The 276,080-nt window shown below is 38.1% G+C and overlaps 8 protein-coding genes and 1 long non-coding RNA gene across 17 annotated transcripts in view; 5 read left to right on the plus strand and 4 right to left on the minus strand.

Moving 5' to 3' along the window:
• The window catches only part of LOC146000558 (pickpocket protein 28-like), a 107,821-nt gene extending 86,654 nt beyond the window's left edge, over window positions 1-21,167 (minus strand). The window contains exons 1-4 of the mRNA XM_083138306.1: window positions 21,153-21,167; window positions 20,058-20,165; window positions 17,184-17,344; window positions 12,668-12,862 (exon numbers count right to left, since the gene is read on the minus strand). Coding sequence (XP_082994432.1) covers window positions 12,668-12,862; window positions 17,184-17,344; window positions 20,058-20,165; window positions 21,153-21,167 — 479 coding nt within the window. The remainder of the gene's footprint in view (window positions 1-12,667; window positions 12,863-17,183; window positions 17,345-20,057; window positions 20,166-21,152) is intronic.
• An 18,038-nt stretch (window positions 21,168-39,205) lies between these two features.
• LOC146000034 (histone chaperone asf1-like) lies at window positions 39,206-53,874 on the plus strand. 2 transcript variants are annotated; one of them, XM_083137348.1, is made up of 5 exons: window positions 39,206-39,378; window positions 42,817-42,935; window positions 45,444-45,559; window positions 49,793-49,969; window positions 52,778-53,874. In XM_083137348.1, the coding sequence occupies exons 2-5, from the start codon at window positions 42,827-42,829 to the stop codon at window positions 53,018-53,020; spliced, it is 645 nt and encodes a 214-aa protein (XP_082993474.1). In that variant the 5' UTR covers window positions 39,206-39,378; window positions 42,817-42,826; the 3' UTR covers window positions 53,021-53,874. The 2 variants fall into 2 exon arrangements, with proteins under 2 accessions (XP_082993474.1, XP_082993473.1); XM_083137347.1 differs by having other exon boundaries at window positions 39,208-39,426.
• Window positions 53,875-72,886: 19,012 nt separating this feature from the next.
• LOC146000407 (uncharacterized) lies at window positions 72,887-103,823 on the minus strand. The gene is made up of 3 exons (XM_083138004.1): window positions 103,672-103,823; window positions 85,980-86,054; window positions 72,887-82,259 (listed from the first exon to the last, which is right to left on the minus strand). The coding sequence occupies exons 1-3, from the start codon at window positions 103,732-103,734 to the stop codon at window positions 80,853-80,855; spliced, it is 1,545 nt and encodes a 514-aa protein (XP_082994130.1). The 5' UTR covers window positions 103,735-103,823; the 3' UTR covers window positions 72,887-80,852.
• Window positions 103,366-121,203, plus strand: LOC146000408 (uncharacterized). Of its 4 annotated transcripts, none has more exons than XR_014443501.1 (5): window positions 103,366-103,401; window positions 108,878-109,153; window positions 113,701-113,826; window positions 113,981-114,256; window positions 120,917-121,203. It is a non-coding gene; the product is annotated as an uncharacterized LOC146000408 (long non-coding RNA). The 4 variants fall into 4 exon arrangements; XR_014443500.1 differs by having other exon boundaries at window positions 103,371-103,512; XR_014443499.1 differs by lacking the exon at window positions 103,366-103,401 and adding an exon at window positions 103,649-103,901.
• A 20,778-nt stretch (window positions 121,204-141,981) lies between these two features.
• On the plus strand, window positions 141,982-158,579 carry LOC146000409 (serine protease inhibitor-like). Of its 3 annotated transcripts, none has more exons than XM_083138008.1 (2): window positions 141,982-142,159; window positions 155,761-158,579. In XM_083138008.1, exon 2 carries the CDS (start codon window positions 155,762-155,764, stop codon window positions 157,616-157,618), a length of 1,857 nt encoding a protein of 618 aa, XP_082994134.1. In that variant the 5' UTR covers window positions 141,982-142,159; window position 155,761; the 3' UTR covers window positions 157,619-158,579. The 3 variants fall into 3 exon arrangements, with proteins under 3 accessions (XP_082994134.1, XP_082994132.1, XP_082994131.1); XM_083138006.1 differs by lacking the exon at window positions 141,982-142,159 and adding an exon at window positions 148,624-148,823; XM_083138005.1 differs by lacking the exon at window positions 141,982-142,159 and adding an exon at window positions 148,833-148,955.
• A 14,072-nt stretch (window positions 158,580-172,651) lies between these two features.
• Window positions 172,652-173,965, minus strand: LOC146000559 (alpha-1A adrenergic receptor-like). The gene has a single exon (XM_083138307.1). The coding sequence runs from the start codon at window positions 173,963-173,965 to the stop codon at window positions 172,652-172,654; it is 1,314 nt and encodes a 437-aa protein (XP_082994433.1).
• Window positions 173,966-174,024: 59 nt separating this feature from the next.
• Window positions 174,025-192,336, minus strand: LOC146000560 (uncharacterized). The gene is made up of 3 exons (XM_083138308.1): window positions 190,833-192,336; window positions 179,401-179,496; window positions 174,025-174,059 (listed from the first exon to the last, which is right to left on the minus strand). Exons 1-3 carry the CDS (start codon window positions 192,334-192,336, stop codon window positions 174,025-174,027), a joined length of 1,635 nt encoding a protein of 544 aa, XP_082994434.1.
• Window positions 192,337-195,974: 3,638 nt separating this feature from the next.
• LOC146000410 (DDB1- and CUL4-associated factor 17-like) lies at window positions 195,975-199,520 on the plus strand. The gene has a single exon (XM_083138009.1). The coding sequence runs from the start codon at window positions 196,275-196,277 to the stop codon at window positions 197,898-197,900; it is 1,626 nt and encodes a 541-aa protein (XP_082994135.1). The 5' UTR covers window positions 195,975-196,274; the 3' UTR covers window positions 197,901-199,520.
• A 9,161-nt stretch (window positions 199,521-208,681) lies between these two features.
• On the plus strand, window positions 208,682-261,628 carry LOC146000411 (protein cereblon-like). 3 transcript variants are annotated; one of them, XM_083138012.1, is made up of 8 exons: window positions 208,682-208,774; window positions 219,294-219,412; window positions 220,972-221,174; window positions 223,321-223,482; window positions 230,300-230,750; window positions 234,712-234,908; window positions 244,332-244,506; window positions 254,523-261,628. In XM_083138012.1, the coding sequence occupies exons 1-7, from the start codon at window positions 208,738-208,740 to the stop codon at window positions 244,498-244,500; spliced, it is 1,338 nt and encodes a 445-aa protein (XP_082994138.1). In that variant the 5' UTR covers window positions 208,682-208,737; the 3' UTR covers window positions 244,501-244,506; window positions 254,523-261,628. The 3 variants fall into 3 exon arrangements, with proteins under 3 accessions (XP_082994138.1, XP_082994136.1, XP_082994137.1); XM_083138010.1 differs by having other exon boundaries at window positions 208,734-208,879; XM_083138011.1 differs by having other exon boundaries at window positions 208,734-208,879; window positions 223,324-223,482.
• Window positions 261,629-276,080: the final 14,452 nt, after the last annotated feature.

Here is a 276,080-nt window from a genome sequence, read left to right on the forward strand (position 1 = left end):
GTACAAAACACACTGGGTCAGCTTCACAGCAACCTCGTTAGCATCGATACTAAATTCGCTAAACTGCATTCTCTGCAAGCCATCGAAATCAACAGCGTTCCCAATCAACAGAGAATCTCCACCTTCGTCGAAGGTAACAAACTGTACATGCTACATCCTTATCATCCGTACTACAAGTTTCTCCTCGATGGCACGATTCAGATAAACGAATTTTCGTACTGGTCTCACGGCAGAAAAGCTAGCGTTCCCACCATGACTTTGATATCGAATCGTGGTGTCCAGAAAGCAGGAAACATTCCTCTGGCGCGTTGGAACGAAACGCGCAACATATATGAAATACACGAAGACGAAGATCTTACTGTTTTCGACGTGAGTGCCGGCGATAAGCTGATCATTCAAAACACGAGCGAAGTGCCACCCTCTTTGAATCCCATCACGCTTGTGCTTCTTTTGAAACGTAATCTCTAAAAATAATAAAAAATGTCTAGGCAAGCCATCGTCCAAGAATTGCATAAACCTGCACGCCGCAACTACGAACGTTTGGCTGTGGTAACCAAGGGAATCGACGACCTCTGGGAAAGCGACCTCGTCGAAATGAGTAGCGGCAAGTTAAAAAACGTGCATAAATTGAACAAGGGCAACAAGTACCTCCTCACCGTCATAGACACATTTTCGAAATTCGCATGGGCTCTACCTTTGAAGGCGAAAACAGGAACGTGCGTCACGGAAGCATTCAAGACAATTTTTCGCGAAAGCGGCGGCAGACGACCTCGGTTTCTGCACACGGACAAAGGGAAGGAATTTTACAATGCCGTATTCCAAAAGTTTATTCGGAAACACAACGTTCATCATTACTCGACCTTCAGTGACGTCAAGGCCAGCATTGTGGAAAGATTCAATCGCACTCTGAAATCGCGCATGTGGTCACGCTTCACGCTTCAGGGAAGCTACAAGTGGGTCACTATTCTCCCGGAACTTGTTAACGACTATAATCACACACGGCACGCAACGATAGGCATGAAGCCAGCTGACGTTACCAGGTCTGACGAGCAACGTTTAATTTCTAGCGTTTACTGTCCAAAGTACATGCCCACGACAAAAAAAGCTAAATACAAAATTGGAGAACAGGTGAGGGTTAGTAAATTGAAGCGAACGTTTGACAGGGGTTTCACACGAAACTGGAGCACTGAACTTTTTACCGTGGTTCGAGTTCTACCCGGGAACCGTCACACGTATATAATAAAAGACAGTGGCGGTGAAATTTTATTGGGGCGCTTCTACGAGGAGGAACTCTCTAAAACTAAATACCCCGACACGTACCTTATCGAAAAAGTTTTGCGCAAGAGAGGCAACAAACTTTTGGTGAAATGGCTGGGACTTCCGGAAACAAGTTGGATCGATTCAAACGAAGTGATTCTATGAGTACGTGGAACGTGGTAAAGCGTCTACCTGATTCGGAAAGTGGAAGGAAGAAAAAAACGGTGAATTGCTCCCCGACAGCATCCGCTGTCTGATCGTAGGACCTTCGGGGTGTGGAAAAACGACACTGCTCGTGGACAATTTTCTCCTCGCACCAAATTGGTTAGATTGGAAGAACAGGCACCTGTACGTGTTCTCGAAAAGTTTAGAGCAATCCAAATACCAGCAACTGATGAAACTGTACGATGGTCTGGACATTGCAACGTTCGCCTCGGAAATAAAACCACTCGACGATTGTCGTGAAAATTCAGTTGTTGTGTTCGACGATGCCATCCTGGAAAATCAAAATGAAATTCGCAACTTTTTCACGCAAGGTCGTCACAAAGGAATGGATTGCTTCTACCTAGCTCAAACGTTTTCCAAAATTCCAAAACAGTTAGTACGCGACAACGCTAATTTCATATGTTTGTTTCGTCAAGATCACACCAACCTCAAGCATGCGTACGATGACTACGTAGGCGGAGACATGAACTACAATCAATTTTCGGAAGGCTGCTGCTCTACTTGCTGGAACGGTGACGATTTCGGATTCGCTACGATCGACATGACGAGGAAACCCAACGACGGAAAATACAGAAACAAAATCAACGACTTTCTAAACGTTGCAACGTTGTGAGAAACGACATATATAAATAACGTCATGACGAAACGAAAAATCGAAGACGAAAATCTTAAGCTTCGCGATTACCTCGCAAAACGCTTCAAAGGTTGGAAATCCGAAAATCGCGGATTCTACGAAGAGAAGAAACGTCAGGATCAACCTGTGATCGATGCCATCAGCGGTCTAGGTAAAGAAATTAAAAGTGTCACGGAACAAAATAAAAATTTGATTAACGAACTCGTACCGCTCGCAGCTAAAAGTTACGCTGTACCCACGCCTATTTCAAGCATTCCTTCGACGCCGTTCGAACTGAAGGATGCACCGGCACGACGTCGAGCTATTGGTAGCACGTCCTCGTCTTCGGATAAAATTGAGTTGGGGCCTTTGGCACGAGACTACCTGAGTACGGGGAAATTCGACAAGGATGAAGTGTTCGGATTGTATCCCAGCATGGAAACCAGCGAAGGCGGCGGTGTGGTGTGGAAGATTGGGAAATCGAAGGTGACCTTCGAAGGCAACGACATTAAAGTCAATTTAGGCGACAAGGATAGTTGGAACAGGTATCCGGGTACGGTGGGACTGTGGGAACTCGTTGCCAAAAAGCAGCCGAAAGATTACACCGACGAAGATTACCAGAGTTACAAGGAAATTCTAATCATGACGGATGCCTTGTACCAAAACAACGACGCCTCGCAGAATAGGGTGAAATCGAGCAGCGGCGAGAAGTACAGGAATCTCATCAAACCGATTTGGAACCAGGTCAAAACAGGCAGCGGGGTCAAACGCTACAACACGTTACCCAAAGAATTCGTTTGGGTGGACGACGTGAGGAAACTCGTGGACCGATTGTTGGTGATAGCCGGCGAAGAGAATGCAGGCAACCGTAATTTCTACAACGAGAAGGTTGGCATCGTGGACATGATCAGCACGAAACTTTCCAACTTCATCGTGAACGACGACAAGGGCATAGGTTACCTCATCAAAATCATCAACACGCTGCCTCCGAAATTCTGGAACGTGGCCGAAGGAAAGGGACTCGTAAACGACATCATCAACAAGTTACCTTTCGAGATGCATCTACCCGGCTACCAGTACTGCGGACCGGGTACCAAACTCGAGAAAAGATTGGAGAGAGGAGACAAGGGTGTGAATCCATTGGACGCGGCATGCAAAGATCACGACATCGCCTACAACACCACGCAGACGGATCTGGATGCACGTCACGAAGCAGACAGAAAGTTAGAGCACGCAGCTTTCGAAAGGTTCGTGAGCAGAGACGCATCGTTGGGTGAACGGGTCGCCGCACTGGGTACCACCATCGCCATGAACACAAAACAAAAATTGGGGTGGGGTATATAAATAACATCTAGTAAAAAAAAAACAACATGGCTTGCATAACTGATTTGCCCCACGAACTACTATCTAAAATATTCAAAAAGATAGTTAACAGAGATGTTAATAAACTTGTAATCATGGCAAGAACGACACCGGAATTTCGCATCCCTTGTGAAATGGTTCTCAAGGACCATCTTCGGGAGATCAGCGGCCTGAGGTGTGATGATCTCAACATTCTGCTTTCGGCTGCAGGGGAAAAATTAAACGAAAGGTCGGAGGAACTGCACGAGGCGATGCAGGGAAGAAGACGGTATACTGATGATTGGTACAAGTCTATGCAGGAGAAAGAAGATATCATTACGCACATCATCGCGTTTTCCGAAGCACGGACTTTCTTCCTCTGTTAAAAAATAATAATATATATATATGCATCAAAAAAACTTGATATATAAATAACGCACATCGTGAAAAATATAATCTTCGGTATATATAAATAACACACATGGCGAAAAAAAACAATTAAATTTCTCTAACACGCACACTGAAAATTTCTCTTCTTCGATATGACAACTGAAAAAATAAGTGAGCTCCAAGCATTAAAACAAATGCTAAATTTGTCAGTCGAGTATGTAAAAATTCGGGAATTGGAAGTCGACAAATCTTACACGATAACTTCCGGTTCAATCGTTTCTACCCAGTATGGTCCCAAGGTACGCCTCTTGCTCAACGCACAATACAGTTTATTTTTACCAGATCGATACGCTAACATGTTATCGGACGAGAAGCTATCTATTTTAATCGAGAACAAAACAAAAATCGTGTACAAGGGGACAAAGGAACTTCTTGGCAAGAAAACAAAGCACGTAATAGAATTTGTGTAGCGACTGCGAGGCCTTGAAAATATATAAATAACATACCGTAAAAAACTACACAAGAAAAAATCTCAGAATATATATAAATAACATACTGCGAAAATAACGCATAGAGCATCAACATGAAGCCCAAGGGTGTCGTGTACCAGATACCATACTCCAATCTTAAAAATCTAGGTGCCCTCGATGGGTTACTCACCAAGAAACAACGCGAGAAGAAACGTTCTTGCTTGTCGAAAGGACATGGAATGAAATTGCTGCTCAGCACACCTCAATTGAAAAGATTGCAGCGTTCGCGGAAACAGCAAAAGATCGGAGGTTTCATATTCAGCATCCCGGCCATCCTAGCAGCATTGGGGGCCGTTGGAAGTTTGGCTGGCGGAAGTGCCGCCATCGCGAAAACCGTCATCGACTCGAAGAAGAACAAAGCCGAGTTGGAAGAACAGAAACGTCACAACCTGGCCATGGAGAAGAAGGGGAAGGGCGTGATGAAGAAGTTTAAAAAAAAGAAACAGAAGCACTCACCAACCGAGACATTGAATCTCTGATCGAACCGTTACGAATCAAATACTTCAGAGGAGTTTTCATGTCCGACTCGTTACCTTCAAGCGTTAAAAGAAGAGAATGCGGAGTAGTCAACTTGGACGGTCAAGAAAATCCAGGCACGCATTGGATATGTTACCACAAAAACGACAATGATAAAGCATTCGTTTTCGATTCTTTCGGAGGTGTTCCACCTACAAATTTAGTTCATTATCTGAAAACAAACAAAACCTCTATATACTACAACGACGAACGCATTCAAGATTTCGGAGACGTGAACTGCGGTCATCTCTGCCTCTCCGTGCTCGCGTTTCTCTCTAAAATAAATAACCCTACGATCGAGGATTTCCAGAAAGCATTGTGGAACCTCAAACAGCATCACTAGGATGGGCGTGTTCCATCTCACGAGTGAATCTTCAATCTTGAAACTCACGCTGCACGACGACATTGTCTATCCTAAATCCGTGGCTCTGCGTGCATTCTACAGCATGTACCTCATACCTAATGTTACGCAGCACAACAACAAAATTAGCGTCGGAAGCGAACACATCGTCGTCACGCCAGGACAATACAATCTTTCCACTTTGCAAGCTCAATTACCCAAAGGCACGTACCTTTCTCAAAATTCGGTCACGCACAGAGTGGAAATCCTATCCGCGACGGAGACCGTGGACCTGGGCACCATAGGAGAACTTTTAGGTTTCGAGAACAACACAAAACTCGAAGCTGGCATCAAGCACGTGGCAACAAACATTCCTAAATTTTTGGCCATAGAGACTCTGAACGTACACTGCAACGTGGCGGAAGGCATGATCACGAAATCCTCGGACGGATTACTGGGAAGTCACAAGCAGACGGGAATCATCGCCACTTTCAAACCAAGTTCCGAGTTCATGGAACCGATCATCTACACGCCCTCTTCGCCGATCTATTTTCCAGTATGTCGCAACCGCATAGACGACATAGAGTTGGTGGTGACGAACGAGAAAGGAGACGTGATGGATTTCGCAGGTGCAACAACTACTGCCATCGTGGAGATCAACGTATAATAAATAACCATACATATAAAATGGAGCAAATCGAAAGTTACGAATTGCAATCTTTCCCTCCCAACCGTCGCACGTTTGCCAATCTCAACGAGGCAAACAGGGAGGTCGAATACGACGTTGACGTAGGCGACGGGTTCGTTCATCCTCACAGAGCAGACCTCTACCTTCAATTCGACGTGGTGAAGAAAGAAAGCGGAGACACGTTTCCCGCAGCAGCAAACTTGATACTCGTAGACAACTTCGTGCCTCACCTGTTCTCGCAGGTGGAGGTGAGGAAACACAACACCGTCATTGACAGAATAGATTATCCAGGCATCACGTCGACGGCAGTGGGAACGTTGAAATTATCCAAAACGGACGCAGCATACTATCAGGCGGGAGGATTCGAAGCCGGGACCAAAATATCGACAACAAGTCACACGGTGCTCTTTCCCATGCGTCTGCTGCCTGGTTTCTTCTCCGATTACAAGGAGATCATGTGGAAGGGAGGACTGAGAGTCACGTTTCGAAGAGCGGCCAACGATAACAACGCAATAATGCGATACACCAACTTGAATGCCGACGGCACACCAATAGCCAACACTTTACCCGAAGCAGCCAAGTGCATCATCCGGAGCATGGAATTGAGAATGCCGGTGGTGGAATACGAGACAAACTATGCCCTCAAGTACAAAGCGGAGATCTTGAAAAGTCCGCAGGTACCGATTCACTTTCACGGTTACCAGTGCGTGCAGAAGATGGCGACGGGAAGTCACATGGAATTCGACGTGACGACGCAGTTCAACAACATACAGTTCGACATGCCAGATTTCGTCGTAGTGCTTTTTCAGACCGGGAGGGACAAGAATCAGGAAAAAGATTCCAGCAAATTCGACGACTGCAAGATCAAGAACGTTTATCTGAAGAACGGACGCAACGAAGTGTTCCCGCGCGAGAATTACAACCTCGACATGACCAAAAACGATTATCTCAAACTTTACGAAGCGTTTTCGGCTTACAAACGCGTGACCGAGGGAAGTGTGGACATGTACTACACGCCCAGCGAGTTCAAAACACGGAGACCCATGACCGTCATCAACACATCTAAGAGAAAGAAGGTTGTGGTCAACGATCGAACCAACATCAAGGTCGTCTGCGAGTTCCACGATGCCTTGCCCGAGGATACCCTATGCAGTGTCATCCTGATTGCAGAGAAGTCCTTCGCCTACGACGTGAAGAATGAGAGGGTCACAGAGCAGTTTTAACAAGTTTTTATCATCTATTTTCTTGCACAATAAGAAATTTTTAGTGCTAGCACAATCAGTTACAATAGCACAATACGAATTTCACTAGTTCAGATCAGTTACAAATGTCAATTTCATTAGTTATAAGTTACAATATCTTTTTTGCACTATAGCACGAGAGACAATCAGAAAATTTGCACAAAAAAATTTGTTGTTGTTTTTACACGTGAAAATTAACAATAAAATTTCTTTTTTATCGTTTCAGATGCTGTCGAAACATCAAAAACACATATACACATACACACACTAGAAAAAAAAGCATGCAACTTTATTTGTAACACGCACATATTCTCCATCTTCATCAAGAAAATATTATAATAAACATAATTATTTTTATCTATATCTCACAATAAAACTCTATATCCAAAAATATCACAACATCAAATAACACTAGAGTCGTTAGTACACGTTGCATGCATTACGGAGGTCCTCTGTAGGGCTTCATGGAAGTTTGGGGGAAAAAAAAAAACACGTGAAACTCTACAGAGGTGCGGTTATCTAGAGCCGTAGCCGTTAGAACCTTTTTGGGTTGGGCACCACGCACCCTGGCGGGTTAGGGGCCAGGTATTCTAAAAAACAGCAATTATTATTTTGTTTGTTTGTTTGTTTGCGTCACAATACATACGCGCGCGCGCGTGTGTGTGTGTGTGTGTGTGTGTGTGTGTGTGTGTGTGTGTGTGTGTGTGTGTGTGTGTGTGTGTGTGTGTGTGTGTGTGTGTGTGTGTGTGTGTATGGTACATCGTTCCCTCCCCGAGAGAAGAGGTTTACGAAGGTCACGATATATATAAACATTTGGGTCCCGGACTTGGAAAATTACGATAAGATGCACTCATCTTTCAAAAGATTAGAAAATGAGAGAATAAGAGGATGAGAAGATGGGAGGAGAGGTTTACGAAGATCACGATATATATAAACATTTGGCCCCGTTGATTCCAGCACTCCAACTTCATCTCTAATGTTGACGACAATATTCTAAAGGTAGAGAGAATGAGAGATTGAGAGATTGAGAGATTGAGAGAATAAGAGGATAAGAGAAGAGGTTTACGTAGGTCACAATATATAAACATTTGGTCCCAAACTTGGAAAATTACGATAAAGTGCACTCATCTTTCAAAAAATAAGAGAATGAGAGAATGAGAGAATGAGAGGAGAGGTTTACGTAGGTCACGATATATAAACATTTGGTCCCAGACTTGGAAAATTACGATAAGGTGCACTCATCTTTCAAAAAATAAGAAAATAAGAGAATAAAAAAATGAGAGAATAAAAAAAAATGAGAGGATGAGAGGAGAATAAAAAGAGAATGAGAGAACAATGAGAAAGATGAGAAAGATGAGAAGGATGAGAGAATGAGAGCTCATCTTTCACTCATCACTGCCTTTTTGCGCCCGTGAAACATCGTCAGCGCACTAAATGAGGCGCGGAACGGGGAGAGAAAGTGAGTTTTTCAACTTTTTGTAGTCGTTTGGTCAAGAAATCAAAGTTGTGGTCAGAAGTACATATTTACTCTACTGTGTGGCAAATAAATTACATTCTCATTGATTTATAGTCCAACAATATTTGAAGGGAGATTTATAATTTCACGACATTCTTCATTCTCGTGTGAGTATGAAACCTTGAATAAAATTAATTGTACCGATCTGCTACACAGATATTTCCAAATGACTGCTGACATTATCGCAGACAATACATCATGCTTTTTGTTATTTTGTTTCGTGTATTGTTATCTCTGGGCTGGCAGTGTGACGTTTTGTGTTTCTAATGGCAGGACCAAAGCAATGACAAAGCAGGAAATGTATATAATGTACTGTACAGTGGGATCTATGAGTATTACCGTGCAGCATATTGTCCATCATCATGTTCGTGCACTTTCTTTAACCTAAAAAGAGCTTCAAGAATTAAAAGAAAACTCAAAACAAACTGTTGACAACTTCTGCACCAGCATACATAAAAATTCATCGCTTAAGAACACGTAGGATGTAAGAGAAAAATTAATGAAAATAGTCATGGACAATTTGCACGGTAATATTCACGGATCGCATTGTACTAACTGGCCACAATTAAAGTTGCCCTACAGAGCCCTATGGAACCCGTTCGAACAATTTTGCTCAAACTGGGTGTAGAGACGAGAATGTAGGTTCTGTCCGAAAGGTACAAAATACAGACTTGAAGTATGGTCTTGACGGAAGTGACGTCACGTAGTACAGTTCGAAAGCGCCAAGAACCGAAGCACGCAATTGCACAGCTCGCAGTACAGATGGTTGCTGAGTAGGTCACTTGATTTTTGCACTTGTTGTTCATTTGTTTAAAATCACGGAGGTAGAAAGCCAGCAACACAGGTTAAATATACGTCATGGGTCAGCAAGTTGTTGGTTAAAGTTGTTCCAATGTGTGAAAATGTATGTGTACGAACATTTGAAAATGCCAAGATAGAAGAGATTTGCAACTGAAATTCAGCGCTGCCAGCAGACGGCGGCGGTATCGTGAAGCCAAATATCTTTGCAGTATCTTCTTGGAGAAGGGTTGTCCAGCACCACTACATTAATAACATGAACCTTGGCCATTTATATTCTTTCTATTAAAATAATAAATTATCGACAGGGAGCGGTTCAATGTACAGTTAGATTATTGAAAATTTCTACGTAGTACAGTTACATTGTTTAGTAAAATGAACATTTCAATATTACGCATTTAAATATAAATAACGTTCAGGAAAGTATTTTTCCGGGATTGTCCCGGAAAATCCGGAACGTATAGCAGGGCTAAGTATGATCAGGCTATCAAAATCCAATCTATCAACCAGGCCATCCAACATTTTAGCATACTGTTCCATTGAATGAGGGATAGTCATTTCCTATTTTTGGAATAAGTTGTTGGAATTTTGCAATGTGTTGACTGTGTTCAGAGAAACGTGAGCTCAATTCTACTACAAAATGGTTAAAAAATGGACGATAATGGTTTAGTTTGTAATATTCTTTTGTGCTCCCAGCTGGTGCATTGTTCCTCCTATTTGACGGCTGGGTGTTCTAGGGCTCTTAATTTCTTCAGCATAGTCTGTTTGCTTTCTGTGCTTTGGAATAAGTTCTCAGAACTCTCTCTTAGGTTTTTTTTTAAAAAAATATATGTACGATAGGTCACACTAAAAGTTTTTAGACACGCGCAAGTAAAACACTGGAGACCAAAAGTATGAATGCTATAATTTTTCAAAGTATTCTCCATGACAGTTGATACACTTGTTCATCCGCTCAAACCAAGTGTGAAAGCACTGGGACCACACATCTGCAGGCACCTCTTGAATGCACTGAACGAAGGCGGTGACTGCCTCCTCGGGAGTAGGAAATGAAGAACCTCGTAATGTATCCTTGATTTTAGGGAACAGGAAGAAATCACAAGGGGCGAGGTCGGGACTGTAAGGAGGATGAGTCATTTCTTCGATGTTGGAGGCTTTGAAGAATTCAATTGTTCGTACTGCTGTATGGCTGCGCGCATTGTCTTGATGCACAATAATGCGACTTCGTGGGCGTTTTTCACGAACTTTCCGTACGATCTCCGGTAAACAAACCGTAGTGTACCATTCAGCATTAACGGTCCGACGTCCCTGTAGCGGCACTGTTGCAATATGGCCCGTCCGACTGAAGAAAGTGGCAACCATTTGTTTGCCAACACTTCGTCCCTTCCTGACTTTTGTTGGTGGGTCTTCATCCGGGAAGATCCACTGCGTCGACTGTCGTTTGCTCTCGGGTTCATAACAGTACACCCAAGTTTCGTCACCTGTTACGATGTCATAGCCTACACAGCATTTGATTGTCCTTGGTTAAATTTGTCCAGCATTTTCATGTACCATGTGACCCGTGCCTGCTTTTGCTCCTGAGTAAGATGGTGTTGGATCCATCTGGCACAGAGCTTCCTGACACCAAGGCGGTCATGCAGGATCGTTTGAACCTGACTCATAGCAATACCCAGTGTTGCACTAATAACTGCATATGTCAACCGGTTATCCTCCTCTATCATACGACGCACTCTGTCGACGTTTTCTTGGGAAGTTGCTGTCACAGGACGACCATCACGTAATTCATCAGTGAGTTTCTGACGTCCAAGTCGAAATTCTAAAAACCAGTTAAACACAGTCGCACGGCATGGGCCTTCCTCCTGAAATGCATTTCGGAGCCTTTCATAACATTGCTGCTGCGTTAAACCTGCTCGAAAATCGTAAAAAATCATTGCTCTGAAGTGCTCCCGTGTTAAATCTATTTTACTGTACAGACACGACAATAATTGACTAATTTCTGGCACACAACAATTAACAACTATAAATTCTGCAGCATTATCACACTTCACAGACTACTAACTTCAACATATCCTAGAGACAATGTATTGCTGCAATCAGTGTTGCCGCATCTAAAAACTTTTAGTGTCACCCACGTATTATGTAGATTGATTGATTGATTTAGGACATGTTGGACATGTGTAATCTACATTTACAAATATGCAGAAGCAATACGAAAGACCGAATTAGACAGAACTGGTTCCCAGTAGGAATGCCCTAGTTGGCGCTAAACTTACTACCTGATTGGATATAATGGCTGCCAGGCTGACTGCTTGACTGGTTTTCACAACTAGGCAGTGTTCTAATTGCAACTGGCTTTATCTGCAACATTCTGTGGAACACCCAATCAGAGCGAAAATCTAGTGCCGTGGAGATAATCTGTGAGTTTGGCGAGAGAAAGTCTTTTTTTTTTGTCTGTTGTTTCCGAGCGTTGGTTGTTTTTGTTCGCTCCTCAATGAAAGAAAATGTAACAGAGATGATATGCACTCCCGTGTTCATTAATGGAATTAATCAAAAGTTATGTACACGACAAATACGATTAGCCGATATTGGAAATCCTTACCTTACAAATGTATCAAATGTTTGATGTATTGTATTTAGTTGAACAAAATATTTTTTCTATGAGTGAATCCTTTGAATCTCATTCATGAATATGCATACTCGAGTTCATTAAAAAGCTTGTTCAGTACCCATTGATTACCACATTTTCTATCCAGCCAATTTCTAATCCATGTTTTTCTATTAATTATTTTAATTTTCAATAACAGCAGTAGCTCCTACAACGTTCTTCAAATCGCTCATCCATCTTTTTATCTTCTCTGCTCTGAGCAATGTCGTATGGGAACAAATGTATACTGACAAGTACGGTAACAAGTATGTGAGGCGAAAACTAGCAGCTGTTCCAGTACCACACAACTAGTCCAAGTCCAACTGGAAAATCCATAAGGAGATCTAGCTTTGATTGATTCATTTGCTTTATTTTACTTCGCTTTTGTGCCACTTTTGGCTAATTTTCGAAGATGGGAATGGTGATGATATGTTGAAATTGATGAATGGACACTCACTAACATCCATGCCCAAGCCGGGATTCGAACCCGGGACCCCTGGCGTCGTAGCGCTGGAATTCTAGCCTCGTGTGATTCAGGCATAACAGAAGAAAATACATGAAATTAACTTACCCGTTCATGTAGGTAACATGGCTCCACGATTCTTCTGTCTGGCACATGGAGACGGAAGGAAAGGTTGTGTTCCAGCTCATGTAGTCGGGATCCACGGTGAAGGTGATAGCGTTGTTCTCGTAGTTGTAATAGGTACCGAGAAACATCATGTATGTGCCGTACAGGCTGTAGCTCAGGCAGCCGACCCAAAACAACCTGCAGTAACGATGAAAAAAATTAGAAACATCTCTTAACCCTAACTTGCCAGAAAGGGGGTGAGGGTGGTGTGACAGTCAGATTTACCGTCGTCATTATTATCATTATTATTCAGATCCATAGCGGTGAAAAAATGTGCTTAATCAAGGTGTTGAGTGCCTTTATTTGTATCTATATATATTTGATGTACCAAGCCAACGGGAGGAAGGAGAAATTCGCGTGTATGACGGGCGAGCGCCAGGAAGGTCACGTTTTGCGTCTAAAGCTCAGGAAATTCGACCGTAACGACAACAATTTAAATATCTCGGTTTCCAGCGGTCAGATTTATGTGAAACTCTTACCAGCGCAGCAACATGTGTGCCAGGACGGATGTGTGGAGTTTCATCGCGATCAAGCACGAATTACGGATGCCAGATCGAATTGGTTGTAATCGATCAGTTTATGGGCACTGATTGCAGTTGAGCTCTGGGCGCCAGCGAGACGGAAGCTTAATCCGTAGGAACCAAACTTCGAGCACGACCCTGTCCAGCCTAGGAAACAATGGAGCGAAGTGGAATGACCTCTCCGGAAGCGTCCCTTCAACGACCGCCGAGCGTCCTTTTTCGAAATCCGGATAAAACGAAGGACATGCTTTTTCGACACACAGTTTTTCTTGTAGCGAGAGCGCCTCCGTGCCACCTCTCCGTATACCGTGGACTTTGTTGTGTTTCGCGAACACCAGTGTGTGATAGGCAGTAAGTCTATACGAGTGCGCTTACCCCAACCGCTGGAGGAAGTTGAAGCGAGACTGTGCTTCCGTGATAATCTTACGCCGTTTATAGTTCTTGTGAAACGAGGAACATCGAAAATTATGGCGGGCTAACGGAATTGAGAAGAGAAGGGGGGTTTCCCTCGATTCGCCCGATGCCAGCCGAGACGCCGACCATTGCCTACAACATGCCAAGAAACCCGATCTACGCCGCCAGATGCCTACCAGCCGCCACACAGAGAGAGAGATGTAGAACACCGCCCTGTTGATGTCCCGACGCTTGAGATCGTCCGACGGTGATGGAGAAGACGCCGACGAGCCAAGAACGACCGCTCACCGCCCAGATGCGACGTCCGAACCGCGCCAGACCGCGGAGATGTTCACCGATCCCGAGAGGAAGAGACGCCGAGCCCATTGACGTTCCCGAACGACGCCGACGACCCATCGTCACTGATCCGCCGAGGAACCTGATGCATGAACGCTCTTCGCATTTTCGTCGTCGCGACCGAGGAAGAATAGGAAAACCTTTCGTGTGCTTACTAAGTGATTTCAATCGCCCATGAAGACGCCAGGATGCACCTTGGAACCTGAGAGGTGGTAATGTATTCATCTGTGTGAATGTCAACACGTACCGGCTCGATTGATATTTAGAGAAGGCCCTAGAAATTCGTCAACATTTTGAAAACGCCCACACAACTCAAGCTTCATACCGAACTCCCGTTCCGCTTATCATTTGTAATTTACTTGCCTCAGGTCAATTTTACTTATTTCTTGTGATTTATTTTTAATGATCTTAAATTCGCTGTTGTTTGTGCTCCTTTGTATTTGTTTAAAGTGCGTACTAATAGAGTAAAGCGCCGCCCGCTTAATTGTTTAATCTATTTGAGGTTTGCTCATTTTTTATGTGTCAGCGCTGTGTCGCTGCTAGCTACGTCAGGTCGCGTATGTGATTATTTGTTAAAGTATTTGCCTGGTAATATAAATTGCTCGTCGCGGCGAAGTGTTGAAGTCCCGCCTGCTAGAGAGTATATGTTTGCGTCACTCAACGGAGGTTATTGTTATGTTTAGGGCCACGTGAGGTCAAGTAAAAGGAAAACGTCCGCCCACGTGAGCGTAATTGCTGTTGAGACGCTTTTGTTTATGCTGGACAAATAAGCTATTGTCACCGCACCGACCTAATTGTTTTTTAAAGGTGAACTTAAGTAAGGGCTGGCTAGTAAGTTGAAGTAGCACTGGAGCAAAAGTCACAAATGACCTGATTAGACAATAGTCAAGGTAAAATTAAATGCGAATGCAATAATCAGGGCTTGTCGTCATAAAACCTGTACATTTCATGTATCATTTTGTGTTGATGACCCCGTAATGATTGAATGTGTGAGTGAAAGTGTGAGCGAGAGAGGGGGAGATGTAGTAAATTGATTTTTGTTGGTTATGAATAGAATATACTTTTTATTTTTCATGTTAATTTTGGGCTATATCATTTCGTACACGTGTCGCTACCCGTGATTTTCAGGTATGCAGCTAGCCGCTTCCCGGCTACAGGTAAATAGGTGGTAATTTGAAAGTATATGTTTTTGTTTTCTGTTTGATATGGCTAATCGCTATGCACTGTTGGTCACCGGTCCCTATACACGAACTCAACCTGGACCGTAACGCTATTTCACTTGTCCGAGGGAGATTTTGCCGCCTCTATCTAGGTAGTGGTAGCATTTGTTTTCCCGGGCAAGGGAGGGCGTTTCAGTGGGCTGTCAGGCCCGCCATCTCTGCAGGGTGAGTCAAACGTCAGGTTACATAACTGCCCCTCCTCATTAAGGGTTAAAGTCCGTGAATGGTTGAATGTCCAGTTTCCTGGTGCATGGATCGGTCGCCGTGGTCCCGTTGAGTGGCCACCGCGGTCTCCAAACCTGACACCAATGGATTTTTCCTTTGGGATAATTTAAAGACGCTCGTCTGCTCAGTTAATATCAATAACATCCAGCGTCTGAAGGAACGCATTGTTCAATGTGCAGATATGATTATGCTGGACGTTCTGCAAAAGGTTCTGAAGAACTGGAAACGTCGCACAAGTGCATCGATGTTCAAGGTGCACACATTGAAGATATATATTGTAAATCCCTACATAGCCTGACTTTTGACCCACCCTGTATTTTCTCGATTTTTGAATTGTGAATTGTTCTATTAAGAAAAATTAAAATAAATTATATTGTTCCTAGGGTGTTTACAATATTTCTGTATTAGTATTGTTCATAAGAACATAAATCTAATGTAAGTAGGAGGTAAAATGCACTATGTGGGCCTATCAGGAGCTATTTTTGAATGCGTGTCATTCGAGACACTAATGCCAGTGACAGTGTACAATTGGCTGGTTATGATGGCATTTTTTGTAATTATTATAATTAATAAAACAACCTCACCTCTGTAAACAAAAGGCATTAAACAAAAATTATTATGATTTTTGTGAGTTTTTAGAGAATGGTAACATATGTGTGTGACACTCATGCAATAATTGGTTATTATTTGTTATTAATAATTGTATTTTTTGTAATTATTATAATTAATTAATGACTGCACATATAATCCACAAAGGAAGCACTGATTCAATAACAAAATAGTTTCTTGAATTTTAGTAATAAGAAAAGTGTGGGTGTGCTCCCTTCCCCCTTAAGGTAAGTAAGTTTCTCGTACGGCACGAAGCTAGGGTTAAGCATCATCAACATTATTCATAATTGTATACAGGGTGTCGCCGTAAAACATCGACAATTTTTCACAGCGTGTAGAGATGATCAAGGCTGAACTTAAAGGATTAACCTCTCTTCCACCCTGTATATACAACATTGATACACAAGAGTATATTGTTATTTACAAGAGAATTAAAAGGTATACCGTACCGATATTTGCAATCATTACTTCACATTCCACATTTTAATGATTGCTTTAGTTTGATTTACTTCGCCTTTCTGCCAATTTTAGCTAAAGCCTGTACGGCAAAAGAACGAACTTGAAATTTCTATTTTTTGACTTTTCCATCGAATGCCAGGCAGGCTTGGTTACATGAACCACTGAATTAATCGGCTTTGTCCAGTTGTCGTGGTCGGAAATTCTCGTCGTATTCTGCGTTGCCAAATGTTTCGTTTCGAGTGATGGCACCCCCAACAAGGCTAAGCACGGCGAAGCCTAATGGTTGTCTAATGGTAGCAAGGGAATGAATGGGACTCCGATTCCCTGCTTCTTCCTGAAATGCGAGCGAAGGGTGCATAGCTTTTCCACCCTTGAAACTCCCACAACTGGAGGCGAAAAGTCTGTGTTTCCTGACGTTTATTCTTCGTTCGGGCTTTAATAGCGAAGATGAGGATGAGTGATGATATGATGGAACTGATGAAAGAACACTCAAAGAGAACACCCATGTCCAGGCTGGGATACGAACCCTGGTCCCCTGTGTTAACCACTCCGCCACAAAGGCCGGCTATTGAAAGTTGAAAACCGCATTCTTTCTCTGTATACAAGACCGTCTAGCACTGGTCAAATTTGACGATAAAAACAGTAGAAGTCTAAAAGAGTACCAATTCGACATACCTTTCAAAAATGTTCCTTCCTGGCTGGGTGAGATATTTGAAACCATGAATGGTACTCGAGTCCAGATACTCGCGAATCAGCTTCAATAGCATTCTGTGCGCGCACTGGTCCCGAGGGCTTGTGTATCTTGCCTCTTTGGCAGCCACTAGCAAGTGTGACCTCTAAAGTAGGGGTAGGTGTTGGTTGAATAAACAATCAGCAGGTGAGGCAGTGCGTGACTTCGGTAGAAAACGCAATTATATGTGTCAGCAAGCGACATCAATGATGGATTCATATTTTATTCAATATCAAGTGCCATATCATTGATTGTGCTTCAGGTAGAACGTTTCTCATTCGTTATTTTGATATTTCGTGTTTTCCTTCCAAGTAAACACGTCATATGTGCGTGTGTGTGTGTGTGTGTGTGTGAGTGTGTACCTGTATACAGGGATAGGAAAAAACTAAACCTAATTCAGACGCCAGCCCTTTATCTTCAGGAGCAGTGGCGGCAATTGGGTTCCAAAACCGGGGGGGCAAGGTGCCAAAGTTGGGGGGCGGGGCAAAGACAGTATATTTCACTTTTTAGATAAGATTTAGCATAGTGCGGGCGCAAAAGTGGCGAAAAGTGGGGGCAACTGCCCCCCCCTAATCGGCGCCAGTGCTCAGGAGCCATTTTTCCCTCAAATACCAGCTAAGAAAGCCATGAATCCAATTAAGATAAAGCTACACATTTTGAAATATGATCTCAAAACATTTAATTTATTGATTAATACAAGATTGCATTAAAAGTAATTATTTTGCGCCTGAGGCCTTCCTAAAGAAGGTTCAACTATGTAATACACTCCAATACATGGCAGATCTATCATATCGTCGCAGATTTCAAAATTCGGCTAGTAACGTTTATAATATGTTTACTATTCTGATTTAATTATAAACCTGACACAGGAAACACACAAACATTAAAAAAACATACTGTATTCGTTAGCCTACTTTAAAGACAAGGTAATGAAAATTTCAATAAGCGGACTCAAAATATATGAAAATATATATTTTATAGCACTGAATTTGAAAATTCAGGCGCCAGGTGAAAATTTTCAGGTTCTATGGAGCCCTGTATTTTTCTACCTCTGTATATAACCCGTAGCGCAACAGCCATTGAGGGCAAGGGCCTCACCCTCACCTGCCGAAGTGCTTGTTGTTGTAGGTTTCCATGACCGGGTTACGCTACTCATTCGTAGCTCCCCAATTTCCTCACGACGGTAGGCGGCTGGCTACCGGTCCCATACACAGGTCTAAGTCTCAAGAGAAAAGTTATTACGGTTCCCCAAGGAGACTCAACCTTAAGGCAGAGTTGTGAAAGGACCAGGAATTTTAAATAAATTCAATTCCGGTCCAGGAGAGAAAATCAGCAAGCGTAAACTGGTTCTGGACCGTAAAGAACTTTTTTGTCTGTAACGTATTTCAATTCGGTTCAGAAACCTTTTTTCCTAACCAATTTAAATTCGGTCCAGGAACCTTTTTTCCGAATCAGTTTAAATAGGGTCCAAGTTCCGCACTGAAGTTAAACAATACGCAACTTGGATCGAATACGGACCTGAGGATAAACATTATCTACTTGTGAGCATGAAAGACTAATCCAGGTGCTGTCTGTCTCGAGAATCTAAGGTACAAGGTAGAAATGGGCAAAACGCAAACGCTGCAGTCACGTTGCCCCTCTCCATGTAGCCCCATTCTCTCGCGTCCTTCACTTCGCTGTAGCAGCAGTGGCTGTCCCTGTTGCGTTGCGATATCTGCTGGGAACACAGCAGCCTCACGTTACCTCATCAACGGTTCCTATTGGCTGCGTTTCCTGAATCGGATGCCAGAGCAACACGCGCCGGGTTTGTTTGAACTCAATGTGACGCCACACTAATATGGTCCATTGCGTTATTTATAGTAACTTCTCGACAAGGAAGTTTTTGAACCTGGCCCACGAGAGAACAACAGCGTTTTGATTTATTCCCTGCGCTACGTTTTGTACAACCGCAGTGTGACATTCCAATGTAAAACGTACTCGCGGACATTTTTAGAAGGCAACTTTGGATCGGTCTCTCCTGGTCCAGGAATTGTAAATAAATTCAATCCCAGACTGGGAGAGAAAATCAGCAAACGTAAATGAGTTGTAGTCAGTGTATAACCTTTTCAAATTTAAAGCATTTCAATTCGGTCCAGGAACCTTTCTTCCGGATCAATTTAAATACGGTCCAGGAACCTTTTTCAGGAACAATTAAAATAAGGTCCAGGAACCTATTTTCAATGTAACAATACTCAACTTGGACCGGATTTAAATTGTGCGAGGAAAAAGGTTCCGTTCCTGCAACGGAGCCCAATAGAACCCGCTAGAATTTATGGGTTCATGGACCTTAACAACCCTGCCTTAAGGACCTCGTGCACTGAGACCTAATTTAAGCTAGAAGTCTGCAGGTTATCTTGATAGTTATGGCCCACTGAGACGCCGGAAGCGAAACTGTTCCGTTCTGTGTCGCGCTTCCGGCGTCTCGGTGTGCATCAAGCTTTAGACCGCATGGCTACGGCGCGGGACACCCCTGTATGGGCGCAATTCACCGGATGTTTACATTTCTGTGCTTCCTTGAAGCTGGCGGGGACTGCACTTCCGGTTTTGAAAATGATAACATTGAATTCAAAGGTGTAATGGCAGTTTCTTCGGAAAAGGCGACAGTATTTGTGTGGCTTTTGGTTTCAACATGAGATAGGGAACAAACAATTGTTCTATGCATCGTTTTCAGACAGACCCGATACGAAAAAATCAGTGGTGCAGTGGTAAAATAAATAGTAGAGTCAGATTATTTTCGGAACAGCTCTGGCTGACTGCGCGAGTCTAGCTAGTGAGCCTACCGACAGCGAGGAGCGTGAGGAAGAGGGTCCGCGATTGGTGCCGGGTTGGAATGACTCCAGTAGCTCGTTTGTCGATTGGCTCTTCGGAAGTTGTGACTCGCTCCCAAGCTGCAAATGCACAACAGTCAGGGATGTTATGGAAATAATCTTACTCTACCAGGGCGGTCCCTTCCTTTCGGTGTTCTCTCATAATAGACATCTTCGTGTCACTAACGCGCCTGTTTCGAGACATATTCACTGCACAGTATTTCATAAATTGAATAAATATTATCGTAACATTCCAATTTCTCCCATAATGCAGCCAATGCCGAATTCCAATTTGGTTTATAAAAATACAAGAACATTTTTATATGCAACTTGCATATTAATAATTAAAAAACTACGAAATAGAGGATAAATCATAGGTTAAAGTAATAATTGTAACAGCGAAAAATAAGAACAATATATTTAAAGCTTTATATATAAACCTCATATTTTCTTATTTAATAGACGTGTTAAATTCGTCTAATAGGAGAGAAAAATTATTGTCTTCGGAATTTAACTTCAATGTTAACCTCTTCTTCATTTCAGATGATATGTGTTTAATTATTTCGGTACTACTATAACGAGAATGAAGGGTTAAACCCACATCAAGACAGTTTTTCCTTTGCAAATTGATTAGATCCTTATGGTCACTGAATGGTCTAACCTTCTTAGCTAAATAGTATGAAGTATTGAAGATTTTTTCTGTCGCATCAATCAAATGCTCCTTTTGTTTTAAAGTAGCATTTTCAAATTTATGTTTTTTTAGATGCAGCAAGAATTTGTGTTACCTTCTGATGTGCTACACATAACTAGCTGGTGGGCCGAAATTTTTGTTCTTAAAGATTTCAACTGTTGTTCCTTATTTGTGCCATTAAATGAAACTTGTCACTTAACCCATTCCTTACTTAATGATGATCCCTGACTTTTATCAGGTCCTAAGTAATCTATGGAGCAACAATCATCACTTCCTACATACCCATTTCTTGCTATCAACTATGTATGTTTTTGCTTACGCTCCAACCATTGTTGCTCAGACCATGTAGAGGGGAAAATCAGAACACGAAACATTACCTGTATTGGCTTCATGTTGGAATGTCGCTGTTGTTGTTGCCGTTTCTGAGGTGGTTGTTGCCGGTGTTACGTGTGATACACTCGGTGAAGGATTAACACTATGTACAGCCAGTACTGCAGAATCACTACCATTGTCACTCACAGTACTATTTTCTGTTTTTTTTTTTTTTTTAACTTTTTGGAAATAATTTGTAACCTTGTTCTCACACCTTCTTTTCATTTCGAATAGAAAATCAGAGCGCGACCGATATGACGTTTCAATCACCTCGAAACTCACAATGCAAATGCTAAAAACAAAAGAACATACGCTAGTGATAGTCAGCCACAAATTCTCCCTTTTATGCTTCACCATCTTATCGCAACTAAAATCCATTGTTGCGAGCGAAAATGTCACTGGCCGCGTCGGTCTTAACTTCCATTGTCGACACAATGCAGCCAGCTGATTGATTCTCTCGCCTAAATAACGGTTGCTTTACTGGCTATTCATAACAGAGTAGATGTATTTTATTATATCAGTTAATGTGTTTTCGATATAGGCCTACATATATGTATTTTAAGGAAGTCTTTTAAAAGAAAAAATAGTTATAACAATAAAGAACCAGGGCGGTCCCAGAGGTTAAAAAAAGTACCGGGGTGGCGCCCTGGCACCACTGCACCCCTGGGGAGTAGGCTCTGAAGTCGGCTCTTCATCAAATCAAATGAAAATACTTTACGTGTTTCGAAAATTATAATTGTCTAACGCACATGTGTTGACTAAATGTAAAAGTTGAAACTATTTATAATTATATTATAACGCATTTGCCTTTTGGTTGTTTGTAAGAGTTCTCTCCATGGGCGTCGGTATGTCAGTCGACCTCTCCCCCGGTGCCGGATCTACAAGTTGCAAAAAGCCAGGGTTGGCATGTTTAAAACACGTTTAAAACACACGGCTTTGTTTTTTTTACAAATGTTTTAAACGTTTAAAACAATCTGTTTTAAACATGTTTTTTTTACAAGTGTTTAAAACACATTTTGGTGGTAGATATTTTATAGTCTGTGATAATTTTTTTGTTTGGCAACCCTGTTTTTCATTGAATCTGTGTCAATTAATCCGTTCTTTACAGGTCTCACTTATCGCACAACACTTGAGCAACCTTATGTTCTGACGTCACAGGAGAAAGCTTTATAATTTTACGCTAAATGCCTATGTTGTTAGGTTAGGCAGGCTAGCAATGTATGCACAAGGTAGCAAGATTGTTGTGCGACAAGAAAGACCCGTGCTTTACTGTAGAAATCGAAACCTCTCAGTTCCTTGTTTCGTATCGTCCTGTAAGTTTGAGACTGGTGGAAGCTTGAAATGGAAACTAATATCTAAATACACAATGCGTGATTTTGATCGTGACGTGATTTTTTTTCTTTTGCGATACGATTCATTGGTTTGTATAACTGAATGAAGCGCAGATGCTTACTTTTGGAAACATAATTTTGTACTTTGAAAAAAATCATCTGGAGAATCTATTATGACACTGCAGGTTGTTTTCTGCTATATAAACTGTTCAGGCAGCAGGAAATATTTCACCGTGATTTTTTCAGGACGAGGATAGGAATTCTATAATATTTAGTTTCTTGAAATTTAGATGAATATAAATCCTAACCTACTTCAGTAGTGGCGGAAAAAGGGGGGCTATTACCCACAACTTTTGTCCCTGCAGTCACGGCCGCCGACTTGTCAAAATTATTGGGGGGGCTCTGATCACTGAAATAAATTATTGAATGACTCACTCTCTCCCTTTTTTAAGTTTTGGCCACAGTGTTCGGAATCTCATAAAAGTCCGATCCGGACTTCGGGAAATGATTTCCCGAATTTTCGGGATCCCGTGCAGTCGGGAAATACCGAATGCTCATTTGAAAATGTCGTTATTTCTCGACGTTTTCTGCATTGTCAATTTCTGGAACTTACCGTAAATTGTTAGTTTTTAATCCAGAAATCACTTAAAATGAAAATAACGTGTATAATTCGAGATTTTCAGAGCTTCGGGAAATTTTGAACATTTCCCGACTCAGTAGGGAAATTGAAAATTTTTCCCGTCCCGCACACCCCTAATAAAAGCCCATGAATTCCTCAAAAATGTCATTTTTTTATTCACAGTTCGAATGAAGAATATTAATTGTCCACGGTTGGATATGTCACAAGTTTCGTCAACCATAATAGCAAAATATTCCCGACTTTTATTATCTGCTACCACGGAGCGCAAAACAGATCTCCCTAATATATCAACGATCTCGTTCTGAATGTCATGCGAGAGCCATTTGTAGCCCGAATGTCCCATCCAGTACCCTAGTTCATGCACATCGTCTTTTGAAACTCATGTTTAGTAAAAATTTTAACAATACTCATAATTACATACTTAGTATATACTAGTAATAAATCATGCGTTTTGCTGTCTCTGGTCATAGCCTCCCCAAAGTTGATGGTTTAGCGGTTTTAGTCCACCAAAGTTGATGGTGTAGAAAATTTTAAATGTGTATTAAAAGTTAAGTTCATGTGGCACAGTTCAGAGTAAACTTTACAAGAGAAGCAAAATAATACATTAGATCTTCTTAAGCAAAATTATTTGGGTGGCTCTGCCCCCACATTGTTAATATTGGGGGGCTCGACCCCCCCTTAAGCCCCATGGAGTCGGCGCCTATACCTGCAGTAGAGGTGTGCGAGATCCCGAAAAGTCGGGACCGGGATCGGGAAAGAAAATTTCCGTCCCGATCCTGACTTTCCGACGTTTTGGGATCCCAAGCAGTCTGGAAATTCCGAATGGTCATTTTAAAACGTCGTCAATTCTAGACATTCTCTGCATTGTGGTTTTGCACCAGAAGTGCAAAAACAAGCACTTAAGATGGAAATTACATGTAGAATTCGAGATTTCAAGAGCTTTGGGAAATTTCGAACACATCCCGTCCCGAAAATTTTCCGACTTTTTCGGGAAATTGAGAATTTTCCCCGTCCCGACCCAAAAAATTCTGTACCCCACACCCCTACCCTGCAGTATGGTAAACCTTATCTCCAAAGGTAAATAAACTGTCCTTGTCGCCATTGTACTCATAAAAATGAGTATTTTTTCTCTTTAACGACTTTAACTATAATTTACTGGGAAAAGGTTGAATTTGTTTTGTTTAAAACATGTTTAAAACATGTTTTTTTAACTCATGTTTAAAACTATGTTTAAAACAAAAAAAACATGTTTTAAACAAAAAAACAGTTTGTTTTGTTCTTTTTAAAAAAACACAAATTTTGCCAACCCTGTGCAAAACGCCGCAGTGCGGGGGGCCCCGGAGACAAGTGAGCCCATAGGGGGGCCCTGTAGCCGTTGACATAGTAGAGAGTTCGTATGTGCGTATGTAAAAAATAACCTTAGTTACTCAGGGGTACAGAAACGAATACAATATAGCTATACAGGTAAAGATAAAGTTAAAGTTCCCTGTGCATATTGCACAGTGCCATGAAGGTACATTTAGGGTATGTGGGGGTACGACCCCTCATATTTTCGATGTCGGCCATCTTGGAGGTGATGTGTTCAGATCAGCACCACAATGCGGTCGCCTTAACCCCCCACACGAGGACCCTTTGATTTGAGGCTGGGTGAGGCCTAGAGTCGCTTTATGCGGGGACAAAGCAGGAAAAATTCCCACCTCAGATCATCCACCCCGGGTTTCTCGCGCGGCAGTCAGACTAGAATCAAATCAGTTTGGAATTTCACGAGAAATGCAGTGGTGAAGGTTTCTTCAACCTATCTTAATCGGGAAAAAGTTATGACTGCATGATTGTAACAAATGTATCATTATCAGGTGTGAGAAAACAGTGCATATATATATATATATATATATATATATATCACATCACCCCTTCCCATTTAAAAGTTTTTAGTTGAATACAATATGGCGGCCACCAATATAGCGGACACCAATGTGGTTCCCCCTGAGCCTAACTTGTTTCTATCATGACTAGGGCCCGGATTTATAAGCACAATCGAACAGTAAAATAAGCAAGTTAATAAGCACAAAAAATGAAAAACTAAGCACCGAAATAAGCATAAACAAATACAGGAAAATCTGAAAAAAAACAAAAACATTTGTTTATTAAATCTCTTATCTTATTCAATGCTGTTACAGTATGTAAGGAAGGTCATCCTGAGATTTTCTTGTGTGAAGCTCCTGCGTCTGTCAGTGAAGAATGATTTGTACACTGAAAATGTTATTTCCACGTAGCATGACATCACAGGCGCATGTGAAAAACACCACATTTCTTCTTCGGTGAAATCCTCTCCAATGTCTGTTTCTTCACCAGAAATATTTTTATAAATTTGACACTGTTTTGTAAACGGGATTTTTCAGTAATACCTGACTGAACTTGTCGGACACAATTTTTAGAGACACCGTGAGTTTCTGAAGACAACGTTACTGAAATTTCATCAATGACAGAAAGCGAATGTTGCAATGGATTATTTCGAGCTTTCAATTGTGTTATAGTATCAGGTAATTTGGAAAAATTATTATGGATGTACTGTATCTTATCTTGGATACAGTTTCTCCCGTGCGGCTATTTAGAAGCATTGATCTCGTCGTCCCGATGCCATCGTGTGATTGTAATAGGATTGAAAAATATTTCAGATTTGGGTAAAATATGCTATTTTAAACCAAAATCATAAAATAAGCAAGCATAACCGTTTCCTGCAGAAATAAGCATTTATAAGCACTTTCAACCTTAGTTAAATAGCTCATCAAGGTATGTAATACGAAGTATAACCTTTCTCCTTACCATTAGAAGTCTGGAAAAGAATATGCATTTCGCTTACAAATCCGGGCTCTAATCATGACCAATTGTACCCAGCCTAACTCCTTTACTTTTTGTAGGGGGTGTTAAGGGACTTTTGAATCACCCTCTAGGCCATTATATGTGACTTTGTCAACGTGAGATCAAGAAATATGTGTGTGTGTGTGTGTGTGTATTTGTGAGGGCCTCCCCGATGGCGCAGTGGTAGCGTCGTCACCTTGTAATGAAGAGGTCCCGAGTTCGATACCCGGTGGAGGCTCATAGTGGTTCGGATCCCACTTTAAACTGTAGGTCCAGTCTCGATTAGCCTTTCTATGCATAAAGTGGACTTAAAACAAAACCTCAATATATATATATATATATATATATATATATATATATATATATATGTGTGTGTGTGTGTGTGTGTGTGTGTGTGGGTGTGTGTATAAAGGTAGGTAGGTAATATTTTGCGGGAGGGCCCAAGATTTGTAGATCCGGCACTGCTCTCCCGCCCTGGAAATTGGCATCCTTCATTTCAAGTTCCAAAAATAGCTGAAAGTTCGTTATTTTTATTGTTAACAACAGAAATGAAGTTTACTTGGTTAGTATTCGAACAGAGTAATCAATGTAAAATATGCATTAGATCGAAAAAATGGGTGAAAAATACAGGAACCAGTTGTATTTTCATATTGTACCATTTAATACAAAGAATAAGTGGTTTCACAGTTTCATAATTCAAGTTATAATTTTAGATGAGTATTTTTTGTAACTTCTAAAGTCCTTTCTTGAACGACACTTGCAAAAGTTAATAACAAAATACAATAACTGTGCATTTCAGTATAGTAACTATGAAATGTAAAAGTATTAATGGAAAATATTTGTGCTGGATATTCACTCGGCTTGTGTACCGAGCATGATAATAATAAACAACAACAATAATAAAATTCGAATAAAATTTATTTAGTTAGGTATATATTATTAGTGTATAACAATAATTTTAACCATTGTAATTATTATTATTTATTTTACTGTTGTAATCGAAGTATTTCAATGTTTATAATTAATGTAAGTTTCATTTCAACCTCGAGAAGTCTTTTCAAAAACGAAACTGTTGGTCGAAGATCAACATTGCCTTGGAAAATATTAGTATTGTCCCTTATATCTGCATCCAAAGGAAATTGCCAATCTTTTCTAGGTACCTTTATTCTCTATATCACTCAAAATTTTCAAGTGATCCATTTTGTTTCCGATCTTTTATAAGAAAATAAGCTGTGTGAAGATGTGTATTCCACTTGTTTACATTGGAAAATTCGCCAAACCGGAAGTTCTTTCCCCGCCATCAATAATCGATTTATCTGATCGATCATTTTTTGTTTACTCAGGAATAACCCCCTACTGTTGCATTGTGGGATCGAGCAGCCATGATTGAGGCCGGTTCTGGTAAACATACGGAATTCAAGCGGATGGGCGGGAGTTTTCAACCTTGTTTACGATGATACTGTGCAGTTTTCGGTTCTTTAACAGAAACTCACGTTTATCCTGGAATTTTCCGAGAAAGAACAGAAGGTGCGCTTCACGGGACTCGATAATTGTTGATCAGAAGATACCGCGTCATCTGGTTGGCGAAAGTAAATCGTGTCAACATTAATGAACGAACATTTCTTCTCAGGTAAGTTTTTATGCCACCTTTGTCTGTGACTTTTAGTACAAATAGATCTAACTGGTGTCTTTAGTCATACTTGCAATAGTGTTTTCTTGTTTTGCTTTGGTAGAAAGGTGCTGAGCTGATACTTCCGATAAGTTTGACGATAAAAATGATTATTTTCAAATTTTAATTCAACTTGATAACTGCACGTTTGTACTTGATTATTTATTATATTTCGTTCGTTAACACAAACTGTTATTAAGTGTTATTCTCCATGAGAAAAGGTGCCGGTAGTAGGCTTTGCGTACTGTCAGAAGAAAGAGAAAACACTGGTATCCGAAATTAATTGATTGGTTTGGTTTATTCACAAAGAACACCCATGCTGAGGCTGGTATTCGAACCCGCGGCCCGGCATCATAGCGCGCTGTGTTAGCCACTCTGCCACGGAGACCGGTATATCCTATTCTAATGAGGCCATAGCTATACATATTATTTTGTATCTTCTGATCCCATTGCAGTCCCAGTTTGATTTTTTCGTATGTTTCAGAGTATAGCATAATGCGGCAAATATATATTTTTTTACGATTCTTGCCGATCACATGTTTTGAGATTTTCAAGATATAAGATCAAGGTCACGTGCCAAAATTTTCATTTTATCCAAAGGTAGGCTTGTCACATATCATTGGAAAGCTTGTTCGATTCCTTGCATAAAAAACATTATTTAAATTTCCTAGTCCAAATAGGAGCAGAGTTACAGAACATTCAATATAGCTAAACAACTCGGAAAGGGCATTTTCTGCGAATTTGACCTTGAATAATTTTACAATTAAAGACAAACGAAACTCAAAATTTTCACAGTTACTAAGTTCCATGCATCAACTCCTCAAATTCCATAAAAATTGGAAACGGTCAGGTTCTGGGTTGTGTTGATTTCGCATAGAATGGAATGACTGCTATACATACAGTTTGTCTTTCGATTTTTAGGAGGCTGTAAGGAATCACCAAGATGACTCAACCAACAACTTCCCCCAAAAAAGAGATTGCGGGTTTCACCACATTTACAAAATGAAACAGAGAAATCTATTTGGACGATTTTTAAAGATGTGACATATTACAATACCTGTATCGGCTGTTATAACTTGATTTATTATATAAATATGTACGCAATGGCTGTCATGTGTGTAAACATGGTTTATATAGTCTTTCAAGACCTAATAGAACTCGCAAGCATTCTAAAGCAACAAATGAAATTTTCCCTGTGGTTAAAAATCAGTCATTCCCACTCGACAAAATATTTCCTGACATCTAGCGGATAATTGTGAAACTACTATAATGTTCAGTACTATGACTTGAAATCTGTCACAAATTATTGGCTAATTCCTTTCGTCCAATAAATAAAGAACTGTCTATCTATGGGAAATGCCCTATCGTCCGAAGTAATAGTATCTATAGACAGTGGCATAGCAAGGGGTGGGCGAAGTGGGCGACCGCCCGGGGCCTCCTCATGAAGGGGCCTTGTGTTGCAAGGGGTTGATACGATAAATGTAATAAATAAATAGAAGTGAGAAAAATAGATGGGAAAAGGCTAATTTTTGCGGGCAATAGAATTAAAACATTCTGTTTTTATCTGACTTTAAATTCTAGTTTAACGTTATAATTTGAATGAATAAGTCAAATCAGAGGCGTAACATATAGGTGGGCGGGGCCGTAAGCCTAAGGGTGCGCGAAAAAAGTAAAAAATATTGTCGTATTTCTCATGTGAAACATTTACGCAAAAAAATTATGTGCGTCCTTCAATATTTTCTTCTTATACTATGGTTTGTAACATATACATCATATGAATTTTTAAATAAGGAGACAAAGAAAAACTCATTGAAAATAATGCAGGTTACATTTAAAGATTCGTAGTTTGCATTTCTGATGTTTTCAAATAATAATAATAATAGCATATTTAAGGATAGTTCAGTTATGTCTTAGTGCCTGAAGAACATCTTTGAAAACGTATTATTATTGTTACTTTCGTTAAGGAAAATTCCAGCAGTGTGCTACAAGAATATACCTCTGCCAAGTGTAAATTTTCTGTGGCATATTATTAAATAGCATTTTCATCAGTCATTTATTATTACTATTAATATTTGAATATGATAATTTGCTGACGTCCTTGAAGATTTTCTATCGATTCAAATTTAAAGAATAGATGGGGGCTTCACATTCTAATCTCGCCCAGGGCCTCACGATATGTTGCTACGCCACTGTCTATAGACGTGCTATAAAATTTATCCTTTGTTAAAAGTTATCTGAATTTTGAAGCTGCAAATTACACCATTTTACGCTGTTCAGAGATTTGCACAGATAATAAATGAAGAAAGTATTTTTGATCATAATTTTTTACTAAATATGATATCCCATATTTTAAATTTCAGTTTCAAATCTACTCTTAAATATATGTGGAGGGGGAACAGGCGATATTTATGATCCAACGTTCTCTAGCCTAGAATATACACCCCTGAGTATGTATTATGTATGTATTCAGTGCTTCTTTTCATGGCGGTACTCTATACTAGCACCATTTTATAGGTGAGAATACAAATTAATAACGTTTTATTTTAACGAGAGAAATGTGTGTGATTGCCACTGTATGCCATGAATGCACGATCATTTATGAACATACTACAATATTTTGAGTCAGTGATGAATTCATGGTATGGTCTGGGGTGAATGTATGTATATTGTATATACCCATCAATTCAATGAAACTAAAACAATGAGAAAAATTGAGGTTTTTCTTTCCCGACTGAACTTTCAACAAGGCTTTTGTCCCCTCTAATCAGAGGGTCTGCGCACGCCTATGTAGTATCACTAGATTATTTGCTTATATTAGGCTATAGCTATGCTATTAAATCTTCCCTCTAAATCTATACACAGACGCAAAAGTTAATGTTCGAAATGTTAGCAACCTCGTGGCAAGCTCTCATTTCATAAGTGATATCTCGTGCATTTTGTCATTTATATTCTTTCTATTAAAATCGTAAATGATTTATGTTGTTTTACACCTTGGAAAATTGTATAATTTTAGGCGTTGAGTACATGCCTAGTGAGAGAAGAAGATATCAACCTTGCATTACTACATTTATCAGTCCCAAACTACGCACAAATATTCCATAAGAATTGAAAGAACGTCATCACACCCTCTCTCTTTAATATTTTTTTTACTAGTAGAAGAGAAATATTTCAGCAAGCTCTTCAGTTCCTTCACTGTGTAACATGTGAGGAGTTTGAAATACGTATCTCCACTTGTTCTAACCAAATTGTTTTCAAGCCGTGCAAAATTATGTTAGGCACCTCAAAAGGTGGTCTGGTAGCGTTGTCGCCTTATAATCAAGGGGTCCCGGTTCGATACCCGGTGGAGACACATAGTGGTTCGGATCCCACTTTAAACTGTAGGTCCAGTCCCGATTAGCCTTACTGTGCATAAAGCAGACTTAAAACAACAAATCAACAATCAAAAGGTGGACTGTTCAGTACTGTGAACATGTCAGTAATCTAATAGATATTTGCCGGACCGTGTGTCCGAGTGGTATCGACCTCTATGGTGGAGTGGTTAGCGCAGCGCGCTACGACGCCTGGGGTTCCGGGTTCGAGTCCCGGGTAAGGCATGGGTATTTGTGTTTGTCCAAATGATAAAAACTGAAAATTGAGATAAACCGAGAAGTGAAAAACTGAGAATAAAGTGAAACACGGGGAATACTACCGCTTAGGGTTAAAAAAAAGAAATTGTTAGCACATCGTGCTGCGACGCCAAGGGTCCCGGGTTCGAATCCCGCACAGGCTTGGTTATTTGTGAATGTCCATTCATCAATTTCATCATTTCATCACTCATCCCCATCTTTGCAAATTAGCCAAGATGCACCAAATACGAAGTAAAATAAACTAAGGCCGTGTCCTAAAGGTGCAAGACCGTACTTGAAGCGAGCATCCTCCGGGTATGGTCTTGGAGTGCGGTCTTGAAGTCGTGGACAGGAAGTGAAAGTCTTTCGAATTGCACTTCGACTGCAGCGCCAAATGCTATCAGTAGATAAAACAGAGCAGTCGTTGTTTTCCCTAAGTTTTAAACACTTGTTTTCACCATATAAATCACGTTGCATTTTTAAATGTCCGTACACACACATTTCACACATTAGAAGCACTTTAACCAACAACTTGCTGACCCGTAACGTATATATAACCTGTGTTGCTGGCTTTCTATCTCCGCGATTTTAAGCAAACGAACAACGAGTGTGGAAATCACGTGACCTAGTCTGCTTCCATCTGCACTGCGAGGTATGCACTTGCGTACTCCTGTTCTTGGCGCTTTCGAACTGTGACGTCACTTCCGCCAAAAGCATGCTTCAAGTACGTACTTCGTACCTTTCGGACACAGACTAAATCAATCAATCAATCAATCTACATAATAGATATTTTTAAAAAAAAAACCTAAGAGAGAGTTCTGAGAACTTTAATGAAATGTATTCCAAAGCAGAGAAAGCAAAGAGACTATGATGAAGAAATTAAGAGCCCTAGAACACCCAGCCGTCAAATATAAGGAACAATGCACCAGCTGAGAGCACAAAAGAATATTACAAACTGAACCATTATCGTCCATTTTTTAATCATTTTGTAGTAGAATTGAGCTCACGCTCTGAACGCAGTTAACACATTGCAAAATTCCGACAACTTATTCCAAAAATATGAAATGACCATCCCTCATTCATTGGAACAGTATGCTAAAATGTTGGATGGCCTGGTTGATAGGTTGGATTTTGATAGCCTGATCATGCTTAGTCCTGCTATACGTTCCGGATTTTCCGGGACAGTCCCGGAATGATGTCATTTGTCCTGGTGTCCCGAATAGTTTCTTCGGGATGCACAAATGTCCTGGAATCGGGTGGGAAAGAAGAAATATACTTTCCAGAACGTTTTTTATATTTATATGCGTAATATTGAAATGTTCATCTTACTAAACAATCTAACTGTACTACGTAGAAATTTTCAATAATCTAACTGTACATTGAACCGCTCCCCGTCGATAATTTATCATTTTAATGGAAAGAATATAAATGGCCAAGGTTCATGTTATTAATGTAGTGGTGCTGGACAACCCTTCTCCAAGAAGATGCTGCAAAGATATTTGACTTCACGATACCGCCGCCGTCTGCTAGCAGCGCTGAATTTCAGTTGCAAATCTCTTCCATCTTGGCATTTTCAAATGTTCGTACACATACATTTCCACACATTGGAACAACTTTAACCAACAACTTGCTGGCCCATAACGTATATTTAACCTGTGTTGCTGGCTTTCTACCTCCGTGATTTTAAACAAATGAACAACAAGTGCAAAAATCAAGTGATCTAGTCAGCAACCATCTGTACTGCGAGCTGTGCACTTGAGTGTTTCTGTTCTTGGCGCTTTCGAACTGTACGAGGTGACGTCACTTCCGTCAAGACCATACTTCAAGTCTGTATTTTGTACCTTTCGGACAGAACCTACATTCTCGTCTCTATACCAAGTTTAAGCAAAATTGTTCGAACGGGTTCCAGAGGGCTCTGTAGGGCAACTTTAATTGTGGCCAGTTAGTACAATGCGATCCGTGAATATTACCGTGCAAATTGTCCATGACTATTTTCATTAATTTTTCTGTTACATCCTACGTGTTCTTAAGCGATGAATTTTTATGTATGCTGGTGCAGAAGTTGTCAACAGTTTGTTTTGAGTTTTCTTTTAATTCTTGAAGCTTTTTTTAGCATTGAATTGATCATAGCTACTGTAACGAGCTTCAACAATGAACAATAACTGTTGTACGTTAAACATTGTTGTGCTGTTTTGTGTTAGGTCACGTTCACTTATAAAATAATCTAAAATGTATAATAAGTTTCGAACTTAGAAAGTAAATATTGAAACTGAACGTGAAGTTAGTAAATCTCTTAACTTCGCTAATTTTTTACTTTTTTTTTAATATAGCCATTTTGGCATTGTTGTTCTTTACCTGTATCAGTTCATTTTGAATTTCAGATTGTGGATAATTATTGTGAATATCATTTCATTCTGTATGTCTGAAATGTTCTTGTGGTAATTGGTCATATTTCGTAAGAAATTTCAACAAATACGTCAAGTTAACTTAATTTTTTGTTGTTTCTGCTGTGTATAATGTTTCTACATGTTCTCGAACCGCTAAATTATAAGAAGTCAAAAATTGTGTCTATGCTTATCAATCTTTGTAACAGAACGTTTCATTGTTTTGGTTTGGCTTCCTGAATATTCTAAAATCACACTGTTTCCACCCGGTTTATTTAAAATACTATATAATTGACGTAATCATTCAAATTGTAATGTTTCATTAGAATTTATAACCGGTTAGAAACATAATGTTGTAGTTTTATCGCCCACAAAAATGAGCCCTTTCCATCTATTTTCCTCACCTCTGTTGTTATCATAATTCCTCCCATTGTCACGGCGACAACGGTAACAACTGAAGGTCAGATATGAGGAGTAAAGAAAAAAATGAACGAAGAAATAAAAACGCATTCTCTGCCGTGGTCTCAGGTCCGATTCCCTTTTGAGGCACCTTGTAGACTTGTTCTAATCCAAATTTAAACTGTAGGTCCAGTTCCGATTAGCCTAGCATGAGCATACAGTGGACTGTTAAACGTGGTGATAAAAGTACTAAAGGAATGAGCCTTGAATATTATTAGGCATGATAGTATACCCATTAGCATTGCATTTGTGCGGGGTCCTTCAAGCTGAGACGCAGCGAAACACGGAAATATCCGGCAACAGAACTTCTATCGTCTGCTTCTGTTCAAAAATCAAATGGTGTAACGTCCACTACAGGGAAACGCGACGAACCGAAGCACGTAATTTCCGGCTAGAAGTGTGCAGATTATCTTGAATGTGGCAGCAGGAACTGATTTGTCGGAAGGGAATTTGAAAGGGACTTCCGCCTCACATTATCCCCTTGACGCCACCTTGATAAGTTGACAAAAAAATAATCTTAATGATTCCAGAATAGCTTATAAATATAAATATCAGACTTGTATCTGTATGTTTTCAGTTTTAAAAGCTGCGGATGGTAGGTTGGAAATCCTACTACCTGTTGTGTAACTTAGCAGTTGACAGACACATTTACAATTTGATTTTTTTCTTTACCAAATTATTATTGCAAATTCAAGGTTGCTGGCAATGCTTAAATGAGACATCAACCAGATCATGTGAGAATTAATTTTTATCCTCCAACATATATAGACATTCTCGAAAAATTTAAATTTTTAACTCAAATATCGTAAAGATTCTTTCTCGCATCTGCAATTTAAAATTAACTCAAAAGATGGCAGCACAGAACAATAAATTGTTTAACACATGTTTTCCTTTAAAGAGCTTATTTTACAAAAGCAAATCTAAAGTATCTTGATTTGCGTAAATATAGCTTGTAAAACACATTAAATACTTGCCTCATGCTCTACTGATGTGAGCCTAATGTGCGATATTCTCTTATTTCTCTTAGTAAGTTTAGTAAGAAATGTCTTGGTATGGAAGGCAAAGGAAAGGCACGTACCGCTTCCGCTTGCTCCTAATAGCAGATTAGAATCTCAAATAACAAGGAAGGTACATCCTGAAAATAGACAACTGCAACCCAGCCCTCATCATGCTATCAACGCAAATCACCCTCTTACTACTTTAATTACCACAGATGATATAACAAACGCAGTCCGAAACAAAAGAAACACTGCCCCAGGGTTTGATTCCATAACATATGTTTTGATAAAGAAAGCTCCACTAGCAATGTTGTCATTTCTCGCCTTGATATACAACTTAATCCTTCGCACTGGATATTACCCTATCGAATGGAAAGTGTCGAAGGTACTCATGTTTCCGAAGCCTGATAAAGATCGTACAGACCCAAAATGCTATAGACCAATACAACTAACATCAACACTCAGCAAAATCCTTGAAAAAATTTTAGTCCGCCGATTACACTCTCACTTATTGTCAAATAATTTTCTCCCGATACACCAAGCCGGATTTAGGCCACACTTTAGCGTCTTGGATAACCTACTAAGACTCTCAAATCGAATCTACAACCAGTACAATACATCTAAACCCTCTTGTTTAATACTATTCGATCTTGAAAAGGCATTCGATAAAGTGTGGCACACCGGCCTCATATATAAACTGCATAAGTTTCGCCTTCCTCTCTGTTACATTCGTTTAATTTTCAACTTTCTTACCAACCGAATGGCATATGTAACAATAAATAACAATATGTCTCACCCTATCTTCTTGAACGCCGGAGTACCGCAAGGATCGGTTTTATCTCCACTGCTCTACTTACTTTATGTCGCAGATATGCCAACATTCTCTCAGGTGTCAACATACCAATACGCTGATGATACAGCTCTACTGGCTTGTGGTTCTACAATTCAAGCAATAAATCGCATTATGCAACCAGCTATTAATGTATTTCAACGATGGTGCGACACTTGGAGACTCACCATCAATAGCGCAAAAACTCAAGCCATAATATTTCTTCCTACAGGATGTCGCTCACGGATACAAAGAAACCCAAGTCTGTTAGATCTTAAGATCCGTGGCACACGCATAATACCAACCAACAGCGTCAAATACCTTGGTGTCATATTTGACACAAAACTAACATGGACACCACACCTGCAGAACATCCAAAAGAAAGCCAAAAACAGACTACAGCTGCTGAAGAGACTTGTCGGCACGAATTGGGGACTTCGAGCAAACATCCTCCTAAATACCTATCTGGCCTTTCTTCGACCCGTACTTACGTATGGACACACAGCATGGCTCTCAGCAGAGGACTCGTTCTATGAACGACTACAAATCATAGAGAGACATGCATGTCGACTGGCATACAGAATCAAACTACCAAGTCCAACTCGACTCTTATATACACGAATAAGTTTTCCACATATAACACTTCACCTAGAGGCATTGCGAAAAGAATATATAAATAACAGGATGAACAAAGAACACCCACCGTTGGTTCACACAATCCGTGAAGATGCAATACACGACTGCTACCCGTACAGATTGTATACTCCATTACAACATCTTTTAACTCTGTATACTCTGACCATCGGGCCCAGACATCCTGATTATGAACTATACACCATTCATCATCCACCACAATTACGACCACATTTATACCCTTCATATTGCAATTAATAATCAAACTACAAGAAAGGGTATTTATTTACTAACATAAGAATGAAAGTAGGGTGTTATATAATATAGCCATGAAAATCCAAGGTCATTTCAAGACCAGGTTAGTGTTCATCTCATAATCCCAAAAATAGAAAAAGTGCACTTAGACTATCTAGTATTATTATTATATATTTAAAAGTATCAGCACGTACCGAAGAGAGGGACATAACCCTCTAAACGGATGAACGGAAGAAAAAAAAAAAAAAAAAAAAAAAAAAGGCACGTAGCACATCCATCAGGGGGAAACTGACTCCTGTGATTAACGCCAACTGGCACACGGTCGAGGGACCTGTTCTGCAGGCTTCCCCCCCTAAATTCTAACAAAATATAAAGTGCAACAGAAGTGGCTTTACAGCTTACTTAGGGTAAGCGTTAGTAGCGGTTCGTGACAGTTGCAGCCAAGGATGCAGGATTTCTGGGATCACAATGTTACACTAGACGTCAGTAAGCCAGACAACCCAAGGAGAAATAAATAAACACGTTGACATTGCATTAAGATTTGGCACACACAGGAGATTAGTAACATTGCTACTTATTAACTCCAACACTTTGTCAGTTTTCCCGACAGGGTGGCCCAAAAAAGTAACCGAATTATTGGCTACGTAATACTTACGGTTACCTTTTTTCAGCGGTACAGTAAACATTTTATTCCAAGGAAAGTGGTGTGTTATATTTAAATAATTATACTACTCTTTTCCTTTCAAAGTTTTTATTTGACTACGATATTTAGTAATTTCTTAATTCTTGCGCTCACTAGCCAACAACTTTTAACTTTCTTTGTGTGCAAGAGAAGTCAAGCTGATGGTTATTCATAAATAATTCTAACCCGAAGGAATAAAGAAATCAGGTCCAAAAATGAGTGTCGCGTCACAATTGTTTTCGATTTTAATTATAATTTACTGGGAAAAGGTTGACTTTCTTTTGTTTAAAACATGTTTTTTAAACTAGTGTTTAAAACTATGTTTAAAACAAAAAAAAACATGTTTTAAACAAAAATACAGTTTGTTTTGTTCTTTTTTTTTTTTTAAAAAAAAAGCACAAATTTTGCCAACCCTGGTGGAGCTGATACCTGGACGTGATGGTGAAGTACGTCTCGTAAGGCCGAGGACTGCAACGGGAAATATGATGAGACCACTACAGCGTGTTTTTCCCTTGGAAATTCAGGCAAGTGAGTTGCCCGAAGTGCCCAAAATGAAGAACACTGAGGAAAAAACAGTACCTGAAAAGGAAAGTGCTCCGAGAGTCACCAGCACTCGACTGGGAAGAAGAGTGAAGCCTCCGCAGAAGCTGAGTTTGTTAGTACAAAACTCATGTTATGAACACTATTGATTGTGTAGAGTCACTAATTGTCTTTGCGTGACTCTAGGTGGGAGAATGTTAGAAATAGAAAAGCAGTAATCTGTGTATTTGCTTGACATGAGTATTCTGTGTATGTTGTTGATGTGAATATTCTATATTTTTTTGCGGGATACTTATTCTGTGTCCAGCAAGATTGATTGATATGTTGTTTTAAGTCCACTTTATGCACAGTAAGGGTAATCGGGACTGGACCTACAGTTTAAAGTGGGATCCGAACCGCTTGTACCTCCACCGGGACCCCTTGATTACAAGGCGACGACGCTACCACTGCGCCATCGGGGAGGCCTGTGTCCAGCAAGAGAAATGTAATATACTGGATGATTGTGTGTGAGATTAAACCATAATTTACTTATATTGGTGTTTCGTTTTTTTTAACAATAGGACTGTAGTTTGTGAGGGAAGTGTGCTGGGAGCCGAAAGTTCGGGGGGGGGGGGGCGCCGTGATGGCTGACCGCACCATCCGAGAGAACGTCTTTAGTCCGCCACTGTGACTAGGACAGAATTTTACTTCCCATCGTTCGCTCTCTTCATTTCTACACAACTGCACACAGCCAACTAAACGAAGGAGCAAGGAATTATCTTATATATAATCCTTGGCTAAAGTTTCAAACTGCACTTAGGACTTATGCGACACTTGGTTTCGACACAGATTAATAAAAACTCTCTGGTTTGGGACACATTCTAAGGTAGCACGAAGCATGCGACAGTGCAGTGCATACATACGTCGAGTCATTTTACGCGTGCGACGTGACAGTCAAATTTTACGTGCGACAGTTGCATGCTGCATGTTGCCTCAGTATGTTACCACTCTAATTAACATCACACGAAAAGTGTATTTCACATAACATTTGCTGCTGTCGCACTGCAAGAATTTCAACTTGCCCTGTGAGTATTGTCACATGCTTATGTTGTTTTGTTCGAAAGCCCCAGTCGTATGCTTCAAGCAGTATGTCGCCTGTTGCCTAAATGTTTGCTAATGTGGTGTAACAACTTTCTTATTCGCTGAACATGAAGATAACGAATTCAAGAACTGACGACCAGAAGAAGAAGTTAAATCTGTCCATGTAACAAACCTGTTGGTTGGTCTTTTCTGTTTTGCATGACGCTGGATACGGTGCGGCAGCCAATCCAGTTCCTGATTTGTAAGTGCCTTAGACCAGACCGGGAGGTAAGTGTGTTCTCCCGCCATTTGTTGAAGAGAGGGAATTTTAATAAGGTAAGAATGTTTATGTAGTTTTTGTGACATTATCACGAATTACATATGATATTTCTTGTTGTACATGCCAAGTAAATAGAATTATATAGAATTTGAAACTTATTAGACAGTGTTCCAAACATTTAGTGTAAAGTAGAAGTAATGTGTGTTCTCTGTCGGTTCTACAGCTGACATCACCGTGATTACTAGTAATATAATTTTACTATCCGTATACTTTTTACGATTTTTTTTCAGTGGAGATATTTTACAACTTGATTACGGTGTTTTATTGGTGTCCATCGATGTAAGGAACGTTGCAGTTCCTAATTTAATCAGTTTTACCCTTGGAGCGACTAAATCGAAAAACAAGTACACTGCCGTAATTGTTATTTGAGAAATCTCGTTGCAGTTGCATACGAAAGTTTGCAAAATATTTTCAGTTTTCCGTGTACTATTGCAATATTCAAATTTAATCACGTGTCAAGTTTCTAATGCTTGAAACCACGTATGGACTATCATTTTTTGCAGTATTCAAAATGCATAATCTTTCTATCTCCTTCGTTTCTCATTTCACCTAATTGTGAACTAATTTAGCCCAAGTTCAGACTGTGTAATTCCGACCTCATGATTGTATTTCTTTTTATGTAATAGGATACAGACTGGGTATAGTGATGGTAACTACTCTGAGGGTAGAATAGTGAAATATGGTATACCACAAGGTTCTGTATTGGGACCTCTTTTATTTAATATATATATTAATGACTTACCAGTCAATATAGATAATGACCAAAGTGATGGATATTTATTTGCTGATGACTTTGTACTTAAAGTGAATTCACAGAATAAAAAATATAACAAAGCTAGATACTAGATATTCGAACAAATATTCTTAAAAAAAACTGGTGTGCAGCCAATAACTTAGCTCTGAATCTAAAGAAAACTAGTGAAATAAATGTTACTTATAATAATAGTAAGGCAGCAATAGAAGGCACGAAGCAATTGAAATTCTTAGGCCTATATTTTGATGCACATTCTAACATGGAATGATCATATTAATGATACAGCTAAGGAAATATCAAAAGGTATATATATATGTTACATAGACTAAGTGAATGTGTAGATAGTGATGTACTACTGAAAGTATACTATGCTCGGATACATAGCATTTTGAATTATGGTGTAAAGTATGGGGTAATAACACTCAAATAAATAAAATATTTAAACTTAAAAAAAAACAAAAAACAGTGAGAATAATATGTAAGAAGTCCCCTAAATCATACTGTCGGCCTTTATTTGTTAAGTTGGGAGTACTCAGTCTACCTTCACTGTATATTTATAGAATTTTATGGTACCAGTTTCATAGATCGGAGACACATTAAAATCTGATATTTTGTGTTTCGCGTGGTTCGTACTTACCAATTGTGTATTGCGGAACATAGTTCAAGGTGCCATTATGCTTTTTACACGAAAACAATTTTTCTACTAAAATAATGCATTTTTCTAAGTGCTGCCGAACGCACGTAACTGTGCGATATCTCTTACTTTGCGAATGATATCGCTTCTTTTGTTTTCGAATATCAGAGTTTCCAACTTTCTTCAACGAAAAATACCTATTATAGTGTTAGTCACATGTGCAAATTGTACATTATGCACGGGTAGCTGACTGATAGCCCCACGAACCATTCCCATAAGGTTAGGTGGTGATGTTAGGCAAGCATAGTTAAAAAAATTGGGTTAGAAGCACTGACAGGGGGTTACGTCATCCAACGTATGGAGCATCCGGTTCACGTAGGAAAGCAATGGCAGTTGTGCGTCGGTGAGATATTTCTATTGAAAAATACATGATTTCCCGGTCAAATAGATTCCACGATGAAAGTAAATACCTCGACTATACTGCGTTTGTTACAACCTGTCCCGGTTCCCACGCTAGGCGATCGCTGGCTTCTCTCCGTGCTGGGGAAAGTCAAAGCCAGGCAGCCAATTAAAATACGCAACGTCAAAACAGCGCCTACGTAAGCACCTCTCTTCTGGCTTCCATTCGCTCCTCGCTGCCCAGCAGACGATTTTTTCCTAGTTTCTCATTGGCACCGAAACTGTCGAGCGATCCTTAGCGTGGGAAACGGGACAGGTTCTACCAAACGTGGTATAACGTTGGAAACCTTAGAGAAACTCACTTCCGTAAGTAGTTTCTTCTGTAAAAATGAAGAAATGTGTGTCCAATGTATGAAACTGTTACCTATTTTATATTTAGTACATAATAATTTACAATAGTTTTCGACAAATGGTATAAATCACCAATACAATACAAGAAATCGAGACAATCTAAGTATAAGAAGATACGAACATAGTAAATCCCAAAAAAAAGACACATATATCCCGATAAAAATTTACAGTCATCAACCACAAAACTTAAAATCTCTACAAATGTCACAAGTTATGTTCCTGTTGCTTCCAGAAACCGTTTCAACCAATTTGATGTGGCCGATGACGTTCCACGTGTAGAATCTTCTGAGGTTTGCTTCCTCTTCTGCCCCCTGCCCTGAGTCCTTGATATTTCTTCGCAAACCTCTGCTTCTTGTATATTTTCACAGAACGTTTGGAGTAACTCAGTGTCATCAGGAACATATTCTGGGTCGTTGTTGCTATCGTAATCACTGATATCAGTCCGCAGCTTCCAAAATATATTCTTCATTCTCATCCAGAAGCTCTTCTTCACAACTTACCAAAAGTTCGCAAATGTAATCAGTTGTTAGACGTTTTTCAGACATTTTCACTACGGGAAATACAAATACATGCACATCAAAATTACGTGCAAGATTTTTCTTCTGTTACTATCGCTATGTATTATTGACGTACAGAGTCCCACATAATGCACAAACTAAAGACGTTCACTGCTTCCGCCGTCCTTACCACAGTGCTGCCACATGCCTGACAGAATGCCCGAGGAATACCATAGGCAGAGGGGTAGGTGGGTGCGATTTGGGAGGGAATTGAGCACGAAGCATATGTAATTTTACGTACGGTAGTGTTCTAGGGTTAATTGACTCACCATGGCTTAAACAAAAAATCACATTTGTAACTTCTGTGCCTTTTCCTGAACTTGCTACAATTATTAGTGTTTTTTATTTTCTCATTTTGCATTGCTTTTGTGCCTCTTTAAGTTAATTGCAAGGATTTGGATGAATATAAAACTTAATGAAGGGTGATTTGCAAAGAATTGCCAAGGTCAGGACCCAAGATTACAACCTTTGGTGACAAGATCGTAAGTCAACTTTCAGTTGATCACTGTCTTGGCAGTGAATAACATATTTTTCTAATTTTAAAATATGAAATGGTGTGGATAATTTTATGAAACAGTGTGAGCCCTTGGCTGAACCTCGCCCGCTGAATAAAGAAAATTTATTATTACAGATACACCAAAATGGCCAAGGTTCATGTTATTAATGTAGTGGTGCTGGACAACCCTTCTCCATTCCTCAACCCATTTCAGATGGAAGTAACCTTCGAGTGTATTGAGGACCTCAAGGAAGGTAAGCTTGTCTTTGTTTGCATTTACATCAGGTTGCTTCTTTTTTTTTAAAAAAAAAAAAAATCCAAGGTTTTTCATTGCAGCTTCTTTAGAATGCTGGATTCAGATTTCTTCGTTAGGCTTGTGCCAATTTTACATGTGAATTTTGTACGTGTAAATGCATGTGCCATAGGAGGATCTTTCTGCCAGCTGCATAGGTATTCACATACATTTTGTTTAATTAAAGTGTTTGATAATATTCCCGTACCAAGATCTTCAAGGCAGTAGGTTAGGCAGGCTCAGATAAGTTACTTTAATACTTTACCACTTTGTCTCTTCCGGTAAAGTCGTAATTCCCTGTATTTAGATGGGCATGAATCCGGGTGGGCCCAGCCCAGTTTTCCCCACGTGGGTTTTTTCAGAAAAACCCAATCAAAATGTGGGTTTTTCAGAAAATGTAAATTATTGCTTTAAATAATTGTAAGGTTCTAGAATTGTCAGCATTTTGAGAAAGGTTTTAAAATAAGAGCTTAACCAAGTTTATAATACTCAAAAAAATTAATGTGGAACAAGTTACAGTGGGTTTTTCAGGATATTTTTTCTCAAATCATGCTAGAGATGGACTTTTAACAAATAATAAGAACTTGCATCCAAGAAACAAAAAAATCAAAAGGTCTGAAATATTTAGATAAAACATTTAACAAACAAAGCTTATAATTTTTAAATGTAGTAGCACTTCCGTATGTGCGCAAGCCACCTAGTTTCACCTGTGACGATCAACTTTTACAATAATTTTTTACATGAATAAGACATTACAAAGAAGAATTGAATACATGTCTTTGAAATGTTGTGAAAGTAGAATAAAGTTAATTGTGGTATAATTAAACCAAACACTTTCCAAATTATTCATTTAATTTCTCAAAATTTAGTATGTGTGCAAATGTTCTGTTCTGTTTCCAATGCCTTCCACTGAGGCAGTGACCTCTCCCTCCGGTTCAGTGCATTGATTGAACGTAATGGGTTGCTTGCTCATGTAGGATAAATGTTATTTGTGGTTAGGAGCTCTATGACCAAGAAGTTGAGCACACTCATAATCTACCACAATTTCTTTTTATCTTAAATATAGAGGGTGTGGGATACTTACTTGAGTAAATACAATGCATACGTGTACTTTCATATTTCATATTTTGGCCATTTTTGACATTTTCCAACCTTTTTAGAGACTACAATTATGAGCTTGTGCATAAATCTTTCAGGAGCATTGTGACATTACTTGCACTTGTAAATTCACAATAAAATTATCGAAACATAATGCACGATTTAGGAGGAGCATGGGTGCGGTGGATGGGCAAAGAAAGACAAGTCATCTATTTAGTGACCATGATAACATGTTTCTGCAGGTAGAAAACTTGACAGACTGTAATGGTATTGCATGTGAGTGAAATTGAACAGTGTGTTTCAAGATGGTGAATGAAAAACTAATTTTCCTCATGTTGCATGCATGTTGCTCTCTTTTCCCCCAAAACTGTCTACAATGAATATTCAGGTATAAGGAACTTAACTCAGTCATTGTAGATAATACATTGGTCCGCAATTTTGCAGTAAAACTTTTAAAATTATATTTCATAGTTTAGGAGAGGAGTGATGGTAAAATCGCAAACATACATTTTGCCATAAATGTAAACCTTTTGCGTTGCAATTTTTATTTACAAGATAACAAAGGATTGGTGTCATATTGTATTTGAGAAAAATTTGTCACCATGTTTAAAGTTGGTGGATGACAGACTGATTTAACATGCCTTGCGAGAGATTTAAGTTATGCAAATATTTGAGGTTAGATTTTCATAGATTAAGAAAACCAAGTCTCAGCTACGTTAGGAGATTACTTGAGCTTGAAGTTTTTAATATAAAAAAAAAAACTAATATAGTGTGGGGTTTCGGGAGTGTCACCAATTTTGAGACCACTATATTAGCAATTTTAGAGTTTTTAAGCTGAAATTCACGTCTCAAATAGATGTACACAGGGAATATATTTTATTTTGCATTTGCATTTGTTGAAAGTATTTCAAGATGGTGGATGAAGAATTGATTTTTCATATTGTGAGGTAGCTCCAAATTCTGATGCCACTTTCAAATATCTACCTAAACTACATTTTTGGACATTAAGAAAAGATAGTATCATCTTTATATTACAAAATTTTCCCCTTTCATTATTTTCCACTGAGGAGAAGAGATCAAAAGATGTTGATCTGATTCCAAGTGGAGCCCAAAGTAGACATGTTACAAAATCCTAACACCTCATTTTTTCAGTTTCCTTTCTCGGTTCTCTCGTGAATACCAATGTGGACTAGATAATGATTGCAAAATATGTTGTATAGACAATATATCAACCAACACTAGTGTAAAGTCTAAAATATAAAGGTTTAGTTCTTCAGGTTTGAAAATGTTCTGTTTTGTTTAAATCTACTGATTGGGAGTTTCATGCTTTTTGAGTGGTTGCATGATGACTGTTATTTTTACTTTCCTTCAGATTTGGAGTGGAAGATGATTTATGTTGGGTCTGCTGAGAGTGAGGACTTCGATCAGGCGTTGGATACAATCTATGTAGGCCCAGTCCCAGAAGGAAAGCATATGTTTGTGTTCCAGGTAATCTTTTGAGATTCTATTGTATGTGTGTCAATTTTTTTTTCTAGGTTTAGGATGATTTACGATAAAAAATAAACCATTACGCTTTATTATAGAGAAAGATGCCTACATGTACAGTTACTGACACTTCTGGGTTGTAATGATTTAATTAAAAGTCAATGGTGTGTTACAACCCAAAAGTGTCAGTGACTACAAGGTGATTTTTCTCAAGTTTCTCCTAACTTTACCTCTAGACTGTAAAGGAAATTGAAAAAGGCAAGATTCATGTGCAAATGTAACCACAGTACTATTTACATGAATTCAAGGCAGTGTGGTTGGTTGGTTGATTTGGTGGTTTAAGTCCACACGAAAACACGAAGTGTGAAGGAACACATTGTAATGTTCATTTCTCATGTTTCTGAAAGGTATTAGGTGCATTTTCCTGCCCTGTTTTGTCGCGAAATGGACTCTTAAACATGAAATTTAGAGTTTATGTACAGACTTAACACTTTTTGAAGTCTGAATTATCCTGTGAGTTATGCAATTCACGGAAAATTGATTAATTCTGCTGTGAATATTTCAGAAGTAAAAATGGATCCCTTTATACAGGAATACACTTAATATTCTGGTAACGACATAAACGTGCTATTAGAAGGGATATGTTTATTATGTGTAGTGAGTGCAGGTTTTAAATCAAATTTAGCATTATATTCACAATTCTAAAACCAATATGTCATTTTATATACCACTATCACAGTGAAATTTTATTAATTATTACCACTTTTGAACCCGAAAACACTTGTTTTTGTACCGAAATTTTGCTTTTTTATTTCCCAAAAATATATGCATCTAATAATAATTAGTATATAAAATACGAGTTTTATTGATGTCTTTGAAATACGTATTATGAGATGGAGCCACCATGATTTCGAGCCTGGTAGGTAAACAAACATGACCTAATATTGGAGCAGGAAAGATTTAAATGCAATGGTTCATTAGTTACTCAAGCTTGTCATTTAATTCTGGAAATGGATATGTGCTTATTCTGCTTACCAACAAATATCAAAACTGGATGTGAAAGGACTCTAGCATTGTTGTCAAGAAAGTGCCATACATCACGACCACATTGACAAAACAAACAAAAATTAGCTAATGTGCAGTAAAACTTTTATCTTGAGTAACTAAAATGTTCACATATTTGTTTGAGTGCATGCTAAATATGTTAATGCATGTCATATTTTTTATACTGAAGAGGTAATAAACTCTTTATTTCATAAGGTCTGGTATGTCTGGCTTCATCTTGAACATTACATGCTTTAGGTATTATTTTGCATAAATTTAAACTTTTTCCCTGCCGAACTCCACGGCGGAGTGGTGAGCATAGTGTGCTATCATGCCAGGGGTCCTGAATTCGAGTCAGCCTGGGCATGGATGTTATTTGTGTTTTATCGTTAGAGCTCTGATTTGTGTGTAATTACATATTGTACTCCTTTCTAGATACATACCTTGAACATGAAAATGTCAATGAATTACATAACTGACTTAATTTTGCATAAGTCTTATATTAATATTTTTACATGTTTGCCAGGATATTACATATTTGCTAATTTACTTTACATAAAGCAGCGTATTTCAGAAATGTTTTCATATTGTGATCTTCTTTCCTATATTTTAGATCTCTCAAACATGAGGAAGGAAATTTGTATTTCATGTGATATCATATTTTCTAATCAATGAGATTAAAAGACAAAAAACGAAAAAATACTGGAACTGTTATTTATCGGAAGATGCTGGAGTTTCTCTCCCCTCCCCTTTCTGGTTACATATTACCTAGTGCACGTGCGTGTATAATGCACACTCTGGTTTTGGATGGGTAAAAGTGACAAAAAATTATCTCTTACATAATAATGCGCAGCACAATCCAGTTTCAAGAAATGGCTTTCTTAGTTTTAGGTTGTAAATCTGTTGCTATGCTGATCAAGAGCGAATGACGTCATACCTATTCGATTGCTCATTCCTTCTTTTTCAAAATATATATTTTCTCTTAACGTTACTAATGTAACATTTATACGAGGCACATTCAGGACCTTCCAAATAGCAGTTAGCAGCACAAGATTTCTTCCATTAAGGAATTTACACACTCCATGTATGTCATATTATTTGGCCAGTAATACATTTTAATTTTTATTATCGTTTTCCTTATGTTTTCTTTCATCCAAAGTACAATAAAAATCAGAAAGTTTCTTAATTTTTTGATGAACTTATTTCAACCGCATTTCACATTAGTGCCGTTATCTTGTATGGAATACTGTTTCCATATTCAGGATTCAAGGTTTACAACGATATATAACACGATAGGGTTCCGTAAACATGAAAAATCAATGCAAATGTCCCAAAATCATGTAATGACCCTGCATGGTTTCATGTTGGCTGTCTGAATTATTCTGTGCATAATACGCACCACAGTTTTTGGGGGCAAAAATTTGGGAAAAAAATGCACCTAGAAACTTGCCATCGGTGGACAAGAAAGCTACTTACACAATATGTTCAATTTTACAAGAAGTACAAAAGTAGCTATGTATTTTTATTCAATTGTTCTTTCTGTGGAAGTTTTTTTCTTAATTTGTTTCGAAGGTTACGTAGAGCAATATATACATATTTTATCAATTATTGCTACATATTTATGTACATATTTTGTACTTTGATACTACATAAAAGTCCAGGGTGTATTTATCCTATCACTTATCCTCAAGTGATTAGTCAAAAAGCATAAAAGCAACTTGAAATAACCAAATCAATCAATGAAACTTTTATCGGCAAATTTGTAAAAGTTTTTTCCTGTGGTTCACACCATTCCATGAAGGCACATATAAAGTGGAGTGGATTAGTAACATGACATTTTCAAGGACATAGCAACATGTCATCATTAACTGATAGCACTGTTAGAGGACAGATTACTCGCTTGAATCCCAATTAAAGCTGAATTTTAAATTGTGAGTTTTGAATCAGACAGACACTTGAAAAAAAGTGGGAATATAATCAAAATGTCCATCAGCTATTCATTGATTTCAAAAAAGCATATGATTCGGTCAAAAGAGATAAATTATATAATATATTAGTAGAGTTTGGAATACCTAAGAAGCTTGTTAGTATGATAAAAGTATGCACCAGTGAAACAGAAAGTAAAATTCGTGTGGGTATTAATATGTCTGACAAATTTACAATTCATGATGGGTTAAAACAAGGAGATGCATTATCTCCATTGCTCTTTAATTTTGCCTTAGAATATGCTGTTAGGAAGGTAAAAGAAACTAAAGAAGGACTAAAATTAAATGGTGTGACTCAGTTGTTAGCATATGCAGATGATGTAGACTTACTGGGGGATGATGTGAATACAATTAAGAATAATGCTAAAATATTTTTCAAAACTGCTAAAGAGATAGGTTTGGAAGTTAACAAAGAGAAAACTAAATATGTGCTTACAGGCCGAAACCAAGTGTTAGGTAATAATCAAAATCTAATTATTGATAACAACTCGTTTGAAACAGTTTCCAAATTCAAATACTTAGGAGTAATATTAACAAATGAAAATTATATTAAAGAGGAAATAAAAAGTAGGGTTAATTCAGGAAATGCATGTTACTTCTCTCTTCATAAACTTTTGTCTTCTCGTTTAATATCTAAGAAACTAAGAGTTAAAATATACAAAACAGTAATTTTGCCTGTAGTATTATATGGGTGTGAAACTTGGTCCCTTACATTGAAAGAGGAACATAAATTGAGAGTATTTGAAAATAAGATCCTTAGGAAAATCTTTGGACCTAAAAGGGATGAGGAGACAGGTGAGTGGAGAAGGTTACATAATTTAGAACTACATAATTTGTATTCATGTCCAGATATTATTAGAATAATTAAATCAAGAAGACTTAGGTGGGCAGGCCATGTGGCACGAATGGGAGAGGAAAGAGGAGTTTACAGGATTCTTGTTGGGAAACCTGATGGTAAGAGACCTGTAGGAAGGCCAAGACGAAGATGGAGGGACAACGTTGAGATGGACCTAAAGGAAATCGGTAGGGATGGGAAAGAGTATATAGATCTTGCTCAAGATAGGGACAGACGGAAGGCTTGTGTTGCTGCAGCCATGAACCTTCGGGTTTAAGAAGGCTAGAGAGTTAGTTAGTTAGAGTTTTGAATTGCTTTTTACCACTATTGAGATTTCATATATTTTTTACTTGAGTATCAATTTTCTTGCAGGCTAATCCACCAGATGTGTCCAAGATTCCAATTGCTGATGCTTTGGGGGTGACAGTGATCCTTCTTACCTGCAGTTACCGAGGGCAGGAATTTGTCAGAGTTGGATATTTCATTAATAATGAGTACAATGATCCAGAGCTCAGAGAGAATCCACCAGTGCAGGTTGAGTTCGAGAAGGTAATTGGATTTCAGTTCTATTACATACTCGTAATAAGATTGCATGGGTCTAAGCTCCAATTGCATAATTTTAATATTTTCTTTGCCTGTGCATGAATTTTAAAGAAATCAATTTTTCTCATTCCAAGTTTCCCAACAATCAGTCTGAGGAAGTTTGCATAACTCTCAGGATAATGCAGACACTGAAAAATGGGGGTAAGGGCCCCTTTGGGAAATATACTAAATTTGGCAACCCATTATGAAAACAGTCTTGTACTGTAATGCATTTTCTTCTTGTGTCAAATTTTGTGTTTGAACTTATTTTGTATTTTATCACATACTTTCATGTATGAAAATTCACTTCCTACTTCTTGAAATAGCCTGCGGTATTCTCAAATTTTGTTTCAAAACTTACCGTATTTCACTGCTTAATTGTTGCAGATTTTATGCCAATTTTTTCTGCAAAAAGAAGTAAGGTGCGACCATTATGTGAAGCTTTAGAAAAAAATGTGCCAGACTTACTAGTATTTAAAAATTAATTATTACTGAACTGTCATTGGTGCAAGATTAGTATGCACGGATTACTTGTAAGTATATGTTAAATTTGAACACACAGTAGAGCATCGATTATCAGAAACAATTCGGGACTGGGGGTGTTCGGATAACCGATTACGAAAAAAGTTGTACCAGTGTCATAGCAATATAACAGTTGGGCTGAAAAGTTCGTAGGCTAACATAGTAAAAAATATTTTTTTGACAAAATTCGATTTTATTATTCAATATAGTTGCCTTCGAGGGCGATACAACGATTATAGTGGTCATACAATTTTTCGATGCCATTTTTATAGTACGATTTCTCTTTAGCCTCAAAATAGGCCTCAGTTTCGGCGATTACCTCTTCATCAGTGCTAAATTTCTTTCCAGCGAGCATTCTTTTAAGGTCTGCAAACAGGAAAAAGTCACTGGAGGCCAGATATGGAGAATATGGTGGATGGGGAAGCAATTCGTAGTCTAATTCATATAATTTTGTCATCGTTTTCATTGATTTGTGACACGGTGCATTGTCGATTGTGAGCACGCGCGGCACCCATTTTGCACACAGCTTTCGCATGTTCAAATATTCATGCACAATATGTCCAACACGTTCCTTTGATATTTTTAAAGTCTCAGCTATCTCGATCAACTTCACTTTACGATCATTTAAAATTATTTTGTGGACTTTTTTTATGTTTTCGTCGGTAACAGCCTCTTTGGGGCGTCCACTGCGTGCATCGTCTTCGATGCTCATTTCGCCTCGTTTAAATTTAGCAAACCACTTCTCAACGGTTGATTTTCCTGGTGCAGAGTCCGAATAATGTTTATCAAGCCAAGCCTTGGCTTCAACAGTATTTTTTTTCGCCAAAAAGCAATGCTTTATTAACACACGAAATTCTTTTTTTATCCATTTTTTCACAATAACAAAAGCTGCTTCACTCACAATGCTATATCTCACGAACTAATTATCCGGCAGCTGTGAAATTTATACACGTATCTTTTGAAGGTTAATACTAAGTAAAAATCACATGGATTTAATTCTAGTAACGCCATCTATGAGTCAGCCTACGAACTTTTCAGCCCAACTGTTAAAAAAAAGAAACAGTGATATTAAACACAAAACTGTATATATTTTGTATCACAAGTCTTACAAATACATACCTTGCATAAAGTAGTAGAGTAAAGTAAGCCTACAGTTTAGGAAAAGAAGTCCAAAATTGCCTTTTGCTTCAGAGCTGAGACTTTTTTTTTGCCGCTTAATCTCGCACACGTTTTAAAGACAGCAATTGGGACAGCATCACATTCTTCTTGTTGTTCTAACCACTTCATAGCCATCTCAAGGCAGTGAAAAGCTTCACTGGATGGTCCTTTTTCAGCACGGTTGTAGTCTCTATACCACGTTTGTTACAACCTGTCCCTGTTCCCGCTCTAGCTGATCGCTGGCTTTTCTCCGTGCTGGGGAAAGTCAAAGCCAGGCAGCCAATTAAAATACGCAACGTTGCAACAGCTTCTACGTAAGCGCCTCTTTTCTGGCTTCCATTCGCTCCTCGCTGCCCAGCAGGCGATTTTTTCCTCGTTTCTCATTGGCACCGAAACTGTCGAGCGATCGCTAGCGCGGGAAACGGGACAGGTTCTAACAAATGCGGTATAGGCTCTTCCTCTTTAGTCGCCATTGCGAACGGTATAACAACTACAACACGATCACAAGCGAAGGCTCAGACGTCACTGACGACTCGAGGTTGGTCATGTGGGCCGGTTGGCAGGGAGAGGGAGAGTGCTGTAGCGCCACAGCACTAGTGGCCGCTAGCGGAACTACATTTGAATTTGCCGACTGGAACGCTTTCGGTTAAGATGTTTCTGTTGGTTGGTATTCGGATAATCGATGGTCTACTGTAGTTAGCAAACTTTTTTTTTTTATCTAGTACAGGAAAAAAAAATAACATATTAGCCTAATTGTTATTGATTTGTTGATTATGGTCGAAATATTACACTTGAAAGTTTTGTACAGTGTTGCGAAGTATGGATTTACACAATTTAAACTTATACCATCTGAAGATTCCACACCGCTTCCATTGGTTTCGTTATGACACTGGTGCTACGACTACATGATGAAAGGTTGTAAACCAACTTTTGGGCTGAATAAATAGGGTGCGACTATTAGGTGGTGATATTCACATTCCTAGTGACAATTATAATATTTTAATGATTGTGACATCCCAGATATGTGGTTGTGGCTTTCTTTACATCTGGAAAGCAACAAGGATTTATACTTGATCATTTTTTTTTGCGTACCAGGTGACAAGGAACATCCTAGCCACCAACCCCAGAGTGACTAGGTTCAAAATCGACTGGGACGACACCCAGAAGGGAGAAGGCATGGAGGGGGAGGAAGAAGCTGGCGAAAGCAGCGGTACAGTGTTTGGCAACACCCCGGTGGTGGTCGATGGGAACAGCATGCAGGAGAACCCGATGAGGATCCCCGTTGTAGCTTTCAACGAGAACAGCCTGAGCAGCCAAAGTGCAATGGAAGTCATGTGATCTTCTTTCGTTGACAGGACGGATCTCAATCTGTGTGAGTGTATATACTTATCTTTACGCATTGTGAATGTGCCTTAGGAGTAGCCTCCAAAATTTATATTGCGAATTTTATAATGGAATCCAGTTCTGCTCCACACGAAATTTTTTTTTTGTTGTTGGTCTTCTGTGAAGGCTTTTATTGTATCTATACATCTTATATATTGTAACTTCATTTGTAAATAATGGTGTAGTATGTTTTTCTTAATCTTCTGTTTGGAAATATTATTAATTTAAGTGTTCCTCTTTTGTAACAAAAAAAAATGCTCCAAAAATTGAAAATTTTTATGAGTTGCAATTACTCTCTTAGTCTTCAGCAAACATGTTTTACAAATTACGGGCATTCATTACTGTACCTGTTAATACATTATCTGCACCGTAACAGATACACCATTTGTTTCTCTTCTAATGTGTAGCATATGTCTAGGGGACAGTTTAGTGTAGTGTAGTTACCAAATTGAAGAGACTTGCCAAAAAGTAAGTGTTGCCAGATTCCTGTAGATACAACCAATAGAAGCCTCTGAAAATGTGCCAGTGAATCTGATTTTGTTTTTATATCTATGTATTTTAATTTCATCTTTGCCATCTTAAAGTTGTCTGAATAATTTATAATAACTTATATTGTGTTTTACGCATTTCAGTTGAGTTTGGGGATTACAAACAAAATTGTGAATGTGTGCAGTATATTTTAATTGGTCTAAAGTAAAATTGTTTTGAATGATATAGCTGTAGTTTCAATTTAGTACAATATGTGTCCATTGGCATAAAGAAAATACTGGTATTTTTGTACTTTTGCATAGTAAAAAAGTTATATTACACAGCTGTTTTCTTAATATCATTGTCTTGTAACCCTGCATTTTTCATAATTCTTGCACATTTTTTTAATCTTTTCAAGAGAAGAAAATTACATAGAAATGTTATATTTACAGGTGTGTGTGTAAGCTGCATACCATTGAGTTTATACAATCTTGCATGTAGATGTGGGTTAGGTGGGCCTGTGGTTTGAAACCAATTTTGAAATTACTATAACTTGCTAAGAATGGATCAATGACATTTTTGCATACACAGATAGTGTTGATACAAAATTTATGGTATTCTATTGATGCAAATGTTTCAAATTTTCCTTACTGTCACCTGATGACTGCAGTTGGTTTTATCTGAGAAAGAGATGGTGCACATTGAGACATTCACCAAGGCATGTGCATTATATATTTATGTTCATAAAAAAATAACAAAATAGAATTTTGCATTAAATTACAGGCCGTTCATAGATCCAGTGGAACATGGAATTTACCTTTTTCAGAGAAGTGAGCTGGAAAAATCTTAAAATTCAGAAAAAAACATAATACATGAGTTTACGAACAAAAGGTTCATGTGGCACAGAGCCAAGCAAAGTGGGATATCTGTGTGGCTTGGCAGCTGGGATTTTATACAGTAAATTATGGACCTGGTTTTAAATTTTCCCACATTTAATCTTTATGGTCACACACTTCACTCCTGCTGCTGAACACCATGATCTTAGGGGTCTCTGTTTGAATCCCAGGCTGGGTATGTGTGTTTTTTGCGAGTCTCTCTTCAGCATGTCACTTATCCTCATTTTTGTGATTAGCCAAAAGTGGCAGAAAAGCGAAGGAATGAGCCAAATCAATCTCTCTTCACTCCTGTCCTTGTGCACCCAATCAAACATGGCTGTTTCGTTAGGAGCATCATTTCCACACACACACTGCCCGTAATCTGTTCACAAGCTGATTATATTGAATTCGCTTTCCACACAAACCAGGTTGTTCCTCATTGTTCACAGTACATCTCAACACTACTACATGGTGCTAACTCATGGGAAAACTATCCACTTCCACTTGGTTACTAATTACATGAACCATAGCCACTTCCCATAACTCAAAACATGCTTCATTCACATGGTCTCATTCTTTTCCAACCAAGCTAAATATTTCTGCTTTCACTGTTGAGAGTACATTGTCGAAGCTAATCTCTTGTTTAGCGAGTTTTCCTTCGTCAATTTCATCTAACTACCATTTTGAAATAATTTACACAAAGTCTGGAGACATGTTCCTCTAAACGATTGCCAAAATTGTGAATCGTTCATATACCAACTTTTTTCACATATACAGAAATTGACAAAATTTTGAAGTTGTCAGACTTACGTTTTTGTTTTACCTGCATTGGTTCTTTATTTCTATTATATCATAAATATATAAAATAAATAAGAATTGTTGCAGTAAATCTGGTCAAATTTTCAGAATATGCCACTGCCTTTCCTGCTGTAAACCTCCTCCAGATGGAAACTTGAAATATTTTCATCCTTCCTCTCAAGAAGCATAGTTTGAAGTAAATTGAAATTTTACACTATTACAGGGTGCAGCAACTGAACCAAACTGTTTTTCATTACAAATAAAAACACTCCTTCATGCAACAAAGTCAATGTGATACATGTTGTACTACATTTCAAAGAGCATTTTAGAAAAATAACTAGTGGCAGTTTCTTGACAAGGACTGTTCATTTTTAAATTACTCCTCAAAACAGACCCAAACTTGGATGTTCTCAGGGGTGCGAACTTTACATTTTCATTACTGATGCCATCTCCTTCAAGTTCCTTACCCACAGTAAAATGGTATTCCAACTGGAAACATGCAAAAATTACGATGAATGTTTAAGTGCCGAGGGAAGGCACACTGTGTTGCCACCACACATTCATTATGAAAAATCTCTCAACCACAAAAGCACAGTTGTGCTGACATGCTCGTGCTTTCAGATAATGAACTGCTGAATGTTGTTGCTTCGTGCAACTTCCGTTCAGTGTTGATTTAAAAACTGCCAGATTCAGTTGCCACACCTCACAGGTCTGTATAGTCAAACCAATCTACATGCATTTCTATGAAGGGTGTGAAAGTCCTTGCCATTCAGCTCATACCAGAAGAAATCATACATCAACCCTATAGAACAAATAGTCCTCATATTTACAAAGCCCACACTTTTAAAATCAAATCGTTTTTTTAATAGTTCTTATAATCTACAATACTTGTATTGCATTGAAATTCAAGTATGCCACACCTCCATATGTATACCGGGTGGGGCACTTAAAGTTACCATCGGAAATATTTTGTGGACAATAAGTATTGAAAAACTGCTTTCGCAGATATATAGGTATGAGAGGGGCTCATGAAATTAGTGGACACAATACGTTCAACTACGGAAGGAAATATGGTTTTCAACACAAACTTAGTTTTTTTAAAAATGGAAACCCCATTTTATTTTTAGTTTATTTGAAAGTACGGAAAAATTGATTAAGAATGCAGTTTGTTACATTGTAATAAGTAGTTCTAAAGTAATTTGTAACTTGAAGTTTAGCGTGAATGCACATCCCCCACTATGCCTGTTGGCGGAGCCAAGCGTAAATACAGTCGTGCATACAGCCTGCATGCTTGTGCTGCATTTTTCCTACACTTGCCATAGATAAGTATCATCTCTGCCTTTTCAGAGTTTGAAAATGCTATTTTCTCAGCAATAGTTCTGACGTAAATACACTATCATACACGTCTGGTTAATCAGTGTACTTTGTTACGTTCTTGCTTTATTTGATAAATCAATTTGAAAGAAAGAAAAAATGGATAAGGTGCAAAGTTTAATAGTTGAAAACTTAAGAGATTTGTTATGACTAGGGCTCGGAAGTTGAGGAAAAATCCTTTTTTTTTTTTTCCTAGTGTCCGAAGACTAGCCCCAACATAATATATGTTTATTTTGAGTAATTGTAGGCCAGAAAAAAGGTGGGTTTTATTTGTCCTTTTTAGCCTTTTTTTAGGTCTTGAACGGCTTTTTATTGCAACTTCACCTTCTTCTGTAACCCTAGTGTGGTTAGGCCAAATATGATTTTTCAAATTATGTTAATCTAAAAAATATATAAAGTCTGAAAGAAGATGCATTTCATTCATATAGTTTTTTCGCACTGTGTTCCATACCACCAGAATTTTGTCTTTTCTTTATTCATTAAATATGTAATTAAAACTGAAGTTATTAATTAATTTGGATTACATTTATACGTCCTTTCTTCAGTTTTTAGGTCCTTTTTTTGATATTTTTAGGTATTTTTTATAGGTCTTTTCTGGCAATTTATAGGTCTTCAACTTCCGAGCCCTTGTGATGACCAAACGAGAAAAGTTGATTGTTCCGATGTACTAAAAATTATGACGTAAAGGAATGAGCGTCAATTAAAAATTAGAAAGATGTTAATGTACTAACATTTATGTATATAACTGATGGCGGAATATACGTTTTAATTAACAAATATCTGAAAGATGTATCAGAATCTTTTAGATAATTTGCCAAAGCTTACTCGTGTATAAACTACACATTTTATTGTAACCTGCAGTTGTTGGAATGGAACAACTTTCCTAAGCACAATGCATAGTTTTCAGAAGAGTAACATGTTTGTTACGATACCCGAATGGCATCAAAAGGGGGATATGTATGTTACGATATACAAATCAACTTGTGAGTATGTTTGTTTCAAGCGTCAACTACACGTTACAATTTCTTGAACTACTTGACGTATTACAATGTAACAAATGCCATTCTTAATAAATTTTTCCGTACTTTCAAATGAGCTGAAAATAAAATGAGGGTTTCCATTTTTAAAAACCATATTTCCTTACGTAGTTGAACATATTGTGTCCACTAATTTCATGAGCCCTTCTCATACCTATACATCTGCCAAAGTGTTTTTGAATATTTATTGTTCACGAAATATTTTCGGTGCCCCACCCGGTACAAATGAAAACAGAAAATGGAAATGAAATATCAAGATTTGCTCCAGAGAAATAAGAAATTAATAGTGGTGAGACTGTCCTATTCTCAAACTGTCATGTTCAAAGTTAATATTATTTATGTTATTGATGTTGTTTTTAACTTATGCATGTTTATTTTATATATATTGTTATAATCATCTTATCACGCTGTATAAAATACAAGAAATGAAATTGATGTAACCATAGCAACGAGAAATAATAAGTACTAAAAATGGTGATGGAAGTTGTGAGATTTTCTGCGCCTGTATTGTATTTATTTTAAATATAACGGTTATCGTTGATTACGCAATTTTATTTGCATTGATAATTGTTCTGCAAGTTTAAGCGCAGCGACGGTTATCAAGAGTGGCGACCCAGAAGCCAGGATTGTTCAAAAAGTGTGCAATCTTCTGATAGTGGTAAGAATGTCTGTTGTAATGGAACAGAATTTTTGTCATATGCTGAATTAAGACTTATGTCACAATCTTCAGTGTGTATAACGTAACTTCTTAAGTGAATCGTCATATGTGTGAAGATCACAATGGCTGATAAGTTAAAACAAAGTAAATCTAAATCGTCGCGTAAAGAAACAAACATTCAGGCTAATACAATGACTACTTACTTTGATGCTGGTAATCCCGTAGTCGCTTCCAGTAATGTGAATACTACAGAACATGATGTTTGTTCTACAAAACCTGATAAATTATCTTGTTGTAATGATCCTGACAATGATTTGAGATATGTTCAGTGTACACAGTGGCCGCGGTGGCTCAGTCGGTAACGCGTCTGACTACCATGCTCAAGGTCCCGGGTTCGATCCCCGGCCGGTTCAAATCCGGGAACTTTTCTAAGCGGCCCCGGTGCCTACCCAGCGTCGAATAACATGGGTACCTGGGGGAAACCCTGGGGGGTAAAGGCGGTCAGGGGCGTGATGCTGATCACATCACCCCACTCACGACCGGATCAAGAAAGTGTGGGGCGTTACCCCCACACCCCCTATACGCCTTCATGGCGTAGTGCTATGCACAGGGGAACACTTTACCTTTTTTTACACAGTGCTCGTCATGGCATCACATATCTTGTCTCAAACTTAGTCACTCACTGGACAATTTATTAGACTACACTAGAAAATTATTATTGTAAAGGTTGCAAACCAGATTATGATCCTTTTAGTTTGCCAGCTTATCTAGAAACTCTTAACCTGAATTTTGGTGATTTGTTAATTACTGTTAAGAGTATTCAATTGCTAATGGTCGCTTCCAATGAAGACCTCAAGACGAAACTAGAACAGTCTATGAAATCGCAGTTAGAACAGTCTAATGCTGAAATGAAATCGCAGTTAGAACAGTCTAATGCTGAAATGAAATCTCAGTTAGAAAATTCTATGAAATCACAGTTAGAACAGTCTAATGCTTAAATGAAATTACAGTTAGAACAGTCTAATGCTGAAATGAAATTACAGTTAGAACAGTCTAATGAAGAACTAAAAACCCAAATGGATATTGCTAACCAAGATATGAAATTACAGTTACAGCAATCTAATCAAGAATTTGCAGAGTTTAATGAGAATATTAAGTCTCAGTTTGAACAATTGGAATTGGAATTGGATATTTATAGTAACCTAACTTCAAAATTTGAATTGGTTCATCAAGAAATTAATACTGTTAATCAAAGATTAGACAACTTGACTTCCGATGTTAAAACACAACTTGATTCAATAGCTTCTGAATGTGTCAAGAAAAATGAACATTTGGGAAGTATTTTAAATAGCAATATTTCTCAAATCCGAACAGAACAAGACGTTCAAGGACAACAAATTTTAATAAATAAAGATTTGATTAGTGAATACGATAAATCTATTACAGTATGTTCATCCAAAATAACTGATATTAATAATAGATTATCATCGTTGGAAGTTGCTGGTAAGGAAAATGTACATTTTGGAACGTATCTTATTGATTGTAATAACAGGTTTCAACATATAGAATCTCGTATTGATGTTTTGCAAACTAATTATGCAAATTTTCAACGCAACACAAAGGGAAATTTGAAACCTCCCCTTGCACAAAATAGTTCTCAAACTAAGACATCACGTGAAAGGGTTAGAAATGCAGTTGACTCGGGGGTGACTAATTCATCTACTTATTCATCTGATGAATCTTTAACAACCCATGTGAAAACAACGTTCAATGAACCGCATGTTCGAAATCGTGTTCGCTGGAAGCGAAACAAAAGATTTATTCCAACCTGCAATGAGGAACATTATCGAAATAATATGTCACCTAATAGTGTACAGTTTAAGGATACAAGTAATTATGCGATTAACAATATGCAGACAACTTCTAGATTGAATTCTACCGTTACAAATATTGATAAACGTTCCAATGTTCAACAATGTTGTTCTGCTGATGGTGAAAATAGTTACATAAATCAAATGTTTACATACTCGCAAGAACCTAACCTCCCTGCCGTTCATCATAGTAATGTCCCTGGTGAAACGTGTGGGTTTCGTCATATTTCTTCCTTGCAGAATGAAGCTTGCAGACCATGGTTTCAGGGTGAAAGGCGTAATGCAAATTTAATGACTGGCAGAAGTTGTCCAAATGCTGAAATTGGTGTTAATGAGTCAAATACAAATAACAATTACTGTGATAATCCACAAAGTCAGTTTGATCGTTGTATTTCTCCAACGTCTTTACCTGTAATTACTGTTGGGGATAGAGGAAACAGATATGTAAAGATAAATGAACTGTCTCATTTACCCAAATTTTCTGGAAAAATAGAAGACCAATCGGCTCGAGAATATCTAGAACATCTTAATTCTATGCTTGATCTTATGGGCATTCCAATTAACAAAAGGCTACAGAGTATTCAACAGTGTTTCACCAACAGAGCTGCGTACTGGTATAGAACTCACAAACGTATGTTTTCTTCATATGATCATTTTCAAAGGGAATTCATGAAACAATTTGCAAGTCCGGAAATACTACAGTCTCAGTTATCAGTATTAAGGAACAGGAAGTATGATCCTACAGTACATGGTGATTTAGAAAGCTTTGCGTTGAAAACATATTCAAATTATTGCAATTTAGTTGAGAATCCAAACGAATTGGATGTTATTCAATTAGTTATTAGCCAGTTACCAAATAATATAGCTAATAACATAACTTGTCATGAGATACGTTCTATGGACCAGTTAACAACTATGTTAAGGAAATTAGATGTTGTCCGAACTAGTAGAAGAGGACTTATTTTCCTACCGGAAGAAACCGATAATAGTAGTAAGGTTAAACCCAACAAGAATCCTGACAGTATGAAATCAAAATTTAGTGTCAAGCAAATTAATGTTAAACACACCAAAAACACTTGCTCATCTTCTACTCAGACTTCGTCGATGGATGGTCAAGTACCTTTTACTAATGAATTTGGCAATGCTAATTCAAGATATGGACAGTTTAGAGGTAGCAATGGTAGTTTTAGAGGACATAGAAATAATCGTGGCTATTCAGGATTTACATATAATAACAGAAATAATTTCAGATTCCAAAGAAATAATGCATACTCTGGTATTTCCGGTGACATTACAAATAGGAATTATGCTCAGGATGCTATAACTTCTCAGTTACCTAACAGTAGTCAGAATGGAAGGATTTTCTACAATAGGCAAGCGCAGTATACAAGTGAGCCTGCTCTCGCCCCTACTTACAGTCAACCTGTTAATGTGACTTCATTACAACCACAAGATGCATATACAACTTCTGGAATATCAAATTCTCCTTCTGGAAATGTATCAAGGACCTTTACACGACAATCTGGTATTGGAACATCTTACCAATCAACAACAAATTTAAATTAAAGGAGCGGATGGAAGTGCCTCGTTCACTCTGCTTTCTTTCAGAGAGGCCAAATTTGAACAAACGAAATTCATTTGAAACACAGGAAATTATAAATGTACATGATGATAAAGACTTAATATCGGAACCACTACAAGTTAATTTTTTATTGGAATGGTTTGAAGAAGAACCTGAATGGACTGTTAGTGATTATGATATTCCGGTTCCATTAACTGAAGTTCCAGTTATTCATGGAATTATTTGTCAAATACCTGTAGTTTGTATTATAGATTCTGGAAGTCAGGCAAATGTTCTAAATTTTGACGTTTGGTGTAAACTATAGTCTTTGATTGGCAACATTAAACAGGATAACGTGGAAGATGTAAAACTCACCGGTTTCGCTGGATCCAAGAAGTGTAAAGTTGTTGGCAGTAAAATTATTAATCTACAGATAAAGAACGAATACTTTTCTATGGAATTTTTTGTTCTTAAAGAGTTGAATGCCGATGCCATTTTAGGAGTTCCATTTTTGAGGAAATATAAAGCTGTAATTGATTTTAAAGAAGGGAATGTAAGTTTGCTAAATGATAAAGGAAAGGAAATTTCCTCTGTTTTAACTCGGCAATGTTCTTCTACAGAAGATTTGAAGTATTGTACAAAGTCTAACTTTTGTTCCGAATATACATTAAATGATAATGAAAGTTATTCATGTAGATTGTTACGTGATGCGTCAACTTTGAATGATGATGTAGAATATATGCCAGCTAAGAAGTCCATTTATGAGTCTGTTTTTAGAAATGATAATTTAGACAATTTGCAGAAAGCTGATTTATTCAAACTTCTGTCGTATTATCACGTACAATTTTCAGATAAACCTAGAAAAGCAATTGTTGAACCTTACAAGATTCAATTAGATACTGTAACACCTATTACAAGCACACCTTATCCCATACCAATATCAAGGTACCTTTAGAAGAAGAGCTTTCCAAATGGGAGAAATGGGGAATTATTTACCAAGATTCTTCACCATATCTTAACCCTCTACATATAGTGCCAAAGCAAGGAGGTCTTTGGAGACCTGTGATCGATTTTAGGAAACTTAACATGTTATCTCTCCACAAGTGAGAGTAGAAGCAATCAACGAACTGTTACAGAGGTTCCTAGGATGTGTTTATTTTTCTTCAATTGATTTATCATGTGGTTATTTTCAAATACCATTGACTGAAGATTCATATCCTTACACAGCTTTTTCTTATAGAGGCAGACAATATCTTTTCCGCTATCTTCCGTTTGGGATTCGTTCAGCAGTCTCAGTGTTCCAGGACAGGATGAATAAAATATTCTCCACCGATTGCAGAAATTTTGTTGTTTATTTGGATGATATTCTAATTTTCAGCAAAGATTGGTCTCAACATATGCAACATTTAGAACTAGTTTTACAAAAGATAAAGGGTGTCAATATGTCTATTAAATTTTCCAAATGTAAGTTTGCTTACAAAGAAATCTGCTTCCTTGGACACATAGTGTCCGGTGATAAAATTATGGTTGATCCTGCAAAGAATTCAGCAATTATTAATTTTCCAATTCCAACAAACAAATGCTCCTTGAGAAGGTTCTTAGGATTAGCTAATTGGAGGCGAAAGTTTATTGAAGGATTTGCTGAAATGGCACAGCCTTTGTATGATCTGTTGAAAAATGAATCAAAATGGCAATGGAATGATGATCATGCTTCAGTTTTTGAAAACCTCCGCAAGTCACTGATATCTCCAAAGGCTTTGTATCAACCTGATTTCACGAAGCCTTTCAATGTCAACACGGACGGTTCGAAGAAAGGAATAGGAGCTGTTCTATGGCAAGACTCAACTGAAAATTCTGAAGAAGGACCACGTATAATTCAATACGTTAGCAGATCTCTTAAAGGCAATGAGTTATCATACAATACTCACGAGATTGAATGCTTAGCGATATTATTTGCTTTCGAAAAATTCTACATTTACATAGCTGGAACTAAGGTGAAATTGTTTACCGATCACCAATCTTTATCTTGGCTAGAATCTACTAAAACTTTGAATCCACGATTAAATCGTTGGAGTTTGAAATTACAAATGTTTGATTATAATGTATATCACGTGCCGGGAAAATCTAATGAAGCTGCAGATGCTTTAAGCAGATATCCTGATTTAAGTACAGGTTTTCCAACTCTATCGGAACTATATGTAAATAACATAAGTCTTGATTTTCTTGACGAAGATAGTGTAACATTTTGGCAAGAAAGTCAAAATTCGGATTCTTATTGCAGTGCCATTGTACAAAAGTTACAAAATGGGAATTTGTCGAAGAATATAAAAAGGCAATATTCGATTCAAGATAATATATTATTCCTGAAACATTTGAAAGAAGACAAGTGGAAACTTGTAGTACCTATTATTGTTGTACCCAAAATTCTTCATAAATTACATGACTTACAAGGTCATTTTGGATACTATAAACTATTTAATAAGTGCAGAAGTTTATATTATTGGCCTAAAATGAAAGTTAGTATCAAGCAGTATTTGAACGACTGTCTAACATGCGCAAAAACTAAACAAGCTCACACAAAAATTAGTAAGGATGAATTGCATGTATATTCTACTACTCCACATGATATGTTATCAATAGATCTTGTTGGACCGTTACCCAAATCACAAGGATATAGTTACATATTAACAATAGTTGACACGATGTCCAAATTTTTAATGGCTTATCCGTTAAGGAAGGCAACGTCACGTGAAATAATTAACAAATTCAAGCTCCAGTATTTTTACCACTATCCAGCATGTAAGGTAATATTATCAGATAACGGTTCCCAATTTAAATCACAAGAGTGGAAGTTATATATGAATGACTGTAACATAAAACATATCACCACGTCAGTTTATTCGCCTTTCGCAAATCCTGTGGAAAGGTACAACAAAGAGTTAATACAATTGTTGCGATTATATACTTCGCAAAATCTTTAGGACTGGGTAAAATATTTGAATCATGTAACAGGACTTCTTAATAATTCCGTTTCGGAAATAACAAGTTTCACACCTAGTGAACTTTTTCTTCATCACGAATTAAAGGATTCAATTATCAGTCAAATTAACTGGCCAGATGATTTAAAGTTTGTGCCCTGGAAACATAAGTATTTTATCGCCAAAGGACGTATTAAGGAAAGATATAAGCCCAAAACTATTGAGTGTGATGCTAATAAATTAAAGATAGTCCCAGGTGATATTGTTTTAGTGAAAAATCATGAACATAGTAGTGCAATTAACAAGAAAATTCATAAGTTTATGGAATTATGGCTTGGACCCTATATAGTTGATGCTGTGAAAAACAATTATACAATTTTGATGTCTATGGACGGAAAGAAGATAACAACAAAGCAGAACTTGTCAAATATCAAGAAATTTAATTGTTCTGATGAGAAAAAAGAAGAATTGCTTAAACTAATGTAATTGTCATGAAGTGATGCATAAGTAGCTGTAAATTCAAACACTAAGATGACATTTTCAGAACTTTAGTAAAAAGAGTATTGTAAATTTGTGAATTGGTTCATTATGTCAAGTGAACTCTTTAATTATCCTGACGAGTGTATATTAAAAGCAGGACTCAAATCTTATATATTATATATAAAAAAATGTTATGTTCATTTTTTTTTTTTCAGGAGAAGGGGAGAGATTGAGACTGTCCTATTCTCAAACTGTCATGTTCAAAGTTAATATTATTTATGTTATTGATGTTGTTTTTAACTTATGCATGTTAATTTTATATATATTGTTATAATCATCTTATCACGCTGTATATAATACAAGAAATGAAATTGATGTAACCATAGCAACGAGAAATAATAAGTACTAAAAATGCTGATGGAAGTTGTGAGATTTTCTGCGCCTGTATTGTATTTATTTTAAATATAACGGTTATCGTTAATTACGCAATTTTATTTGCATTGATAATTGTTCTGCAAGTTTAAGTGCAGCGACGGTTATCAGTGGTGACCAGCCAGCATATGAGGCTTACAGGAATTTATAGGTTAATGTACTCTCAATTACAAACCACTTAAATCATGGATTTTGCAAAGTGTGGTTTCAGTATGTGGATCCCCTTCCGATTTTTTCAGATACATAAAGGGGCTTTCCATATTGATCTACACTTTCGATATAACCACAATTCACAGTCTGCCATTTGGCCCGTCATAATAGTCGCTGATAGGTAGCACATAGGTCTGTTGCCAAGTGTCAGCACAGGACAGAGGGGTGTAATACCTACGAACCACAGCGCATTTCACCAACAGCTATCAGTACATGCACAGACAGCATGGAGTGTGATCAACAGGGACAGTGCTGGATGACGTGGTTTCTGTGGAAGCAGGATTTATCAACAGCAGAGATTCACAGGCGATTGGTAACAGTGTGTGGAGAGCATGCATCGTCTGTACAACTGTGCAGATGGCTGGAAACTGCACAACAATGAGGGAACCAATTCCGAAAGGTAATTGACAATGAGGCTGACAGTCACCATCTCGCGAGTGGAGAAGCTTATTCAGGAGAACATGTGATAACATTCTCGGAAATGGAGGCAACCACGGCACTTGCCATGCTCGTATTCTCAAGAAGTGAGGAAGTGCTCCATTTTCATAAGAGTAAAGTCCTCCATTGTAGAATTTCCAAGCTATCAATGTCTCAAACACCAACTGTTAAATGATCCAGCACATATACATATACACGTGTATTGTGTGTTTAAGCTAAGGTGACAGGGGCATCCGGAAGGGGAGGGGGGATGTCCCCCGCCCTGGAAAATGAGTCAACCAAAAAATATGTATTCCACACACACAAAAATACGAGGGTCACTATTAATATTTTGAGTCTTGGCAACAATGATTGAAGTTAGGTGCGATTTGACGTTTGCACGGAATCGTCTGGCATTATTGACCATAACGTACTTCAAATGTTTTGTCAGTAGCTTTATTTTTGTTGTTTATGTTGCTTTGGAGATTGCACGACAAAAATAAAATGGAATTAACTCGTGAACATTTTCGTGCGATGATTTTGTACGATTTTCGACATAGATTATCAAGACAAGAGTGCATCGATCAACTTCTTTCCACATTTGGCGATCAAGCCACTGTGAAACGCTGGTATAACGAATTTAATCGTGGCCGCCATTCGCTCACCGACGAGATTCGCGAAGGTCGTCCAAAATCAGTTGTTGTTCAAGAAAACATTGATGCTGTGCAAAACCTAATACTGCAAGATCGTCATGTGACATACTGTGAGATTGAGGCAACCATAGGCATTAGTTCCACCAGCATATATAAAATATTACATGATCATTTAGCTGTGAGAAAGGTATGTTCTCGTTGGATCCCACACAATTTGACAAAAACTCAAAAAGACGCTTGCGTCAATTGGTGCAAACAAATGCTCAATAAATACAATCGTGGTGCTTCAAAAGACGTATATAAGATTGTAACAGGTGACGAATCATGGATATATGCATATGAGCCGGAACGTAAACAGCAGTCGACTGTATGGGTGTTTCAAGATAAACCCAATCCAACAAAAGTTGTTCGCGCTCGAAGCACATCGAAACAAATGGTTGCCTGTTTTTTTGGGAAAACTGGTCATGTGGCAACTGTACCTTTAGAGGAACGTAGAACGGTCAACTCTGAATGGTACACAACAATTTGTTTGCCAGAGGTCTTCGGTCAAATACGGAAAACAAACAAACTCCGTCGGATCACTCTTCATCAAGACAATGCCAGCTGTCACATATTTCGTCTAACAACCGACTTTATGAACAGTCAAAAAATCGAATTGATGGGTCATCCGCCGTACAGTCCTGATTTGGCACCCAATGTTCCCGAATGTCAAGAATAAATTGCGTGGACAACGATTTTCGACGGCGGAAGACGCCGTTGATGCGTTCAAAAACCATATTATGGAGGTGTCTCAAGAAGATTGGAAAAACTGCTTTGACAAATGGTTCAAACGAATGCAAAAGTGTATTGACCATAAAGGAGAATACTTCGAAAAACAATAAAGCGGTTTTCAATGCCAAATTCCTGTTTTTTCATTGTTAGGCTCAAAATATAAATAGTGACCCTCGTATGTGTTAATTATTGCATGAACACCATAAATTCAAATTTAAGCAATGTTTTTTAGGGAACAACCCTATGTTTGGGCAAAATTTGCCTTTGTTTGCTCCCCCCCCCCCCCCCGGAAAAAATCCTGTGGACGTCCATGTAAGGTGACCAGATGTCCTGTATTATCCAGGACAGTTCCTTTTGTCTGTCCCAATTTATTGTTAACATAAAGCAGGATGCCAAGATGTCCCTTTTTGTGACAATGACTTATCGACATATAGTTACTGCCCAAGTAACAAGATAAGCTCTCTCAGTACATACTTTGAAAGCCACGTTGATTAATAAGGTGAACTTTAATCACACATGTAAACTTGAACAAAATGTACTGAAGAACAGCCATTTATAGGCAACTTATCAATGAATGAATTCTAATTCTAAAGGACTTGGAGTGCAGTGCATATCACCAGGTTATGCAAGTTATTTACACACTATTTTTTTTTTATTCAGGGTGGCCATAACCAAAGTATTCAAGGTGAACTTTCAAGTTTTCAAGGCTTCAAGCAGAGGTTTTCTCAATTTCAACCTTACGCAGTACCACCTCTCGCCACCCACACACGGGCATATTAACAACAAAAAGGGTCTGTGTGATTTCAATGTATCCAAAAATTCTAATTCAATTATACGAGGGCAAATCAAAAAGTCTTTGCGCCTAATTTTTTTCTAGCTTGTTATAAGTGTTATACAAAAGCGATGCAGTAGGCTTTTCTTGGAACGGCCCTATTGTAACTTCCGATTTCTTCCATGGCATGGTGCTGTTATCAGTTGTCAAAGATGGCCGGAGTGCTCAGGAAGTCCACGCCATATGAGCTGCGAAGTGTTATTCGTTTTGTGCAAAGGATAAACAGCCACAGATATCCATAGGATGGAGCCAGTGTTTATCAGTGCGAAGTGTGCAGTGGTGGTGCAAGGAGTTTGAAAATGTGGAGGACAATGAGCGATCGGGCCGACCTCGTTCCTCGTTGACACCGGACAACATTACCCGTGTTGATGAAATGGTGAAAGCTGATCGATGTGTTCATCTGAAGGACATTGACACTGATCTTGGCATTTCCCATGGTAGTGTTTACGACGTTGTTCACGATTTGGTGGGATACCGTGTCTGTGGGTTCCTAAGCTTCTTGATGATGAACGTTGTTTAAGAAACTAATAACACTTCGCTGCTCATATGGCGTGGACTTCCTGAGCACTCCGGCCATCTTTGACAACTGATAACAGCGCCGTGCCATGGAAGAAATCAGAAGTTACAATAGGACCATTCCAAGAAAAGCCTACTGCATCGCTCGTATATCTTGCTTTTGTAATAACACTTATAACAAGCTAGAAAAAAATTTTGGGCAAATTGAAAAGTCTTTGCACCTATTTTTTTTTCTAGCTTGTTATATATATATATATATATATAAAGGTGTGAAAAAAAAACCTGGAGAATGAATTTTCTCCACATCGCCATTGAGAAGAGTTAAAAATTTTGTTGTGTTCTCTTTGTGATTAGATTTTTTTTTTAAGAAAAAATGTACCCACTACTCATTTTAGTGCCTACCTGATGGCAGTGTTTAAGTAACGTTGCATCATAATCAAGGGGTTACAGTTAGATACCCAGTGCAGGTACAAATTGGTTTGGATCCCACTTTTAACTGTAGGTCCAGTTCAGATTAGATAGCCTCTGTGCAGTGTTCCATACATTACGAGGGCCACTATTTATATTTTGAGCCTTGGCAACACTGATTGAAGTTAGGTGCGATTTGACGTTTGCACGGAATCGTCTGGAATTATTGACCATAATGTACTTAAAATGTTTTGTCAATAGCTTGATTTGTGTTGTTTATGTTGCCTTGGAGATTGCACGACAACAATAAAATGGAATTAACTCGTGAATTCGTGCGATGATTTTTTACGATTTTCAACGTGGATTATCAAGACAAGAGTGCATCAATCAACTTTCTTCCACATTTGGCGATGAAGCCCCATCCTTTGCCACTGTGAAACGCTGGTATAACGAATTTAATCGTGGCCGCCATTCGCTCACAGACGAGATTCGCGAAGGTCGTCCAAAATCAGTTGTTGTTCAAGAAAACATTGATGCTGTGCGAAACCTAATACTGCAAGATCGTCATGTGACATACTGTGAGATTGAGGCAACCATAGGCATTAGTTCCACCAGCATATATAAAATATTACATGATCATTTAGCTGTGAGAAAGATATGTTCTCGTTGGATCCCACACAATTTGACAAAAACTCAAAAAGACGCTCGCGTCAATTGGTGCAAACAAATGCTCAATAAATACAATCGTGGTGCTTCAAAAGACGTATATAAGATTGTAACAGGTGACTAATCATGGATATATGCATATGAGCCGGAACGTAAACAACAGTCGACTGTATGGGTGTTTCAAGATGAACCCAATCCAACAAAAGTTGTTCCCGCTCGAAGCACATCGAAACAAATGGTCGCCTGTTTTTTCGGGAAAACTGGTCATGTGGCAACTGTGCCCTTAGAGGAACGTAGAACGGTCAACTCTGAATGGTACACAACAATTTGTTTGCCAGAGGACTTCGGTCAAATACGGAAAACAAACGCCGTCGGATCATTCTTCAAGACAATGCCAGCTGTCACACATCTCGTCTAACAACCGACTTTATGAACAGTCAAAAAATCGAATTGATGGGTCATCCACCGTACAGTCCTGATTTGGCACCCAATGACTTCTTGTTCCCGAATGTCAAGAATAAATTGCGTGGACAACGATTTTCGTCGGCGGAAGACGCCGTTGATGCGTTCAAAAACTATATTATGGAGGTGTCTCAAGAATATTGGAAAAACTGCTTTGACAAATGGTTCGAACGAATGCAAAAGTGTATTAACCATAAAGGAGAATACTTCGAAAAACCATAAAGCAGTTTTCAATGCCAAATTCCTGTTTTTTTTTATTGTTAGGCTCAAAATATAAATAGTGACCCTCGTATAAGCCATTTGTACGAGGCATATTTGTAAAGTAAGTACCGTTTGCAAATATTGCTGCTGTAGCGCTGCAGTCGCGACCATGCAAGTTCTCGCTGGCATCCTTCATCCCTTAGTAAGCCACAGGCAGTCGTGGGAGCAGGTCATGCTTTCTCTTCGTAAGTTTCTGAAGGTTTGAAATGTTCAAGAAAATCAATTGGCCCGCCGACTGTGAAGTCCGGTCTGTGATTAGTTTTCTCAATGCAAGAAACGTGAAACCGGTCGACATCCACAGTCAACTGTGAGAGGTCTTTATTTTTGATGTTTAAAGAAGGTCGTGAGACAGTTCACGATGAGCCAAGGAGCAGTCTGCCATCTGTTGTGACGGAGGATTTTGTGCGTGCGGTTGATGCGCAAATTCGTGTAAACTGACGCTTCACAATATCGTCGCTTTCCATGGAATTTCCACAAATTTCAAGAAAACAGTCCTCTACGAAATTCTGACAGATCTCCTGGAATATCGAAAATTGTGGTCAGCGTTTTGACGAGGATGATTACGTCGAAACAGAAGTGTATGGATGGCTTACATCACAGGCGGGAACATTCTATGACGATTGGATACAAAAACTAGTGCCACGCTATGACAAATACTTGAAAAAATGGTGGAAACTACGCATGGATGTCCGCAGGATTTTTTCCAGGGGGGGGGCAAACAAGGTAAATTTTCCCCAATAATAGTGTTGTTCCCTCAAAAAACATTGCTTACATTTGAATTTATCATATTCATACAATAATTAAGACATATAATTGTGGCTGAAATGAAATTATATGTGACAAAAATATATTTTTTGGTTGTTTCATTTTCCGGGGGGAGGGCACGGCCCCCCCCCCCCTTCCGGATGCCCATGAAACTACGTAGAAAAGTAGTTTAAGGTCTGTAGAATGCAATGCAATGCAAATAGAAGGTACAAAACTATTTTACTTTATTTGTTCCACTTTCGGTACTTACTTTCCGAATACGCCTGGTATTATTGTATGTGAACTCTTGCCTCTCCAGTTCACTATGAATAAATTTTTAAAAAAATAGATTCTCTCGAGATATCAACCAGGTCAGTTTCAGGTTCAGAGAGCTAAAATCAATCCATCTTCAGAGATTCGATCAGAGATCCTGAATGCATATTGGGAATCCAGAACTAACTTGGCTGATATCCTGAGACAATCTCTAGGAGAATTTAAAAAAAAATAGTTTTGGAAGACTGACCTTGCACTACGAAGTCAGTAGTTCCAGATAAGGTATGAATGTATCCCATGTCATGTGTTAATCATTAAAGCTCATCATTACTATTAACCCAAGAGGTAGAAGAGAAACGTAAAGAACCAAAAGAGGGGGAAGAGCATTTGTAAGGGAAGCTGTCAATGAAATCAGGTGCAATTTTTTATATTTTTTATTGCATTTTTTGCAACCTTCCATCAGCTGCAGTTCCATACAAAAGGGCGATGGTGTAATCCAACATCCAATAAAATTACCTATCATATTGTATATTCAACTGAATAATTCTCACTGTATTCAACATTTACCACAGCTGTAATACAAAAAAAAAAGGTTTCCAGTCTATGCAAACGACATAGTTTTCTCTTAAGCAACCATGTTGCGTTTGTTACCTGTGACCAACATTCGTCACTTACACACACTTGCATTCACACACTTAATACAGTCAAGAATAAAAACCTGTATAACATTTTTTCTCAAATCAATACAAACGTAACTAACTTTCTTGCCTTACTGAGCTTAGTACAACATCTTTACTCTTCAAAAGTGGTTAAATTGGCACAAAAAAAACTATCTTGCACCAATATTTATACAGAAAAAATTAATAAAAAATGAAGATAAAAATACAAACTGCGATGGGAGATAGATGCAAGGCATGATTTCATGCTTACAAATAACTAAAAGTTGCAACAAAGCAGCGATACTGTATGAAAAAAAAATATATTATGCTTTAACCCATCTTGGCATTCCAATACAGGACATTTGAAAGTAATCACATTTGTACTTAGCAACAAAAATTAACAAAAGGACTTTCACAAGTACAATAAAATTATTTACTTCCCTGATACAAAGTAGAAAATTGTACTAGAGAAGCACTTCTATACATTATGGTACCCGCACATTAACATTGTCTGCATATCTATATCAAAACAGGCAAATTTCTTGTACAGTCATGGACACTTCTGGGTTGTAAGCCACCTTGACTTTCAGTAGGAGCATTACAACCCGGAAGTGCCCATGACTTTACACATCAAAACAGGCGAATGTCTTGTACACAAGGGTTATATAAAAATTCTTCAACAATTGTCAAGTATAATTCGCTAAATTATGCTGGTTTTAATATGAGAGGTTTGTTCAAAAATATCAAGATCATACCTAGCTGTGGATCAATCATCATCTAGCAAGATTTGTGATATCAAATTGTACTGTGCATATCAACCCACTGAAGAATGTATTATTTTGTGAACCAGTTCACAAGGATCGCCTTGCTTGTGGCCCATATGTCAACATAAATGCTCCAGAACCTGACGAGACTATATCCCGAGATATTTTAACAATTCCCATGAAAGAAGGCAATTGTGAAAATTTGTCTAGAAAGAAACTTGAAACCTTACGATACGAGACAAACATGTCACTGCCTGCCTGCTCTTACACAATTACACCATGACACAAAATGCTTTCAGTAGTGTTTACAATCCAGTGAATATGCTGCCCCATTTGCTGAAACCCACAAATGGCATTCCTGTATCAGCATTTTCCCAGCATCAACTGCTCTCTTAAGACAATAGAATCTGATAAGACATACAAGAGCAGTTAAAGGTGACAGTGGTGATTGTACACAAGAATAAACATTGATGTTACTTCGACAGGAGATAATTTCTTATGCCTTTTGATGCAAGCATAAATTTATTCTACAGGCTACAATTTTGATATTTCATGGATTTGAACTTGACTGATCATTGTTGTTGCTCAAAGACTACAAACATGTGACACTTGGAAAGAAGTCCAAGCTTTGGTAACAACCATTTTCATATTCCTTGCACCATTTTATTGATTGTCATTTCTCATCAATAACAAATCATTAAATAATACACATGTGTACATATAAATAAAGGAAAGAGCTGGAAGAGGTAGTAAATACTACAGCACCAAATGTTATCTTTATGCCAGTACCAAAGAAGAAACTATATTGGTTGTGTTGAGAAATAAAATAGAGCTGTCAACCATGAAAATGCAAGCACTTTTGCAATGTATAGTATCCCAGAATGCAAATTACAGTGGAACCTCGATTTACGTTTTTCAAGAGACCAGGCTGAAGAAACTTAAAATACGGGAAAATATAAAATCTTCCTATGTTGGGACCATCACGATTGAATGTATTACGTGGAAAAATGTAAAATCGGGGTTTCACTGTATAGCTTCCCAAAGAAGTTGCCTAAGGTGAGGTAATGTTAAGTCGTCATTGGTTATTTGAGAAAAAATTCTGGAACAAGCACTAATTATGACAAGCATGTCATTAAAATTATCATACTTAACGTAACTGGCTTGAAAAAGGTTAGAACCAGTCACAGCACTGTGGAACCTGGAGTAATTTCTATGACAACACTTTTTCAGAAGCAGTTCCGCTTCAGATGTACAAATCAATGTGGTAAATGAACCTTCAGTTTCCTAAAGTGTGACCCAAGAACCAAGCTGATTCTCATGTCGCATTACAAAGTCCTGATGGCTCAAGATACTGTCATTTACTTGACTGACACACAAGTACTCTATTTTCTATTTACTTTCTTTGCATTGGACCTCACAAGACTAACAAATCATAGCCAAAAGTTTAGAAAAACTTTCTACAGACTTTCTCATTTGTGACACACCCTTTCATCAAATGAAAAGAAATCTAAATTCCACTTGTTCTTAGTTTAGATTCTTCATCAGATAAGTGAGAGTGCATATTTTGTTCATTTCAATCCAAAGCACAAAACATCAACTGGAACAATCATGAATAAAAGCATTTAACTCAATTGAAACAGTTGCATCATCAATTTCCATTCACAGTTTATATGATGAATTACCTGTATCTTATCACAAAATTAAATTAAATGGGAAAATGTAAGTGTTGCATATTCTGTGGTTATTACCACATTTACACAGTGCTTCTACCCAAAGATCTCTTGCAACTGGAAGCTGGATAAAGGTTAGACCTGGTTTCCAATTGATATGGGGGGATAAAACCATTCTAGAATTCTATCAATAGAGCATGTGACAAGTATAATGCAGCACATGTAATTTCAAAATTTAAAAGTCTAATACATTCTCTTAAATCCTCAGATGTCGTGAGTCTCGTCCTTCACAGAAGGATGTTGATTGATCATCACTTTACCACCACCACCACCAGGAGATAACACGCAATTATTGTGTGCTTATGTAACAGGTGAATTCTAAAATCTGCGTACACATTTGCTTTTATCATACAGGTTTAGACAAACTGCAACACACCTCAGTTTAAATAAAGAGATTTATTGCAGGACGCCAGCCAAATTTAAGATATTTATCCAGCAGCAATTCTGACATGCACTTTGATGTAACCTTGATGTGACATTAATGCCAAGAAGTTCTTTGTAGTTCAATATTTTGCAAAACTGGATACATACGATAAAATGGAAGTCTCTTCCATAGTCTGATCTGTCAGTAGTGAAAAGAATGTATTGGTATGACTATATTGTCAACACTAAAACATAACTTACAAATGAAATAAATTCATATCTTATGTTATCAGTCATATGCAGCCTCACACTACATTTTTGTACATAATATGCTTATTTTGTTATACATCATGTTTCAGTCCTAACATTCAGAATGTCACTTGATACATCCAGGAAACAAACTTTTTTTTTAAAAAAATGAAAAGTTGCTAAGTTTTCTATTTCAGTGCATCATGCTCTGCAATTAAAAAGGTATTATTAGCAGAAGCTTTGAATATGCTTTCAAAAAATAACCCCTGTTTTGAACTAGTTGTGACAATTGCCATCATTTTTAAACTTCAGAGCACATTATATTTCAAGAGCCACTTCTCTAATCTTCACATGAACTTTTTTTCTTCATATTTTGTAGTGGTTGGGATTCAAACTTAAGACACTTGAATTACTGGCCAAGTGGAAATACACTCACTCCACTAACAGCCTTGAAACTTGAATCAAGAATCCAAATGTGTGTCTGGTTCAAATCTCCATCATCAGGTCATATTACACACACACACACAAGGTATATGCAGAAACTAAATAGTACTACACAAGTCTGACAATTAAATAATGAGACTGATTGTACTGTAAGGAAAAGAGAAATACCATCAACAATACATTGCATGCCATTGAAATGTCCAGCCTTTGTCTACAATCGGGCAACATTACATCGCTGTACGCTAAGCTTAATGGGAACTATCAAGACATCTTGTGTCGGTAATAGGAGACTTGTCACGTTAGCGGCATGGAGCAGAGAGCGAACATTACATTAGTTTTAAACTCGGCAAAAGTGTGACAGAGACTGTGGAATTGATGCATCAAGTGTGTGGGGATAATTGTTTATCTCATGCACATATATTCAGGTGGTATGAGCGATTTAAAAGTGGTGTGGAAACAATAGAATATGAAGAAAGGCCTGGGTGTCCAGTATCAGTGTCCTTCATCTGCAAAAGTCAAAAGTGAAGACAACGTTGGTGTGCTTTTATGACATTAAGGGAATTATTAATCAAGAATTTGTCCTTGAGGGACAACCCATCACTTGAAATTTTTGAGTGTTTTGGAATGCCTATGGAAGAGGATTTGCAACGTGTGGCCCAAGTACTCAATACCAGGCAGTTGGTTCCTGCTTCAGGATAATGCACCAGTTCACCAAGCAGTATTGTACAATAATTTTTGGTCCAAAAACAAGTGTGTGTGTGCTAAATCACCCACCATATTCACCAGATTTGTCCCCTTGTGATTATTTTCTTTTTCTAATACTAAAGTTACCGTTAAAAGGGAGACTCTTTGACGATGTCGAAGACATCCAAAGGACTGACCTCGACTCTCTGGGACATACCACAAAAAGATAGTCATACCAGTCATTGCTCTATTGTGCCACTCGTCGTATCGATTCAGAAAGAATGTACTTTGAATAAAACACATGTACTATTCAATTGTCAGACTCTGTATGTCATCTGCAAAATAAATTTTCCATTTTTTTTATCAGAACCACCATTTCTTAGACCACAGTTTTCATATTTGAGCAGCTCAGCAATAAAACTGACAAGGGTATGGAATCCAATAAAAAATGTAAGTGGAAGTTTATCCATTTTGTTGTAACTTAATGGTTACTTAGATGTTCTCATATGGTTCTGCCATTTACATGATCTTAGTTCACTATTATGCAGCAACTAGACCCAAAGCTACCTCAATTTCCCCAGTCTCCGCTTATTGAATATGGCATTTATCATAATAGGATACACATATTTGTAATTCTTCTTTGTAGAACAAGATTGCCTGAAAACAACCACATCGGCAATCTACATTTAGAATGACTAACAGTGTTCTGAAACCAGTTTACAGGCTGGCTAGTTTATGACCATTAAAAATCAAATGCAATTCCAGTTTTTCAAGGTGAATTTTCTAAAGTTGAAACTACTTTGTACTAACATTTTACACCAAACATTTACAAATAGTTATTTATGCAGCTTTACTAGCCTTGAGAATCATTTATGAACCTTCTCCCTCTTCAGACATCGAAAACTAATCATTAACAATCTCTTGGATGTCTAAAAAGACCTCTTCCTTGACCTGCCCAGACCCACAAAACCTCATCAGAGTCATGCTGATTGCCAGTTTTAAAGTTTGAAAACTCTAAACTTCAATGACTACACTCGAGACATCCAAGTAACGTACTCAATAAGGGGAGAGTAAACACTAAGACATTTTTGTCGTCTAAAAGTGGCCTCCTTCAGGCTACCTCTCAAAGTAACAAACTTCAATGAAACTAGACGGTGTCAATCATACGCATACACAAGTGCAGTTTGAATTAAATGTGGTATTTTTTTCATGTTTGAGGAAAACTGGTGCACAATTCCCAGAATTGAAGGAACTCCCAGTTGCTAGACACCCAGATTCGTCAGATATGTGTTGAGTGTAGACTGTGGCCATCTATCTCGTCAATATTAGTTTGGTGCATTTGGTTGAAGATGTTTCCGAGGTAAACTGCACTCCCTATGGCCTAAACTTGGCACAAAGTGATATTCACTTGTTCCTTGATGGCCAACATTGATGGCATGAATACAGTAGTGCAGAAATGGTCCTCACAGGCTGCCTTGTTCTCAGAAGAGTTAATACAAAAAGAGATATCCTACTGTGATAAATGCCTCAACAAATGAAAACTAGAAAAATAAAAAGAATGGTGATTATGAAAAAAAAAACATTCTTCTAAATTTCCCAGAGGAAAAAAGAATTATAAAAAGTGCTCTCTTGAAATGTAGTGTGTTACTGTATAGTAAATGACAATAGAAAAGCCTAACTAATAACAATTTTTTGAACAAATAGATAACTATGAACCATTGCATGTCTGGGACTAGATTAATGTACTTTCACTTTCTATGTGAAGATATATGTACATTCCAATAAAGCATGTTTGATTTAAAATGCGGAAGAAATCCTGTAAATCATATCACTAATTTACATTAAATCTGCATTTAAGGCATACTTTTTAGAGGCTTGTGTACATGACAGCAGTTGCAATTTCAGCACTTTAATCCATTGGATTATAATGAACTTTCACGAAAAATCATTAGAACAGAGAGGGATCAGCATATTTGCAGAAATATTCAATGATTCATTCAGTGCTCAGGAGTTTTAATGAAAAATACAGCTAGTTATGAATTTACGTAACTGCTCTTTGGTCAACCTATCCCGTTCTACCCATTTGTACACACACTGGTGTTAAGAAATTGCATTTGCTGTAATGATGACTTCTCGATTATGACACATTCTTTAGAGGTGCGAGAGATACTTATGGAACAATCGTTTCAAGAACAATTACTTCTGTTATGAATTTTTAACTGGAAGTGACGAGTTTTCCCCTATTGATTCTTTCTTGTGTAAAGTATGTAATGGTTAAATTGGAAAATTTGAATGAAAATTTTTACATGCAAACTTGAAAATCACTACACTCCACGCACAATCACTGGAGGAAATTACAGTTGTTCCTATGAAATGTTTCTTTAATACAAAAACCAAAAACAAAATTTACATTTTCTTACTAATTAAATTTTGATTTCTGCAAAAGCAGGCAGCATACTGCTACAACAAGGATAGTTTGAAATTAATATATAAATGCTCAGTTCGTCTTCTGTTCCTGTGGACAACACATTGTACACTAAGCATAATCACACTACATTTACCCTTGTACTAGTGACAACACTGTTAACATCATTCAACAACGTCAGCTTTGCAGAGGCACTTGCAGAATTAAGCAAATTCACTTCATTACAGTTCAAGCATAAAAGACAATTAAATAATATTAACAATGTTGTCAGTATTCTCCCAGCTTGCAAGTATTTTGTCTCTTGGAAGATACCGAGTTTGCACTTTACAATTTCAAATTTGTGCAGATTTCATATGCCTCTTGATGCCCATACAAGTAAACACCACTAATGTGAACACAGTTAACCAACCTGAGGTGTTCTCTACTGAGTACACAACCTGCGTAACCTGTCTTCATGGTGTCATTTAAAAGCAATTTTCACTAAAATTGATATAACATGGCACCATACACATAGTTATTCCTACACACCTTTCACTAAGTACCATTCACATACTTTTTTTAAAACAAACAAGAACTCTATATCAACTGAGAGTACAATATATTTTAATATTCTTAATTCCATAAAATCGGCAAAATAACTTCAACTTACAGCCCAAAATTCAACCACTTGTTTCCTCTTTCATTTGTAAAATATCTTGGAGAGTCAGTTATAATTTCTCTGTACATATGGTCAAGAATGGTTGTTAAGTGACACCGTTTTATGCTTGGGTAAGAACATTAGTTTCAGAAAATGGCAGCAACATTAATGTTTTCTGACTGTAACAGCATAACTTCCTTATTACTCATGCTTGCATAAAAGTAAGGCATCAATAAGTATCCAATACCTGTTATACGTTGAGAATATTTTTTTCTGCTACTAGTTACGGGTATGTATATATTTTCTCTGGAATATATTACATTGTCTCAGTCATTGTGTTCTAGCTGGTACAATACCCCCTCACCTACTAGTATATGCAAATCTGTTCTTATGTCCACATAACATTAGAAATAAATTGCATATTCATTGCAAAAATGACATTTGAAAACACACACACATCAATATACCTTCTCAAGATGGGTTAAGCTGTTTACTAGTGGAATCAAGAATTTATTGTATCTAGTATGCATTGCTTACTTTGCAATGAAATCATGCCCTGTTTCAAGATGCAAATGACCACAGATAATCTTTGATCTGCAAAAGAAAAGCTTCAACAATAGCATGTTAATATAACACATTTTAATGAAGAAATAAAAAAAAAACTACTTTGCAGACTTAACAAGCAAGTAACAATTTTATGTCTCTTCAGTTGTTGTTTTCAACTTCGGCTCTTTCATACATTACAATAGAAAATTATCACAACCCTCGAAACACCCAATCAGCCAATGCTGATCATTTGAGAAACCTTTCAGTTTCTTGGAAAACTGATAAAGGAAGGGAAAAATACTGAGAATTCTTTGTGGGAAAGAATTTATCTGACTGCACTTCTCAAACAAAATTCAATTTCTTTTTATTTTCTTTGTAAAAAAATGGATCGTATCATCATTTTAAATATGAAAAGTGGAGCTCTCGTGTCAGTTTTTCGGGAACTTGCTTTGGAAGTCATGCACAGTGTTATGAAATAATTCGCTCACATCAACAACATTCACACGAACACGCATGCAACCAAGCACAACGCAACAAACTTTCAGTCGATAACAACGTAAGGCAGTATATGAAGCAAGTCACCTTCGTACGACTCAACCGTCAACATTTCATGCCACTCACGGAAACTGCCTTGATAGTCTGTGTTCCCATTAATGTTTTCCAAATGCTCTGTTTGAAGCCTGTCCACCAACTCGTCACTCGCTTCGCACGGAACCTGCGGAGATTCTACGCTCTCGGAATCCCAGAGTATCTCGTCGGGATTCACGGGAGGCAACTGGGCCAGTATCTCCTCGACAGTCTCGTCCGTCATGTCCCTCTCCTGCTTGTATTTCTTCCCGTGCCTGATGGCACAGCTAGGCGTCGGAGATTCCACGTGCGCAATCTGCTGCTCAGGGAGAGACTTCAGGAATGTCGTCATGAGGGCATCCTTGTTCCGAAGCACTTCGGATGCATCACTTTTCTCAACTAAATTCCAAGTCCTCAGACTAGTTTCATCAATACCGGATGAATCACGTAGTTCCTGTACCTGCTGACCAACTAAGCTCTCCGTATTTGGTATAGGAGCAGGAGGCACACCCCGTTTTGTTAAAGCATTCACCAACTCCTGCGTTGTTTTCACTTTGTGTCCTCTCACCTTCTCCTCAAACTTTTTCTTCAGAATGTCATGATCTGTTTGTTTCAGTTTCGAGTTAGTCTTCCCTCTGTTACTAGTAGCACCAGGCACTTTGGAAAATGATTCACCACACAACTCACTACTAACACTATCTTTACTGCACTCGTCCAACAATATCTCAGGATCCAGTCCGTTTGGCAACGAAGAATTCTTTTTAATTTTATTTACAGGCACACTAACATCGGGCTCGTCTTTCCGAAGCCTCTTGTTTGCTGCACAGGTCTTCGGCACGTTCGGAGCACACCCCATGTGTTGCTGAAATCTCTGGTTAGGGCTTACGGTTGGAGTAAGGCGTGTCTCTACTGCTTCCAGCGTCGCAGGGCTAGTAGGGCGTCCACCTGTTCCGATGGATTTCGGAGTAAGAGGTTTGGAACTGGCGGGACTCGCGGGCTTGAAATGATGGGATCTCTGAAGCCCAGGGCTGATCTTCGACCTGGAAGCGAGCACGGATGGCGTTCCAGGTCTCGACGGAAGACCGGGACTCGTGCTGGCACTGGAAGGAAGGGACACAGCAGGTGATACAACACTACACCTACTACTGTAACGGCTGTTCGCTAATCCGGGGCTCACCATGGCCCCCGGCCCAGGGCCTGGGCCGCTAGTTCCGGACCCAGCTCCTATGCTGCCTCCGTTCATGGCATTCCCGCAGTGGTCCTTTGCAGATGGAAGAATCATGTCACGCCATCTCCGAACCAGATCCTTGGCCCGTTTCGCCAAAACTTCATTGTTAGTTTTTCGGCGCAGTTCGTTAATGTATTTTCCAAGTCTTGTGGCCTGAAAAGTTGAATAACATTCAATCTGTGCTATAACATCATAAAATGCACACAAATAATACAAAGAAACATCATAATCTTTCTACAGACAATACAAAATCCCTTCTTGAGTTGTGGCAATTATTAACATCTTTCAGAGGACCAACATGAAATAGCATAAAATATGGGAAAATGTATAACGCAGGGAAACTTCATGGAATTTTGCTCTATTCTGACAATGAAGATGGAAATGCATGGAAAATATAGCATGGTAACATTTTCAAGCTTCAGTGTTTCAAACATTAAGTTTTATACGATTCAGACAAGTTTTTGAGAATTATTAATAATAAATCTCTAGAGGTTGCATAAAACTCATTCACATTTCCCCTTCCAGTAACATACAATTTTTAAAACTTGCTTCTTACTATTTCTACTCAGAGCACCAACAATGAATGTGTGCTATCTTTAATGTTTACCAAAATCCACTTCATAGACTGAAGGCCTAGTTCATTGCTTTATAATATTGGAACTTAAAATGGCGACGCAAACATTTAACATTACGGATTATAAGTTCGTAAAGAAAACTTATTAAATTCTTTCTCAAATTTATAATAATTCTTCATAACTTGGAAAAAGCAATTTTTTTGCCTATCAATTTTGGTGACAACTATTCACAGAAAGGTGCTGAAAATAGACTAACGGATAAAGTCTCCCTCCCCCCACAAGTTAAAAGGAATCAATATATATATATATTTGTGCGAGAAGTGAATTATAACAACTTTAGTGAGATGAATTTAAAACCTGTTATTTTTCAATAATAATAATAATAATAATAATAATAATAAAAACTAATATTTTGTATGACAATGCTGCAAGTTATCTCCAGACTTACATCCCTGCAATAGACTTCAGCATATACCTTTTAACTATTTAATTCAGAAGTATCCTACATTATCTTCACACTGTATACAACTCCATATGAACAATGCTGGTGACTACACTGAAGGACAGTAGCTATATATTTGAAATGAGTATGAACTTTGTATCTGTAATAATTATAATTGCCACTGTTAATATTCTATCCCTCAGAGTGAGAAAATATCAGTGAATGTCTGTTAATTAACCCATTTCCATGGACGTCCGGAAAGGGGGGGGGGGGGAATAAAGGTCCACCTAAAAAGTATATATTTCACACACATAACTTCATTTCAGTCCACTATTATAGGAAAAAATATGCCTCCTTTGCCCCCTGGAAAAAAATTACCTTGCTTGCCCCTCCCTGCAAAAAAAAATCCTGTGGACGTCCATGGCCATCTCCCATGTATTTCATAAAAAAAAACAAAAAAAAAAAAACAAACAACAGGGTGGTCACTAAGACCATGATCAAATTCAAGTATAATTCCGTTTTCAAGGCGAACTTTACAAAAATTGAAGGGTACAAACAAGTGTAATCAGCTTTAAGATTTCTTATCCTGAAATACTTTTCAGTCTGTCAAATACAGGGTGTCCGAATTGAAATGCCCTAATACTTATACTTTGAAATACGTATATTAAACATAATATACAGGCAAGAATAGTGTGGTAGGTGGTATATGGTAGCTTAGCTGTGAAAATTTTAAATAGGTAATGAATAGTAACGATTTGTTTATTTTGTATCGTTCCAGCGGGTGAAAAGTGAAAATAACAACCAATGCTGAAAAAGTGCAAACTGTGTGGTGGTACGCAGAATTGGGATCCATTATTGCAAGAAATCCGTTCGTACACAAAATTTGGGAGGGCAATCTCACGTGATGCTGTACGAACGGATTTCTTGTGACCATGCAAATGCATCTGCAATGCGCTGAACGTTTCCCTCTGATGTTCGTGATCGGCCACCACAATGTCTCTTAGCGACAGATCCTGTTTCTAGAAATGCTCCTTTCCACGCCAGAGTGGTTAGCACATCGTGTTACGGCGCTAGGGGTCCTGGGTTCGAATCCCGGCCTGGGCGTGGATCTTTGTGAGTGTCCATTCATCAATTTCATCATGTCATCACTTGTCTCCATCTTCGCAAATTAGCCAAAAGTGGCACAAAAAGCGAAGTAAAATAAAGCAAATAAAAATAAAAATAAATAAAAATCATAGCATCGGGAGGGTCTCTGTGATACTCTTCACAAAACAGTCGTTGAACTGCAATAATGGCATACAAGCACACAGTTTGAGCTTCTTCAGCATTGGTTGTCATTTTCATTTTCCACGCCCTGGAATGATACAAAATAAACACATAAAAATAAACGAATCCTTACTATCCATTACCTATTTCAAATTTCCACAGTTAAGCTATCATATACCACATACCACAGTGTTCTTGCCTGTATATTATGTTTAATATAAGTATTTGAAATTAGGGAATTTCAATTATTCTGTAAAGGACACTAATAAATTGAGAGAATTCTGTTCTTTTCTATGCAGCTTTCTTTTCCTTCCTCGAGAAAAATAAAGCTGAACTGTGAAAAACTTGCCTCAGGGCATTATTAAGCATGTATAAATTAAATGGAATTTGGATTTTTAAAAAGTTGCAATTTTTCACGTCTAGAGAAAAATTCAAGCAGAATTCCCAGAGGCAATAATTCACGTATAATTCCCGGAATTCAAGGAATTTCCAGCGAGTATCCACCCTGAATAATAAAGTAACTCAAAACTGAAAGTAAACCCAAATCCATTATCATTAACTTAAGTTTATGGATGCAATTAATAGATCAACCCTCCATTGGCCGCACCTTGAAAAGTAACAAGATCAGATGCACTTGATCTACAAGATACTAGTATGGTTTTACTAACATATTCATGATTACTTTATAATTTTTACCTTATTTTATTTTAGTACTACATATGATATTTATTGTCATCTTACAAAAATATTATTTATACATGTTATTCTGCCTTTCATCGCCATCACCTCACATTCCAGTTCAGTCTCCGAATTACCTTCTCTTATTATCACAATCACCGACAGACCCTTATCACTGATGATATTAACATTACATTTACTATCACTGCTGCAGAGCATGCAACTAATGAATTCAGCAACTTCCTAGATCTGAACTAAATTCTACACGTTACATTTAACCCAAATAAGATCAGTCCCTCTGTATCTCGCAGATACAAACAACCTTCTAATCCCCGACACGAAGGGGGTACAATGAGAATACTGTGCTCGTCTGTATTCAAAGAGGGAAGCAAGTACTGATAAGCTTAGAAATGTTTCCGAGAAAATAAACATTCTTGTCGCATGTATCTCGACAGATACAGCATGACCAATGGGGATATTAAAAATATTCACATATAGGTGTAAATGTGCCCATATTTTTTTCTGCATCTAGGGGCGTCGATAATGGCATAGTGGTAATGCTGTCTCCTTGTAATCAAGGGGGTCCAGTGGAGGCTCATTGCACAATAGTTTGGATCGCACTTTAAACTAGAGGTCCCATCGATTAGTTATCTGTGCACAAAGTGGACTTAAAACAATAATTCAATTCCTTCTAGTTTTTATAAGTTTCTAATTATTTCAGTGGTCACATACGAGAACATTCAACAAAAAAAAGTACACATATCTTGCAGGCTTATGAATCAATTTCAGTATTCGCTAAATTCGATGCACTTTTGTTCCATTGTTAACAACCACCATTAATGTATATTGATGTAAATACCTGGTTTAATGTAACAGTGAACATGAGTGAAATAAACTAAGAAAACTTTCTACCTCCAACTCCTCCTTGGTGATCCGAGTTTTCTCAAGTATAGAAATGATTTCGATGACCGCTGACATGTCCACAACCTGCAAAAGAAGAAAATAACATCAACAAAAAGAACATCATTGCAAATGTTACTTTCCTTTTTAGTTTGAAAACTGATATTGCCAATGTGAATGAAGGGCTAATTAGGGAATACCTACTGTGTGTCATTACTTAGCACTCAAATAACTTACTTCATGCAGTGAACCTTTTATGTAAGAATAAACAATAGAAATGAAAAGAATTATGAAACTTGAAATGCCAAAGTATGGAGGCTTATTCATTATATTCTATATAAACAACATATGGGATATTTTCACACACGTCTCGTCAGTTCACATCATGAGTACAATTACAGTCACGATGAAACTGCCATTGTTATGGAATCACCCTAAAATTCATCATTTATATTCCTTTTTTGGTAGATATGCAAGATTATGGTACATCAAGAGACAATAAATGATGCAAGGTTATTTTTCAGCATAGAGCATAAGATGTATTAATGTTTTTAATACCGTAACAATGGCAATATTCTCCTGACAGTAGAATGACTAACATGTGCAAAGTTTCAAACAATAGCATCCTATCTAGAAGATTTTTCTTCTCCTTTGACTCAAAAGGAGTAAATTTAAAGTAAACATCACTTGAAAAGATAATTCAAAAAAAAAAAAATCACAACAAAATATTTGCAATTCTTAATTTTAATATTTTCAAAATTTGTTAATTCACAAAGATTTTTCTTGACCATTGATGAGAATTGACAGTGATGATGGTTTTAAAAAAACAGATACAACAAGCTTCAAAACAAGACCAATATTGTATTTGAGGGACTACTCAATGCTAAGAAAAAGTTGTTTCACAAAATTTATAGAAGATTTTGACAAATTTTAAAAATCTTAAATTAAGAATTGTATTTGAAACCTTTCTGCCTGCACTATACTAAAATTTAATCACGATCAGACAATCCTTTTTTTTTTTCATTTATACAATTTCAAAGAGAGCAATCATTTTCAAAACCAAGGAAGGGGCCTTCTTTTTTTTGGTTCTCACGACGATACGAAATAGAAGGCATACTCGGAAAAAATGGTTAGCATAGATTAACGCAGAATTGAATAAGCTAAATTTTGATGCAACTCATTTTTATGTAGGTCCACTGCTTAATTCTTAATTGGAGTCCAAATTCTAGTATCCATAATTTTTCATCTGACAGCAGATATTCTCAATAGTTTGCTATGCAAGCCTCTTATGCTGTTGTGAATATCTAGACAACAGTGAAAGGAAACCACATGAAGATTCACCTGAATGGTCTAGGAAGAATTGTAACCAGATGAAATTTTAAAACTTTGGATATCATATGGTTTTTGTTTGTTTTATATAAGGAGGAAATGTCGAAAATGGCTTTGCTGGCATCTCCCACTGAGAGGCCACAGTTGTAAATCAATAATATCTGAATCTTTACTAACAGAACTACATAATTCATCAAAATCTCAGTTCTCCACATAAATGTTAATATGGAATATAATGTGCCAAGGCATGCCAATCACTGCGTGACTACACGAGTGTGATTTCTGAGATACCAGTACATTAGAATTCATGTTCTAAAAAAAGGAAGCTAATTGTATTAAGATACTTCGCCACGTCTGAGAGTCTGGTATATTTGAACCATTTTTTGGTAGTATTTAGCATGTATTTACTTTTTCAAAAGTAAAGGGTGTGGCATAGAAATGGGCTCTCTCTTAAATGCAACACAACTAATACTAAGTTTTATTTTTAAACAAAATTAAACATTGCCATTTGCAAAATATATGGTCATGTTCATATTTTGAAAATTTTGTCCTACAGGTGACTACCATTTCGTTGTTGACACTTGAACAATCTCCAACGGAAATCGTCCATGATGATACATTCCAACATCTGAACCCTCCAACATCTGAAACCTGTCTCTTGCTGCTTCAATGCACTTCCTATAGCTTCAAAGTTCTTCACTAACATCCTGATTTCATTGGCCGAAGGAATAAGATCATGTCTCCTGAGATTAAATAACGTCGATATTCTAGTTTAGCTCCGGTCCAGTGATCCATGTCTGTAAATGGCGTTCATTGCTGATGCAAATGACAATAAGTGTTCTCAACACCATTAAAACCCATTTCTATGTCACACCCTATATATTGCATTTGCTTCTTCCATGTCTTGCTAGAGGTTCTGTCATTGGCCAGATACACCGGGATGTGATTACCCAACAATATACCAGTGTCTGTAATGGGACCGACTATTCTCTTTATGGATGATAATGCATGTTCTCATAGAATGGACCTTGTTAATGCCTCCCTAAAATAGTCCTGATCTCAACCCAATAGAACATACATGGGATATGCTCGGGTGACTCATCGCAGAACAGAATCCATCTCCTCATTTCATTCCAGAGGCACATACAGCATTGCTATTCCTCAGGAACAGTTTGATACTCTGCAGTATGCCACATTGTTGTACGGCATCCATCGATTCCTTTGAGGGAACATCCTATTGCACATCTGAAGACTTATATCTGGCCAATTACAGAAACCCTAGCAAAACATGGAGAGGTGTACGAGCCCTCACCATAATGCCAGCAAAAACAAGGATCATAGTACTTCCAAAATGATCACGTTCAATAACTTTCTTCTGGTTATATCAACTTTTACCACCAAGTCATGAATCACTCTACAATGAGAACATGGATTTATCCAAGAACAAGACACAGCACCACTGATTGTCAGCCCATACACTATATTCCCTACATCATGTGGGCATACAATGCAGTCATTGAGCGACAGTTTGCAGGGATGTATGTACTCAGATCACTGCTTGAGTTCCTTGCTGTACTATGTGGTCGTCTTCTGGCAATACCAGGTAGCACTCCTGTGCAGCTATTGCATGCCATGGATGACCTGCACTGTATTGTTGGTTTACATTTTTAGTCTCTTCAAACCTCCGCCAAAGCCTTGCAATAACATTTGTGGAACGTTCCTGTTCATTGTGATAGATCCAGTTCAAATTGGCCAATTATCTGACCTTACCGAACACCACCTGGATAGGTGCAATGCACCACACTCCACTTGTCTACACAATGTTCATGGACCCAATGCACAAAACATGTGCAGAGGTGAGGCATCCAGTTATCGGGAAATGCAACAATGACAAACAAAAATAAATAAAAATATTGCATTTTAAATATTTTATAGAAGTAAAAAATAAGTCTGAATATTTGCATGTTAGTGTGAAATAAGCCGAACGACGGTATGAAATAGCTAGAAATACGCAAAATATTCGCTAAGCTTAGTGCACCGAAATGAGAGCTCAGTACTACTCCCTGTGCCGAACCCTTCCACTAAGTTTCCTTGTGTGCAATGGTGTTACAGGGACCAGCTGTGCAGAATTACATTCGGTAGGGTTCAGCTGTTTTCTAAGAAAACACCCTAAGACAAGAAAGAAAAGAGACTTTTCCCCTCCGTTGAAATTCTGGGCATATAAGAGGCCTTTTTTCTTTTCAACCCCTATGTTGAACCCACTTCAATGTTTCTCTGATGTCATCAAAATTAAACTTCCTATAAATTCTCCAGCATTGTAAAGCATGCAATGCTCTTGTTTTTAAGAGGAAAAGTACATATTGATATATGAAATCTGCTTTTCATCATCAAAGCCAACATAGAAACTTGACTTAACATGATATCGAGTAAGCCTCATGTGAAAGTCTCAATGGCCTTGTTTCTCTTTCTCGCAACAATTTGCACTTACCTTCATAGGAGGTAATTGAGGTGTCTGCATTTCAGTTTCAAACACAGAGAGAAAGAAAAATGCTTCTTTTTCGTATTTCTCCATTTCAGTAGTGCGGTCTCCAAAGTATTTTCTTCCAAGTTTATCATTGTTAGTGTTATTAGGAGTATTATTAACGTTATTAACACTATAGAAACTGACAATTCACAAAAGCAATATCAACAAGAAAATAAAAGACACTAACATGCTGTATTGTAGCTTATATTTACTTTGTAATTCGTACATGCCAATTTGTTATAATTACAGGAAGAATACAAATTAATTGATTTCATAATTCTCATTGTATGGGATAGCATAATTTCTTTTGCAGTTGTAAGATCTGTGATACTGCAGTGAGCTTTTTACATTGAATAGGCAACGACTTTTGTGTTTACCGCAGAGAAATATTGTGCCCACCCACCTTTCTTGGTTGAATGATCGACCCTGGCATTTGCAAATCTTGTGATGACTATGTAAAAATGTTACACCTCGCCACTGACGAGTGTTGCCCAGATAGGTTTGCTTTCACACTACTAGAACCACCATGCCTTCCCCGGAGGTGTTAAGAGCAGCAAAGCACTATGCCTGCAACATTGATTCACTTTTAGGCACAACAGATGCCAGTCGTTAGAGCTTTCCCCCCCAATTCATGCGAATGAATTTTCTTTCCCACATATCCCTTTGCATGTTTTACAGCAAGGTCCTCTTTCTTCACTGTTGCATAGAAAATTGAGGACCACCTCTTCCTTTAATTGTGTGTAAAACTTCTTAAAGCCAGAAAACCATTACTTGTAGTGAGACTGACAAGAACCATCACAACTTCTGCATCTTACTTATTAAAAATTTTAATTTATTGTTACCTTGATCTTGCAACACACATTAACATTCTGAATATTAATATCCACTATACATTCTGCAAGGTCACTGTTCAATTTGTGTAACAATTTTTGCAAGTTGTATAGTAGAATGCCTTTACAATATGGGAAATGATTGTGGAACTAATTTTGAAGTTCAGAGAAACTCATTTTAAACACGCAGAAAGTTTTAAGGTGAGAGTAATGTTGTGAAAAGTAAGTTGTGTAATTGCTACATTTTATCGTCTGCACTCCTGCTAGAAAGTGGAAAATTTTGCATGGTTTATGAAGATTACGTTGTCTATGAATACTTCCTGTTGTTTTTAGCTTGTGGAGAGGTGCCATTGTGGTTTCTGTGAACAAAAACAAATTTCAAATTACCTAACACAATGAAATCTATCAATTAAAAAAAATTGCAACTATTTCCACTTTCATTTTGAGTATGCATACAACTAACTACTTTCTAAGGCAAAAAAATATTTGTGCCATTTGACAGATTTCATCCTACAACCACATAGTGGAAAATTCATAGATGTAATGATTTTACGTTAATTTTGTATTTATGGTTTTATTTTAGATATGATTGGCTAGGTTTTGTTAGGAGTGTGAAGATTTAATGATATCAAATTTACGTTGTTAGATTACAATTTTAGGGTTTGGCAAATTTAGCATTTGCAAGTCTCCCCCAATGTGCGTACTAGTGTGATGCAGAGAGGGCTTTTGGCTCTAGCGCCTAATAGTTCGCATGGACGACGCTAGATAGCATACAGAGTTGACAGCTTCTTCACTCAAAGCTAATAAGACTTGAACACACATAATGATCGGGAAATAAGTTCGAAATCCTGTACTACACGTACACTAACTCACTTGCTCTCTAGCATTCTTAAACCCAAAGGTTGACTGCAGCAACAAGTCAAACAATTATTGTTACAATGAAATTAGATTCTACACACGTGTGTGGACTCGAACGAGTATAAGTGAGCGAAAGTGGTTCCATGCAGTACTCTAGTGCATACACTCAGTATTTACAAATAAAAAAAATCTAACCACCTGTAGGAAAGTGGAAAATTTGCATTATGAAGATATGTTTAATATGAGCATCTTCCACTGTATTGACCTCATGGAGATTTATTATAGCAAAGTAATAGATGATTTTATGTTTCAACATTTATCAGGTAGTTGCTGATAATAATTTTACGTTTTTGTTAGTATAGGAATGTTAGGCTTGATGTTAGAATTTCGATATGATTTTTGGGTTTGTGTGTGTCCATACAACAATACGTGTAAAAATTCTGTGAAAGTGCTTCAGGACAAATTGGGCTAATCCTTTTCACCCACACAACTCCATTGTAAAAAATGCACATTTCTTGTTAGTCACTTATGTGTGATTGGTTTTATTCGATAATGTGCGTTAGATTTAATGGTGGTAATATATTTATGTTGTTAACTTAGACCCGAAAGTGAATTATTTCTAGCTTGTAGAAATGTGTTATTGTGAAGCAAAGCACGTCTGTTACTTTAGTATGTTACCTTACTGTGAAGCAGAACAGCCTGAAGGCTCCACGCAACTGAATATAGCACCCAGTACGACATTTCAGAACAGCAGCTATAATTTTATGTGGTTAAGTTAGGATTTTTAGGTTTGAAACTGATAGTTATTTTCAACGTGTTCTTTTGCTATTTGAGTGTTCATACTAACAGTTTTCACTAAAGAAAAGGTGAAAGTACTCTGAAATGGCAGGTTTTTACTTACGCGGGCCATATCTTGGAATCAAATATCTCCATTATTTGTGTTTTCTGCATGTTGGAACCAATATTATGTTACGTAAAACACTGAAATCTGTAGATTAAAAAAAAATTAAACATAATATTTGAAGGAGTACAGTGGGTAACCAGCCCCGCATTAGGTTTGAAGCTAATAGTAATTGTTGACAAACACTGATCACACGTAATGGATAATCATTTGTGGTTTCCACAACTTGAAATAGAATTTATATAAAAAAACTCAAATTTGTTGATTAAATAAAAAAAAGTTGAAATTCCTGACGGTGTACGGTAATTTGCCTGCCGAAAGTGCTTGTGTTACTTATATGGGCCATGCTTTGTGGCCAAATACCATGCCCAAAAATGAATTTATTTGTTACACAAAGCATCAAAATCTATCAACTAAAGAAAATTTGTCTTCATTCTCAAGGCGGTGCAGTTGGTCAAACACCGGTGCAATTGACTGGGCAATCAGCTTACAGAAGTATGACATGTATAACTCTGGTCACAATATGCAGTAAAATTCAACATGGGCAATTACATATCCAGGGTGGCTACAGGCAAGAAGAAATGAAATTCCCTGATGAATTCATAATTTCTGATGTGTGCGACACTCACTTTTATATAGATTAATTTGTATTCTCAATAAATTAATCAAAAATTCAAAACTTTTGTACTTACGTGTAGTGAGTATCTATTATTTCATACGATGTTTCGGGAACTGTTCCCTTCTTCAGGTTCTTTTTCTCTCCTACCAGAAATATGTCATAGCCACATCAAATCATCTCAAACGTCAGGAAAGAAGGAAAAGGTACAATTTAGGTGAGGGTGGAATTTTGGAAAACATTTCTACAACATTCACTATCCCTATATTCCCTCGTTTGTTTAAAACAATCACTGTAAAAACTTCTCTTGTAAAACCCTATATACACGGTGGCTCAATAAGTCAATTAACACCCCCAGTACAAGGCCACTGGGGTATGGAACATGAAAATGGCGATGACCAATCGTTGCCTGGCCAAGGGGGAACCACATTGACGTCACCTGCATGGTCGGCAGCCATCTTCGTCCGCCATCTTGAATTCAACTTCAGAATTTTAAATGGGAAGAGGGTGATATATCAAATCAGGCTAGAATTTTACGAGAAATGCAATGGTGAAAGTTTTTTCGACGTATCTTTAACCAGTAAAAAGTTATGACTGAATTATTATACCAATTTGCTCCTTTTCGAGGTGTTAGAAAAATGCCTTAAAATTTGTTTAGCGCAACGGTAATGCATCGAGATCAAAGTGATGTCTAGGGAGAGAAGTTCGCATGCCATTGCACAAGATTTTAATCGGATACATCCACGAAGAGCTGCGCATTATGAATGGTTGTCACGAGCAATTACAGTGTGACGCTTCCATTAAATGAAAAGTCCTTCACAGTGACAAGGCTAATGTTTATGTTTATAAGGAAGTTCATAAACAGAATATTCGATGCTTTTTATCTGATAGCCCATTTTCAACAGATCAAAGCTAAATGGTTAGTGCTCGTAAGTATGGTCTGTCGTACTGTGTGGAACACGACTGGTTAGTCAATTTTTCATCAACTGAACCTTAATTGCTTAGGGCTACAGTTTCTGTCCAAAGTTATTTTATCAGATGACAAGGGTCGCATATTCTGTTTATGAACTTCCTTATGGACATAAACATTAGCCTTCTCACTGTGAAGGACTTTTAATTCAATGGAAGCGTCACACTGTAAATTGTTCGCGACAATCATTCTAAATGCGCAGCTCTTCGTGGATGTATCCGATTAAATCTTGTGCAATGGCATGCGAACTTCTCTCCCTAGACATCACTTTGATCTCGATGCATTACCGATGCGCTAAACAAATTTTAAGGCATTTTTCTAACACCTCGAAAAGGAGCAAATTGGTACAAGAATTCAGTCATAACTTTTTACTGGTTAATACCTCCTAAAAAACCTTCACCATTACATTTCTCGTGAAATTCTAGCCTGATTTGATATATCATATCACCCCTTCCCATTTAAAATTCTGAAGTTGAATTCAAGATGGTGGACATTAAGATGGCTGTGACCACGCGGGTGGCGTCAATGTGGTTCCCCCCGGCCAGGCAACGATTGGTCATCGCCATTTTCACGTTCCATGCCGCAGTGGCCTTGTACTGGGAGTGTTAAGTGACTTATTGAGCCACCCTGTACAATTAAAATGTTAAAAAGACACCCACCTGTTACACTTCCCAGCGCAGACTGTTGGTTTCTTCCTCGCTGTATGCAGGAGGTTGTGTGCGTGCCCTTTCTCTCCTCACTAACCTCCCCCTCCAGTTTCTCCTCCCGCTTACCTCATGTCAAATTCGAAGTCACGTTCTATTTGGGCCTCGCGGATTACGCCTGTGGTGACTTGGAAACCTATTTTTTTATAATCTCGTTTCTCCCATTTCTTGAACATCCCTATCCATATTTCATCTACATTTCAGTCTTCTCTGTTTAGTTTCCTTTGCCTTCACAAATAACCTCTTTCTCGCATATCTTACGTGCTCTGTTTAAATTCCTCCTCATTTCAGTCCCTCTGTAACCATTCTTTTTACCCACCCTCATTATCCGTTCTATCTTTTTTTAACTCTCCTTTATGGTTGCATAGCCTTAATGCTCGTACAAAGAAATTTAGATACACGTTATTCTTAGTCCTTTTTGCATGTTGATGTACATTTCCCCTGACAAAGTTTTGTGATAAAATCCCTATCCTTATTCTCTTCCCTGTTTTGCCGATTTTTGGACATAAATTTTCCCATTACAGCAAAAATAATTATACCATGTACAAAGGTTGAACCACCTTACGTATTCCCATGCTATCAGCAAATTAATTCCCTTCCCCATCAACCACCTTTGCAGGCAGTCGGCAGCTTTTTCTCTGGGAAATTACAAGCACAGATAGGATAATGAGTTTTGACGTTTGTTAATCTGTAACCCAGTGTTCCAGCATCCCAGACATAATCCGTGAGGCCAAAATAGAATGAGACTTCGAACTTGACATGACATAAGCGGGAGGTAAGTGAGGAGAGAAACGGCACGCACACAACCTCCTGCATACAGCGAGGAAGAAACCAACAGTCAGCACTGGGAAGTGTAACAGGTTGGTGTATTTTAACATTTTAATTGTATATAGGTTTTTACAAGATAAGTTTTTAGTGATGGTTTTAAACAAACGAGGGAATATGGGGATAGTGGGTTGTAGAAATGTTTTCCCTAAATTGTACAGTTTCCTTCTTTCCTGACGTTTGATGATGATTTGACGTGGCTATGACATATTTCAGGTAGGATAGAAACAAAACCTGAAAAAGGGAACAGTTCATCCCGAAACGTTGTATGAAATAATAGATACTCACTACACATAAGTACAAAAGTTTTGTATTCTTGATTAATTTATTGAGAATACGAATTAAACTAATCCACATATTTGTAAATGGAAAATAAACTCTTACAGCTCGGGTATGGGCTGTATTAAGTATATTAGCTTAGAAGAGATTGACTTAATTTCTCTATGATTTATATTCACTCTGAAAAATAGTGTATTTGAAAAATTATTACAATTCACAAGCTAGGGAGGGATTTTTACAGGACTTTTCTCATTTGCAAGCAGGCTTAAATAAAACATTTGATTATCTTTAAAGTTATGACTAAATGAGATTACAGTAAATTATTTGCCTTTAATGAAGAAATATTGTAATTTCTCATTCTTCTAAAACTTTCTCATTATTAAATGTTGGTATTTCACCTACTGCTTGCAAGAACCATGACTGCAAACTTATTTTCGAAGCATTAACGCTTGTATCCTAAGTCTCCTTTCTATAGCTATATTCACAGCTTGTTTGATGTGAACATGGCAACACATGGCATCCGCTTGGCATCTAAAACCCCAAGATATCTTAAACCTGCTTCTCGGGATTAAACGTTCTGAAAGTGAAGCAATTGAATTGTACAACACAAAGTGTCATACCTTACATTACCAATGTGACTTCTCTTTCAGTACGAACATTCACAGTATATCCAAGTACTGTGAAACTGACAACACACTGTTGCTATATTGCCGGCAAAAAGTGTGTGTGGGGGGGGGGTGTATATATAACATTAAAAACTTAACACAAGCAATTTATAGTAGGGGAATATACAGCATTGCACAGGTATCTGATTTTGCTAGACAGGATAACATAGACGCATATGTCCATAAGTTTAAATATGAGGCACGTCCAGAAAGTAAGCTCTTCGAACTTTTAACGTTGTGCTAGTGGTTGAGCACGACGTGCACATGCAGACAGGAAGAGGTGGTATGTGTCTGTAATGTGGTGGTTGTATTGTTGTGAAGGGAGTCGATTTAAGAATAGTGTTATACCAGGGTCAAGCTACCTCCTGGTTGTATTCACATTCCAGAACGGTTATTTTGACAAATTTTAGTTTCCCTACTGGCCCCTGCAGGGAGGAGGGATTCTAAGGTTGCTCAAAAAAGGGGGGACGGTAGGCCTAATTGGCTGTTTGATTGCAAGTTTCTTCATAGGTAAGCATGGCAAGAGCGGGTCACTGCCATAAATACGGGTCCTGCAGTTTTTTGTGCCACTTTTGGCTAATTAGCGAAGATGGGGATGAGTAATGAAATTGATGAATGGACACTCGCAAACATCCAAGCCCAGGCAGGGATTCGAACCCGGGACCCCTGGTGTTGTAGCGCAATGTGTTCCCCATTCCACCACGGGAACCGGCAGGAATTACCTTGACTCAAATCTATGACATATACCGACTGTTCTGTAATCAGGTTCTTGAATGCTCAAAAGTGGATTCCGGCAGAGATCCACCGGAACTTGTGAGAAATGTATGGACTGGATGCAATAAGTGATAGTATGGTCAGATGATGGTGCAGACAATTCATGGAAGGCAGATCCATCATGAACGACCCCACACACCTGACCGCAAGTGTGCTTTTCTGCATCACTTTAAGTGGGAGCCCCAAACTCGCATGACACGACTTACATCTCTTCCTTCAGCTGAATCTGTTTCTGGCAGGTCCTACGTTTTCACAGTAACGCTGCTGTACAGACGGTTCCACTTTTTGGAGGCAGACACATGACATGGGCATACAAAATTTAGTGCCACACTACAACAAATACCTGAAGAACAGTGGTGAATTTGTCGAAAAGTAAGTTATGGGTCACTGTAATTAATACAATAAAATGTCAATTATGTGTTTTAATTTGTCTCATTAATTGGAATGTACTTTATGGAGTGTCCTCCTATGAAGCTTCAGCCTGATAAATTCAATAACAGTAGACGAAGTGAAAATTCAGCAGAGGTGGCGGAGGAACATTGAATACGGACGAAAATGATATGTTTTTATGTTTGAGAGCCTGAAAGTTTGTTGGACGAAATATCTTACATCAGACAAAAAATTGGATGTATAAGAGTGCCATGCAAGCGTTTTTATGCTGTAGTGACATTTTTTCGCAATTCGACATAAGCAGATTTAAGTATCTTGGAGCTTTCCTGGCGACGAATGATGAAATGATTCTCTCCGGCTATCGACCAGGTGAGTTGTGGAAAAGATTCCAAGCTTTTGAGAGCTAAAGTCACTCTCATATTCAGGAACTTCCACCCTGAAGATGAGAGTGACATTAGCTGTTGAAAGCTTGGAATCTTTTCCACAACTCACCTGGTCAATAGCCTGAGAGAATCTTTTCATTAGTCAGATGCATCAATGGAGCCTAAATATTCGGTGGATCAAATGTTCCACGGCAAACGGCAAAAATTTCAGGTTGGATAAAAGCCCTCATTCATTTCAATGTTTCTTCATAAAGTCCACACAATGCCGTACTGCTGGACATCTGTCGGACAGTGCCAGAGTGGGCGCACCATTCTGGTCGACAGGTCCAACCCCTTATAGCTTATATAAAATATGTCAATACATTTTACATGCGACATTTAGAGGTTCATCAAATGTGTGTGCCACACTGTAAATTTCTGCTCCCCCACCTCCTCACCTTCCATCACTTGTTTCTGGCACCGTGGTTGTGTCCAATGCATAACAGAGACCTAACAGTTTATGCCAAAGGCTGGAAACATGATTTTCCGTTTAAGTGCAGTGCTATTTACAACTTCTTCAAAATCTGGCAGGCTAATTGCATCACATCGCATCTACAGTTCAACAAAGAAACATTTGGCAATCAAGACAAAATTCCCCGACTTTTTTTGACCTCTCCAATTCCCTGGCTTTTCCACGTGTTCCAGGTCTGTCGCCACCCTGTGGAATTTGATAGGTAACTGTTCTGAATGTTTAATGATTTTTTCAAAGTTTCATTGGAGAAAGACTTAGTTCTGGAGAATTGTAGAAATGACTGTTACAGTAAACTTTAACATCGGTAAAAGTAATTACCACTGTTTGGAGTTCCGAAAAGTGCAATTTATCAGTGATTGAAAGATGTAAAAAGGCCTTATGTAAGCATACACACTTCCGATCGACAAGGAATTTTCCATTCATAGAAGAAAGAAAAAGTATCAGAATAGTGGGAATGATTATGAGAGTAAATTTGAAGCTTTCTGAAAATAAGCAGCACTGCTCGCAGTTCCAAAAAAGCCTATTTATCTAAAAGGTTCTTTATCCAAATATCTATGCTAACCATCTACAAGGCATTCCACTCACTACTGCTAACTAGATTCGAAGGGGTGTAGTTCTTGAGACCAGCAACAACATGATGAGATGTTGAAAGCATTTAGGGAAGTTATTGTAATGCTAAGAGCCCTAAACCTGGCCTGCCTAACCTTATAGTCACGTTTGGTGATGTAAATCAGGTAGATGAAAAATATTGGCTGGCTCTCAAATTAAAATTTACAATTTTATTTTTGTATGAAGATAAAATATTTATGGCAACATGCAAAATAATTTCAAAGTGCATGGTATGAATAACTTCATTTACAAAACTTAGAGGCAAGAGATATATCACAGGTCAACTTGTATCTATGAAGAAATAATGGTCACATGGATTTTCTATAAGTCACAATAAGGCAGTTGAATAAATGAATTTAGCTATTTTGAGTGTTTAACCCTAGACCACTACAGTGTTCCAATATTACAGTGTAACTAGCGCTCCGTGGAATCTAATTTTAAAACAAACTCTACATCATGAAAACAAAATGACTATTTTTTGTGAACATTATTTTGTTTATTTTTCTTTATATTGGAGTTTAATTCTTAATTTTAAAATGTATAAACATGGTTTTATTAAACATAGAATATTTTAAGAGAAGGTCTTGATTAACAAGCCCATTCCTACGTTAAGAATGAAGGCGAAAAGTTCAACCAATGAAAAGCAAACAACAATAATATTCATAACGCTGTAAATAAGGAACGAATGTGATTTTAAAGTCTTACAAGAAAATAGTGCATGCTTCTAAACTGTTGTTTTCAAAATCTAACTATCCAAATTGAATTTACAAATGTCAAAATTATGTGCAAGATTTTTCTCGTTTTACTAGAGATACATAAAATTGACGTGCAGTGCACAACATAACAAACCAAATAAAGACGACCAGCGCTTGCACCCTCCTTACCACAGTACTGCCTTATGTCCAACAGACAACATGAGGCACTGCTACGTGGAGGGGTGTGTAGGTGTGAGGGATTTGAGTGCAAAGCATATGTACATTTTTTACCTATGGTAGTGTTCTAGGGTTAAACTTGAAATAAGAGGAACTCTAACCAGATTTTTAATTTTTTATGATTCTTTGGTTTTCAGACCATGGCAAAACTTCTTTAGTTCAACCTACGAATATCAGAAGTAGCTATAGGTTTGCTGCTTTTATGTTAAAAAATACTTGTAACTTCCGAGAACCACGCATTACAACAAATCCCATAATGTTTTCAAGATTTAGTATGACAGATGCATACAGATATGTTGCCAGATGTACATAATGCAAGAACTGAAGAAAATATAGGTGGAGTGGTCCACTTACCCAACCTCATATCTTATTAGCTATGTAACTTTTCTGCTCAAGTTAGTTTAAAGGGAAATTTAACAGACATAGATTAAACACCTGACTGAACAATCCAAATACACTATGGAAGCAGTATAAGATAAAATACGGTATGAATGAAGAATATAGAGAATGTCTCTAATTACGTTAATATTTGGTATACTAACTAAATTTGGCCTTCTAATCACAAATCTGTTGTTAAAATGCCGCAGACGCGTGTAAAAATTCACGGGTAGCCCTACGACCTATGAACGGGTAGCCCCACAAACCATTGACAGATAGTCCCACGAACCATTTCCGGCAAGTTTGGTTAGGCAAGCATAGTTAAAATTTTGTTCGTAAAACAACGTGAAAAAGCCTTTTTTTTTTAAAAAAAAAAATCAACTTACATCAGCTTTTTTCACGATTTCCAGACAGATTAGAAGGACAAATTTAGTTAGGGTACTAATTAGATATAGCGGAAACACATTTAACTTGTTTCTTTTGAAATAAAATTAATTTCTACTTAGCTCATATGCATAGAGGAACATTTTTCAAGTAGGGATTACTTTTTTTCAATGAAAAAAGTGTTATTTTTAACATTATAAGTATTTATTGGTCGTTGCTAATTGGCGGTGAAATTTTGACCCATGTTGTCTAAAGTCAGCTGATATGCTGTGTCCTCAGTTGATATGCAGTGTTTCCAAACTTATGAACCGATAAATGCCGCACAAACTATTCACAAAAGGTTTTTAAGCAAAAATTGATCCACAAAACATTCACGGAAGGTTAGGTTAGGCAAACATACAAAATTGAATTGAAAAAAAAAAACGCTCATACGTATCTTGTAAAACTACCACGTGGTTGCTACACTGACAGGGGGGTTACGTAATCGAACGCACGGAACATTTGATTCACGTAGTAGACGGTAATCGTGGCACGAGCTATCGTGCAACGGAGATACATGAATCTCGAAAAATACCTTATTTACATGCCGAATAACTTGCACAATTCGGAAAAACACTTTTCCCAGCTTCAGAAAGTCCACAAGAACTAAATTCCGTAAGCACTTTCTCGTCTTTTCTCCTGTAAATTTCAAGAAATCTGTTTCCGCTATATCTAATCGATACCTTAGTTAGTATACCAAATATTAACGAAATTAGAGACATTCTCTATATTCTATATTCGCTCCTAAAATACCTATATCCAAGTTTTGCATATACATATGTAATGATGGAACGACTTGAGACGATTGGACCCCTCTCAGATTTTCTTCATATTTGGCATACTCACTAATTGAAGCCTCCTAATCAGGAATCTGAAGTTAAAATTTTGTCGAAAACTTACAGAAATTGCAAAATAAGCTAAAATAAGGCGTTCGTTTTCGGAATGGAAACAGTCGATTTTCGCAAAATGTCACCGTCTTGTTTCACAACAAATATATATTCCTGATACTACCACGACACCAAATTTTAACTGTTTGCCTACCCTAACCGAAACTAACCTAACCACGTGCCAATGGTTCGTGGGACTAGCGTCAATGGTTTGCAATCATTTGCAATTTCTAGATCCTGATACAACCACGACAAATTTTAACTATGTTTGTCTAACCTAACCGAAACTAATCTACCCAAGTGCCAATGGTTCGTGAGGCTAGCATCAATGGTTTGCAATTTCTGGAAGTTTCCGACAAATTTTAACTTCAGATTCGTGATTAGGAGGCCTCAACTAGTGACTATGTCAAATATGAAGAAAATCTGAGAGGAGTCCGGTCATTTCAAGTCATACCGTAATTATTATTATGTCGAACTTTAATATGGAAGCAGCTCATACTTCCATGGGAATTTTGGGGAAATACGAATTATGTTTGTAAGCTTGATACATGATTAAGTTAAATCTCAAGGGCCTTTTTGCAAATATCTTGATTGAGTAGCAACTACATCAGGAGCAGAGCCACAACAGAAAAAGTAATATCCATAGAAACTTTACATGTGAAAACTGTCCAAAGTTTTAAAGAATTTAAGTTCCGAAAGCCGATGAGTATACAAGAGAGCAAAATGTAATATTTAAGACACATCCTAAGAAATAAATGTTGCATAAGTAATAGCCTGTGTACCAGATGCATTAGCTTATGCAATTTGAAAACTATCCATACTGAGACTGAGAAACAACGTTGTCCCCATTCAACATTATAGCGTATGAAGACTTCAGGTTAACACATCCTACCCTACGATATATATATATATATATTTTTGAAAGTTTGTAATGTACGAGGCAATCATTCCAACTACATGTCGTACACCACGAAGGAAGGTCTGCACACGCGAACGTTAAGAATGTTCGGCTCTGCTGCAAAGTTAAAGGAAAATGTTAGCTCAATCTATTCCGAAAGTTTTAATTTCAATAATAATGATTAATTTACTACAGAGCTTATATAGTGTAATGTAATCGTATTAGACATTAATTTTGCCCATGCTATTCTTAGCAATTTCCTCCGTATGTTTACAACAAATGCTACATTTCTTCTTATAGAAAAAGCGAAAACATTTCGAATCAATTTCTCTTCCAAGACATACATTTGTGTACGATTAGGGCTATTCTAATTATTATTAAAAACTATGTAACTTTCGTACACAAGAGACATTACTTCTGTGCAAAAACAACCTTGCAACACACATACGCATGACCGTGTTTCACATACGGGATAATATTTGGAAATTATTTTATTATAAAATCGGGTAAGGATCTCAATTTACTTCAGGCACGAGAAAACAATATTTCTAACAAGGTGGAAACTTATTAACAACATAAAACATTGCAGAGCAACAGAAAAAGATATTCTAAACTCTACATAACACTGTCATATTTTTGTGTTGCAGGGCCCGTACTTCCGCCGGAATCCATTAAAGGCCGAACTGCGCATGCTCCGTGCCGCGTAAGTGAGGTGGACTTGGGATTAGACAACGATTTCTCGAGCTCCGTAAGTCGAAAATTCAACTACAATTTTAGTTGTTCCTTTCATTATTCAATCTATTCTGTGTCGATCACTGGGTTCTCTGGCCATTGTTGGTATCGCCAAGATGCAGCTTTGGTAAGTTACGGGTATACTTTACGTTTTATCAAGTTAAAAACTTAACCCTAAAGTAGAGTTGGACACGCCACTTTCACAGTGCATTCAACGGCTTGTTATAGACAGTCGTACTTATGTATAATTTTGCTGATGAATCGTAAACATTATTGAAATCCTTACATTGTATTCCTTGTCCAGTGCCTTAAGTAACTTTTCCTTGATTTCCAATGGAGAGTGCTGCATGAGGCCGTACTGGGTCTCGGAATGTCCTGCTCCGCAACCAACGTACAGCCACCAGCACTTATGGCGGACATGTACTATTGAGGAATTGTGGGAGGATAATATAAGTTTGCGACCGGTTCCGAAGTCAGCCGAATCTGACGTCACAGCTGCCGAGCAGAAACGAACTCGTAAGAATATTACAAAATTAATTTTTAGATGATATAACTTAACTTTATGCTGTTGAAACCTCACTAAATAGAAATAACTGGCCATATTTATTAAATATGTAAGATGCGATTATGTATATTTGGTGTCATACATGCATATGAGGTGAAGCTAACCCTTGTGTTATACTGGGACGGTGTATTCCAAATTTCAGAGCCATTTGAAGTTATCGGTTTTAAGCAAAATAAGAAAAAAAAAACACTCAGAAATTTGTAAGTAGGTTATGTATAGGCAAAAGGAAATGTAAATATACATACGTTTGTCGTCCGTGGTATATCTAACCTAAGCAGAATGCCATCCGTTATCCGTGCAAATGACTTCTCTACGGACATGGCTCCCAGTACATCCTTTTGCAAAACCACCTCGAATAGGCGAGAGGCATGATTTAGTGCGCTTCTACATTTTGACACATGTGCATACGAATGTATTAAGATGACTTTGGATAGCACTTGTAGGTGAAATATATATTGTAAGAGGTTGTTTTTTTCCTGAAAATTTCAACTTTTTACAATGGAACTTTTCTCGCCAAAGTAAGTACACAGTGAATATACAACTTACAGGAGTTTAAAATGCTTTCATTTTGTACGTTACTTTTTAATACTGTACAGTAATGTTTGTAATAGTGTACCCATAAGTGGTCAACATAAATACTAGCTTACTTATCCTCTATTTGAGACTACAAATGATCTTGGACTTTGGATGTTCACAAGAGCTACTTAGGGTGTTTACATTTTAAGTAGTGTTTCATCGCTCGCTGTATCTTCCGTTTGAAACACATTATTGCCATCACTTTCCAATTATCTGTTATGAAAAGTTTGTTTACTTTGGTTGGATGCAATTAAATTTTTTAGTGATTATTTTCATTCTCATTTCTTGTGTGTTTGATGGAAGAATGAAATTGTACTGATGCTATAGTGGAACCACAGGGAAAGGGACTTGCACAGAACCGGTGTCCGGTAAAAATGGCAAACCGAAAAAATGGCAGTTGTGCTCTCTCAGCATGCAGAATGATCGCTTTCACTGCTGCATTTTCTTGCTGGATGCACCTGATTAGCTTGCACAATATAGCCTACAGTCTTTACTCTGTAGGATGATTGAATTTGAATTGCATTACTCCATATAAACCATATACATTGGTATTTGGAGGGTTCAGTACAGTTCAGAAAAAAAATATAGTTACAAAATTTCTATAATTTACAATCTAGATGTTCACTAACGCTATAATATTCCTTATTAACTAGTAGTTTCCTTTAAATTTGTTTTTGAAAGTTGTCATACTTCCTGCTTTAATATCATTTGGTAGGTTATTGAATATTTTAATTGCAATATGTTCGGGTTCTTCTTGAAGTAATGTTAACTTGGTGAAGTATGGCTATAGAAGCTGATTATTTCGGGTAATATATGTATGTTCTATTGAACTTCGTAGCGCAATATTTTTTCTCGCATATAATGACATTTCATATATGTACAACAGGGGCGCTGACTTGTGAAAATTATTGGGGGGGGGGGCTCTGATCACTGAAATAAATTAATGAATGACTCACTCTCTCCCTTTTTTTAAGTTTTGGCCTCAGTGTTCGGAATCTCATAAAAGCTCATGAATTCCTCAAAAATATCAAAATTTTTATTCACAGTTCGAATGCAGAATATTAATTGTCCACGGATGGATATGTCACAAGTTTCGTCAACCATAATAGCAAAATATTCCCGACTTTTAATATCTGCTACTACGGAGCGCAAAACAGATCTCCCTAATATGTCAATGATCTCGTTCTGAATGTTCTCTTATACCGCCCAAAATTAGGACACTTGGCTATCTTCACAGCATCATAATCGGGTGAATGATTATGGTCATAGGAACACACAGGATTTTGTTTCAATAATTTTGTTTTTAGAATTCCTCGACACTTGAAATTGTTCCTCCACCTTATAACATTCTTCAGATCAGACTGTTGTAGAAAGAAGAACTTATCTCCAGCTTTCCCAGATTTAACAATTTTCATTTTAAAAAAGTAAACAAGTTCGTCCCTCTTAGTGCGAGGGGGCTAGATAAGAGCAGACTTGAAGTCCTACTAGTAACAAACATGTGTGACTGGTCAGCAGGTGTGCGCAAAGCGTAAACTTGTTTTCAGTCAAGATGAAAACCCATTCTATGCTTCACCCCCTCTTTAAGTTTCATCAATCACACATGCTTCAAATTATTTACAAAGGTTACCTTTTATTAGCATCTGATTCTATAGCTGCAGTAACTCCTGCCAAAAGAAATGAAGAAATAAACTGCATTATTTTTGGAAACATCAAATAAAATGTATCCATTCAAAGACAAATTAATGTTAAAAGACACCAAAATTATGTTGAATTTTAATTTCAAACTGTGAAATGCAAGATACATAATTTTTCAATTTTCATGTAAAATCGTAATAGGTATATTGTATTTGCCATTTTTACCATCCCATTTTTTCCTTTTGCTATTTTTTCCGCTTGCCATTTTTTCCTTTGAGCCTTCAGCGCAGCCAGAGTCAGTGTTGCTAGGCCTATTCATTTCTCGGGAGATTTCCTTAATAAACTGTTGCTATGGAACCACCAAAGAGCCTGCTAAGAAACTCGTTTCCTGCTCATCTTACGTCTGCATACAGGAGAGAAGTAGAGGTAAATTGGAGCACGTGGAACTCCACTCAGTCATGAAAAGTGCTGTTTGAACTGTGACATTATGCCAAATGCTACACAATTATGCTAGGATATAATAATAATAATAATAACCATTTTATTACTATTATTACAATACTATTTTTAGATGGTTGTATTTTATCCCATCCCACAGTCTATTTCAATTTTGGTTATTTTACATTGCTTTTGTGCCTCTACGACTAATGTAAGTACTACGACAAGGATGAATGAGGAACTGATTTATTTATTTATTAAACACTACAGGCAAATGCCCAGTTACAGTGCTTTGAGGTTATAAGTTCTGAGTTACATGTTGACAAAACAAAAGTAATTAAGAATTGGAAAGAGTAAAACAATAACATTGAGAAAAGAAACTATAAAAAGGAACAGACAGAATAATCGTTACATAACAACAATATATATAGTACAAGGGTGGTATATCATAAAGTATACAACATACTTTGTTACAATGCTTTTATACAGGGTTCACGTAATATGTTTGCTTTTAGGTCTAAACAGATGAATGTCAGGGGTATTATTAGAGACTGTATTGTACAACTCGCACATCATCCTCATGGGATCTGTTTCGGCCATCCTGGTCCTTCCGCATAAAATTTGGAAGAGGTCATTTCTGGATCTTAATTTTGAGTATGGAACATAAAAGTTTATTTATACAAGAAGGGTGGAGGAGTCTGTTTTTCCATTGACAAGTTTGGAAAGGAAGGTTAACTGGTGCATCTGTCTTCTGGCATATGAGATGGCACAAACACAATGACACGTCCATGCCTTACTAGGTAGCTACAACCTCTGACTTCGTACCATCGGATATTATATATATAAATATATTCATTGTTAATAACAAGAAATTTGCTGAGAATGAAGCGGAATTGTTCAATTACAAAATAGATAATGCACCCCCTTCCCCGCAGTTGCTTGGAACTTTCATTGGCTTCAAATACGTAATTTTCTATACAATTATATAGTGGCATGGACGTCCGGAAGGGGGTGCAATGGTGCCCCCCCCTGCCCCCTTACTAGTTAATGAATGTTCACCTAGAAGTATATATTATTTGACCTGTAAGTTGATTCCAGTGACAGTAATTTACATAAATTATTATGTTTACATAAATTATTATGATGGGGATGCAGGAACGTGATAATTTCAAACTCGAGTGGTGTTTTTTGAGGTGACGACACTGTTACACCTCCCTGAAAAAATACCTTGCTTGCCCCTCCATGGAAAAAAACTGCGGATGTCCAAGATTAGGAGGCAATTGCCCCCCCCCCCCCTCCAGTGTGCATGCCCATGCCTCCCCCTGAGAACATCATTCATCCACTACTATTAGATCATCAGGTTTTTTTATTTTTTTTTAGCAGATCTGGTTTCCTAAGGAACAAACTGTCGATTTTTGCAAGTCTGACCTGCCAACACTGCCCCGATAAATGTAGGGAAGATGCGCGAACGATTTTGACTGAAGGTTCTTTTCCTTATGGTCGGTCTATAGTTCAGGCACTAGCAAACTATTTGACGCCCGAGCAAAATCCTCTCCCTTCAGCACTATACTGCATTTGGTACATCGTGTCACGTTTCCTGTGCCTGCCGATTGGTAGCAGAAACAACATGACGTTGCTGCTGTAGACAAAAGCGCATAAGATACGTGGGAATGCACAAGTTCAACATCACACTAATCCGCACCATGCTTACAAAACAAGCTTCTTGCAGATTCAAACAAAACACGTGGGAGTTACTACAATGTGGCAACATGATCTGTTTAAGTGCCTCTCTTCTGGCTTCCATTTGCTCCCCTCTGCCCTGGAGGCGACTTTTTCCTCATTTCTCATTGGCACAGAAACTGTCTAGTGCGCTAGCATGGGAAACGTGATAGGTTGTAACAAACGCAGTATAATCTACAGTCATTTTTTTAGACACTGAAACATTACTTGATTTGTCTCATTATTGTCAAATGAAATCATTTTATTATACACCTTGGGGGCATCCATTTCGTAGTTATCCAACTTGAGGTGATGGCTTATCTTATGAGATCAACTGGGTATACTTTTTTGTGTGTAAAAAAGGAAGTAACTACTGCCATTAGCTCTTGCACAATTTTTTTTTAAGGGTTGGGAAAATTGCCCCTCTACCCTACTCCACAACCTGCCCGTGGTTATTACATGTGTAATTTGCAAAGCTTTAACCTTATGTAATCTTTGGGTTGTAATTCAGTGTCAAAGCTGAATGTCTGATTTCATGATGTTATATTTTCTTTTGCAGGCTACCTTTCACTTCATGGCTACACTTAGGTGCATTACCATACATGCTAGGCATGGATAATATGCTGTTCAATATACATGTTAAACAGAGGCAATGGAACGGAAGAACTATGTGTTAGTGAAGAGAATGTCATATCTACAAGTTTCAGCAAGATGTTAATAAAATATCTTCTCCAATGCCTGATGTGTCTGCAGAAAATCAGCATGAATACTTGACACATTTAGAGATCTGAACCTAAGGAGTTGATGAATCGAACAAGTAATGGATAAAGTGGAGGTAACTTTCAACACATTTCAATCTTCCATCCTTAATGACAATTTCAATTAGCTGTTACAAAATCAGCATGTCTAAGAATTCATTACAATAGCTGCTAATGACATCTAATATTTGATGCTGTGCAATGTAATTTTTCAAATGATTCAGTGATATACAGTATTTCTTCGAATCCCAGATGCTATCGAATATAAGGCATGCCTTAATTATTGCGTCACCTTTTGAGGAAAAAGTAATTACATTTAAGGTGCACACATACTGGTACTTTCTTTGAACAATACCACAGTAAATAACTGCTGTCGTTGACCTCTCCATCGACAAACAGACACTTCACTAACAGTAAATCGTAGACTAGCTTCAGTTTCCAAACTCCTCAACTTAATGGGGCTGTTGATTACATTGATTTTTTTTAATTGATGTAATATAAAATTGCATTCAGCACATGGAAGACACAAATACCGAAAACTGTTTGTATGCACACTAAAATAGTGTAAGAACATGTCTGAAATTTCTGTCAGCTCGAAACCAAACACTCGTAACCTAACAATGTAAAATTGTAGCGGATGTTGTGGAATGTGTTGGGCGCTATAGTCACTTGTGCGAACACTTCGGTCTGTTCTGCTTCACGCAAATGTAACAGATGTACAGGGTGTATACCTGTTACACCTTTAGTGACACAAAGAATGTCCAGCCACGTGCGCTGCATCACGTCGTAAGGGATGGTATCAATGGCTGCAATAATTCGGCCACACAAAGCATTCACGTTTGGCACCTGCATCCTTAACATCCCCCAGAGGAAGAAGATGAAGAATGTCTTTTGCAGATTGCCTGATCGACTTCCACGGCCTGTGGATGTAAACATTACGAACTTGCTCAGCTGTCCCATCCGCTGCCTGGCTTCTTCAACACACTCCCAGTTTCCAGAAAACTTCTGTACTATGCCCTGAAGCTCTTGTCCGTTGGCAGGGTTTTGTTAAAGACACGCCGAAACTTACGCTGCACCATAACATTTGATTTAGACTCTCAAACCACAGCGTGTGCTTTATCATGAGAAGATGCCATTTTCACAAAAGCGACGACAGCGATGCCAAGCATGACACACGCGAACTAAAAAAAAGAAACACAAACTTGAACGTATATGGCACCAAATGCAAAATACTGGATTGTCGTGACTGTACTTTACCTCACAATAACACATTTCCGTGAGCTGAAAATCACAGAAAACATCCATAAACCATACAAAATATTTCACTTCTTAAGGGTGTACAGTGTGTCATGGGCACCTTATGAGTGAGCTTCTGTTTCTTGAACTTGAACATCCTTTTAGTGAATACTTTAACACAGCTGACTCACTGACCAACTCTTTACTGCAAAGATCATGAGAACTAATCTTCGTCCTTTGTTTCCCCTTACTTTAGTGCTAAAAATACACTTGACCCCTTGTGAAATGTTGATTGTTGTCACAACAAATGTAAAGGGAAGAACATTTCGTTAAGGATGATTTTTATTGATAATGGAATTTGGCAAAGCATCAAAGAATAAACATATTATTGAAATTGGCAAATACTCCATTCTATGTACTAATACCGTGGTATATTTATACATATATACTCGGATTCAAGATGACATTGAATCCAAGGTGCCCCTATATTTTCAACATCCAAAGTGCACCTTTGATTTGAAGAAATGCGGCATGTATATTTATTTACTTTTGATTTATCAATTAATTTGAATTCATACTCATTCAAAGTTCTGTATTTGTGATGTTGAATATCTCACATATACAAACACTTCCAGGTGATTCTCTTTCTGAAATAAAATGCTCCTGCTTCAAGCCATTCCGAATAGTTTACAACAATAAGAATGACTCTTTAAGATGATAAAATGTTTAAATGGTTAAAATTATGTTCTGTTCTTTGGACCCATTTTGAAGTTTCAGAACAAAAGAAATACTTTTAGCTATTTTTCTGACAAGAGCATATACACATAATATTACTTATAATTTTTTGTGCTAAAGGTTTGTGGTCAAGATTGAAACCAAACAAATACAGTGGAACTACAACTTTATGTTCCTATATAAAATATTTTTCCCCACGCTACATTCAATTTTGATGGTGCCGATATAGCAAAATGTTATAAAATTTTTCTCTTTCGCACATTTTCATGCATTTTAAGTTTCGTCGGCGTATTTTACAGTGAGTGGTTATTTGTTGTTTATTGTTTAGGAAATGGACTAGTATTGTCATTATTCAGCTTACTTAATTGCAGGTTTTTTATATGCCATAGATTTACATGTTAGTGTTGTGCCTCGCTGTGGTTTGTATGGTTCAGATACAATAACAAACAAGGTCCAGCTCCAGTTTGCCTATCTGTGCATAAAGTGAACTTAAAACAACAACAACCCAGCACAAAATTTATGCACAGCTTCTGCTTGCGACAACTTATAAACTACAGTAGCAATGACCAACTTCTTTGGACTACACTTTGTGTGGATGCAGCATACAACTTTTGAAGTGAGAAGAACCATAATCCCATCCTCACAAGTTCGTCTCACTTCACTCATTGAATGAAACTAAGTTTGTATGGAAGTAAGCAACAAGTTTACATAGTGTACCTTATAAATCTTCAATGTGAGCATCATTCATGACACGACACATCCACAGTAGTCCAATGCTTTTGTTCGACACACTTGGATGTCCAGAACTTTTCCCTTTGCAGGCACATCCAGTTTGAAACTTACTAAGCCATCGACGGATGTTGTTATCGGACAGAGGATCACTTCCTAATTGCCGTCTATAAGCTCGCTGAACTGAAACAGCAGACCCACACCTTGCAAATTCAATGACACAAAAGGACTTCTGCACGGGAGTTGACATCTTGTAATTAGAGTTGGAAGTGGTCGGAAAATAAAATGGCTTTTTTGGGAAAGAAAACTTGGGAGTTTTTTCAACAGCTTACTACACATATGAAGTAGTGGTAAAAATGCCAGCCTTTTTGGATGGTTTTATCCAAGTTTAATAGTCACATTTCAAAAGACTTATTAAATATATATATACATAGTATATACACACCCACATAACTTAGATTAGTTTTGTATATATTTTGTAAATAGAATCTAATAGTATACTAACATAATTTTCAATGTGGGTCATTCCATGCCAAACCATCCAATGATGGTTGCATGACCATTTAGAAAATTTTCATCTTTAGTACATACGTTTATACATGTTTCTAGATATCAAAACCAATGTTCAAAAAAAAATATTGTCTTTATTTCTCCTGGGGCAGCCATTTTTCCAAAATGCCGCATGCCTTTTTTTTTGCTCATGTAGCACTTTTCAGAAACCTTAATATCTCAAAACCATTAGAGCTAGAGACCTGAAAGAAAATTCATTTTGTAGCTAATGAAGTATACTTTCTATGATATTCAAGTATGTTTTGCTTAAAATTGCATCCTAAGCACGAAAATTATGGTGGAAATTGGGGTAACTAGTTAAAAAATTTGATTTTTTAAGCCCGATTTTTTCAATAAAGGTGTTTAGTCTAAGGCTTGATTTGTTTTTCATGTGTAGACCTGCCTGCAGGGTGTCTATAAATAAAATATCAGTGCTTAGAAATACAGCCCTTTTTTACAGCATGGGCTCAAACATGCCCGTTCATTGAATTTTGACAGTTTTTGGGGTTAAATATACGAGATTGGTCCTCTTGAAAATTTCTGAAATTTGGCATGAAGGAAGCCCGGCATGAACCTAACTCACAGTAAAAATCTCAACTTTTATATTCAACTTGTTTTGGTCAATGTGAGGTAACGTATGTCACCTAATTTCTGACCGTACAAAGTAAGCTTAAGCTACATCCCATACTTAGAATAATGAAGTCTTTTATTTTTATTTTTTAAAGTTTGGTTAAAAATGCCTCAGAAAATATAGTAACAAACGAGAGGGGGGAAAGTGTCAAAACTAGGGACAAAGACAGTTTACTTTTCCCTCGTAGGTAAGGTTTAGCATAGTGCGGGGCCAAACGTGACAAAAAGTGGGGCATGCCCCCCCCCCCCCCCCCCCCCCCTCATCGCCGCCACTGGATTTTCGATATATTACATTTTATTTTCAAACATCCTGTTTTCTACAAGAATTACAAAGTTTCGGTTATGCACCAGGACCCACAATATGTACAGTCATGGACATTTTCGACTTGCAACGACCGCATTGAAAGGTTATACAAGTGTTACAAACCGGAAGTGTCCGTGACCGCATGGACAACTGAACAAACAGGTGTTAATGTATTAGTGATTGTTAGTTTATTCGTTCAGTTTTCTCTTCGGCCAACCCATTTCCTTAGCAGAAATTGACTAGCTGGCGACATGCTTTTCTACTTGTCGTCCGTGAACTTTGCTCCATAAATTTCTTCTCTCTTCTGCACTCCCCGTCTCCTCTTTTACATCACCATACAGTAGACTGAACCCTAGTGAAAGTGTTGGCATCTGAAAATAGACAGAAAATATGTTAGTTATATATTTTACACAAACTATAATCACAGTTATATATTTTCAGGAACATATGATTGCGCATGGGGAGGGTCTGCGGAATGGTTACTATCAGCACGAGATAGGTTTTTCCCATTCACCATATCCGGAATCGGGAAAGGCTGCAGCATAATTTTCATCAATATTGAGAAAGGTAATTAGTCTTTCAGTTCATTCCTGATAACATTCTATATTTTGACATGCTGTTTTTCCTATTATATATGTCACATACCTGATAACTTTTTCCTTTATAGCCGAAATCTACATGGAACAGAATATATTTTTAATTATTATATATTGTTTTTCAGAATGTTCCAACGAAGTAACCGTAGAGGGAATAACCTGCCTCTACTGGTACCGCCTGCAGTCCTCAGGAACTATGTTCCTCCTCTTCCCCCTCCTCGTGTTCTACCGGTGGAGGAGGAGGATCCGCCCCTGATCAATCTGGCTGAAGAAGAGGAGGAGTGACGCCACCGCTATTACCACCAGCAGGAGAGGACAGGGAACAGCCAACCCCCCCCGCCGATGACTAGCCGTACCTTCATCATTCATCATCATAACTTCAAATAAACTGTCGATGACAGGTAACATTCTTCATTTTCTCACCTTTCAAACTGTCTAGTTTTCTGCTTCCAACGTTTCTGTTTCCTCTATGATATCCGGGAACTCAGGATGGGGGTTTCAGTTCCCAAATTGATCTTCCACTTTGCCGATGCTGGAAAGAAACAAATATTTATGTTTTAGATTCTCATGGCTTGGAAGGGCGGTCGGAATATCTGATCATCTCTTCCAAATCTATTTCAGGACCTTTTATTCATAGTGTCTGGCTCAGTGTTTCCACATCTGAACCAGTGCGACACCTTGGACATTTTCGACACTGATTCCGTATAAGCTTTACGGAATTCGTGCATCAGTGTCGCAGCATCACCCTCCTCAACTATCATATATTTTCTATGACACCCAATCCGGTACAAAGCAGAATTTCCCCATTTAACAACTCATCCAAATTCTCATACCTTGTCATTTCCAACCCTGTCACATCCGTGTTCATTCTCTCATCAGCCACCATGATGTATATTCTTGCCAAACAGCGTGGAGGAACATGTAGATATGAATTTATTTCAGATTCCGTTTCCATGCACATACATTCTATCGTGGAAATTCCTGACAGTACAATAAAAGGTCCTGCATGATATCCTCGAGTCGACACCTCACCGGCTACACGACCACTCCAGACACGGTACGGTAGATGGCCGTATACAGGTGCTCTCTCGAACTGATAATGCATCTCGCATAAACCCCTTCTTCGACTATTAATACAATACATGCTGATCAGATAACCTTGACTCAATCTGCATGCAAGTTTCCTGCGGTAAATTTCTATTGTAAAATGATTCCCTGTATCTTACTGGGACTTCTAATATCAACAATTTCGAATTTGCACTAAGAAATATTTTCCTTTTGGAGCCTTTCATCTTTTTTGATCCGGAAATCGTTGTGGGGTATGGGAGACATGTCCTTTCGGGAAAATGCTCTGTATACCTGTACAGATGATTACTCTCCACTTTCCTGTCAAAACTCTGTTTCCGTTTCCTCAACCTTTCCCCCCACCACCGATAGTGTCTTTCCTGCCACGTTTCACTTTTTCATACTGATGCTTCGCAGCATTCTTTTTCTTCCCACAGGTTACAAAATTGTCGTTCCATCAGGTATTTAGGAACACATACATACGGTTTTTCTCTCACTTCTCCTTCCCTAGGCAATTCTGTTACTATCAATGGTCATGCTGACTGTGGAGGTGACTGTAGTGGACAGGAACCACATACTGTCTCAACCTGCGGCAGTGAGTTCAGAGATTTCATACCGAACACGCTGTTCACAAACGTCAACAGCCACGATAGTAGGCCCATTTTTACTCACCTTAGGGTACTTCACCTTCAATACCTGCTCGGATTTCAGACAGATAGCAATTCCTCTGATGATCTTTGTATGGTGATCCGGTATCTGCTGCTCTGTTCCAGGTGAAAGGCGGCTCTGCTGATTCTACAACGGAGATTGTGATTCTGGTAACCTCACAATCCGCTAACACTTTATATACCTCCCTTCCAATGTACATCATCAATACATTCTGTCCGCATTCGTTCGCGCAGAGCATCCAATGCCCACGTGCCTCTCCTATCTTTTTTCAGTCCTGGTACACTATACACAGTCACCTCTTCCGAGAAACCTACTCTTTTTACTCTATTTCTTTTCTTTACATCTCGATTCTCCTGCTCCTTTTTCTCCTTTTACACATGCTATCCGACACAGATACAAAAAAAAACAACTCCTATCTCCTTTTATTCAACACCTCTCGTATTCTTATCATACTTACTTACTTTTCTTGACTTAATTCCTTTTGCTCCATCAGGAGCATAGGGCTTCAGTGAAACGCCTCCATTTGGCTCTGTGACGTGCCAACTCCTTGACCTCTCTCCATGTTTTTCCTTTCTCGGCTGCTTCTTCTTCTACTGTTCTCTTCCATGTCTTCTTCGGACGTCCTATTTTCCGGGCTCCTTGGGGGTTCCAGTCTAAGGCTGCTTTCTCTATTGCTCCAGCTGGTTTTCTTAAGGTGTGTCCTAACCAACTCCATTTTCTTCTTTTTATTTGGGTTGCAATTGGCTGTTTAGTGCATTCCCCGAATTTGTACCTCAACATATCTGGACCACCGCTCCATATCGATCACCCTCTAAAACACTCCAGCCATCCACGTTTATCCTAATCACCAGACCCATTAACAGCCCAGCAACATGCATCCCGACAAACACGTCACACACATATCACTCACCAGTTCTGAGAATTTCAATATATTCAAACACTATCAACGACAGCTCCTCAAATAATCACCCAACCCATTAATAGCCAAGAAACTCCCCATCCTGACAGACCACACACTCACCAGTTCCAAGATTTCTGACCATCAATGCCCTCAAGCACAGGAAACGCATATCACAATTCCGAGAAAACCAACCGTCACCGAAAAACACTCCCCACAAAACCAAACCCCACCCATTTTATGACGTCACACCGATCACAAGACCCCCTTGCTTGCCCCCACACCTACATCATCAATTGATCTTTGATCGATTTTTTCCAATCAATTGATTTATCGGACCAAACGCGGTACAATAACTACAACTTAGTACATCTTTCAGTGTGCCAGGTGTGGAAATCGGAAGGTGCGAGATTGGGCAAATATGAAGGGTGGGGTAAGCACTCAAACTTTAATCCTCGATGGTAGACAATGTGACACTGGCAATGTGTGGTCTTGCATTGTCATGGAGCAAAAGCACACCAGTGGACATCAGACCACGTGGTCTCTGAAGAATGGCTGGTTTCATTTTTTCGCCCAAATGGCTGGAGTAGGTGGTACTGTTGACATTATGACCTCTGGGCATGTAATGCTCAAGAATTGACCCCCTTGTGGTCCCAAAACAAAGTTCTGGGAGACGAAGGATGTTGCCATTTCATTGTTGTCCTCTTACGTTCTGGTTCAAAGAAATAAACCCAACTTTCATCTCCAGTGACAATACGATAAAGAAATGCCTCACAGTCAGCTTCATAACAGCGCAAAAGCTTCCTCCACACATCAACATGTCTCTCTTTCATTTCCCATGTCAAATCTTACACACACTTTCCTGAAGCTCAGTATGTCATGACTGATATAGTGGGCTGATCCTACACTTATTTCCATCTGGGAAGCAATATTTTACTGACAGTAATATGCCGGTTCTCCCTTATCGAGTCCTCCACTTGAGCAATGATCCTTTCCGTGATGGCAGCTTCAACACTGGTTATGGCCTGTTTGAATTTCTCAGCCCACTCGTACACTTGTGATCGTCTCATACAGTTGTCACCATACTGAACTGTCATGCGGCAATGAATTTATATCTGTTTCATGCCTTCACTCAACAAAAATCTCACGACACCTATAAGGGTGCCGCCATCTTGTGTAACTGTTTCCTAGCATCCCGTGCGCGAGGCAGGCATTTCAGCCCCAACTATGAATAGTGTACAGATGCCTTCACAAAATAACAAACATAGAACAACCACGGTCGTATTTTAGATTTAACCTTTCTTTACGAATTTCTCTACTTTTCCATGAATTCTGCATGAAAATTTTGTGAAAACGTGGTTAGTTTTAGAAATATTCTGGCTGTTGCAATTATGAAATTTTTATATTTTAGCTAATAATACAAGAGATTTTAACAATAATGGTTTTGTAAAAAATAAATGTTTCGCCATTTCTAATCTTCTCAGATCAATTCAGGTTCCATTTTTACATGTACGGGGGTGGAGTATGTGTCACAACATATTTTCTAGGAATGTTAATACTTTGCAGGACATGTTCAAAATTATCTTTTCGTATTGGTTTTCTGCTCTTTACATGGTTGTACAATGTCATTAACCTTTAGAGAGAATATGGATGACCACCACCTGATTATACAAAAGCATTGTTTTATGCTATAACAAGTTTAAGGAGATTGGAAGTGTGCTTTTCCGTCCGCCAACAGGCCGGCCATCCATCAGTGAAGAAAGTGTGGCTGAGCAGCAACCATTTCTACGAAGCCCTTCCACTACTTGTCGTTCATCTCGTGAACTCGGAATTTCCTAGTCCACAATGCAAAGAATTTTACACAAGCCACTTGTATGCATATAAAGTGTAGATCTCTGAAGCACGAGGTGACTGTTGTTGTTGTTGTTGTGAGCTTTCTCCTGTACTGACACCATTTTAAGTTACAGCGATTGCAACTTTTCCTATACCAACTCAGCCTCTACCTAGAACAAAGGGAAAAAACTTTGTTTTGCCACAAGCCATGCAGCTGTAACTGTAACACTTTTATTGTAATAAACCTTTGTAATGTTGGAAAGACTTTCTGGCCACCCATCACCACATGGCAGCAATTAATGTGCAATTTAACTACATATGATATTTCAATTCTGCCTTTTTTGTTCATTTGTATACACGTGAAGGTAGGACATACTTAAATTACAAAACATTATATCAATTGTTATTATTATTAACAAGCGACGTTTGAAAAAAGTCATTTGTTTTCCGATTGGTATATGTGATAGATTTTGTTAAAAAAAAAAAGGCTATAACTCCTCAGCCACGTTTTTTTTCTGATGTATTTCACTTTTACATGTAGTAATGAGAACTAAATAACACTTTAACAACGTGCAACAATTAGGGGTCCAGTGGGGACCCAGGGAAAAGACCAAATTTTCTAAATTTTTAGAAATGATAGCCTTCGGAAATGTTTCTTAATTTTAGCCCCCCCCCCCTCCCCCTTTCCGTCAAAGTTGTGGCATGGACATTACATCCTCAAAGAGAGATCTTTTGTCGTGCTTCACTCCAAATTTGGTCCATCCAGCATCAATGGGGCTGAGGCTAGAAGCAAAATTCCAGAAAATCTTTCCATAAGCTGACAACACTGCCACTCTTATACATTATTATTTTTTCCCCAAGAAGTATCAGACTGTTTTCAACTAAACTTTTGAATGGTTGTAGGAATGGACCACTGCTACATACTACATTTTTCATTCACTTCAATGTATTGTGGGGGCTATAGTGGCATGTCAGTTTCTTTGAAAAATTTCAATTTCTAATTATTGGGAGGCACCTCAACTGAAAGCTCTGTCATTCCAAAGAAGAAGTTAACCAATTTCATCTCTTGATGACAATTAGTTCTTAAGCTACGATTTTTTTGTACTTCGCGGCAAGTTTGAAAATGTTCTGTCTGGAGAGGGCTTACCCTAGTGTTAGGCTCCGTCCGGTAAAGGTTCATCAAATCAGAACAAATGTAACCGTGGATTTTTTTCCCGTGAATATACACTGTTCCTTGAGAATCACATTTTACATGGTGTGAAGCAAAAAAATGGTTTATTAAGAATTTTTTTTAAAAAACCATTCTCCAGTTGATCTAGTTTTTGAGGTGCTTCTTCTTTTTCTTCTATAACTGGAAGGTGCATTTGATTTTGGGAGATAGATTTGTACATACATTCAAAGAGCCTGTTGGTGACATTTCCCTTTTTTTATTCCACTATATCTTCATGTTGTAAAACTTTCCTCCACTTTCATTTTCACAAAGTGACTTCGAATTTCTTTAGTCCAGACTTTTGCACTGTAGACAAAGTAACATTTCCACATATATATTAGCAACACTTATACAAGCGCAAGCGTAGGGGTTACACTTTTTTTTTTTTTTTTTTTTCAGATTCATTTTACACAACACTTATAGAGCAGGAGCATGTTCTTATAGTTAAGTCATTCTGACGATTGCACAAGACATGTCTTGTTTGCATATTTGGCAGAGCTCACCCGGGAAAATATGTGTGTGCATCCTTAGAATTTCGGGGCAAAACTGGGTTATATTAAATAATACGTAACCGTGCAGAGTTTGAGTGGCATCTATATGTGCTAAAAGCATACTTTTACTTTCTCCTGGTTTAAATTGCCGTGCCAGCACATCGATTTACTGCTTATCGCGAGTATTTTGAAAGTACACTATCTAGTAAGTATTTAAGCTTATATCACTCATCTTTGCACCTGTATGGAATAAATTTTGCACAATAAAATTAACACACATGTTCCTGTTGTGTGAAAGCTTGGTAAAAATATCAGCACCAACTGAATCTTTACCACTTTTTCTCATTAAATTGTCAATAACCATTAATCCTGGAGTTTCAATTTCCATATTGTTCACATCTGGTGTTCCTTCAATGAATTGAGTCCATGTGTTTTGACTCATTTTCAGTTTCTGTGAAACTGCACCGTATACCTAAATAATTGTGTTTGCTTCATGTGTAAAAAGTTCATTTTTTTAATACATTAATTTGTCAACAAACATTTCCTGCTCTGAGACAGACCACAAACATAGCAAACTAAAGCCAAGATCCCTATCAAACTGGTATTCAGTTTCTAAAACACTTTTTTTTTATGTATTTTATTGACTGAAGCGCAAACACAATATGGCCTCTATGTGATTACTGTTCAGTATTGCCGATAGAAGTTTTTTGCTACTTTTTTTCCTTTGCTGAAAATATATCTTGTGTATTAAATAAATATCTTTTTGACATTCACATTCCAGGTGAACATAGAATACAGTTTCTATATTTTTGACTTGTTCATATTTTCATTCCACAAATCAAACTAATTCTTGCTACATACACATGATATATTTTGTTTTACATTGTCTTTTCAGAACAATATCAAGAGAGAATGTGTATTGTGTGGAATATCTCAGGGAAAACTGCACTAGTGTGCCACCCTACATTCAGATTAGTGGTGCCTTCCATGTGAGAATCTTCGGCAGAGACAGTACCCTTGAAGGTGGCATCAAAAGAAAAGGCGGAGACTGCAGCTAAGATTCCTGAGAAGACAGAAATAAAACAGGAGCTGGAGAAGAGAGAGAATAAGACCAGTGAAAAGAGGCAATACAGCTGAGGGAAAGAAAAATAACATCGTGTAGTTTTTGCCAGTAAAACACTAAAAAGGGAAATATCTCACTGTTTCATTTACATTCCAAGCAGCAGAGTAATGTAGTTTTCTATTTTATGTATTTTTGTGTTGACTGACTGCTGAGTTTTCGATCCAGGTTCAGAGACAATCTCAGAATTACTTTTGCATGGATTTTAAATCACTCCCTTTTCAAGTTCACCTTTCACAAGCTGTTTGGTTTGAAATAATCAAAATTAATTTGCAATTGTGTCCTCTAATTTATAGTTATTATTCTCGCTTTGATTACATATTGGACATTTTGTATACATAATATTTAGGTCGTCCTCTCAAAAACATGTGATCTCTCATCAGTCAGTTGACCAAGATAATGAACCTGTGGGTATTAAATGCTCAGTTTCTCTTTCGACATAGAATACAGAGTCAGTATCTACGTAATGAATGGTGTCTTTTACTCTGCCCATAAATGAGTAGATATGCATGCAACCATAGACGACATTAAGGCAGAGACAAGATCATTGGAGAGAATTAATAGTTTATTTTGCAGTTTGTAGGTCTTTGTAATTAACAAGCAGGTTTCAAAGATAGGTACACCTCTCTTGGGATTTCATTGTGAGGTTTAAATAATATTGCATGAAATTTCAGTATTCACAAAAACAGACTTGGGCACGTCAGTGCTAAGAACTAGGCAAAAATTTAATATTTTAGAAATTTTTGTTGGATGCAATTTCCTCCTTGATCAATTGTATCCCTTCATGTTTGAAATAATCTTCACTATACATGGCTTTGTCTTCCTCTGTTTTACAGTAGCTTGGATAGCCAGAGGACTGTTGTTTAAATCTAAGAAACACGTCAACATAATCTTTGAATACATTGTGCTTCCTTGCATTAAGTAAAATCCCACATTTTGTACATTTTCAATAATTTGTATCCTTGTTGTCCAGAAATTTAAATTCTTCACTAACCCAATTTCCGTTAGGTACCTCTCTTGGTTATTACATGTACATTGATCACGAGTTTGAGTGTTTGGTTTTAAGTCTACTTTATGCACAGAAAGGCTAATTGGGACTGGGCATTCAGTTTAAAGTGGGATCAGAACTACTATATGCCTCCACTATGTATCGAACCCGAGACCCCTTGATTACAAAGTGATGATGTTACAATGTGCCATTTGGGAGGCACATACATATCATTGTTCTGTGTCTGTGCACGTCTACAACATAGTGCAAACATCAATTTACCATTGCAGGTCATATTTAATATCAGTAGAAACAGATATCTCTGTAGTAGAATATCACATGTCACTACCCCAAAAATATTATACAACGAAGGAAACTTTGAAGTGCAAATCTCGGGGTTTTCCAGTCAGCAGTTTGCATTGCTTTATCATTGCTGGATATAGGGAAACAACATCCAACAATTTAAGAGAAGTATCTTCACCATCTTGATGCTCATACAAAGCATGGAACAGTTCTGTATGTACACTATTAAATGTGTTTTGGTACAAGCAGACTCTCCAGAGAATAACATTGTTCATTAATAAATTTCGCTGACACTACACGATTGACATCTTGCCTTTAAGTGATATGCTAAGCCACCGCTATCTCTGAGTTTCAACCTTCACACGTGGAGGAAGGTTGCTAACCTTCACTCACAGTGCTGAGTAACTGGCAAGATTAATTTCCTTTGACTGGTTGTTACTTCCTTCAGAACCGACACTCAAAATTGTAATATGCATTAAATACATGTTACAATGAATCATATTTATATGTACTTCTGGCATATTTGAGATCTAACAACCACTACTGAAGTTATATTTTATGCTTGTGCTTTGGGCGTATTGTCTTGATAAATACCCTGTGGTGTAACAACCTTCGAGGGCCAGTGCCTGCCTACTGACTGCTGGCCTCACTCCCACTAGAGGAGTCCATCCAACCAGTTACAGGGTGACACGTGGTCATAACCGGAACCCAAAACATGGTGCCTTATTCTTGACAAAGGAACTTCCTAAATTCTTTCGTCACTGCTCTCTATTGCCTTCTTTTACAAAACGTGGTGATAATGCTTCTTTCGTCGTATTCGCGGGAACACTCGACTAGAGAGAGAAACCACAAGAATGCAAATACAGTTGCCTTAAAATATTCTCTAGCTTGTGAAGTAGTGTTTCTTTTTACCTCAGTATGAAAATATTATCATCGAAAACAAGAGTTTTGAGGTTGAAAATTTGAGATTTAGCATGATCTGCAAGGATGTAATTTTTCTTTCATGTATAAATTATAAGAGAGATGGGTAAACAAGAGTGTGTGAAAGAATTCTTAACTGCAACTTTTACATGTATTACATGTTAAATCATAGAATGTAAAAAAAGAACAAATATCTATTTACATGAGGGGTTTTTACGGTAACTGAAAAACATTTTTAAAAATGTAAGATGTTTTTCTGAAGTGCATAACTATCTGGGCCCTCATAATAAAGCAAGTTGAACATCGGTGTATACACATTGGCATACACTCCTGTTGTACCGTTCATATTTTTTTGGGGATTCATTTTCATGTGTTCCTTCACATTTGGAACGGTACAGAGTAGTCAGAGTGCTGCTATTTATTACTTCCTCTGTCCCATAATTATTGTCCGGTACACTTTTGTTTGTTGTCACAAAATACCAGTGGTCAGAAGTAGCGAGCTACTTGTAGCGTCGCTACTGTAGCTAGCTACAAAATTTGTAGCGGCAGCTGTAGCGATGCTACATTTTGAAAATTGTAGTTGTAGCGGTAGCGAAGCTACAAAATTCCTGTAGTTGTAGCGAAAATTTCGCTACAGCTACATTTTTTCTCAGCATTTTGAGGTGAATTTTGAATGTGGCAACAGCGTCAGAAAAAATCGACAGAAACCCTTAATTTTGCAGGAGGTTCATAAAGACAGTCTATTACATGGAAATGCAGATTATCTAGATTTTAGATTATAGATATCTGCGTAATTTATTTAATTAGTATCTGAATAATTCAGATATCCAGATAACTAACTGACATATATGAATATATTCCTGCTAACAGCTACGTTTTTTTAGCTGCATCGTTATTTTGGAGAGAAACATGCCTAGTTTGCTGCACCACTGGAAAAAAGTGCCTCGTTTGCGTCACCTCCGGAACAAATCCTGTGGATATTCATGGTGTAAGAGACACCAAAATGTCATTAATTGCTGTGTAAGACAGAACTTGCAGTGCAAAAACGAACGATGGATTTTCCACTGACAAGGGAATAATGCCAGCAATAAATGGCTCAGTACGTTAACAGCATTGATCATCGTCAGTATATAGGATCTCACCAGCAAGAAATTATTGTTACATGAATGATAGAGTCTCTGGAATGACAATTATTTTCACGATAGTATTTGTTCACAAATTTTAAAATTACAATACGTTTAGAACACTCAGGTGGCCGCGGTGGCTCAGTCGGTAACGCATCTGACTACCATGCTCAAGGTCCCGGGTTCGATCCCCGGCCAGTTCAAATCCGGGAACTTTTCTAACGATGGAAGCGGCCCCGGCTCCTACCCAGCGTCGAATAACATGGGTACCTGGGGGGTAAAGGTGGTCAGGGGCGTGATGCTGATCACATCACCCCACTCACGACCAGATCAAGAAAGTGTGGGGCGTTACCCCCACACCCCCTATACGCCTTCATGGCATGGTGCTATGCACAGGGGAACACTTTACCTTTTAACCTTTTTACACTCAGGTTTACACGACAGTTTCCTCAATAATTTTATCATATTGCAAAAAGTATGTACGAGTTATTGACTTTCTTGCAGAAACGACAATTTTCTTTAGTTAATATACATAGTTTTCAAATTTATGTATATCTCCTTCTTTTGCGTCACTTTTCTGTAAATTTGCTAATCATGACATCATCATCATCCTTTGCCGTTTCCTGCCTCTGGCTGGGTCGGCATAGAAGTCAAACTTCTCCATTTTTTCCAGGTCTTTCACCACTCCTCTCTTTCCAAGGTGTTCCAATCTTATCCTCTTCTACTAACACTCTCCACTATCTGCTCTTTCCACCGACATCTTGGTCTCCCCCTTGGCCTTATTCCCACTCCTTGTGCATTGTAAGCTCTTACTGGTAGTCTTTCTGCATCCATCCTCTTCATGTATCCGAACCATCTCATCTGTGCCTGATCTATTCTGTCCTGAAGCTTCGCCACACCCATTGTCTGTCGGATCTCCTCATTTCTTATTCTATCCCTTCTAGTCTTCCTCAAAAGACTCCTTAAAATTTAAGCTCCACTGAATGCACCTTTTCTTTGTCTCTCTATGTCATTGTCCAAGTCTCTGCTCCATTCATAATTATTGGCTCATAGTATGTGTTATATATTACCTTCTTTCATTTCATAGGTACATCCCTGTTCCATATTAATCTTTGAATGCTTTGATATAGTCCACCACCCATTTGTCCTCTTCTGTTTACCTCCTCATCTATTCTTAAACTTCTCTCAATCATGACAATGAGGATGAATGGTTTATTTAATTATTCTCTTATCTATAGTAGCTCTCTGCCACTTTCGGCTAATTGTGAGAACGAGGAAGAATGATGAGTGATGAACAGTGTGGGGAATGGAGGGACAGGAGGATCTCATCCTCCCAACTTGGCATCTTTCCTAGTTTTTGTTTTGGATCCGTTTTATGCATAGATAAGCTGATCGAGACTGCATCCTAACCACTATGTGCCTTCGCTGGGTTTCGAACCTGGGGCCCTTTTGTAGTCAAAGGGCTCCAGGTACTTTTCATTTAAAATGCTGATTTCATATCAGTCTATAAAAAATGAAATATTTATTCTCAAGAAAAATATGTTGATGTGAACATAAATACGTAATCCTACCAAATTTTATTTGTGTATAGTTGTAATAATTAATTTGGGTAACACCCTAATTGCAGTATTTATATATCAAATTTGATTTGATATGCCACTTGCATAGGTATGGTATTCTCAAAAACTATAGTGAAAATAAGTAACTGAAGTAACACTGCTATCAAAATTATCAAATGACTGGAATCATGATAACAAATAACAGAATCTATTTACCAGTAGTAGGGGATTTTTTTAATACCCATATGTTTGTTTTAATTTTTTTATGCAGAAGTAGCGCAAAAAGTAGCGAAGTAGCGAGTAGCGAACAGGAGTAGCATAGCGAGCTACTTTTTGGTAAATGTAGCTGTAGCTGTAGCGAAGCTACATTTTGGAAGAGTAGCTATAGCTGTAGCGAAGCTACTTTTAAAATTTAGCGTTCTGATCACTGCAAAATACTTGTCCAATATTCAAACTGTGACATTTGTGTATACAGAAGAAGAAAATGAAACACGGGAATGAGTCATACAACGTTATTACTCAAGGATCAGTACAAATTGGCCAATCAAGTATCCAAAAGAACATAAATAAAAATTTACCATTTTGGCATACCTGACTATAATTATGGGACAGAGGGAGTATTAAACAAACTTGACATTTTGCACAGTAATGTACTGTTACCAGTAGAATCCAAACTGAAACTACAATATCGAAATGTTTCTGGTGGTTCACTAAACTAGTTTTTCCAGGGCAAAAGGTGTCACTCAAATAAGTTCGTAGTTTCTTCCTCCATCTAATTTTAGAATTGGACAGTACAGTAAAAACCTCCTTAATCTGGACTAATGGGGGGGGGGGATAAGTTGACTGGTTTAATGAAAGTCCAGATTAATTGAAATAACCTAAAAGAACAGTAGAAAGTGCATTAAAACTCCGTTTATGGCAACAAAACACATTTATTACACATTTATTATGGTGTACTTAAAAGGCATAGGCCTAAATACACTATATAGTACAGTACAAAGTGCACGGGATACAGAATTTCATCAGTGGTTGACTGCCTTTTCTTTGGGAAGTTCTCTTGTTTACTTCTAGCCACATTTAAAACCTTTCATTCTGTGGGTTTTTTTTTTCCCCTGTCCTGATTAAGGGAAGTCCGGATTAACGAGGGTGTATATCATTGCTGCTGCTTTGAATATTAAGGCGAGGAGGGACAATCACGCACTACTTGTGCATTTATTTCAATATAGTTGGATTGGGCACTGCTATTTAAAAAAGGGTTTAGTATGCGAGAGAGAGTGAATTTTTCTCCATGTTGCAAGTGGAAACTGTTTTTCAAGTTGATTAGTAAGCTAGACACGATGTTTGAAACATACGATTAATAAGTATTTACAGAATCCCATGTATTCCTTATGGGAAATCAACTTCAAGTTACGGCTAATCAAATGGGAGTTTCAACTTTTCCTTGTACTATGACATAGTTCAACGTGTCCCTTTTCCGTCCATGTACTTTTCTACGTCATTGGGTGTTTGATATTCCCGAGAGAACAAATAAAATAATGGTCCCATAAAGTTAATGCATTTCTCCTTGCCTCATACGGCCATCCTGGTAGTGTTTCCAAACCTGATGTGTATAAAAGAGCTACATTTCACCATTAATTGAGCTAAAGGTGTCTCAAGGAGCTAGATTAACGAAGGCTGCATAAAGTGCCTCCTAGGGTAATTTTAGGTGTCGGAGGGGTGTGGCCGCTGCTGTTACCGTTAGCTTTAAAATGATGGCAATTTATTCTTAATTTTCACAGCCTAGATTTGGCGGCATCACCCATCTCAATAATCCAATGATGTTTATATGAAATCGAAAGTAAAGGATTCCCAGATAATAATATTGTCATCTTCACCTTAGCCACAGCGCTATATATAAAAATACCTGGGGAGGAAAGAGGGGGTGGGTGACACACCCTATATATGAATATCACGTCACGGTAAAATGTACACTCATGGCAAAGGTTGGTCTTTATGGGCCAGAGCCAGTGGTGGCATCATGGTGGGGCAGAGGGCGGGTGCCACAGTTCAGTCAAACGACTGCACAAAAGAGCGAAGTTGGCAACAGTGATCGGCAGCTACCCCAGCGAGAAAGACCATGGGGAAATTGTCCCTCCTTGCCTTAATCATACCTTGCCATCGTCCTTACCTTAAGTTTGTGTTTATTTATCTCGGCTTTGCTGAGCACAATTGCCCCTGGCAAACAAAGATTATCCTTACTATTAATAACTGCCAGGACTTTCTGGTTTCTTTTCGACCGTCAGTGTCACTAATGGGGCATACCTCTTATAGAGTGTATCTTTATCTTTTCGCCTACCCTGCAGGGTTCCACAATATGGCTTTGCATTTTTAATAGTTCCCGACAAAAGTAATTCATTACTGTTCAGTGCCTTGGCTACATAATGCATTAAAACATCAGAGTTCGGTGCTAAATTATTTTGCCAAGGAATATTCATGGTCCTATCTGATCCACCAGAACAAAGAATAAGCCCAACATGGCTATCAGCTGACACATCATTGAAAACCCTTTAATTCAAAAATTTAAACATATTCTGCACAATTTTGTACAACTAGATGGTATGTCGAAGGATACTTCTTGCCGAAGTGCACCAAAAATGCCTAAAATATCTATTTCTTTCACCAATTCAGTACCCTGACACTGTTTGATCCATGACATGTCTTACTGCCAGACAAAAGGGAGGGGGATCACTATAAGGGAAATCATTCAGTGGTTTATTCTTCCATTCATATACATAGAAATAGCAGGAAAATATTAAGATTGACTTCTGTTTTTTTACTTGCATGCCTGCATTGTGCACTTGAAAATTTCGTTACATCTTTAGTCTCATTGAATTTGTTGTGTTACATGAATTGGTAATTTGTGAATGTGATCACTTGAGGTATTGCTTTGTTGTAAGTGATTTTGTCAGACCACCGAATGCTGAATTTTCTACAAGTCACAAAGAAGACTGACAACATCGCTCTTCTCCTGATTGACAAAATATCACCAGGGTATTTCAAACTTGTAAGAAATCATATTTTTTAAATTTTTATATCAGTGAAAGGTGCATCATAACTTTCATTGTCAATACAATTAATATCATTTAGTATGCAAAAATGGATGAGTAATTGGGCAGGGTGATAGCACTCCTGGATGTAATGCAGAGGTTCACACCCATAGATCCAGACTACCAGCTGTCATTGCTCGGAACCTTTGTCACTTTTGTTATTTTTAGCTGCAGTCATAAACCTCGTTGTATCTTCTTTTTCTAGCCATCTGCACATGTTCATTGGAACAGTCATGTTCTTGGCCCAGAGGGAATTTCTCGTACATATGACACCCTTTTCCCTTTCCTTTAATATTTTGGCTCAGATTTCCATGCTGGGAATAATGGGTTTGGAACATTCGTCAGGGTTTTTACGAGAAGCGTAGATGTGTTCAAAATACATGCCCCTTCTGTGCATTTGCCTCACCTTGCGAATCCATCAAAGAAAGCATTAAATGTTGACAACTCATAAGAAAAACGTTGTCAGCTCTTAGAAAACCAGGTTGCCAATTCCTGAACCACCACCATCATCATATTGGAATGAATATCTTTGTGATCTATTTTTCTTCTGTATTTTGGTCTTGGAACCTGAGCTTTGCAGATAGCCTAGATAATCTAGAATATTTGCTTCTGTCTTGGAACCTGAGCTTTGCAGATAGCCTAGATAATCTAGAATATTTGCTTCTGTCTTGGAACCTGAGCTTTGCAGATAGCCTAGATAATCTAGAATATTTGCTTCTGTCTTGGAACCTGAGCTTTGCAGATAGCCTAGATAATCTAGAATATTTGCTTCTGTCTTGGAACCTGAGCTTTGCAGATAGCCTAGATAATCTAGAATATTTGCTTCTGTCTTGGAACCTGAGCTTTGCAGATAGCCTAGATAATCTAGAATATTTGCTTCTGTCTTGGAACCTGAGCTTTGCAGATAGCCTAGAGAATCTAGAATATTTGCTTCTGACATTATGTGTGGAAGGGTGGTCCAATTTTTTTTTTTTTTTTCGAATTTAATTTTGCGTAGTTCCTAATTTTGTTCCTTTCTCATGACCATAGTTTGCTACAAAAATTCAGCCCAATTGGAAAAAAATTTAGAGGTCGCTCAAGCGACATGAAATTTTGCCATAAGGATGTATATGTAATGTATATGGGATATATGGCACATTTACAGTATTCAATCATAAATAAAGAAATTGAAATCTTTGACCTATGAAATTAATGATCACTAAAATACAATTATTTATTTCAGAATTGTAATTTATTACAAATAAAAGATAAATTTAAATATTCAGTCAGTGTTAATTTCAAAATCAACTTCTTTAAAATCCAAGCATCTGAAACATGGTTCCCGACGACCTGAATTAGGCTCTCCACTTCACTTTTTTTCCTTGTTATTGGCTCATTAAAGTTGGATATAAGAGCCACTAAACGTTCAACAGTATTGCTGATTGCTTTGACTTAGAATTTGTATTAGTCAGTCCAGCTCTTCCCTTCATATTGAAACCTGAAATCAACATTAGCTGGAAACAAACACTGGATACAAAGGGAGACTGAATTAATTGAACCTTTATTTTCTCATGAAGTATATCCCAAAAGAGTAGCAAGCTGCTGCATGGTTTTACCTTGTATCTCTCCTGTTCCAGATGGTACGTACCTTTGCAGCACCTAGTATTTTGTTAACTTCATAATTTGTAACAGGTTCATACTGTCTATCCACAATTGCATTCAGATTCGTTCGATCTTTCATCAGCGTACTATCCCAGTGCAAGACTAAGGAAAGTGTCTAGGTGTTTCGCGCAGGTTTTGTCAATGATTTCTTGATTGGCAGCTCGCTTATGCTTCACTGTGCTGTCAAGATTCTGGCCATCAGCTGTGGCACTAATAGCTGCTGTGAGCATCGTGAACTTTCTGTCCGAAAGCTAGATAGAATCTAAGATTTGAAGAAATTGAAAGGAACAAATTCAACCATCCCAGACCCCCCCCCCCCCCCCCTCACTTGTATAAGAAATGAACACACAAATTTGAAACAACAAATTAATTGGTAGATGAAGTTCATTAAAATATTTACTTCTATAGGACCTAAATTTCTTCTTCACAATCAGTCCCTTACGTTTTCTTTCCATGAATCTTTGTTTCAAACTGAGATAATGATGCAATACTGCTGTTGCAGGACTTTTTATCAAGTGTTGATTTCCTTTGTACACTTGTTTCATCTTACTAGTAAACTGAATAAACCTATTTGAACACTAAGAAGTAATGTAAAATAACCTATTTGTTTTATGTTTTATAACATAGTGTTAATACATGCAAAACTGTTTCATACATCCATCACATAGCATATAGTCGGTATGGAACATTTTTGAGAGCTTATATATACCCCTAAATATTTTTCCATTGCCACAAAATTTTCCACAGAGTATGTCGAGACCCAATGGAACAAAATTAGCAACTATGCATTGAAATCATAGATATTTTTTTTTCTCCATGTTATAATGGACCACCTTATGTGTGTGTGTGTGTGTATATATATATACAGGGTGATTGGTAATTCGACCTATTCCTGGAAAGGGGTAATACTAGAGCACTTTTGCAACAAATTTGACCCTATGTACCGGGGGTTGGAAATCAATGGGTTTCGAGTTATTGCAATTTGTAGATTTTCGTGACATATTCCGACTTGCGACCAAAAAACTACTAATTATGAAAAAAACTACTACACCTGAACACTTAACCAACATGTTGCTAACAGCTGACGAATGAGTGACTACTGGGGAAAAAATTCATGCAGAAAATTCTCATACCCACAGAAAGAAACAGTCATTGGTGCACACGTCATGAAGAAATTTGGAAATTATCGTTTAAATCGAAGAGGATTACTCAAAACATTGGTAACACACTTAGCGTAAAAATTACGGAAAAAACTTCCTCATTTCATAAGCTCTCCAAAAAGATACAAATGTTGTCAACTGGCACACGGGTTGGGGGAAAAATCTGAATAAAAAGCGGAGAAGGCACGTTGTAGACCTCTTTGTAAAGTGTAAAGTTGTCGGTTGTGAGAAATGAAGGAACGAAAATGAGTGAAATAATAATGTTATTTACCATTCTCATGATTCCAGGTTATCAAAATTAACTGTTACAAAAACTACAAATCCTGTTAAAATTGAATCCCCCGGTTACGTATGCAAGCACGCAGCCTGCGGCGTACTTCAGACATAGTCACTCGCGTTGACACTGTGTCTCAATTCTCTCTCTCAACTCTTCTTGGGAATCCACTGGTGTACTGAAGACTAACTTTTTCATGTGACCCCAAATGTAAAAGTCGCATGCTATTGAGGAGGGAGATCCTGTCAGAAGGATGGATTTTTGTCGATTTTTACTACATATCGACACTGACAAGAATTCTGTGGACGGACAAATCCAAATTCGACCGCGATGGTATTACGAATTTTCATAATGCGCATTTTTCGGCCTCTCAGGGTCATAACCCAAGAAAATCCAAAGAAAATGCTCACCAGAGAAAATTCTCACTATATGTGTGGATGGGAATCAACCACAATCATGTGATCGGGCCATTCTTTCTGCCACAAAACCTAAACTGCATTACCTACGAAAACTTCCTAAGGGAAGCATTGACGACGCTGCTGGAGGATGTGCCGCTCGCCACATGGGGTATGATTTACCAACATGATGGGTGCCCAGCCCACTATTTCCGGGGTGTGCGACAGTGGCTGGAAGACAATTATCCAATGCAATGATTTGGTCGAGGCAGCCCGAAACCCTGGCCGGCGAGGAGTCCGGATTTGACGCCATGCGACTTTTGCATTTGGGGTCACATGAAAGAGTTAGTCTACAGTACACCAGTGGATTCCCAAGAAGAGTTGAGAGAGAGAATTGTGACATCCGCCCAATACATAAGAGACAGAGTGTCAACGCGAGTGACTGTGTCTGAAGTACGCCGCAGGCTGCGTGCTTTCATACGAACCGGGGGAGGCAATTTTAACAGGATTTGTAGTTTTTGTAACAGTTAATTTTGATAATCTGGAATCATGAGAATGGTAAATAACATTATTATTTCACTCATTTTCGTTCCTTCATTTCTCACAACCGACAACTTTACACTTTACAAAGAGGTCTACAACGTGCCTTCTCCGCTTTTCTTCAGATTTTTCCCCAACTCGTGTGCCAGTTGACAACATTTGTATCTTTTTGGAGAGCTTATGAAATGAGGAAGTTTTTTCCGTAATTTTTACGCTAAGTGTGTTACCAATTTTTTGAGTAATCCTCTTCGATTTAAACGATAATTTCCAAATTTCTTCATGACGTGTTCACCAATGATTGTTTCTTTCTGTGGGTATGGGAATTTTGGGCATGAATTTTTTCCCCAGTAGTCACTCATTCGTCAGCTGTTAGCAACCTGTCGATTAAGTGTCCAGGGTGTAGTAGTTTTTTCACAATTATTAGTTTTTTGGTCGCAAGTCGGAATATGTCACGAAAATCTACAAACTGCAATAACTCGAAATCCATCGATTTCCGACCCCCGGTGCATAGGGTCAAATTTCTTGCAAATGAGCTCTAGTATTACCCCTTTCCAGTAATAGGTCGAATTACCAATCACCCTGTATATATATACAGTGCTCAAAGAAAGTTTTGCATATTATGATTGCATGCGGTTTGAGTCGCAAAATCTCCAAAAGTATACAGTGTTCATTACGTGAGCAATGCCTGAGACAGAAACCGACATAATGCCCCAAGTGAGTTCGATATTCAGCAGATAGAGAGCAGTAGTTGCCACATGATCCCTGAGCAGATTTGAAAGCAGCCCGATGGGAGGCATTGTCCGTGTCTTATCCGCACTTGTGAGTGAGTTGGAAACTGTACAGAGAGTGGGTGGAAAACGAAGGGCAACGTGTCTCGAGCAACCATTTCTGCTACGGACTGCATTCGAATTGTAACGCTGCTGCAAGAGGGATATCGCCAAGTGGACGTCGCTGCCCGTGTTGGAGTGAGCCAAAGTGATGTCTCTCGAGTGTGGAGAAAGTTTAGGGAGACACAATCAGTTGCTGAGCAACCAAGGACAGGGCGGCCATGCAAAACAACACGCAAGGAAGATTGGTACGTGGTGACTTCAGCACATCAAAGAACCAACTGCAACTGCTACCAGTTTGTGCCAGGATCTGCGGAGGGCCTCAGGAGCGAATGTTTCCAATCAGGCAGTGTGGAATCTACTTCATGAGGAAGGATTGACATCAAAAAGACTCATACCCAAGGTTCCTCTGAATCCACACCATAAGAGAGACCGTGTAAGGTGGGCAACAATGCACAGCGAATGAAGTCAGTAACAGTGGGAGCACACACTCTTTACAGACGAGGTCACCATCAGTTTGCACCCTTTAAGCAAGAGCATAAGGGTTTGGAGATGATCAAATGAGAGATTGAACGAACCCTTCATCCAGGAACGTCACCAGCAGCAGGGGTGCTCCATCATGTTTGGTCGACGTACGCCCCTAATTCCTCTCCAGTATCACGTGACTGGTCTCATGTACAGAAATGCTATTCTCGAACCCGTGGTAGCAGGTTTCTCTACAACTGTGGGAGATGGCTTCACGCTGGTGGATGATAACGCTCGACCCCATCGAGCCAGAGTGGTTCAAGAGTTCCTTGATATGCATGCCATTCGATGCATGGTGTGGCCGGCGTATTCTCCAGAAATGAACTGTGTGGAGCATGCATGGGGACACCTGAAGCGAGCAATTGTCAACAGTGAAAATCCTCCTGTGAACAAGGTGCAGTTGTGGCAGGCTGCCATTCAAGAGTGGGACAGTCTTCCTCAGGAGAAGTTGAATGCTCTTATCCTTAGCATACCCCGTCGTTTTCAAGCATGCCTTCGGGCTCGAGGTGGCTATACATGGTAATGAACTCCCATCTGTTGATCCCAAGCATGCCTGTGAGTCATAAGTACACAGTATTGCACTGCCTTTCTTTTGTGTTTCGCATCCCACATTTTCAATCTTGTGCTTCTGGTGTGATTTTGTATCTTCTGTATGGCTGCACTGTTTTCTTTCTGTTTGTATGTCTCCCCTGTCTCCCTTGAATATGATTCCATGTATCTAGTACAATAAAATGATCACAAATCCTGAATATGCAAAACTTTATTTAAGCACTGTATATATATATATATATATATATATATATATATATATATATATATATATATATATATATATATATATATATATATATATGTGTGCGTGTGTGTGTGTGTGTATGTTTGTGTGTATGTATGTACATATACACGATGCTTTTTTTTTCTGGGAAGAAAGGTTCCTATACTCTTCAAGTTGATTTGTTATTGTGTTCATTATAAGATCCACTCAAAACATTATGGTATGTTCATAAATGATCATGCATCCAAGTGAGTACATATTTCTCTTATTTAAAAAAATGTTAGTTTTATTTTCACCTATAAAAGGGTGCCGTTGCATATAGAGTGACCACAAGGAAAATAACCATGGGTCAAAAGTCACCTTCCCCTCCATCAGTTCAGCTCAGGCCATAAGGAAGCCTGCTCCACTCTGCCCCTCCCCCCTCATGTGAGTATGGTGCACAGGAGTTGCAGGTCTGCACAAGCTCTTTTACCTGTGGTTCCACTATGCCACCAGAAAAAAGCACTTTGTGTATGTGTATATGCAGGTGGTGGACAAAATAATATTAACACCCATTTGAAAATGGGTCGTAAGTCATATTACAACCACACCACCTATTACAGAAGTCTGCCACCTAGTGGACGTGAAGGTGGAGGTATCAGATTATCAGCAACAGTCATATGGGTTGTATGCAAACATTCTGCTACCAGTCAGACCTCTCATACTTCCAAATATGTGTGATCATTGAAGCACACCTAGCTGGAGTCTCAGTGACGAAAACAGCCAACCTTGTGGGTGTTGTAAGGAGCACAGTGTCCTCTTTACGACCTACAGTAAAGAAGGTAAGACCTCATCTTCGAAGCAGAACAATGGGTGAAAGTCAAAAGCCTACTGATAGTGATAGATGGGTGTTGAAATGAACAGTGGCCTGAAAGTACAAGACAACAGTGTCCAGATAACCTCCGAGATGAACTCCCATCTCCAGAATCCTGTATCAACCAAAACTATCCTACATGAACTGCATACTACGATTAATTATGCAAGAGCCACTATTTCTAAACAATTGGTGACACCGCATAACGCTGTGGAGCATTGATTTGATTTGATTTGATTTAGTTTATTTTACTTCGCGTTTTGTGCCTCTTGGCTAATTTGCGAAGATGGGGATGAGTGATGAAATGATGAAATTGATGAATGGACATTCACAAACAACCAAGCCCGACCGGGATTCGAAACCGGGACCCTTGGCGTCGCAGCGCGATGTGCTAACCACTCGGGCACAGGGTTGGGCACTGTGGAGCATTGAAAATGGTGCCAAGAGCACATGGCTAGCCAGTGTGGACAAGTCATCTGGTCTGAGGAATCTGTAGTCTCATTATTCCAGACTAACCGACGTGTTTGGGTGTGAAGAATGCCTGCAGACTGCCTCGGTAACAGTTTCATACATCGCAGACACATTTCTTCAATTTTACACAAGAAACTACTTACAGAAATGAGTTTCTCCAAGGTTTACAACGTTCGTTGAGGTACTTTCCTTCATCCTGGAATATATTTGACCGGGAAATCATGTATTTTTCAAGAGAAATATCGCACCGACACACAATTGCCTTTGCTTTCATTTGCCTGCCCTACGACAACCGTATGCTGCGTACGTTTGATGACATAAGCCCCTGTCACTGTTTCAAACCCCCCCCTTTTTTTTTACTATGCTTGCCTAACATAACCAAACCTAACCTAACCTTATCGGAAATGGTTCGTGGGGCTATCCGTGAAATGTTTGTGGGGCTATCGGTCAACTACCATGAATAATGGTTCATAGGGCTATCCGTGAATGGTTCGTGGGGCTATCCGTAAATGGTTTGGGGGCTATCCGTGTATGGTTCGTGGGGCTATCCGTCAGCTACCCGGGCTATACGTCAGAAAGGTTCCTCAATGACTGCAATACAAAACCAACTATATAAGGGGCATTTAGCTGTCCACCCGCACCACAAAGTCTGTGATCCCTTTTCGCCACCACTGAGCAGAAGGATAAAAAAGCTTTGTTTTCTTTCTCCGACATCAGGGTTTTTCTGCAACTGATGTCCATTCTGCCACTCAATGGCTTAGGGTTAATTAATATTATGTAAATGGAGAATCCACTTCACAGCAGAATCGTTGCTAGATTTTGGGGGCAAGAAATTGCCTGAAGTACTTTTAACATATAGCTATTGTTATTTGTCCAAAACACTCAAATTAAGTATATTATTATTTACCCAATTCTATCAATCGGAATTTGTTTTTCTGCAACTTTTCTTCTTTTCTACTTGTAATTATCTTGAACATAAATACAGAGAGGTGTGACCGTACAACAGTGAACAAACAACTTTCATAGTGCGCAGAAGACATTAAGGCCAAAAAATTTGATGCTACAAGCCGTTGAAAATGCCATTTTTCTATCCCATGTATGCAACCCCATGTAATAGCTTCTTTTAATAGCATTTATTTTTACTGTTGAATAAGATTCTAGAAGCGAAAATACACCACAGAAACAATATCATGCCATCAGACACACTGCCAGGGTGAAGTCACTTAGCCGTTCACTTCAGATAATTTATAGAGTTCGCATTGAATCCAAAGTCCTGGGCAACTGGAGGAGTCAGGAAAACAAGGCTAGGACTGAGGTCATTGGAAACAAATTATTCTTGCTTGGCAGAATTTGTAACCGGAAACACGTTTCGTTTTATCTTCCCAACAATCTTCTTTTTTGGGTAATATTGCTTATAAAAAGGTTCTTTCATTTATTTTCAAAAATGTTCAACAAATGTGATTCATTTGATAAACTTATAAAGTTGAAATGTAACTCTTATTTTTTAGCATATTAAATCATTACACAGTTATGTAAAATATCTGGAAAAGTCAGGGACTTTGCAAAATGTGTGTGAACCCTCATCTATCAACCCCACACACATACCTATGTTGCTTTTCGTAGACTATTTGAATTGTTTGCATTATGCACACATGTAGTCTCCCCTATCATACAATTTTTTTTTTTCGCTCTCTGACAAACAAATGTATATCAACTGTCAATATTTGTCACGTGGTTGCATACATATAGGTTAGAAAATGCTGTTCTTCAACATTTCGTAACAAAATGATCAAATTTCTCTACCCACCCTCTCCTATACAGCCCCCCCATATATATATATATATATATATATATATATATATATATATATATATATATATATATATATATATATATATATATATATATATATATATATATATACAGTGTATAATATGAGAGAACATTTATTTAAAATTCGCCTATGGGTCTGCTCCCCCCTTAAAAGAACCTGAGTACGGGCCTTAAGGGACACTCACAAGGGAACAACCACATCGAAGCCAAGACTCGAACCAGGAACCTGCAATAACAAGATCATGAATCAGCCCAATGCACTTGATCCCGGGTTCGAATCCCGACCTGAGCCTGGGTGTTCTTTGTGACTGTTTCTTCATCGATTTCATTATATCAGCACTCGTCATCATCGTCGCAATTATTCAAAAGTGACAGAAAAGCGACTTAAAATAACCGAAGTCAATGAGATGCAATGCACTCGCAGATGCGGCGAAGATATAATTTGTTCATGCAAATTTTGCAATGTTGTGAACATCTTTGCGTGATATTCATAACGAAAACACGAGCAGTTTCAAAGTAAGCCCTAACATACGAGGGCCACTATTTATATTTTGAGCCTTGGCAACACTGATTGAAGTTAGGCGCGATTTGACGTTTGCACGGAATCGTCTGGCATTATTGACCATAACTTACTTCAAATGTTTTGTCAATAGCTTGATTTGTGTTGTTTATGTTGCCTTGGAGATTGCGCGACAACAATAAAATGGAATTAACTCGTGAACATTTTCGTGCGATGATTTTTTACAATTTTCGACGTGGATTATCAAGACAAGAGTGCATCGATCAACTTACTTCCACATTTGGCGATGAAGTCCCATCCTTTGCCACTGTGAAACGCTGGTATAAGGAATTTGATCGTGGCCGCCATTCGCTCACCGACGAGATTCGCGAAGGTCGTCCAAAATCAGTTGTTGTTCAAGAAAACATTGATGCTGTGCAAAACCTAATACTGCAAGATCGTCATGTGACATACTGTGAGATTGAGGCAACCATAGACATTAGTTCCACCAGCATATATAAAATATTACATGATCATTTAGCTGTGAGGAAGGTATGTTCTCGTTGGATCCCACACAATTTGACAAAAACTCAAAAAGACGCTCGCGTCAATTGGTGCAAACAAATGCTCATTAAATACAATCGTGGTGCTTCAAAAGACGTATATAAGATTGTAACAGGTGACGAATCATGGATATATGCATATGAGCCGGAACGTAAACAGCAGTCGACTGCATGGGTGTTTCAAGATGAACCCAATCCAACAAAAGTTGTTCGCGCTCGAAGCACATCGAAACAAATGGTCGCCTGTTTTTTCGGGAAAACTGATCATGTGGCAACTGTGCCTTTAGAGGAACGTAGAACGGTCAACTCTGAATGGTACACAACAATTTGTTTGCCAAAGGTCTTCGGTCAAATACGGAAAACAAACAAACGCCGTCGGATCATTCTTCATCAAGACAATGCCAGCTGTCACACATCTCGTCTAACAACCGACTTTATGAACAGTCAAAAAATCGAATTGATGGGTCATCCGCCGTACAGTCCTGATTTGGCACCCAATGACTTCTTCTTGTTCCCGAATGTCAAGAATAAATTGCGTGGACAACGATTTTCGTCGGCGGAAGACGCTGTTGATGCGTTCAAAAACTATATTATGGAGGTGTCTCAAGAAGATTGGAAAAACTGCTTTGACAAATGGTTCGAACGAATGCAAAAGTGTATTGACCATAAAGGAGAATACTTCGAAAAACAATAAAGCAGTTTCCAATGCCAAATTCCTGTTTTTTCATTGTTAGGCTCAAAATATAAATAGTGACCCTCGTAAAAATATTACGTGACACAAATCACTTACTCATAAGAAATGTTAGGTATGAAGATTAATATTTTATTTTACTTTTTTCAGCAAACCATAACTTAGTTGATTTAAGCTGAGGTCACTGTTATTATTATATCAGTGTGTAGGTATTAAATAAATACATACCTGTAATCAGTAGCGGCGATTGGACGCCAAAAGCAAAACTGGGCTGAGAAGTTTACTTTTTCTTGATAAAAAGAATTAGCATTAAGAGGCCATAGCGCGGGGTAAAAAGTGACAAGAAGTGGGTCATAACTGCCCCCGTGCCCCCCTTCATCGTCGCCATTGCTTGCAATAAACGTGTTCTTTAACAGTAACACTTAAATTATTGAAGAAATTGGCGGTAAAAATCCACTTCGCCCGGGTGAAGATTTTATCTTGAGCCGCTCCTGCTTATTTTGCCGGCACATAAGACGCACCTGCACATAAGACCCCCTTTTTTCGTACACATTTGTGAGCAAAAAGCTTTATCACTGAATATTATGATTAATTTACATTATATGTAGGCCTACTTTCAACTAATAAGCTTACCTAATCTAACTAGGAAAGAATATATATTTTATCTTCTTTGTCACACACAGCAAGGAAGCAAGATCGTCTAACTCAGAACAGAGAAAACTTCCAGAAATGAATGTAATAAAAACCTATTTTTAAATAGAAAAAGTGCGTTTTACAGTGGGCAAATACGATAATTATTAATTTCTTTACTTCCTACATGATTAAAGTAACTGAGGCTCATTTCAAAAGTAACTGTTACTTCAAAACACGGGATCTGAGAACTCGGGACCTCAATCCATTTCACAGAAAATCTACTTGGAATCAAATGAAGAAATTCTTTGGAATGAATGGAAATAAATCAAATTCCACACCTATCTTACAGACTCGGTGTCCGAGCGCGTTGGTAATCGACTCACCATCGCATCACAAGGTTCTGGCTTCGAGTCCCGGTCTGGGCATCTGTTTTGTATGCCACTTCCATCAATTTTGTTTTGAGTTTAGTCCGAGGCGTGCCCAGGAATTTCGAAAGGGGGAGTTACGTACACAATTTTTAGTAGTCGGACCGGAATTTGTCATTTTTTCCTGCCTTTGACTTTTTTTTTTTTTTTAATTCAGGTCAAATGGGAGTTCGTGTCTCCCACCACACCAACCCTCCCTTGGACATGCTACAGGCTAATGTGGAGGAATGAGACTACCGGTACATTTTAAAGTGGGATCCGAACCAATGTGTGCTGCCACTGGATATCGAACCCGGGAGCCCTTGATTACAATGCGAAAATGTTACCACTACACTACCGAGCAGAGCCATGTCATCATCACCATTAGTGTAATGAGGCGAGAAAAGTGACGTAAAATATATCTCCTCAGTTTAACAAGAAGACTGGTTCCATGGCCCGTTTTACCATTCGTCCACTCACGTGACCTTGCGCAAATTTCTTTCTCATCTACATCTTCCCAGGTGGCAAAAATGCAGTTTATTTATCAGGGCAAAAGTTCACTTCGCGATCACGTCACAGATCCTGGAGGGCAGCACTGGAAAACTGGTTTTCCTCGCAGCATTGTTGACAAATTTGGTGCCGGAAGGAAGTCTGCGAGGTTTGCCCCGCGGAGAACGCCTAGAGTAGAGGGCGCTTCGCACACGATTTTGACTCATCCGAGTGACGAAATGTGGCAACGTCATCCACGAAGCTCCGGTATTTCCCGACCAGCTGGACTGAAATACTCGCGCGAGCAGGAAAACTTCTCACCTGCAGTAAGAATCAGCAGGACAGATATCAACAAGTGAACATCGCGTGCTCCGGCTGACAACCTCACGCGTGTGTGCAACTGGTGTGCGACTCACGGCAGCAGAAAAAGTGTCTTCCATCCGAGACCAGCTTGATTTTGTGGGGTACCAATTTTTGTTTCTTCTTCTTGGTATTAGTGCAGTAGATCGATCCGTGTTTAGTTTCGAGTTACATTTATTATGTGGAGTTTACTTTTTTAATAGAATGATCTGGATAGTACACTTTGTTGCTATTATTGCAATGATGCAATATCTTCTAATATACGTTTAACATTAAAAAACATATCGTCGTTGCCTTGTAATCAAGTGGTCTCGGGTGCGATACCCGGTTGAGGCACATCTCACTTTACACAAAACTCAAACAAATAAATTTAAAAATATATCGAGCACTGTCTACATGGATATACAGTTTATATGCAGTATTCAAATTTAACAGAAATTAGACTTGAGAAATTCCTTTTTGTGGGGTCCCAAGTTCAAGTATTGGTGCAACCATTGCCTTTCCTTTTGCGAGTGTCCATGATTTTTTTTTCCGGTGGGGCGCAGCAAAGGTATCTTTCCCTCCCAAAACACGACTTCGTGTTCCTGCAATGATCTATACCATTCTTGCTGGCAATTATGAGCCCATTATAATAATTACCGCACAGTCACTAAAATGAAATTATGTGCGTGAAATATATCATTTTAGGCCGACATTCATGTTTCAGGCGGGAAACAGCCCCCCTTACCTTATTCGGGACTGCCTTTGCGAGTGTGCATTCAGTATTATCTATTCATCATCCTGCTTCATCGTTGTGATGAGGTGAAAGTGGAAGAAATGAGACACAAATAATATATAACCGTATTTTAAAAGTAGAAGTCAATTTAAATTGTCATAGCAATAACAAAGTGCATTATTTAGGATATATTTGTTAAAAGCCTGTCATTTTTACACCATTTTGTGTAATTATAAGTGAAGAGTTCCAATATTTCTATTTTGTTTACAAACGTTTGACATGCCCTTACACATGGACACTTTCCCTCGTTCAAATCAAGCCGGCCCCCGTGGCGGAGTGGTTAGCATATCGCGCTACGACGCCGGGGGTCCCGGGTTCGAATCCTGGCCTGGGCAATTTAATCATATCATCACTCATCCCCGTCTTCGCAAATTAGCCAAAAGTGGCACAAAAAGCGAAGTAAAATAATAATCAAATCAAATCTAATACTTAAAACTATTTATGAATAATAAAACATGCATATGATAGAACACGTGACCTCGAAGTGAGGAATCTCTTTTCCTAGTTGTGAACAAATTTAGAATTTGGTTTCTCTTCAGTTCGAACATAATTTATATGGCAAAGCTTAGCTGCAGATGGTTTGATAAGACACACCATACGCACAACATCTTTAAGTTGGTGTTCTTGTGTGATTGAGAATTTTTAAAAATTAAACACTTTAAAGTGATAATTGAAAGTGAGAGAGATTTACTAGCCTTGTTAAATTATAAGCAGAGTTACCTTTTTTTATGAACAAGAAACAATGAGGATAGGTATTTCTCTAAAAATTTAATTATTTTAAATACTTCGTCAAGAAGTAAAATATTCCAACTTAGATCCCTGTTTGGCTGTTAAGACCTAGCTTTAAACTCTAGTTGTTCAGTTTTTAAAGGCAGAAGTGAAAGTGTCCTATATATACGATGCCAAACATTTCTAACCATCATTTGTGAGGTGAGCATGATGTCAACATTTCCAGTGAGTGTGAAGTGAAACCTTTTAGGTGGGGGTCGTTTCCGAGCCTTGGATACAGCTCGGGAGGGTGATCTGTAACATGTTTAACATGGTGACGATAAGACAGGCGGGATGATGTCTTGCATAGATTTTGCAAGCAGGGGGAGATGGCAATACTACCCCTCCAATTCGAAAACTGTTAATATCAAGCATATACCGTTACATTATTGTTTCCCTAATTTCGTTGTCAACACGAGAAAGCGTCATTCATTCCCACTTTCGCACTCTGGTACCGTTAATGTTTCATACTCTTCGTTGCCATTATCTAAAAAGATGGAAATCGACGTTTAGTAGCCAATAATAGATAGCAATAAAGATACTTTTCTATGGTTGGTATCTGCCACATTCTATTCTCCATCCACTGAGGGAACGAAGTTACTATAAACAAAACCACGGGTGATATCTGAGCAGTAGTTCCTTTCCTGTGTATTAGATCTGGTTTTGTTTTTCCATGAGGTCGTAGTTATATACCTCATTATACCATAAGGCCCCACAACTTCCATGTAGCAGCTACATTGAGTGATGCGGCTTTATCACGTGCCAGATTCCTGTACAGCTGCCATTCCAACAACCAGTAGCATTTCTCAGAAGCCAGATGTATGTGCTTACAATGACTTATCCTAACGGCGGACAGAGAGTAGTGCCTCAAAATACAACCATGCGATGCATCAGGAATGGAACACAACTGGCCTTTCCTCAGTTTAAAAGGGATTCCGAACTTCTGTGGGTCTCCACCGGGTATCGGAACGGGATCCCTTGATTACAAGACAACGACGTTACGACTACGCCATCGTGGAGGTTCACGTTATATGTTGCATAGATTGCACAAGGATTCTGATGTGTGAAAAATCCCGCGGCGATGGTTGTGTAAAAAACACATATGCTACCTGTCGTAATCTTAAATAAGTTGGTACAGGGAGGAAAGGGAATGGGTTTTCGACATAACTGAATGTCAAACTAAACAGTAAGGGAGAATTGACAATATTATAATGGAAAGAAATACAATTCTGATTAGATTGATTGCATTTTGTGAGTTTTTAGCTAACCATTGTATTGTCAGATGTATTTTATGTGTTTTACTAGACCATCACACTTGCAATGTATAAGAAAATGTTCTGATATGAGCTCATTATTGTCAAGAACTTACATGCCGCTTATTGTAAGCATTTCTTTTAAGATTCCATGAAATGACATCTCGCGGATTGAAAAGCATACTGTCAGGCCTGTAGCCAGAATTGCATTTCGGGGGGGGGGGGGGTTCATCCCTTATCAGTAGCCGAAGTACATGTTTGTGAATTGAATGTTTAGAACCGTTATTTAAAAAAATAATAAATATTCTCTGCATACTCAGGATTTCATTTCGGAGGGCGGTTCTAAGCGGCAGCGATATAAACCAACGAAATATTCTAAAATTTTGGGGAGTGGAGATTCAGCCAAGAGCGCCCGCAAGGAGGGGCCAGCGTGTCCCTTGCCCCTCCTCTTATTAGATTTCTTAAAAGAGTTAATGAAATTCGAATGGTGAAATTGTAGCGATATTTTGTAACAAAAAATATTGTTTTCTGTGACTTACAGGAAGTAAGTTACAGCAACTATCATTATTATTATTTTTGAAGTAGGGTTACATTTAAGTTTACGGCCTATTTTACACTTATTATCTAACTATAAAAACATCTATTTATCCTACATGAATTAATGTGTTAAATATCCAGTTATGCAAATTTTATGTAAATACACATGATATGGAAATTGCAAATGTATGCAATTAAAAAAAACAGTAGTAGTAGTAGTAATGGTAATAATAATAATAATGAAAGTTTCTATAACTTCCCCCCGTGGAAAAATTCTACGGACGCCCTTGGATTCAGCCCCCAAGCCCTCCCTTTGGCTACGTGCCTGCATACAGTAATGATTGTTTGGGAGTAGAAAGGTAAAAATAATTTGTGTCATTTTTTTGGCTATTATTTCTCTGATAAAGCAGGTTTAATTTATTTACTAAATGCATATGGAAACATTCGGAAGTATGTCATTTACATGGCCCCCAGTGATGGCCTCGGGGCTGTGGGTCTAACTGACTCACCCCTCCACCTTCCACGTGGACAGCCCTGGCCTGGTGTAGGGCTCTACGGAACCACTCAAGGAATCCTAGATATCACTTCACTCATCGCCACGATTAATCCCTGTCTCAGTCATTAAGGCACACTGTGTGCAACCATAGCCCACTGGTGCAACATACATGCAAGGTAGACGACCTACCAATGTTGAATCAGGACAACGTGAATGTCCTCAATTCTTTCAGGAACTGTCAGATTAAAAACGGAAGTGTATTTCCAAAAGTGGCAGAAAAGCGAAGTCGAATAAACCAACTTATTGAACGGAAGTGTATTTCCGTCTCTTGCTCTATATTTTCCCCACATTCACGCTTCAGCTTGCTTCCTTATCAACCATGTGACACCTTCCTTAGATACATTCATCGAATTACAGTAAAACCTCGTTAATCCGAACTACAGCGCGTAGAATAACGTAGTGTGGAAAACGGCATGCTTCTGCGCTCTCAGGCTGGTTCCACTCGAAAATGATACCGCTAGAGGCGCTGGTGTCGGTACACGTGCTAGGCATTCGTCTGCTTATAATGGAAGTAAATGGAGTTTTCACTGCAACGTCTGATTCTTTTACATGAAGCATTTCTATGAATGTGATAATTGCTATGATATTTGGTACAGTGGTCGCGAAGATATTAACGAACATTCTAGACAGTCGACCACGTCCTGTTATCGTCATACTTTCGTTAATAATACGGGAGAAAAAATACGCGTGGAATGTTCTTGGCAACTAAATTTTTGTGTATGAATTAGGTTCATTATTATTATCATCATCATCATCATTTCTTTTAAAGATATACACACTGAAGCATTTGTATTTTGGATATTTATCTCTTTTCTTCTGCTTTAAACTAATCGCGGCGATGATGATAATGATGATTGCATGAAACGACAAGGGGAACCCCACAAAACTTTCTTAGTGCCATCGACATGAGTGTAAGGCAACTTTCAAACCAATGGGACAAGCGACACTGGGATGTTCACACTGTCACACTAGTGACACACACTTCCAGATTGTAAAATAGCATTCATTGCACATGAGGGTCCCAACTAAGTGACAAGCGACATGGTGCCTTCAGTCTATTAGCAAGCGTTGCTTGCGAACAACAGATAGGCGACACGATAAATCGCACATTACAACAACAGATCTAGGCGACACGATAAGCCACACGTGTCGCTTTGTCGCTTCTGCGTCGCTCAAACTGGGCCATTTCCTCAATAGCTTGCAACATGTTGCCGTGGTTTGTTGTTCGCGCATACGCGATGCAATGAGTGTCTTGCTTTAGTGAGATTGCGCACCAAAGCGACAAGCGGCACGCGACACTTATCGCTTGAGGTTTTCACCAACCGAACGCTGGCCTGTGCTTCCCGTCATGCCGCTACGATGTGAAATGTTGCTCTTGATTGGCTCCTTTCCAAGCAACATGTGTCACTTCGGTATGAAAGTTGCCTTGGACCGAATGACCCGTGTCGCTTTGGTGTGAAATCCTCGTATCGTTTGTCGCTTTGGTGTAAAATCTCCTTGAGGAAACTGTGCAGTCAGAGCTTTTGTCCCTACGGTTCGAAAGGCTGCTTTGATTTCCGACTGCTTGCTTTCAAGCGACATTTGTGGTTTGTCGCCTCGGTATGAAATATCTCTCAGAATACTATTTATATTCTAATAACATAGAAAAATAAACTCTAATACACAGTCCAAAACCTGACGTCCGGAATCACATTGCGATGTTTCTTCTTGTGTTACGCATGCTATTTATTTATTAATTTTATTTGACTTTTCTTTCCAAATTAATGCCATTTCTTGACTGCAAATCACTCCACAAATATAACTGTTTCCATCAATTCACTTACCGCCTTTCTAGAGAAACAAATCTACACAATATATTCCAAAAACTAACTAAGCCGCATTACTTTCATAACAAAATTAGCAGCTGTGTCGATCGCACTGCCATCTACTTGTCATCGTCTCGGGGAACCAGTTTCTTGGGTCGTTTTCCACACTACGTTATTCAAGGCGCTGTAATCCGAACTAATGGGGGGTTTAACGAAAGTCCGGATTAAGTGAAATAACCTAAAAGAACAATAGAAAGTGCATCAAAACTCCGTTTATAGCAACAAAACACGTTTATTATTTTGCATTTAAAGGGCATAGGCCTAAATATACTATACAGTACAGTACAAAGTCTGCGGGAAACGGAATTTCATCAGTGGTTGACTGCCTTTTCTTTGGGAAGTTCTCTTGTTGATTTCTAGCCACATTTAAAACCTTGCATTCTGCTTTTTTCTTGCTTTTGCCTGTCCGGATTAAGCGAAGTTCGGCTATCGGGGTCCGAATTAACGAGATTTTACTATATTTAGTACGGTGCAGTTTATTCACGTAATGTTTAAAGATTAATTTAGGGCCGTTGTGCATTCATGATGGACTTGTGCGAAATCTTCATGCCACAGTAGGGATTAAGTGCGGCGTTGTATTAAGTAAGTTAGTTTATGACAGGTAATTATTTAATTTGTATAGATAATGGGCAGAGTGCTACACTTTCATGCGGCTCGTTTCACGACATAAAACCGCTGTCAATTTAATGATACCTTTGTGTACATTTTTTACCCTGCTTACGACTCTTTTGAGAATGCAAGTAGCCGATTGTGCGTAGCGAATGGGACTCCATTCATTGATAAGACAATTCAAGATCTAACAATGACGATCGAATAGTGTGTCTTGAACTTCGTAGTGAGTTAGTCAAGTGCAACGTTCAGCGATATGTGAACATACAGTTCGACTAGTTCTAGTTTTCTGAGCAACTCTTTTGTAGCATTTTTGTGTTACGTCGACATTCCCTTGCGGAAGCAGAAGCTGACGAATAGAACTTTCTACGATATGTTCTTCTTTATGTGCAAGGGGAAACACATGTGAGTGATTTCTTCAAGAAAAGAGACCAGGTTTATGACCAATATAAAAGTGGGCAATATGTCCATCTACGTATTCATTTTGAAGAGAACATCTCTACTGTCAGTACGATTCCGTTCTTTAAAACAGACGAGGTAAAAGAAAATAGAATTATGAATTATTTTGCCTACTATTATCTTTACCGCCGATTGTGATTGCTCATAAGGTGCTTATTCACTTAATGTGCGAAAGTTTTTAAAGGAAGCCATGCACTGTAGTTATTTTAGACTGTACAGTATTTTCCCTCAAACCGAAAGTTTTATTCGTGGTATGAAATCGATTACGTTAGAACTCTTGTTTAGAGAATCAACATATTGTATGCGTATCGAAAAGGAGAACTTTTTTTATAATCGATAAACTTAGGGCGCAAAATTTGTGTGTGTACACAATTGTGTAGTCGTGTCAGAGTTCGCCCTACCTCTCAAAATTACAGTAAATATTAAGTTTTTAATTTAGCTTTATTTAACATTAATTTGTTGTGTCTTATCTGTACAGAACCTAACGTAACACAATGACTCCTTCGTTATAACAACAAAATGATAATTATTATTATATTGTGAGACACTTGAGACGAAACTCAAATTTCGAGAGCCGGCCTCAGTGGCGGAATGGTTATCACAGCACGCTTCAACGTCAGAGGTCTCGGGTTCGAATCCCAGCCTGGGCATGGCTGTTCTTTGTGATTGTCTCTTCATCAATTTCAACATATTATCACTCATCCTCATCTTCGTGATTAGCCAAAAGTGGCAGAAAAGCGAAGTAAAATGAACCAAATCAAGCAATCAAATTTCGAAAAGGAAGTTTGGGAGCTCTTTTGACAGGGTGAATGTGCTTTTGTTGGCGTGAGTGAATCAATTATTTTTTCTTAAATTTTAACTTCCTGAAGATTCGCACTCGCATTAGTCAGTGCTGTACGTTAACTGTGCATAACTGGTTATATATAATACTATTAAATACTACTACTAATAATAACAATGTTAACAACTATGAAACCACATTGTGTAAGTTAAAAATATTTACTACTAATAATGTTATGTTTGTAATTCAGTTTGTAAAGCGCACCAGTACATCTCAAACAAAACATGTGATGTTGCTTTGGAGAAACCCACCATGTTATCCTCCCCCTCCCCTTTCCCCTATTATGAAATTCTAGCCAGTTATAGCCTGTGTGAGGGAGAAGTACGTGACGAAAACAGGACTCAGTCGGGGCATTAAAAAAGCAGATAGCAGGAGCAATAATGGACCTCATTCTCTGTGTTTAGCTTATCGCTTAAAGACAAACAATACGGCAGGACAAACAAAGAAGCTACTTTAAATCAGCTTATTTTTCGCTGCCATTCAGGTCTTCGGAACATATACAGAAAGCTCTGATGGATGGGATTTTCCTATTTGTCAGTGGCAACATTCCAGGGTTAACAGCAGCAGATACAGGAATACCACATAATCAAATTGAATCCTTTGAAGAAATCTGTAAGTGACAAGAGCCTGAAACTCATTATTCGCAAGAGTTATTTATTACAAATGACTTGTTAATCACGATTTATCAACGGCGTTACCGGATAGTTTTTGAATTGATGTTTTAAGTCCACTTTATGCACAGTAAGGCTGTGGACCTACAGTTTAAAGTGGGATCCGAACCACTATATGCCTCCACCGGGTATCGAACCCGGGAACACCTCGATTACAAAGCTAAGACGGTACCACTGAGCCATCGGGGAGGTCCCGTTACCGGATAGGATTGGATTTGCGAAGATTATCTTCTTGCAATTATCTCTCTTTCGCAGAGTTGTTATCACAGCGCGCAACGACGCCAGAGGACCCGGTTTCGAACCCCGGCCTGGGCATGGGTATTCTTTGTGATTGTCCCTTCATCAATTTCATATCACTCATCCTCATCTTCGGGATTACCCAAAAGTAGCAGAAAAGGGAAGTAAGAATAAAGTAAATCAATCAATCCATTCCCTCTTTGTTTTCTTCTTCCCACCTTTCTTTCTCTCTCTCTCTCTCTCTCTCTCTCTCACACACACACACACACACTTTCAATACTCTCTACTTTTCTTTGTCTAGCTCTCTTCTTACACAGATTATTTTTCTTTTTTCTTCTGTCTTTCACTTTCATACTCTATTTCTTCCTATCTTTCTGTTTCTCTCTTATTTATCTTTCTCCGTCCTGTTCCTCCACCTCCTTCTCTCTTTCTTTCTCCATTTTTGTATGCCTTTATATTTCTCTTTCTTTCCCCTCTGTATATTTCTCTTTCTTCTTTCACAGTTTATCTCTCTCCTTTTTCTCTATATCACTGGTGGCCCATATGGTTGCTCCTCCCCGCTAAGTACCATATAATGAAGTATGGGAAAGTTTCGAATGTTGGAAGTCGGAATTATGTGTTCGGCATTTTCATGGAATTATTATGAAGGTATACTTTATAGGGTATTTACAAAACAAAAAGATTTACAATAACAACCTTAGAGCTCATGCATTTTTTTTGTTCTAGTAATGGACGAAGTAACAATTGCACTCAATATGCTACATAGTATATTGTAACACATTGTAAATTATTGAATGGAACAAAGAAAGACAAATACAGAAATCAAACACAATGAAGAGTAAGTAACCCCATTGCGCGACAGCCCTTGAGGGGAAGGGCCTACCTACCGATTGCCGGTAGGTAGGCTGGAGATCATCCAACCAGTTACGTGGTGACGTGCGGTCAGCACGACGAACTCCCAGTCGTTGTAGGTTTTCCATGACAAGGTTACGCCACTCATTCGTCGTAGCTCCTCAATTTCCTCACGTTGGCCACCGGTCCCATACGCCTGGACGAAATCTCAAGAGTTGATGTTTTAAGTTCACTTTATGCACAATGAGGCTAATCGGGAATGGACTTACAGTTTAAAGTGGGATCCGAACCACTATGTGCCTCCCGGGTATCGAACCTGGGACCCCTTGATTGTTACGCTCCCCCTCCCATCGGAGAAGACTCTCAAAGTGTGCGTATACCGCACGGCAACGGTGAGGGACAAAACTTATACGTGAATATCCAATAAATATATACATTTAAAAATACGTATTTTTGGGGGGATTTCACGGAGGAAGTAGGCGTACGGTTAATTTTGTGAGCGACTTTAAATAAATAATAGGAAATATATGAGGGTCACTATTTATATTTTGAGCCTAACAATGAAAAAACAGGAATTTGGCATTGAAAACTGCTTTATTGTTTTTCGAAGTATTCTCCTTTATGGTCAATACACTTTTGCATTCGTTCGAACCATTTGTCAAAGCAGTTTTCCAATCTTCTTGAGACACCTCCATAATATGGTTTTTGAACGCATCAACGTCGTCTTCCGCCGACGAAAATCGTTGTCCACCCAATTTATTCTTGACATTCGGGAACAAGAAGAAGTCATTGGGTGCCAAATCAGGACTGTACGGCGGATGACCCATCAATTCGATTTTTGACTGTTCATAAAGTCTGTTGTTAGACGAGATGTGTGACAGCTGGCATTGTCTTGATGAAGAATGATTCGACGGCGTTTGTTTGTTTTCCGTATTTGACCGAAGACCTTTGGCAAACAAATTGTTGTATACCATTCAGAGTTGACCGTTCTACGTTCCTCTAAAGGCACAGTTGGCACATGACCAGTTTTCCCGAAAAAACAGGCGACCATTTGTTTCGATGTGCTTCGAGCGCGAACAACTTTTGTTGGATTGGGTTCATCTTGAAACACCCATGCAGTCGACTGCTGTTTACGTTCCGGCTCATATGCATATATCCATGATTCGTCACCTGTTACAATCTTATATACGTCTTTTGAAGCACCACGATTGTATTTATTGAGCATTTGTTTGCACCAATTGACGCGAGCGTCTTTTTGAGTTTTTGTCAAATTGTGTGGGATCCAACGATCATGTAATATTTTATATATGCTGGTGGAACTAATGCCTATGGTTGCTTCAGTCTCACAGTATGTCACATGACGATCTTGCAGTATTAGGTTTTGCACGGCATCAATGTTTTCTTGAACAACAACTGATTTTGGAAGACCTTCGCGAATCTCGTCGGTGAGCGAATGGCGGCCACGATTAAATTCGTTATACCAGCGTTTCACAGTGGCATAGGATGGGACTTCATCGCCAAATGTGGAAGTAAGTTGATCGATGCACTCTTGTCTTGATAATCCACGTCGAAAATCGTAAAAAATCATCTCACGAAAATGTTCACGAGTTAATTCCATTTTATTGTTGTCGCGCAATCTCCAAGGCAACATAAACAACACAAATCAAGCTATTGACAAAACATTTGAAGTACGTTATGGTCAATAATGCCAGACGATTCTGTGCAAACGTCAAATCGCGCCTAACTTCAATCAGTGTTGCCAAGGCTCAAAATATAAATAGTGGCCCTCGTAGTATGAATGCAATACACTTTCTTGTGCAAGGAATAGGAGATAAAGTTGATTCAGAATATATATACACACACACACACATATATATATATATATATATATTGTGTGGGGGGGGGGGGTATGTATGTATGTGTGTAATATTATACACATCCTCTCTCCCGGGACTCTGTGAAGTAAAGCCGCGTATAAAGGTAGAGAAGGGGAGAAAGCGAGGGAGCTGAGCGAAACAGTACTCACTACTCCTAACTGCTGGTAGTTTCAGCCAGCCGAATTTTCCCCTCCATGCATTCACTTCCCCTCTCACTCGTTCATTGGTCGAGCCCTCTCGAGTCACTACTTGCGCAGAGACTGGTTTCGTTCGCTCGCTCCAAAGAATCCCGGGACAGAGTATAGTAATTCATCGATAAAAAAAAGTTCCACGCGCACATTGTTCTGTCGATAGGTCACCGATGTTCCACTTCCACAGCAAACAGAGACGAAGGTCAGCAGAGGGAGGAGGAGGAGGTACGAAAAACACACCTGTGTCTCCGTGACTAATGTACACTTTTCAGAGCCCGCCTCGCTCGAGAAAAGCTCAAAGAAGAAGAAGCAATTTTCAACTTGCACACAAGTTAAATGACTCGAGAACCGGCCTTGAAATAAGCAAAAAGTTCTCTGTTGAAGCAAAGGTATTGCTTTGTCATCGACCCTTGACTAAGCCAAGAGAACCGGATGAAGCAGTTCACAAATAGTTTACAAAGGCGCTTATTATTTTTCTGAACGCCCACGGAAAATACTTGTATTGTTACAATATGGCGTTTGGTTAGTTTCTGAGAACAGAAAAGTATCGTGTATTGTGGGCAAGATCTTATCGCCTCACTACAATACAAAACAGCTGCACCCCTTCCACAATCAGTACACGTACGGAAGAATATATTAGTCGTTTCAATTGTTAACATCTAGCAATGCCTCATGATACTTAATGTTACAAAGATGTGTAAAGTACACGTACATTATTTTAAACTGTTGGTACAGTCCTGATAGGCTTTCTGTGCATAAAGTGGACTTAGAAACCCAAACTCCAATGTAACACAAAATGTAATTTCTTTTAATGATGACATGGATTTTCCACGGAAAATGTGACTTGTGAAGGACAGAGCGGACTCTTTATCCCGAGTTATATTGTGCTGTGAGATTATTTGGTTTCTTATTTGTATCTCCACTCAAGCACGCCCGCAGCGAAAGTTAAGTGAGGTCACCTGATTCCCCTCTTAAAGTCAGAAGTAATCGAACATTTCTTCTTCATCCTTCCCTTTTATTTGTAATATTCTTTTCTGTTTTTTTTTCTTTATGCCTTCTTTTTAATCTAGGGTCGTCTTTTCTCAGTTTGAGTATCTGTTTGTTCGTGTTTCTTGTTTTCCCTATCATTTTCAATCTATTTCTTGTTAAGTCTCTGTCGATCTGTAATTTTCTTCCATCTCTCTCTTTCCCTCGCTTTCTGTTTCTCTCGCTTGTCTGTGTTTCTTTCATTCGTTGTCTCTCTGCTGCGTCTATGTTTCTCTTACCTCCATGTATTTTCCTCACTTCTGTGCGGGGATCCTAACCTGTGTCAAAATAATAATAATATTAATAATGTTAAAATAAGTATAATTATATTAAATTAATTAAAATATTTAAATTAATTAATGTTTTTATTACATTAATAGGTAAAAAGTGGTAAATAATGATAGTGATGTAACATCACATATTCATTATCTAGATTGCGTATAGTTAAGGTCGGCAAAAATTTGAAAAAAAAAAGTAGCTGCCCTGGCAAGGAAATTATTGTCAATTAGATAAAGAATTGAATATCAAAATAGAATGTTGGATCCAGTTGACGAAAAGTAAAATTCCAGGTAATATTTTATGCATGATGTTATAAGTAGTAATAAATCTTGCATAAATCTTATTTGGTACTGTCATTCAAAGTCGTATGAACCCAATATAATCCTTGCCTACCAATAAGTTTGCGGAAATAAATTAACCCTCGATTAAACAACAACCATATTTTCATTATTTAATTTTTGTACTTAGTAAGCCTTTGGGAGGGGGGGTCCGGCCCCCTGGATCCACCCTAAATACATCCTTGCTTCTGCCTGTCTGTCTCTCTCTCTCCCTCTGTGTATGATGTGTGTTTCGCTTCTTATTTCTCTTTCTTTATCTTTCTCCGACTTGTGGTGTGTGTGTTTCTCTTCTCTTTCCCTTTCTTTAAAACACTTCTTTCTTATGATGACGTGTAAACATGATATCAATGTATCCAACTTGTGGACACAACCTTCCAATTCTGATCTCCTCTTGGAAAATTTTCTGCGGGTGGCCATGCCTTTGCTTTTTATGCTACACTATCACCAAGTAGAACATTGAAATAATAATTTGCTTCCCAATGATCGATTCATTACGAAATGTACTTTATGATTGTTTGAGACGACACGATATGTGCGTGGTGTTGTAAAGGAAATCTCTATATATTTACAGGATGATGATGTTCTGGCTGTGGTTGCTCGTGTCTCTCAATGGCGTCATTTCTTCCACTCTGAAGAACGAGGGGGACATCTCCTGGCCAAATGAAGTCAACGAGGAAATCTCATCAAGGAGTTTCAACAATTTAGGACATCGATTCGCACAGACACCTTCAAAAGATGCCAAAGCATTAAATCAACAAAGGCCTCCGGTTCTGCTAGCAATTGGGTCATATCCGCTTCTGGAGGAAAACGCAGAATCTCCGACTATGCAGCATCAAACCTTCATCATAGCACCATCTTCAGGTGAAACCCCAGCCATGCAGAGCGAATCTGCGAATGTCCCTGATATAAAGTTTCCGAGCCCTGAACAACAGAATTATCCTCAGATGGTGCCTCATACCACAGCTGCACCACCTCCTGAACATCCTCAGGACACTAATTCCTCTGTAATTCCATCTGAGAATTCGCCACTGGATAACCGTGTACAAGGTTCAGCTTCAAACGCAACTATCGCATTGGAACCCTCCGAGTCCAGTCCTGAAGTGCAAGAATCTCCGGCTATTGGTCTTGATCATGCTGAAGTACCTCCTTCCTCCAATGTTGAGCCTTCTGAAGATGTCCAGCCTGTTCAACCAACTCAAGACGTGAACAATGGTACTCAAGAAGCAAACCAAACAACAACCATGCCTACACCAACTGAGACCACCGCTACGTCTACTCCTGAACCTGTAGATCTCCAAGTTGCACTTAAAGCTGTGTTCGCTGCAACATTTAAACTGGGGACCTTGCAGCCAAAGAGTGACAAGAACTTACTTTTGTCTCCTTTCAGCCTTACGAAGTCTCTGGCACAGATGCTCATTGGTGCTGGTGCAGAAACACGACAGGAACTTCTGAAGTTTCTGGAAATCTCCGAGGACAATGACCAAATTCATGAGGAAATAGGACAGATACTGAGCATCGTGGAAGCCCACCACGAAGGCTTCGAATTAACAGCCGCCAGCGTGCTATTTATCCAGAAGAACCTTTCGTTGTCAGAACAGTTCGAGGATGCGCTTGTAAATAAGTACAAGAGCGCCATAATTCCTTTAGATTTCCAAGGCGATGACGTCATGGCTATAATAAATCATTGGGTTTACGACCACACTATGGGCAAAATTGCAGCCATACTTTCAAGACCACCTTTTCCTACAACGAGAACGCTGCTTACGAATGCTCTGTATTTTAACGGAGCGTGGGAAAAACCTTTTAACTCTATACTAACCGTACCTGGTAAATTCCAGGTGGACGCAAACGAGGAGATAGATGTTCAGTACATGCAAGGTGACACAGACTTGCCGTTCACAAGAAGCGACATTCTCGGATGCAGCATGGTCGGTCTCCCATACAAGACCGGTGAGGTGGTCATGTATGCCGTACTGCCAGACAAACCAGGCAAGGAAGGACTCTACGACTTAACCAGCCGTTTGACTGGAAACGAACTGTTGAGTCTGGTATCCAGCGCCAAGAGTCACCCTGTTACGATGGTCTTCCCCAAAATGTCTCTGGAAACGTCAATGAGGTTAAAAGATCCACTGGAGCACCTTGGTGTGAAAACACTGTTCAGTCCCGCTGTTGCCAACCTCACTTCCTTTTCACCAGAATCCCCCTTCACGTTGGACAACATCATTCACAAGGTTGTCATGGATGTCACCGAAACTGGCACCGAGGCGGCAGCCGTGACGTCAACCACAATCGACTACATCAACGACTCTGTCATCTTCCGTGCCAACAGACCCTTCCTGTTTCTAATAATGCACATGAAAACTAGAGTCCCACTATTCTGGGGCTCTATCTTGAGACCCTACTCGCAAGTTGACTACGATAGAGGATAGGCTGATGGGGAATGCAAGAGAGCGGGTTACCAGTGACGCGTGCTCACTTTCCATCATAATTATGTAGTTTATTGTTTTTATTCCTAGTTGTGAACATTGATCACAAGCTTATTTTGATACATCTACTGTCTGTCTCTACATCGAATATACTGTTTAACTCAATACAGTTTCTTTGAAGAAATAACCATGAGATAGCATTAAACATTTCTAATAACATATAAAGTTAACAAATCTATAATTTGAGTAAAATCTCATGGCCAGACTAGTATTTGAACTTGTTTACATCAATCATATCCATTATTAGTTACAAATTCTCACGAGTCCACTAAAACTACAAATTATGTCTTAAGTGTGTTGTTTATTGTTTCAATTCCTGTTTGAGAACATTCATCATAATCTTATTTTGGTACACCTACTGTTTGTGACTCTACATCAAATATATTGTCTAATTGACAGAGTACTCAATATAGTTCCTTTGTAGAAATAACCACGAGATAACATTTAACCCTTCTAATAACATATAAGGTTATATACTCGTAAAAACTATAATTTCAGTAAAGTCTCGTTGTCACACTACACAGTATTTGAAGTTGTCTGCAACAATCATGTCCATTATGATTTTCACAAATCCATTAAAACTGCAAATTATGTTTTAAGTGTATTGTGTGTCAGGTACCGTTTTGTATTTGGGTTATGTCGTAAAGATATTGGTGGTTATCACAGATATATTCATTGCACCAATTTTCTTATTTTAATTACTTGTTACTCGCTTCATACATGAATGATATTTATGATTCTGTTTGGGAGCTACCGCATTTAGCTTTCACTGGAAATAAAATTGATAATTGGACTATGTAAGCGGAATCCGTACCTTCAAGTACAAAATAAATTAAGATAACTCACAAGCTCCACATCACAAATGTACTTTTTTTTAATAAATGAAATGTAAAATTAAGAAATAGTGTGCCAGCAGATCTTAGTTATTATACTGTCTACTCTTCAGTATTATATGTACGTACGTGTGTATGCATACCATCCCAAGTATTATTTGAAATGTATTTTATGATTTATATATATAATTATATTGCATTTTATGTGTATAAATATTTATTTCATGGAGACTGTCATACTTGTGTTAGATCCAGTGGCCACTTCCAAGGTTGTGATGATGAGGCATTTCAGTATCTAACAGTGGTTACGTGGTTTGCCTTACTGATTCACCAAGACCGCGAAAGCTCGAACAAGCACCCAGCAACATTAAAGTGGTGCTTCTTGTTGCCTACGACTACGTGGTCGTTTTCCTTTGTCACACAGTACCGAAGGGAGTTACCATGAACAGTAGTTATTACAGTAATTTTCTGGAGAATCACCTTCGTCCAGCTATTAGTTTGAAACGACCAACACTTCTGTCGAAATACCCGATTGTACTCGTACTGTACCACAAGTCAATGTGCCATGTTGCACAAATTCAGTTGAGCAACTGCTTGAGTCACTGGCGTACGCATAACTTTTTTTGGTGGTGGGAGAAGGGGCTGGAATTACAAAGGTGGACAGTGCATAGCTGCTTTCTAGGGAGACAGCATAAACAATAAGATATTTCGTACATTTAGAACTTAATAAAAACAATAACCATAAACAAACAGGGGACGTAATTTAAGCCCTTTATGCTACATCCATGTAATAAATTCCTGAAATGGAAACACAAATATTGTAAATGGACATTTCCACTTTGACATGAAAAACGTTTTAAATCCATTCATTTTAGAGAATGACACAAACATGAGATGTGCAAAATATCTCGGCGATTTTGTTTTGGTTCTCGAGAAACACGCCTTCAAACACCGCTGAAATTCACCTCATACGTCACGGATTTGAAAACGTCCTCTCCACAGACACGAGGTCCTCTGACGTCATCACTTATTGGGTTGGTGCGAATGAAATGTCCGGCCCAGGTGCGTCATTGCCAAAGGCCAAAAAAATCAAAACTACAATACCTGGTTAATCAAAATAGTCGCCGTCTGCAGCCATACACTTTTGTCATTTCTCAGCCAACAATTGGATTCCATGGCGAAAGAAGTCTGGAGTCTGCGACGCAAAGATGTCCTCAACAGCATGTTGCACCGCCCGATCATTAGCGAAGGTCTTCCCTGTGAGGAAGTGATCGAGATGCCAGAAGTGATGGTAGTCAATGGAAGAGAGGTCTGGAGAATATGCTGGATGAGGAAGGGTTTCATATTGCAACTCATGGAGAGAGTGCACCGTCCTTTGTGCGACATGTGGGCGAGCATTGTTGTGCAACACGAGGACACCATGTCTGTGGACCATTTGCTGGATGCTTGTGGAGAAGTTTGTGGTGCATTTCATGGAGTTCAGCACTGTAACAATTTGCATTTATGGTTTCACCTCGCCTGAGAAACACATGATGGATCACACCCACCATAGACCACCATACCAGCAACAACACCTTCCGTGGATGGAGAGGTGGTTTCGGAAACCACCCTGGACGTTAATCACGAACCAACCATTGTCCTGATCGTTTATGATTGTCATAGCAGATCCATTTTTCATCTGAAGTGACAATCCGATGCAGGAAACCATCCCGGTTGTTCCTTACGCTCAGAGAACTGCACATCTCCAGACGGCGAGTCTTGTTGGCCGCCGTCAAATCATGTGGTATCCATGAGTCCAACTTTTTCACTTTACCGATCGCACGGAGCCACCGAACGACAGTGGTATGGTGTATGCCTAACTCGTCTGCAATGGCACGAACACTTTTCTGAGGGTCCGCTTCCACGGGGTTCCTGAGGAGCTCATCCGAACATGATGTTGGTCGATGGCCACTGGGTACATTTTGCAATGCTGTGTCACCGGAACGAAATTTGCCAAACCAGCGGCGAATGGTGCGTTCATTTACCATTCCTGGCCCAAATGCATTGTTAGTGTTTTTGGCGGCTTGCTGAGCAGAATGTCCCACTTTGAATTCGTAAAGACAAATCACTTGCAATTGGGTGTTCTCCATGGTGCACTTTCAGACGACCCTGTTCAGCAACACGCTGCCTCCTCACTGTCTGGGTGCTCCAGCCTGTTTGCTGGACGTATACAGAGTTTATGACATTAGACTTGTGACCTCAGTCAATTCCTGTGCTGTGCTGTTGAGGTGAGTTTCCCACCAGACGTCAAAGCGGACATTTCATTCGCACCAACCCAATAGAAATGCGTGCAGGCAGGGCTTCTGCTCATCCCGTCAACTTAGCATGCGGCGCGGAAGCGACAGCAAAGTCACTTGTTACTGTGTAAAACAAGTATCTTGTAACTTCCAGTGCAAAAATCTGTGCTCCATTTCTTGGAGATGAATTATGCCCTAGCAGTATTTACTATAATTCAGCCACTCGGTAGAGGGATTTCCCATTAGGGTGACAAAGCAATACTGGTAAGGTAACAGTCAATGGCTGAACACGTAAACAGACTTGTTCATTGCGAATACATAGGTTGGTTCTGACTGGCAAGAACTTAATGTTATAGGAATGCCTTTTCTGGAATTACAATTATTTTCATCATAATATTTTCTTCGCAAATTTTAAAATAATACGCTTAGAACACTCTGGTTTACACGCCAATTTCTGCAATACTGTATAAGAGGTGATACGGTATAAAAAGGTAGGGTGAGTTTTTAAAATTACCTGCAGTAAATAACAGTTTTCTTCAGTTAATATATTGCAAATTTTTGTATTTAGCCTACTTTTACGTCGCTTTTTCGTCACTTTGTTTAACCACAACGATGAGAACGCATGGTTAATTTAGTATGTATCTTCTCTAACATCACATTTCTTCCCACTTTTGGCTAATCGCTACAATGAAGATGAATGACTACAAGCAGTATTCGAAGTCGGGGTGCAGGAGGACAACCCCCCCCCCCACACACACACACTACCACCACCACCAACAAGCACAATCTAAGTATCACCCAACCTGCCACTATACGAGACGAACTTTTTCTTCTGTCCCATCTCATTTCGAAAACATTCACTTGTCGCCCATCTGCTTTTATGAGAAGAGACGGAAAATGTCTCGTCTCGTGAGCAACACTAACATTAACAATAGAAGCATCCCCCTGGCTGTCCCCAAAGTCTCGAGCAAACATCCTCCCATGTAACAATTTCTAGTTCAATGAAATGTCACTCACAGTCATGCCCAGGTCGAGAGTCAAACCTGGAAGATGCGACTTCCTCACATAAATCATGAATTTTGTGTATAATAATTACAACGCCAGTTCATTCCTGGTAATTCTGAATCTGCGGTTTGGTTTGCATTATATAAGCAGGATAATATTCAGTTTTCGAGGGCTCGTACCGCCGAAACGAGGAGTCAAAAAAAATTATGTGTATTTATAATGATGAGCCTTTGCATACGTTGTTATGTCTATATTTTTTGAGAATTGCCCTCCCAAACCGAGACGGATGTTTATAAATCGAGACGAGACTGTCAATGAGACATTTACAAATAAACACGAGACAGACATTTACAACTCTTAACGAGAACGAGACCAAGGCTGCCATGTCTCGTCTCGATAGGATCCTTAGTGGTGAAGTTGCGAACCAACCAATTAATGCGTTCGGGGTAACGAGATGAGGCGGTTTTTTCGCAGTACAAAATTCAAAATATATCGTACCATTTCAGTATGGGATATTGTTATACACATGGGCGTATATATAGAAGGGGGATGGTTCAACTTTTGGTATGATTAGGCTTGCTTTATTTCGTAAGCGAAAATCCAGGACGCTGCTGGCCGGAAGCTTGTTGGGGAGCAGGGGGTGCTGAACCCGACAAAGTTGTGTGTATGTATAGTCACGAAGTCACGCTAGTATTGATACTTTTCTGTTCGTCTTGTGTCACTGCGTTTTTAAAAACCAAATATCTTTAAGATGACTCGAGGGGAAAAAAGAACTGATTTGACAGTCTCAATGCAGTTTCTTATCGCAGAAATTCCGAAACTATCAGGAAATTGCAGACATTTGGTCTGCAGTCCCACCTGGTGTGTGGAATTACGTAATTTCCTTCCCATCCGTATCCCGTCCTACGTCTCTAATTTAAGAGAATAAAACAAGTCCGAAGAAATTTTATGAACAAGCGGATAGAACTGGTAACTCTTGTAATTTTACTGAACCAAAGGGGGTTGGACCCGTTGAACCCCCCCTTAAATACGCCCTTGTTTATACACATTATTTCCTTGTAATAATTATACACAAACTAAGTATTCATATGTGCTGTTCAACTGATGTAATCTTCTCAGTGTACTTTTTCTTAATTGCCCAAAAATATTTGATCATAACTTGCGCAACAGAAATGAAATACAAACTGAAATTGCTTTATGAAAAATAAAGTATAATAGGCTTTATAAATAAAGTGATGAATGTGAAAATTCTTATTTTGCACTACATAGGTTACGGTAAATTTCGATAAATATAAGTTTAAAATATATATATTTTTGAAAGTTTGGTCAGCAACCAATTTTACAAGCAATATTTTTCGCGTGACCTGAGAACACGCACGCAGCAGAACCCTTTCATTTATCTTGCACGTGAGCAGCAGGGATATTTAATGGAAGAATGAATATTACGGGATGGGACGATATGAAATTTTGGCCGATACCGATAAAGTACCGATATAAAATTAACCGATACCGATAACCGATATTCTACCGTTCCGATATAAAATTAGAAATGGTCCCGGAAGAACCTGAAAGGTTCATTGACCTTAAAAAATGTGTGTTTCAAAGTGACTGCAGTGCAAGAGAAATTGCATATTTAGACATTTACTTTTTTAAAAAGTAGGGCATGGAGATCATCCATAAAAATTACAACAAAAATGGCAGAATTTTGCACTAAACTATCAGATATTTATCGATATATCAGATCGGTAAAATAATCGGTAATTTTACCGATAAACCGATACACCGATATGCCTATATCGGCCGATACCGATAGAGTACCGATTAATCGGTCCCATCCCTATAAAGCATAACTTTCCTTTCCACTATCGCTCCTTCTTCCATTATTTAAATCTGTACAGATTTATAAAACTGCTGCACATGTTCGCTCACCGTGGGTTACCCCCAGTAAGCTGGACGCTCGAAGCAGACGACAAACGAGCTCTATCCGAGTAGTGACGTATTAACATGGCGGGACGTGTTTTCAGCGCAACGCTAGCTTTGCAACTTTGGAAGTCTCGTTTTTACCTTAAACTGGACGCAGAGAAACGCGAGAACTTGCAGGGGTCATTTTTTCAGGATGTAGTTTTTAAAATTGTTGTAAAAAAATTGAGTGGAAATGTCAATTCTAATGCCAAATTAACCTTAATCTTTGTTTTACATTTCTACAAAGTGTCTGCAGTACACAAAAAATAACTGTAATTGTAATTATGCAACACGTAGCTTCTTTAATTTCTTGCCAGAGCACAGTTTCCGACAATCGTTAGCAAAATATGTGTAACTTTTATTTTTTTGTTTTTCTGTGACATCTTGTATTGTTTTTCTTTTGCTGTTGTTTCTCCTACTGTTACATTTAAGTATAAAATGATCGTTCAGTACTTAAGTAAGTAAATACATTTGTGGGAATCTTGTGACTATTAAGTTATCTGGAAAGAAAAGCTTTACGACATAGCTTTCTTCTTAATGGTAGCTTCCACATCTGATTAGATACTATATATAGGGTTACCAGATCGCTATAAGGGAAATGTAGGACATAATGTTCCAAAATGTAGGACTTTAAGTCAAAATATAGGACACAAAACATTCACAATACATAATAGAGAATTCCAGAACATGTTAGCAAGTTATTTAAAAATTCCAATTTTCATATTTGAAAAAAAAAATTAATCCTTAAATGTAAAATTTCCAAAATTGTTTTTAATTCTGCAAAATACACTTCTTAGTGCTTGTTCTCGTAACTGATACTTCTCAGAGAAGCCAATTTTTATTAAAGTTTCAGGTTTAGTAAAAATATATATATGAGACACTGAGCAGTCAAACTCTGTGAAATTATACTGAACCCCAGTACCAAACTTTCTACAGACTTTCTTGGATAAAAAATATTTCTCTCATGACTTCGTTATGCTGCTGGTAATAAAAGTACTCTCTCATTATGACCTGGAATGGTAAACAAATATTCAGCAATTACCATAACTTGAAATGGTTTCAGAAGTTTCATCTAGGGTAGTTTTTAATTCAATAGTTTTGTTCTCTATACCCCCTGGTTTAAGAATAGGAAACATCTTGTTCCGTCAGTATAAACCACAAGGCAAGAAATACCACTCAAGGTGCAGCACCTTTCCAAAAAATATAGCTGTTTTTATACCGATCGTTTGAGATATGTATTTTTGGACATGACATCAAGTAAAATGAACACACTTTGTTGCACCTTTTCGTGATATTAGCACTTTTATCTCCTTTTTAACCCCTCTTTGATGCTTCAGCACCTTTTTCCTTCCTTTTCTTTCATGTTTTGTTGAAAAATTGGGCAGAAACATGATTTTCAGTTTTCACTCTTCTTGAGCATCTACATAAAATCCTATAGTCTCACTTTGTAGAGCAGAGCGAGAACTATAAAATGGTATCATATAATCATTGCAGCCCAAATAGTTCTCAAAGTAATGTAGTAAACCCCGCGAGAGAAAACACAAACTTCAACAAAAGCTATTCGGCACAACTACAGTTCTCTCTGCGGTCCGCGCGAATTATGTACAGAAGGCACACAAGAAAAGAGAGCATTGAATAAAGGCATTTTATAGGCACCTTTTTTTTTATACCTTTTTGAAAACATTTTCAGAACCATAATTTTGCACCTTAAAACCCTTTCCCTAGTGATTTAATGATTCCACAACATTGACAGCTCTCTCCTGACACTATAGGCCCGAAGGTTTATTTATCCTGGTGCAGTTCTCTCGATTGGGAGGTCTGTCGTCTGTTGAAAGACCCTTCCAGCTGTCACGTGGGTGTCTTTGTGGACAGTTTCGTTTTAATAATATAAATTTGTCACTAATGAAAAATCATTAGTTCTGTTGTAGACGAGTGCAAACACATGAAACAAAATTGACACCATTATTTCCTTGAAATCCTTATTGGGTATGGGAGTTGTTGCTGACGCACTAATATTAAAAATGATTGTAAGAACTACATATATTGAGAGAGACAGAGAGAGAGAGAGAGAGAGAGAGAGAGAGAGAGAGAGAGAGAGAGAGAGAAGGGGAGGGAGATGTGGGGGAATACAGGAGGTCTCCTCTAGCTTCCGGGAACCCAGTGACCACCACTCCAGAAACCCTTAGTAATTTGTTAAACTCGGGTAATATCGAGGCAACAATAATATCTTTGCAGCTCGTGGCAATTAACGTTGTCAAAGGTTGAGTGGGAAGTTGACGGTAACCTGGAGGATGTAGATAAACCTGTTAAGATCTTTTGAAAGCTTTGCAGTATAATTGGCACAATTCACTTTCGTTATCAACTCTTCACGTGGTCGCAAGAGAGTCCAGAAGGGGCAGGGGGGCGCTGTCTCCCTGGAAAATGAATATCAGGCAAAAATTATTTATTTCACAAACATAATTTCATTCCAGTTTCAGTAATTTTTGTTAATTAGTACAAAATATCGATACAGATCGTTGCCAGACCAAAATGACTGAAGTGGAGAGTTTGGGGGGAATGGCTTTCTTCCCCTCCCTCTCTCTCTCTCTCTTCGAAAAAATCATGCAGACGCCCATGTGAGGTCATAGGATGAGTGACCTTAATCCTGTATGCGTTTTTGAGTTTTTGTTTTAAGTCAACTATATGCAAAAAATAGGCAAATCGGGAGTGGACCTAGAGTTTAAAGCAGGGTTGTTAAGGTCCAGGAACACATAAATTCTAATAGGTTCTGTTGGGTTCCGCTGCAGGACCGGAACCTTTTTTCTCGCACAATTTAAATTCGGTCCAAGTTGACTATTGTTTCATTGAAAAAAGGTTCCTGCACCGTATTATAATTGTTCCTGAAAAAAGGTTCCTGGACCGTATTTAAATTGATATGGGAAAAAAGGTTTCTGGACCGAATTGAAATTCTTCCGGAAAAAAGGTTCCTGGACCGAATTGAAATTCATACTGAAAAAAAAATGTTCCTGGACCAAATTGAAATTCATCCGGAAAAAAGGTTCCCGGACCGTATTTAAATTGATCCGCAAAAAGGTTCCTGGACCTAATTGAAATGCTTTAAATATGAAAAGTTTATACACTGTCTAGAACTCATTTACGTTTGCTGATTTTGTCTCCCAGTCCAGAATTGAAATTATTTACAATTCCTGCGCAAGAGTTGATCGATTAAAAGTTGCCTTCTAAAAATGACCGCAAGTACGTTTTACATTGGAATGTTACGCTGCTGTTGTAGAAAACATAGCACAAGGAATAAATAATAACGCTGTTGTTCACTCGTGGGCCAGGTTCCAAAACTCCCTTGTCGAAGATTTACTGTACATAACGCAATGGACTATATTAGCGTGGCGTCACATTGAGTTCAAACAAACCTGTCACGTGTTGATCAGGCATCCGATCCAGGAACTGCAGCCAATAGGATCCGCCCAGCAGATATCACAACAGGGACAGGTGGTGTTGCTACAACCAAGTGAAGGAACACGTGCGAGAGAATGGGGCTACATGGAGAGGGGCAACGTGACTGCAGCGTTTGCGTTTCGCCAATTTCTACCTTGTACCTTAGATTCTCGAGGCAGCCAGCACCTGGATTAGTCTTTCATGCTCGCAAGCGTATACAGTAATTGTTTATCGTCAGGTCCAATGCGTATTGTTTCATTTCATTACGGAACTTGGACCCTATTTAAACTGATCCGATACGGAAAAATCAGTGAATTTAAGCGGTAAAGCGAAAAGACTGGTCACAAACACGAGGGAATAGGCTCAATAGTCGACAACTACATCACCGGAGTAATTCAAATGAAAATATTTTACGTGTTTCTAAAATCATAATTGTCTAACGCACATGTGTTGACTATATTTAAAAATTGAAACTGTTTATAATCATCCAGAATTCCAAAAATTCCTGGTTCCTGGACCGAATTGAAATACGTTACAGATAAAAATGTTCTTTACGGTCCAGAACTCATTTACGCTTGCTGATTTTCTCTCCTGGACCGATTGACTTCATTTAAAATGTCTGGACCTTTAACAACCCTGGTTTAAAGTGCTTTCCGAACTACTATGTGCCTCCATCGGGTACCGAACCCGAGATTGTTTGATTACAAGGCAAAGATGTTATCACTACGTACTATAGGTGGATTTCATGTGACACCTATACAATCGGGGAGGTCCGACACCAGTGTGTGATTGTTGATTGGTGGAAATGAAGGGGATGAGCGTGCTCAGTTTTACTCTAAACTTGTATTAAAATTGTGCAAATTTAGGAGAAATATAGAATATTTTCTCAATTTCTGTATTTTTTTTAAAAAAAATTAGAATTTTATAAATTAATGTAATCAATGTAAACTTTATTACTAAAATTTTTACTAACTTCTAAAGTCTTTTCTTGAACGACACTTGCAAAAGTTAATAATACAATTCAATAACTGTGCATTTCAGTATTGTATCTGTTGTGATGGATATACACTCGAATAGCTTAATAAATTATAATAATAATAAATTTAGAATAAAATTTGTTTATTTCATTAGTTTAGTAATTATTTATTGTATAACATTTATAACGGTTCTAATTATTATTATTATTATTTCTACTATTCCACTTTTATTATTGGCCATTACCCGCTACAAAAATTTATGACGACACTCTCTCTAAGCCATATGATAAAATTAAAGCGTCTGTGTTTGACTACACAATGTCGAAAATTATACATTTTAGTGTTGTAAAATTTAAGTATTTCAATGTTTATAATTTATGTAAGTTTTATTTCAACCTGCAAAAGTCTTAACACGAAACTGTTCGTAGAAGATCAACTTTGTCTTGGAAAATACTACTATTTTTCTGTAAATCTTCATCCAAAGGATCCGGGAAATTGCCAACCTTTTCTAGTTACCTTTGTTTCTCTATATTAATCAAAAATTTCAAGTGATCTATTTTGTATCCGATCTTTTATAAGAAAATTAGCTCGGTGACGATCTGTATTCCACTGGTTTACATTGGAAAATGGGCCAAACCGGAAGTTCTTTCCCCGAAATCTATAATCGAATTGTCTGATTGAACATTGTTTGTTTACTCAGGAATAACCCCCATAAGTGTTAAGCCTTTGAGAATTTTCTTGAAGAAAGTGTAATTACTACAATTTCCATAATGAACCTGTCGGTAATTGTCCAGTAGATGGACCGTGCATATGTAATGACATACTTACTCTTAATTGTAAATAATATCATTTATAATAAATTATGTACGTAAGTACAATCTACTCCTCAGTTCTCTGTTTCCGTCTGAACTCCCTTAGTATTTACTATATATTGTACGTAGTTACGGTGTTCACTCTTCATAATATACTGTAGACATTTAGACGCAGAAGTTTACTGCTGCTTTATCGCTACAATTTTTGTCCTGTAACTTTATTTTACTGCGCTATTCTCCCTGCAAGCCTATCTGCGATATGTTCGATTGAGAATGACTAATGATTCTAAAATCAGGTCTACTATTTCAACTGATGAAAATTGGTGGTTAACATATTGAGCTAATAAAGCTCCTAGTAAAAAAATAATAAAAAAAGGGGGCCCCCACAAAACATTTTGACCCGGGGCCTCCACAAACCTTGATACGGCCCTGCTTATGATAGAGAGCAATGACATATCAGCCACAGGCAGTCCCGGATCTACAACCTGCAAAACCCCTCCGTGGGGGGGGGGGGAGGGGGGAGACAAGTAAGCCTTTAGGGGGCCATCAGCGATTGACATAGTAGAGGGTTCGTATATGCGCATATAAAAAATAAACGTAGTTACTCAGAGGTACAGAAACGAATACAATATCACAGGTAAAGTTAAAGTTCCCTGTGCACGTAGCACCGTGCCATGAAGGCACATTTAGGATATGTGGGGGCAGGACCCCACATATTTTCGATGCCGGACATCTTGGAGGTGATGTGATCAGCACCACGCTCCGGCCGCATTTATCCCTTCCCCCTCCAATGGGTACCATTTGATTTGATGCTGGGTGGACCCTGGATCAGCTTTTTGCGGGGACAAAGCCGGAAAAAATCCGACCTTAGATCAAATCAGGCTACAATTTCATAAGAAAATAGTGTCATATATGTATATCACATCACCACCGGTGTCGAAACCGGGAGGGAGGGGCCAGGGCCCATCCATTCTCGTTTAACCCCTTTTATAAGGGGCCCAATGGATATCTTCCAACATATTACATAACATTTGCACACATAAACTTCTCACACAACAGGTGGGAAATTACGCAGGATTCTGCTCTGAAATGGGCAGAATCAATAATGTGGGACTATCACTCAGTTTGAGGGTGTTTCTTGTGGTTGTGCGTTTACATTTTCAGTATTTCCTTTTTCAAACTGACAATGAATTAAGGAAAACGCATGGCATATTATGAATGAATATGTGCGAGAATAGAGGAAGAAGCATGGGAATACTGTAGTCTTCATGCTCTTGAAAGGGCCAGTCCATTGCAAAATAGGCTCCTTTGTTTCCCTTCGGAAATGTCAAAAATCGCTCACCCAGATGAACATTTTATCTTGGGCCTTCCTTTTTTATGTAAATATGTGTGAAGATATTAAACTCCTATAAAGGATTGTAAAAATAAGTATTATAAGCAGAATATGATAAAAATTTCTGTCAAAAATTACATGTAAAGTATTATGTTGTGTAATTACATAATCACAGTAGTGCAGTGAAGAATTTTTTGTCCAGCTAATAAAGTTCGATGTACCCTGATATACATGTTTTGTTGTCAAATACAGTTATTGCAATTACTATTTTTCAAAGGTTAATTCAAGTGTATTAGGTTCCACCTTAAGGAAAAAAAATGCCCCTCTTCCCGCAAACAGAAAGAAATCACTATTTATGCTTTACTTAGCTTTACCCCTCCAAAATCTCTTAACAAATCGGCGCCTATGCCCATTTTTTTTTAAAAAAAATGAGTTGAATGCAATATGGCGGCCACTAATATGGTGGACATCCGCTTGGAACACACCAATGTGGTTGGTTCCCTCTAAGCCTATAATATGTTTCTATCATGACTAATTGTACCCAGCCTAACTCCTTTACTTTTTTATAGGGGTGTTAACGGACTTTTGAATTACCCTGGAGGCCCTCGTATGGGAGTTTGTCAACATGAGATCAAGAATTACACACACAGACATTATATATATATATATATATATATATATATATATATATATATATATATATATATATAATGTGTGTGTGTGAAGGTAGGTAGAGGGGGCCTTTAGTAATATTTTGCGAGGGGGCCCAAGATTTGTAGATCCGGCACTGGCCACAGAGTCTTCATGCCACATTTCTTTATTAAAGAAGAAACTGATGGGAAGACAAGAAGAAATATTTGTCACTACTCGGGTTAGAACCCATTTGTACTCTTTAGAAGATTCTAAGATTCTGGTGATATTAGAAGTGAAGAATTTCTAGCCACTGTTGATATTTTTTACAGAACCTGCTTGGAATACCTTGAAAAATGGGAAACTAGTTATGGTGGAGCGGAGAATTTTCAGTGGGTTCTGCTGCAGAGTACACCTAGTTGGCGTGATATCCAAAATAGTATGTCAACAATTCCTGAGAAATTAGTAAATGTTCATATATTTGCTACTTTAGAAGACGAAACAAAACTGTTTGATCAGTGGCAGTGTGCGAGAGAAATCATAATACAACTCCAAAAGAACTAGGAAGAATATGTTTGTATTTCGGATAAATTGGTACAGGTGTTTAGTAAGTTGGAAGCAAACCACATAAAGTACGACGTCCTATTAAAAGCTGTGGAAATGGTGTTGTGCTTGCCTGGGACATCCACCCCCGTTGAGAGTGTTTTTGTTCAATCGTGAACAATATGTGGACTGATGAAAAATCGTCCTTGCATGTATCAACAATGAAGTCTCTCTTGCTGGTGCGAGTAAATTTCACCGAGAGTTGCGGGGAGTTTTATGAACGATTACTGGAGAACAAAGCTGTTCTGAAGAAGATTGGTTCTTCAGATAAATACTTTTGGCAGTCTTCAACTTCAACTTCTGTGTGATATTTATATCAAAGGGTGAACCGAAGTGACCAGGGAGGTCTATATGTAAGTAGCCTAACAATTATTATAAAAAAATTATAAATACAATTTTGCAACATGAGATCATATTTTATTTATTGTTTGTGATGTGATCAATGTATTCATATAATCCATAATTAATATATTTAATACGTCAATAATGATAATAATTTAATTAGACGTAACGTACTTTTACGAAATCGGGGTTTTGGGGGTTAAACTGAGCTCCTTGGGATGTCCCGTTTTGGAAGCGAAATATTATGTGATGTCCCATTTTGGAAGCAACATATTATGTGATGTCCCCTTTTGGGAAAAAAATATTATGGTCACGCTACTTAGAATTAATAATTCTGTACATATGTAAGATCAGAACAAGTGGTGTTTGTGCAACTTTGTCACATCAGCAGCCACAACCTCATCGATGATTCTGCTCTAGAATTGAAAGAAAATGCCAACAATCAGAGGGTGTCTGCACAAACAGTACAATTTCTTCGCTTGTTAACCTTCTGTGTCACACAGTATGCAATAGAACAGATAATGAAAATATCGATGGACGATTTGCCTGCTGTTATATTTACCACTCCTACTCTCGATGAAACAATAATAAAGGAAAATATATTACAGAGAACACCAATATATTTTGTGCTTTTTGACACCTGAGGTTAAGGTTCGTCCTTTGTTTTACTAATTTTACAACATCAATTGAAACTTTCATGCTGAACACACAACTTCAACTCTACACAGGACTTCAAAAATATTGCAAGAAATGATGCAACAGACTTGAGGTTTAATCGTCTTGGCTCTGCTGTTCTTCAGGAATTGTTGGAAGGAAATGATCTAGTCTTTCACTTGGGATTAGTGATGATCTGGTCGCTGGTTCGGAGAAACTAGTACTTTCCAGGAACCGTAAAAAGTCTTCCAAATCATTTGTACTTTCGTCACTTTTCCTTCTCGTTTTAACTTTGCGGAAACAGACGGCGTTCCACAACCAACGAAACTTCTGCCACGTTTCTTCCCTGATCGATCTGTTTAGAAGACCGTACACAATTGGGTTCAAAGCAATTGTTATGTAAACTAACCACGTGATTGCCACAATCCGGCTATCTTTACAGAATATCACGTCTGACTGCGTGTGTGTCAAGCAACCGAGAGGACACTGGTTTGAAAGAGTTGATGAAGTCAAGTCTCTCACACTATCGCTGCCGTTTTGCGCGTCTAGATGCTGCAACATACTGTACAGTGTTCTAAATGCATTTTTACATCTTAGTTCGCAACTACTCAGAGCTAAATATGCCCAACAGTCCTTGCAGTAGGCCCAATACAAGTGAAACACGAAGTATGGCGTCCAGAAAGGTACAAATAGCCCAATGATCACAATAAGAGTTCTCTGAGGTTTCCAGTCTTTCAGAAAAGGAGTGCTGTGAGCAGAGTTCCAGAAAGTTGTCAGCCAGCTCTTTGAAGGACATGTGTCTCCTGGTGCAGGGAGACCTTTGTCAACTGTCAAAGAGATAGTTGGAACTTCTGATAATGGACTCACCCTAATTCGTGCCTTTCGCGCAACCTTGAAAATGCTCATGTACATGGAGAGCATGACGCTGAGAGGAAACAGGTAGCAGAAAATGACCACCACGAGAACATAGTCAGGATTGTTCCAGTCCAAGACGAAGAGGAACGTGCAGGAGTCTGAGAATAAAGAATCGGTGTCAATGTGAGGGTAGATTGCAAACGCAGCAGATAGAATCCAGGTGCACACGATAATCACTACTGCCCTCGTCACTGTCAACTCAGCTTCGTGACTCATTGGACTAACTATGGAGAATCGCCTGTCTATGCTGATAATGCAGACTGTCCAGATGGCGACGTAGGCCACGAGGGAGTGGAGGAAGTCTACGGCAGTGCAGCAAGATGATGACATCTGGTAAACCTCGCTGGAAAGAAGGGCTATGGATAGTGGAAGAACTGTGAAGCAGGCGAGGAGGTCTGCAACGCAGAGATTCAGGAGAAAGACGTTCGTTGGCAAATGCTTCAGCTGCTGACTTTGGAGAACGACCCACAGAATACTCAGGTTCATTACTGCAGCCACAACATCAACCACCACCATTCCGATGGTTATAACGATATGCACGACCATTATCCATTAACGGTGCATGAATCACATGTTCAAAGCTCGCTGGCTGCATGCATCTTCAGCTTGCCTGTAAAGTAAAGTTTATTATTGATGTGATACAAATCATGACATAATACAATATAAGCATTCTCATTGGCTATAGTCAGTGGCGTAGCGGCCGCCCCCACAACCCCCGCAATGCGAGAGGGCCCCGAGGTGTAGGGGCCCCACTATGTTCTCTCTCTGTGCTCCTGAAATTTTATACAATCCCAGAATTTCAGCAGATAGTGCCGCTCATTTAAAAAATGGATTTACGAAAAATAAATCTGCTTCCCAGTAACATATCATATGACGACGTCTGCGATAATAAGCAGTGGCGTATTATCTCAGTCAGAGGGGGCCGGGAAACTTGACTTGCTCTCAGATGGTAATCGATAGGAAGATTCTCTCATCTCATACCTTTATATCTACGCAGTTTGTCGTAAACGTAGTGTAGTACAGTTATAAAGCCAGTAGAAAGATTCATTTGCTCAACCAGTCGATGCCTTATTGTTACACAATACCTAAACACACAAACTTTATAATTCATGACCTTTTCTTTACCAGTAATGTTAGTTCTATACGTGATATTTAAAATTTAACTTCCCACCAAATATTTTCATATTTTCAGGGGGCCCCAAGCCTCTATATGCAATTAAAATAAGATCTGAGATAAATTTCCCACATTGTCCACATCTGTTACATTTTACTTCAAAGGGATCCAAAAGCTCAGGAGGTGGTGCCAGAGGCAAATATCCCTTTGCCCTTAGGTCCAGTAGCCCATATTCCACCACGCAGTGTATACAGTATATACAGTGCTCGAAGTGAAAATTCCTAGCTGAGAATTTGCTTGTTCGATTTAGAGGATAGAAGGAAGGATCCTCATGTGGATCAACATGAAAACAATGCAGCAAGGAAGATGCTTTAGGATTTTTTTTCTTATCCTTGCTCGTCGTCGCCTTGTAATCAAGGGGTCCCGGGTTCGATACCCGGTGGAGGCACATAGTGGTTCGGATTCCACTTTAAACTGTAGGTCTAGTCCCGATTAGCCTTACAGTGCATAATGTGGACTTAAAACACCAAATTAATTAATCAATAATAATAATCTTATATTTGCTGGGGGGATAGCATCCCCCTGCGTCCCTTACACCCCCCTCACACACACACTCTTCCAGCACTGGTGATCTATTAATAAAATTGTTCTTGTTTCATGAAAAAGTACACAGTGGTCTATCGAAAAGAAATGGCATCGTTAAAATTATGAATAATAATATTTAGTTAGGTTCACTAACACAAGAATTAAACACCGTGCCCGTGCCACAAGAACTTTTTTGGGGGGGGGGTTAAGTTTACTTGAGTATATAACTCACTATTAGTATTAGAAGCCTAATCTTGGTCTGTTGCTGCCAGGCGATGGTTTTTGGGGCTGAAGGCGCACCCACCTCAAAGTCCAAAAAAAGGAGTGTGAACTATTCTTTAAACAATTTACCCAGACCGTATTTCTTCAATATATGTGTATTATATGTAACCTATTTTTCAAAAGTTTCGATCAAAAAATACAAAGGATCAGGAACAAAATATTTGACTGCATGAAGCCTCCCCCTCCTCCAAGAAATAATCCTGGCTGTGCCACTGCGTAGAAGTGAGAGAAAATATTTCTAATTTCTTCTTCCAGTTAGTTTTCGGAGATTCAGACAACCCTGATTTAGTTTCGAATCTGTATATAGCCTAAGTCGACGACAAAAAAATTGGGTGGCAGGGTATTTGCGGTAAAGGTTCATTTGTTTTATAACTGGCATCATCTCGATATTTTTTTTCACTAAGGGGGCCCGAATATTACTTGCAGGGGGGGCCAGATAACTGCGCTACCCCACTGGCTATAGTGAAAGAATTTCCTCTTCTGTTTCTTTTCACAGTCAGTGACAGACTAACAAACTTATCTTTTAGATGGGGATGACTTCTCATTTGATCTACACCACAAGAGTTCATTGTGAGTTTATTGGTTTAGACGTCGTGTCTGTGTGCAATTGCTTAATACGTCAAGGGTGCGAAGGTGCAATGGGCGTGTATTCGTTATGTTAATTGACGATTTATTGTAACTTTAGGCGTCGCTGAGGTAGATCGCTAAACTTTATGTCAAAAAGGGGAAGAACGACCGTTATTTAATGTTATTTTGATTGACAGTTTATTGTTAGTTTTAGAGTATTCGGAGTGGTGGTTGATGTTTGACGAGGTCTGGGGAGTCGAACACCCCATTATTCCGCCCTTGTTCCTAAAAGAAGTTGTTCCTCTCTGGTGTTAATACTGGCTCTGGATTTTTGGATTTCTTGTTGAAATAATACTGGTGTTGTGATAATACTGGTGTTGTCTCAGACTTTGTCTGAGAGGATGGAAATCATGCAACTACGAGGTACGTACAAGTAAATATTTTATAGCCACAAATACAGGGTGATTCAGAAGCGAATTGTAAGGGTGAAAAGTACACAAAGCAAAGAAAGTCTCGGTCAACACAGGTCCGTAACTAGGTGTGTACATTATTATGTGCTGCAGTGGAGAACTGAATAGAAACGACACGTGTCATTTTTCCATATAAGATTATCCCCAACAATCGAATTATGAATAATATGACCACCAAGGGGTCATATTGGGCCCCCCTGGCTCAGAATTATGGTTATTAAACATACGGTATGTGAGGTGTACTCCAGTACTTCTAGGTAATGTTATAGTAGTGGTAGTGTTATAACCAAAGATCCAAACTGGGATGACCCAGTGAACAACCTTTTCAAGACAACAGCGCACGATGAGCATGGATATCAGCAAACACCTCAGTGTCGATCGTGACAAGAATTTGCATTTGCGGATTCATGTTCTTGCGTCTTCTAGTGTGCATCCTTACAGTTTGTACCATCACTTCTGAACTATTCTTTATGCCGGAGGTATTACAAATCTGTTGCTATTGTTGTTATAATGAAATCGTTTAAATTTACTTGTAATGTTACAGAGATAACCCAAAAGGTGTAAATTGACACAAATAAGTTCACCAGTAACACATACAAGTGCATTAACTGCTAATGATGCACTCTTGATCTGGCGAAATACATGAAGAATTAAAAACACTAAGTTGCTGACCGAGGCAGTTTATTAACATGTAAATACACTTAACATGTAACGTTTCAACCCTGTATCAGGGTCTTCCTCAGACGAAGAACTAAAATAGAATTATGGGATCATTACAACGCAGAAATATCCGTGACTGTACATCTTGTAACTCCACGGTCTGTAAACCCGTAAACAATAGGAGCGACTCATTCTATTGAATACACGACTCATAGAATTTGTAGTTCGAATTGTGTCATTGTTGACCCACGTCTGTTTCGAATATTGGACTTTGTTTGTATAAGCAACACTATCTACAAAATTTCAGGAGCGCAGAGAGAACATACACGTTGCTCATCCCGCATTGAGGGAGTTGAGGGAGCAGCAGCTACGCCATTGGTCCCTAAGACATTTGTCTGGAAAAGTGTACCATATGGATTCAAACGTAGATTGGCTGAAGCTGGAAGGAAAAGATTGGAAACCTTCGAAATGCGGTGTTACAGGAGATAGCTGAGGATCAAATGGATAGACAGAGTAACAAACGAAGATGTTTCGAGGGAAGTCTGTGGAGACCGATAGTTATAACCCTCTGCCCACAAAGTGAGTTGGTATCATTGTATGACGTCTTGCCTCATTTTGATTGGCTAGCATGCTCAGAGCCATGAGGAAGAATCAAGCCTGCTCAGTCGGAAGGCATCCGTTAAGGGGGAAAGAGTGGAGTGACTCTTACTGTACACGTGAATGGTGAGTGTGGCTATGCGATGGGGGAAGTAAGTAGATTGGGGTTCCTTTAAATTCTTTATATAGATATTTATTTATTTGTTCAATATTAGGTTTGTTATTTTCAATGGATAATTAGATTATTATTAGCATCAGTATCCAGGAACCTAATCTATAATTCTCGGTCGTATAGCCGCGTGCACTACTCACGTATTGTCCCCCAATTATTAATCAATTAAGTTGTAGGATATAAATTTATTTGAATTTGATATAAAAAGAAAGGGAAATATAAACTATTTGTTTATTAGAATTCTATATTCTGGCATTGTTAAAAATAAAATTGGAAAGATCTAAGTTCTGGTTTGAATTCGTAAAAATAATTTCCTAGAAGAATGGACTGGGACAACAGCTTACTTTCACTGGTACTCTGTATACAGTAGATCCTGTTTTATGCAGTTGAGTTTGAGCTTGACTACAATGAGATGGGCCTTTTTTTACAGCTTAGTTGCATAGTCCAGAGAAGATTCACGATGGTATACGTATTCTGAGACATGGAGGAACAATGAAAACTGTAATGGAAGGAAGAATAGAAGGGAAACACATTTTGGCCGGCCAGGCTGAAGTACTACTTAGCCCAAAAGTGAAGATGTCAAAGCCAGATCTTCATTCACCCAAGTGTGGGGTCGAGAAATCTTCCCCGAAAGGAGTGAATTCAGGGTTCTCTGTTTTACAAAGCCTCGGGTGACAGAAACTCATCAGAGTACTCATATCAAAGAAATCGCTCAAGAAGTAAAATGCGAAAGCTAAACAGAAATGATTATATCAGCGGAAGAGAGGAAGAAATGAAGAATGCAACAAAGTAAGAAGGGCATGATATAAACCACTTCCACAACCCACCGAGTGTAAATACGAAAGCAAGCACGGGAAACATATCTACCTTATAGGAGCAGCTAAGAATTATTTTAAGGGGGAGTTGAACCGCTGAAAACATTTCAATGAAATTATGATAATGAAAGCGAATTGAATTATTTGTATTGCCCTATTTTCACCATGAAAGTGAAGTCTGAACAGAGTTCTAACCGCACCCCACATCCCCTTTTCTTGTGCTCCTGAATTTTTTTTCCAAAACAACCTTTTCTGTCAGTTGAGTGTTTTCTGAAGGATGTATTCCGTAGATAAAAAATGAAAGCACTTTACGGCATTGAAAAAACAAGAAATCAACGACTTGAGGATTCAACTTTGTAATCGTTTCTGAATACTTTGTAAAAGTTCCAAATAGAATCAGCTTACCTTTGCTTGCAATCTATGTGACAATCCGAAACGACGCAGTTTGCAGGTATCATTAGGAACGACAGTTGGCTTACACCCGCGTCTCCCGGTTATCAGTCGTTGCTGAGCAACTTGAAGTGTTGAAGAAACTATTAGAACAAGATTAAAGTTGGTAACACGGATTTTTTTTGACGTTCAATGTTCTTCTCACAAACGTGAACAGCTGTTTGAAATCCTATTATCGCTGTTGACACACCAAACCAAGATCTCGTGTTTGCTATGGGATTTCCAATACTTCGTCCTACCTGTGCGGCTCAATGGCCTTCTCTTGGAAAGGAGGGACACCAGGCTGTCATCACTGAAGGGGCGAGGGAGGGCTCCACCGGAAAGAATCAGCCCACCTAATGAGAAATTTTCAAAAACGTTGTAATAGTGTCAGAGCAAGGGGTTCATCCAGAATTTTTCATGGGTGGGTGCAAGGGTAAATTTAGAGTCAAAATGACAATAAGCAACAATTGAAAACTTTTGGGGAGATGTTAGATGGTGTGGGGAATAAGTCACTGGCAAGAACCACACAAAAATAAACGGAGAAAGAGAATAAGATAAAAATAGGAGAGAAGACAATTGATAAACAGAGAGGAGGTCTCGGGTCCGATACTCGGTCAGGCCCGTAGCTAGAGGGGGGCAGGGGGGTAACTGCTCCCCCTGAGAGCCTGCTTTGCCCCATCTGTGAAAATACGGAACCCATTCCTACCTGGAATTCTCTCTCATCTTTACAATTATATCATGTGTTACTTTAGCATCATAACAAAGACACTTATTGATTTTATGATTTATTAGGGTGTATGGGATTCCGTATAATGTCGTATCAGGATTGGGGGGGGGGTCCCTTCCAGATTCAGACTTCGGAAATTGATTTCGCAATTTTCAGTATCTAGAACAGTTGTGACATTTTAAGTACGGTAGTCTTGTATTAAAGGTGCCTAATGTGTTCGGATGTTTTTCTTGGATGTTTTACTTGGAACTGCTTAACTTTTTGTTTCCCAAGTCTACCTTTTGGTAATAATGAATCATGTGGTAGAGAGAGGGAATGGATATTTAATTTTTGTTATTTACCGTTGCTTTTCTGCCACTTCTAGCTAATCGTAACAATGAGTGATGACGTGAAATTGATGAACAAACACTCATAAACAGTGCCGCAACCACAGGGGGCTGGGGGCATTGTCCTCACCCCGAACTTGGTTGTAAGACCAATCTAGGGGAAGCAAACATTGAAGTAAAAAAACAAGACTAGGAGAATCTAAGAATAGCAGGACAATTGGATACTCATGATGGAATTAGTTTTCACGTTTTCCTTGCATTTTTCTTCCAGACGGCTAAGGGCACTTGCAAGGGGCACAGAGGGACAATTGCCCCCCTCCTCGATTACAAATTTTATACAAGGAAAAGTACATTTCGTAAAATTTTCTTGCTCGCTCCGCTCGCAATGCCTACTGTTCTTATAGTCCGAGTTAAGAGCCATAGCTATGAGGCAGCGGGAGTCGGCCATGATAGCCAAACGATCTAAATTAAAGAAAAATGTTAAAGAGAATGCCATGCCGCCCCGTAAAATTATTTGCACCCTATTAAAACAATTTCTTTCTATGAAACTTAATATGAAATATTAATGTAGACACTTTCGTTGATCAATCAAGGGATTCCTATTTGTTTGTCAGGTGTCAAACACATGTATTTCACCTATAATTCACACAATATTTTGCAAAATGGTTAACATAACCAGTAGGTAAACACTGTCTGTAGTGATTCAAGAGTCTCCCCTTTGAAGGAAATAGAGTCCGCGGTGGACTAAGGACCCATGTTTTAATGTTTTAGCAAGTACAAAAAAATGTATTACAAAGTTTTACACAATTCATCAAAGTGTAGATAATATGTAGCCATTATTATTTAATTAATTCATTTTTTCCTCCATAACACAACACAATGGTGTTGGATTCTCGTTCGATTCCTCTGTGCGTAAAAATCTTGCATGCTGGAAACTAGAGGGAATCATAATGAAGCATGATTTATTTATTTATTAACCAATCGCCTATAACAGAGCGAATGCTCCAATTACAATAGGCATTACAATTTGCTATATACAATATAATTTACATAAATATATAATACATGATACAAACACATAGTAATTATTACACAAAACAATAGATAAATATGAATACAAAAAGTTATACAAATACAAAAGTTACACAAATACAAAAAATTACGTACATATACATATTACAAATTTTGAACAGAGGAGAAAACTAAAGGACAGAAGAAACAAAACATAAACAAGTAACAAACTATAAAAGCTTGAGAAGAATAAAGAAATTATACGAATACCACTATTTAAATAGGAAACAGGAATAATCAATACAAAGCAAACGTTCAAATTTGAATTCGTTTATATGTATACAAAATTTAGAAAGCTATAAATTGTATTTGAGACTATAAATAAATCACTCTAGAATTAGATCTGTTTTATTTGTATATTATATCTAATATGTTGTTTAAACTATATAGATAGTTTTTAATATTAAAAGCAAAATCCAAATCAATTCCATTCGGGACAATATTATTATGTTTACTTAATAATCTAATGATTGGAAAATTTTGATGGAATTTTGTGTTTGATTTATTGCAGTAAAATGGTTGTCTTACTCTTAATACCTTATAATTGACGTTAAAGTTTATCAACTGTATAAGATTTTCACACTCAAGTATACCATTGACAAGTTTGTATAGGAATATATGGTCAGCCGTTTCGCGTCTTCGTTGAAGTGTATCACATGAGAATTCATTTAGTAATTTAACATAGAAGATGCGATCTGCATATGAATATCTCTTGTATTTTTTGTAGTAAATATGTCGTAAAAATTTATTCTGAATTTTTTTATTATTTATAAAGGGCTCCCTTAATCAGTTCTGCAGAGAGGCCCAAAGCTGTTGGTACATATTAATCGTCCATTAACATTATCGACCTGTAAATATCAAGTAGATACAGTCCCTATCAGCCTATTTATGTTAAACTTTATATTCTTTGGCAATCTGGAAAGGTCGAAATATTGCTATTTGATGTTGCTCGAAGTTTTTTTGTTCGTTGGAGTTTCAAGATATCATCCCTTTTCTGTTACTTACCTCTTTTGGGGGAGGAGGCAACTGCCTCTGTGTACTCTGCTATATCTGTCAATGTGACACCGTATATTAAAAATTGCCCCCTCTAGGATTGACTTCGCCCCCCCCTACAAAGAATTCCTGGCTACGGGCCTGTACTCGGTGCAGGCAAATTGGTTCCAATCACACTATAAACTGTAGGTCCAGTGCCAATTAGCCTTTCTGTGCATAAAGTGGACTTAAAAACAAAAACTCAAACAGAGGAGAGAAGATAGACAAAGGTATTATAGAAAAGTTGCACATACAACGATGGAAAGAGAAAATAAGAGGTAGAGAATCAGAAGAAGATAAAACAGAGGAAGAAAAAGAGAGAAAGAGAAAGAAAAGAAGAATGAGGGAGGAGGAAAGAAATCTGAAAAGAAATAGAGAGCAAGAAAGATATAAACCTGGAAATAATGAGAGGAACAGAAAGAAACCTGGAAATAAAGAGTGAGAATGAAAGATAGAACCTGGACAGAGAGAGAGAGAGAGAAAAAAGATAGAAATCTGAAAAGAAAAAGGAAACTTAGAAAGAAAGAAAAAGTGAAATGAGAGAGAGGAAGAAAGGGAGAAACTTGGAAAGAGAGACAGAAAGGAAAAGAAAAGGGAGAAAGATGAGAATATAAAAATAGAGAACCTTGGCATTCACAACCCCTAAAAGTTTCACTACATGGAACTATTTTGTCCACCCTTGAGCTTGCCCAAGCAAAATTGCCTGGTGACGTTACTCAGCATGACTTTCTGTGTATTTATTTCGATTATTTTACTTAAATGGCAAGGAGGCTTTGGTTGCCTTTTCTTCTACTTAGCCGTCCACTACGATTTGTTTAGTAACATACAGGAAATCACATACTAAATACTACTTATATTGCTCATCTCTCACACACGCACAGAGACACAAACACATAAGCAAAGATAATACGTTTTGCGCAAAATCATGTTCAAGCTAATACCATCAATATTAATAATTGAATATGTGTAGGTATAGTTGTAGTAATTAATTGTCTCTGTGCCTTTTTTACGTCTTTATGTGGACACGTTACCCAGTCTGATTAGTAATATTTATTGATCTGATTAAATTAATTTTAAATTAGTGTTGTATTAACTGCTTTTTGTGCGTTTCAACTGAGGAAGAGCTTTGAATTCTGGGAGACTGTTTGTTCCAAAGACCTTCAGAAATATCTTAATTTTAGGCGTAATGGGGATGGGATTAGCCATTCAATATATGTTAATTGGCGATTTAGAGGCAGTTTTGACATATTTTGGAGGGAATCGGCCGCCCTAAATCTGTCCATGAGGTGGGTGAGTGAGTGTTCGAGTTGTAGATCTCTTTTCACTGTTTCATAGTACACTCTTCTCATTTAGTAGTGTCTCAATTTGTTTCTTTATACAGCATATTTGTCGACCGATATTATTCGATTATTTTTAAGTAGAATTTTTTATTACTTCTAACTTTTGTAATTAATTTTACAAAACGTTTTTCATTAAAATAATATAAAATTCAGCATGTACATATTCTTCTAAAATATATGTAAAAAAGCTTACGCCTGGCACCATAATACAATATGTGCGATAAGGTGAGCTGACGGCAGAATAAGAATATATTTATTTAGTAATTCATTTACGTTAGCCCGTTAACCAACTAACTATATAGCCTTCTTAAATCCTAAGGTTCATGGCTGCAGCAACACAAGCCTCTGTCCCTATCCTAGGCAAGAATCAATCCAATCTTTTCCATCCTTACCGATTTCCTTTAGGTCCATCTCCATTCTCCACCCGGTGGAGGTACATCGGATCCCACTTTAAACTGTAGGACCAGTTCCGGTTAGTCTATCTGTGCATAAAGTGGACTTTAAACAACAATTCATTTAAATCCTTACCTATTTCCTCCACCGTCTGTGAGACAGGTTTAGTTGATTCTAACTTTTTAATGTGTTGTGTTTGTCTTTTGCAGGTCCCTTTACAAGCTTGCACTTATAAATTTTCTTAAGGGGCTTTCTATACCCCTTGTTTTAAATTCGTATGTAAGAATTTTAGATAAGGGGATATTTCTCAATGTACATTGGAGGGTGAAGAATGGCCTAAAGTGCAGACGCACCCAACAATTTAATTCATTCTTACCGATTTCCTTTAGGTCCATCTCAACATTATCCCTCCATCTTCGTGTTGGCGTTCCTACAGGTCTCTTACCATCAGGTTTCCCAACAAGAATCCTGTAAACTCTTATTTCATCTTCCATTCGTGTCATATGGCCTGCCCACCTAATATTCTTGATTTAATTATTCTTATAACATCTGGATATGAATACAAATTATGTAGTATATCTAAATTAGGTAACCTTCTCCACTCACCTGTCTCCTCATCCCATTTAGGTCCAAATATTTTTCTAATAATTTTATTTTCAAATACTCTTCATTTATACTCTTTTATACTTTAGATCTTTAGCTCGTTCCACTTTTGTTACTAGTTTTTATAAATTAATTATAATAGTGGGCTAATAAAATTATTTATTGGACTTTTATTTTTATGATTAATAAGTAGAACAGTGGCGGCAATTCGGGGTAACGTGGGGCAGTTGCCCGACCACTTTTTACCCCCCCACTATGGCCTCTTATTACTAACCTTGTCTACGAATGGAAAGTACACTGTCTTGACTGCCAGTTTTGGCACCCAATCACCGCCACTGACTTTGAGTAATAGAAGAGTAGTAAACACGCTGCCGTAATTAAATACTTTATGGGGATTATGATATGATCTGGGGGGAAGCTCCGTTGGCCTTGGGGGAGGGACTGCCAACTTCTGACTGTTGCGGAAATCACGGGTGCCCTCCCTCTGCTCTCGTTAAATCCTCCAATAGAATCTAGCACCCACTTTTCGGCATACACACCCATATAGGGGGATCCAGATTTGTTTCTGGGTAAAGAAGCGCCGATAAACTTTCAGGGAGTGTAGAGACTATTTCCTCATTTTGAACCTCGTCGATGGCGTAGTAGTAACGTTGTTGGCTTGTAATTAAGTGGCAAAAAATCAGATAGACAGAATATCTTTTGACAATATTATATTCTAGCAACTCTTCTGCCTTGAAGTGGATTCTCCTGTTGAGTTATTAGATTCATTAATCCTAAGCCCTCTGTGACTGGCAGAGTCAATATCATTTAGAGGCAAACTCCAATGTTTGGGAAAGGAGACGAGATTTTGTATGTTTCTGCTCGGTTGCGGATATAAGGGCACCGCAGTTTTCTTGGTGAGTGGATGGAAGGGTGGTAAAGGGGATCTTAAACAGTTGGTTGCGTACTACTGTCATTATGGAACAAATTTTCTTTAATGTAAATAACATGCAAAATTCCCTTTCAGAAACTTAATATGAAAATTATATGAAACATTAGTGACTCAGAAATCGAAGAAATAGTTTAAAAGACTTATGTAATCACAAAACTATTGATAATATCTAGACAACAGTGAAAGAAAACTACACGAAATTTCACGTCAATGCTCTAGAAGGAATTCTAAGCTGATGTAATGTTTCATATTTTGAAATATCCAAGAAGTTTTTTGAATGGAGAGGAAAATTTGAAAAAAATAGCCCATTTGCATGCCAAAGGTTCAGTCGAGCCTGATGTAATGTTTCATGTTTTAAAATATCCAAGAGGTTTTTCGAATGGAGAGGAAAATTTGAAAAAAATCGCCCATTTGCATGCCAAAGGTTCAGTCGAGCCTGATGTAATGTTTCATGTTTTAAAATATCCAAGAGGTTTTTCGAATGGAGAGGAAAATTTGAAAAAAATCGCCCATTTGCATGCCAAAGGTCCAGCCGAGCCTTAAACACACGTTGTTTTCCACGTTACCAAACGAGGATAAACATCTTGGCGAAACCGCAAGGGGAGGGGGTGGCACTGCGGAGGGTTTTCTTTTCCGATTTCTTGATCACGTTGGCACTACCCATCATAGTTGCCGCCGGCCGCCAACATTTCTAAGTACAGAATTATGTTACCAAAAGTAAGCATCTGCGCTTCATTCAGTTATACAAACCAATGAATCGTATCGCAAGAGAAAAAAATTCACGTCATGATCAAAATCACGCATTGTGTATTCAGATATTAGTTTCTAGCTTCCACCAGTCTCAAATGTATAGGACGGTACGAAACAAGGAACTGAGAAGTTTCGGGTCTTTCTTGTCGCACGACAGTTTTGCTACCTTGTGCATACACAGCTAGCCTGCCTAGCCTAACAACGTAGGCATTTAGCCTAAAATTAAAAAGCCTTCTCGTTTGACGTCAGAACATAAGGTTGCTCAAGTGTTGTGCGATAAGCGAAACCCGTAAAGCACGGATTAATTGACACAGATTCAATGAAAAGGCAGGGTAAACAAAAAAATTATCACAGACTATAAAATATCAAGTACCAAAATGTGTTAAAAAAACATGTTTAAAAAACATTGTTTTAAACGTTTAAAACATTTGTAAAAAAACAAAGCCGTGTGTTTTAAACACTTTTGTTTTAAACATGCCAACCCTGCAAATAACTGCAACTCCATTTTACCTTACTATACCTCAACGTGACTATCTATCCCTTCTCTCTCCAACCCCTCACCTATGCAATGTCGAGCCCTAGTATAACAGGCTGCGCTGGTAAGTGCCGCGACAACAATAACATGCAGTCGTGCGCTGATAAAATTGCGTTTCCAGAGAAAAGTTTAGGTGATAGCGAAAAACGGGTTTCACTATCGTCAGGGACGTCCTTAGGGGGGTCCGGGGGGGTACTGGCCCCACGAAACGTTCACGTGGCCCCGGCAAACTGTTCTACATTTGCTGAAAATTTTACTCTCATGACAAATATTGCAAAATAGCTTTTCAGTATTTTTTCCTTTCAGTTAGATACACTGTTCTTAATTTGAGTGGAACGAACCCAAAACCACATTTCGTTCTCGTTTTCCTGGTTCTAGCTATAGTGGATATCAGTGTAGGAACCTACAACTTCGTCGTTTCTCGGAATTTTGAGGGAGCGGTCTTTCCACCCCTAGCAGTCGCAGGTCAACAACAGGCAGGGTTGGGCGTTGAGTGTTGCCGTTGTGTCCAAACAATGTTTTGAGCTGAGTAGATTGAAGAACGACCGCTTGTGAAGCGGTAAACCACTTAAAATGCAAACAGCTACAACTGGTCCCGAATCAGAGCGCAATACACGCTAAATAAGTATAATGGTGGCAGGATGCCTCATATCTCCGGGTAAGTAGTATTCGCACCAAATATCTATTCTACTATTGAAACAGTCTAAAACACGCAACGTGTTAAAAGTAATTTATCTTCACAAACTGTACGATTTCTCGAGTCGCCTATTTTTCTCGATATCGTGAAGACCGATTTTGAGAATCCTCCTTAACAAACGATGCCTCCCCGATTGCGCAGTGTTGCCTTGTAATCGAGGGGTCCCGGGTTCGATACATGGGTGCAGGTACGCAGTGGTCTGGATATTACTTTAAACTGTAGGTCCGGTCCCGATTAGCCTTATTGTGCATAAAGTGGACTTAAAAACACCAACTCAACTCAACTCCTTAACAAACTTTTCGAAGAATCGAAAATTTAAACAAGAACAAGTAAATACATTTTTGTAATTTTGAAGTAAATTATTATTATTATTATTTTGGTTTTGGTTCATATGAATCTGCCTCACACAGTAAGCTTATTATGTTGAGTCAAGTACAACCCTTGAAATAAGTCACTGGAAACACATGTGAGGTTGCACATATATTTAAGCATCTATAAATAAATAACCCGTGGTTCGACAGCCCTGGAAGGGCTTTGGCCTATCTCCCTCCCACAATCCTACCTAGAGGTGTGGAGATCTTTAACCAGTAATGGGGTGACGTGGGGTCAGCACGTCGAACCCCCAACCGTTATAGAGGATATCCGTAAAGAATAATTATATTTTTGTGAGGAGTCGTTGTCATTTAACAAACTTTATTGATTTATTCCATCATCATTATTTAAAACGTACTGACATACTGAACTTACCAACTTAGAAAAGGCACATTAATTGCTAAATGAGGCATTTTCCTTGTGTTGCAGAGCAGGTTCAGTTTTTGGAGCATTGCAAAGTTTTACACAGTCCGTTCGAAGAATTTTGAGAATATTGATGTTTTGTCAGAGGGACCACCCCCGAATAAATATCTGTGGATGTTTTACAGGTTTTATAGTACCGTGCGTCCATTTCGATCTTCAGCCGAGAGATCGGGAGAAGCGTGGCGGGCGGCGCTGACGGAGATGCCGACATTTGCGGCCTGTAATGCCCGCTTATTTTTATGGACATATGCAGACATTTATATAAGTATTGCAAAACGAGCACTAACCTGTGTTATAAGAGTTGTTCAAACTGATATCCACCAAGTGCCAAGTGTGTAGATTTTCGGGGAGAATACGTTGAATAGCCTGAAACTTTCGTGCCTGTAGCTTAAGTCCTTCTGGGTCGGGCCGAGAACTTATCAGCCCCCCTCGTAACGTGAACCTTGCGGCTGGCATTCCAATCCTCTTACTGACACAGCACACATACACACTGCAATAACACAAACAAGTAACGGCAAGTAACCAATAATAACACTCTTGCGCTCAGTACGAAATTAACACGCTCTTCGTTTACATCTGCTCGCCACTATATTCACAGCTCTATCGCGAAGGAACAAAAAATTCGAGCTCGGAGATTTCGGATTGCAAGGAAGCTCACGAACACCATTGACTTTTAACGGTTTCGTCTACAGCGTAATCTTGATACAGTGTTGCACATTCGAAACCTCCAAACGATCCCCATCGACACAAACCTCTTTCAAGGATATAAACTTAAGCAGGACGTTACTGGTCAAAACTATGATTAAAATGTTTTATTATCTGTGGCTCTTAACATCGTTTCTAAAGCGTATTTTTTGTGTATATAAGGGCAGAACTTGGATGAATTACAGATGATAAAGTATAACACAGGTTAGTGCTCGTTTTGCAATATTTATACAAATGTCTGCATATGTCCATAAAAATAAGCGGGCATTACAGGCCGCAAATGTCGGCATCTCCGCCAGCGCCGCCCGCCACGCTTCTCCCGATCTCTCGGCTGAAGATGGAAATGGACGCACTGTATTTAAGAAGGTAATTTTTCCGGTGCAACTTTCCTCCGTACAACATGTCTTTTGCCACTCAAGCTGAAGAGCCGATTCATAGGTGTAACGACCTTGGCAGCAAGAAACTCTGATTGGCACCATGTTGACAAAAGACTCAAGAAGTCCCGCAACCGACAGAACTGGAAGCGCTCGGATCCTACGGTGATATACACTTTGGTTGAATACAAACGGATGCATTGGTAGGAAAGGCAGTGATTTTATAGGCCGTCCCTTTCTGGGAAGTCGGGGACCTTTCGAAAACACACTTTCCCTTCATGCACACCAGGGGGCCTAAGCCAGGCCCCCTCCCATAAAATCTTCTCTTCATCTGGCTCTGGTTATCGGCCGCGCCGAAACGAACTGCAGGTAGCTGTGACTTTCTGGGTTAATTACTTTATGGTTCAGCATGGACATACACTCAGTCACTCACTGGTCGGCGCTACAGTCCATGTAGGTCCTTGGCCTTCCTGGCTACCTCCCTCCATTCGTCTCGATCCTCTGCTTTTCTTCTCCATCCCTTGACTCCTAATCTTCTTAAGTCCTCCTCCACGTCCTCTATCCATCTTTTCCTGGGCCTACCTCTTCTCCTTCTCCCTTCCGGTTTTCCATTGAATATTTTCTTCACAACCCGTGTTTCTTCCATCCTCTGAACATGCCCAGCCCATCGTATTCTACCCTGTTTGATCTTCACTACAATATCTGGCTGGTTAAATAATTCCTGTACTTCCATATTTGTTCTCATTCTCCATCCCTCTTTATCTCTTACCGCTCCAAATATCCTTCTCAGTATTTTCCTTTCCCACCTTAACAACCAATCTTCCTCTCTTACAGACATCACCCAAGTTTCTGAACCATACATTACTATGGGTCTTAATATTGTTGTATATATTTTAATTTTTGTGTTCCTACTAACATTCTTAGATTTAAGCACATTTTGCAAAGAAAAGTAGCATCCATTTCCACTTGTTATCCTTTCCTGTATTTCTGTAGCTGTCTTGTTATCTGCTGTTATTATTGAGCCCAAATATTTAAAGGCTTCCACCCTTTCATATTCTTTTCCATTTATTATTATGTAAGGTTCTCTTCTGCCTCTTTCTGGATTTCCCATCTTCATATATTTTGTTTTATTTGTGTTCACTTCCAGTCCTAGTTCTTGAGCTTTCTCTTCTAATACTTGATAACTCTCTTCCATAGCTTGCTTACTCCTTGCTATTAAAGCTACATCATCTGCATATGCTACTATTTGTGTTAGCCTATTTAATATTGTTCCTCCAGGGTTGATTGGTAGTTGTCGGATTACTTTTTCCAATGCTAAATTAAATAGTATTGTAGAAAGTAAATCTCCCTGTCTCAGTCCTTTCTCTACTTTAAACATGTTTGTCATTTCCTGTTCTACTCTGACTTTACATTCCGTTGTATTCATTGTCATTTTTGTCAGTCTTATCAATTTCCTTGGGATCCCAAACTCTTTCATTATACTGTAGATCTTATTTCTTTCCAAGCTGTCGTATGCTTGTTTAAAATCGACATATAGTTGGTGAAGTTCTTTTTTATACTCATAGAACTTCTCCAACACTTGACGCAGTAAAAATATCTGGTCCATCGTGGAGCGATTTTTTCTAAATCCTGCTTGGTAATCTCCCATGATTCTTTCCATCCAATCTTCCAATCGTGTTGCTAAAATTTTACCAAATACTTTATAAGTTCCATCCAGTAGTGTTATTCCGCGGTAGTTTTCACACTTAGCTTTATCCCCTTTCTTATGTATCGGGCATATTATTCCTACTGTCCAGTCTCTGGGCATTTCTTCTTTTATCCAAACTTCTTCTATCACTTCATATATGGCCTTCTTCACTCCTTCTCCACCATATTTCAACAGCTCCGATTCTATGCCATCTTCTCCTGGCGCTTTATTATTCTTTAGAGACTTTATTGCATCTTTTACTTCCTTTAAAGTTGGTATTATCTCTTCCTCCTCTTCCTCACTTATTTCTTCCTGTTCATCACTTTTCCCCTCTTCTTTATCCTCCGCATTGGTTCCGTTAAGTAGTTCACAGAAATACTCCTGCCATCTTTCCATCATCTTTCTTTTGTCTCCAATGAGATTTCCTTCTTTATCCTTGTAGAAAACCGCTCTGGGTTGGTATACTTTCTTCAGATCTTTTGTTCTCTCATAAAACTTTCGTATCTCATTTCTATCTTTCATTTCATCTAACTCTTCTATTTTATTTCTCTCAAACTGTCTTTTCTTAGCTCTACATGTCTTATCTGCTTCTCTCCTCTTTTCTCTATATTCTTCCGCTACCTGTCTTGTTCTCCGTTGAAGCATCCTTTTTCTGGCATCGTTTCTCTCCTGTATTAATATTGAGCATTCTTCATCAAACCACTGTTCTCTCTTCTTGTTTTGTTTCTTTCCCAATGTATCCTCTGCTGCCTTACCTATTACTGTTTTTAGTATTTCCCACTTACATTCTAGTTCTCCTTTCTCCCATATATCCTTTTTTGTTTCTAGTGCCTCCATAAGTTTTTCTTGGTATTCCTCTCTTACTCTGGCATTCCTGAGTTCCTCTACATTATGTATCATGTTCTTATTTTCCCTTTTTGATCTTTTCACATCAATTTTCTGTCTATACTTGATTCTCACTAGATGGTGGTCTGTGTCACCATCAGCACCTTTACAACTACTGATCTCCATAATATCTGTGGCATGTCTCCTGTCTATTATAACATGATCTATTTGTTTTTTTGTGCGGCCGTCTGGAGACACCCAGGTCTCCTTTTTTATGTCTTTTCGTGGAAGCCAAGTACTTTTAATTACCATTTCCTTACTGCTTGCAAAGTCTATCAATCTCATTCCGTTATCATTGCTTACTTCATGCAGGCTTTCTTTGCCAATTATGCTTCTGTACATCTCTTCTCTTCCTATTTTGTCGTTTAAGTCCCCTAATATGATTTTTACATCGTGTCTTTGTACATGATTTATTTCTTCTTCTAATTTTGAGTAAAAAGTTCGAAGAACAGTTTAATCCAAGAAGTGGTTTCATAGTTAGCTTCTGTAAACGTGAGATTCCGGTAGGATCACGGAGTGCTTGAGATCTCATTTTCATGCATTGCGAGTGAAATTTCGATTAATTTGGTTCATTTTACTTTGCTCTTCTGTTACATTTGGCTAATTGCGAAGATGGGGATGAATGATGATATGATTAAATTGATCAATGGACACAACAAACACCCATGCTCAGTCCGAAATTCGAACCCGGCACACCTGGTATCGTAGCACGATGTGCTAACCACTCCTCCACGGGGGTAGGCGAATTGAAATTTCGAGTGTGAAGCTGCCAGCTCGTTTTCCTCTCGAAAAAATTGAAGTAGGATCGACTGATCGACCAAATGTCCAACACAGGATACCGCGTTTGACTCCCAGCGCAATTGATCTCACATGTGATGAAGAATAAGTCACATTTCAATTAAAGAAGGAAACGAGGTATGTAGTCAACTTTATATAGTAGTGTGCATGCTCTAGAAATAATACGTTTCAAAATTCTGCATATTTTGTGATTTTTCTTCATTTAGCCTCTACCAGGGTTGTCAAAGGTCCATCTACCCATAACTTCTATGGGTTTTATTGGGTTCCGTTGCAGGACCGGAACGTTTTTTCTCGCACAATTTAAATTCGGTCCTAGTAGTGTCCATTAAAAAAGGATACTGGATCGTATTTAAATTGATCCGGAAAATATTCCTGCGCCAAATTTTAATTGATCCTGGAAAAAAGGTTCTTGGACAGGGCTTATATTCAGCCGCAAAACAAGGTTCCTGGACCGTATTTAAATTTTACCAAAAAAAGAGTTCCTGCACCGTATTTAAATTCATACTGAAAAAAGTTCCTGGACCGAATTGAGGCCTAGAAAACATTTACACTTGCTGATTTTCTCTCCCGGATGTGAAATGAATTTATTTACAATACCTGGACCATTAACAACCCTGGGATTGTTAAAGATTATGAAACCCATACATTCTAATTTGTTCTATAGGATTCCGTTATAGGACCGGAACCTTTTCTCTCGCACAATCTAAATTCGTACCAAGTTGCGAATTGTTTCATTTCAGTACGGAACTTTGACCCTATTTAAACTGATCCGGGAAAAAATGTTCGTTGACCGTATTTAAATTCTTCAGGAAATTAGGTTCCTAGACCGAAATGAAATTTATTTTAAAAAAATTCATGGACCGAATTGAAAACGTTACAGATGAAGAGGTTCCTTACGGTCCAGAACCCTTTACGCTTGCTGATTTTCTCTCCTGGATGCGAATTGAATTTATTTAAAATTCCTGCACCTTTAGCAACTCTGGCCTCCACCCGCAAATGCAAACGCTGTGGCTGCTGCTTGCGGGAAAGTTGACTCGACATACAAATAAAATTAATCCAAAGTTATATAGCGAATAATAGTTACTTACATAATAATATCATGAAATATGGAGAGCCAAATTACTTATCAAGAATTTTCTGTTATTTGCCTATCTAGTGGGAGCGAAAATCTTTTTCCCTTGCTGGTGAAATCGGTTCCTGCAAATTCAAGACGGCATTTTCTAATTTTCATTTCTATTTGGGCCGACAACTCCGTGGTGGAGTGGTTAGCAGGTTACGATACGAAGCAGAATGTCCCGTGTTCGAATCCCGGCCTGAGAATGTGTCTTCTTCGTGATGGTCCTTTCATCAAGTTAATCTTAACTCATTCTCATCTTCACGATTAGCCAAAAAGTGTCAGAAAAGTGAAGTAAAATTAACCAAGTCAATCAATAATTTCTATTTCATTATTTTACGCCGCTTTTCTACCTCTTCGGTTAAATGCGACGATGAGATTGAATGATGATCCGAAGGAAGAGCGATGCGAGACATGATGCAACCACACCTGTCCAAGGTCCGAACCTTGGACCTCTGGTTTCGTAGTGCGTCATGCTCATGCTTCAGGAGTGGAATCCTTTGAATCAAAAGCTATAAAAGTATGGTGAAAGAAAACAACATTATACTGTGCAAAAAAGCCATGTTTAGGTCCTCTAATGAAAAATACAGTTATTCAGTAAAATTAATTTTGAAGGACAAAGCCTCCGAAGTGTTTTCCATTTGGTGACGCGTGGTCATTACATCGAGTCCCATCTAGTTTTGAGAGTGGAAATCGCTTACATATTGATTTCAAGTAACTTCCCAATTGTCCTCATGATGTTAGGCCATCACAGAAATTTTGGAGTTTCTACCAGGGATCGAACCTTGAAAGACTAGAGCGCAATAATTTGAGCGCGCGGGAATTTTGTTGTTTCTATTGCCATCGTATATACAGTTTTGCACCCTCGCAAAGAAGATTACTTTTAAGAAACTAGATGTGTGCATAAAATTTCATATATATCGTCATCATTTTCCAATGTATAGAGTACGACGCCACAAAAGACTCGTGCATGTCCCATAGAATAGTGGTTAAGGGTGTCGCCTTGCACTAAAGACCGCCGGATTCGATTCTGGTATAAACAATATACATGGGATGCCTATCTTGAACTTATTACACAAACATTTCATTTTCGCGCCGTTGTCATACTTGTACGTACACCTGATACCAGCACCCTTTTATATGTAAACCCACGGAAGAGGGTTTTCTCTACTTACTTCTCAATTTTCTTCGAGCAAATTTACAAATCTAAGGAGTAATGGCTAAAGACATTGTTCTTGGTGTCTCAAAAATCTGACATAATAGATACTACATGGATTTTTAAAGATCGTCTAGATGCCATTAAGTCAATAAGTTCATTCTGCATTTAGAATCCCGAATAATGACCGTGGATTTCGCGAGTCTATTTCCGTAAATTTTTGGGGGCTACAGGAGAGAATAATGTTCTCTTCCAACAAGATTATATATATATATATATATATATATATATATATATATATATATATCCTGTACATATAGTTATGTAGGCCTGTATGGTATATTAATAGTTTGTTAGTTTTTAATGGTTTGATAGAAAAAAAACTTAAGTTTTGGGCCCCCCCGAACTGATCAACCTAGCTACGTCCCTGACTATCGTCATCAGGGCACTGAACTCCATAGGAATCACATGTTTTTGTTCTGCGGCAATTTTCATTGTCGCACAGTGTTATTTCTATTCTTGGCCAGTTTGGAAAGGATATTATTGAAGGATTTTATTTTATGTTGCTCAAACGTTTTTGTTATTCGTTGCGATATAAAAATGTCATCCATTTTAGAAATTCTTAAAAATGGCTTGCGGGGAATTCACGTGCCCCTGTGTCCCCCACTAAATCCGCCAATGCACACTCTTACACCCTACAAAGCCGCTGCACTGAAAATGACCAAACAAATGGTGCTTATTTTAATATCATCTCTCAAATTTATTAGAAACTTCTGTTGGAATGTATTTTTCAGAGCATTTCAATGTAGAAGGGTCTTCATGTGACGTCATCTATCTAGGAGTTATCGATTGTTGTAATACTCGACTTTGTTCGATTATATATGGATTATATCGTTGTTGAAAATGGCTCGATGTTTAATGGCAAGAAGTGCATCAAAGAGAAGAGTAGAAAGTTTCCGTGTGTTGTACACTGTGTCTCATTGTATTGTTGTTTGAGATACATCGTATAATTTTGTCAATTCTTTAGTGTTCTTTTTATGCTCGTACTCAGCATCAACTTGAGTCCAGCCAACAAAAAACACACAACCAAAATGTAAACGCTCTCACTTTCATTACAATGAGAGGGAAATGCCTTTGTTGTGACAGCTATTACCAGATATAATATGAATCTGAAGTGGCCAAAATTTTGTGATAAGTGGAACATTGTCGGTGATGTATACAATGCTAAAGAGGAAAGTTCACACGTCCGTGGTAGAGGACCGTATAATGTTAGAATATGGCTTAGGACGTCATAGTGTTTATCGTCATAATCAGCGTTTGCTGAAGAAACTAGTTTGTAATCCTAACAGAGAGTTTAAAGAAGTATGCCATTTATCTTCGAGTGCGGGTGATATTTTGTACCAATGTGGAAACTTATACAAACATAATACACTGGACAAAACGGTGGAATGCTTTTCGTTGTTCGGGGATGGCAAGAATAACTTGAAGAAGCTGTATAGTTTCCCATCTAAACCAAGATGGTACGATTTAGAGGTTTGGCAGGCCAATACCACCCAAGTGCCTTTAAAAAATCAAGGCCATCGTGCATCGTTGTTTTATATCACCTACGATAGGTATCTTGTTAGACGGGATTTATACACAGGTGCTTTTCTAGAAGATGTCTACCTATCACCAGTTTACAAATTTGTAGAGATTTTGCTGGATGAAGAGGCAGGAAGACTGGTTTTAAAATCAACACGTAACAATAAAGTCTTAGCCAATCAGAATGATGGAAGTAATGACATTCTCATGGCTATGGCAGTGTTTGTGTTTCCACATCTTGAGTTTCAAGCCCTGTTTGAAATTACCAAGTCAATTTTTGGTAAAACTGTTGTGGACAGTGTTATTCATCAGGGTATTTTGTTGACACTTCATTCAGATTCAATGGTGAAAGTGTACAGTTTGGAGTACATTCTTGCTAAATTCACAACGATTAGTGTTAAATTAGGTGAAACATATGATTATAATGGCAGAAAATATGTGTTAGGGAGACCCAGCATGGGTCTGGTGAAAAATGTGTTTATAACGGAAACTCCTCCATTATTGATGGGGATTAAGACAGTTGGGCATCAACTTCAGATTGGTGGACATCCTTGGCATTATATTTGCCATCCAGCTAATGGCAAATATATGATTTGCGATTTAGAAACCCAAAAGCCAATTAAAAATGGTATTTTGGAACAATTGGACCAGATAGATCCAGAGCAAGTTATGTTTCATCCAGATGATACATCAAAAGTGATTCACCTGTCCAGTTCTCAAGTGTTGATTTATAAGATTTTGAACACAGAAGATGGGCCCTTGCTAGACGAGTGGTTTACATATGATGCCAAGTATTCTCAAACGGTAACAGACCCAGATGAGGAACAGAAAAGCTCGTTTGGCAGAAGGCTCACCAGGCCTCGGAATTCTTACTTCTCCTGCATCAGTTCTGCTCATGATCTAACATTCAGCTATGAAAATGAACTTGACTTGTTAGGTATTTTCACAGCAAGTGATTCAGGCTCAGCGGAGACCATGATGCTTGAGGAAGTTCTTATTTACGATAATCTTTCAGGTCAGTTAATTAGAAAAGTACCAATTGAAAGAAACTTGCCATCCATGACAACCTACCTTGCACACATTTCCTTAAATTTTGATGGACCTTTATTAATAGCCAAAGTGAAGCAACACCATACAACATGTTTTTTAGCATACCAACTTACAGAGAACATTGTAGAAACAGTTGAAAGTAGTGTCAAATCAACTTCTGCTGCTCAAAAGAAAAGAAGAAAGAGTACAACAGGACACCAAAAGTAACGTGTGAGTTTAAAGTGCAAATGAGATTTAAGTAGTATATATATATGTATATGAACCGGTGAGATCAAGAAGGGAAAGATTGCACTTTTTGAACAAAATGGGGTGAATACTTTGAATACATATCAGTGCTAAAATAAAGGTTTTAAAAAAAACCACTTATGGAATATTGTTACTATGGTTATGATGAATAAGTTTGTAATTGTAAGTTTCATTACCTATGCGATCTCGTCCCAACACTTCTCACTCGTTTATTTCATAATTTTTAACATTCGTACTTACCTTTTGTGCATTACGAAACATTCTTTAAGGTGGGATTTTGCTTTTCTCACGAAAATAATTTCTATTTTTGACATTACGAGTAATTATTGTTCTTCCTTTTTTCGCTTTCGTACCACACAATATGGCATACACAGCTTGAGGTGCGTTGTCGATCATCAGTGGGTATGCAGTGTTTCCAACCTTCTTCACCGAAAAATACCTACTTCCTTGTTACTGAAGACAAACCATTCTTGAATAGCCCCACGAACCATGTATGGTAAGGTTGGGTTCGGTTAGCTTAGGCAAACACATACCATGCATGAATAGCCCCACGAACCATGCACGGCAAGGTTAGGTTAGGCAAACAGTTAAAATTGTCATCATCTTGCAAAACAATGGCTTGGTTGGAAACACAGACAGGGGATTACGTCATCAAACGTACACAACATCAGGTTCTCGTAGAGGAAGGAAATGAAAGGAACGGTAATTGTGTATCGGAGAGATATTTCTCTTGAAAAATACATGAATTTCCAGTGAAATAGATTCCACGATGAAAGAGATACATCCACGAACTTTGAAAATGCTACACAAACTCATTTTCATAAGTAAATGAAGAAATATGTTGGGACGAGATCGCATTGTTACCGTAAGTTTTTTCATCCGGCTCTTAGTTTTGGTTGCTATGAGGTTTTCTTTTGATTTCCTGAAAGTAAGGTCGAGTGAAATCTTTCCTTTCTTGGTTTCACCTATTTATTTATATATATATACTATAGTCAACTCTAATGAGACCCACCATTGGTTACAGTTGTAATTTGAGTAAATTTGTTCATACAATAACATATAAAAATACTCTGTAAGACAAGTGACCAAAAAGTTTGGATTGGGTTTGTTTTAGGAAGAAAAAAAAGATAACTTTTGTTTTGAACCAAACTTTATAAAAAAAAAAATATATTTTTATAAATCTGTGGTGATTTCTTTGTTGTTTGTAAAGTACAAGCCTATCATATAAAATAATTTTTATACTATTATTTTTATTATAATGCATTCTCTTTCCATTTTTCTTCATGTATTTGTGAGATATTCATTTTAATTGTTTGATTGAAATCTTGTAGGTTTTTTTTATTTTCTGAATATCAAAAAGTGTTTCTTCATAATGCAACATCGTGTGATATTATTTTGTAATATTAATTTTACCTGAATGTTCTTTATTATGCGAAGGAACGCAGAGTATTTATTGAAGTCTTAACTTGATACTGACATCTCTTTGAAGGAATACTTGGTATATTACTATTTATTTATTTGGCAAGAATTTACAATAACGGACCCTTCTGTAATTTCTATGCTACTTCTTATACTCACGAAATAATTAGTCGCAATGATTTATCTGAGGTTAACATTTTGGGGTGAGGTGTAGAAATTGTTCATTAATCTGTAGAAGTTGTAAAATAAGCTTTTTTATTCTCACAATGATTCTCCGTATAAAAGTATGGAAACCATATTTGTTGAAATGAACAATTGACGTTCACGCTGCCTACAGCTTTGCCACACTGTTGATTTCATACTTGGAGAGCATGGATCGTGTAAGAATGGCGGAAGATAACTCAGAACAGTAAAAAAGTTGTTTAGTAGAGGTAAGTGTGGCAACAATTATTACAATAGCACATGAGCTTTGGTCTTTAAATGCTGCATTCCTAGCAATAAAAACAATATGGGCCCTGCAATTACAGGGTGACTACCTTTAAAGAATGTCAAGTAAGTCAAGAAATTATGCTTTTTGTCAAGAACTTCTACAATTTTTTACAGTAGAGTGAACTTACATTGTTACATACCTGTACTGGGATTTGGTAAAATTGAATATTTGGAAATCTAAAATTTATATTGAATTGTTGTTGATTTGTTCACTTTGTTTCTTAAGAATTACATTCTTGTATGCCCGGATAATACTTCCTGTTCCTTAATATTGATAACTGAGACTGTATTATTTCCGGACTTGCAAATTGTTTCATGAATTCCCTTTGAAAATGATCATATGAAAAAAACATACGTTTGTGAGTTCTATACCAGTACACAGCTCTGTTGGTGAAACACTGCTGAATACTCTAGCCTTTTGTTAATTGGAATGCCCATAAGATCAAGCATAGAATTAAGATGTTCTAGATATTCTCGAGCCGATTGGTCTTCTATTTTCCCAGAAAATTTGGGTATATGATACAGTTCATTTATCTTTACATATCTGTTTCCTCTATCCCCAACAGTAATTACAGGTAAAGACGTTGGAGAAATACAACGATCAAACTGACTTTGTGGATTATCAAAGTAATTGTTATTTGTATTTGGCTCATTAACACCAATTTTAGCATTTGGACAACTTGTGCCAGTCATTAAATTTGCATTAAGCCTTTCACCTTGAAACCATGGTCTGCAAGCTTCATTCTGCAAGGAAGAAATATGACGAAACCCACACGTTTCACCAGGGACATTACTATGATGAACGACAGGGAGGTTAGGTTCTTGCGAGTATGTACACATTTATTTTCCTGTAGTTTACGGTTATTACAAGCATAAGAAAACAGTTTTTCTTTGTGACGTTTCAGGAGAACACACGCTCCTTTCATCAGACATTTATTTTCATTTTGACTAAAGATACAGTTATAACAATGGTTAGTAATTTTTAAACAAAAAGAATCTGTTATATAATGGATGTTGTCAATGTTACATTGTTGTAATATAGCAACTTAACTGTGAAAAAAACAGTCTGTTTTATTTTTATTTAAATTATGAATCCAAAATATCATCAGGCAATTCAAATTCATCATTGTTTTCACAAAGTCTCTTGATGTTTTCTGTTACATTAAATTTTAAAGATGGTGGCTTACTCCATTTGTGAAAAAGAAAACTCCATACTGGATCTATGTTACCATTTTCATTATTTAATTTATTCCAGTGTTCTTCTGCAATGAACGAAGCTTCCCAGACATTCAACTCTGTGTTTCCCGTTAATCTTTTTAAAACCCTTCTCTTTTTAATCAAATGCTTCTCTTCGATGATATGAGTTGACAAACCTGTTCTTGGGTTTAGATTTATAATGTCCAAATCGTGTTCATGCCATCTTATTGCCATTTTCCTTGCTGTTTGTCCCACATAATCTTTTGAACATGAACAACTTATATTATATATTCCTGTGGTTTCCACATCTGGTAGAGAGTGGAAACCACAGGAATATATAATATAAGTTGTTCATGTTCAAAAGATTATGTGGGACAAACAGCAAGGAAAATGGCAATAAGATGGCATGAACACGATTTGGACATTATAAATCTAAACCCAAGAACAGGTTTGTCAACTCATATCATCGAAGAGAAGCATTTGATTAAAAAGAGAAGGGTTTTAAAAAGATTAACGGGAAACACAGAGTTGAATGTCTGGGAAGCTTCGTTCATTGCAGAAGAACACTGGAATAAATTAAATAATGAAAATGGTAACATAGATCCAGTATGGAGTTTTCTTTTTCACAAATGGAGTAAGCCACCATCTTTAAAATTTAATGTAACAGAAAACATCAAGAGACTTTGTGAAAACAATGATGAATTTGAATTGCCTGATGATATTTTGGATTCATAATTTAAATAAAAATAAAACAGACTGTTTTTTTCACAGTTAAGTTGCTATATTACAACAATGTAACATTGACAACATCCATTATATAACAGATTCTTTTTGTTTAAAAATTACTAACCATTGTTATAACTGTATCTTTAGTCAAAATGAAAATAAATGTCTGATGAAAGGAGCGTGTGTTCTCCTGAAACGTCACAAAGAAAAACTGTTTTCTTATGCTTGTAATAACCGTAAACTACAGGAAAATAATTCTATAATGCAAGCAATGCGTACATACAAGAAAAACTATGTACACATTTGATTTATGTAACTATTTTCACCATCAGCAGAACAACATTGTTGAACATTGGAATGTTTATCAATATTTGTAATGGTAGAATTCAATCTAGAAGTTGTCTGCATATTGTTAATCGTATAATTACTTGTATCCCTAAACTGTACACTATTAGGTGACATATTATTTCGATGATGTTCCTCATTGCAGGTTGGAATAAATCTTTTGTTTCGCTTCGAGCGAACACAATTTTGAACATACGGTTCATCGAACGTTGTTTTCACATGGGTTGTTGAAGATTCATCAGATGAATAAGTTGATGAATTAGTCATCCAAGTCAACTGCATTTCTAGCCCTTTCACGTGATGTCTTAGTTTGGGAACTATTTTGTGCAAGGGGAGGTTTCAGATTTCCCTTTGTGTTGCGTTGAGAATTTGCATAATTAGTTTGTAAAACATCAACACGAGATTATCAATGCAAATAAAATTGCGTAATTAACGATAACCGTTATATTTAAAATAAATACAATACAGGTGCAGAAAATCTTACTACTTCCATTACCATTTTTAGTACTTATTATTTCTCGTTGCTATGGTTACAGCAATTTGATTTCTTGTATTTTATACAGTGTGATAAGATGATTATAACAATATATATATAAAACAAACATGCATAAGTTAAAAACAACAACAATAACATAAATAATATTAACTTTGAACATGACAGTTTGAGAATAGGACAGTCTCAAATCACAGCAAAAACTGCATTACATAAAAAAAAAGTTTAGTGTATAATAGAGGAACCCGGATCCACAACTTCAAAAACTTATATTTTTCTTTGCGAGAAGTCACAGAATATAAACTTTATGAGTAAAGTAAAAGTTAATAACAAAATACAATAACTATGATTTTCAGTACACTAACTACAAAATATAAGAAAAATAATGGACAACAGTTGTGTTAGATATTCACTGGTACAGTGGATTGACTAGCAAAGTCTCTCCATTTATGTAATAATAATAATAAATTTGGATTGACATTGGTATATTTTTAATAACTTATAATAGTTATTAATGTAAAATAACAATAATTATTATTGTCATCATTATTTGTACTGATCAAGTTTTATCTATGGTCTGACTCCCTCTACAAATATTTCTGAAGACACCCGTACTGATAAGGGATGAGCCCCCCTGAAATAAAGTTCTGGCTACTGACCTACTTACACATTGATATTTGTGAAATGTGCAGTCATGTTCATGTTTTGAAAATTACGTGCCACCATTTCGTAGTTTACACTTGGACAGCTCCACTAAACTGAAAACTATAGGTTAGAAAAGTTCAACACTCCTAGGCTTTCTAGTAAATTTGTACTTTATTGCATTTCCCATAGCTTCAACGATCTTCACCCACATCCTCAATGGAATAGGATCATGTCTCCAAGGTTAAAGTAACGTCAATAATCTAGTCTCGCAATGGCAACAGTCAGCATTTTTATAAAACACCCTCACATCTACAGCACGTTGAGCTCTACTCCAGTGATCCATGTTTGTAAATGGTGTACATTAGTGATGCAAATGATAACAAATGTTACCAAAATCATTACAGTAACAACAAAAACAGAAATAACCCATTTTTATGCCACACTGTATTTTGAGGCCAGTCAATAAGGTTGGCTATATTGCATTGTGTGCAAGCATGTAATTAGCGTGTGCATTTCTTGTTCCTTTAACGCATGTCTGACCAGTCATAACTCATATTCTTTTCTTGTTGCAGGGTAAACATGACCACTCTCCATTTGCACCAAAGAGCAGTGATCCATTTTGTGTAGTCTGGAGGTGTAACAAGGGTCTAAATTCCACCTGAGGCTCTCATCACAATATGTGGAAAGTACCACAGCAAATTGTGTTAAAATGGTGTGAGAAGTTCGAAAACTGTTGGACAATTGCACAGAGGAGGAGCAAGATGCTCATTCACATTCACTAATGACGACAACATTGAGCAAATCCATGTTATGATTCTCACAAGCTGATGAATGACTATCGAAGTACTGGGAAGTCATCTGAGCATTAGTGTCCCACATTGTGATGCAAGCATTCAGTGGATTTCAGCTCTTGAGACCACAAGAAAATGATCATTGCACGCTCTTCTTCTTTGGTGCAAATGGAGAGTGGCACGGCCAACTTTGCCCAGGAAGGGTTGTCAAACTTAAGGTCTTGTCTTTCTTACCTTTTCCCCAATGCTAAGTGAATAATGAATGTCAAATATGTGCTAAAGGAACAACATATACACATTCTATTGATATGTTCAAGTACAATACAGTATGGTGAACCAAACTAAAATTATAACAAAAGTGCAGATAATTACTGACGTGCCTTGTACATGTAGCATGCCTGCTTACTTGGGTCCTTGTCTAGTCAAATGGTTCTATTCTTGGGGTTGTTTCTTGGTGGTGGATCAGGAACGTCGAAGCCACAACCCACCTGCACGTTAAATATATTTCCTTCACAAACAAAGGATAAACACACACAATCTTTTTGATGATTTATATAATAATCTATATTATTACAAGAAGAATATTTTAAGGTACACACACCATGTTATACTGAACCCAACTCCAACTGGCAGTTGACCTTGATGGCTGTTTCTGGCATGTCCTGTCCCCCAATCTGATGGGTGTCAACAAACTAGTTGCGAAGTAAAACCTGAAGGGATCGCATCGCTCTCCCGAAGCAACGTTGCCAAGCATACTTCTGTTTTTGCCAGTTGCCTTTATATGACTGTGTGTCTGCCTGCATTCCGACCTGTGGGTGGTCCTTCCGGAAACTTCAACGTGCAGAATCATGTGTGCAGTTGAACCCGCTGATTTCTGGTGTTGACCGAGAAAACATGTGGTGAACTCAGCGCTCATTTGTTTCATCCCGCGAACTACACTCGGTACCTTGTGACTCGAAAATGCCCGATCTTAGTCGAAGAAAATTCAACCGATCGCTGTTTCCCAGCCGCCAGTTGGAGTTGCGTTTAGTATAGCTCAGTCGTTAGGACATCTGACTACCATGCGAGAGACCCAGGTTTCCCCAATGGGGGAGAATCGTGATTATTTTCCATTTATTCAAGCAGCTCCGGCACTCACCCAGCGTTGTATAAAGTGGGTACCTGAAGGAAACTCTGGGGAGTAAATACAGCCAGGGGCATGGTGCTGATCACATTACCCCCACCTTCAGCCGTGATCAAGAAAGTGTGAGACCCTAACTCCACACACCCTATATGCCTTCATAGCGTGAGTGTGGTGCAAAGCACAGGGGAGCATTTTACTTTTTACAACATGTGACACCAGAGAAAGATCCTCATTGGTCAGTGAGACTCCATGCATGACTTGAAGAGACAATAAATGTGCCTATCAGCAGCTACAAGAGAGAGAGAGAGAAAGAAGATACATAAAGCACCCATCTCAAGTTAAGCATGGTAAAATATTTGTTTTAATTTTATGGTAACTTTTTATTATGGATTACTGTTAGAATTTCTCTCTCTGTTTAGTAACAAATAATCTCCTTTTGTTGAACCAGTTTTTTGTGTAAATATTATTTCAATTACAAGGGCAATGTTTGAGTTTGAATTTTGTTTTAAGTCTACTTTTATGCACTGCTAGGCTAATTGGGACTGGCTCTACAGTTTTAAGTGGGATCCAAATCACTTTGTGCCTCCACAGGGTGTTCAACCTGGGATCCCTTGATTACAAGGTGATTACAATCATCACAACAGAGTCATGAGAGAAATAATGTTTCCAAAAAGTCAATACAAAGTTTGGTGCTGGAGTTCAGTATACGAGTAATTTCAAAGAGTTTGACTGTTCAGTCTCTCATAAATATATTTTGACAGCTTGAAATTTTGAGAAAAATTGGCTCCTTTGAGAAGTGTCAGTTAAGTACATTTAAAAATTCATTAAGAAATCATATGTTTTTAAAAGCTAAATATTTTAAGATGCTTTCTAATATGTTATGAAAATTTGTATTATTTATTGTGAAGGTTTTGTGTCCTACATTTCCCATATAGCGATCTGGTAACCCTGTGTAAACAGCAACACAAGAATAAGCATACAAGTAAATAAACATTCTAACAAAAATATAGTGTATTTCTCAATAGTTGTAAGAACTATGACTGTGTATTTGTTTATTATGTTTTTACTGTTTTAAAAAGGCCATAAATAGATTTGCCCTTCCCAACACAAATGCATTGAGCATTGAGTGTGTGTCTATATATAGACACACACAAACACACACACACACGGTGAACACAAACTATAGGGACAAACTTCAGGAGGTGATTCCTGACAGGTAAAGGAACAAAAAAGTTCATATCAACATATATCCGGAAATGGACGGTGAGTCTGCAATAAAGCAATTAGTACCGGTGCACATTACATGGTATGACTTTCATCCATGTTACAACAGGTGTTCAAATTGGCCTCCATGGGATGCAATGCAAGCGTTCACACGTCGCATCATGCATTGCCGCACTCGTTCGAATGTTCCAGCCTGTACCTGAATAGTGCCGCAGGCTACACGGACACGCTGTTCAAGGGTCTGCACATCAGGAACTGGCTAAACATACACACTTTTCAGATGCCCCCCACAAGTAAAAATCAAGTGGGTTTAAGTCCGGTGATTGAGCGGGCCATGCCACAGGGCCTCCTCATCCAATTCATCTTCTGGGGAAGAATGTTGAGGTGTTGACGAACAATAATGCGAAAGTGGGTTGGAGCTCCATCATGCATCAGCCACATTAACTGTTGTATTTTCAAAGACACATTCTGAAGGAAAAGAGGCAGAGTGATCTGCAAGAAATCCAGATATGTCTGTCCGTTAAAGCGTTGGGGAAGAACAAATGGTCCAAGTAGGTGGTCGCCAATAATCACTGCCAAGACATTGGTGCTGAACCGTTGCTGATGAGACGATTCAATCATTCTCCGAGGAATGGCTGTAGCCCACAGATTACGATTGTGTAGGTTGACAATGCCATCTCTACCAATGGTTGCTTCATCGGTGAAGAGGACTGACGACAGAAATCCCAATATGGTGGTTGCCTGTTGCAAAAACCAGGGACAAAACTGTTCCTTTGGAGGAAAATCCACTCGTGATAATCCCTGCACACGTTTCAGGTGATATGAATAGTAACTTTTCATGTAGGATCCAGAACACCGTCGCTTGGCTTACACCATGCTGGCGGGCCACTTGCCTGGGGTTGTTGTCAATATTGTGTAGCACATGTTCCTCCAAATCTGGTGTACGCATGTGCCATGGCCGTCCTGTATGAAAGAACCCATGCTCGCACAAACACCCAAAAATGTTTTGTGGTTAGGTGGTGCTATCTGTCTGAGTACGTGGCTTGATAAATCCTTGCGGCCTCTCGACTGTTTCCACCTGCTTGACAGTATATGAAGACCATCTCGGCTTGTTCCTGGTATGAATAACGGACCATGGTGCTTTGACGTAGCTCTAATCAAAGAATCTCCAACACAAAAAAAGCACACTGTGAATGTTGCTATGAGAGGATGACATCGTTCTTCAGTGCCATCTACCTTCGCATATATGCATTTCCTGACACATGTTGATATGAACTTTTTGTTCCTTTACCTGTCAGGAATTACCACCTGGAGTTTGTCCATAGCTATAGTTTCTGTTCACCCTGTATATATATATATAAATATTGGAGTGGAACACTTGAGGTGAAAGATGAGGAAAGTATTAACTTGAAAAGTGATTTTTTTTTTTTTCTCTGTTGACTTAAATAATCATGGAAAATTGTTAGACGCATTCTCTTTGGCACAAGTCGATCACCATTTTTCTCATAAAAATAACTATTTTTCTAAATGTTGGCGGAAATTGCGTTAGTGCGCCTCTTGTTTTTTGACAATTGCATTAGTGCGTGACTCGTTTTTCAACAGTGTAATTGAGGGTCTTTTCCATGGTGCAGTGATAGCGTCATTGCCTTGTAATCAAGGTGGTCCGGGTTCAATACCCGGTGGAGGCACAAGTGGTTCGTACCACTTTAAACTGTAGGCCCAGTCCCAATTAGCCTTACTGTGCATAAAGTGGACTTAAACCCAACTCAAACAGTGTAATAGATTAAAATATAAGTCAATAATAAAGTTTGCCATGTCTAGTTAACAGTAAAAAATAAATGCACCGCATTTTTCGCTTAAAATTTCTACGTAGTACATCATTTGTGTGTGCCTAATCTTCAATAAAATAAAAATATCTAAAATGTCCAAAATATTCTGTTCTCGCTGTTCATAGTGCAAACCACTACCTAATACAAATCCGATTTTACCACAAAAGAACAAATCTATAAATCATTTTGCTTGGTGAAATTGTGGTTTTATCCTAGACCTAGGATACAAAAACTAGTACATTTATTAAATCAGGTTGTTTGGTATACAATGAATGAACATGGATGTCATAATTTTCATCTAAGTCGCTGTTAACGGTAATATGCATAATCTACCATGAGCTGAAAAACATCTGTTTCTAATTCCTAAGCTGTCAGTGGATGCCACAGGGGGAAAAAATCATTGTTTTGAATGACAGTGCCATCTAACTTCACTTTACAAACTAACTGTATTGCGCCGAACAGCTGCGGAGTGTGGAGTTCGTGTTGCGCGGAGATCCTGATCATAACAAAAACAAAGATGGAGGATGATGTGGGAGTACTTAGTTCGGATTCAGGTATTTGAAATGTAGAAGCTTTCATTCCGTTAAAAACCACGACGATGGGAACATTTTGGAGTAACGTCAAAGCAAAAATGGCCAGATTGTTGCAAGGAGTTAGAAGTACGGATTAACTTAGAATGAGCTACTTAACATTTTATTTTACAGCTCGGCGGAAGTTATTTTTTTTAAGGGCATGTTTACAAGGGGTTCAAAGACATTTTGCACATTTATGCATGTTTATCATAACTTTACGTGCTAGTCAGCGGATGTAGCATTCACTTTTTTATTTGTATTTGCAGCTTTTCAATGTAGACGCTTGTTGTAATAACATAAATATTGCATTAATTCAAACTGCGACATTTGTTCTAAGCGATGTATTTGACGCGAGTTTTTGTTTTCCTTACACTGGATGTATTTAACTATTAATCAAGTTAGACACATAGGTAAATTATCAAAAAGTTTGATCTTTTATCCTCCCGTTTAAAAACAGACATTGCCATGTTTTCTTAAATTGTGTTTGTAAACAAGATCATGACGCTGATCGAAGTGGTGCATCATAACAAAGCGCAGTTGTAATATTTTACAAGAGTTCTCTCATTCAGTACTTGTAGAACAGATTGAAGCGGTGTTAGCAAACAGTGGGTTTGATCCAAATAATAAATTGAAGAAAAGTTTTCGCCGAAGTGTACACAAAATAAAAGTTATGACCCAATAGTCTCATGCCAAGTTGCAGTGTGGGTAAAACTTTAGTATCCACCAAATATCTGAAATTCCTTTATTTTCTTATTTTTCACATTTCAATAACATTATAGTATAGGGGAGACGGATTTCGGTACCAATTCGATAAGTTTTTAACTCGTTTTTTTTCAAATAAAAATCATTTCTACAGCAGAACATTTTTCAACCTGGGGATCACTTTTTTTCCCATGAAAAACACGTTATTTTTAACATTATAATTCTTTATTTGTCGTTGCTAATCCAGCGGCCAAATCTTGACTCACGTTGTCTGTCGTCAGCTGATATGCAGTATTGTCAGCTATAAATGCCGCACAAGCTATTCACAACACGTTTTTATTCGAAAATTGTTTCACAAACCATTCACGTAAGGTTAGGTTCAGTTAGGTTGGGAACATTTAGAAAAATAAATTTCAACAAAAAAATTAACATCTTGTCGAACTACCGCATGGTTGGGTTACAAAACCGAACGCACAGAACATTTGATTCACGTAGTCGACGGCAATGGTGGCACGAGCTATCGTGCAACGGAGATGCATGAATGACGAAAAATACCTTACTTACAGGCCAAATAAGTTGCACGATTCGAAAAAACTATTTCCCCTGCTTCAGAAAGTCCACAAGAACGCAATTCTGTAAGTACTTTCTCGTCTTTTCTCCTGTAAATTTGATGAAATCCATCTCCAACTTATCTAATCGTTACCCGGATTTCTTCAAATTTACAGGAGAAAGTACTTACGGAAATCATTTTCTGTAGCGTTGTGGAAGTTCGTGGATGTAGTTTTGATCCATTTTAATGCGAATACATGTTGTTTTCTGCGAAAATCTCTGTTCGACAAGATGTTTCTGCTGCCGCCATTTGCTTTCTGCACGAGAGCAGAATGTTCAGTGTGTTAAGATGACGTAACCCCATAGTCAGTGTTTCAAACTCGCAGTGTTTTCACTAGAACATGACGTGTCGAGTATTTTTTTTTTAACTATGCTTGCCTAACATAACCTAACCTTACGGAAAATGGTTTTTGGGGCTAACGTCAATGGTTTTTGGTTACACACAATATGGCGGGCAAATCTTTACTAGCGTTGGCTAGACTCTAGTTTACGTCTTTCTTGCGCACTCCTTCTTGCCCGTTTACAAAACTGTGCTAACAGACAGCCGGCGCTCTGGCATCCGTAGGGTAAGTAATTTTTTTTTTTTCACTTTCTGTCACTAACCATTCACGGGAACGAGGTATGCCTATGAGGTTAGGTTCCATTAGCACTCATTTCACCCCTGAATATGTGCTTCATCATCGAAAATCAGTACGTTCAATCACGCATATCCGGACAACATCAATTTTTTCTCGCCTTGGGATTTACTTTGTTGAATTCCTTATAAAATAACCTTTCCAACGATATGGCACATATTCCTTAGGAAAAGGACGTAAACTAGATTCTTACCCTAGCGTTGTCCATGATCACTGGGTGTGCAGTGTTTCCAAACTTCTTCACCGAAAAATACCTACTTTCATGTTACTGATTTCGCATTTTTTTCAGGGTTCGACAACCCCACAAACCATGCATGGCAAGGTTAGCTTAGGTAAGGTTAGGCAAACATAGTTAAAATTATCATGTTCTTGCAAAAAAAAACTGCTTGGTTGGAAACACTGACTGGAGTTTATCATCATCGAACGCATACAGCATTTAGTTCACATAATAGAAGGACATAAAGGCAATTGCTTTCGTGCATCGGAGAGACATTAATTTTCAAAAATTCATGATTTACCAGCGAAATAAATTAAGCAATGGGAAAAAAACACTTCCACGATCTTTGAAAAGTGTACGGAAAGTCAGTTTGGTAAGTAATTTTTCCTGTAAAATTGAAGAAATACGTTTTGTAGATACTAAAATTTTACTGCAATGTGGAGTGAACAAGCAAAAATAAACAAATGGCTATATATTTTTTATGAGAAACAAAATTAGAAAGTATCATGCCTATATTTGTAATATCTTTTTAAACTTTTTGCGTTAGAGCTGATGGTATAATTGTGCAGATGAACATTGCAATTTCTGCTTTATTTTCTAATGTATAATTTAGCTTTTGGTTATCTGTATGTTTATTTCGTCTTGTACGTTAGTTTCTAGTGTTTACAATCATTCATGTATTGACCTGTTTTATAATGACTGTTATAGTCTGCATTTAACTTCTAAAGTATTAATGTAGCATTTCTACTATGGTAGAATGAGTGCTTCTTGATGCAAGATGATACTAGAATCGGAGCGAATGAAGAATGTAGGGAATGTCTCCAATTTCGTTAAATTTTGGTACACTAACTAAATTTGGTCTTCTAATCATGAATCTGTTGTTATAATGTAATAGGGAAATGTGGAAAAAAAGCCAATGTAGGTGGATTTTTTTTACAGCTGTATCGCATTGTTTTAGGAACAAAATTTTAACAGCTTGCCTAACCTAACCTTACCAAAATAGTTTGTGTACTATTCAGTGGTTCTCTGAATATTCAACTAATACATTCTAATTATTTTAATATTTATTTTATATTTTCATTTTGGCTATCCGTGAATGGTTTGTGAGGCTACCCGTGCCTGGTTTGTGGGGCTACGTGTGGATAATGTACCGATTAGAAGGCCAAAAGTAGTTAAGATATCAAATATTAACGAAATTCGAGATCCTTTCTTACCGTAACCTTGCTGAAAATGGTTCGTGGGGATATCAGTTAAATATTTTGCCAATGAGCATATATTGTAACACTAGCTTCCTCACTGTACAAGACACCATTTTTGTAGAAGAACAGCTTCCTCACTGTACAAGACACCATTTTTGTAGAAGAACACCATTGCCAAACTTACCTCTATTCAAAGTCCGTCCTCTGTGTGTGTGTGTGTGTGTGTGTGTGTGTGTGTGTGTGTGTGTGTGTATATATATATATATATATATATATATATATATATATATTTATTTTCAAGTGACCCCCAAATCTTAACTCCAGATACGTTACCAGGACTGCATATTTAGTAGGAAAGAAATTGGAGACATTCTCTGTATTCTTCATTCTTAACCTAGAATCTAAATAGAATGCAAACTAAATATGTATCAGATTAATTTGAGATAATATGGTATTCCCTGGTAATTCCCTCACTTTAAAATGTAATTCCAAAGAAGCATACAATAATCTGTGTCTGAATTCTCTGGAGCGAGCAAATGAAAACAAGTTTCTGTGCAAGTAACGACTTGAGAGAACTCGACCAATTGACATGTGAGAGGGTATGGGATTGCAAGGTGGGGGAAAAGTAACTGCTGCTAACAGTGCAGGAGCATGTTCTCCACCTGCTAGCTTTTCCCCTTCTTTGTCGGTATGTGTGACCTTGCTCCAGAGATTCCCAGGATACAGTATAGTAAATTTTCAAAGAAGATATTCCAAAACCCATTAACAAGAAGTACTTATTTTACAACATATACAAAGGCTGTTGCAGAGAAGGTGAGACATATTTTTTCCTGGCTTGGCAACACTGCCTATGGTTTTGGCACGAGTCGCGTCGTGTAGGATGACTCATTCTGTTTCCGTAGTAAGTTGTCACACGTTGCGAAACCACGTTAGTGAACAGCTGTGTTCATTTACGTGGAACGTGTTTCGATTACCCCACCAGGTTTTTGTGTATAACATTGCTTTTCGCAATGAGTATTCAAGATGAACAGCGACATGCCATAAAATTTTGTTGGTGTTTAGGGAAAAGTGCTGCGGAAACATATGCAATGTTTCAACAGGCATATGCCGACCAAGACAGACTGAGTAGAGCCGCTGTATTACCAAGGAGTCATTGAGACACGAGATCACGACAACGCACGCCCTCATACCGCGCAGGCTTTTCAGGATTACGCGACGAAGAGAAAAATATAAATTTTCCTGCATCCAACATGCACCCTGAGACTTTTGGCTATTTCCACTTTTAAAGGCCGCTTTACGTATGGACACTTGCTTAGCTATCAATGGTGCCTATTTTGAAAAGATGTACATCTACTCGATATGGCCGATTCTGAATAAAAATTTTGTTGTTTGTAATTTTTTTTGTTTCATTTTAATGATTCTTGGAAGGGTCCATGTACATGCTTGTCTTTTAACTGCTACGCAGTCACGACGTTTTGACCTATTGCGCTCATTTTGGTCTCAATCGGCAGTTACTGAACCAAATTTTCATCCTAGTACATTTGCTAGCCAATGGAGGTCGCTCTTTTCCTATACAGGAATTAGTCTCACCTTCTCTGAGACATCCTTTGTACTATTGTGTCATGGTAATTTAATTGTGAAGTGTCTGGGAACAGGAGGGTTTTATAACTCAGTCTTACAGTTATATATAAGTTTTATATTGCAATTATTATCTTATTAATGTTGCCATTCATATGCAATCTCCCTCAAGGTTACCAAACACGTGGTCTTTTGATTATAAGTCAGTGACGATCCCACTACGCCGTTGGGGAAGTTCTGTAGTTCTGGTGACTGCATACTCATATTTGAAATTGAGAAGCAACACACAAGTTATTGTAAAAAAATACTGGTTGCTTCATGATTATCAAATGGGAAGGATAATGATATGTTGAAGAGTATCATTCATTGTCCAGATGCTATCCATGGAAAGCAATAAAATGTTTGCGTGTTTTATTCTGAAAAGTACCGTTTGCTGCTGCTTTTCTTGACAGCTTGACTTTACTTCACGCAGTATATTTAAATGTATTAGTGTCATGTTCGTCTAGTTGGTGGGGCTACCGGGGGGATCTCAGGTGGGAATATTTTTAATGCCCCTGCATAAAGCAGCTCTATGGTTCACGTAATCTTTATGGTTATGTGGTGGTGAAGGTGACCAGGGCATGGCGCTTATCACATCACAACACTTACACTATAGGCAAGATCAAGAATGTGTGGAGATCCTACCTCCACAACCTTGATATGCTTTCATGGCGTGATGCAATGCACAGGGGATAGATAGCCTTAGCTTCTTCCTTTTTCACACAAGTTTATCTTTAGCAGCAATTGCATTAGACAAATGCTTATAGAAAATTAAGATAATGTTAATAAGCTTTGTTTGGATTTTTTATCCAGAGCAGTGATTTTGTGATAGTGAATAAGAAAGACATTTGACAACCTAACATAGATTTTGGCCAACAAAATATCCTTTTGTTGCAACGTACAGTATTGATGGTCTTTTAGCATATTTTATGTTTTCTTATTTCTCTACATTTGTTGTAACAGTTAATAATAGTAACAAGTGGCACAACAATCTGTGAGGCCCTGATTGGTGGCCTCGCTCCCACTTGTTGAGGTGAGAGATCAACCAACCAGTTATGGGGTGATGTGTGGTCAGTACGACAAACCCCCAGTCATTGTAGGTTTCCGTGACAGGGTTACGCTACTCATTCGTAGCTCCCGAATTTCCTCACGATGGTAGGTGGCCACAGGCCGAAATATCAGGAGAACAGTTGTTACACGTCCTCCCCAGGAGGCTCGCAACTGGGTGCATCCCGTAGTTTGAGCCCAAAGCATTACCGCACTGTCACGTTGCGGGATATTGTAACAAGATGAAAACATGTGGCCAAAAGTGATAGAAATGTGATGCTAAATCAGGAAAATGCAAATACAAAATCTTCCATTTCATTATTTAATTTCTCAACTACACTCATGGGAATTGAAATCAGGCAGCTGGCAGAATTTGCTCTGGTACCACAAAGGCCATAACTGGATTTAGTTGGAAGCTTATTACAGTGTATGTTCACATTTTGCAGTCTGTCTTTGTGATATGTGTGACACAAACATTGCATCAATATCTATTGAATTTTAAAGATTTGTTCTCAATTTCAGTTATTTTACACCATTTTCTTCCTCATTGAGTTAATCATGACAATGAGGATGATGAATGATGATCTGTTAAATAGATAATGGGACAAATGTAATGGTACGTTCATAGTTACTCAAGGGTGCAAACCTGGGACCTCTTGCTTGTAGCATGTTATGTTGACATCACACACACCTGTTACGAAGTTAGATGTTCATTGAGACCATTACATTATTTGTTTTGGTGGCCATTTTTTCCAAAACCATGAAACAATCTCCCGCCACATATACACTCAAAAGGCCTCCCCGATGGTGCAGTGGTGGCGTCGTCTCCTTGTAATCAAGGGGTCCCAGGTTTGGTACCCGGTGCAGGCACATGGTGGTTCGGATCCCACTTTAAACTGTAGGTCCAGTCCCGATTAGCATTACTGCACAACACACACACAAAGTTTCCTACGGAAAAAGTTAGATTGATATTAAGAGATTATCATACAAGCTGTCACTCAACCCTCTCTAGAATTTGAAATTTTGGAAGTACCCCCTAGTGGAGCATCACATACGAGGGGGTATCAAAAAATTTGTGCAATCACCTGGAAGTAAACAACTTTGGACAAGTACGAAGTCATTAGTCCTTCTCCACATTTCTACACGGTCTTTCACCTTGCGTAAGCCTTTTGTATAGAACACTGCAGTTCGGGCCTGAATCCACTGTTCCACCTCAGAAATGACATCTTCCCTTGTGTCAAAGTGGCATCCTTTGAGTGGATGCTTCATTTCCGGAAAGAGAAAGAAGTCACTTGGTGCCAGGTCTGGAGAATATAGAGGGTGGGTCAAAATTTTGTATCCTAATTTCGAAATGGATGCATGGGCAGAATGGGCTTGTGCGTTGTCTGCCAATAGCAGCACTCCTTTTGTAAGCTTTCCTCACCTTTTCACCTTCAAGTCTTCATGTAACCGAGCTAGGAGTTCACAATAATAGTCACTTGTGATTGTGTGACCCTGTGGCAGGTAGTCCGTCAGGATGAGTCCTTCACAGTCCCAGAAAACGGACAGCATCACCTTATTGTAACCAGTCTGCTGAAAAACTCCTCTTCATCCAGCTCACAGCAGCCTAACATAGTGCTGCTTCTTCTCTAGTCCTCTTCTGGAAAGGGGTGAGCAATCGTGGCACCCTCCGTGCCGACACTTTATGAAGGTGCAGCTGGTGATTGATGATATTCCAGATGGACCCATAACCAACACCGATTACAGACATCACACTTTCAATGGTGATCCTCCTGTCTTCCAGTATCATCATCTCCACTTTCTGCATCAATGTAGCATCATTTGTGGAGGATGGTCTCCCTGTCCGAGGGGCATTGGAAATTACCATGTGACCAGTTTGGAACTGCCGTTTCCACTTGAAAATCATCTCATAGGATGGGCTTTCATCTCATCGTGAATTTGCTTCGATGCTTTCACCTGGAGATGCAGGAAATTGATGACGCTCCGTGCCTCAATTTTCTCAATTATGATACTTTCCTTTATTCACCTGTAAAAGAAGGATAGCAATAAACATCCAAAACAGACAAAAATTTGTGTGCTTAACCTAGAAGGGCCATTGTACAATACACATATCCGAGGGGGTTTCTAGTTTGTTTCCTTCCAGGAGATTGCATGAACTTTTTGATACCCCCTCGTATGTTCAAAATACACAACCTCGACTCAACCCACAGGTTTAGTTGAATTTACAATGCTAGTTTCAGCATTTTATTATCTATACAGAAACTATTAACCTGTTACACAATGTTACAGTCTCACCTCATATAATGGTAACCTACCTCAAATTATTTATTTTCTAATTCCGAAATTAGTAAGATTTGGGTACTTGGTGTGAAAGACTTACACGTGTGTCCACATCGTACATTTTGTAATTTTCCAAGAGCAAAGAATGAAAACATTCAATTTTTTGGCCCAAATTAGCTTCTTGGATAATTCACTTCCAAATGCTTGTATTTAATTTTTTTTTGTTCCTCTATTTTTCAGTAATGTGTAATAAGCGAAATGATTTGAATAGCTTGTAATAATATTTATCAGTGTAAGGGAATGAGATACAGTTTTGCATAAGTCGCACGTTTTTCTACTCTTCTGTCGAAATGCTCTTGAATGTTGAAAATAACCTTTGATGTGTTGGGAGTATGTATTTCTCCACATGTGGCAGATGCAAGCAGTTGTTTATGGTCGTTAAAAGAAAATGCTCCAACATAACGTTTTCACTGCTCAAAGCTACACTTATCATTTCTGGTCTGCAGGGGCGGCGCGTGCCTTTTCAGTCAGGCAGGGCACATTTTTCTTTTGGGTGGGGAGGGGGGCAGTTAGCCTCTATATTCCTCTTTAAGGTTTTTGAGGGGAGTTCCTTGATATGGAGTAAGTAAATTGTTCGAACAATTTGGAATAAAATTAACATTCTGATCAAGATATCTCTCCAAAGAGCATTAAATACTCACTACGTAGGAATACGAAAAATCAGCAACATATGGAACAAAAATACATGAATAAAAAAAAACCCTCGAATACTGACGTCGCTTGCAGTAACTAAACTTTGGGTAGATACTGGAATGATTAGGAAAATGTTACACTGCAGTTTCTCTTCCATTGTCAATGAATTGAAAGGCGTAGATATTAAAGTTTCTACATGATTCAATGTCATATTCACCAAGTATCCACTAATATCAATGACTAAGTAGGAAGATGATGCAGCGTTAAGTTCAGTTACAACACTTTACATTGGCCATGTACCCCCAAAAAGTTCGTTTATACTTACGAAGATATTCTGCATGTCAAGTTGCTGGAACACAGACACAATTACACAAATAATTAAACACGTACAGTAACTATAAAATCGCGAAAAACTAATTATTTCATAAGCGACCAATACGCACAGACGGAACGCAACGCAAACTCACACACTAACTCAAATCCAAATCCGTATTACAATGGGAAGAAAAGAGGAAAGGAGGATCTTTTTGAAAATACGAGGGACTAGTTTGTGCAATAAAAAGTGTTGTCAACTTTTCAGGTCGCCGGAACAAGCGCGAAGAAAAGCATTCGAGGGATTTTTTTCTATCTTATTGCTGCAGGCTGGAAGAACGAATGAACTGCCTACCAAGCGTTGGAAACACTGAACGGTGAACGAGGCAAACATGAATGGGCAGGGCACCTCGTTTACTGCCCAGAGACGGCTACGAATTTTGCGCTTTTCCATTGTGAGGGGACCGTCCCTTGCCTATGCTGTAAATGTTTGGATCAGTCAGTGACGTCACGTCTCCGGGGCAGAGCCGAAATTGGACTCTCTCCAACAGGACGGAGAAATATATTAACCTCGCACAGGGTGCATGCCCTGTAAGTCTGGTTGCAGCAACGTAGGGGTTGAGGGAAAAAACAAAAAAAATGTTTACGCGTATATACCGATCGTCTCTTCAGATGAACTTTTTATGTTAAAATTGTTGTGGGGCAGTGCCCTAGTTGCCCTTTATGTAGCATCGCCACTGCTGGTCTGGTATTATTTTCTTCAACATTTCTCCTTTAGGTTCTGTTATGCCATACAATCCTTGAGTAAATAAAAATAAGTATTTTTAAGAATTTTGTTTTAGCCATTTTATACACAGATAGGCTAATCCAGATGGGATCAAGAGTTTAAAATGGGATCTGAACCACTATGTACTTCCACTGGGCATCGAACCCGGGCCCTTGATTATAAAGTTTCAAAAGATGACACTTCCATGACAGCCCATGTAAAATTCTTCCTGCTGTCAGACACCAAGTAACATAAATTGAAATTTTTACTTTGACAAAGTGGTTGGTAAGTCACACTCCTTCTGGTGCTTTCTGTTGCGGAATTTCATTTTGAAATTAAATTTAAGACAACTTTATTGCAGCCAGCTTGTCTTCTGTAGTAAGCAGCGGGCAATTGCATAATTGATGCTTGTTTTTTTATGCAGATTTGTCTGAATATGAGCCAAGTGAGGACGAAGATCTGGACCAATCCCCAGAATCAGTGTCCAGTGGTAACGAGCAGGAAGAGCTTAATTTCGATGTGGCTCTTCCTGTCAAACATTCTGTAAGTGGTTCATTCTAGTTGTAAGTACAAGGAGAATCAAGTGAAAAACTTAATTTGTTTTTGTTTTTTGTCTTTTATCTACATGGTGTTTCAAAAGTTGTGTAATCCAAACTTTTGAAAATTTATAATATGAAAACTGTGAGAGATATTTACACTGGGTTTTGTGCATTATAAAGCCTCATTCATTGAGATATGTTTTAGTATTGTCAGTTTACGCCAGACAGAACGTGTGGTCAGCATGATGAACCCCCAGTTGTTGTTGTAGGTTTTCATGACCGAATTATGCTATTCATTCGTAGCTCCTCAATTTCCTGACAAGGAGGTGGGTGGCCACTGGTTCCATACACAGGCCTAAATCTCAGTAGAAAAGTTGTTACCTTTCCCCTAGGAGACTCGAACCTGTAGCCGGAGCCCAAAGTCTAACGCCTTAGACCGCTCATCCACGGTGCAGGACAAATAACAGTTCATACCTCCTATACATTTGAGCTGTAAAGAGTCTGTCATATAATTTTTGTCAGACTTTAGAATTTTTCATTTGACTATCCCTCATAGGAATGCTGTTTCAATAGGCAAATCAATTAAAGTAATTATAAAATTAGGGGATGGGACCAATTAATCAGTACTCTATTGGTATCGTTCGATATAGGCATTGTTAATTCTTATGGATAATCTTCATGCCCTACTTTCAAAAAAGTAAATGTCTAAATATGCAACTTCTTTTGCACTGCAGTCACCTGGAAACACACGTTTATTAAGGAGATCAATGAACATTTCAAGTTCTTCAAGGACCATTTCTAATTTTATATCGGATCGGTAGAATATCGGTATCGGTACTTTATCGGTATCGGTCAAAATTTCCCTATGGGGCAGAAGGTTTAACCTGGCACAGTTCGTGCCAAACCTTAGATTTCCTTCTGCTAGCAGACTTTCCTAGGCATCACGTGAGTGTTTTCAACTATTGCCAGAAACCTTGGAGACAGCACGTGCTTTGTCCTCTGCCTACCAGGGCTCGCCGCTTCTTTCGCATGTCCTTCATTGCCTGTCGCTATGTTTGCTTGCTTGCGCCGAAATCAGTGGCAACAATGTCCTGCAGACGACAGAGAAGGTTTTGGCGGGAGCCGTGCCAGGTTAAGCCTTTTGCACTGTAAATAAAATTAAAAAAATATAATCTGATGCTCATGAGATGCGGCTGTGTTTTCAGATGCTGACCGATTATTGCATCGTGCAAAGCCCACTCTGATGGTAGGTGAATGACTTGCAAACAAAAATAAAGAGAACCGCATTAGCACTTAATTGCTTTTTTTCCCCTTTGCTTCGGTAGTTTAAACTACCAAGCAATGGGTTTTTATAAAATTATTCAACTACTCATACAATTTATCTGAAAAATAAAGCTTTTCTTTTAAGATTGAAAATAGTTTTTAGGTCATATTTTAAAGTTTTTAGGTCGTTATTTAAATAATTTCAAGGTCATTTTTTTAGATTTGTTAGGTTATTGACGTCCGAGCCCTACTCATAAATGTTTCCGTTCTTGCTTTTGATTAATTATTATCTTACTTCAGTATCTGGGGAACGACTTGGAAGAACTAAGTGGTCGGACAGTGCTGGATGATGACAGCTACCAGAACATTCCTCTCCTCCCACAGCCAGGGGTGGTCCTGGTCCCCGGGCAAACCCTGCCCCTCACAGTCTTCTACCCGCCAACGATCACCATGCTACGTAACACGATTTCGAAGGACCGGACTTTTGGAGTTGTTAGTGCAAGGTAGGCACTGCATGATTGCAAACCAAGGTACAGCTGTAATTGAGCTTCAGGTATTTTACACTGGTCACTGAATTGGTACATCTCATTTCAATATTTTTTTCTTACTTTACATTGTTTTTTTATTTTTACCTTTTTTAAACTAATTGTGATTATGAGGATAAGTGCCTGTTAGATGGAAGGGATGAACAAACCATTGCAATAATACTGTTAATATGCATGGTAAGTAGATGAAATAATGAAACTGTGTTTAAGCATGTATAACATGCACCTTATTATGAAAGGAAAAAGTGCCAGTATGATGTATAACACAGGGTGGAGTAGAATGAAGTCAACATTTTTGTAATGCTATAAGTTTTTAATAAATGATCTTCAAGACATACCATTTGTTTAGTAATGAATAATAACTCAATTTTTTTTGTTTACTTTGCTGTAGTCCCAAGCTGATCAAAAACTGTAGTAAAGTACATTCTCAAAGTGTGTACTTACCTTTTTCACACACTTGCCAATATACACTGCTGCATTTAGTGCCGCTCTCGGCATGAACACCGACTGGTATGTTGTTCATGATGTCTGTTAGCTGGGACACACTGCGGCTGTCTTCTGACAATTTCTTCTTTAAGGAGCCTCCATAAGAAGGAAGTCAAGTGGAGTAAGGTCAGGGCACCTTGGTGGCCATTCAATGTCTCGTTTAAGGGAGGTTAGCTTCCCTGGAAACATTGCTCTTAGCAGTTCCATGTTTATGGCAGCTATTTTTTTGGAAGTGGCTCCATCCTGCTGGAACCAGATCGTGCGTATATCCATGTTCTGCTGGATTGTTGGAATGACAAAGTCTTGTAGCATGATAATGTATTGCTGCGATGCGACAGCGGCACAGTCTCCATCTTCATTCTCAATGAAGTATGGAGAAACAAACATGTCAGTTCAAAATCCACACCGAAGTGTAACCTTTGGTGATTGCAAAGAATATCTCAAAATGGTCGTCTGGCCTCTTCATCCCCCCAAAATACTCCAAATACCATTCCGCAATGAACACACATTGCACCCTTTCGCATTTGGTCACCATCTTAAATTGACGTCTTGACAACAAGTGTTTTCAAGCCTGCCTTTAAAGAAAACAAAGATGTTAGAACGGTATTGCTTTTAGATCATTTATCAAAAACTTATAGCATCCCTAAAGTGGTTACTTAATTCTGACCAATCCAGAAGTGTCCGAGACTGTACAACGCACACCAGAATTCAGATGTATCTTTGTACATTATTTCCCATCATACCTCATGTGAGAAATAGCAATATTACAGCTCCCGTGTGTGGTAGGCATGCACTCAGTCGCCGCCAGAACCACAATACTTTGGTCGGTGATGCAAAATGTCCTGATAGAAGGTGAAAAATTGTGGGGAAATTGCCATTTTACTTGATTTCATGTAGCTGTCAGCAGTTTTCACTGAATAACCGGCACCTGAGTTATTTTTGTAAAAATTTTTGGGGAAAAGTACATGCTATAGATGCGTAAATACGGGAACTGTGTGTCCAAATGTAAAGTACTGTCTTTTATTACTCACTACCTCTTTTTCACTGTTGTACTGATTTTAGTTTTATTTTTTCACTGTTTTACTTTGCACTTGCTAGGGAATTCATCTCCAAAATATTTATTTTAATGCCCTCTCTTGCAGATGATCATTCTTTTCTTATGTGAACCTCCCCGATGGTGCAGTGGTAGCGTCGTTGCCTTGTAATCAATGGGTCCCTTGTTTGATACGCGGTGGAGGCACATAGTGGTTCGGATCCCACTTTAAACTGTAGGTCCAGTCCCGATTAGCTTTATTGTGAATAAAGTTGACTTAAAACACCAACTCATTCAATCAATCACATCTTTTTCTTGTCTTATATCAAGTTGTTATGTCACTGTATCAAGAGAAGGGTGCAAATACCTTCAGTGCTGTTTTAATAAACAAAAAACAATCTAAACACATTATTTCATATTTTCCAGTCCTTCACTCTCTTCCAATGCATTTTCAAAAATACATTTTTTTTACCATAATTTTGATTTTTCTCTCTCTCTCCCTTTTTTAAAAACAAATACTGTACATATACTTTTTTACTTCACATTAAAATCGTAATTAACTGAAGCTGTAACCTTTTCTCTCAGCAGTTATTCAAATCGAGAATTTGGGCCTACGCTAGCTGACGTTGGAACCACCGCTGAAATCTATGAATTCCGTGAAGAGAGTGAACTGGACCCTGGCTTTAAGATCAAGACCAAAGGGAGGCAGAGGTTCAAAGTCCTTGAAACGAGAAGACAAATTGACGGGTGAGACTAGCATGTAATGTTGTTTAATTCAGTTAGTATGTTCTGTGATCGCTAGCAAGGGCTGTTAACTTGAAACTCAACATGCAATCATCTGCATGGCTTAGGTTTACTTTACTAAGCTTCATTAAGTACGTAGATGTCGAAAATGTTAGAGCTCATGTAAGTCAAGTAGGGGATTTAAAAAATAAGGCATTTTTCTCTTCGTGAATGCAAATTCTTATTTACATTTTATGTATTTGATTAACTCTGTCTTCGTTGCATGCAGTCTCTAGTTCCGGGTGTGTGGTTTTAACGTCGCAATTTATCAATGATAATTTTGTCTACATTGCCTTCAGTGTTACTAGCTTCAGTAAGTACTAAACTATATATTTATGTATAAAACGAATTAATATCATGAGTGAAGTGGTTTATTTGATAATTTTCTGCGTTTAATGAAATGTAAACAAACAAAAGAAGTCTAAAGTGTTGTATAGCCAATTTTTATACGGCGTAATAGGAGCACAGACTAATAAGTATCGAGATGAGTATGAGTGTGTGCATGGAATCTTCTAAACCCGTACCAAGACAAGATGTTACAGCAAAAATACAGTGTTGTGACTGTTACAATTGGTTTCACATAAAATGTGTTGGTCTAACGGAAACTGATGTGGAACATCAAACATGGCGGTGCAAAAAATGTTCTAAAATGAGGCGGAGTAACTTGCAAGATAATAACATGCCACCACCTTCGCATTCATCAACACCATCAATATCAGATGTTTACAACATGTTAAGGGATTTAAAGACAGAAATAGAAAATTTGAGAAAGGGTAATGAGGAGACTGAGCGTGAGCTGGGAAAATCCTAAACCTGGCCCATGAGAAATTGGACGAGAATGCGAACTTCATGAAGAAACAATCCGAGAGAATCAGTGCTTGTCTAGCTCAAATTCAAGAACTGAAGGAGGAAAATCTTCTCTTGAAAAAACAACTGAAGGAAACTCAGCAACAACTGGATGATCTCGATCAATATGGAAGAAGAAACGTGCTTGAAATCTATGGTATTCCGGGGAAGAAAAATGAAGACTCGTATGAAATTGCAAAATGTGTGGGAAGGGCATTGGGTGTTGAGATGACAAATGATATGATATGATGTGTGTCATAGGTTAAGAAAAGTCCCAACTCAAAAAGCAGGAGGTATAATTGTTAAATTTGTAAGGCGTGCAGACAGGGATAGGTTTCTGGAAGGGCGAAAGTTGAAGAGAAATTTAAATTGTTTTCTTTTAGGTTATGAAAGCAGTGACATGGTATATGTTAATCAGAATCTTACCCCACATAGAAGGAATATTTATAGTCAAGCTAGGAAAATCAAATGCGAAAGAATTTACTCCTTCTTATGGGTGGATAAATCTAGTTGGCCTGATGGAATCCCTCCGTACTTACTTAAAGGGTGCGCTGAAGTACTTAAGACGCCTCTGTGTTTAGCATTTAATATATTTATGAAAACTCAAACCTTTCCTACAATCTGGAAGCTAACATGAATATGACCTATCTTTAAATCAGGTGAGAGTGCAAAAATTGAAAACTACAGACCGATTGCAATTCTGGCAAAATTATGGGAACAAATTTTGTATTCAAGGATTTTTAAACATGTTAGAAGCTATATAACTAGCAATCAACATGGCTTTTATCCATGTTGATACACTACAACTAACCTAGTAAATTTTGTTCAAGATGTACATAATGCTTTTTACACTATTACTTATGTTGTGTATAAATGATTTGCCATCTTATGTTAAGTATTCAAAATGCCTTATTTACGCTGATGATGTAAAATTATTTAAAGAAATGACTAGTGTAGAAGATACATTAAAACTTCAAGACGATCTAAATGCATTATATGAGTGGAGTTGTATAAATGATCTTAGTTTTAATATAAATAAGTGTTGCTTTATGCAGTTAACAAATAAAAGAAATACTATTCATTATGCATACTCTGTAAGTGGTCAATTGCTACCTCACGTATACATAGTAAAAGACCTTGGTGTTTTTATTGATCCTTCTTTGACATTCAAACAGCATATTTCACGGGCTGTTAATAATGCATATAAATTACTAGGCTTTGTTATTAGTAGAGCCCGGAAGTTTGGCAAAATGCCTCTTTTTATCTACTGCATATATTGATAAAATTTTTCCGGATATACGTTTCTTATGTTGTTTCGAATGTTTTAGAATCCTTTTCATTTTGCCTATTTGGGACCCCACTGCATATTTTTAATTATAATGCCTTTTTTTGCCTTTTTCAACGAAATTTGATCATTTTTTTTAAAAAAATGTGTGTATAAATTATTTTTCTCTCAAAGAACGTTGTTGGCATTTATTTTTCTTCCGTTTATTATGTGAATAATTTTCGCCTTATTTAAGTAATATTGAACTCATGCATGTTTCAACATTGCTGAAGGAGAAAAGTGTGAGAAAAATGTATTTCATGCTCAGTTAGGATATTGCCTTTCGGTTAACATTTCCTTGTGCATGATTGACTGCTGAAGTGGACAGGTTGATTTCGAACACAAAGAAGATATTTGTGAAATCTACCTCTCGAACCCGAAAATTTAAGGAAGTTGCATCTGAGCTTAGTTTACCTCCACAACCAGTTTTGACCAGATGGGGAGCCTGGATATCAGCAGCTATATATTATGCTAACAACCTTGAAAAAATCAGTGAGGTGATAGATGCTCTTCCAGAAAATGAAGCGGCTTCAATTCTTGAAGTGGAAAAACTCCTGTGCTATTCAAGTTTACTTTTGCGCCCGACCCTGTGGTCGAGTGGTTAGCACATCGCGCTGCGACGCCAAGGGTCCCAGGTTCGAATCCCAGTCGGGCTTGGTTGTTTGTGAATGTCCATTCATCAATTTCATCATTTCATCACTCATCACCATCTTCGCAAATTAGTCAAGAGGCACAAAACGCGAAGTAAAATAAACTAAATAAATCAAATCAATAAATAAATCAAGTTTACTTTTGCACATTATGGTGCATTGCCAGAGACAATTACAATTATAGCATCCATGAAAATCTACGAGGAATCTATGCAGCAGATGATGGAAGGTCAGCTGTTGCGGAAAAGTGCAAATGGGTAGTGAGTGCAAATCAGGACTTCAAACAATTTAAACAATTTGTGATATTTTAGAAGGTGAAAATGCTGTTACCAAAATGAGTCCAGCTACATTAGCTTGTTTTATGTATGCTCCAATAACTTCTGTCGAAGTAGAAAGATCATTTTCTATTATGAAAAACATTCTCTCTGACAGACTATCAATGAATGTTGAGAACTTTAAAAAACACCTTGTAGTTATGTGCAATCAAGACGGAGAAAATTGAAATGCTCTTCCCAATGTAGATTTTAACATGTTGCCAGAAATTATAGATAAAAGTAAACAACTTCCAAATGTGTCTTTTTTCGGTTTATTTTGCCTTTTTTTTTCATTTTTTGTGCCTATTTTCCACATTATAAATGCCTTTTTGCCTGCCTATTTTAATGAAAATAAATGCCTGAACTTCCGGGCTCTAGTTATTAGAAATACTAAGAATTTCAGAAGTATAAACTGTATCACAACGATATTGTAAGAAGTAGACTTGAATATGCTTCTATTATATGGTCACCAATGTACAAATCACATCACAAATACCGTGGAGAGAATACAGAAGAAATTTTTGAGGTATTTATATTATATAAAATATAATAAGCCATTACTACATAATGTGGCATATCAAAATTTGCTGCAAGAATTTAATTTAAAGAGCCTTTGTAACAGGTGGAATATTCTGTATCACTTATACTTACATAAAACTGTAAACGGTATATTAGACAATAGTTATTTCCTCAAGTCAACTACAATTCAATATGAGAAGAAACAATTTACGTGGACGAAACTTACTGATTCCAAAAATATAAAATCAGCCCACTAAGTAGAACGTGTGATTTGTATAATACGATTCCAATTAATAACCAGGCCTTAGATTTATCATTGCCATTCAAACTATATAAAAATATGATTGAATCAGAATTATGACAACATATACATTGTAATCATTTCATTATCACTATTTTTTCCCATTATTTTCCATTGTAGTATTTTACAATTATACAGGGTGTCATTTTAATGGCGACCACGGAAACGTATAGAGCACATCAAAACAAACAACATTTCTCAATAACATTTTTCTCGTTGGTGCATCATTTCGGCGCTACAGTCGTTCAAAAAAGCCCGTTTTGCCGCCTGAATGCTGGCAACCACTCACAACATTTAATTGCATTTGTGACGTCATATCCCGTCCTGAAGCGATGCGTTCCAGGGTTACCAGGAACACTCATATTCTGTGAAAAATGACATATCTACAATCAGCCACATTATGTACCGTAAAAGAAAACGAGAAAACACGTTCTTTAACCTAACAGGAAGTAAACAAACGACACGAAAACTGGTAGAAAGAAAACAGAATTCAAGTGGAAGTGGTCATATGGAATTTTGTCTCAGCTTACATGTCAAATGTTTGCAAATCTAGTTACCAAGTTGGCATCTACAATTTAGTCTATCCACTTCGTCCTTCCGATACTAGTTGTCTGTGACACACTGAACAGATGACAAAATAGAAATGAAAGAACTCAAAATTCCAAAGGTAAGCAACACATAATATAATGTATATGCAGGGCATTATGAGGCAAGTGACAAAAATGGTTGAAAAAAACAGAGATATAAGTAGTAGTAATACAAGCTCTCCGACGACTGTGTTTATCTATGCACTGGATACACATGTAATGTAATAGTTTGCAACTGTGAACAGGACAGCATATTCGCTACTGATTCATAATTAGATTGTTACTGTGGTTGTACGTATTTTAGCCGGAATATAACAACTTGAACCTCAGATACTTCTGTTATCAGCACAAAAGTACCACAAGGCATCTGTACACAAACCTGTAGATATCAACCTTGCAACGAGATTTTCAAATATTTGACATGTAACTGGGCGTAAACAGCCACATGTAAGCTGTAAGTCCAATAAAATGTATTGTTGTTGATATTTGACATGTAGGCTGAGACAAAATCCGATATTGACACTTCATTTTGAATACGTTTTTACTATTTCTCATATCGTTGGTTTATTTCCCCCTTCCTCTGAGATGACTGCTGATCTTCTGGCAGTCAGATGTCTGGCTATGATGTTCGGTGTACTGGACGCGTTTCTCGCTTCGTTTTACACTTAATCATGTGGTTGGTAGGTTGTCAATTTTCACAAAATTTGTGTGTTCCTTGCAACCCTGCCGTGCGCTGTTTCGCCGCAGGAAATGACATCACAGATACGATCAAATGTTGTGTGTGGTTGCCAGCATACAGGCGGCAAAACGGTCTTTTTTGAACGGCTGTAGCTGCGAAATGATGCACCAACGAGAAAAACGTTACTGAGAAAAGTTGTTTGTTTTGATGTCCTCTATACGAATCTGTGGTCCGTGGGCGCCATTAAAATGACACCCTGTATATCTACAGGTATTTAATGTATGTAGCCAAGTTATTGCACAAGTCTTTGTTCTTGTATGGTGAAAGACAAGTGAAAGATCCAGATTGTTTAATTTCATTGTTTGTGATTATGTAATTGATTACTTATATTATCGGTAGATGTATGTTTGGATATTTGTATGTTTGCTAATTGTATTGTTTTCTTTGTTTTGTTTTTTTGTGTGTGTTTTTTTTTTCGTGTAAACCAATCTACCATCTGTAATTGAAGGTTACCTCTTTTGAGGGCAGTAAATATATAAACAAACAAGGATAGTTTCGTTGAAGCCCCCGGTCTCTTGAGTCGGTGTATCTAGTTTTTACTGAAAATGCTGTCTGCCATTCCATGCCCGACTAATGAAGCAAAGATTAGCTTTTTTTGTTTATTTGTGTGTTGGCAATTTCTGTTAAACTGTGATACTTGTGCAATAACTGAACATTTGCTGTAGTAAGACATATGGGAATATGAGCGGATAAAACTGCTATTTCTGGAAATTCCAAGGGAAAGTGACTCAATAGATGGATATTTTGATACAGATGACCATTGAGACCCATCAGCGTAATCAACATTTGTAAGAGTGCCATGAAAAATGGAAAAGATTTTGAATCACCTGTTATTTTATTTGCAAAAGAAACTCATTTTTCCATTGCCTCCGTGATGTTACTGCATTGACCTCATCGCATTATAATCAAATGGTCCCATGTTTGATACCATGTTGAGGTACAGTGGTTCTACTCACTTTAAACTTTTCTGTGCAGAAGGTGGACTTAAAAACTTAAGACTTAAAACCCTAAATTTTCCAATTTTATAGTTGCACATGTAATATTGAAATTTTCATTATGGTGAATATTACCTATTTTGTTTTGTGTATTTAATTTATTAACTAAAATGTACATTTCATAGTTTTATAGAATCCGAATTGTTTGCAAAAAAAGATTTAATTGCAATATTTGGGGGTTTGTCAATTTAGAACATTAATTTGACATATTTTAAGAACCCGGTCTCTGGCACCGTGCATGATCATCGATGTAGTTTTTCTCGCGTGACCCACGAAGGGGTTAACCATGCCAGGAGTCAGACTCTCAAACAAGAGGCAGATCTATGCAGTCTGGTGTCAGATGGAAATGAAGGCTGAATTGCACAAGACTGAAGTTGATGAACACAATCTGTAATGTATTTGGGTTGAGACTAGTAATTTAGGTTGAGTGTGTAGTGGAATGCTCACTACAACCAAGTTCACTGCATCCAGAGTTGACTGTATATCTTTTGTTTATTTTCTTCTAGCATTATCATGGCAAAGGTGCAGATACTACCTGAAATTGTTCTTCCGGACCCTCTAAGTGAGATCAGACTGTCCAGTTTAAACCACCATAGGACACAGCTTGTGGATCCAGAATTTATCAGATGTTCAAGACTGAGTATTGACTGCAACGTTGACATGTTCAACAAGAAGACTTCTCGGCTACGGTGCAGAGATATGTCCCTGACCAGGTGGCCATCGTGGGTATACGACCAGTACAACACCGGGATACTAGTTTCTCGGATGCTGAGGGAGCTGAAGAGACTCCAGCTCATGGGATCGGGCCCGGCACACGTCACGATACCGACCGATCCCGTTGAGCTTTCGTTCTGGGTTGCCCATAACCTCCCGTTGGAAGATGGACAGAGACTGATCTTGCTTAAACTGAATTCGGCCATCCAGAGGTTGCGGTGGGAGTTGAGCGTGTTAGAAAAGGTGAGGAGGATTCATTTCAATTCATCGTATGTGACTTGTGTAACTTTGTTGCTCTATACATGTAGCCAGAAAGGAAGAATCATCATCATCCTTCATCATTTCCAGGTTCTGGCTGGCTGGGTTGACATGAAAATCAAACCTCTCCATCTTCTATCCTTCTACCTTTCCATTATGTTCCAATCTTGCTCTGTTCTTCTAACACTGTCCACTACTTGATCTTTCCATCAGCATCTATATCCTCCCGTTGGCCTCTTGGCAAATCTCTAAAAGATCTTTCAACAAGTAACACTTGAGTAGGGGTTACCAGACGTTCTCTTTTTTCTGACATGTCCTACATTTTAGCCTAAGGTGTGGCATCTGGGAGGAATTTGAAAAGAATTACAAATGTCCTATATTTTAACATCACATAATTTGATGTAAGAGAATATGTGCTTCAGTTGGGGAAAGAAGTAATCAAATGAAACAACATGCATTAAAATTCTGTGGACTGCATTCCCACACCCAATAGTGAAATTATAATTTTGATTCAGACGCTGCAAAACAGAATGCCAGAACAAAGTTATTGAACCAAATGAAACTTCTTGAACCTTTTCAAGTTATCTAAAGGACATTGTTTCATACTATTTGAAGTTATGTTTATATCTGAATATTTGTTTGTCATTCCAGGTAATAATGCAAATGTTTAGAGAGTATTTTCATCAAGGTCTGAAATGAAGAAATAATTTTCTTAACAGTCTGCGATAGGTTTGGTGCTGTTTCAGTATAATTTCAAACAGTTCAGAGTTTCATAAGTATATTTTGACAATCTGAAATTTTAAGAAAAAATATATGTGGGAAGAAATGTATTGTGTATTATGATTACAAGTTTTGGAATTTGTATCTAAAGAAATCCTTAAGAAAATATTATTTTTTTCAAAACTAAAAATGAAGCAATTTTTACATTATTTACTGACATTTACTGTGAATGATTTGTGTCCTACTTTTGTAGTGATCTGGTGACCCTACTCTTGAGTGTTAAATCAAATTTTGAAACATGTCATGCCATCTATCAGAGATAAGTTTTGTTATGAGGATGTTTTGTTTCCAACAGGTTTGAGTACATTTCCATTATGTAAGGGGTGATCCTAATGAAAAGCATTGACCACACTGATTACACCCAGATCAAATGCTACTGTACTTGTTTAATGAGGACACGTTCAGACATATGTGCTAAAAATAACAAAAATGAGTAAAATCATTTGTGATGTTTGTAATTTCACTGATCCATATTATCACCAGTGCTTGTACCAGAAAGGCCATCAGCAGCAATAACTAGAAAGGTTCTGTGTGTGTCATCTTTAATTTGTAGCATAAAACCTTGATGTTTCTTTATGAATTTTGTCTATAATTATGCAAAGTTTGTGTACGTTTTTTTAGAACTCTCTGTATTTACATATGCCTAAGTTTTCAGTCTTCATAAGCTTATTTCTTCAGGAGGCACAAAATGAGTTATACACAAGTGTTAAAATAAAATTAAAAAATATCAAGTTACATCATTGCTGCCACGGGCACATATTTTTATCTTTTCTTTTTCAGTTCCGTAGATGATAGCAAGCGGTATTGAAAATTTGAATATGGAACACTTGGTTACGTGTCTGTACTTTTGAAGAAAATTTGTAATCGTCTGTTATGTTTAAAGGAAATATTCGTCTACAGATGAAAGCCTCTCATATCATGTCCAGGCACACTTGTCTTCATCATCACTAAATTCCACTTGTTTTTTTTAATTCTTGTTTCAGTCTGCTTGCAGTTTTTCCACATTTGTTCTCATTATACACACATGATATTTAAGCTGTATTTTTGCATCTTAATCTGTAGCTTTCCATCTTTCTATATTTCGGTGTGGAGCCGTGTTGGTCTAGTCAGTAGGGCATTTGACTGCCACGTGAGAGACCCAGGTTTTGATTCCCTACGTGGATGATCTAAGGTCGGAATTTTTCCAGCCTTGTACAGTCACGGACATTTGTGGGTTATAACAATTCCATTAACTTTCAATGGAATCTTTACATACCAGAAGTGTCCATGACTGTACCTGCATAAAGTGGCTCTGGGGCACCAGAGCATGGTGAGTATCACATCACTTCCAACATGGTGAAGATCGATGGAATGTGTGGGGCCCTACTACCACATCCCCCTACATATGTGAATATGCCTCATGGCATTGTGCAAAGTGCATGGGGAACTTTACTTTTTATATTTTGGTGTGTATAGGCCTCAAGCTGTTTTTGAAACATTCCATTCAGAGAAAATATTTTTCTTGGAATTACACTCAAGGATGAAATCAGAAACAGAATATTTAGATACAAGGCATTGTTGAAAGTTCCTAAGTTTACACCACCATGATGATGGTGCATAGGGCAACCAAGGGCTTGAAGCAGTGGTTGTCAGTTTTCCTGCATGTTTTACTAGCATTGACCGATCTGGTCAGTGAAACATTCACAGAGAGTAAGGTCTCGATCACGAGTAACAATGACGGTTACTAGCCAAGTGAAGACATTGGTTATACTGGTATTTTTTCAATATATATATTGTCACTGAAGAGTAAATTGTTTCAGAAATAAATATGACTTTTAACCCCTTCTTTCCCCTACGGTGCAAACATTCCATTGAGAATCCAGATCTGTCAAGCAGCTTTTTGTTGGGTCCATGCATCGAGCCCCATCACTGCTGTTTTGTCTGTCCAGTTTTGAGCGAAGAAAAAAAATTGTGTAAATATGCTATGCCATCTTTCTTATGTATTCATTTCTGAGCAAATATGTCCTCGTTTAGTTATTTTAAAGGGAAGGTATGAGACATAATTCTCAAATAAAAAATTCACAACTATACATCTCAAATTACATCAAAACCAAAAATAAAGTGTATTTTAATTGTATTACTGTCAAAAAATGGGCCTCCCCGATGGCACAGTGGTACTGTCGTTGCCTTGTAATCAAGGGTTCTCAGGTTCGATACCCAGTGGAACCACATAGTTGTTCGGATCCCAATTTAAACTGTAGGTCCAGTCCCAATTAGCCTTACTGTGCATTAAGTGGGCTTAAAACACCAAATCAATTAAATCCAATCCAATGTGTAATACCTGGCCAACTAGGTGGCACACTTTTCAATCTTGCCATTGAAGTTTCCAGTTTAGAATAGTCCCAGCCCAGGCAGGGATGTTCTTTGCTAGTATCTATCTCTTCATCAATTTCTTGTAATCATCCCTCATTCTCATTGTAGTCAGTGACAGAATAGTGATGTGAAATAGCAAAAATGCATTCATGAAAGTAATGTTTATATGGAGTGTTCACACTATTGTAATAAATTCAGGAGTTGCTTCATTTCCATAGTTAATTTTTGGATTCATAAAGATTCTTTTAAATGTTAGAAAAACCTTTGGTATTGTAGTGGTATTTTAGTTATTTCATGTCACATTTCTATTTTTCTGAATTAATCTTGACGCCAAGGACGAATGATAACTTGGAGCACATTTTCTAGAAGTGATAGTTATTATATAGTTGAAGCTTGAAATGTACATACATTCTATTTATTCCAAGGTGAGAATTAAAAGATAGCTGGGCTATAACCTGCACAACTCTTTAACTCAGTATGTAAACTACAAACACTAAAATACTCTTCAAAATTGTATATACACATCTACTTTTATCCAATTCACAATTGGTACATTCGCAGACTATGTAATATTTTTTGTTCCCTCCGACAGGTGATGTGTCAAAGGTGGTCTTCCTGTGCATCAAAGAGTCAATTAGTGTGAATCCTGTAATGATATTAATGGAAGTAACCTTTTTGACTTTTTTATCTTATGAATATTAAAATTGATTGAAAAACATTCTAATTGGAATTATTTGGAGTGTATTATTCGATACAACTCTTGCACTCATTGCAAAGTCCCAGACTACAGCAGTTCCCCTTTGCATTATTTCAGTGTCAAACACTGTGTTGTCGTGAGTGCCTGAGCAAGATTGCTGACCAGCGGGATGTTTTCTCAATGTCTGCAGAAGGTCCCCAAGGGATGTACGTCAATCCTGGTGGCTACGTGCACGAGACACTCACTCTGTATCGGGCTAAGGGCTTGAAGCTGTCAGATGATCAGCCATCGACTGAATACAGCTGGTTCCCAGGGTAAGCAAAAGAATGTAGGATGCATCTTCACACTTGTACTGATAAATATATATTTTCAGAGATGACTGATCAGGAATATTAATAAAATCAGTATTTTTTATTTCCATAGCTGCAATTTGCGATTATTTTGTTTATCATTATTTCATTTTTGGGGATGCATGACTTGATATTTTCCTAACTTAGTAATAACTAGTAGTTCTGATCATGTAATTCCAATACTTTTTAAATGTACATTTTCTACATGAATCAAATTCTATACGTATCTATGAGCACATACTGAATAAATGTTCTTATTGCTTATTGTGTCTTTTAATCAGAATGATTTTTAAATCTTGCTCCTATGTGCTTAGAATATTAATATATATAATCATTTTGAGTAGATCAGGTTTGACTGTTTTAGTATTTCCACACTCCTTTTCTCACTGCAGTACATGTATATAAAGCCAACATCTGTGGCAGAGTGGTTATCACAGTTTGCTATGGTGCCAGATATCCCAGGTTCAAATCCCAACCTGGTTATAGGCATTCTTTGTTGGTTACTTCATCAATTTCATCATGTCATCGCACATGCTCATCTTCATGATTAGTCAAAAGTGGCAGAAAAGTGAAGTCAAATAAAATAAATCTACATGTGAAAAAGCACTTTCAAAAGCAGTGTATTTTGCACTTACATGCCCTAATTTATCACAAACTAATAATTTCTGACACTTATAAAATGTGCTAATTAGTTTCTCCAAGCTTCAAACTTGTTTTTCTTGTATGTACGCATTGCTTGCATTGCAGAATTAATTTCCTGTAGTTTACGGTTACTACAAGCATAAGAAAACAGTTTTTCTTTGTGACGTTTCAGGAGAACACACGCTCTTTTCATCAGACATTTATTTTCATTTTGACTAAAGATACAGTTATAACAATGGTTAGTATTTTTTTAAACAAAAAGAATCCGTTATATAATGGATGTTGTCAATGTTACATTGTTGTAATATAGGAACTTAACTGCGAAAAGAAGCAGTCTGTTTTATTTGTATTTCATTTTTTTTTTAATTATGAATCCCAAATATGATCAGGTAATTCAAATTCATCATTGTTTTCACAAAGTCTCTTGATGTTTTCTGTTACATTAAATTTTAAAGAACATTGACAACAGATTATTTATAAATCTTACGGATATTGAGGTACCTGATGAGTATATAGAAATTTTTCAATTCGGAATGGAATTTTCAGTTGGTAGTGCTTATATACACAAGGATGATTTTGTGATTTCAATAGAAAAAGCAATGAATTTCTTAGATGATGAGGAGGAAAAGAGAAAATTACGAAGTCTCACACATGATGCTCTTGATGAACGGTTAAGTTTTGAATACAGCAGAAGAAATAACAGAGGTCCAAAATACACAGAACGGGAGAAAGAGTATATAAGGTTGGGGAAAAAAGTTCATAGTTTCAAGATCTGGTTGAAAGAAAATGACATTATCTTAATAAAATCAGACAAGGAAAATAAACCTGTCCTTGTCCGAATTAAGGACTATAAAGAAAAAATGGAAGAATGTTTCAAAGTAAACAATTTCACAGAAAGCTCTCGAAACCCTATAACTAAAATAATAAATGAGGTAAAGAAAGTAATTGAAAGCAGTATCACTATACCAAGAGAAATGAAGAAAAAAATCATTGTCAAAAATTCAACCCTGCCGATTGCCTTTGGACTACCAAAAACTCACAAACCGGGAACTCCAATACGACCCATCATTGCAACTTTCACACATCCTGCATACAAACTATCCAAATATTTAGTTGAAAGGCTTGCTATAATTAAACAACAAACACCATTCAGTGTTAAAAATGCATATGAAGTGAAACGGAAACTAAAAAATATTGTTTGGAATAATGAGTATCGTATTGCAAGTTTTGATATTGAAAATTTATATCCTAGTGTCCCAATAGAAGGTGGCACAGATGCATTACACAGATGGCTTATTGAGATGAAGGTTAACCCAATAGAATCATGGGAAATGGTTCGATGGTTTACTGTGTGTGCAAATTACAATTACTTTATATTTGATGGCAAAATCTATCGGCAAAGTAATGGTCTATCAATGGGAAACCCAGTATCCGGAATCATCTCCAGCATTTTCCTTCATTACATAGAATCTCCAATTGTTAATGAGATAGGTGAGGCGTATAGCAATGGATAACATATTTTTTTTTTTTTTCCTGAGAGCACAAGACTATGTTCTAATAATAAGGATATCAAAAATGAAGAAGAAAGGCTTTTTAATATAGCAAAAGAAAATGGCTTTCACACTACAGAATAAACCAAATCAAAAACCAAGTCACAAGAAAACTAAAGGAAAAGAGAAATACAGACAAAGATGAAAAATCTGTTGAAAAGAAATTTGTGTGCATTCCATTCCACAAGGGATTCTCACATAAAATTGCAAAAATTTTCAGAAGTTTTAATTTCAAAATTGTTTTTAAATCACCAAGAAGTTTGGAATGTACATTTAATGAATTCAATTGAGAAACTGTCTACCAGATGTGGAAACCACAGGAATATATAATATAAGTTGTTCATGTTCAAAGGATTATGTGGGACAAACAGCAAGGAAAATGGCAATAAGATGGCACGAACACGATTTGGACATTATAAATCTAAACCCAAGAACAGGTTTGTCAACTCATATCATCGAAGAGAAGCATTTGATTAAAAAGAGAAGGGATTTAAAAAGATTAACGGGAAACACAGAGTTGAATGTCTGGGAAGCTTCGTTCATTGCAGAAGAACACTGGAATAAATTAAATAATGAAAATGGTAACATAGGTCCAGTATGGAGTTTTCTTTTTCACAAATGGAGTAAGCCACCATCTTTAAAATTTAATGTAACAAAAAACATCAAGAGACTTTGTGAAAACAATGATGAATTTGAATTACCTGATCATATTTGGGATTCATAATTTTAAAAAAAAAATGAAATAAAAATAAAACCGACTGCTTCTTTTCACAGTTAAGTTACTATATTACAACAATGTAACATTGACAACATCCATTATATAACGGATTCTTTTTGTTTAAAAAATTACTAACCATTGTTATAACTGTATCTTTAGTCAAAATGAAAATACCGTATTTACGCTTGTATAATGCGCGTGCGTGTATAATACGCACCCTCGTTTTGGATGAAAAAAGCAACAAAAATATATATCTCGTATATAATGCGCAGTACAATTCAGGTCCCAAAAATTGCTTCCTTAGTGGCTGACTAACAATTACGGATATACGGTACAGTCGGTAGGGCATCTTGACTGACACGAAGTAGACCGGGGTTCGATTTCTGAAGTGGGTGATATAAACTGCCGCATAAAGTTGTTTGGGAGCTCACCCAGCCTCAAATAAATGAGTACCTGAGGACAACTCTGGGTGGAGGGTAAAGGCTGCCTAAGCATGGTGCTAATCACATCACCTCCAAACTGGCAGAGATCGAAGGAAGTGTGTGGGGTTAAAGGTGGTCGGAACATCGTGCTGATCACGTCATCTCCCACATCCCCCTAGAATATGCATCACGACATGTGCAAATTGCACGGAGAACTTTACTGTCCCTTTTCCCTTGTTTGCTGGGGGGGTTTAACCTCCTCATGTCCCCTGTGGTACCATCACTAGTCTTATAATTACTAAAATGTGACAAGTATTACTGCCCCGATTTTCTTGTTCGTGTGGAATTTAGCCCGACACGATTGATTGATTGAATTGTTTTAAGTCCGCTTTATGCACAGAAAGGCTAATGGGGACTGGACCTACAGTTTAAAGTGCGATCCTAACCACTATGTGCTTCCAACGGGTATCAAAGCCGGGACCCCTTGATTACATTAGCCCGACACGAGACATCTTACTTAACCAATTAACATAAGAGCGAAAGCATCCCTCATCCTTGCCTGTGACGTCTTAAATTAAAATTAAGCAGTTGCTCCTGGATACGTACAATACAATCAACGTATGTAAAAAAAAAAAAAAAAAAAAAAAAAAAAAAAACAGGTAAAAAAATCAGCCATCTTGCCCATACCCGTGTGCATCGCTATGCAATAATTGCATGGTTCAGCCTGTTTCGATCTTTTTTTAATGTCCTTATCTGCGATGCGTCCGAAATCTTGCTCGTATGTCTGTTGTGTTGACAGCATGGGAGGGCGTAAAGCAGTTGTCCTCCCCCTGCCCCTTCCTTCTTTCTGCAACTTGGGCGGGAAATGAGTGCGCAGTAGCATACTTCTGATAAGACTTTTGATGCCGAGGATCTTCAGCTCCACTACCCCTCCCTCCCGTTGCCAATGGTTGTTGCGAGGGCAGTCAGCACCAATGTTTTGTCTGGTTGCTACATAGCAATGACTCATCCATCGTGAAGGGGAAAAAACTGCATTGTTTTGAACCTTGTCGCAAAGTTGTTTTTCTTTGATGATTAGGAAACACAAGCGCCAGACACAAATCGAGGAGTTAAAAGGCTAGGTATATTTTTTTTGCACCTTCTGAGAAACAGGAAGGAAATGCACACGATGCTAAGAATAAAATATAATTGTTGCTTTTCTTTAGAGCCATGCTGAAAATAAATCACGAAATATTAAACGTTCACGTGAAGCGAGAGAGAGAGAGAGAAACCAACCGAAACACTTTATTTACGGGGAAACTAAGGGTGGAAGGGGTGTTTTCACTTCGCAAGACTGCTAAATTCAACGATAAATCGTTGATCAATATGGACGTAAATCAGAAGTGTGCCCGGAGGGGAAAGGGGGTTATAACCCCCTCACTTTGGCGCACTATTCCTAAAAAGAAAAATAACGTCAAAGGCAGAAAAGATGGGAAAATGAAGGCTGACTACTAAAAGAAAGTATACCTACCCCTACCCCTTTCGAAAATCCTGAGCACGTCACTGATAACCCCCCTATTGTGACGTTTAAAAATATGTAAGTTTGACAAAGCTTGTTTTGAGTTCACTTTATACTGTTGGGCTGATCGGGACTTGATACATATTCAGCTCGAAGTAGGATCTGAATCATTCTACACATCTCCACTGTGAACTGAATTTAGGACACTTTGATTACAGTATTGAAAGATGCTTGATGTTTAGCTACAAATGATCATCCCCTCCAATTACCCGAGACTTTTAAAACTAGCAACTAAATTATCAGTTTACAGAGTAAACGGATATCCAACACAATCAGATGCATAAATTGAACCTAATAGGCGGCAGTAGAAGAAATCAACCACCTTCCCAACCCTTGAAAGTGGGTCACGTTAATCCTTTACTGTTTTTCACAGCATGTCTTGCTTCTTCCTTAACAATCCATAATCATACTGCTTTCGTTTCTTATCGACACTTGAGTTTCGTTCCTCCCTTATGCTTACTGCATTTTAAGTTTTCTATTTATGGGCCCCTGGAAAACGTAAAGTCGGGGTTCTGGATAGCCCCAAAAGTATGATCCTGGTCTTGTTTTGAAACTCTTTGCAGCTGTTTGTAAAACTCTACAATTGTAGACCCACGTTGCGAAATAGATTTTTTAGAAATTAATATTCAATGAAATAGCGATGTGCGTTCAAGATAATGCGGCCCGTATTGTAGGTACAGTCAACAGCAAAGGTAATGGTAGGCAAATTGTCCACTGCTATTTTCACTACTTCTTTATTCTACATCTTGTGTTGTTTTAAGGAATGAAACTATGTTGGTTCGAAGCAGACATTGTTCTCTGCTTATTGACGTCTTTATTTCAATGCATTGTCATCACATTGTGTAATTCAGGCCGAATGAAAATGGTGGTGGACAATTCGCCTACTGTTTCTTTCTCCGTTGGGTGTACCAGACTTGCAGTGACAATCCGCAGATTTCACGATTGCGATGTGCGTTGAATCGCTTGTTTACAGTGGTAATGGGTTTCAAAAACAACTGCAAAGAGCTTCAAAACAAGACCAGGATCATACTATTAGGACCTCGAAATACCAACAAAATGGTTTTTCACGAAATTGATGAACTTTTTTTGGTCACACGTTTTTTATTAATAGAATTTCAAACAGAGGGGTCATTTGGAAAACATTAAAAAAAAAAGAACTTTATTGTTCTCTGGACAATAAAAAAATCGAAGGCATACTCAGAAAAAAATGGTTGCCATACATGAACGCTAGTGGTGTGCCCAGAATTTTCGAAAAAGAGGGGGGTGGCATGTGTACTTATTTTAGTAGTTGGCCCTCATTTTGTTATCTTTTCCTGCCTTGACATTCTCTTTCTAGGAATGCTTTGCCAAAGGGGTGGGGTTATGACCTCCACGAACCAGCTCCTTGGACCCGCCACTGATTAAGGCAGAATTGAAGAAGCTAAATTTTGATGTAACTATTTTTATGCAGGTCTGCTGGTCAATTTTTAACAGGAGTCCATATTTGAGTATCCCTAATTTTTAATCAGACAGTAGTAGGTCGAAAAACTGTTACTATGTCGATAAAGGCGAATGACAAAATGCCTATTCAATTAGTCACCTACTGGACCAAGACATGAATATCGCCTTCTGTACATTATGAGTCACCAACGCACACCACGTCCCCCTCTCCCACCATGTTTAGCACCCCAAAACTTTCTCTTCTGCAACTTCCTTATTCATTCTGTAGTAGAAGCAAGAGATATCAGGATGGGAAAGAGGACGAGTTTTACTGCTGCTTTCAAATTGCAAGTTGTAAAGTGTGCGCAGGAAAACGGCAACAGGGCTGCGGCTCGAAAATTCGATCTTTGTGAAGCAAATGTCCGAAACTGGTGGAAGCAAGAGGAAGAACTGAAGAGATCTCCATCCAAGAAGCGGGCTTTTCGGGGGAAGCATTGCAAATTTCCAGAAGTAGAGCAAGAATTATGCAATTATATTATGGATTTGCGGCGCTCAGGATATGCTATTTCGACTGATATGCTCATCTTCAAAGCAAGCAAAATAGCTCGGAAGAAGAATATTTCCGCAAAGGACTTCAAGGCTAGCTACGGTTGGGTCTGGCGCTTCATGAACAGAAACCGGTTGTCCATCAGGCGGAGAACAACACTTGCACAGAAGATGCCCGAAGAATATTAAGAACAGCGTACCAGATTTTTCCGATACATAATCAGGCTGCGAAAACAGAAGAACTACATGATGTCACAGATTGGCAATGGAGATCAAACTCCATTGTGGTTCGATATGCCAGAATTGACGAGTGTTCATCCCGTTGAGATAGATCTGTGCAGGTTCGGACAACTGGAACAGACAAGCAACGGTGCACTGTTATGCTGGCTATCACGGTTGACGGTCGCAAGTTGCCTCCGTATATAATATTTAAACGGAAAAAAGTCCCCAAAGAAGCATTTCCATCGGGAGTTATAGTGAGAGCGCAGGAAAAGGGGTGGATGACGGAAGAACTCATGAAGGACTGGTTGAATTGTGTGTGGGATCGGCGGCCGGGTGCTTTATTGCGGCAACCTTCGATGCTTGTCTTAGACAGTTCTTAGACAGTTTCCGCGGACACACCACCAATGATGTGAAAGAAAGAATTCGTCAGATTTGGTAGTGATACCGGGGGGAATGACGAAAGTGCTGCAGCCCTTGGATGTAGTTATCAACCGCCCGTTCAAGGTGGCAGTGCGAGCTGCTTACAGTAGATGGATGACATCAACGCTGCATGAACTCACACTGAGAGGGAGGATGAAACGTGCGTCGCTGCCAATTGTTTGCGAATGGGTTCGTGAGGCATGGGACTCCATCTCCCTGGAAATGGTGGTCAAAAGTTTTAAAGTAACTGGAATATCGAACAAGATGGATGGAAGTGAGGATGAGAAAATTTATGAAGACATAGACTGTGAGAGCAACAATTCTTGCGACAGCAGCAGTAGTGACAGTGAGTGAGTGTTGTGCCATTTCAGACAGCTTGTGTTAGTAACTGAACTGCTTGGAGTGAATGACGAAATTAAATGTAGCCTAAACGTTATTTATTTATTTACGTGAGTCAAGTTACAATAGTGCAGTAAATATACAGAAGTTATTTCTATTTGGTAAGTGTTGACGTAATTAGTTTACCTTCATATTTGTTATTAGGTTATGTTATTTCAGATTATATGCCATCAGTGGCGTGCCCAGGATTTTCGAAAGGGAGGGATTATGTATACTTTTTCTTGGTAGTCAGCCCTCATTTTGTCATATTTTCCTACTTTTGACTATCTTTTTTTTTAGGAAAACTGGTCCAAGGAGGGGGGGTTATAACCCCCATCAACCCCCCTTGGGCACCCACACTGTATACTATGTATATTTCGTTTGGTTTTTGTTGTCATTTTGGCAGGGGTCGCAGATATTGGTGACAAGTTTCAGTTCATATTTTTTTTTTGTTTGTTTGAGAAAGCTATTTTCCGTTATTTCTCCCGCGAAAAACACCGCTGATACACCTCCCGTATGACGGGAGGTGCGTCATCGAATCCCGCTTTTCTCGTTGCGTCAAAACGTTCCGATACAAAGGAAAGGAAAAATATGTATACGTTGTTTTTTTTTAATATTATTAATGAAGAAACCAAATCTGTCAGTGGCCAAGCGGGAGCCAAAGCAACCCCCCCCCCCCCCACTGTCCAGCATTCCTAACAAAAAGAATGCCAACGATGGAAAAATATAAAAAAGTATACATACCGTCTCCCCTGCGCTTCGAAAAGCCTTGGCATGCCATTGCAACTTCATAATTTGTATTTTCGCCTGTTGATACGTGATATACTCAGCGACAGTGAAAACATGCATGGCTTCACGCAATTTTTTACGATGATTTCCTGCAAATTTCTAAGGCGAAAACGATTTTTGTGGAAGTTATTTCTCCCGCGAAAAATGCCGCTTGATACGCCTCACGGGAGGCACGTGCTTGAATGCCGCCAGAACGGTGCTGATTTTCTCGATGTCGCAAAACTTTCCAATACTAAGTAAAAACTCGTGGAAAACTGCCATTTCGCTTTTAAAAGTTATTTTTGAAAATTATTATTGCTAAAGGAAGACAGTCTGTGGATATATACATGTTATACGCAGTGACATAGTGAAAAAAATGCGTATTTTCATTTTAGCTGTCCGAATTATTCCGTGCATAATACGCACCACAGTTTTGGGGGGCAAAAATTTTGGAAAAAAGTGCACATTATACACGTAAATACGGTAAATGTCTGATGAAAGGAGCGTGTGTTCTCCTGAAACGTCACAAAGAAAAACTATTTTCTTATGCTTGTAATAACCATAAACTACAGGAAAATAATTCAAACTTATTTCTACACTCATTTTGAATACTCATCCTTCTGTAGAACCTGCAAAATATTACAGTCCCAGTTTAGTTGGCACTAATCTGAGTAAAGTTGTCAAAGTTCTTGCAGTGCATTCAGCATTATCTGTATATGTAAAGAGTGTTTTCTTTTTCCCAAGGTATGCATGGACCATTGCGGAGTGCAGGTCTTGCCGTAGCCACATGGGCTGGCGTTTCACGGCCACCTCCAAGCAGCTCAAACCAGAGAAGTTCTGGGGCCTCTCTCGGAAATCTCTGATGGCCAAGCTACAAGCAGAGAAGGATGGGGAGATGCGACCCGTTATATGATTTCCGGTATTTACATGCTGTTTATTTTTACTGAAATACAACACCTTAATTGTTAATGTGCATTAAAACTGTTGATTCACATGCAAAAGCATGTTGCAATAAACTGTGTTCATAATTATCATTTTTATGTTCATTGTTTTAAATAATACTGTGTTGTGTTCTGATATAATATTTTGTAATACCATATTCACCTCATAACCGTCGCAATTTTTTTTGCAAATAAGTGGGGTGCGACCATTATGTGAAGCTTTTTATTTTTTAGAAAATGTACTGGCTTTACCAGTACTTCAAAATCATTTATTACCAGGTAAACTGTCTTTGGGCAAGATATTGTTCACAGAATAGGTTAAAATTGAATAGTCCAAATCGACACATATCATTTCTTTGTAACAATTTAGCGAATATTTTTCCCGTCTGAAAGAAATCAACACATTAGTTGTTATTAATATGTGCATTATAGTCGAAATAGTACACTTGAGAGAATTTACTACAGTGTTACGAAGTACAGACTTACAAAACATAATCTTCTGTGTCCAAAATATTCTGTGCCACTATTATTTCTTTCAATATTTGTTGCGACGATTACACAATGAAATGTTATAAACCAATTTTTGGACTGAAAATACAGGGTGCGACCATTATGCGATGGTGACGATTACTTGCTGAAATACTGTAATTAACTGAAGCAAGTGCAAATTAAATCTTCTCTAGAAAGTATTCTGGTATAAACTGTAAACAGGATTTCTATGTAAAAAAGAGAGGATGACATTAGGTATCATTCTGTATAATCTATCGATCACTATCAATTATTCACAACGTCTGTTAGATATTGCTATCAGTTATTCACAACGTCTATTAGATATTGCTACCAGTTGTTCACAACGTCTGTTAGATATTGCTACCAGTTGTTTACAACGTCTGTTAGATATTGCTATCAGTTGTTCACAACATCTGTTAGATATTGCTTTCAGTTATTCACAACATCTGTTAGATATTGCTATCAGTTATTCACAACATCTGTTAGATATTGCTATCAGTTATTCACAACATCTGTTAGATATTGCTATCTTTTGTTCACAACATCTGTTAGATATTGCTTTCAGTTATTCACAACGTCTGTTAGATATTGCTATCAGTTATTCACAACATCTGTTAGATATTGCTATCAGTTTTTTTACATGTGTTAGAAATTGGTATCAGTTATTCACAACATCTGTTAGATATTGCTATCAGTTATTCACAACATCTGTTAGATATTGCTATCAGTTATTCACAACATCTGGTAGATATTGCTATCAGTTATTCACATGTTTTAGAAATTGTTATCAGTTATTCACATGTGTTAGAAATTGGTATCAGTTATTCACAACATCTGTTAGATATTGCTATCAGTTGTTCACAACATCTGTTAGATATTGCTATCAGTTGTTCACAACATCTGTTAGATATTGCTATCAGTTATTCACAACATCTGTTAGATATTGCTATCAGTTGTTCACAACATCTGTTAGATATTGCTATCAGTTGTTCACAACATCTGTTAGATATTGCTATCAGTTATTCACAACATCTGTTAGATATTGCTATCAGTTATTCACAACATCTGTTAGATATTGCTTTCAGTTATTCACAACATCTGTTAGATATTGCTATCAGTTATTCACAACATCTGTTAGATATTGCTATCAGTTATTCACATGTGTTAGAAATTGGTATCAGTTATTCACAACATCTGTTAGATATTGCTATCAGTTATTCACAACATCTGTTAGATATTGCTATCAGTTTTTTTACATGTGTTAGAAATTGGTATCAGTTATTCACAACATCTGTTAGATATTGCTATCAGTTATTCACAACATCTGTTAGATATTGCTATCAGTTTTTTTACATGTGTTAGAAATTTGTATCAGTTATTCACATGTGTTAGAAATTGGTATCAGTTATTCACATGTGTTAGAAATTTCTATAAGTTATTAACAACACGTGTTAGAAAATTCTTAGTTTTTGCTGGTATATGTTTTGCTCACTACATGTGCCAGACTGTAGCACATCATGTTACGTCAATATTGTAGCTTCAGAAAATATGTGAACTAAAGAACCCCCTTTCCTGTTGCACTTGTCAGCCAAAAACTAATGCAGATTGGAGGAATTTTAGAGCATTCCTTCATCTACTGTTTAACCCTTTCTCAAACTGCGTAATTTTAGTTACAAGATAGTTTTAACTGGTGACGAAGAGTAACGTTTATTAGTCGAAACATTCTATAGGTATGTTCAATCCTTTGATATAAATCAAAATATTAGCCCAAGTATTTTTATGTTATGGGACTTTAGACATGTTAAGATATTAATGTACACTTGAAACGTGCTATTATGCAGTTCCCCCTGAACTAAATATTGATAATGGACAATCCCGCCATGTTTGGCTTATGCTGCTTTAGCAACTAAAAACCAAGCAGTAGCAGACAAGGTTGTGCGATTACACATAAAAAAAGAGTTTTCTACATGACACACAAATTACAGTACACGTAAAATATGTATAAAACGTAAAGAATGTAAAAGAAATAAAATCAAACATAAAAATTAAAAGGAGACATATTTTTTGCTATGGTTATTGTTATGTATGGCAGTTGACAGTGGCAGAAAATAAGAAAGGCGTTAAAAAAAACTTCCCTTCCGAATTTGTATGTGCTGTTGAAATTTTCACATTCATATCATAATTAGCCCATGCAAGTGTCATGTTTCACGTGCATGAATGATTTAATCCTAGCCTTTGTATTCACATTGGAAAAGCCGACTATTTTGATAATTTATTAGGCAAAGTCATAACTCAGCAATGCTGTGAAATGAAGTGATTGGAACAATCAAAATAAAACATCCCTCACTTTTGACATCTATATTTGCCGGAATTTGAAGCTGTTACTAAATCTTTGAAATCCAATTAAAATAAACTGTCCTTAATCATTATGTTACAAATAAAATTACTTGTGTAAGACATATATATCAACAGGTTTCTCAATTTTTAAAAATATGTGAAAGAACAGTTCCATTTTATAAAAATCTGTTAGTGAGTGTGTAAGGTGGCTATATAAACAGTCTTCAGAAAATAATGATTTTGTCCTGAAATATGTAAGAAAATTAAAGTTTAAAATGTAATATAATTAGTTTTTATGTTACTTCTTCATCTTCTTCCTTTGGCATTACGGCCCTTGTAGTATAGCCTTAGCCTTCTCAACAATGCTGGTCGATTGTTGTCTGTCTTGCGCTTTTTGTCTCCATCTCCTTATCCCCAGTGTTCTGATGTCTCTCTCCACATCATCTATCCATCGTATCTTGGGTCGCATTCTTCTTCGTCTGCCTTCAGGTTTTATGGAGAATACTTTCTTTACTACTGTTGTCATCATTCATTCTAATAAGATGTCCTGCTCAGCTCAATCTCCTTGCCTTGATTTCAGCTATAATATCAGGAGATTTATATACTTCCTTCAATTCATGATTATAAAGTATTCTCCATCCTTCACCATCTTATTTTGGTCTGAATATTTTTCGTAGTATTTTCCTTTCCCAAGTCATCGGCATTAATGATGATCTCTCTGTGAGTGTCCAAGTTTCACTTCCATACAGTATTGTTGGTTGGATCGTTGTCTTGTATACTCCGAGTTTTAAAGCCGTCGATAGTCGTATATTCCAAAATATATCCACAAAGGCTTGGATACATTTGTTGCCAGCTGATTGTTTCCTTTGATATTAAGTTCTACTTTATTTTGTTGAGCCATTGATGATCTCAGATATTTGAGGGCTTCCACCTCTTCATAATTTTGGTCACCAATCTTTACTTCTCTGATCCGATTAAGGTCAGTCAGTCTCATGTATTTTGTTTTCATTACATTCTTTTCTATTCATAATTGGGAAAGGAGAGATGCGGTAGTATATAAATACGGAGAAATTAGTACTCACTTTATCTGCGAAACTGTTTTTTCTTCTTTGTTCGATTAATTTCAGTGGCCGCTGCCACCATCCTCGTTGGAACTTGCTGTACTGTTGCTTGGCGTGCGTCTTTTGTTTGTAGTTCTCCGGCTGCCACTAGATGCGCTGTTGTTAACCGTGCATCTGGGTCCATGTCGTCTGCTATTTCCGGGTGATAACTGTTGTAGTAGGGGAATCCACATGTGGTGCGCTTGTCCGCTATCGATGTTTAGCTCGTGTGGGAAGTTCATTATGGCATGCGTTTCCTTGATTTTAATGTCTACGAGCGTGTGGGCAGTGTGTTTGACTTGAACAGTTTGAATTTTGTGGCTATTGTATTTGATATGTTTAGCAAGACCAGTAGTGGGTTGGGCTTTTTTCGCATCTGTTAGGTGCCGTTGGATTCTTTCATTGACAGATCTGATGGACTTGCCGATGTAATGAGCCTTGCATGCACACTCTGCATCGTATACACCTGGGTTATCAAGGGGGGAGATGAAGTACAGTTTGTGTTTGTTCAGTTTATCAGCTATTTTGGAATTGGGTTTGTGCGCTACTTTGATGCCATATGGGAGAAGGGCTTTGGATATCCGGTTGGAAGTGGTGGGATGGTAGCGGAAGGCAAACCATTTATATTGGCCGCTGGAGGTTGATTGTGACTGGGTTCCTTGCGGATGGGTTGATTGTGGTTGGTTAGGGTGTCTGACCTGTATTTTCCGCTTTACTGCACCAAGTGGAAAGCTGTGCTTCTGTGTAGCTATGTTTCAGGGCTATTTCGGTGATGGTGGCTATCTCCTCTCGTAGATCCTCTTCTCTGCAACAGTAGGAGAAGGCTCTTTGATAAAAGTTCAGCCACATATTAGCTTTTTGCTTGGGGGGATGGCTAGAGAGAGCTTGTATGTATGGGTTGCCTGCATCCAGTTTTCTGTAGACAGTGGTTGTGAATTTGTTAAGTGCACGGCTGATGGTGATGTCCAGGAAGTTGATTTTACCATGTTTTTCTTGTTCTACGGTGAAGTTGAGCCTGGGGTGGATGCTATTTAGCTTGTTCACTAGAAGGTTTAGTTCTTCTGTCTTTTTGTATACGACTATTGTGTCATCCGCATACCTTATATATCGGATGTATTGTAGTTCTGGAGTGTTCACTATCTATTTTTCAGCCAGGTGCATGACGATGTTGGCTAAAGGAGCTGATAGCAGATTGCCCATCGCAAGGCCCTCCATATCGATTGTAGAATTTATCCTCAAACTGAAAGTAGTTGTGTTGTAGACAAACTTCCAACAGCCTGGTTGTCTCCTGTATCTCTAGAGCAGGGATTCTGTTTTTTGTCAGCCATCTTTCAACTGAACGTAGCTCTAGGTATATGGGGATTGAACTGTACATATCTACTATGTCAATGCTGGCTAATTTTGCACTGTCAGCTTGCACTATTGAAGTCACCAGAATTTTAGCATCGACACTGTTGCGTCACCAGATTTTTAGCCTCGACACTGTTGTGGAACCCATATATTAGTTTGTGATTGAACTGAGATATTTTGTTTTTTAGCCAGTTTGTTAGGTGGACTGTGGGGTGATTGAAGCCAGCTATTATAAGGCGCATGGGGATTCCAGGTTTATGAGTTTTGGGAATGCAATAGGCAATGGCAGGTTAAGGGTGGGGGTTGAAAAGAAATTTGTGGTCTTGTTCACTGAGAATGACACTAGATTTCACTGCATTTTTCACAATTCTTTGTACCTGTCTGTGGGGGGTCCTTTGGGATAACACTGTACGAGTCACTGTTTAGTTTGTCTTTTAATTTCTTTGAAAAATCGCCCTTGTCCATAATTACAAACTGGTTCGTTTTGTCGGATTTTAGACACCAAACTTCATTGGTGTTCAGCCATTTGCCACACTCTGAGAGGACAGAAGAGATTTCTTGGTGTACTGGATTAGGTTTCCTGGTTTCACTTTTGGTCATCACTTTTTGAAAAATTCAGGCTGCTGATGTTCTGATGTTTTCTGAATCTTGGGGTTTGGGGGCAAAACAAGCTGCTTTTTCTGCTGCACATATGAGGTCGAGGGTGGGGGGGCTTACTGCTTTGTATGTTAAACTTATCACCGTAGGCAAGGAGTTCTTTGAATTTGTTTGGGATCGAGAGATTCGACAGATTTGACGAAAGGTTCAAGTCAAACACACTGCCCACATGATCGTAGACGCTAAAATCAAGGACACGCATGCCATAATGCACTTCCCACACGAGCTAAACATCGATAGTGGACAAGCGCACCACATGTGGATTCCCCTACTACAACAGTTATCACCCGGAAATAGCAGACGACATGGACGCAGATGCACGGTTAACAGCAGTGCACCTAGTGGCAGCCGGAGAACTACAAACAAAAGACGCACGCCAAGCAACAGTACAGCAAGTTCCAACGAGGATGGTGGCAGCAGCCACTGAAATTAATCGAACGAAGAAATAAAAACAGTTTCGCGTATAAAGTGAGTACTAATTTTTCCGTATTTATTCTTTTCTCATCCAACTTCTATAACTGCTTCTTCAATTGTCAACATAACATCCTCTACAGAACTTTGACTTCTCTCCAAAACAGCTATGTCATCTGCATAAGCAAGGCACTGGTTCATTCTATTGAAAAATGTTCCTGGGGATCGGATTTTAACATTTCGTATGACCTTTTCTAGACATAATATGAAGAGTGCTGTGGAAAGGGCATCTCCTTGTAGAACTCGTTACTGTTTCAAACGTGTCTGACAGTTTATTTTGAATTTTAACTGTATTAAGTGTCTTAGTAAAGAGTCATTTTAGTTAGATTTACTAATTTGTCTGGTATTTCAAATTCTTTCATAATATCATACTCATACATTTGGGATCTATTTACACTAGCAAAGGCTTGTTTAAAGTCATGTACAATTGGTGCACTGTTATATTATACTAACTGATTACCCGGCATTGCCCGGGTATTTATTTATCACAATCTTGTATTAGACAGGAAAATAATGAATTCTAACTATAGTGTAAAATATAACAAATTTTAAATGTGCTCCGAAAACTATCGATTCGACACTAATCTAGGTCATTTGTGGCATTTTCTTTTTCACCCCCTCTCACCGTCCATACCATAACTAAGAGTTGAACTTCATTGGGAGTGTCACGAAAACTATGGATTCCATTCGCAACACAGCCTGAATGTTAGGCAACCCGAGAAACACTATTGTTGTGCAGATTGCATAGAGTCATGGATGTCTGTTTGTGCTGAATTTAATATCGGTGGTTCTCGATTATTTTTACATGTCACCCCTTCCCATCCCATTCCTAGGGGTGCCAGGGGTATGCAGAAACAAACAAATATATATATATATGTATATATATATATATATATATATAAACACACACACACACACACACACACACACACACACACACACACACACACAGAGAGATATACATACATACATACATACATACATACATATATATATCCATTTTTATATATATAGATACATTCAAATGCTTTCTCCAAAATTCGTCTTAAGGGTGAAGATTTCATCTGTGGTGGAGCATCCTTGCCTAAACCCACATTTATATTCTCCTATACCTTCAATTTCCCAGCCAGAACATTGGTAAACATTTTGTATATTACTGGTAATAACATTATTCCCCTGTACTTTTCACAGTTCAGTTTACTTAATTTTTTATGAATGGGACATATTAGTCCTATGCACCATTCTTCAGGCCTCTTATTTTATATATATATATATATATATGTGTGTGTGTATATATATATATATATATATGCTACCATTCTAGGCTGATAATCCCTTTTTATTCTTCTCATTCCTTCATAAAATTTTCTAGCATCATTTCTGAGGTACATTATTTGCATCTCTTCCCATGCATTCTCTTCATGGATCTTTTTCTTCATTTGTAAAATTTTACAAGCATTTCTCCGAGCTTCATGGTAATTCTTTTTTACTTGTTCTAGTTTCTCTGCAAAGCATTTGTTTTCTTGCTTCATTGCTTCTTCTATGACCTTCTTACAATCCTCATCAAACCACTCATTTCTCTTCTGTTGCTTCGTCTTACCAAGGTTGTCATCTGCTGCTACTTGAATGTTGTGCCTGATGTTTAGCCACAATCTCTCTACTGCCTTGTTCTCATCAGTTTTCTAGTTGTTGTTCCATTCTACTTCTATATTCTCTGACAATGCAAATTTTTCAGTTTTTCATAATCATATTTGATATTCCTTTCTCCTATTTTCTTTGCAATTGTTGATATCCTTGAGTGATTGATTGATTGATTTGGTGTTTTAAGTTCACTTTATGCACTGTAAGGCAAATCGGGACTGGACGTACAGTTTAAATTGGGATCCGAACCACTATGTGCCTCCACCGGGTATCGAACCCGAGTCCCCTTGATTACAAGTCGACGACGCCACCACTGGATTTCCTTGAGTGGTATTTGATTCTGACCTTAAAATGGTCAGAGTCGATATCTGCACCTCTACAACTCCTGACATCTGTTATGTCAGATGTGTGTTTCATGGCAATGATAGCATAATCAATCTGATTTTTTGTTGAGCCATCAGGAGACACCCATGTTTTTTTGTGAATGTTCTTATGTGGGAAAGTTCTGCTACTTATTTTTTAAGTTATTTGTAATCGCAAAGCTAATTAACCTTAAGTCATTATCATTTGATTCATCATGTAGACTGTGACTTCCAACATTTCTACACTCCATGTCCTTCCCTACTTTAGCATTTAGGTCTCCCATAATACTCTTGGATGTCATGATTTGGTGCTCTGTGATATGTAGCGTCCATCTTGGCATAAAATGCATTCTTAACATTTTCTTCCTTCTCTCATGCACACAAATAAAAGTGGTGTTAAAGAATTTTCCCTTTATCCTCAGACAACACATACGTTCATCTATTGCTTGAAAGTTGATAACAAGGTGCTTTAGGTTTTTTTTTTTGTTTTTTTGCACCATGAAACCAGTTGCAAAGATATTTGCTTCCATGCTGCCACTGTAGAAGATCACATAGTCATCGTTTTCAAAGATGTCAATTCCTTTCCATCTCATTTCTTAGAGGGCTGTAATATGTACTCTATATTTATGAAGTTCATTTGTTAGATTTTTTAGTGCCACATCTCTATGTAGACTTCTTACATTCCAAGTAGTTAGTATCCAATCATGTACCTTATTCATTGTCTTTTTCGTTTTCCATAATGACTTCCGGCATTGCTCTATTGACTTCTGAATAAGGTGCTTTTTATGGGGTAGGGCTGTCAACCCTATGCCAAACCTCCACACTAGAGGACTGATTTTTTTATCATGGTTAGTTTCCCCTAGGACGACTGACTTCACCATGCATACAGAGTTTGTTCCACCCTTTTGGTTTTCTGTCAGGGTATCCTTCCCTTAGCCTTTGGGGATGCCTCCCCCTTGCAAGGCAGCAGGGACAGTGCTTATTCGATGGTGGCACTTTCTAGCCATGTCACAGGGCTGTCAGTGAGCTTTTCTGAGGATGGTCCTGCCAGAGATCATCCTCTCCAGACCTTGATAACACTGCCACGTCAGTCCGGGACTGCGTATTTGGCTGTGCCTTATTCGCAGCTGACAACCATATGTGGTGGCAGTTCGCTATCCGCTTCCTGCAACCCACCCAGTGGATGACGCTCACCTTGATAAAAAGTTCCATGAGCTACCGCTGGGTTTTAAGTTACTAATTTAAGAAAGAAAATTAGTATTTTTACATCTGCGTACTTCTATGCAAAGTAAATTACGCGTAACTTACATAAAAAATGTAACAAGTAAATTACCGTGCCAACCCTGATGACACAGCAGACAACCAAACAACATCGGTGTAACAGTACAAACCGGAAATGTGCAAAGCGAATTATTACGAGTTCTGATGTGGATGGTCTCACTGACATTACCCGAATAAAATAAGCAAATACACAGACACATTTCGTGTGTATGTTAATTATTTAGTGCAAGTAGATTTTGATTTTGTATGAAAAAACAACTAGATTTTTTTCTCTTTCTTCCGCAGGTGCTGATGTCTTGTTTGTGAAAGATCTGCTCCAGAGGGAACAGAAAAAATGGTCCATGTCTGTGATTGCTCTTGGTGAATCTGCTGACGAATCTTTTTGAGGTGGGATGCAGTTTTTGCACTCTATGCGACCACTAGTACTCTATGTGAGTTCCTTTGATATGGTTGTAGTTTTATATTTAATAAGAAAATCGACTCGCACATAAATTACAGTTAAGACACGTGTTGTGTGGAAAGATCATATAGAAGATTTATGAGTGTTTTCCCCCCACATTTCTATAAAATAATTTCCCTTCTTTTTTCCCTTTGAATGTAGAATTTTACTTAGTCCATTAAGTATTAATAGGGAAGTATTATAAAAACATGAGACAGAGTTACAATATATATATTTACTACTCGTATAAAGAGACCTAGGTACCACCCCATGATTTCTAACTGGATATTTGCTTTTGCTTGAACTATACTTATACCAGTTGCTTTCTGGTAACATTTCACAGAATTAAATAAAATAAAAGTGTGAGAAAGATAATTTATATGTGTAGATTCAATTCAGGTTTTTACAATATCAATATGGTTGTATTACATCTATAATGGACAACATAATATTTCATTTCAGTGTTACAAATATGGCTTGTAAAATGCATACTATGGTACATATCACCATGGTATGTTATCTTCATTATTCTGCAGTTATTGCTAACGCAAGATTTTTTTGATTTTTTCAAAAAATGCAGTCCAGTTGAATCATTGGTTGTCTTCCAAGACCACCTGTGCATGGGTAGAGATTAGATCAATGAAATTGATCAAATTGATTGATTCATTGTATAATGAATTCGTGAATGTGTTATCTAGTGTAGACACGACAAATCAAATTCGTCAGGATTGAGCTGTAATTAAAGTTACTGACTATATTGTCTACATTTCTACACACTGTATGCGGTTGTTTCCTTTGTGGCTAACCCTTAGCAATATTTCTACATGTTTGGAAGTAACATCATTACAAATAAGTTACTTTTTTGAGTGTCTGTGGCTAGTTAGTTTTCTTTACGTTAGTTAAGGCCGAATCACACAAAACTGGATTTCCAGTAGGAATGCCCTAGTTGGTGCTGGACTGGCTACTTGGGTAGAAATGATGACTGCCGGTCTGGCTGCTTGACTGGATTTGCGACTAGGCCAGTTCTAATTGCAACTGGCTTTCTCTGCTGGATTCTGCAGAACAGTCAATCAGAGCGAAAGTTTGTTCATGTGAAAATAATCTGTGAGCTTGGCAAAGGAAAGTTTTTTTTCTGTGGTTTCGGAGTATTTGTTGTTTTTGTTCGCTTGTCGATAAAAGAGAAAGCAATAGAGATGATGTGCAGTTTATTAATATTTAGGAATTTATCCAAAGCGATGAGATTTGTACACGACAGATGTGATTAGTGGATAATGAAAATCCTTATTATTACAAGTGTATTAAATGTTTGACCTATTTAGTTGAACAAAATATTTCTTTTATGAATTAATCCTCCGAATCTCATGTATGAATAATGAATTTGCATACCAGCGTTCACTAAAAAAACTTGTTCAGTATGTAATTGATTATCATAATATTTTTTGAGCCAATTTCTACTCCATAGTTTTCTTCTAATTATTTTAATTTTTAATAACAGCAGTAGTTATTCTTGTACAACGTTCTTCAAATCGCTTTCCCATTTTTTTTTATCTTGTCTGCTCTGAGCAATGTCTTATGGGAACAAAAGTATACCAACATGTACGGTAACAAGTACCTTGTGAGGCGAAAACCAACAACTGAGCCAGTACCACACAACTAGTCCAAGACCAACTGGAAAATCCAGTAAGATCTAACCTCGTGTGATTGAGGCATTAGTTACACTTCTTCATGGAAAGACGTTTTCTCTAGACAGTTTCTTGTAAGTTCTTGTTCACTTGAAACAACAGGTTAATTGATGATTATTAAAATTGAGGAAAATATTCTGCTTTATTGTGAAAACCACTGCTGAATGTCCTCCAAGCTGTGTGTTTATTTCAATGCACACATGAGAATATAATCTCAAGTTATGATTTGCTAGGAAGAAGGAAATGAAATATTAAGTTTTATTACCAAGTATAGGGATATAGTTTCAATTTTATTACTTCTATATTTTTATATTTAAAACAAGTCACCTTTGAAGAAAATTAACATTAATTTCTTGTGGTCATCAGAGTAAAAAGAGGAGTCTGCTTGGAACATATTAAGCAATTTATATCTTATCAAGAAAAAGTAACTTAGTTACTTTTTAGCGGTATCTGTAACACTCTTACTCTCATAAAGTAACTTTTGGAATACTGGTCTCAATTTAGAATTGTTCAATTTTGCAGCTACACTCAATGTCCACTTTATTAGATACCAACCTAGTATATTTTCAGAAGTTGCCTGGAATAGCCCATTGATGTTAAACTTCAAATAATTGTTTTTTTGTGACATGCTATTCTGGGTGCCAACATTGTAAGTTGCTTCAGACGCAGGCACGTCTAGAAATATATTTGAAGGTGGGGTCCAAACAAAGTGTCGCAAAATTATAATAATATAGCATTAATTAAAATATTGAAATTAATTAATATATTTTTATTACGCGGATAGGTAAAGTGATGGGTTGAGGCTAATGATGTAACAGCACATATTCATTATCTAGCTTACCTATAGCTAAGATCAGAAAAAAATGTTAAAAAAAAATCACGCTGGCAAGGAAATTTATGTCAAATAACAGATCTTACATAAATATTATTTGATACTGTCATTCAAAGGTGTATGAACCTCATATATATTCATTGCTTTCCGATTAGTTCAGCTGAAATAAATAACCCCCGATCAGTTATTTCATTATTTAATTTTAATACTTAGCAAGTCTTTTGAAGGGGGGTCCGGACCCCCTGGACCCCCCCTAAATGCGTCCTTGTTCAGACATATTTAAGAGTTCAAGCAATGGTGAGTGACTTTGGTGTAACTCTGAAACTTTCTTTCATTTCCTTACATTCTCACACTTCCAATATCACTTGAAGCGAAATTGCGTTTCATTTCAACCACTACTACATCTGAAAAAATGAATATGTATCAAGTTAGGAGCTATGAAAGGCTGTGTACATTTTTTGACAACACCCTGTATGGCATGTACCAGCCTGCTGTATGTAAAAATGATTGTGATTTTAAGACCAAACTCATCTAAAAAAGAGGACATTCATTGTGTCCATTTGAATTTTGCTCGAAAATATTCTTATATGTAATAGGCAAGGTAAATATTAAAGGAACTATCAGTGAATCATAAAATCAACTTTTTTTACATACAATTTTAAGGTGGAATTAATGAAAAATTACACATTTTGCATAACTTCCAGAATATGAAGACTCCATGTGCACCATGCAGTATACTTAAGACTCCAAAGAAATATTGGCTGTGATTATATATTGAAACTAATACAGTCGAACCCCATCAATTAAAATGATCTACCACATATATATACCATTCCAATGTACTTGCCAATTTTTATATTTTTTTTATTATTTTGATGCAATGTCATGCCTACTCAGTGGCCAAGCATGTTAATGCAGGTGGCTTTCGATCTTGCCACTGAAGTTCCTAGGGTTGAGTCCTGGCCTGGTGCATGGGTGTTGTTTGCGAGTGTCTCTTTATAAAATTAATCCTATCGTCACTCATCTTCATTGTCGTGATTAGCCAGAAAAGTGATGCAAAGTAACAAAAATACATACAATATTACATACATGATTCCAATGCCAACATTTGACTAATTCTAATAGATGTGATTATTTCACAGGAAAAGTCTGCTCATAAGATATTTTACATTGGTACATAGCTTCATAAACCACATTTGCTACATTTTTTCCTTTTCAGGAGAATAGTACAGTCACGGACACTTCTAGGCTGTAACATTCCTATTAATTTTAAATAGAATTGTTACAATCTAGAAGTGTCCATGACTGTACAACACTACCACATTAAACTTATGAAAACTACATCACTAGACATGTTCCTATGATAAGCTGAATATGAAAATCAGTTTAAAGCTCGAGAATTGTACCAAGTTAAGTATGTTGTTTTCATTTGCATCTCTGTTATCTGAACATCTAGTGTAATAAATAATCTGTTAACACGAGAGTCCAAGTATGATATTGATTACATTATATTGTGTAGGCAGGGGGAAATTGCCATTGTTAGGGATTTTTTTTAAAGAAACAAAACATACTGGAATTCCTATGGTGTAACCGTATGCTTGCGTCGTGTATTGCCCAAGAGGGCTTCTAGGGATTGTTGTGAGGATCCCTAATGTCAACACGTACTGTAAGATGATAATTTATCTGCAACAGCATAGGACACAGTTTGCCTTTTTGTTCAGTTTAGAGGCCAGGCATATTTCTGGAAAGAAAAAAACAAAGTGGGTCAGATCTGTTGATGATGCTGGCCATTAAATCATGTCAGCAGCTTGTATGTTGTTGCATTAGTATGAATGTGGTCTCATGTCACTAGCACACATTAAGGTGGCTTGCTTTGAAAAACAAATATATACTGAACTTTTGATCTTTCCTTCAATACACTTAAGAAGCTTTTACAAGCCATTTGTTGGGACACTTTGGTATTAATGTACTGAAATAATTACTACAGTGAGAATTTACTCTTGAAAGTAATAATGTATTTTTTTGTATTTGTAATTGGGAGAGTAATACGAAATGCTCTGTAGTTACTCAAGTGCAAGTTTACATGTATTCGCACTTAACAATTTTCTCACACTGTGAACTGTATATGTAGAGGCTGAAATATCAATATGTAATTCTGAAGCCCAGATGTGTACAACTTTGTAGCTGTTTAAACAGTAAACATTTCCTTCTGTTTGTGTGTGACATGTCAAGCTAGGCAGAAGTGATAATGGCACATACATCGCTACGAAATGGATTCTGTTTCATATATAGTGTAGGTCAAATGTAGTTGTACAGTTTCTGCTTTTTGTTCTAAAGTTTATTTAATGTTGTTTACAAAGAATGCCCAGCTGTTTGAGTATGTGCACACCACATTCAATCCCCTGTCAGAAACAATATCTCTTTCATGCAAAGTATATTTATCCCTAATTTTTGGTAAGGTAGGTTTGAAATATGCCATCGTGATACTTGGCCGATTTTGCTCAAATGCAATACCAGACCAGTCCGTCAAGGTTTCTAGTTATTATAAAAAAATCCATGCCCTCCCCCCTCCCTTTCCTCCTGGTGAGCTACTGCTCTCTCTCTTCCTGTATCTTAAAGTTGTGATGATTTCACTAATATAATTTCTTGCCACTTGGGCTGACCATGTGTAACATTGCCACAAAGTTGCTTCTCCCTCTCACATATGTGTGCTACCAGCTATGGAACTTTTTCTTCTAACTTTCCTCTTCAAGTTTCGTTGTCTCTTGTGATTAATATGAGTTTAACATTATAGTTATTGAAATTTGTCTAGGGTTGCCAGGCGTCCTCTTTTACCCGGACATGTCCTCTTTTTCGGGTCTGGGTGGGTTTTTTTGGAAAATGGGTAAATGTCCTCTTTTTTGGGATATAGACAACTGCTTCAACTACAAGATTCTTAACAAAATGTTATATTTGTAAATTTTTATTATTATCGTTTCCATGTTCAGTTTCAAAGGGAGAAAATAAAACCATTTCAGTTGCAAGTGGAAAGACAAGAAACTTTTCTTCCAACAAAGAAAATTTGTTGGACGTTTGCATCTCTTCTGTTGTCACCGCTGTGCCACATTAGGTTTTGATTTCAAAGCATTTCCAACATCTACAGGGGAGAAAAAAGAGAATGAAAGGGAGCTCTTTCCCTCCATACACCATGTCTTTCCTTCTTTCTTTCTCTGTTGAGGATGGGGCGCAGAGGGGGTTGGAGGTGAGCCTCCTTCTTCTTCTCTTGGCCAATCCAGGGGGCTTAGGGGGGGTTGATTTCTCTCTCTCTCTCCCCCTAAACCCAGGACCTTTAATAGAGAGAGAGAGAGAGAAAGAAGGGGGTGCGAGGTGAAAGGAAATAGATGCGAAAGGATGTTTCATTTCTCTCTTCTGCTCCCCTGTCTCTTTCTCTCTTCGTATTCTTTTCTCCTCTCTTGATTCGATGAAGAGAGAAGAGACGAGGGAAGCGGGGATAACTCTTCCATTCTCTCTCTTCTCTTGAGCAAAGAAGGAGAAGGATTACTAGCTTCTCTCATACCGGGGATAGAGAAGAAAAAGAGGAAGAAAGTCCCAAATGAGAAAAGAGCTGTTGAGAGAGAGGGAGACAGGAGATGAGAAGAAAGTGGAAGAAGTAGATAAACTGATTCCTCTGTTCTTCTCCCTTGAAAGGAGAAAGAAAGAAAACTGTTTTCTTTTCTCTCTCTCACACTCTTTCAAGGAGTGCACCCCCACAGATAGAGGAAGAGTGAGTGAGTGAGTGAGTGTTATCCCTTCTACCTCGGCTCACAGTGAGCTGCAAGGTTCTAACAAAAGGTAAGAATATGCGAGACGTTGCGGCTTCCTTTCATTTCATTTCCTTTCAGAATTCAGAAATATAGTATATAACACTTTTGTAAAATCTTTTATGAAATCTAAAAATGCCCTCTTTTTTAATGTTTGTTATCTGGTAACCGTAAATTCGTCTGTAATGAAGGTAAGAACAAGAAACCCCAAACAGACTAGTCTCCTCAGTGAAAATGAAATTTTACTACTGTACAACTACTATTGGCCCACTCTGTGTTTTCTATGGCTTCCACTTTGACAAAGAAGTCTTCAAATAGTGCCTAAAAATTACAACTATTTTATACATTTTAGTTGATAAGACTCCAGCATCAATTTCTGTTATAGATACAATTTTCCTTCTCTTCTTTATCTTTCTTATTCTAAAAAGAGTTATTGTAGAAAGTTGAAAATAATGGAAGTCACTGTGTCACTATGAATTGTAATAAAGGCTGTGATTATATGCAGGAGGCAGACTGTGTTTTTTGTAGACTAGGCACCATTTATTTTGTTAATAATGTTACTTATGTATGTATAAGATTTGTGTAGAGTTGTCTAGCCACTTTGTACATATAATAATCGAAATATAATCCTGTGTTAATCAAAATCTGTTGTGTTTTTGCAGTTCTTATTGTTAATAAAAGAAGGAAAAACAAATATCCATTGAAGATTCCAGATAAAACTATCCAGGTATTGGGCAGTTTGTATCTAGATTTCAGAAAAATCCAGTTTCTGATAGTTATCTATCACCATAAAAACTACAATGTACCATTTTAGTTATCTGGATTATCCATTTCTTTCAATATCGATAGTTTATCTACATTTTTCGCTTATTCCTCATCTGTGTACAAGTGTGTTTGAAAAGCACTAAGGCTGTTTTTCAACTAACATTGTCAGGCAAGAAAGAAGATGAGGACTTTGCTCCCACATTGGCCCTAGAAGTAGTGTTCAAAATTAATGGTCACTAGAAAGAAGCCTGCAAGAGAACCAAATCAGACTCATCAACAAGAAGATGGGCTTTCTTGAGCCTTAAAATCTTGCCAGGTTTTAATCTTACCTACCAGTTGGTAAAGTTCAAGTCCTGATTGGAACGCTAGTTCGGTATCTTTGACATAGCTTGACAGGAAGCCGACCGGACGTGTATCTGGTTTCGAGCCAGTACCTGGTTTATTGAGAAGTGCTGTTGTTACTTTTACCTGCAGCGTTTAGACATCCAAATGAACTGCGACGACGTTACACTCCGAAGGTCTATACAGCACAATAACACAACCTAGCAAATATATCCACAACCTCACATTATGAAATCTGTAAAGAAACTGAATTGGTAATATCTCATTTACTCCACGTGGACTTGACAAGTACTGTCAGTTCCTAAAATGAACGCTGTTGGCAGGAAAAGTTCAAGGGGAGGATTTACTGGGCTCCACGTGGACTTGACATATAGTTGATCTTTTGGAACTTACTTTCAAGCAAAGTGGCGTTCCAATCAGGACTTGAACTGTAAAATCCTAATAATTCCATGAAAGCCTGATGTTGTTTCACTCCAATTACTTTCAAGAGGAAATACATATTGACAGCTAGCCAAATGACTCTTACCTGGCATGTGAGTAATATATCACTTTGAAATTAATGTAAATAAACAAATACCTCATGAACTGCAGTGAAACAACATGGTTCATATGTTGCTTGAATGTATCATTTTTTCTCTTGCCATGCATCACCTCGGTTGTACATTAATCTCACTTAATACTCTGGCAGTCTTGTTTCTTTATACAGCATAATTCAAGCTACATGATAAGTGTATCAGTATGTACAACATATTACGTCATTCGTAAAGTAAGTTCCACTGATGAATACCGTGGCGCTGCAAGCGGGGCTGTGTGAATTCGCATGCACCTTGTGTAGCCACAACCTTGAGGAAGTGCAGACGTCAGTCTGAGGCAAGTTGGTCAGGAGAGTAGTGCGTAGTGCGTTGTTGTTATGTTTCGGACAATCCAAACTCCCGCCACGTGTGAGGTGCGGTCTGTGATCCGTTTTCCATATGCACGTAATGTTCCAGCTGCGGAGATTCACATTCAGATTTGGGAGGTGTATGGAGAAGGAATAATGAGTGCTTCAATGATAAGAAGATGGGTGAGACAGTTTTGTGGTGGACGGGTTAGTGTTCATGATGAAGAACAAAGTGGGCGACCGTCTGTTGTGAATCCCAGTTTGGTTCGTTTAGTGGAAGAGCAGATTAAGGAGAACAGACGATTCACTTTGTCTGAGCTGTCATTCGAGTTTCCACAAATCCCCAGAACTGTGCTGTATGAAATTGTAACAGTGAATTTGAAATTTCGCAAATTGTGTAACCGTTGGGTCCCTCACCAGCTCTCCGAAAATGCCAAAAAGGAAAGAATGGGAAGTGCATTAGAGTTTTTCAAACGGTATAATGAAGAGGGGGAAGAGTTGTTGGATCAGATTGTGACTGGAAACGAAACATGGGTTTTGAATGAAACCTCAGAACAGAAACAAAGCACCATGGAGTTGAGGCACTCTGCGTCACCGTGGAAAATGCAACCAAAACCAAAGCTTACGAACAAAAAAATCATGTGCACCATGTTTTGGGATAGGCATTGCTTATTGAATTTATGGAGCGTGGACAGCACATCAATGACGAAACATATTGTGTGACATTTCAAAACCTGCGTCGTGCAATACAAAACAAACTACGTGGCATGCTCAGTCGGGGTGTCATTCTTCTCCTCGACAATGCTCGTCCGCATGTGGCAAATGCAACTCAGGAACTCATGACGACCTTCCATTGGGAAAAGCTACCACACACCCCTTACAGTCCTGATCTTGCCCCATCTGATTTTCATTTGTTCCTCCACCTTAAGGCATTCCTTGTGTAACGATTTATGGCAAGTTATTTCACATAAATCTTACAACTTCCAACTTTTTGGTTGGAAATGGCTACGCTCAAATACGCAATGTACAATCGCTTATTATTTAGTTCATACGATTCACGACAGATGGCTCTACTAGTCACTTGCAAGTTATCAATCGTAAAATCACGCCCCCTGGTTCAACGGAAGTGAAAGTGTGCAGACATGTGCGTGGAGAGCATTTAGTCGTGTATTCCGTTTGGTACCACCAACAACTTTCTAGTCTAATCTGCGGAATGTCGTCGTCGGTAACGAAGTTTGAACTTTGATTGTCTGACTTGTAAATCGTAATACGCGATGAAATTGCCGAGCTTCGTTAAGTCTAATTCGATAAACTTTGTTGTAAAATTTGCAAGTATTACTTTGTAAATATGGTACCTAGTTGGTGAAATGGGCGCGTGTGTTTGAAAAAAGGCCGTTTGACAAAATGCTATTGGAAGTCGTATTGGATATCGTTGAACACGTACTACTTCGGAATTCCAGCCGAGACGTGCACTCATCAATGTGGATTTGACTGCCATTAATTGAAGGAATTTGTGTCCCATTTTCCAGGACCGAGAAGTTGCCACTATTAAAACAAGGTAGGCAAAAGTGGATTTTGATGTATTTTTGTGGTGAATAGTAGTGCGACGGAAAAAACCTGATTTTCTTATTTGACTACGAATTGTGTGAATATCTTACGAAAGTGCGTCATGTTGCAAAATAAATCTTTCGTTAATCGAGTTGGTAAAAGCTCACTAAATTACTAATCTGAATACCGCTCATCGTAAAAGTAATGGTTCATCACGATACCGTGATATACGTCTCCCAGTTTAAACGTGTGGACAAAAAGTTAAAAATGATAATATGAAACACGCGAGTGCAAAACTGCTTACTGTTTGATGATTGGCAAACGCTCCCCCACATTTCCCTTTTGCTAAGAAAAGCCTTTACTTGGCATTTGTAAAGTTCGTCGCAAATCAGTACTTGAGGTAATCGCGACAAATCGTCATTTAGCCCCCCCCCCCCCCTTTTGCACTTTCTTGTTCTTTATAATAAGATTTGATTAAGTTATTGTCGAATTGCACAAGGCAATAAATTATGTTGTTAGGGAATGAGCATCTAGGGAGAAACATTCTTCCTCGTACAAAAGATTTTTGTAAATTCTTTGCGCCGTCATTTCAAATGTGAATGTATACAGTTTTATGAATCTATAGTAATCATAATTGGTGGTTATTGTTATTAAATGATAAGAAACGTTTTTTTGATTAAACAAGGTAATTTCGAGAAGGTTAAGCTTGGATAGAAACGGGAGTTGAATAAAATTGTAAGTTTCTTTGCACATTGAATCGAGGCGTTGTTCTTAGTGAAATCGTCTTGTTGAACAATTGATTAACATTGTGTGTGTTAAATAACATAGGCATTTAATTGACAAATGCGGTGAAAATTCTTATTGCACAAATTGTGTAGGTGTTCCGATTTTATGCGTATTTAAAAAAAAGAGGCATAACTTTGTACTTGACTTATATTTTACGGTATGCTACTGGAAAACAAATATTGAATTGATAATGTAATTATTGACGTAACCTGGTTTATGCTGTTACAAAGGAAGGGGTTAACCTCAAATTTATTGTTGATTGTTCAACGCCAAAAAAAAGTTGCATTGTTATTAAAAATTGTTAAAATTGGACAATTGCCTATTTCTTGACATAATTAACGCTAGTCACCTTCCCAATTTCTCCATGCGGTTAAGACGCATGTACGCAAGAATACATCAGGTATCGTAGTTAGTGATATTTGTAGAATAGCAAAAGTAGTAGTAGTGATATTGGAGTGTCATAAGCTAGTTTGGGTTACGGTGCGTAACGCATTTTTTGGAAACTGAAATAGTTGTACTATTTATGTTATTACATTACCCGATCTTACGAATCCTTCTTTGGTAAAATTTGTATTTTGTCGACCATTTACTAACCCCCCCCCCCTCTATAATTGTTTGCAATCCTGAAAACAAAGGATACTGAAGTTCATAGTAACTTGAGGCGTTGCGAACAACGCAACATTAACCTCCACCCATTTGATTTTTGTGACGTTTACCGAGGTGCTTATAAAATAGATCCCGGCCTTAAGGTAAATATTGTAACAATGAGGTCCAGCCGCAATTAAACTAAAGAAAAGCTCTCGGCGAACTTGCACGTTACACTTGCTGGAAATCATTATGGTACTGACGAAGAATTGAAACGTGCAGTTTCCCAATGGTTCTGCATTCAGGCGGAAACGTTCTATGATAGGGATATAACAAACTTGGTATCTTGCTGTGATGCGTGCTTGAATTCTTATGGCGATTATGTGTGAATGTTGTACCATGTATATATTCTCACCCCTATGAAGGTCATGATATTACTATTAATATTTTTCATTTTATTGCATGATGAAACTTACTTTCCGAATGACGATATATTACTAAATTTGTTGACCCTGTACATAAATGTGAATGATTTTGTTCAAGGAACTATAGAGGAAAGACTCACCAGCAGTCAGCCTCATAGCCAGAAATTTATTTCGGAGGGGGCTCATCCATTATCAGCAGCCAGCATCTAAAGGCAAATAATGGGGGAGGATAGAAGAACTGAAGATGGATTTCAAAAGTGATTCAAAAGTCTCTTGACATTTTCCTTGTATTGCTAATGAATGGTTTTCAGGATGGGATAAAATACACTGTTGTTTTCCACCAAGATGATGCACCACCCCCATTTTGCCAGAATTATTCAGGACTACCTCACTGACACCTTTCCCGATAGGTGGATCAGCCGTGGCTCACCAAGGCTTTGGGCAGCTTGATCTCCAGACCTGACTCCCCTAGACGTTTTTGTCTGGAGTTTCATTAAGTCTAGGGTGAACCAAGTAAATATCAACACCATAGAGTAACTGACGCAGCGAATAGCTGCAGCAACAGGGGTGATCACATCAGCTATGTTGGAAAATGTGTTCTGGTTTATGCGAAGAGAGGTGGGTGATATGCCTAGACTTACGGGGCCACCATATTGAAATGTACTGAGTTTGTCTTCTCAGGGCTGTATTTAGGATCTGTAGACCCCTAGGCTGAACCTGTGGTGCAGGCCCTACTGGGGGGAATTTTTTTGAAAATAATATTTCAATTGAAAACAATATTTTAATTTTAAAAATAACGTATTGTAATTTTAAGTAAACATGTTAGGCAAATTTTTTGAAAATAATATTTCAATTGAAAATAATATTTAACTTTAGAAATAACATATTGTAATTTTAAGTAAACATGTTTGGCAAATGCAAGATAAAAAAACAAGTAAACTTTACTTACGAGATGTAATTCAAATACAGTACTTTCCCAAACAATCAGACTTAAAATGAAAGTGTCAAATAATCTTAGTGGCTAATTAGTTTGCACCTACACTTCATACTAATGAAGCTACTTATAATATCTTCATAACTTAGTTGTCTTAAAATATCACTTTCAATGCTGAGCAAAGTCAAAGCCTTGAGCCTGCCTTCTAACTGGAGGTTCGGAGCCTGTTTTTGATGAACTTCAATTTTGAAAATGACCTTTCACTGCTGTTTGTGACCATAAGTGACAGGTACATTCTTAGAGCGAACTCGATATTAGGAAAACAATTTTGACTGTTTTTCTAAGAGGAGTTTATACATCCACCTCTCCTGACTAATGACTTTTTCATTTTCATCATCATCTTTTTGAAACTCGTGGTAAAAAGCCTTGAACTGAATAAGTTCATTTCCCAATTGATCGTCTAAGTCATTGTTATATGTTTCTACTAAGTTTTGAGCTCCTGCAATTATTTCTTCATTACTAAGTGCATCCAACTTGTTGAGAAACCCAAAACGGGTATCAACTAGTTTGTATGCCTCAAGCCTCTGCCGCAATGAAGATTCAAATTGATCTATGACAGGAAGGAAACTCTGGGTTTGAAATTTTTCTGATGGGGTCAGCTCAATTTCTGGTGCTTTGACACATTGAAGAGGTGCCAAACGCACGATTATTTTGCGCTTGCTCTGTATTTCATTTGCACTATCATACTCAGTGCAATCAGCTAACTCAGCAGCTCTCACCTCATATTCTTCAAAGTTATCCCATTTTGTTCCTATGAAGCTTGTTAGCGATGTCAGTGCTGAGGCAGCTGTGTTAATGTCCAATCTACGGTTCTGCAGAGTTTCACTAGTTTTGTTTACTTGTTCCAAGATATCATCCCAAAATTCTGTGTATGCAGTAACACGTGATTGTCCTGAATCTTCTTTGTCCTCTGAAATTTCAAAAAGTGCATTTTTTATTTATTTATAGCCTCGCAAGAGGGCTTTGGTAGAATCTGCTCGGCATGACCAACGTGTTGTAGTTGTCCTTTTTGGCACGATTCATTGATTTAGTTTATTTTACTTTTTTTTTTTTTGTGCCTCTTGGCTAATTTGCGAAGGTGAGAATGAGTGATGAAATGATGAAATTGATGAATAGACATTCACAAACAACCAACCCCGAGCGGGATTCAAACTCGGGACCCTTGGCGTTGCAGCGCAATGTGCTAACCACTCAGCCACAGGGTCCGGCCTTTTTGGCATTAGAATGGGTTTGTCAGTTAAAGCAATCTTTAGAACTTTATATCTGTTAGTTGAAGCTGTAAAATATACAGTGCTTCCAAAAAGTAAACAACGTATTTTATGGTTACAGTATTAAAACAGACATTTTTTATTTTATTTTTTGTGGTGCGGGCTCATAGGCTGCAGCCTAGATAGCCTGCGCCTAAATGCAGCCCTGTGTCTTCTATTCTAGAGTACTTTTCAGCAGTAACATCAATTTTGTCAAAAAAATAATGCTTTTTTATTTAAATGTCAATAGACTTTTTAATCACCTGTATATTACAACTTATTACACAAAATGTTTAATCCTGCTAATGAAGTAAAATTAATTACCACTGTACACTATTTAAATTAAATATTTGAAGGGTTTGGGGGGGGGGCATGAGCCCACCCCCTGACTGCATGTTTGCCAGCAGGCCATTTTGAAACTCAAGGATCAATGTCTAGTTTTTTTAAAATTTATTTTTTATTTTTTTAATACAGTGTTCCTTTGTCTTTATCACTGTGACAATTGGATGGAATTCAATTTCAAGAAAATGTAAAGGACTATGTTTGAATTAGTCATCACTTGAAGCCACTAATCAGTGTGAAAGCACGTTTAGGAATACTCATCACTTAAGCTCTTAGCTTTATGCAGACTTGTCATTTATAACTTTGATGGGAGACCCTCATGTCCCATGTCACCTGCCACTTGTTACTTGTCACTTTGGTGTGAAATGTTCCTTAGAGAAGAATCCACAATCAAGGTTGTTTAGAGCACATACTCATCAGGTGTGTATACTCTAGGCTATCTGTAAAGCCCTTGGCTTACTGACTAAAATAGAGAAGAAAAATTAATTAGGAAATGTGCATAAAATTGTTCATTTTAATAAGATGATGGTGTTTCAGGAGTTGGCAACCTTCCCTGCCTGCCTTTGACAAATTTGTGAGGTGAGGTAACGGTGCGTGGGTTGAGTGTGGCCAGTCTTCCTTTAAATTCTGATGAGAGTTGCGAATCCAAACCCACGAAATTTTGAGGAAAGGAGAACATATGATGGAAATCCCTACTGGGCCAAGAACATCACTTCTAATGAACACTTGTAGATTGATTTAGTTTATTTTACTTCGCGTTTTGTGCCTCTTGGCTAATTTGCGAAGATGGGGATGAGTGATGAAATTGATGAATGGACATTCACAAACAACCAAGCCCGAGTGGTATTCGAACCCGGGACCCTTGGCGTCGCAGCACGATATGCTAACCACTCTGCCACAGGGTCCGGCACTTGTAGATAAGTAAGAGATGAAGTTGTTGACCTCTTGAAATATCCAGGGTCTGGTAGCTAGAATTTTTTTGTTTTTTAGTTGGGGACATGTTGGCTGACCAGGGATGGTTTATGACCAGCTATAAATAAGAAAAGTGACGAAGGCTGGTTAGAACTGAAATCACAATTCTAGAGTTGCAATATTATCGTCCAAAGTAACGGAAAATATTAAACTCACCGACATACACCCCCCCCCCCCCACCTCCAACTTAACAATTGGCAACACTGTCACAGACAAAGGCTGTCACATGGTTAACAGCGTAGTGCTTATTGTTTAAATTCTATTCTCAGAAATATTAGAATTGTACTGTGTTCTGCAAATTAACAATGTTTTCATTTTTTTTTAATTTTCTTATACCAGCACCATTCAACAGCCATGATAATTCTATTTTTAGTAATATATTTATGAATTAAATGATACATATTAGCAATTATTACTAAAGTGAGTTACCAAAAAGAAAAAAGATATTTTCACATCACAACTGCTTCGAAAAAAGTCAGGACAGGAATTAGAAGGAATGAACTGTCCTCACTAAATCAGATGTCTGGTAGCTTTGCATCAATGGTTATAAAACCAAAATTTCCCAATATTGCATGCATACTGCAAACTTCTGGAGCCTGCCTCTCTCCGCAATAAACCCATTCATTTTTGCAAGGACAAAATCGAAATTTTTACAAATGTGAAAATCGTTATTTTCGTAACGATTTATAGATTCACATTTAACAAGGGGAGGGGGCCATGGCCCCTCCCTTGGCTTGCTTCAGGGGCGCAACCACAAATTTTTGTATCAGGGTGTGCAAGTGCCAGGATAAACATACCACCAACAATAATAGCAATGGCATTGTTATTATTATTATTACTAGTGGTAGTAGTTGCAGTAGTATCGAAAACGTTATTATCCTCATAAGTTACGCAAAGAGGGAATAGAAGTCGGTACTAAAGCATTTGTTTGGAACAAACTATTTGAAATATTTTTTTTTAACACCGCCAATTGCACATTAGCTAATTGGAAAACAAGGACACAAACTGTATTTTTGAATGGCAGAAAATGAATGATAAATGCATTCCGAAGATAATTCTTTTCGTACATATAACTTGTATAACTTTCATGTCCAAGACATGTGTTAGACGTATGCAACATGGAGCGACATAAAATAAGAAAATATATATTCAACATGCTATCATTAATTGTGTACGTATTCGAAGTTTATTCAATACATATATACAACACATATGATTTAAATACATTACATTACAGAAAAAAGTACATTGCGAGCGAAGCGAGATTTGGATCCAACTTTTACAATTGAAAGCAATATTGATTGAGCAGGGTACAAATAATTTCACTGGACCCCATGGCATCCTCTCTTTTATAACCTTTTTCATTTAGATCGCTCGCCATCCATGGCCGACTCCCGTCGCCCCCTAGCTATACAGCTCTGAATCAGACGATACCGAGATGAGCAAGAAAATTTTGCAAGATGTATTTTAATATGCATAAGATTTGAAATCGAAGGGGGCAATTGCTACTCTGTGCACCCCATGCAGGTGCCCTTGGCCGTAAATGTTTGTCCTCCCCCCCCCCTATTTGCTTCTAATAGGGTACAAATAAAATCACGGGGTGCCAAGCCATTCTCTCTTTCACAACTTTTTTTCATTTAGACCTTTCGGCACCCATGACTGACTCACGCTGCCACCTAGCTACAGCTCTGAACTTGACGTAATTGAGAAAAGCAGAGGCTGCGATTGAAGCAAGCAAGAAAATTTTACGAAATGTAACTTTATTTGCATACAATTTGAAATCGATGGGGGCAATTCTCCTCTGTGCCCCCTTCCAGGTGCCCTTGACCGTCAATGTTTGCCCCCCCCTAGAATTGACTTCCGTCGAAGGTTGAGGGGGGGGGCAATGCGGTTGTGCCCTGTGGTTGCGCCACTGGCCTGCTTGAAACTGAAAGGAATAAAAGCAATGGTGATCGGACTCAATGTATTGCCCACATCACATGTCACCCAATGAAAAGCCTCTTGGCCTTCAAAGCAATAATTTTTCACATACCATCTCTAAACTTCCCCCTAAAATTTTTCATAGAAGTCCATTTGGTGAATTTAACCCTTACATCAACAGATCAAAAATTCTGGATAAGTGGTCAATCTTTTAATATTTCTTATGCAATTGATGAGAGAGTGTTAACATGGCAAACAGACACTTCTCAAAGAGCATGTTACCAACATGGACAATAGCCAAAATGTACATGCATCGTGCCCAGGATTTTGGAAAGGGTGTTACGTATCCTATTTTTTAGTAGTCAGCATGGACGTCCGCAAGATTTTTTCCAGGGAGGGGCAAGGAAGGTATTTTTTTACAGGGGGGCAAACAAGGCACATTTTCTCCAAAAATATTGTTGTTCCCTATAAAGAACATTGCTTAAATTTGAATTTATGGTGTTCATGCAATAATTAACACATATTATTGTGGCTAAAATGAAATTATATGTGTGAAATACATAATTTTTGTTGACTTTCATTTTCTAGGGGGGGGCACGGCCCCCCTTCCGGACGACCATGGTAGTCAGCCGTCATTTTGCCATTTTTTCCTGCCTTTGACATTATTTGTTTTAGTAATATGGACCAAAAGGTGGGTTATGACCCCACCAATCCCCTTCCCGCTTGGGCACCCCACTGCTCCCCCATATTTTGCTTTTGTCTAAGGATTGAAATCCCTAGAGCAAGTTGGGAGGGACGAGGATTGATAACTCCAGAAAACCTTTAGCCAAAGGGATTTAATTTCTTTTTTAGGGGAAAGGTGTAAATGTAAATTTCCAAAGGCGGCGCAAGAGAAAACCTGTTGGGCCCTGCCCCCCTAAAAAACGGCTATATATTTCATAAAAATATATTTTGAGTATCAACATATAATGCCACTATTATTACCTTATTCAATATTAATTTTCGAACTTTTGAGAATTTTTGTGTTTCACCCGTCTACCATTATACCCTCTCTAAAATTGTCTGGCGTAGTTATTGTAAACTTGGCGCAAAAATAGTTGGGCCTTTTTAAAAACAATTCATGGATATGTCATGATTTGTTTTAATGATAGAGGTGCATGGGTAAATCACTGCTTTGACACTACGGTCATGTCTCTGACCTAGTAAAGGTTAATTTGCAGACATTAAAAACTGTGTTAATTGGGTTAGAACATGACATATTTACGTTGTTTGTTAGCCTGAGAAACTGATGGAGGGCAAATCGCACTGTAGTATTCTATTCCTTCCATCGCTGTGAAGATCTTAAAGCTTTCGAGTCTGCTTCTCAGGCCATCGGGTAGGAGATTTTAACGAACGCTTCAAGATGAAACCCCGCAATGTCCCGTCTTTTTTTGATTGATAATGATTGCAGTAGCATGTGCTTAGTGCACCTCTTGTTTTTTAACAATTGCATTAGTGCGTGTCTCGTTTTTCGACAGTGTAATTTAGGGTCTTTTCCATGGTGCAGTGATAGCTTCATTGCCTTGTAATCAAGGTGGTCCGGGTTCAATACCCGGTGGAGGCACAAGTGGTTTGTACCACTTTAAACTGTAGGTCCAGTCCCGATTAGCCTTACTGTGAATAAAGTGGACTTAAAATAGCAACTCAAACAGTGTAATTGATTAAATTACAAGTCAATAATAAAGTTTGCCATATCTAGTTAACAGTAAAAAATAAATGCACCGCATTTTTCGCTTAAAATTTCTACGTAGTACATCATTTGTGTGTGCCTAATCTTCAATAAAATAAAAATATCTAAAATGTACAAATTATTCTGTTCTCGCTGTTCATAGTGCAAACCACTACCTAATACAAATCCGATTTTACCACAAAAGAACAAATCTATAAATCATCTTGCTTGGTGAAGTTGTGGTTTTATCCTAGACCTAGGATACAAAAACTAGTACATTTATTAAATCAGGTTGTTTGATATACAATGAATGAACATGGATGTCATAATTTTCATCTTAGTCGCTGTTAACGGTAATATGCATAATCTACCATGAGCGAAAAACAGCTGTTTCTAATTCGTAAGCTGTCAGTGGATGCCACAGGGGAAAAAAATCATTGTTTTGAATGACAGTGCCATCTAACTTCACTTTAGAAACTAACTGTATTGCGCCGAACAGCTGCGGAGTGTGGAGTTTGTGTTGCGCGGAGATCCTGAGGAATTCGCGTACGAGCGCTCGTGGTGATAGGTTCACTAGCAAAAAGCGGTACATATCCGAGGGAGCAGCAATTCGCGAGTGATTGGATCAATTCCGTCGACTTTACTGTCAACGTTAATTGCTCATAGTGTGTAGTGCACCGATTCAGTGTATTTTTTCCTTTGGTGTTCAAACTAGACAGCGCCCCATTAGATCACCGTGGCTTCCGGCGGGCAGCCGGTTCCCACCCAGGATGCCGAAATGTTGGACTCGAGGGAGCAGACGGCAGCGGAAGGACTAGTCAACCTGGCCACAACGGAGTTTACATTAACACAACATGATGATGACGTTTCCATGACGGACTCTGTACAACGCTCAGGTAAAAGGACACTGGACGAGGTGAGTGAAGCCGATCGCAATCAAGAGAAAATGTTTCGCCCCACTCAACCGGCCCACCGACCCCCAACTCTCTGGTATTCGGCCGACACCACCGGCCCATTTGTGGTCCTCTTAGAAGGACAGAACCAAAACATTGGTAAACTTTCTAGTGGCAGCCTAGGTAACAAATTCCGGAAGGCCAACATTCCAGTGTGCCTAGTGGAACAATGTGGCAAAAACAGAGTACGGGCCACTTTCAAAACAGCAGAACAAGCAAACGCTTTCGTCAGGAACGGAACCTTTTTGGACTCCCTGGGGGTCCGGGCCAAAATACCACATAGCTTGATTCAACGAGAAGGGCTAGTGTATGGGATAGAATTTGACGTGACAGAACAGGACATCCTTGATGGCACCGATTCTCCCTTTTGGGTTACTTGCGCTAAACGCTTAAAGAAAAAAATCTGGCGAGAGGATGGCACTTTCCAACTCGTGGACACAAAATTGATCTGTCTCACCTTCCACGGCAAACACCTGCCCGAAAAAGTGCTGATAAATAAGGAAATCTTCACAGTCAAACCGCGAGTTCGATCGGTTTTGCAATGCTCTGGCTGTTTCCGATATAATCATTCCCAGGTTCAATGCCGGTCTAAACCACAATGTGCTAACTGTGGCCAAGAACGACTCGGGAAGATATTTTGAATCCCATGCTAAACAAGCGTGACTTTCCCAAATTGTCCCCCACACCCACCTCGACCCCCTCGAACGGAACACGCCAACTCGGCGCTTGGGATAACCCCTTTCATACATTACAGAAGCATTTGGTTTCCGACCCTTCCACCCCAAGTGGTCGACAGACCGCCACGCCGCAGGCAGTGGAGACAGTTCGCTCAAAAAATAAAATTCCTCCCCGCCGCTGGACTGGCAAGCCTAATAATCCCGTGCCCCATTCCTCCTCGAAGGAACAACATGCAGATCTACAAGTCAAGGCATCCAGCACCAACGTTGAAAAAACAAGAACAATTTCTAGTTCATCGACATCGGAAGATGAATTTACCCCCTCTCCCCCCATCGGGCGTAACGCTCATCCGGCCCGGAGGGCCCCCCCGGACCCGGCATCATCGCCGCCTTCGGAACCACTGCAAGTTCACCATTCCGACCAACAAACGATCTACAAATCACTCTTGGACCTCATAACAACCTTATGGGCATCAGTGCTCCAAATATCAAACATACGCGAACAAAAGATTCTCATCCAGCAAATACAAGCCCTCACGACCCAACTGTTATCAATAATAGCAGGCTGATTACCTATCCATTTTTGTTTCTCTTTCCTCTTCGTTTTTCCTCCCCCTTTTTTTTCGTTTTCTTATCCTCTCGACAAAATGAAGATATTACAACGGAAGCTCGCCTATTCCGGCATAGACCGCCCCATGCATCTTTCTCCTTTGTTTATTTTACCTGTTTTTTTTGTTTTGTTTTCCCTCCCCCTCCATTGCATTTCCTGTTCTTATTCAATGGAACGTCCGCAGCTTTTCGGCCAGAAAATGTGAATTACAGAAACTTGTGGCGGATTATAAACCGCATCTCCTTAGTTTACAAGAGGTGAAAGGAACTCGATATGAGAACTACAGATTACCACATTACATCTCTTATGGTCCCCCTTTCCCCGCAACACAACGAG

This window comes from Lepisma saccharinum, chromosome 16 (genome assembly GCF_977018435.1).
Source record: "Lepisma saccharinum chromosome 16, izLepSacc3.1, whole genome shotgun sequence".
NCBI lineage: Eukaryota > Metazoa > Arthropoda > Insecta > Zygentoma > Lepismatidae > Lepisma > Lepisma saccharinum.

Coding starts and splice junctions, on each gene's coding strand:
- LOC146000407 (XM_083138004.1), bottom strand. CDS start 103,734: ATGCAGCACTCTCCATTGGAAATCAAGGAAAAGTTACTTAAGGCACTG. Junction 86,055..103,671: donor CACTGGACAAGGAATACAAT/GTAAGGATTTCA, acceptor CTTCTTTTGCAG/GTTGTGGACATGTCAGCGGT. Junction 82,260..85,979: donor TCACCAAGGAGGAGTTGGAG/GTAGAAAGTTTT, acceptor TCAACTTTTCAG/GCCACAAGACTTGGAAAATA.
- LOC146000410 (XM_083138009.1), top strand. CDS start 196,275: ATGTATACAATGCTAAAGAGGAAAGTTCACACGTCCGTGGTAGAGGAC.
- LOC146000560 (XM_083138308.1), bottom strand. CDS start 192,336: ATGTACAGAAGCATAATTGGCAAAGAAAGCCTGCATGAAGTAAGCAAT. Junction 179,497..190,832: donor GACAATGAATACAACGGAAT/GTAAAGTCAGAG, acceptor ATTTCTCATTAG/GTGGGCTGATTCTTTCCGGT. Junction 174,060..179,400: donor AAGGCCATTGAGCCGCACAG/GTAGGACGAAGT, acceptor TTTACTTTACAG/GCAAGCTGAAGATGCATGCA.
- LOC146000411 (XM_083138010.1), top strand. CDS start 208,819: ATGGGAACATTTTGGAGTAACGTCAAAGCAAAAATGGCCAGATTGTTG. Junction 208,880..219,293: donor ATTGTTGCAAGGAGTTAGAA/GTACGGATTAAC, acceptor TTTTTTATGCAG/ATTTGTCTGAATATGAGCCA. Junction 221,175..223,320: donor TTTGGAGTTGTTAGTGCAAG/GTAGGCACTGCA, acceptor CTTTTCTCTCAG/CAGTTATTCAAATCGAGAAT.
- LOC146000409 (XM_083138005.1), top strand. CDS start 148,858: ATGACCAATATAAAAGTGGGCAATATGTCCATCTACGTATTCATTTTG. Junction 148,956..155,760: donor CGTTCTTTAAAACAGACGAG/GTAAAAGAAAAT, acceptor ATATATTTACAG/GATGATGATGTTCTGGCTGT.
- LOC146000034 (XM_083137348.1), top strand. CDS start 42,827: ATGGCCAAGGTTCATGTTATTAATGTAGTGGTGCTGGACAACCCTTCT. Junction 42,936..45,443: donor TATTGAGGACCTCAAGGAAG/GTAAGCTTGTCT, acceptor ACTTTCCTTCAG/ATTTGGAGTGGAAGATGATT. Junction 49,970..52,777: donor TGCAGGTTGAGTTCGAGAAG/GTAATTGGATTT, acceptor TTTGCGTACCAG/GTGACAAGGAACATCCTAGC.
- LOC146000559 (XM_083138307.1), bottom strand. CDS start 173,965: ATGGTGGTGGTTGATGTTGTGGCTGCAGTAATGAACCTGAGTATTCTG.